The sequence below is a fragment of the Nyctibius grandis genome, chromosome 1 (genome assembly GCF_013368605.1).
Source record: "Nyctibius grandis isolate bNycGra1 chromosome 1, bNycGra1.pri, whole genome shotgun sequence".
Classification (NCBI taxonomy): Eukaryota; Metazoa; Chordata; class Aves; order Nyctibiiformes; family Nyctibiidae; genus Nyctibius; species Nyctibius grandis.
Window position 1 is genome coordinate 116,277,392 of NC_090658.1, and position 288,358 is coordinate 116,565,749.

The 288,358-nt window shown below is 45.5% G+C and overlaps 2 protein-coding genes and 1 pseudogene across 5 annotated transcripts; 1 reads left to right on the forward strand and 2 right to left on the reverse strand.

Annotated features, from left to right (window-relative positions):
* Positions 1-14,952: 14,952 nt before the first annotated feature.
* Positions 14,953-147,079, reverse strand: LOC137661172 (endosome/lysosome-associated apoptosis and autophagy regulator 1-like; annotated as a pseudogene).
* A 543-nt stretch (positions 147,080-147,622) lies between these two features.
* Positions 147,623-220,256, forward strand: HPCAL1 (hippocalcin like 1). Of its 4 annotated transcripts, XM_068396968.1 has the most exons (6): positions 147,623-147,774; positions 161,885-161,954; positions 164,338-164,384; positions 214,594-214,996; positions 216,153-216,258; positions 219,056-220,256. In XM_068396968.1, exons 4-6 carry the CDS (start codon positions 214,619-214,621, stop codon positions 219,151-219,153), a joined length of 582 nt encoding a protein of 193 aa, XP_068253069.1. In that variant the 5' UTR covers positions 147,623-147,774; positions 161,885-161,954; positions 164,338-164,384; positions 214,594-214,618; the 3' UTR covers positions 219,154-220,256. The 4 variants fall into 4 exon arrangements, with proteins under 4 accessions (XP_068253069.1, XP_068253062.1, XP_068253077.1 ...); XM_068396961.1 differs by lacking the exon at positions 161,885-161,954; XM_068396976.1 differs by lacking the exons at positions 147,623-147,774; positions 161,885-161,954 and adding an exon at positions 161,977-162,008.
* A 25,653-nt stretch (positions 220,257-245,909) lies between these two features.
* Positions 245,910-255,189, reverse strand: ODC1 (ornithine decarboxylase 1). The gene is made up of 12 exons (XM_068424930.1): positions 255,037-255,189; positions 252,271-252,379; positions 251,960-252,105; positions 251,617-251,790; positions 251,277-251,449; positions 250,871-251,005; positions 250,629-250,710; positions 250,212-250,295; positions 248,769-248,931; positions 248,569-248,681; positions 248,081-248,295; positions 245,910-246,380 (listed from the first exon to the last, which is right to left on the reverse strand). Exons 3-12 carry the CDS (start codon positions 252,059-252,061, stop codon positions 246,239-246,241), a joined length of 1,383 nt encoding a protein of 460 aa, XP_068281031.1. The 5' UTR covers positions 252,062-252,105; positions 252,271-252,379; positions 255,037-255,189; the 3' UTR covers positions 245,910-246,238.
* Positions 255,190-288,358: the final 33,169 nt, after the last annotated feature.

Below are 288,358 nucleotides of genomic sequence, written 5' to 3' on the forward strand. Positions count from 1 at the left end.
CCATCTCAACAGACTTTTCTGTCCAGCTGTTAGGACTCATAGGATGCACCTTCTCATCAGGAAGGTCCCTGACCTCAGTGGCTGATGGGCTCCAGGTCAACCTGCTCTGGAGAAAGACTGTTGTTTTCTTACCTTTCTCACCTGCAGCAGGCAGCAGGGTGTGGAGGGAGGAGAATATACCTGGGACAGTCCAGGCAAGAGAACTGTGTGTCAGCAGCAGGACGCATCTGCAAAGCTCTGGGCTTGCTGTGGGAGTTGGGTTAAAATCTTCTAGCTAGTATTTCCCACTACTGTTCAAAAGGATGCTGAAACAGTGCTGCGAGTGGCAAGGGCTAGGACGCGATGTAGCTGAATGCTGCTGTAGGGATGACTGAGCTGCATACAGAAATCTACTGGTTTTTGCAGATATTGTGGCTTCTGTTTCATCTCCATCGTCTAAGGCAACTCCTAGCATTCTAATAAAACTGTGGAGTTAATTTTAATTACTGACAACTGCAGCTTGGGTTGCTATGGAAACAAAAAGAACTGCCACTTCTACAAGTTTCGTCTGTAACTTACTGTCTGGAAATGTCATACGGGGTCTGAATCCTTTCTCTCCCATCTAGCAGTAGCAAAACAGGCATGGCCACTGCATCAGTCAGGTTTAAACTATGCAAAATCAGTTTAGGTAAGAGTAAAACCTACATCTTTTTTCTCATCTGTGCCATTTCTCTGTGATTCTGGAATAAAATTGGTATGTTCCCAGTTTCCTAATGACTTTAAAAACAGTCCCCAGTCAGTTGATGAAGGAAACTAGAGCACAAAATCACTGATATTAGAGTTGAAAAGCAGCTATTAGGTCACACAGTCCCCATACAAAATTGTTCCTATGCTATTTTTTCCTACTACTTTTCACTGTCTAATTATAAATACAGCTGCATTTGTAATAAAATCTCCTTCAGCTTTAGTTTCAGGGCCAGGATATTATACCTAGGGCACAAGTTGTTGGACAAAGAAGGTTGTCCAAGTGTTTCCATTCTGAACTCCCTTTTCAGTTTGCTGCTGTTTTCTTAGACTGCAGTTTCTCATTTTCACTCCCTGCCTTTTGTCTCGGAATAAATTGCTTTGGAAAGCTGGAATCTGAATAGTTAATCTTCCTAACAGCTATAAAAAAGGCTTATTTTCTGCATCCACTTCACTAAAAAATGGTGTGTGTTGAATTGAGAGCTGGAGTTAGCGGAACTAGTGTAGTGAAATTAGTGGAGATACACCCATTAACACCTGGTATTCCTTTCCCTCTTTAGCTATGCATTGCTGTTTGTTTAATGTTATACAAGTATCTAAGTTGCCAGTGGTCCTAGAGGAGCTGGACTTGCCTCACATGACTTGAAGATCTCTTTAGTACTCTTTGCTTAACAGGTTTGTGAAAAGCAAGTACTGATGCACTTTTATAAAAAAGAATGGTGAGTAGGATTAGAGTTGTGCCTTCAGCTTCCTCACAGTAAATACATTACAGATTTCTACCATGCCTATAATTTTTCATCCCCGCACTGCGGTACAAGAGCACAATTCCCACTGATTTCAGTTGATTGTCCCATTTTGATGGCCAAGAATAGGCTTTCTCTCATACTGGCCTAAATAACCATGTGCGAATTTCACTTCAGTTATATATTTCTGCACAGGAGGGTAGACCTGGTCTTATGGCACCAGTGAAGCTTTTAACGTGGTCTTGTGAACCATTTTGAAATGCAGTTCCACTTGCATAGAGGTCTGAAAGCACTCTGGCTCTTTCCTAGCAAAAAAAATGTTTGGTGGAACTGCATAAAATGACAGCGTAGCAGTTTCAAGCCTCAAGATAAGGGAAGTGGCACAGCTCATTAGCTGTCTACAGCATGGTGATTTTAGGGTTGTATGTGTTTTACAGTCTTTAATCTCTTCCTGGTCTGAGACAACAAGCAGGTAGCTGGAGAATGAAGTAGAGAACATATCTTTATTTTTATAAGCCTGTAATTATTTTACTCGTCTTTTACTGCTAGCATCTGATTATCTTGTAGGAGCCACAGTTATGCTGGATTCACAGAGCCTTGCTTGGCAAAACTGAATACTGAACTCAGCAGAGCTATGCAGAGAGAGTCTGACAGGTACAGGAGAATGTGTGGAAGACCAGTGCTGGTGGGATCACTTAACCCCACCACGGGGCCAGCTTCTAATACCTTTTCACACCACATGAGAAATTGGCTCCATGTTTGGACACTTGCAGTTGTACTCAGCCACCTGAACATACTGGTAGCTGAGATGCCCTGGGTACCCATCCTACCTGGCTTCCAGCTGCCTTTCCGATGGGCATGGGTCTTCCATAGGTCCTGAGTCAGATCTGCCACCTCTAGAAGCCAATGCCTTATAATGACAGACAATAGCTGCCCAGGGAGGTTGCAGGTCTGCGTCCTTGGAGGTACTCAACAGTCAGCTGACAAGGTCCCGGTCAACTTGCTCTGGCTGTTCCTGCTCTGAGCAGGAGGCTGGAGTAGGTGACCTCCAGAGGTCCCTTCCAGAATAGGGCATTTTATGATTCAGTGATTCTAATGAAGAGAGTGGAGCCTGCAGTGGACTCAATGCTGCAGTTTAGCTGATCAAACATACCTGTATAAAGAAAAGTAACCTACATGCCCCTGATCCCAGAATAAGATACCTACAAATGGTGAGGACCTGGACCTTTCCTAAAAGCCTTCTTCATTCCCTGACTATGTTCCGGCTAATTGTTTAGATTTTAAATTGGCGGATGTATAACTGATGCTCTGGACAGAAGCTTTAAAGGTCTCTGGCACTTCAGAGACCAGGGAAGTGGCCTAGGTTTGAGTTCAGGGGAAGACAGGGGTCTACGTTGCCCAGGGAAGTGGTGGAGTCATCATCCCTGGAGGTATTTAAAAGACAAGTAGGTGTGGTGTTTAGGGACATGGTTTAGTGGCAGACTTGGCAGTATTAGGTTAACAGTTGGACTCATTCTTAAAGGTCCTTTCCAACCAAAATGATTTTATGATTCTATGATTCTAAGGTCTCAGTGGTATCTTAAAGGATAGAGAGTAATGTTATGTTTTACAATATGTACTACTTTGAACTGGAGGTTTAGGAGAATGCAAGATTAATTAATGTTCAGTTATAACTAGAACTTTCCTCCAGTTTGTCAAATTAGGCAGAAAGTTTTAATAACTGAAAATAGTGGGTCTGACACATCTCTACTACTATAGCTGGAGAACTGATAAAGAGCACAGACTGTGTGGCAGCTTTTGTGGAAAACCTTCAAATGCTGACAACTCGTACCTAAGATGATGAATGACTCAAAAAAGAGCTTAGCTCTCGATCTTACCATTGTCACCCACAAGGAATCTGATTCCAGACATGTTTCCTTTGTGGTTAAGAAATCCATAGCTTTCCCCTGTGCTCAGCTGCTGGCAGATTACAGGAGCGGGTATGTAAATGCACCCCTCCTGCCAAGTTGTGTCTGACTTTTGAGGGAACCCACTGAGGTCAAGAAGGAGTTTGATATGGTCTATCTCTCCATGCTTCCTCAAGCTGTTTCTATGGCTAGGCTGGCTGTTCCCCTCCTCTGACAAGGCACATGGTCTCTTCTCTTCGGTGTCTTTAGGCTTGTGAACACGCCTATAGGTAAATTTGAGACAAACCCCCTTAACTGGCTACTCCTTGACTTTCTGTTGTAAATTTATATGGTCCTTTCACTCTGGAGGATCAAAAGCCACCATGATCACAGTCAGTATATCACTTTTGCTCTTTGGGGGTTTGTTGTGAGAGTAGTGGGTTGATGTAGGTAAACTTCCACCTGCAGGACCAGATGTGGTCGTTTTCCACTGTAACAAGCTGCTCAGATGGAGCTTGTTCCTTTCCTCCAGTTTTGCTGTATTCTAGACTCTTGTACAAATTGTTTGTTCAAGGCTTGTTTAAATTGAAGATGCCAAATGAAACCAAACAGCTTTTGCCTGAATGCTTTTCGTATGGATGCTGTTTGAACACCGGCTGAGTTGTCTCTGGATAAGATTTGCAATCAAATTTTGCACTGCTCTTCCTGGTGTCATCATGAAGCAGGGCAATTTTTTCAAACGACCACAAAGATAGTAAGAGGCAGGCTAAGTTTTTTAATGCTTCCAAAGGAAAGATCATCACAGGAAGTTCATAATGAAATAGTAATTAGCACATGTTCTTTAGCTAATCAAGGACTTTCGTTGCAAAGCTCTCACGGTTTAAAGCTGGGCTGGCTATTAAACCGATGACAGATGCTCTCTCTTAATCCTCCAAACCAGGACAAAAGCCCTTAAAGTGAACGAGTTAAAAATGTTTCCTTAAGTGAAGAGGTTGACTGTAAGATTATTCAGCTGCTCTGTTTGCAAGCAAAACATGATCCTGACTTCTAAAAGTGGAGGGGAAAAAAAAGCCCCAGCAATTTCCCAGTCTGATTATAAAAAAAAAAAAAAAGATAAAATCACAGCTTTTGAAATTGTGGAGGATTTTTCTGAGGAAGACTTCAAGACAGTGTTAGAATAAATCATAGCTGTCTGCAACAAAGAGCATGTGGTGCACAGTGACAGGAAAGGGTCATGAATTGCACTGAATTGCGTCACGTAGCTACACCACAGTGGATGTAGCTGCACCAGCGACGAAAGATGGAGTAGGACCAGCTGTGTGTACTCGGTGCTGTAGGATGTCTCTGGCCTGTTGTTCTCTTAGAGGGGTTCTGCATTTGGGGCCACTGGGGTGTGAGGGGTTACAGGGATCAGCTGGGACGAGGAAAAAGGAGCCGCTGTGAAGGAGCATCAACTGTTGTTTGGGGCCAGTATGTGCAGCTTTGGGTGCGCTGCTTCTAGGCAGGTCCATAAATAAGAGTTTCAGATGGAGAAGTTTCACGTTGCCATCTTGGCAGTGAGTGAGGCTAGAAGGTCCTTATGTGCAGTGGATGGCTTGCCTGGAGGGTTGGGGGCTCCAGACCGGGTAGAAACAATAACACAAGATTTACACCCACCTGAGGAGAGGAAGGATTGATGCCCACCTGGACAGCCAGACTGGGGAACACCTCCATGAAGAAACAATGACGTTGATGTGAGCTGCCTTGCCTGGTCTCCAGGTGTCAATGTGCTCAGCAACAATTTTATCCAGACTGTCGACCTGCCTTTGCTTTGATGGTGAGGACTTGGTATGTCCTCACCCAACATCCTCTGCAGACAGTTACAGCTTTGCAGGGGGATCTAAAATGTGCTTAAACGAGATACATGAGTGCTGCTCTCTGCCATGGATTGGTGAGCTCTAGGAAGAGCAGAGTGGGTCTACAAAATTCCCTTGCTTTATATAAGCTGAGATACACTGTAAAGGTCTGGTTGCTGCAGCAATTGGGTTTACTGGGTGCGTTTATACAAGGGGTGCTAAAAAAAAGCCACAGAGCAGCTAGCAAAATGTCCCCATGTCTCCTCCTTCCCACCTGGAGTGGGTGTCCTCCAGGGAGGTGTTAGCAGCACTTCCACCTCCTCGCTGTAGCCTGGCCCATACACCAAGCTAAAGGCACTATCGCAGTTGATATTAGCCAACATCACGCTGTTGTCACACATCAAAACCCCTCCCTCTCTCTTTGGGTCTTGTATTTGTGGCTTCTCAGTGTGCTTCATGATACATTTTGTGCCCATTTCCTTGCAGAGATGACTCATGTGATGGAACGTCATGTTTCTCAGTGAGTGATGGCAGTAACTGAATAATTTTAATGCCTTTGAATGCCAAATTTTCTCAAACAGGTTTCTGTTTTGTGTGTAGCTTCCAAGTAGACTGTGATCTTAGTATTTTTTCTTAATTCATGTATAAAGTTCTTAAATCCAGACTCAATGAAAAGGCTGAAGCTGTCATCTGTTTTAAAAATTCAACTTCAGTTACTGATTTTCTTTTTCCTGATTGTTCTTCTTTTCTGATTTCCTCCTGGAGTTTATAACATTTCGGATATATTTGAGTGATGATTTCTTTGGTAATAATTCTTTCTTGCATTTAAAATGTAATGTGCATTTTAGGAGGCTTTCTAAAACCCAAGATGTTCTAAAATTGCTTTTCCTGGGTAAGATATCTTGCCTTTTTTTTTTCAGTGTGTTTAATATTGGGGTTATTCAATACAGTATTTTTGTTCTTTCCATGGTTTACTTGGTGCTCAAGGAATTCACAGAAGATTTTTTCCCATTTCATAAAATTTTAGCATTTAATTCTATACCAGTATATACTACTCAGAAATAGGTGTCAAGTAGCATGGGAGATGACTTGAAGTCAGAGTGAGGCACAAGCAAAGTATCTTTCCCTCAGTTGTACTTAACAGTTTTGAAACCTTCCGTCCGTCATTTCATGTCTCTGAACTAATGAGAAACTTCTAAATCGAATTTGTACAGAGCAAATCCACTGAGTTAGTGACTTTAATATATCTTGAGTGGCCTGTTGGGAAAGCAGCAGAGCAGGCAAGCGACAATCTGAGGGGTATTGCACCATTTACCTTGAACATCCAACTGCTGATGCCTGGGGAAGGCATATGATTTTACCTATGCATCCTAAACAGCACACGGAAAGAAAAAACCTCCTCCAGGGTGTGACAAAAAATAGGGGATGAGCTTCTGCCCTGCCATGTGCTCTCCTTGCAGCACAGAAGATGCCAGAGGAGAGAGCAGAGCTTGCAAGGGGCAGGGAGTTCCCTGAAGCGCCTAGGGTTGGTCTGTGCTTAGATGTGGACGCCCGTGTCTGTGGGGCATCAGTGGAGGTATGGGTGGCCTCAGACCTCCAGTGCGAGGCTCGAGCAGCTGAGGAGGCTGCTTCCCTCGTTAACACCATAGCTTGGAAGGCTTTCCTCCTTTCAGGCTCTTCGTGACCATCCTTATTTTCTGCAGAGAGACTTTCCTGCTCTCTGCCGTGTGCCTTGCAACATTTGGGGTGCTCCCAATAGGTTCACAGCTGGGAGGAGATGGATCTCCCCAAGCCTGAGGTTGGGTTCACCCTGATTTGGCATAGGCTCGTGGGGCAGGCCCCTTCATGGGCATCTGGCATTGCCATGCCCAACACATTATCCACCCTACAACCAGCTCTGCTTTCCTCTCCCTTGGCACTTTGTCCTTTTCCTTCAGGGACTCTGCCTTGTTGAGGCTCTGCAGATGGAGCGGACTCTGTATGCTCAAGCCTATGCTTATTTACTTGCTTTTATTTCTATATATTTTTTGAGTGCATGCTGAAATTGAATCCATTACTCCCATTCTGAACCCAAATCACACCTGTGTTTGACTAAGACACACTGTTTTAGAAAGGACATCACAAAATGGAGAATTTACAGTAATGCGCTCTCAGGTTTCATCACTCAGTATGAAAAGCACGTGTCTTCTTTCTTATTTTAAGGCATTTTCTTTTAGCTTCCCACCACTGGTGCTTATTACATTTTTCTCTGCTTGTTGCACCTTCCTCTTCTTTCCTTTCCCTCTTTCATGTTCCTTAATTTCTTCTAAAATTGTTTATCTGTTTTTTTCCCTTTCTTTCTTTTTGTCTGGTAACAGCAATTACAAATCAGCATCAAAAGCTGTATGAGTTCCAGTGACTGTTTTTATCTCTGGAGATTTTAAACTTTGTCAGAATATCCTGATAATATGCTGATTGAAATTCCCTTCTGAAGTCTCGATTTTATACACACTGTTGTTTCCCCTGTACCTCTTTGCAGACAGATACCTAGTAATTTTTTTGTTTAACCTCTGGAGAAGACACAAAATGGAAAACAAGCAAGTAACAAGCATTTCCAAATCCCAGTGCTATAAATCTGTTTTGTTTCCCTTCTGCTTACAATAGTGGCAAATTATTTATTTTATTATCTGATATCACACCAATGAACAGAGGAGTCTGTTCCATGCAGTCCAATTATGAAAAATTGCCTGAGATAAAATGACTCACAGCGGACCTGTTTTTCATGGCCCTGTTGCAAGGAAATATTTACCTGCCTGAAGTGAGGAGAATTTACATTCGTGCTGACAGCTGAAAACATCCAATCAGAAAAAAAATTGTCAGATAAAATCTTAGTCAGTCCCAGTTGTTTGGACCATTTTGTTGATGCATGAAAACTAGTTTGACCCCCAACCGTGGCAGTTTCCTAACTTTGGCCAGTGGTAGAGTTTAGAGCACTGGGATGGGGTAGAGGATCCCCTGAATCCCTTTCCAGACTGTTTTTCTGAAAAGCTGAGAACAGGTTTGTCCATGTTACTCAAATACTTTCTGTCCAGATGCGAGAATGAATTGGCTCAAGTGGATTGATACTTCTTGTTTTGGTATTTTTATTGCTTAGTATTAAATTAGCTAAAAACCTGCATCATTCCCTGGATGTGTGTGGTGGAAGGGAAATGTTAGTAATGTATGTCAGTAATAAGATTAGTGCCTCAGTTATTTTATTTGGTCATATCCACTTCCAAATGGCTGGATCATCTCTTGTGCAGCAATACAAAATGGAAGTATTTGGAAGAAGCAGAGATCAGACTTCTTTGCCAGAAAGCCACGTAACAGAGGATTACGTTTTCCATATTTTCACAAAAAATTGCTAAAGTCTCAATGTCATTTAGAAGTAGGCAGCTTGCTAAGCCTTTAAGCTTTGGGAATGGCTGATGAAATGCATGGGTCCCATTCAGCAGACTTTCATATCAAAGTGCAAATATTCTGGGTATACGTACATAGGCACATAGACAAGCATACAGAGACAATGACTATGTCAGTCTGCAGCTACTTCAGAACACTCTGTCCCATCCTGACCTCACTCCTGTGCCTCCCATAAACCGCGGGGGCTGAATTTTCTGCATGCTGCTGGCTGCTATCGTGAGCGCTCACGGCTGAGCTGGCTGGACGTCCTGGGCAGAGAGTGAAGGTGGTTTGCAAGGGCAGAAAATCAGGAGCCTGTGTCATCAGAGAGGGCCTGATCCACAGCTGGTTGAGCTGAAAAGCGTTTCTATTGGTTCAGCAGGATGTTGGTTAAGATTTAATGCTCAGTCACTGAGGAAACAGTATATTTATTTTTTAAATCATGTTTATGTGTCACGGGGGATAAGGCTGTCATTTTACATGCAGGACAAGTGCATGGGTTTTCTGTTCACCTGAATGGTGGCACATGCAACTAGCCCCGAGGGTGCCATACATCATTTTCCACTCCCCAGCCCTGCCCAACAGCCTGCTAATGACTCTGCAGCCGTTCCAGGTAGTGAACACAAAAAGGGATCAAGGCCATTGCATTACCGGGGCTTTCACTAACAAGCAAAACAAGTTTTGCTTGGCTTTTTCCTCTCCCCTTTTTCAGTTAGGATGTTCTTGGGAGAGAAAGTGCTTTACTTCCAGCTCAAGTGGTTAACGTTAATGATTAATAGCAGAGGAACATGAAGATGGCTTACCAGGGCAGGCTTCTGTGATGATTAACAATGGGGCAGGCTCTGTCAAAACCATGGTGGTGGGAATCACATATACATGTTTATGTATTTATATGTAGTATATTTGTGTGTGTGTGCATGGATATGTTGCTGGAAGTTTATACTAAAAATATAGACTTCTTCTTTGAAGTCAGAAAATTGTCCTTTTTGTCTCCTTTGTGTCTTAGAGAACAGCAGTAGACACATTCCATCCTCCTGAAAAATTCATGTTTGTTCTGGGTATTTCTTTGGCCTCAAGGCAGCACATTTAGAAATGTACTTTTAAAAGAAGAGTAAGAAAGATTTGCTGAGCCACCACAGAGCCTTGCAGAGTCTCCTGCCCTGAGATGGTCCTCTTCACCCTGACTTACCTCCACAAGGCTGGGCTTCCTGCTCTGCTCAGGCCAGCCTTCACCTTGCTGTGGCACAGAGCGCTTTGCTGGAGAGGAAGCCTTGATGCCCGATGCAACCCAGTCAGGATGGTTTGCCATGTGCTGCAGCAAAAAAAAATCAGTAGAACAATTCCTGCTCTGAAAATTGTAAACCTGCTTTGAGGCAGACACACAGACACAAGAAGGTCTCACAACCTGCGAGGACAAAGAGAAGACTGGCTAATGAAAGCAAGAGTGTGCAGTTAACATAGGATCATTATTGCCTGGAGCAATTATAAATCAATGGAGAGATTAAAAAAAAAACAAACCGTGCTTCAGTAGCGATGGGGTGCCTTCAGTGTGCTTCTGGGTCTGGAGGGGGGCCTGCAGCCCAGGATGGTATCCACCTTGGAAGAACAGCTGCAGGGAGCTTCATAGTTAGCAGTCCCACTGGGATGAAGCAGTGGGGCTGACTGAGATGCTGTGAGTTGCACTGCCATTATCAGACTGATGTCCTCTCCTGTGCTGACTCTGTAAGAGCTCACAATAAGGCTGTTACAGGCCATATATGAAGATGCTTTTCCTCTTTTTTGGTTTTTGAGGAGAACTTCTCTAATAAAAGTGTCCGACTTCTGTGCCTTCCTCCAACCCAGGGTGCAGAAATAACAATCTGACAACTTCAGGCACCTGGTGTTTCAGGGTGGTCACGTGTTTTATTCCACATCAGTCTGGTTTTCAGAAGCAGTGAGACCACACAGTTTCACTGTCCATTGGTCTTTGCTTCCATCTATCTTTCTGTCTGTCAGTGTCTCCTCCCCAGCAAATATCAAGAAAGTTCAGTTCTGATGGAGAGATCTCAAAGATGATGTATTTATCTGGATATCATGACACTTGAACTCTATCCGCTCTTTGGATAGAGGAGAGACACCAATTAATGTCCCTGCACAGTGACAGGTTACAGGGTGAGCTCAAGTATATTTGTAACTTGGAACCAGCTCAGCACTTGCTGTCCTTTCTTCTTCTAGAAGTTGTGCTGGCTGGAGACCATTGAGAGTCAGGACACTTCTCTGTAGAAAGCCAGGATTTGTTAATCCTGCTGCTCAGTGAAGAGATGGATGAATTTTACTCACAAAACACTTAGAATAATCAGTTGGAAAAGTAGAACAGATTTATATATAATAACAAGAAAGTTCTTTATTTGCAGTGAAACTGTTAACAAACAGTGTGCAAGGCTATGTCTTTTTTGGAGGCCACAAACTATTACATGCTCTATTAATTATCAACTTACAATTTTTCCTTCAAGGGTACCACGAAGGTCTTTACAGGAGAGGGGTAGGCACAGAATCACAGAATCACAGAATCACAGAATGTTAGGGATTGGAAGGGACCTCGAAAGATCATCTAGTCCAATCCCCCTGCCGCAGCAGGATTGCCTAGACCATATCACACAGGAACGCGTCCAGGCGGGTTTTGAATGTCTCCAGAGAAGGAGACTCCACAACCTCTCTGGGCAGCCTGTTCCAGTGTTCGGTCACCCTCACCGTAAAGAAGTTTTTCCTCATATTTAAGTGGAACCTCCTGTGTTCCAGCTTGCACCCATTGCCCCTTGTCCTGTCAAGGGATGTCACTGAGAAGAGCCTGGCTCCATCCTCTTGACACTTGCCCTTTACATATTTATAGACATTAATGAGGTCACCCCTCAGTCTCCTCTTCTCTAAACTAAAGAGACCCAGCTCCCTCAGCCTCTCCTCATAAGGGAGATGTTCCACTCCCTTAATCATCTTTGTGGCCCTGCGCTGGACTCTCTCTAGCAGTTCCCTGTCCTTCTTGAACTGAGGGGCCCAGAACTGGACACAATACTCCAGATGCGGCCTCACCAGGGCAGAGTAGAGGGGGAGGAGAACCTCTCTTGACCTGCTAACCACACCCCTTCTAATACACCCCAGGATGCCATTGGCCTTCTTGGCCACAAGGGCACACTGCTGGCTCATGGTCATCCCGCTGTCCATTAGGACCCCCAGGTCCCTTTCCCCTACGCTGGTCTCCAACAGGTCTGTTCCCAACTTGTACTCATACATGGGGTTGTTCTTGCCCAGATGCAGGACTCTACACTTGCCCTTGTTATATTTCATTAAATTTCTACCCGCCCAACTCTCCAGCCTGTCTAGGTCTCTCTGAACGGCAGCACAGCCTTCTGGTGTGTCAGCCACTCCTCCCAGTTTTGTGTCATCAGCGAACTTGCTGACAGTGCACTCTATTCCCTCATCCAAGTCATTAATGAATATATTGAATAGTACTGGTCCCAGAACCGACCCTTGAGGGACTCCGCTAGACACAGGCCTCCAACTGGACTCTGTCCCATTGAGCACCACTCTCTGGCTTCTTTCCTTCAGCCAGTTCACAATCCACCTCACTACCCAATCATCCAGACCACACTTCCTCAGTTTAGCTGCGAGGATGCTGTGGGAGACCGTGTCAAACGCTTTACTGAAATCGAGATAGACCACATCCACAGCTTTACCATCATCTATCCACCGGATTATGTCCTCATAAAAGGCTATCAAGTTGGTTAAGCATGACTTCCCCTTGGTGAAGCCGTGCTGAGTGCCCCTAATGATCCCCTTATCCTTGATGTGCCTAGAGACAGCACCAAGGACAAGTTGTTCCATCACCTTTCCGGGGATGGAGGTGAGGCTGACCGGTCTATAGTTACCCGGGTCCTCCTTCTTGCCCTTTTTGAAGACTGGAGTGACATTCGCTTTCCTCCAGTCCTCAGGCACCTCTCCTGTTGCCCACGACTTAGCAAAGATGATGGAGAGTGGCCTAGCAATGACTTCCGTCAGCTCCCTCAGCACCCGCGGGTGCATCCCATCAGGGCCCATGGATTTATGGATGTCCAGATTGCTTAATTGGTCCCTGACCCAGCCCTCATCTACCAAGACAGATTCCTCCTCTATCCTGACTTCTTCTGGGGCCTCAGGGGTCCGGGGCTCTTCAGGACAGCCTCCAGCAGTATAGACAGAGGTAAAGAAGGCATTCAGTAACTCCGCCTTCTTTTTATCCTCTGTCTCCAGGGCCCCCACCTCATTCATCAGTGGGCCTACATTGCCTCTAGTGTTGGTTTTACCTGCAATGTATTTGAAGAAGCCCTTTCTGTTGTCCTTGACCTCTCTTGCAAGGTTTAATTCCAAGGAGGCCTTAGCTTTCCTAGTTGCCTCCCTACATCCTCTGACAACAGACTTATATTCCTCCCAAGTGGCCAGCCCCTCCTTCCATGATCTGTACACCCTCTTCTTCCACTTGAGTTTGCCCAGCAGTTCCCTGTTTAACCATGCAGGTCTCCTGGTACCCTTCCTTGACTTCCTACCTGCTGGGATGCTCTGATCTTGAGCTCGGAAGAAGCAGTCCTTGAACGCTAACCAACTATCTTGGGCCCCCTTACCTTCTCGTACCCTGTCCCATGGGATTTCCCCTAGCAATTGCTTGAAAAGGCCAAAGTTGGCCCTCCTGAAGTTCAGGGTTGTGATTCTGCTAGCTATTCTGTTCCTGCCACATGAGATCCTGAACTCTACCATCTCATGGTCACTACAACCAAGGCTGCCCTCAACCTTCACTTCTTCAACCAGACCCTCCTTGTTAGTAAGGATAAGATCCAGCAGCACTCCTCTCCTAGTTGGCTCATCCACCATTTGCATCAGAAAGTTATCATCAATGCACTGGAGGAACCTCCTGGACTGAGGATGGCTGGCTGAGTAGGCCTCCCAGCAAATATCAGGGTAGTTGAAATCCCCCATGACAACCAGACCCTGTAATTGCGAGACTGCTCTCAGCTGCCTGTAGAAGGCCTCATCACCCTCCTCATCCTGATCCGGTGGCCTGTAATAGACACCCACAACAGTATCACCCCTGCCAGCCTGCCCCTTAATTTGCACCCACAAACCCTCAACTCGCTCCTGATCCGCCCCTGGACAGAACTCAATACATTCTAGCTGCTCACTCACATAAAGAGCAACTCCACCACCTCTCCTTAGTGGCCTGTCTTTCCTGAACAGGACATAGCCATCCATGACCACGTTCCAGTCATGCGAGGTGTCCCACCAAGTCTCTGTGGGCACCCCTTCTTCGCTTTACTCAGGTGGCCAAAAATAGCCAGAAACAACAGGATGGGGATAGGGCAGTTTTCACAAGGAGCAGCCAGCCCTATTTCCAGCTAGATGGATTGCCACTCTGGGCTGAAGGCAGCGAGTAATTGTGCTAGCCTTGGTGGTGGGGTAAGGACAACTCTGAAACCTGCCTTTTTCCTGGTGGAGTCTGCAGGGAAGGGGAACCTGCATTGGTTCTCCTCTTGGGATGGCTTTTGTACACCTCCAGGTTGACTGAACAGCACCAGGTGGGTGCACGTAGTGCCAGCTCCACTCTACCCGCATCTCTGAAGAGTGGTGAACCTGGTAGGGCTGCTGCGTGCTCTGGGTTATGACTCATGACATGACTAACTGGTGCAGGGAAACAGAAATCCATGTTTGTGCAGAGGTACAGGGAGGTTCCTCAATGACCCTTTGAAATACTGCTGTGAGACGGCCAAAGTCTGTCAAGCAGAGTCATCTTGCAGATGATGGTGAAATGCACGGTGGACCTGATCAAGTTTTAATTGCCAGGGTTTCAAACACACATTGCCTAGACCACTGCAATCCCCTCTTGGGAATATACACGCAGGGGTAAAAGTGTTGCTGAATGGTTTATGGAACTCCTATTCAGAAATGCTCCAGATGGCACAGGGATCCCCCAGTTGCGTGGTTCTGAGCTGCTATCAGTGGGAAAAAAAATGTTATTGAGAGAAAACTGTCCGTGTGGAATTGAACCCTTTTACATGGACTCAAAATATTACTCTTGCTCTTTCCCACCACTGCTTCCTTGGTACTCAAGGCATCTTCCAACAGTGGCTGCATATAAAAGGCCGAGCTTTTTTTTTTTTAAATTTTTATTTTTTTTACAAACGCCACTCCTGTATTTGGCATGTTTCGGCGCTCGGTTGAAGGGGACACAGAGGAGGTGTGGGGGGGGACACATACAAAAGCTGTAACGAAATCCAGTCCAAAGCGGGTCCCTAAGGCCACGTTGGGGGGGCGTGGGTGGGTGCGGGGTGACTTCCCCCAGCTCCGTCACGGCTCCGCTGTGGTGCTGCCAGACGATGGCTTCAAAGGCACCGAGTCGAAACCGTCTGACGTCCTTGGACTTGAAGGATTTAATTTTGCCAAAAAGCGACTTTTTAGTGGTAAAGATGAGGCTGTCCTCGGCATCCTCCCCCTCCACGATGGCACAGCTGTCCGGCACCAGCAGCTCGCTCTCCTTCACCACCGCGGTCACCACCAGCTTCGAGTATTTATACTCCAACTTTCGGTTCTTTTTCCAGAAGTAGGCGGCCAGGGCGGCGAGGAGGACGGCAACGCATGTGCCGGCGGCGATCCCCACCTTCAACCAAAACTTGGGGCTTCAACCAAAAGCCCTCACCTCGTGCGCCAGCAACCTCTGCCTGCCACGGCACAGCCAGGGCTCCTGCCACATGTATGTGGTTCTCTCGACACCGCTGAGGCAAGCGCCGTCGATGGGGTGATAGTGGCCGGCGGAGCAGCGGGGGCAAGTGTTGCCCGTCAGCCAGAGAAATTGGAAGGTGCAGCCATCACATGTCCCCTTGGGGCATTTACTGGGCACAGCCAGGGTGCCGGTGCCAGGGGAACAGCGGGTCACAGTGCAGGCGGATGGTGGTGGCTCGGCCCCTGCTGCAGGGCTGTGACACGTTGTTGGACCTGAAGAAGAAGATGATGTTGGGCAGGTCGGGGTGGCCGGGGAGGAAATATTTGCGGGGGGAGACGATGCCGTCCAGCGTGGAGCTGGCGGTGACACCCACGAGGCAGTCGGCCAGGCTGACAGGCTGCAAGGACACGGGCGTCTTGTAGCCCACGATGTGGGTGGCACCACAATGGCCTGGCACACGTAGGATGTCACCACGCGGGCAAGGGTCCCCCAGCCCGCCGGCAGCTGTGCGTCCGTCATATTGTCAGTGCAGGAAGCCGCCTTCCTGCCCTGGAGGCCGCAGAGGCTGATGTTGAAGTGGTGGAAGTTCTTGAGGCCCTTGGCGGTGAAGCTGGGGCCGCTGTCCAAGGCCACACTAGCCGCCAGCACTGGGAAGTCGTAGTGCAGGATGTGGCCCGGCAGCGCCAGGGAGAAGGTGCAGTTGTTGTAGCAGAGGGAGCGGAGCTGGTTGCTGTGGGTGCCGGGGCTGCAGGGGTGGCAGGCGGGGGTCCCGTTGGAGAGATGACCCCGCAGGTAGGTGCCAGGTGGGCCGGGGTGGCAGGCGCCCGAGCCGCGCTCCCGGGGGGACACGGGGCGCAGGACCCGGCCGTCTTGGGGGCGCAGCGCCAGCAGAAGGAGGCCACCCCTCCCAGCACATTGGTGACATTGATGGAGTAGAGCTTGGCCACATCACTGGTGTATTGCCGGCCTGCCTCGCGGTACGGGGTGCTCTGGAACGCCCACGTGAAACTCATGGTGGCATTTTTCTCCATGACATAGGTGTAGGACTACTTCCCCTTGGTGCCCATCCACGTCTCCACCAGCGTGTTGGTCCATGAGTTGATGCCCACCATGAAGGAGAGCTCGCAGCTGACACTGCAGACGGTCTCGAAGACGAAGGTGATGCTGGCCACCTCCTTGCTCTCTGCATCCTCCAGCGCTGGGCTCGGAGGGCTGAAGCCGGGAACCACCAGCGTGAGGATCATGAAGTCGTTATCGGAGGCTCCCGCCGCTGTGTAGATGTAGTCCCCGTCCACCTCCCAGCCTGCCTTCCCCTTGTACTCGAAGTTTTCGTGGCACTGTGTCACTGCTGTAAGGCTGTGCTGTCCTAATATTCACAGCACTTGCATAGACCTACCCATATTTGTTTTTATCCAGGCAGTTGGGTACCGTTTTCATGAAACCCGTGCAAGGTGCGCCATGCTAGCCGCAAGACCTTGATGGCTAGCTCAGGGTAAACCAGCTCTGCGCTGCTGCTGGAAGGCTTGAGCCTGTCCTCTCTTGGTCATTGGTGTCAGGGGTATCTGTGCGGCTGCTGAGTGGGACAGGCTAGTGGACTGGCTCAAAACTAGCCTTAAAAACCATCCCTAAACTAGCCTTAAAAATGGCTTGCAGGCTGACCTGACTTGCTGTGACACCACTCTTGGGGTATTTACCACCAGGCTTTGCCATCTCCATTTTGCTCTGCCACAGCTGCAGCATTAGTGAGTATCAAACTTGCTTGCGTTAGGGCAGGCTGGGCTGCAGGTCATGAAGAAACTGAAATTAGAGCTGTGCTATATGGGCACAAGGCCACTGCTGTCTGCTCTTGGATCTGTAGTCACTGTCTGTCTGGGATCTTTTTTTTCCCATGCAGCAGCTGCATTAAATGCTCAGTATTCCTGGCTATGGTGTCTAGGGAGATGGCTTGCTTAGGTCAGAAGGTGGTTGTTCCTCATTTGGATAAATATGAATATAAAGACTATGTCAGAAGATATGGATAAATATAAAGATTAAAGTCACATATAAATGAAACAATTAGAACCCTCTTGGGCTGGGAGTCCTTCAAGTAAGAGAAATACAGGTTTAAATCATTACAAAAACTGATATTACTTCATACTTGTTGGGTTTGACCAAGAGTTTGTCCAAGGCAGCATTCCTTTGAGCAGCAGTGCACTGACATGTTTGAAGCCTTGCACAAGGCACTACTGTAATTCTCTCCAATATTCCCATAAATAGTTGTACGTGTTTGCAGTGCCGGTTGCAATCAGTGCAGTCTGATTCGTGTCTGGCTGATTTCCTCCTCTGTGTAAACTTTGCTTTCCATGAATCCTCACGAGTTTCCAAAGTTTGCTTTCCATGAGAATCTGTGTGATGAGAACTGGATTATTTGCCTACTTGAGAGAAGCAAACACAGCTGGAACAAATTCGTTTTTTTAATCAGCATGAGTATTTGTGAAAAAATTTTTGATTGTGTTCCCTCTGCTCTGCCTTTTCTGACTGATACTTGCACAGAAATGCAGGAAAAATCCATTCTATTCTTTCAATAAGGCCACTACATGTCTCATCTTCTAATTGTGATAAAAAATCTCCTTTGACAGGCCTGCCAGTTTAAAAGTCGACCTCAGTTTATTGAAATGAAAGAAAGGAATTGAACTTCAGCTCTCCCAGAGAATCATTCTTCTCATATCCTGGGCACACATTAGTTCTGGATCTCTGCGGAATACAATAGGAGAGAGGTTATTGAATTGAAGTTTCAAGCACAGAAGCAGAGCTCTGACCAATTATATTTTGCCAGGGCTGAAATTGGACTAGTCAAAAAATAAGGATATCAAACCACAAACCAACGCGATGCAGAATCAAATCTCTTCTGAGATGAAATGCTTCTCTGTCTGGAAATGTGAGGGAAGTGATGCTGTGTTTTTGTCTTTAGTATCTGTCTGCTCTTCATGCCTTTCTTCCTGACGTTGTATCTTTTTTCAATCATAATCTCTACTGTGTGGCTGCTTAGAATTCAGGAATAGGACCAAGTATTAGATGTTAGAGTGCTTTTGCCTTATAATTACTGGACTTGTTGAGGGTGTGCTGGACAGTAGATGTGAAACGTCAAACCCTGTGCTCCTTCAGGATCTCAAGAGGTCAGCCCTTAAGCAGTTACCAACACAGGACAGGAGACAAGACACTTTATCAAACGTTCCCTTTGCTGCAATGAGAAGAAGTTTTGTGATCCGCTGTTACAGAGACGGTGCTGACTTTCTGTTACATTCCCATTCCTGTTGGAAGGGCACTTATGCTCTATGCTTTGTATGAGATGTCGAACTCCAATTTTCTTCAAACATTTTAATTTTGTGGCAAGCTTTACTACATTTTCTTCACATCATACCTTCCCCCAGGCATCCTGTGCACCTCTACACAAGGCTCAGATGCACCATCTGGGAAGCAGTCTGTAGGTGGTCGTGGAACACACATGTATAGATAGCTATTAGCTTCAAGATGCTAATGTCTGCATTAATCATCAGATTGACTCCCTTGTGTTGCATTTTTTAAGAAAGCCTAAATTGTTTGATTTATCTAATTATTTACAGTCCCATTTATATCAAGTTTTCTTACACAAATTATTTCTTCTGATGCAAAGTAAATGACTCAGTTTTTACAGACCTTTTGGTATGGTGCCATCTGCGTTTCTATTATCTCAGGAAATTTTCGTTCTGTGATTCTATTCACGCACACACCACAAATGTGAAATATGTGATGCAAGAAGTCAACACTGGGTCAAAACTAACAAGATACAGGCAACCTCAACATGCTGAGATAAAATGTTCTGAAAAAAATGACTCAATGACTTGCAAAAATGACTAGCTTCAGAGAATCTTTGCTCTTTGTATCAGGCAACTGAGAATTCAGATGGTGCAAGTTCTCTATAAGTAGTATTTACTTATCAAAATGAGATACCAGACTAATATCATAGAATCATAGAACGGTTTGGGTTGGAAGGGACCTTAAAGATCATCTAGTTCCAAGCCCCCTACCATGGGCAGGGACACCTTCCACTAGACCAGGTTGCTCAAAGCCCCATCCAGCCTGGCCTTAAACACTGCCAGGGAGGGGGCATCCACAACTTCTCTGGGCAACCTGTGCCAGTGTGTCACCACCCTCACAGTAAAGAATTTCTTCCTAATATCTAATCTACCGTCTTTCAGTTTAAAACAGTATGTCTGGGTAGCTTATACGTTGTTTAAAAAGTAGTTTCAAGGTTCCATTAACTGAGTGATTTTGGATGGAACCAATGCTGAGGGCCCAATGTTCACACTATGGATATTTCAAGGAGATTTACTTCAGGCTAGCTCTAGTCTGTTCTCATGGATTGGAAAGCCACTAGCAGTTGAAGCCCACCTTCTGGTTTAGCTTCATCCAGAAGGAGACCTGTTTGCATGGTCCACTATTACCCAGTGATGGAAATCAAAGCATGGCTAATTAGGGGTCACCAGGAGATTTTACTTCAAAAGCAGGCTCTTGATTTGAACCAAAATGCTACTGTAGATGCACTTAGATATTGCTTGTAATGACAACTGGAACAAAATTTTCTGTCAAAATCATTTATTCATGGAATGTAGGAATCCAGATCAAATTAAATTATTTAGTGAAATTGTCTCCTTTCTACAGAAAACATCGTTCTCATTTTCTGCCAAAGGTTTTCAACTAATACCAACAGATTTCAACTCATACCTTTTCTGGCAGCCCCAGCCTGGGGCACCAGGCACCTCTGTGGAGATGGGGACAGGCTGAGGCCGGGCAGGACATCAGCCAGTGGGTGAGGGCAGGATCAGGCATGGGCATAGCTGCAGCAAAGCTGTGGCATAGATCAGGCAGAGACTGAGGGCAGGAGCTCAGATCGAGGGCAGGAGCTCAGCTCAAGGGCAGCTCTGGAGAAGAGGTGTGACCCTGGCCCAGGCTTCAACAGCTATTTTACCAAGGCCACCAGCTCAGCTGACCCCAAGCCCAGGCTGCTAAAACCCCAGGAGCAGGGGGAAGCACACTCAAGACCCTGACATGTGTGGTGTAATTCCAAATATCCATCTTAAAAATCAAATACTTTGCTTAAACTGATAAGTGAGGTAGAGATTTTCAAAATTATAACAGAGTATGGATCTCCCACTTGGCACCTTTCTGCATTATTGCCTTAATCTGGAAGGATTTTGACTGCAGTGGAACAGATGTCACATATAGCCCTGGAAAAGGCTGCATATTGCATCAAGGAATACTATGTGGGGGAGCTGGTTTTAATATGCTTTCCAAAGGAAAACTCCCACTTTGAGAGTCCATGTCTTAGGAAATACTGGAGAATTCGGCCCTGAGAGCTGGAGGTTCTTTGTGGGTGATGGACACCAGGCAGCGATAAGGTGGGATCGTGAGAGATTGTTCATACTGAAACAGTGAAAAGAACGAGTTCATAGGCTCCAAAGAAGGTGGCCAGGGTGCAGTTTGGACTTACTGTTTTTTTTGTGGACTGAGTTACTATTTTAGAGAGAAAATTGCCTGCCCAGGGCATGCAGGGAGCCTTAAAAGTTAGAGAGTGGTGGAAAAAGGTTCTCAGACATCTGATTAATTGAGAAGTTTCCTATGATTGTTAGAAAATAAAATAAAACTGGTCTTCTGTAAACTCTAGTCAGCTGAGAAGGTAATTGATCAAGACTGGTCACCAAAACAGCAAGATTTTGTTTGGAAAAAATGAAACTAAAAATGTGTGTTGTCTGTCTTGTCTTCTCACCCTTTATAATAAACTTGGATGATGTTTTTCAGTTAGGAGGGGTTTTTTTAGATAAAAAAGAAACTTTTGTTTTAAGGGGACATAAAAGAGAAAGCAACAACAAAACCACAATCTCCTGACTCTAGAAACTGAAGCTTTTCAAACCAGCTACTGTAAGATTGTAATGAAGCTGTGAGGAGCAGCACCGATGGACAAGGAACAGGGTATGGTGTTCTTCTAAATTAGCTCATTTCCCTTGCGCTAGAGCACAAGTCTTTACCATCAACTATTAGCAGGAATTTATAACCAGGATAAATGAGGCATGTTTATTTCTTTCAGCATCTTAATTAGCTACAATGCCCCCTTCCTAAAGACATTACAGGATACGAAACCGTCTCTGAGCTCGGAAATGTGTTATCTCATATCCTGAATCCCTGGGGCAGGATGCTGAGCAGATTCAGTCAGTGCAACATTAAATGCGGTGCATCCTTGTTTAGACCGTTGGCTTTTTACAATGCTGGTGGGCACGTGTGCAGAAGCTTTTTTCTAATGTCGAGGGAGGATTGATAAAAACCTTCAGCCCAGAGTCTTGGAAAAAGTGCTAAATTGTGAATAAAACTTTGGGCATCTTTAGGGTATGGGATAGCATCTCCACCATAGAGGTGAGGAGCAAGGGGCAGCAGGGCTGTGCTGAGTGTGTGGACAAAACCAAAACAACAGGGAACAAGCAGGTACCTGCCTATGGCTCGGCTAAAAGGAGGAACACATTTGGGCTGCAACGCTGGCGTGGCCGGGAGGAGAGCCAATGTGGAGGAGCACCGCGTCAGCACTCCATGCAGACGATTCTCAACCGCTATAACCCTTGGCAGTCAGAAACTGGCATAAAACCTACTCGGTCCATAATCTAGGTACATCCATACCACTATAAAAGGGTTTGTATGTGTTTTGTTAACTGTAAACACTGCTTTTTAGCTAGGTCAGTTTACAGACCACAAGAACAAAGTGCCTATCAAAGCCAGGAGTAGGTGTCCCATAGAAGGGCCCTCCCTGGCTCTGTCAGAAAGGCAGAGCCGTGCACCGGCCCATGCAGTCAATACGTTTAGCAGCTCAAGAAGATTGAAATGAACTCATTGGATTTGTCACTTGCAGAGCTTTATCCAACAGTCACATTTAATTTCCCAGCTCTCAATGCCTGTAACCTAATTTCTACATCTGCATGGGGTGTGTGGAAAGCAGGGAGGGATGGGGGGAAGCATCAGACTCGGAAAGAGACACTGTCAATTTAAACATAATTTAAACTCTTGGGGCTGAAACGATAACAGAGCAGTGTGGTGAAAAACACCAGCTGACTGTTAACACGAGAACCAGCGCTCTCTGGTTATGGTGTGGTCCCCTTCTCTGCCTTGCTTCCTTTTCTGAGACGTGACCTGCTATTTTGTTCCATCTGCTTTGCCAGATGAGGGTAGAGCTGCTGTTTCATCCATTTTCCCCTGCTCAGATAGTCCCACCTCCAGTTCAATTTCTGTGCTGAGAGATTTGGGTTTCCCAGCCTCGTCTGGGGTTTACAGTCCCCCTGCGTGTCCCAGCATCGTTGCATGTGCCCATGCCCCCCAGATGGTGATTAAGCCTTCCAAGTTTATGGAAGTGCTTCTGTTCTCCACAGTAATCTCTTAGCCAAGTTATCCAGATTTAATTGCTTTAATCATTCCTCGGCTCCTTCCAGACACTCATATCATTATTGTTTGGGTTTTTGTTTTTAATTGCTTCCAATTTGACAATGTTCTAGCTTTGGTTTGTGCTGCAGGTGTGTCCAGAGACCTCAGAGCTGGTGAAGACTTTTCTGATCTTGCAACTGGACTTCTTGGTTACCCCAGGCACAGGGTGCACCAAAAGATTACCCTCAAGCCCAGCTGCTCCAGGTGGTGAAGAGCAAGGATTGACATGCTGTCACCTTACGGCTGGGTGAACAGGTAAAAGCTAAGGAGGGGTTTGGGCTGGAGCTAAAATGGTTATACAGGGGAGACTGCCTCAACGCAGGATGTTCCTTGAGATCTGCTGGGTGTCCCCAGCTCCCAGTGATGTTGGGATCAAACCTAAGGCTGCTGTTCCTCCGTGTGCAGATGCCAGGAAGTGTTTGGAATAAAAGTTTTGAATCATCTTATGACATGTTGCATCGTATCTTCAGGGTTTTTTGAAGCTTTCAATCCCAGAGACATATTATTTGTTCTGGGTTTATTTTTTATTTATCATTTCTAACTCTTGGGGTTGTAGCAAACATCTTGAAAGCAGAGTCTGATGGCTCTGAGATGAGTGCTCAGTTTCAGAGCCTCTCCTCGGTTTGAAGACAACCTCACAGGCTTCCTGGGGCAAGAGGGCGATGAAGGTTGACTCTGGCGTTTCATAATTTTTATTGTCAGTACTCCACAGATTGTAAATTAAAGTGCAACCCCAGCCTGCCCAGAAGGATGGGATCGCTTAACATGTAGTGAGAGGCATGCAAGAAAGACGTGGAGCGAGCACTTCTTTTATATTTCTTTGCTTGCATCTTTTAATTTATTAAATATTAATAATTTATTGCATCTGGAAATTGACATTAGGCAGAAGAAATAGAATCAATTTTTAATAAATATGAGCAATAAATAAAACATTTAATAAATTATGCATGGCAAAAGATTACTGAAAGATTAAATAATGATCTTGTATACATACTCAAGCTATTATTTATTAATAGCTTTTTTCAGTGCAGCATTCATGACAGTCAGGGAAAGTACAGTTTCACCTGAAAAGTAAGCTGGGAGAGAGGAGAGCTGCAAGTTTCCATCTTTGTACCTCAGTGGCTTTCAGATAAGTGCCTCTCATTGGTGAAGGAAAGAAAATGTATCCTTTCCCTCATTGCAGTCCTGCAAACTGTGTGTGCCCCAAACCCCAGTTTTTCCTTCCCACCTGCTGCCAGGCTGAGGCTTTCTGCAGGCTAACCCTTGTGATCCTGTTCCTCCTAAAACACGTAACATAAAAAAATTTAAGAAAAAAACCTGGTGAAAAAGCCAGTGGCAGTCGATTTAGTACCTGGGATTTCGTTTTTAGTCCTCTAAATACATTGTTTTTTCTGATACCACCTTTTCATGCTTAGGGATATAGGTGGTTGTCTCAAACACCCTATCAGACCTGGCTCCCCATGGGCCAAACTCTGTTATGGGACAATAGATTTACTAGAGGTAACTAAGATATTTGCAACTAAACTTGTTTCTCACTGCAAAGTTTTGGCTTTCAGCAAAAAGGATGCAAATACAGTTCAGTGGAAACCCTTCCCCAAAATGCTTTCTGCTGTACAGAAAAAAAAGGGTTTGGTTTCTAAAACTCAAATGATCTGTTTAAAAGCAGATTTATATACTTGTTAATGAATATCTGATAGAAAATATGGGCAAAAATAATTTTTTTTGTTTTCATTTTAACATATGTAGACTGAGTTTTTCAACAGAGACCAAAGAAGTGGGAGTAAAAAGTCCCATTGATTTTTTCTTTTCCAGGAACAATTGTGTGTCAAGAAATTGTGTACCTTTTTAACAAATTTTTCAGATTCCAATTGCTTAACTGTGTGTCTCTTTCCATGTCTCACTGTAGTGCTCAGTGGCAAAACAGTCTGGAGAAGCAGATTGGGACCTGCTTTGGGCCACCCAGAAAGTGGCCATGTCTGCCTGTAGTCTGGCACCTCATTTCCTTCCACTCAGAATTAGCCTGGTGATAAATATAGCTACTAATTATATTTTAACCTACATCTTTTTTTTTTTTCCTCATGTATTCCTTCTTAGAGTGTTTAGTTGCCAGTGGAAGACTTAAAGGAGGTGTTTTATGCAGTCCATGTTTAAGTACCAAGCGATCAGTAATATCACTTTGGTATCTCAGTGAAAAAAAAAGGTTAAACAATGCAAAGGGCAGCTGGTGGCCAAACCTGACCAGCCCATTTCTAAACGATACCAAGCCACATGTTCTTTTCACACGGTTCCAGGGTGAAGGAAGGCTCTGTCTCACCGAGCGTGTCCCCCTGCTCCACCCCAGTGAAGGCTCAGCTGGAGCAGCATCACAAACAAAAGACCAGGGACTGATCCCACTTTGCCCGGTCTCACACACACTTTAACAAGAGTGCAATATAAAGGCTGTCTCTCTGCATTTCCTGTCTGAGGGGTGGACAGGATTACATGTATAAAGTCAGATTATGTGCCTGGATGTAACAACATGTAAGAGGGTGACCTGGGGAATTGGACTCTGCATCAGAAGCTTGCCTTGGTGACAACTCTGGGATTGCTCACCGACTGAAAAGAAATCTCCCTGCAGTATTTTTTGTTCCCTGCCCATTATTACGATCCTGAAGGAAACCAAACTAATATCAAAGCGTGTTTTTTGGAAGGCAGAGAGATTATTTCCCAGCCTGTTCAGATGGCACACTGCCCCTGACGATGTTACCGAGTACACAGCTCGCTCACATCAAAATTAAGCAGACGACTGTGCTGCACTTGCAAAGGCAGGTGTCTAAGACCGTTCAGTGCTGGCCACGCTGACTACAGCTTTCTGTCGAAATACACTGTCAGAGTCTCTTAAGCGAATGGCTGGAAGCGATAGCCCCACGGCACATGCCAGACAATTTCAGTAATGCTTCTTCTGGGAAGAAAGATGAAGAACAAGTAGGTGCAGCGATAGTCATTTTGCTTTTTCCCTCAGGGCCGCTAACGCCTAGCACTGATCCAACCCCAGCAGGTGCCTGGCACGACAGTGTGTGTCTGACTGACAGAGCAACAGCACTTTACTCGATTCTGCCTCTGGTTTTCTTTGCGCTGTAAGATTTGGTTTCTGCTCTGTGAGCAAGCATACTGAAACGCAAAGCCTGAGGACCACCTTCCTGATCTTGAGACAGCCTTTGTCCAAACCTAAATGTGATTTTTTTCAATAAGGCTTATTTTTATTATGTATTAGTCCCAGCTCCTGTATGCAGCTGGAAGGACTAAGCAGCCTCCCAGTGTCCCTCTGAGCTCTATTTTGTCCTCTTTACACCACACCTTGGGAGGTGTAAAGTCTGAAGGGAGCTCAGCAGCTTGAGACTGCTCCTAAGGTTTGGGTAGAAATGGTACCACATGCTGCCTCAACCCTGCATGCTCTGGAGACCCCAGAAGATGCATCTCCTGGGAAGACTGCTGGCAGTGCCCTCTCCTTCCTCTTCCTACGGCTGTTGGCTGAGAAACAGATCTGAGCGGGCAGCAACACATCTGCTGTGAAACCTGAAGGGGGTTTACCTCAACATCTGGAGTTTCCACTGGGAACAGAGGTGTTATTAGGTTGTAAACATATGTTGTAGATGACATTTAGAGTAGAGACGGCTGCTGAGGAAAGGAGGTGTTTAAAACCCCTCTCACACTTCCCAGGTTTTCCCATATATACATGAAAGAATTATAGATGCAAAGTGAGATGCAGGGGAAATAATGAACTTGGCACCTCCAAAATGACCATTTAGATTAAAACAACTGTGTTTTTAAACTCTTGGCAGCACAAACCACCTTCTTACATTATATATAATATAATATTTAATTCCTCAGGGTAGGATCTTCTGATAGGAAGTACTACAGTGCAAGAGCTGAAAAAATTTGCTAAGACTTCACCCTCTTACACTGAAAAAAAGAAGTTTAAAGGTTGCTGTGAGAGAGCATAAACAAATGTGTTTATTTGTGGATGTGTAGATGCAAAGAGAGAGAGAGACTATCTGTGTGTAAGAGAACATCTGACAGTTTAAAAGCTGTTTAAAAAATGTGGGGTGAAATCTTTCTTACCCTCATTTAAGGCAATGGGCTCTTTGACTTGAATGGGAGAAGGACTTTGCTGCTGGTGCTGCTTAGATCCCCAGCGAGAGGGGGAATTGTGTTTAGCTTTACTTGCCAGTCTTCAGCTATAAGAACACTTGCAAAACCTTTTTTTTTTTTTCATTTTTTAAATGGAGAGAGACTGGATTATGCTACTGCTGCAACATGAAAGCAAATTTCCCCTAGGACAGATACTCAGGGACCAATGGTAGCAATGTCTCTTACTGTTCAACAGATTTATTTTGAGATTACCAGCCACGATAACTTTGCAAGGCTGTTCAATTCTTGAAGACCATCCTAGTTTAAAAGTGAAAGTGGTAAATAAAAATGCAGATGAGTATAGCTTAAGTTAAAGTCTCTGGGCATACTGTATGTAGGAAGCTCAAGGATTCAAACTTACAAATTTTGCATGAAAGGGCTGAATTATTCATGCACTGAGTCAGTAAATGAGGTTACGATGCCACAGATGCATTGGCCCTCGCATGAGTATTATAATAAATGGTTATTATAAATTTTCCTGGATTTGTTCAAGGGTAAGGCAGCTCAGCAGCTTTTTACAACTTCAGCTTTTGTGATGAGATACTAAAGTTTGCCCTCCTGGAAGCTACCAAATAGTCGTGGGAATAATCTGGAAGAATTTCAAAGGTGACTACTGGTTGTGACACGTGGGTATTGAAAGCTTCTCAAGGACAGAGTATTGGAGGGGCTTCCAAAACTGGATGGTCCTCAAGTCTTAGAAAACATCCCGCGTTCTGGCTTGCAGTAGCATCCTGCTCTCACTCAAGTTGCCCAAGTGGCAACTTCCAGGTCTGAAATGTCCATGCCCCACCACAAACCTAGCCTGCACTCAGGAGTGCAGCCTGGCTCATTTAATGGTTTCCCCCTGACAATTAGAAGTCCCATGAGAGGTGAAGACTGAGAAGGCAGAGGAAAAGAAGGAAAATAAAGATGGCTGGTGCTTTTTGATGGGCTATAGGGGTGGAGGTGGGTGCCAGGGCTTTTGTTGCAGGTGGATGAATTTTTACCAAGAAACCCAGATACTGAGGTGAAAGAAAAAGGCAATGAGATACGAGTGAGAAGAAAAAAAAAAACAATTATTTGTGTTACTTTCCATTGCGGGATGAAAAGTTACACTGAGCTCTGTAGCCCATACTGGCCACATCCCCATTTTTGGATTTTCTCCTGAACAGCCTCTGACCACATAGCCATGTTCAAGTACTGATGCCAAGGGCTTGCCTATAGGAGGGCAACACATGCGTGTAAGTACACACTGCTGTTCTCATTTGACATCACCAAGTCCATTAGATAACACTGTTTCTGCAGTAAACCCGTACCAGCCAGCTGTGATTTACGGAGCTTCACTCTCCTCTTGGTGTGACTGCTGTTTGTGGGGGTGAGCGTCTCCTTTCCCTGGAGACGTGTGTGGGAATGGCTGGGCTTAGGCACTTGGTCCATCAGCGCAGATGTCCGCAGCTAGACTCCAAACTAATGGTGGTGTTTGCGTGACTGTTCTGCTTCGGGCTTTGCCTGGATCATGGTGGTGATTTCTCCTGTCACCTTTTTTAAGGTGAAGCATTAGTTAAATGTTTCTGTGTGGTGACTGTCAGCTTGTGTTTCTGTTCTGCTTCTGTTTGCAAGCACTGATGTGGACAGTATTAAATTATAAAAGAGAAAAGGTTTAGAAATGGAAGGATTTTAATGTGTTAAGAGAAAGGCACTTTGCTGATAATAGTTTTGAAGAGCCTACCACTCATGTGAGTTACCTAGAGAAAAATAAATTGCTACCATAAAATGAAGAAGGCTAAAAGGTGCTTTTACTCCAGAAATCAGGTCCATGTAAAGGAATATTACCCTTTGATTGTCTGTGCCAAGTCTTTGCCCTCATATTCATTTTACTGAGGGATGAGGCATTAGCTAGTGAACCTCAGCCTGGAGGCTCTGCCAGTCTCATCCATCAACAGCCATGGACACATGATAGGGTGAGACCAGCTGACTAAAGTCATTTGCAGTCTGAGTATGGGCACCCTGACACCTGGGCTGGGTTTCGGTCTGGGACTGACAGTAGTGTAGGAGCCTACGTGTGCAGGGGCAGCTAGGTCCTGGTACGGTCAGTGGGAGTCCAGCTGATGTGCATGGTGGAGCCTGGAGAGCGATCCACCTAGGCAGGATCTTGTCTGTTTTAGGATATACTGGCCCCAGGGGCTGGCTCTCTACAGGCTATGGTGAGACTTTAAACACCTGTTGTGTGTAAGAACCTGTTTTGGTATCCTTTGGTATCCTGAATCCCACCTTTGGGATGCATACGTGTAATTTGTTACTCCCCCTTCCCATCTGTGCTGGAGCTGTGTCCTGCAGCATGTTTCGCTGCGTGGAGGGGAAGTCTGGATCCTGATTGCTCCATGTGCAGTCAGTTTGGTGTGTGAGAATAGCCTTGAGAGACACTGCTGGCAAGATCTCTGCTCCTGGGCATCATGAAATGCACACAGGCTCCTCGTGTCTTAAACAGCTCCAGTCGTTGCCCTGGTAAACAACTTTCCCTCCCTTCCTGCTCAGGAACAGAGCATCTAGTGATGCACATCTTCCAAACCTGCATCCTGAGAAAGCAAAGTGCTGGGCTGCCCAGCCTCTTCCCCAACATGGCAGTGGCACATGTGATGGCAGGGACAGGCAGCAGGGTCACTGCTCAGATGTTGTGGGAAGGCTTTTCTCCTTTTTGTCTTCAGAGGTGGAGGTCCAAGCACTCTGTGTTTATACAGCTTGCAGCAGAAACTCAGTATGAACAACAGTGTGGGTGTCTCTGCTTTCTTGCCTCACAACAAACTAACTGGTGTAGTTGGGAGAGTGAACAGATGCAAGCAGCAGCTTTATTCTTTGTCCTGCCACAGCTGAGATGCTGTGTGCTCCATCAGGAAGTCGGTGCAAATTTTGTTAGTGTCCTTTGGTGAGTTTTGGACTATTCCCCTTCTCCTGATGTTCACTACTTTGCTAAGAGAGTTGCTCTGCAAGTGAAAGAATAACTCATTTTCCATTTTTGTCTCTGTTCGTGTCTTGGCATTGGCTCTCATTGGTTTTCACTGATATGGGTGGTCTAGTTTCTTCTTTTTCCTTTACTAGTTCTTGCCTTTAAGGGAAAACAAAAAGCTGAAATACAAACATCAAGACAAAGGTTTTAAATGAAGAGGGAGTTCATAGCTAAATAAGTAAATGGATAATTACATGTAGCAATTCCAACACATAGTTTGCCTTGTGAATTGACTAATGTTACCTGTGGGAGGGAGAGAGGTCCAAGTTGAAAGGAAGACAGATGCACAGTCAGGCAGGGATTTGAACAATGGATGAGACAGTTCAGGTGAGATCAGATAATATCAGTCAAAATACTTCTGAAAACTACAGTGAAGTTGGTGTGATTCATAGCTGACGAAGACAGAGTTGAGAATGAGGTGCCAAATCACCCTTTTTGCTGAAGCACAGATTTGGCTGAAAGTGGTTCATGTCTCACACCTTTCTAACTATTGCTGTTAAGCGCCAGGAGTAGCTTCCAGAGCAGCTACCTGGTTTTCTGGCAGTGAGTATACAGGTGGGAAGGATAGAAATACGTTATTATGAAAAGCTTCTCAAAATCCTCAGATATCTGCAGCTTATGTGTGGGTCCTCACAGTCTTTGTTCTGCTGGAATTGATAAATGTTGACCCGAAATTGCTATACTTCCAACTCCAAAGCTGCTCTCAGTAGTAGTTAAGTACACACTCCAATTATCTGTCTCAGAGGAAGCTGGAGAAATAGCTGTGGGTACAAAACCTCCACGGCACAGTCAGTAATAGCGATCACAAGTGGTAAGTAGAACGGGAGAACATCAAAGGCCCTAATGCAAGGACTGAAGCTCAGTAGCTGTGCAGGGCTCTTTAAAATGCTTCCGAGCTTTTCAGAAATGCTTCAGAAGACTGACAACTTCAACCAGCATGCTGTGTTTTTCAGGATTCAGAAATCCTGATCAACATTGGAAAAATACAAAAGATGCCCCATCTTTAATGTTATTCATAGATAGACTGGCAGGGCTAACGAACTGGCTATCAGAAAAAATTTGTGTGTTAACTTTTGCATCAATGTGAGGCTGAAACATCTTTCTTCTTCTTTTGAGCCCTTATCATTACAATGTCCAAGTGTCTGAAGTATTAGTGAATATATCCTCAAAGAAGCACTCTAATCATCTGTTGCAGATGGTGAACTGGGACAAAAAGACCCAGTGATTTAACAAAGGTCATGGAGAAAGCAGATGTAAATCCTAGAATTGAAGGTTGTATCGACTAAGGATCATTAATGCATCTACATTAGCATGTTAGTTCAGCTCAGAAGTACACTTCTGAGTGAATCTCCTGCTCGTCCCCACCTCCAGGGACTTGGTTGCCCTCAAGGGATTGTGTTGGATTGCACAGACTATACTCCTTTCACGTAGACCGAACCAGGAGTGTATGTTCCTGCTGCTGCTGGCTGTTCAGTCCTCAGGACCAGAATAAAGCTGAGCTGAAGAAAACACCCCAAACACGAATCTGCTGCTCCTGCGTTTGCAATGTTTGCTAATGGACACAGCCTCAGTGTCCCGTAGTGTCAACTCCATAAGAGCAAGCTCAGGCTTTGAGGATGAAAGGCAAGTCAGACATAATGAAATCACTGTGAAATACAACAGTTTCCCCTCAACTAATGGCTGGTTATTGGAAGCACAGTTTGTCCCATGCCTTTGATCTTGCTGAGGGATCACCAGCAAGCAAGTCCGCACTCAGAGAGTGCCAGTGTCATTCCTGCCAGAGCATGGGTGTCATGCCAGCAGCTACGCTGAACCAGCTGATATAGTGAATTTGCCTGAACAGAGCTTAAACCACAAAGTACACAAATGAAATTAGAGTGTGTTTCCTGGGTAAATGCTGTTTAATCAATATGGAAACCAAAGCTCTGGTGAGTTAATAGGATGCAGAAAGCTCATTTAGTTTGGGTAGCTTGGAGCTGAGGTCAGGAAGTCTGGGTTTTAGCCATGTTTCTGACAGTGAATATTTGGGCAAAAGAAAGCAAACCAAATTCCATTGATACATTTTTGAGTATTTTAGCATGTTGTATCTAGATATGATATGCTAGGTACATATATATGATATAATAGATCCCTGAGGAAAGAAAAATGTAACATTTCATGTATCTCCTTGGTATTGCTTACTTTGTCCCATGCTTATGTCCTGTTGAATGAATGGTGAATAAAGAAACCTAATTACAAAAGCAGAGTGCACAAGAGCAGAGCTGCTCTGTGTGTGGTGCACGGGTGGCATACAGTGTCCCTAGCACAATGCATCTCTTCTTTATATAGGGTATGAGCAGGGGTGGGGGGAGAATAATTAGCTCTCATGGGGCTGGACTTGAAATCTTCTGGGAGCAGCAACTTTACTTGTCCCGCTCATCAATTTTTCTCTGTTTATAATGGGACTGTGTGATCAGGAAAATGGCTGATGCACATTTGCTAAGAAGGAGCTGTAAGGAAAAGAAATTGACTGCCTAGAGTCAGTGAGACTTTTCTGTAGCCAAAATGTCAGCGTTAACAAAGGGAACAAGATTTCCAAAGCCAGACTGCGAAATTAAGGCCTCACTGACAACCTTGGCAAGGTTCCTGCTGACTTCAGGAAAACTGAATTGCACCCAGATCTTCTAATACAAAAGGGAACTTCTTGAGCAAAGAGTATTTAATGCTGGCTGTGCCTCTGCTGAGTGGACTTTCAGATCGTGAGATTATGTTCTTTATTTGTCTGTCAGCAACTGCTGTAATTTGTGTCCACACCTTCATTTTTATTGTGATTTAAGCCTGTCCATGCAGCAGTATTAATAGCATTGCTGGGAGAGAAGCCACGGTAAGTAAGTCTGTCTGAAAGGCTCCTCACAGTGCACTGAAAATGCTGTGCCCTGTGATGCGAAGTGGTGATCCAGTGCAAACGTGCTGTGCTGGTTCAAAGTTGTTCAAGAAACACTGACAAGCTGATGTTTACACAAGCAGAATGTGTGCTGGATTGGGTATCATCTTCTGCCCTTTTGACCCTACCATGAAGTCAGGGTATAAGCGTGATGTCAGCACGAACCCCATCCTGTAATCTGACTGGTTTGATGAAGGTGCCTTTCTGAGTCCTCTCCTGATCAGGGGCAAATCTGAATTGCTGGAGTGGACTGGCAGTGTCCAGAATTGGTGTCCAAGGATCATGACACTGTGGCAATAGCAGACATGAGCAGGACACTGCTGATGGCTTCTCTTCTCTTTCTTCTTTTTCCAATGTTTTCATTCTTTTCTCCAGTTTTGCTACCACTAACAGTACTTGTAGACTTAGTCCTCTTAGTATGTTCTCAACTAAGTGTCCTCAAGCAATTGTCCTATTGAATTTATGTGAGAATTTAAAATTAAGACATTAAGATTCTACCAGCCCCTCAGCAGGTTACCTGTCAGTGCACAGAGGCATTATTGCAATCAGTTCCAGTGCACAAATAGTTGCATTACCCCTGAACAAACGTGCAAACTGTCCGACTAGAGGAGAGCACAGATGTGGTACCCATTTACTTTTGCTTTAATATTTGCTGCCATTCAAAGCTAATCTAGTTTGCAGAACCCTGCCGAGTACAGAGGTGTGCATTACTGTAGGGACGTACGTTGTGACAGGGACTCCAGCATTTCCAGCAGTACCTCTGGAATCATCTTGCATTACAAGCTGTCTTTTACATGTGATGAGTAACATATTCCACTGCACCTTTACAAGTAAGGGAGCCTTCCTTTAAATTTTGACAAATGGGTAGGAGGGAAGTACAAAAATATTGACTAGAACCATTTTAAGTCCTCCTTGGTTGCAAGCTTTATAATAAGGTGACAAGAAAGTGCAAATATTTAGTCAGTTCAGTGCTCGTGTCCAAGTACCACAGCACGTTAAAACACTGAGGATCATCCAGTGAGGAGTGGTTAAGCCAAAACCCCGCTCTCATCATGGAGTTTGTTTTGTATTTTCATTAAATATACAGAAAATGGCTTCTTTGCTGCTTTCAGCATAAGACGACTAGATTCCTGGCTGGGTACCAAACTCCATTCACAACACAAGCTATTCTCAGGGTCTCTTGCTGATCTTCTGCTGCTTCCCCTCCCTCCAAAGAGGAAGCCTTATAGTGGATCATCACCTTATTCTCTCTCTCTGCTCTGTTGAATGAGTTTCAAATGAGACCAACAAAGCAGATAATATTATTCCTGAAGGTATCGTTAGATCTTTATCCTTATGTTCTGTCTTTTCCATGTTTGCTTTCCACAGCTACTGTGGCATTGCAACATCCAACCTTGTGAGTGAGCATGTGTGTGTGTGAGGAAGGCCACAGTCCTACCAGGATCTGCTGTCACAAGTTATATTTTCATTGCTTATTGTCATTTGACTCGTGGAGAGTTTCTCTGCCGTCAGCTATCATCTGGAGCAATGATGCCAGATGAGGGTGAATGGGGAAGCACAATGGATTCACCTCTCAAGGGTTACAGGGGGGAAGTCAGTACTTTTGATACTCCAAGATTGTTGACCAGCACCTCATGTCAGTAGTCTCTGAATGCTCCCATCAGTCTCCAAGTCATACAGAGGGACAAATCTGTATCCATTTCACCTGTAAGTGACTGCCTGACTCCATCTGCATGGCACACCAGATTTAAAAAGAGAGCTGGACTGTGAAGGTTAGCCCATGCATGCTACAGCATATTTTTATCATATTTCTAACAGAAGCAAATCTTTTCTGCAGTCAGCAAGGTTGGCTTTGAAGATTTCAAGCATAAAACGTCAAGAATTTTATCCTCCCTGCTAGATCTCACAATGACAGCACAGCTCAGATAAAGTGAAAGGAGAATGATAAAGATGCTGCATTGGTAAAGACACTGGCAACAGCCTGAATTTAAATCTCCTTCTTGTTAGATTCAAATTAAGTATTTTGAGATATCCAGATCATTAATTAGTCTTGAAAATATTATGTAAAATAAAAGCTTAGAAAATTATATTATATGCTTACAATGGCATTGATATTTCCTTTAAGCTTCTTGAAAATTAGCCTGTATTTTGAGGAGAAATTGTGAAATTGTGCTTATTTTCACTTGAAAAATAGGATCTTTTAAAAGCATTGATTGCCTCATTTTCATTCAAAAATAGCTCTTTTTGTGAATGAAAGCCATTTTTAAATGGAGTGATCTGAAACATCAGAGTAATTATTGACATGAGAAAATAAATATTCACATATTGAAATGTAAACATGAAACAGGAGCATTCGTTCTTCCACATGAAATAATTTAGCACATTCTTGCATGATAATTGGGTGCACAAGCCAGCAGTAAAAAGACATGCACTGGGATTCATCTTTGTAGAACGATTTTTGAAACCATTGTCTCCGTAGCAAGCTCTGAAGTGCAGGGTGTGGAGCGAGGGAGAGGGGGGGTTCACAGAGACGGCGTATACACAGGGTGTATTTTTGCCTCTCTGCAGGAACTCTGGAGCATGTGCTCAGTGGGCTGCAAAATCACTTAACAAAAACATGAAATTTTTTCTTACATTTTAGGAAGCGATGCTAGTCCCTTTAGTCTGAACGCAGAAGCTGTGCTTATCCTACTGAAATTCTGCTCTCTAGACCTTTCAAATGTATGAAACACATCACACATGGGCTTTCTGCCTCGGCACGGTGTTTCACTTCATTAATAGCTTCATTATCTTGCTAGCACATGGACTTTTTCCAATGTTAAATTATGTCAGGAGTCATAGTTTTTCTGTCAACCTGCCTGAGGTCTCCGCTTGACTTAAGTCATTCACCTGCCTCAGGCTCCTACAATGGCACAGACCTAGGACAGAGGTGGCCAGGGAGCCTCTGTAGGTGGCTCCCTGTATTGTATATTTAATATATATGATATATAACATATATATATATAAATATATAATATAGATAAATAATAACATATATATGTATTTCTGGGTTAATCAAAGACCAGGGACCAGTGTGTAAGGAGGTCCTCCTGCAAGTGCACTGCGGGTGGAGAAGGCTTTACCATTACCCGAAGAGCTTGCACCTTTCCAAGCACTTAAGACTAGTACATGGAGGAGTGTGATGGCTGGGCTCCTTGCTCAAAACAGATTTTTCTTGTCTTTAGGGTTTCTTTTTTTAAAGACCCCCAAGGGTTCAATGGGAATTTTTCCATCTGGTCAAAATACAGCCATTTTGCAGAACTGTGCAAACCTTGATGCAAACTTGTAGAGTCTAGTGCAGGATTTCTGCAGCCCAGTAGTTAGGGATCTCTGTGGACCCAAATTTCTTTGCCTTCTTTGCCTTCGTGATTTGAATCTAGATCTTTTATATCTTAGCTGATCAGCTGAACTGTGTGGCTAGTGAGATGTCATCCTTCTTTGTGTCTTGCAGAGGTGTACTTATTAAAAGAATAAAAACAAAACGTCTCAGGTTTGTCTCAGTGTGGATGAGACCTGAATGCTGATCATTTTCTTTAGAAACTGGAACTTTATTTACTGGACAATTTTAGTGCCTACTATCTTGGAGCTCTTCAGTCTGGAATTTCGTAAAGTCACAGTTCAGCAAAGCAATTAAGCAAACAATCCCGTTGAAGTTAACCTTTGCTAAAGCTGTGTGCTAAAATACACTTGACTATGGTGTATTTAAAACAAATTTTAGAAAGAGCTTTAATAGAAAGGTAACTTTGCATCACTTTGCCTCAGTAAACAATTAAGTGTCAGGATATTCCATGACTGAACATACAAAGACACATCTCCTAGGACGAAGGTCTCCTGTATAATCACATCCTCCTGCTTTAGCAGGACCTCATGGCAAATCTCCTTGTCCGCTCCGATAACCACACTGGCAGCTGCAGCTCAGTCAGCTGGCGCTGGCATACGGCACCCGCCAGCATTAGACTTAAGGACACACCTAACACCTCAGAAGTCCCAAGGGACTCCAGCCCTCCTGTAAAGCTTTTGCTTCTCATAGAGCTGGGAAGACAAAACCAAACTAACTTACATGCAGAATTTTTTTTTGTTGTCACCTGGCCACAACTTTTTATGTTAAAAATGATAGACACTCTCCACCCTTGACTTGCATGTGAGCATTGTACCAAAGGGATGTTACTCAGAGATGCTAGCGATGGTGGCTTGTCTGCTCCGCCTGGCTCATGTAATCCTCAGTCTCTCAAAAGAAGTGCTTAAATACTCAACAGATGGATGCCACACGATTACTTTGACACAGACACAGCTTCTCAGATGCACTGCACGGTGATGGGAGGATGAGGGTCTAGCAGAAAGCAGTGCTGCCAGCCTTCACTTTCTCAAGTACTTGTTTAACAACAACTGAAGTTGTTTTGTCACTTACAAAGTAAGAATCGGTGTGGTTTTCGATAGGCTGGGTTTGGGTAGACTTGAAGGGAAACTTTTCACATGTTTGAAACCCTCTGTCTGGGATAAGCTGAAACCACTCAAAGTCCCCATACGTGGGAGAGTTGGCAGGGACCTTACTTTGTTGACACATCAGATTATATAAGCATTCGGCAGCTTTTCTGCGTGTGCATGGGTGCGTTGTGTGTGTAGGAGAAGAATAGCAGTGGTCCAGACCAGAGACCGTGATGCATAGGCATCCCATAATAACTTCCATACGCTGAACTGTCATGTTAAACTGCATGATACGGGGAGGGGGGCGGAGGAGGGAGGCACAGCTTGATTTTTACCTCCAGGAAAATTCCACTTTGGTGTGTGTGGGTGGACCTGCCATTTAGTTAAGTGCAACAGGGTTGAAATTGGTTTCCTCAGTTCCTGGGTGATATCTCATCAGCTAGCTGGTCCTGGTGATAACGCTTAATGGGAGCAGGATTTGCACTAGCAGAACCAGGAATAAAGCTTCAGAGATTGTGCCTTGTGTCCACATCAGTGGCATTTTAGGTAAGCAAAGGAGGCAATTCCTGTCTGAGTGCCCAAACACAAGGGTGAGCCTGCTCAGCTGGCCATGTGCATAGGCTGGGTCTCTAGGTCCATAGAGGGGCTGATGCATGGGGTATCAGAGTGTCCAGGTTGGGCATGGCACCTGAGCTTGAACTTCTTGGGCTCAGTTTCTTTGCAACTAAATTGAGATTTCTACTCATCTATCTCCCAGGCTCGTTGTGATTAAATGGCTTTGAAGATATTTAAAGGATTAAAGCATTTTCAAGGTGAAAATTGCCGTGTTTCGTTAATTCTCTGTCAAAATCTTTGAGGATCAAGCGTATGAATGACTTGGGAAGTTGCTGTAATGCTCTGAGAAGCAAAACAAAGTGACGAGACAGAAGCCTGGAAATTCAAGATGAACATATATCTTGAGAAGCACCTTTTGGTGAAGCCTCTCAGCTCCTCTGTGGCAACATGAGTGGAATCTAAGGGGTGGCCTTGCCCCAACAGGCATGATTGCATGGGTCAGTGACGAAGCTCATTCTCACATGACAGTACAACCCAATAGGGCACCTCTCCTTTGACTCCTGTCTGTCAGCCAATGGACACGCATTTAGGGCCTGACTTTCAGAGTTGGGGGCAACCACAAATGTAGGTCATGGCAGAAGTGCCACATCCCAAAAATCAGACCCTTAACAGCTGAGCCTAAAGTACCTGGGGCTCGTTGGTGACTGCAATGGGCCTTAGATGTGAACGTCTGTGCTCTAAAGGAAGAAGAGGGACTTAATCAAGAGCTGTCCTTTGGTTACTGCAGCGCAGGAGCCAAGGAGAGATGTTTTCGGAGCTCCTCCCGGGCAGCCTGGTGACACTGCTTTCTTCTGCACTGAGCCCTGGGCTGGTTTGCATTGTCTGGGTGTCTGTCTGTATTGTTCAGCACACAACCCTGGTTCCCTCGCAGCCCTGCAGGGGTAAAGCAAGCTGTCCTAACCTTCGTCACCGTGGCATGACTCCCTTGAATACTAAATGTATGTTAAGAAAGATAGGAATGACCTGAGAGTAATTCGTCCTATACTAAGAGAAGTGTCTCAGGCAGCTGACTATATTGCCTGATTTTCTCTCCACTGTTGCAGAAGGAGCCTAGATTATTATTTTAGGCCAAATAAGGGACTTTTTAGTCCAGAACTAGCTGAGATGAGTCTCCTGAAATGCCTGACCCTGAGTCTGTCTGTTCAGGTGGATAGGAGGTAGATGAAGAGTCCTCAACAAGTTTAAGAACTTTTCCAGTACTCTCAGACTATCTTCACGTACATTAATGGCCCACTGATTAATCTTTCACTTAGATTTATGTTAATCATTGAAACTTGGGTTCAGTGGACCACAGAAGACTGCAGCTGGTTTAAAGGTCTTCTTCGACCTTCTGTAGGGGGACTTTTATTGTATAACTTGTCTTTCCATTTGTAAAAGCTTCTATAGCATTTATTCACAAAAGAAAAAATGTTTGGGAGAAAAAAAAGGTTTTGGATTGCAGGTGCTATTTTTACACAGTTCTCATGGGCTTCCTAATTTGAAAAAGCTGCCAAAGGTCCTTTGGTTACCCAGAAAGGGTTGTGTGGTGGAGGCTGAAGGTACGCAGCTATCCAGGGGACAGACCCCTCACTCTCAGTGACATTTCTAGGTTCCTGAAAAACAGTTTTTAAATCTCCTCTCCTGCTTTACCTTTGCACACGACAGAGAAACATAAAAGTATTTTGACCTCCCTACTGCTGGTCTGTGGAGTAGTTCAGATGCTCTTTATGACCATGGTTTTTATGGAGGATGCTGGTTAAAAATATTTTTTGTGACTCTCACTGATTCTAACTAGCAATAAAACCCTGTCAGCCTGACAGAGACTCTGCTTTGAGTTGATTCGAGAAGATGTAGCCAATAATATGACCCTTACAGTCGTCTTCAACTTTCTCTCTCCCTCCTTGTGAAATGGACGTTGTGAAATGCTCAGAGTCCAGGAAAACTCCCATAATTGCTCTACACTCAAGAGGTTTGCAGCAGACCTTCACTGGCTTACCTACATACAGGGGAGATGATATCCCTCTGCAACTCAGTGTCATCTTAGATTGTGGTTGGTATTGATTATATTTCACATTGTGTTCTACTTTAATAATCCTCTTTCTTCAGGATCTTCTGATTGTACAATAGCTGAGTTTATCCAGTCCTTTTTTTTTCAACACATAAGAGGGATTTTCTTGTCATATTGCACTGTGCTCAAGAGAGCTGAGCAGAGGGATCTAATCTCCATAATATTAATTTGTCTGTGCATTGAGGAAACAAAAGCAGCAATAAATCTGCACATGTTTGAGTTTTTGTTTGTTTGGTTTTTTTTTTTTTGTTCAACAATCCCAATGATTTATGTAAGGAGTTCCTGGGCAGGGGGGAGGGTGAGGCAGCCAGTGGTCCCAAGTTAACAGTGAGTCATAATATATTTAGCAAGGGATAATGCAAATGCCAGGAAAGTAGAGGAGGAGGCAAGACAGAGAAGTGTTTTCCCTGGTAGGGAAGCTATTAAACATTTAGCTCAAGAGAGAAGACAGGATGTGTGCAGCTTCCCTGGCCTTTCCTTTAGAAGGAGAAGCCCCAGAAGATCATGGGTAAGAAAAGAGGGGAGGTGTAAAGAGGCTGTTAAGGGCTTGAAGGGAAAAGTATACCTGGTGGAGGTCTGGAAAGCAAACCGAATGCAGAACAGTGCCCTAGAAAGCAAGACCTGGGAACAGAGCACCCCTCCCTACCTGATACAAAACCCTTTGTTTTCCAGACCTTTTCTGTCAATGAAAATTGCTACTCCTGATTCCTCGTACAAACCTCTCCGAACTCACTGGAGGGGAAGGTAGGTGACAGCTGCTGCCTGGGTGGATGCCAGGAACTGAATCAGGGGCTGCTGGAGCTGAAAGCATCCGTGCTTAGAGCTTGTGCTAATTGTGTTTTTCTGTCTCATTCCCCCTGGTACGGACGAGGCTAGACACACAACCCAACCCGAGCACTGGTGTACTGGTGCTTGGTGCACGTCCTCCTTCCCAGAGCCAGTGTGAATCCAAGGACACACCGCAGCTTGTGCTGCAGTCAAGGGCATCAAGGCATGCTGCTGCAGGAGTTTGCAGCCGTGTTGTCCCTCCTACGGGATCTCTGGCCACAAACGGGCATTCACTGGCCCTGCAGGATCCCTGGGTGTCCTTCCCCTTCCACCTGCAGACATGTCACCTGCTCTGCTGTCCCACCCACCTGCTCCACCGTATAACCTGTAAATGGCAGGAATCACCATGGCAGTCTGTCCATGGTGAGGAGACCAGTGTTTTGTGTGATGGGAAAAGGTCTTCGTTGTTTTGTCTTATTTAAATTTTATGTGAATAGTTGTATGTCCCTTTTTTTTTTTTAAAGGGAGGTATATTTTAATATATATATGGCCTTTGTCATATCTAAAACCCCCTGCTGTACAAGTGAAGGATGGCGGATCCAGAGGGTCCTGAAGAACAAGAACAGCCCAGGATCAATGGCATCCTCTTAATTAGGGCACCTGGGAGTAATTGCATGATTAACACAGCACTGACACCAAGTCTCTTATTCAGAGCATGGCATGAGTGTCTCTACTCTCCAGAGTCAGTGCTGTGCACAAGAGCTCTCCTGAGCATGCAGATGGGCTGATCCTGCATCCCTTAGCCAGTCTGTTGGATGGCCACAGTACTCAGTGGTGGATGTGTGTGAGGAAAGCCAGCAGAAAAGCTCAGACCTCAGTGTCTCAGAGGAGCGGCCACTCCTTGCTCACTCTTTGAAGCATCTCCTGGGTATCAGGGACATACAGGTGCACATCCCATGATTTTCTGAGGTGGGAAACTACACATGCCTAAAGGATGTGCCACTGCCTCTGGAGTAGCTGCTATATTTCACAAGCAATGAGAGGGTTAACAGGCCAGAGACTAATTTCCAAGGGAAATGATTGAGAATAAGCTACTGAAAGGAGCTGAAGATGAGGCTTAATGTGGTTGTGGATGCTGTGATTAATAATGCAAGAGAGAGATGGATCTGAGACATCTGAAAGAAATCTACCAAGACAGGCCCGTGGCTTTGTGAATAGAGCCTAGTCATCAGTCATTGCTGCTGCAAGTCTGTGTGCTAACTCCACTGCGCTGTCTTTTCACTTCATGACGGCCACAAGACTCAACAAGAATTGGCTCCACATCCTATGGCATGTAAAACCAGCATGATGAGAAGTCAAGGAGTGTGGCTGTGGGAAAAAGGTAGGAAAGTCCCGTGGCCCAGATCTCCTACTCATGCAGATTTGTTTTAGAGTGCCCCAGTGTCACAGAATCATCTTGGTTGGAAAGGACCATTAAGATCATTGAGTCCAACCATTAACCTAATGCTATCAAGTCCACCACTAAACCGTGTCCCTAAGCACCACATCTACTCGTCTTTTAGATACCTCCAGGGATGATGACTTCACCACTTCCCTGGGCAGCCTGTTCCAATGCCTGACAACCCTTTTGGTGAAGAAATTTTTCCTGATATCCAATCTAAACCTCCCCTGGCACAACTTGAGGCCATTTCCTCTTGTCCTATCACTTGTTACCTGGGAGAAGAGACTAGCACCATCCTCACTACAACCTCCTTTCAGGTAGTTGTAGAGAGCGATAAGGTCTCCCCTGAGCCTCCTTTTCTCCAGACTAAACAACTCCAGTTCCCTCAGCCGCTCCTCATAAGACTTGTTCTCCAGACCCTTCACCAGCTTTGTTGCCCTTCTCTGGACTCGCTCCAGCACCTCAATGTCTTTCTTGTAGTGAGGGGCCCAAAACTGAACACAGTATTCGAGGTGCGGCTTCACCAGCGCCGAGTGAAGGGGGATGATCACATCGCCTATAAGTCCAGACATGTCTGCTAAAGCAATGAGGCTTGCTGGGAATGCCTATGAGCAGGTAGAATCAATGGTCTGTGCGCAAGACATGGCCAGGGGCCTCTTGGGATTCCTCTTCTGCAGAACAGTGCAGCCATGGTATGGGGTCCCACATCACTCCTTCTCTGTGCCAGAGATACTGCAGTGACATACTGCTAGCTTAATCCTCCTGGCCTCCATCAAGAACCAGCAGATAAAACTGGGGGAAGGTATAGGAGGTATCTCTGATTTGGGAGGACTGGCGGCCTGACGTTTTGAGACATCTCTGAGTTGCTCAGTCTGGAGCAACTGTGTTCCTAAAACTCAGGCATCACATCAAGCTTTATTCTGTGTGCCGCCAGCAAGGTGCCCTTCTCTCAGCTGCCTTGCTCAGCACAGCAGATCATCCTGCCAGGAACATGGCCTGAAATTTTGCCTTGGTTTTCTTTAAAAAGAAAATAAAAAATCATGTCATTATCTCAGCATTACTCTAAATAATTCTCTTTCTGTCCTGCATGTATATATCCTACATATACTTGCATTTTGCCATTTTTCTAGCATGACTTGTCATCCCATTATCCCGCTTTTACGCTCACTGCTCTGCAAGCGTTCCTCAGTCCATTGCTGATGCTTTTCTCTGGCCTCTCTCCTGTACCCAGGACCAAACTGCTGAGCAGCAAACATGGTGCTCTGTATAGAGGAGTCTCTAACATGGCTGTATAGGGAGAGGATGGCACCAGTGTCTCCTGAGAGCTTAACCCAAGCATCAGGGAGTTGCAGAGGGAGCTTTTATTGCTGCCATTTGGCTCCACGAAGTCCTGTGACATTGCCCATCCATCCCCATTGCTTCTGTTTCTCCTTTTTTCTGCCCTGATGCTTTTTTGGGTGTTTCCTCCTAATCAAGCATCTGTGTTTGTATTTATTTTTCTCCCTTCCACATGGTCCTAACTCATGTCTCCCCACAGCCACCCTGTTCAAGGTCTCCCTTGGTCTCGGTATTGTCACAGCAGCCAGCTATTAGTGCAGCCTGTCTCTCTGCAGAGCAGTGAATACCGCACAAAAGGCAAATGGTCCAAAAACTTCTTATTTGACCTTTCACAGAATCACAGAATCAACCAGGTTGGAAGAGACCTCTGGGATCATTGAGTCCAACCGTTGCCCTGACACCACTCTGTCAACTAGACCATGGCACTAAGTGCCAGGTCCAGTCTTTTCTTAAACACATCCAGAGATGGTGACTCCACCACCTCCCTGGGCAGCCCATTCCAATGTCCAATAACCCTTTCTGAAAAGAATTGCTTCCTGATGTCCAACCTGAACCTCCCCTGGCAAAGCTTGAGGCTATGTCCTCTTGTCCTATCGCTAGTTGCCCGGCAGAAGAGGCCAACTCCCACTTCACTACAACCTCCCTTCAGGTAGTTGTAGACTGCAATAAGGTCACCTTGGAGCCTTCTCTTCTCCAGGCTGAACAACCCCAGCTCCGTCAGCCGTTCCTCGTAGGTCAGACCCTCCAGACCCTTCACCAGCTTGGTCGCCCTCCTCTGGACTCGCTCCAACACCTCAACATCTTTCTTGAAGTGCGGGGCCCAGAACTGGACACAGTATTCAAGGTGCGGCCCCACCAGTGCCAAGTAGCGAGGGACGATCACTTCCCTAGACCGGCTGGCTACACTGTTCCTAATAGAGGCCAGGATGCCATGGCCTTCTTGGCCACCTTTCATGATCTTCTGTGGCTTTCGTGCAGGGTTTTTCATTTCCACACTTCTGTACTCAGTTTTTTCTTGTTGAAAATGTTGCAGTATTTTTAAAGTTCCAAAGGTCTCATCTGCTATAAGTGACTGGCAATTTCATATTCACTCCAGTTCTTAATGGTTTTCTTAATCTACTACCTCTGCTCCCTTGATATATTTAAAACCTTCTTCATGTCCTCTTGAAACAACTTTGCTGCTGTATAATGCTGATACCTATCAGACTGGTGTAAATAGACTAAAACTGAATTTAAAGCAACAGTTAATCTAAGATTACAATAAAAGCCGAATTTGTCCTTTTCTTCAGCTGACGCTGAAGAGATCATTTGGATAAAAGCTGAGGAGACTTAGCTATATTAGGCACTCTTAATATTCCTACAGAGCTGAACAGATCGGCACTGACACGGATCAGAAGGCAGAAGAGAGTGGCAGCTTTGAGGAGCCATTTTAATTACTCAGGGATTACACAGCTGTGCTAAAATAACGGGGGAAGCATGTCCACAGAAATAGGAGTGAATGGCTTTCAGTATTGCTTGTTCAGAAGTCAGATACTCGGCAGCTTTTTCAGAATGGAAAAGTGCTATTTGAAGGAGACGTCACCGCAGCAAAGCCAAGCCTGATTAACCAAGAAAGGGCCATCTGACATTTATTTTTATAGCTCTTACAATGAGCCCCTGATGTCTTTGTGGAGACCTGGCCTATGGAAATGCATATTCCTCTCACTGTCTCTTATCCTCTCTTCTCTCTCTCTGCTGTTACATCCAGCACTGATTTCATCGGACACCATGTTGGACCCTAACCAAGCCTCTCAACTTGTTTGGGTCAGCCCTGAGCTCTGGACAGTGCACAGCAGGTTGTGGTCCCCAGCTCTCCAGGGACTACCAGAGGTCTCTTGTTCAGAGCATGGCAATGCCCAGGGACCAGCCCAGTGCTGGCTGGGGTTTGCTTCATTGGCACTTTGTGGGGGACAACCCGTGCCACCTCCCCAGTGGAGTGGCAGGACTCTTCTGAGCAGGAGGAGCTGGGGGCAGATTCACAAGTTGGTTAAATACAGCCACAAGAGAAGGGCAACGCTTCTTGCAGGGGACAGCCTGTGGTGAGTGAAGGGCAGCACATCTGCTGGGGTCAGTGAAGCATTGCCAGTTGTATCAGCTAGGGACTTGGCCCGGAGGATGCACAGTGGTGTGTTGTGAAGGAGCAAGACAGAGAAGCTGGCATCAGCTCCACGTGGCTGGGTTTGGGCAACCTTCAGTACTGCGACAAGTTTGTTCAGGTCTTGTCGATACCTCCACACAGCACTGCGGTTTTCAGGCTGCCTGTAATGGCCTGTTGTCAAGAGTCAAAGGGATGTCAGCTCCAAAGGGCAGAAATCTCTTCTGAAAATGAGAATGGATGGAGATGGACACCCAAGACATATGCTTGGAGCAATGTTTCAAAAAGAAATCAGAACCTGCACTGAAGGATAAGCATTTGCAAGGCTACCTGGGCAGGGGAGTAGCTAAACTGGTTGCAGTATTTCTTTATTGAACACAGTAAGACCTAGCTGCCTTTGCAGACCAAGGCCATATATCAAAGGACATGAATAGCTTCAGGGATATTGATAGATCAAGGGTTTGCTTAAAATACTTCCTAAGAATATCCTGCCTCTCCATAGTAAGGGTTAAGGTGATAGACAGCTACTGTTTCACTTGGGTATTAAACTTCAGTAAGACCAGGAATTAAGCCACAAGGTTCATCCCAGTGTGATTTTTTTAAGTTTGGATTATAGTTTTCTATTTGCAAACAGAACTGTTTTTTTTACAAGAAATCACTAAAATCTCAGACCTTCATATTTCCAGAAACTCTTACCATCATCACCCTTCACTGTTACTTTCTGTAACACGCAGTCCTGTCTCTTCCGCTTTCCAGCATCCTTATGCTGATACCGTCTCAGAACACGTAGCAGCATGTGCACACCTCACCGTATAGGATCATTGTTTGCAATTAGTGTTATGTCTTTTATGTTCAAGCTGTTGCATCTGGCATAGCACAGCAAAATGGCAGCGTTGGCTCATATGTGGCAGCAGATTAAACAGGGAAAACGGGAGTGGGTCCCACTTGTGCCCTGGAGGTCATCACAAGGACACCTGGGTGCGATGACTGCAGCCTATGGCAACCTGAATTAACCCCGCACCCGCCTCAGTTTATTTTTGTGCGCAGTGTTGACTCTGCTGTGGGACTCAGGAAGGGAGTGGTGGAAGAAAATGCTTCTGCCTTCCCTGTTTAATCTGCAGCCATGTGTATGCCAACATCCGGAATACGTTCCTTTGACCTTGGCCAGGACCTTTCTGTACATTGCTCTGCCTTGGCCTCCAAAGAGACTCATATCCCCATTATATTATTTCTTGCTGTGGAGTGGTTTGAGATTTTTCAGAGAACAGGCAGTGTATGAAAATACTGCCTTATGCGGGACTGTCAGCTCACCTGAGGACATCACCTTTATCACTGTGGTAAATCTGAGCTGACAGCCTGAAATGGGCTTCACTGTCATCCTGAGGAGGGGACTTCCAAGAAGACAAGTTCAGCCAAACTTAAAATACAACTGAGGAGGTTATGGGAAATTTATTTTTATGAAAAGCATGAACATTTCCTTACTGATTTCAGTGCTATGATCTTTTTAGGACAGGAAGATTAATCTCGTTTCTGGAACAGGGAAATAAGAGCTAGATGTTATTCCCAGTGGGCATGGATGAAATAGCAAAAGCTGTCAACAGCTGAACAGAGTTATCTTGGAGAAATGATGGAAGACCTGTGGTCAGATATGGGCTTTTAATGATGGGCAGCCGAGGCGAACAGAGAGAGTGATATGAACTCAGCTATGTGCTGCTGAGATGACTGCAGTTCTGCTGGAAACCTAAGAGACATGAAGGACACTGCTGGCATGAGCTTGTGTGCATATTTTGCTTTGCTGTTCTAACACAAGAACCCCAAACCTCTCCATTCCACTTGAAAGCTGCCTTGTTTCAGAAGTCTGCCCGGTGTCATTGCAAGCATCTTTTGGTTGTGCAGGAGTACAGTCTCTAGCAAGAAAACCAGTGTTAAGTGAGAAAAAAATAATGCTGATGACAATCTGCTTTTGTGGAACAGAATTAGGGGGCTTTTCCTTTTAAAAAGGGGACCTAGTATTAACAGGAATCTGTATACAGAGCACAAGGAAGTTAGGGTGGGAGTTCATGGCGATACTAAATACTTTGGAGTGCATGAGTTATTTTTTACAGGGGAGACCAGTAGCTCTGATCAGTGTTAAGAGCCTGTTATCCTACAGCAGATACAGAACAAAGAAAGATAGCTTGGAGCCAGCCCTGGAAAATGACTGTTTATTCTGATACAATGGAGGTTTATATATAGCCTGTGGACCTGCAGTTAATCAAATCCCATAAATTATATGCATATGTACACACACACGTGCAGCCACGCTTGCGTCTTTCATCAAATGGGATTGTTGTTAAAGAAAAGAATGTGTAAGGATTTGTAATGTTGGAGGGTACAACTGTAAGCCAAACCTCTATCATCTCCTCTGGGAGGACTGTTCCAGTAATTGTGTTTTAAGGATTAATAAATAACACTTCAGATATAAGAAGGAAAGTGCCCGACTCAATTGCAGAGTACATACCTTAGTAGAACGACACTTATAGAAATGTCACGAATACAAAGTTCTCAGATCAAACCTACTCCCACAACTGATTGCAAATTGCCGACACCTCACTGTTGTCTTTCAGGGGAGAGTAGGATGACACAACCACTTTTACAACCTTTTCCATTCACAACAGCTTCATTCTTTTTATTTGCAGTCTTTCATGGTGATAGAGCCCAAAAAACACGTGTGTCTCTGGCCCAAATCCATTGAATCCACCCATGGGCAGTGCAGAGGGTGAACGCTTCCCAATGGCATCATCCCCTGACAGCGGGAAGCCCGCCACTGGGCAGATGGAGAAGAAGCACAGCAGCTCCTTCCTGGCACAGGACAGGTTGCATGGCAGTCAAGGAGGACACAAATGCCTGGTCCGGCACAGGGTAGGATTGTTCAACCTTTTAAATCATCCTGCTAACACAAGCCAGTCCCTAGAGCGGAGAACCTGAATGAGAGCCCAGGGCAGCTTTCAACAGTCATGCTTTATGCTCTGCCATATATTTCCTAGCAAGGTGCCCTGCGGCTTGGCAAGGATTGCTGGAAAGCCTGCCTTGCTTTGCTCGTCGGGCCTCGGTCTGCCGAGGGGGCTGTCGATCAGCAGTGACTCTCATTTCTGTACTGCAGAGCCAGCGCTGGCGCTGAGGTTGGTGTATTTGGGTTTCCTTTGCTGGTGACAGGAGGGTGTGTGGCAGTGTGCTGTGCCTGCTCCCGTCATTGCCTGCCTTGGCTCTCAGGTGTGCCACCGGACCGGCCAGAGCCCAGCTCCCGCATGGATTTACGAGCGAGAAGGAGGAGCCTCCCATTCCTGGGCAGTCAGAGATAGACTAAAGCATTCATTGCGATTGGGGCATCTGCAGGTCCAGCACCAGTCCCAGGCTCTGAGCCTTTGGCAACCTGAGACTCTTGGTAATACTGAGGCAAGAAAAACCCTGGCCCAACTGGTAGTGTTGTACTAAACACCACCCTTCAGGATCGCTTTCTGAATCAGAGCGCAGTGCTCGCTGTTGTTCTGGTGGTCTCTCACAGGCACTAAATATCTCAGTGATGCTCTGGGCTTCCACTCTTGACAGATGCAGAATGAAATTTTCAGAAGCATCTATTATAGATTTCCACTAGGAAATTAAACATGTATTAAGCTGTATTCAGGTATTGAGATCAACTGGCACACACACACTGTCAAAATTCAGCCTCCGCAATAGGAAGGCTTATCCAGAGTGCCTGCTGGGAGCAGCCTCTGGCCTGTGCTAACAACGAACTGCTCTGCACTTGCGAAGGGTTTTGGTGAGTGCTGTAGTGTTTGCACAGGCTGCAGCCATGCCAGGGCTCTTACAACAGTTTGAGAGTACAGACTATTGATTTCCCCTGTCTGTCTGTGTTGCTTGATTTATTGGTATAGAAGCTGCCTGTGTGAATTTAAAGCCTGAATCCATCTCAAAAACCTGATTTATGGCAGCCCTTCTTAAAGCATTGCCCTTTTTGGGTGCCCCAGTCATAGGTACCTAACTTGGAAATTGGTGTGGGGACAGAGCTTGTGTAGGCACTTCTCATGGATGAGTAACAAAAGGGAAATTTATCTTGTGCTGAATGTACCTATTTCCTGCCGGGCACGTGTCCGGCTGCGAAAGGTCCTAGGATGAGCAACTGGAATTGCCTGGCAAATCTGTCATAGTTCAGAAGCCACAGATATGTTTCTTGCAGGTATTTATGTTCTCATTGCAGCCACTACTGAGCAGGTGAAAGCAGTTTCTGTGTTCACCAAACAAACGCTCCTTTGAAAAACTACCCCAGAGTATTGTAGATACATAAGCATGAAAATGTGCTCTGTCTTATTATCCTTAATACAAGAATACTCCAAGTTGAGGATGGGGATTTGGTCCATATCCTCAGTGGCACCACCAGATCTGGAAGAACATTTTCAGTAAAGCAAGCTACAGAGTTCTGTCTTCTGAAGTTGTTCAGTAATGGCTAACTTGTTTGCATGAAAATTTTTCAGCTAATGTTTGTATTTGTCAGCCAGCTCCACTCTTCAAGGAGTTGATTCTTTAAGAACCCCAAACTGATTATTTATCCATCTAAAGAGGTTTTAAATTCCAGATGGGCTCCTTTACTTAAATGACACAAGGCCATTACGTTGTTAGAATTATTATTACATCCCTGGATAGCAAGGCCTCCAAGTGAAGCAATGGAACAGCTATCACATTTCTAAGAGAATTTGTTCCTACAAACTCCTGCTGACTTAAAGCCACCTGCAATAATCAGGGATCCAGACTGGCTGAGTTAAATTGCTACACCTAACCAAGGGCACGTAAACTTCCAGCAGACAGTTACATTTATATTTTATATATATTATTCTCCCTTGACTTCTATTTATTTTAACCTCTATCTGTCACTGCAGGTTAGTTGCCATAGGATACATATCTGTGATGGGCCTGAGTTCAGAGGACAGGAGCAAACCCAGAGTGTTGTAGGATGTAGCAACATTTTTTCAGCTGGCAAATCTTCCAACACAGACGTTGTGCTTTAATAGGGTGGAATGTTTTGCTGCAGTCTTTGCATTTCTGATGAGCTGGAGAACTAAATTGTCACTAAATGTGGTCATAAATATCCCATGGCATTTCTACAAATGCCCTCTGTTAATGCAGCTTTCTGCTCAAGTTCCAGCCCATGGAACCTATTCTGCCATCTTCAGCACTTGCAATTGCAGGTGTAGAGATTATTCAGTCGCTGCTTTCACTTGCCATGTAGGGTTATTAGTCGTGTTAAATCACCACTTAATGTTTCTAAGTGCACATTCAAGCCAACTGCAGCTGCATAATCCGTGCACAGGCTTCAGCACTCATCTTTACTAATGTCCTGGGCTTTTACAAGATGATTTTTTTCTTTTCTAGCAATTCATGAAAATGAGTTGAGCATCTGTGGCCTGGGCATGTGGACAACACCCTAAAATTTATTTTTCTGTGTGACCTTTTGGACGGAACATAACATGCTGGAATGAAAAATTAATGCATGGCTGAACCTCCAACAAATATTCTGTGTCACCGAAGTATATTATTGAGTTGTTTTTCTTGACCTCTTTTCAAAGATATGTTACGGAAAAGCATGACACTGTGACTGTGTAATTTTCCTTTTGCCACATTGAGCCTTTGACTGAATTGTGTTGCTTTTATCTGTTGCTTTTGTTTTCCCTGATATCTTATTCCTGGGCTCTTTGGGGAAACAGTGCTAGGAATAGAAGTTGCAGTTTGCAAAGACAAAAGCTTGGAGGCAAAGCCTGAGAATGTTGCTGAACTTTTGACTCAATATTGCATCCTGGGGCTTACAGATTTATTGGTTACATCTGCTAAGGCAAACCTGACCTGCGAGGCCAATAGTTACTGTGCTGTCGTCACCACTTTTTTACTCAATTGTAAAGACACCCCACTGGCAGCATTGACTTTTAGCCCATTTCCCCTTCTTTTTGAATCCCCAAGCCCTTATGGTCTTATTTTTCTCTTTCTGATAGGTAGAGTGGGAGAGAGATGAAGAAAAATATATTCCAGAATAGTGTACAGTAGGTGTCCCACGATGAATCATACTTCCTGCCTATTTACCTCTCCTAAAGTGAGTCATTAGAAGAAGAACACGAGCCCTCTTAAGGGTTAGGCTCTTCTTAGTAAGACAATCATTCGCTTTATTCTCATGTATAAGAAGGTCCATTCTAGTCAAGCTATTATTGTGCCAACATGAAATAATTGCTGAGATATTTTAAGTGTTTGTCTAGTGCAAATATAAGGAAGATCCATAATACTGGTGCTCTGAGAAAAAGGAAGCCTATGGTTTAGTAAAATACTATCAATTTATTCAGTAGTCCAAGCTTAATTTGGTGTTTATTTATTTGTTAAGAAGCTAAAGTGTTCTGCCTTTTCCTTAGATGCACAAAGAATAGTGGGAAGCAGCAGGTGACCAGCTCTTCCTCGAGATCCCACTGAGTCTTCAAGCCAGAGATGGCTTCTGGCCACACTGAGAGCTTTCTAACAGCATTTGTGTCCATATACAAAGGCAGAGGGTATCATTCTTGTCTCTGAGCACCAGCATTACATGTACTTTTGTATCATTTCCCTTGCTACTCAGAGAAATCCAGAGTCACATTCAAGTCCTGTGAGAGCCTGGCTGAGCAGCCGCATTTGGTAGGTTCAATGAGTCATTCAGACCATTTTAGATGCAGGACTGTCAGACCCTTACATGGTCAATGGAGAGAAGGTAAGATGGTGCTTACACTGGGCACCCATAGCTGAACGCCATGTTATAACTGGCCCACCTTCTTTCCTTCCTTCTTTTAGAGTCTCATGTAGAAGTCAATGATTTCCCTGTTGTCCTTATGCCTCCTTCATAATGCGATTATTAATAAACCGTACCTTGAAAAATATTTGAGCAGGGGAATGCTTGCATTGGAAAGAACATCAACTGTGAGTAAACAAACCGTTGTGAAATAGCTGAGAGAAAAGCAAGAAATGACCTTTGCAGAAGGTGTAGAACAGCATGGTGGCACCTTTAAAAGTCCCTGTCTTCCCTGTCTTCCTTTCTCTAGCTGCTACAGTAATCAGAAGATACATCCATATTCATAAAAACACCATGGTATCATGTGCAAAGAATTCATTAGAGTGAAATGACATACCCTTGATGGAGCTCAGGCAAGAAATGAGAATTCTTAATGAGCTGAACGCTATAAATCTACGAACCTCAGCCACGGAGGCTCTGAGCATTGCGCCATGGCTGCTGAAGATCATGACTGCACAAATGAGCTAGCAAGGCTGGAGACCTGGGTTAAATTCATCTTCAAATCTTAAACTCATAATTCCATCAACAACCTCCTGTTTAACTTTGTTCTCCTGCAAGGTAAAGCTGAAATGCCCAGCTGAATGGTGGAGTTCAACTGCAACAAATGCACAATGGTGGTCTTCTCTAGCAAATAAGTCAAGTGGGAAGCTTTTGTTGGTGTGTTTATTGAGCTTTTAGGGATAAAGGTATTTGATGCATCCTAAAATTGTTCTAGCTCATTAATGTGCGACATTTATTTTTTGTCAAGTTGCTGTAGTAATACTGCATGCTACTGCTGCAGGCAGTGAGGGGAATATCAAAATGTTTTGCCATCCTTTCTCCGAATATTTCTAAATCCCAGAGGTATTGTCAGCTTTTGGCACAGGAGAGGTAGGCACCAAAACCTGTGGACTTTCCACCTACTATGGTAGAACCCTGGAAAAGAAAGCTGAGAGCTGGAGACTACACAGGTGGCGCAGCAGATATGGGTCAAGGTTGTCCTCCCTGTGATCGACCCCCAGCTGTACCATTGCTCTTTGCAGCATGAGCCAGATTCTAACTCTCCAGGACTCTTCTCCTACTCCACATCCACCTTTGCTGGCCCCTCTATGTTCCTCTTCCTACAGAGGGACTACTGCATTCCTGCTTACTGTCTCTTCCCTAGGGCAGCAGAGTTCAGTTTTGCCTGCTCTTGCAAGGAGCTGTAAGCTGGACCTGGCCAAGAGCCCAGTTTATATTTACACTGCAGCCCTGCTACATTTGCTTGGCTTTCACTCTCCTGTGACCTGTTTGCAACCACAGAGCAGTACAAATGAGCCTCCTGGTCAGTAAAAACCTTCTTTTAGAACTATATCCACATGTTTCAAGGTTTTCTCACTTGCAGAACTCTTCCAAAGAAATACGAAAAACAACCCTGTCTGATAGGACCATGCATCTGCAGCTCAGGCCCTATTCAAAGAGTCAGTTCTTTAGTATATGATTATTCTGTATACAGGATAGATTAAAAAATGTTCCCTTGATGTTATTTCAAAGACAATTCAATTTGAAGTAAAGAAGGGCTTTAATGGAAAATATCCAGATGCCTCTTGAAAATGTTTGTGTCTTTTTTCTTGTCCAAAGCCCCTCATCTTTTCCTGTGCAGTGAAGAATGTTTCTCTTTGCAGTTTTTGGAAACCAAAATCTTGTTGATTTCTTTTTATAACCAAAATAATTGCATGTCTGATATGCCAATAATGTAAAAAATTCCAGGCAGCTCTCTGTATTTATGTCACCATAGCACCAGTAGTCCTGGCAGGGGCTGGGAATTTTTACAGTATGTGCTGTACAAGCAGAGCCTTCAAAAAGGATCTGCTTTGGAGATTGATTCTCTACCACTGAAACCCAGTCTTCTGCCGTATTTCCTCCACAACGAGAAAAGTTGAGATACTGAGATAGCTATCATCATGCAATTAGTGAAGACCAGTCTTAAATCAGCAGCTGAAGGCTTATCTTGTCTAGTTACAGTAAGGTAAAGCCAACAGGATCTTGTTTCTGCTGGGATTATATGTGGATATAGGATGGTACATTGAAGATAGCTACTGATGTAAAAAATGCATCCTTTTTGAAGTACAAATGTAGGAGCAATGTAATTCCTTAGGAAAAGAACTATTGTCATGCAAAGCTGAACCAGTCAGTGGATGCTTGGGAGACAAGAGGTGACAACATCTAGACAGGAGATGAAATCATTTTGTGGGAGGAAGAGGGAGTTCATTGCTGGATTCATAGGGAGTTCTGCTTTTGAACTCTTTCCACTCACCCAAATCTTCCACAAGCTTCACCTTAAAAAAAGAAAGACGCTACAGATCTAGTATTTCAGCATCCTGGAGGTGAGTATGGTATAAGAGCATGGGGGAGCACACCAAAGGGGCATGATGAAGCCCCTCTCTGCCCCAGACTTCTCATGACTGGGCAATGAAATGCCAGAAAAGAATCCCCTGATGACAGAAGAGAGTGCAAAAAGAAGTCACCATCATCCTGTGCTTGATGCTTTATTTTACTTTCACCTCCATGTTCCTGTAAGTCTTCTTAAAGACCCCAGTTGGCACACAAAGTGGAAGATGGCCCATGTCCTTTTTTTCCTTTATCCCAATAAATGAAACCTAATTTCTAACATAATGACTTTGCCTGAGAATTTTCTTTGTCAGGCTCTTCATGTGGTATTACTAAAACTCTTTTCATTTGGATTAGTTTAGTCTGTGCTTAACTTTGCCTTATATGCTTAAGTAACAAGCTGAGCAGAACATTTGTTACCTTGAGCAACCCAGAATTGACTGCTGATAATTTGTTTTTATTCTTTAGCATTTTGTTCCCAAACAGAGCTGAGCAAACTATTATCAGTAGAAAATTCATCCATTTAATTTAGTTCTTTTTTTTTCTGTTTTCAGATTCCTTTTTTTACAGGCTTGAATGTGCTTCTCAGCTGACCTGAACTGCTATTATTCTGCTGCTGCTGTAGCTATACAGATTTATCTCATCTAGACTAGACATTGTGTCTTTCACTAATATGTGAATTACCTAGAAAAGTTCACTATTCACCAAAGCAAATATTTGTACCTATTAGCTGGTTAGGTTCTACTCTTTCCATGACTGATTTTGAGCTGTGACTGTTCCTTATTTGTTCATGGCGCTTGTGGATGGTCACCTAAATCACACAGCATTGTTTCTGCTCCTGACTGAATGTCTGCAGCTATGTAAATACAGGGCTGACACCTCTGCTGTAAGTTGTGATATATGCACATTTTTTTGCATGTACAAGTATGCATATTTCAGCCTGAGTGTTGGTAACCATTAGATAACTTTCAAGACAACACCATCCCACTTGCAATAGTTTTTATGGAAAAACAGACAAATATTACAGAAAATCAGTCGGGATCCCTACATTCACACCCGGTCACTACATCGGAAAGCCCCATCACATTTGTTTGCGTGTAGAAGCCAGGGAAGCATTACGACATGCACCATGCCAGGGCATATCCAAGTCACTCCAATCACCTGATGTCCTCAAGATCTCAGAGCCCACCACTGGTTTCTTTTTGTAACCTACTGATATCGCTTTTGTGAAGGGGGAAGTGCCTGGGCTCTGACATCCCTTCTCCTGCAGACATGCTGTGGTATCAGGCAAATTTAATATTCAGCTTCCCCTGATGAGGTGACAAGCCCAATTCTCTACCATCTCACAAAAATATGCTGCTCAATTCATGTCTCAAGAACATCTTCAGAGCTTTTACCTGATTATGTTTAACAGTGAAACTTGTAACTGCTATTGTGACTAAGCTGGAGAGACACCTGGACCTGGTATCTTTAGAAGTATTTTTTTCTTAAATAATCTAGTATTTCTCTTACTGTTTACCAGCTATCCCCTTCTCCCTTTGTCTCTTGACCAGATAAGCCTGGACTCTGGACCAGTCCCAGTTTTAATTTATGTTTTATTTGACCTTCTCTCTTTCCTTGCACACAGCAGCCATTGGGATGTACTTGCTTAACAAAACACAAAGAAATAGAAGCGAAGTAGGGGAGAAAATTTAAGCTGAATTTCAAATGTTAAACTAGCTCCTATTAATTAAGAAAGAAAAATAAAAATAAAAATTAAAAGCCTGTTTACCTAAAAGGCCCACACTTATTTCAGAGCTGTCAGTCATTAGCTGTTTACAAGGGACTTAATAACACCATTTACTAATCAATAGTAATAGAACCACGGCAACCCTGGCACTACAGGCCCTGATATCTTGGAGGAACATTGCTAAAGATAGACAAACTCTTAATCTTTAATACCTGGTTCTTTTGTGCCAGGTTTCAAAGGAAGGCAAATTTTCCATTTTCCATCTTAATCTTTTCCTTTAAAGAACAAATCTGCTCTTGGCCACTGTGGCTTTCTTTTCCTTTCGCTTTGAACACCTGCAGTGTGGTACAAGGGGAATGCTACAGAGGGACCAGGAGAGGAATAATGCAAGGTGCAGTGGCTATAGGGTCATCAGGCTGCCTCTGTATCCCTGTATCTGCATCTATATCTCCAGAACTTTATGGCCTGGGGATACTATGGCTACTTGGATAATATTTATTTTTCCAGGAGCATGTCACTGCCTGTGATACATTCTTTACTTACCATTTACTGTTTTTCTGCTGTTGCACAAGAGCACTCAACCTCTCACTCTGGCTATTCAAATTTCTGTTGTTGTTATTTTAATTGCCTGTTATTTTAATTGTAAAATCATGAAGGCTTTTGTCAAATGGTTTTCGGATGTCCAATCAAATGACATCACCTTGTTCTGCTTCATCCCTGATTTTATTAATATGCTGATGGAATTTTAGATAGATTGCAAAGCCATGATTTGCTTTGCAAAAGCCTTTCTGCTCAGTCCTTATGGCATTTGTACTTGAACATTTTATTATTCTGTTCTTAGTTAGCATTTCAGTCAGTTTCCTGGTATTAAAATGATGGTCTGGCACAAACTCTCAGGGAGATCCTTACAGACCTACTGGTAGGTATGATTAAGGCTGGTTGAAAATTTTCCATCAAAACTCTCAGCTAATGAAAACTGGTCCATGACTCAGAGACACTAAGATAAATGTTTTTTTTCCACAGAAGTCTCCATTGAAAGAAAAGCAAATGCCTGTAGGACCATTTCCATTGGTGAGTAGCAGCCCCAAACACTTCCCCTTGCAGGGACTTTCCAGGGGGATGGAGCGGGGGCAGGTTTCCAGCACCCACCCTTCTATAGTAACAGCAGAACAGGAAAAGGCTGGAGTGCACCAAAGGAGGAGGCACTCCTGTGCCTGACTGAGAAAGATGAGAGCAGTAGCTACCTGAGGGTCAGAGCCCAAGAGTCCCATGGAGTGTTTTAGGGCAAGATAATTTTGATTGGAGCTAAATGCCCTGGGATCTGACTTCTTTTTTTTTTATTGAGGGAGATCCGTCACGCTGGGATATATATAAAATTATTATAGATGAAAGCATCAAATAATGTTTATCTTAAGACTTAAAGTAGAAGAAATTGTAAAATGGGCTTTAAAATGCTCTTTCTCACAGATGGGGTGTCCTGTGGAATCTGCTGCCTCTGTGGCTGGGCTTAAATGGAGTGAAAACATTGAATGTCTGTGAATAATAAAACACAGTTACAAGCCCAAGTTAAGTCTTATGGAGACCCAAACAACTCTGTGGCTTTAGGAGGTGAGACTTTGTGATATAAAATAACACTTCAGGAATGGAGATAAGGAAGAAAAATAAATTCAGACTTAATTACTGCAGCATCTCCTTTCAGGATCTGAGTACTGACAGTAAACTCCAGAAACTAACTGGAGGTTTGATCCTTCATGGAAATTATCTGTGTTTGTGGGCTAATATTTGTGGAGTGAGGTGGATACCTATTTCCCATCAGCCTACTGACATGTAACATCTTTTTCTCCCTCTTTTCCTATGTGCTTAATGCAAATGGTAAAAAATGCTGATAGCGGAAGGGCAAGCCCAGAGAGATTTAGGTGTCTAATTAAGAATTCCATGGTCACAAGTCAAAATGTATATTTGAACCCCAAAGGTGGATAAATGTCTTGCAAGACAGTTATTGCAAAAGAAGCTGTGCCTAACTTGCAGTAACTTGAGGAGTGTACAGGTCCTAGCTTCTCCCTAGGTTTAGGGAGAGTGAAATTCCTACAAGTGTGATATGCAGAAACCAGCCACTTGAGCCAGACAGAAAAACGGTCCAAAAAAGAGCAGTGATTATGTGCTGCCATAATAGTGGGGAACTAATAATTTTTTATCTGAATTATTTGTATTTTGCTTAACTCCAAGTGAGGCACTTAAATCAGCTGCAGAGCATGGGTGGGAGTCAGGCTCCTTACCAAACAGTTCACTGATCGCCGTTCTCAACCAAGACATGAAAGACACATGACCACCATGCCTTCCTGACAGCATGTAAACCATCAGTTTCAAGATCAATAGTGTATTTCTACAGAAGGGCAAGATAGAGCTGGGGGAACCAGTATATTGCATCAACAAGCATGATCTGATGGGCAGTGTATTTACATGGGAGAGGTGGAAACCCACCTCCAACTTAAATGGAAGTATCTTGTGCAAGAGAAGCATTTGAAAGTCCCATCCCAAAATACATATAAATTAAGGTTAGAGTTGATGTAAGCAAGACAGGTGAAGGAGAAACTTGAGACTAAGTTTCACATATCCCTGGTAAATGGCCTAGTAAATGCTCAGCAAGATACATAGTTGGTCAAGGGAAGATCTTCCAAGTTTCTGAGAGGAACTAACCTGACCCAAGCAATAAACTCCAAAAGCAAGATTTTTGCTCTGAGTGTGAGTCAAATGGAGATGCCTGGCCAGTGGGAGGGGAACTTGGGTCTCCCCTTCACCTCTTCTACTGCTAGTTTAGGCAGTTCCCCACTACATCTGGCAGCTTCTGTACTCTTGTTTTCTGCCTCCCAGCTCTCTGGGGCACACAGGAGCTCCAGTTCCTGATGCGGTAGAAAAGTGTTAAGCACCAAATTTCAGCTCTGTGGATTTAACCCAAAAGAAATGTTTCTCTGGTCCAGTGACTAAAGAGTTACCTACTTGCCTCCCAATTAGCTAGCCAATTAATGTTGGTAAAATGCTCTGGAATTAATTCTAAATGTTTGTCTATTTATTCATAATGTAGCTCATTTTGCTGCCAAATATTGCTAGAGATATTTGGCAATGGTCTGAGTGTCTAGAAAAACTTGAAATTTTCATTAAAGAAAACAAACACAGTATTTTCAAGTTTGGGGTTCTTGGGCTAGTTTTTCTAATGAAAACTATAAACTAACATATAAAATGAGTAGGGTTTTTGCAACCAATTCTATTACAATGGAAATAATTTTTTTTGAAAAGTTGGGGTTTTTTTCCTTCAACCAGTCCTAATTAGTCTACCAGACAAGGATGAGCTAATTATCAGAAGTCATCTCGTCTTACAAAAGTAGGATGAGAAAGTAAATTAGAAATGCCACTGAAACTAAAGTAGCAAGGGAATTTGATGGAGTGGAAACCTGAAAAGCAGGGAATATTTTATTATATTGGTGAAGCAGGAGCCTTTATGTTATTAAAATTTTCTTGAGCTTTTGGATATTTAACAACAATATGAATTTTTGTTACTTTTGATATGGCTGCAGTTAGACTTTTGCCAAATAATGTATCTGATCTCTCAAGGCAAGCTAAAACGTTACTTATTCTCACAGCACATGATCTACTAGTAACTTACCTTACCACTGAATCAAAACAGAACTGCAATGCGAACTGTGTTCATAGATAGATACACTCAGACTGGATATGACATCTCTGTATATTTAGTCTTTACATGTGTGACCTGCAAGTGTAAATTTTACAGAATTAGATATAATTATTTCCTCTCCGCTTAATATTTGCTGTTTCCAATGCTATGCTGTCTACAGGACACTAATGGACTAATAGAGGATAACTTAACCTCAGTTTAAATGTATAATGGAACATTGAGCAAAAATATGTCTGAATATGTGCTCAAACTGTATTTGATAAGAATAAAACAACGAAAAATATATGCTGATCAGAGAATTGACTGAAATTTTAAGTCATTAATTTGGATTTCAAAAGATGGTGGCTTCCATACACACAAGGTCTGTGCTGTGGGGCTCTAGTTGTGACATGATGGAGCAGGAATCCTGAAGCTCATATGTCCAACAGCTTCAGCAAGAGCTGGAGCTCATAATCCTGTAGGAGAAGTTTCCAAAACCACAAAACTTAGATTGCCCATCTGAGTGTTTGGACAGCTAGCTGCTTTCAGGTGTCTACTGTGATTTTTAAGAAATGCCCAGATCCTATTCGAACACCAACTTCAGGGGTGTCTAGAATCCTAGATCCTTTGAAAATCTTCTAGGTACCTAGGTACCTTTGGGCACTTATGTATATTCAAACTTTGACCTTTACTGTTGATATATCTCAGTGCTTGCTGAAGCCAAAGGCACATTTCCTAGTACCTTTCATAAAATTAGAACATTGCTTTAAGCATTCTGGAAAGATCAGAGTTTTGGTTTGGTTCCAGTACACCTCCAAGGATGGATAAGTACCCTATGATGCAGTGACATGTAGCAACACCTGAATTCAGCTCTGTTACTTGAGAATGCAAATACATTCACCAAGATATAGCTGTGTGGTTTTAGTTACTTTTCCAAGAAAGGACAGATTTTGAAAAAAAAAATAATCTGCTTGTTTAGTTTATTTCATTTTTAGAAAAGCTAGAAAATTTAACTTTTCAACTTACAGCCCCCTCACATAGCAGTAATCTACCAGATGATGAACAGAGATGAAGTGGCTGATCAGTATGCTCTTGCTATAAAAATTCAAAAATGTGGGACAAACAACTGTTTAGTAAAAACAGTGAAATGTTTAAGAAAGAGCAAAAGCCGCGTAAAGCTGAACTGATAAAAAAAAAGTAGAGGCACAATAATGCTCTTTTTTTTTTTAAAGGAGCAAAAGATGAAGTGGTTTCATGCTATATGAGGAGGGAATAGTAAATTCTCTTGAGGTACCTGTAATCATGGGTGAAATTCCTAGGTTATGTTGTTCATCCTTCAGATTTTCTTCAGAGTTTCATCTAAGTACCAGGTGTCTGAGAAACTGGGAACTGTTGGCTTTTTTTGACTGTGAGAGAGAATCTCCAAGGTGATAATTAATTAACATAGCAGATCTCACCATGATGTCCAAATGTTAACCAAGCCTTTCCTAGTTTCATCTACAGACAAAGCATGTTGTGGTAGAACTTGCATTTGCTTTCTCCTTTGTTCTAGAGCTTTTCCTAGAGCTTGATGTGTTGCGTGTGAAAACATTTGTAGTTTCCAGTTCCTCTATAGAAGAAATGATGTGGTGAATGTGTAGGCAGTGGCAAAATGCCCGCTGACTTTGATGGGGCCAGGATTTCACCCAAGAAGTTCTGGCCCCAGTCCATTTTAGATTAATGGTTTGTTTCCAGTAAACAAATACAAACTGGAAGTCATCTGTCCTCTTAAAATGAGCCTTTATTACCTCCTGGTTCCAAATGAGCCTTTGGTATTAGAAAAACATCCTCCCTTGGTACAATCCTTCAAGCAATAAGCTCTCCTTACGTCTGGAAGCTCAGAGGGATATATATCCAAGACATAGAAACCATGGTAAAAAAACAAAGGCAGGAGGAAAGGAAAGGTGTCCTGTTTATACATGTATGTGTATGGTAGCTGGCTGACTGTCATCTCAGCTAATGTGCCATGTGCGATTTCGATAGTGCACTGCACCGCTGGCTTAGCAGAAGATGAGTGGCTGCTGTCCCATACGAGGTCTAATAGAAACGCACAGGTGAGCCCAGCTTGCCTAGGGACTTCAGCGTGAGAAAGCCAGGCTGGAAAGGTCTGTTCGCCAGTAGGTGTGAAATGGAAAATGCCCTCAGGCTTTGGAGGCATGAATGGTAGGAAAGGCCCTCAACAGGGACCTGTGTCATGTGATCTGATGTGGTCAGAGCCCACAGTGACAGATTCCAGATACATGCCCCAACAGCACTGCTAGCCAAATCCTAATCATGAGAGAAAGGTGGCCAAAGAGAGTGTCTCCAAGCGGAGAAGTCACCTGGGAGGTAGAGTGACACTGTGCATGCTGGCTCTTGAATCTGCATGTCTAGGGTGTGAGCAAAGCATTTAAAGAAATTAAGCCCTATTAAACATAAACCAGGGTTGCGTTTTATTCTTCAGGGTGTTTATTTTCATTTTTAACATCTTCCTTGCACCTTAAAATATTATATACTCTCTCCTCTCATTTTCCCCAGTTTTGCTGTGAGACCTGTCTGATATTGTAGAGCAAGAAGAATCCAGCTGAAATGTCAAAGTTAAGACCTGTCTGATATTGTAGAGCAAGAAGAATCCAGCTGAAATGTCAAAGTTAACGGTGCTCTGTTTTCTGCAATGGAAGAACCCCCCCAGGTGCTTTTTTTTTAGGAAACAAAAATATATTTCCTCTTAGGAAGGAGGAAATATATTCTGCCAGTCATTGGAGAGTCAGTGTTGGAGTTTATGCTGACAGGTGCTGGCTTTTGGAAGGGAGCAGATGGCAGAGAGACATCCAGCAGATCTAACTAAACCATGAGGCATCACAATAACTACGAAGGAAATATATTTAAGTCCAGCCCTGTCACACTTGGAAGTTGTTCTGTCAGGGTTGCTTGGAGCTTTGGTAAAAATGTGGTGATTTATTATTTATTTTAATAAGTTCTGGGTCTTCTCAGGTGTATTGATGAGGGGGTTAGCCACTCCCATGTACGCTCATCCATGATTTTCTCCTCTTCCAGAATGGGAAAGTTTTGTTGCCAGTAGCAGCTAGTAGGATTTCAGAAGGAACCAATGTGAAGAGTACAGGAAGCAGGAGAAGCAAGATGCTAAACTGTAGTGTACAGGATAGGACAATGCCTTCTGCAATGACCCATGGTTTAGACTTCATCCTCTGCTGATTTTCTTTCTTCTTTTCCTGTCCTTTTGCTGCAACCATATGTGGTCATGAGGTTACTGTCTCTGTTCTCCTTTCCCTGCAATATGAATATTTAAAAGTCTCATTTTCCAAGTGCCACACTGTGAATGCTTGGAAAATGCTAATTATTGCATAATAAAAAGGATTTGTATAAGTTATGTGATATTTTTTTTTCCTTCCAGAAAAAATCTAACTTTTGTTGAAATCTTTTTTTTTCTTTGAAGCTGCAAACCATTAGGTACTGTATGTGGATAGTGCATAGTCAGATGTTATGCTTACAACCAAAATATAATGATTAAAACACCACTTACCAAACAAAGCTTGAAGCTTTTTGTGTAGAAACCATTAGGATCACACGCATGCACAAGTGCCGATTCACAACGGGGTAGGATAATGAGCAATCTAAAGCACACACTAAAGTGCAGATAATGAGACTCCTACTTATTCACATTTCATTAGCAGTATAAAGGATCTAAATCAGCTCTGCTGCTACTCATTCCTTAAAACATTGTCATCACTTTTATTTTAAAAAACTGATCTTAGTTGGCTATAATTACTGTATAAAAGCCCTAGATATTGTTTCCAACAGATCAGGTTTACTTTCCTGAACAAAAACAGATATGGACATCATAATGACCTATGTATCAACTAGTCAGGTTTATTCACCCCTACAATGGCTCATCTTACTCTGAAAATAAAGGACTGCTGGCTGACCTTGTGTTTCAGGAGTTCATGGGCAGGGAGCCTCTTTTAAGGCAAATTTGACCTCCACCTAGAAGTTACAGCAGCTGATAGCTTCAGACAAAATACAGCCATTGAGAAAAATTCTCCATGTGCAAACGGCTCAGCAACTCCTGGGGACAGGGAGGTCCCGTGAAGTGCTGAGAGTGTGAGGAAGAGGAGGTCTTCACCTCCCTGGGACCCCACCGCAGGGCCGTGAGCCTGTCCCTGTGCTGCAACACCTGCACCCTGCAGCGCTCGTTGCTATAGCTGCAGCGAGCAAATGATCCCACTTCTGCATCGTGATGCTCTGTGGGGCCTGACCTGAAACAGTTTTATTGGTGCCTTGAATCTTTGCCAGGCAGCTCAGCTGCAGGGAGACAGAGGCAGATGGAGGATCGCTTGGTAGCACTCAAAAATCAGGAAAGGTTTAGTTTAGGGCTTGGCTGCAGGTCCAGAAACGCTTAATCCTGCTGTCCTTCTCAGTTTGTGCAGATGATGGAGCATTTATTCCCTCTGGGGTGCCCCCAGGCTGGGAGAGCTCTGACCACTCCCTTCCAGGATCCTTCGCAGGACCCCTCAGCTGCCTTAGCCACAGGCAGAAGATCAGCTGGTCTCAGCAGCACAAGGTGCTATAGTAAACAACAAGAATAATGCTGACTGCTTAATGTGCCCCTGGGCCCTTGAACGACCAGGACTCGTGGTCTGCTCTTGGCCCATGCACCAGTAAGAGAAAGCAGGGAGCTATGTGTAAGGGGGTGATTATCATTTCACGGGCATTTTTTATTTATAGTGTATTGAACAGCTGAAGCACACGGCCATGAGCAGCATAGTGTGTTCAGTTCAGTATATTTAAGCACTGGTGAGGTCGCACCTCGAATACTGTGTTCAGTTTTGGGCCCCTCACTACAAGAAAAACGTTGAGGTGCTGGAGCGACTCCAAAGAAGGGCAACGAAGCTGGTGAAGGATCTCATGAAGAGCAGCTGAGGGAACTGGGGTTGTTTAGCCTGGAGAAACGAGGCTGAGAGGAGACCTTACCGTTCTCTACAACTACCTGAAAGGAGGTTGTAGAGAGGTGGGTGTTGGTCTCTTCTCCCAAGTAACAAGTGATAGGACGAGAGGAAATGGCCTCAAGTTGTGCCAGGGGAGGTTTAGATTGGATATCAGGAAAAATTTCTTCACGGAAAGGGTTATCAAGCACTGGAACAGGCTGCCCAGAGAAGTGGTGGAGTCACCATCCCTGGAGGTATTTAAAAGACGTGTAGATGTGGCACTTAGGGACATGGTTTAGTGGCGGACTTGGCAGTGCTAAGTTAATGGTCAGACTCGATGATCTTAAAGGTCCTTTCCAACCAAAATGATTCTATGATTCTATGTATCCTGTGACAATTTTGATCAGTATGTCCTGCCTAAGCAGTATAGCAAATGTCTTCTGTCAACTTGTATTAGTTCTTTGGTGGATTATGGACATATGCTGCTCCTTGGAACAATTAGCTATTGTGTAGCCCTTCTTGCCACGCTTCATACACCTACCTCAGATCTCAGATGCCTAGATTAAAAAAAAAATTAAAAAATTAGACATCTTACTGTTGGGTCTGCAGAGATAAAATAGGTTTGCTATGTCTCTGGCATGAATTGCCTGGGCAAGTCACTTAGCCATTCTGCTTTTATCATCCCAAAGTAAAAATGGAAATGAATCTGTAACAAATTCATCTCTTAGTGTTGTGAGGATGAAATAGTTGCTCCCTGAGGTGCTCTAAGGTTCAGCACATCACTGAAGGAAAGTATGGCCTTTTGGTGAAGGTACTGAGTCAGAAACCAGGACCTCCATATCCTGCACAGACTCTCCTATAATGCCAAATGGCTCACGTAAGGTTCAAGTGGTTGTTACACTGAGCCTCATATTATCTAACGCAACCAGTATCTGTACCCTACTACTGGATAATTACACTAGCCTTGTCCTGTTTTCTACCATGAGTATTGTTGTTTTGTCCCAATAGCATGGCCTTGCTAGCTCGATTGCCTGTCTCCACTTTAAGACACTGTAATACTTACATAAAAGTAACCATACTGTTTTCATTCTTCATCAAACCCATAGTTCTCAAATATTTTGAGTATAAAATGTAGAGCAGACTCCTCTGAACACTGCCAGCCTGACATTTAATAACTTTTATACCCTTTCCTTCCTAGATGTGCTCTATTTAAAAGCAGGATAGCTCTTGCTTATTTTCATACAGCATGGTAGTCAATTAATGTTTGGTTCAGTGGTACCCTTCATCCTGAACCTGCAACTCATCATAAACATGAATTATTAAGCTTCACTCTATTTATGTGAGAGACATACTTGAAGTGTAGTAACTTTATTTTTGCATGAAGGTGGCTCCAAGTACTGAGTGAAAGATTGAATTTCCTACAGTCATCCAGCAGGACTGTGGCCAAGACAGACAGAAGACACTGTCTTGGGCTTTTTGTGAAGCTCTGTGTGACCTACTGCTCTGAAAATATAATACATGCCTTTTATTTAAAATTTGCTGAACTGATCAATAGAACATTGCTGCAGAAACATTAATTTTGGGTCACAATCCTTCTTGGAAAATATGCATCATGATTGAATAATTGCTTTACAGTACAAGAGAAAATGGAAAATATTGGTTATTTAAACATATTCTTATTATATAACAACCACTTTATTTAGTAACAGAGTATTATTTTTTAAACCATATTAGTAAGAAATACAGCATTTTGGGGTTTAGTAGCAAAATTTGAAAGCAGGAAAAGATTTTTTTCTTTACAGTACCACCAGCCCATTTCTTGATTAGGTTGATTTTTTTCTTCTTGTTTTTAAGGCTTTATTTATTTATTTATTCAGTTTGCACAGGATTAAGGAGGTTACACATTTGTGACATGATTTCATACAAAATTCTTCTATGTGTCACTGCATTGAGTAGAGCATGAAAGTACTTGAGGCATGGTCCTGAGGTGTACAGACAGAAGTACCTACATAGGCTTCACTGGCCCTGCCATGGCTTACACCAGTTTGAAAACCTCATATAACCTGGTAACCTTCTACCTCAGCTTTGGTAGAAATCCTGTTGATTCATCAAAATACACTTGCGGTGCATGAAACTGATAGTCAGTCTTGCTTATTAAAGAAAACAGACAAAAGATCCTGTATATTTTTAGAGAGATGAGCCTGTACGAGCGTTTTAAAATCCTTTATGAGCCCACTTTTTGGACCTTGAAAAGCTAGATCTAAATGCTTTTTCAAGAACGAAAAGACAGGAGCTCTTCCTCCAGTGCTTTGCAACTTAACCCTTTAAACCTATGCAAAAATATGTATAAAACGCTGCTGGATCTACATGGGAGAGGTTTTTTTTCCTCTGCCAGTTTGCACCAGTGATAATAGCTTCCCAAAGTGCTGTAGTTAGTAGACTTGTTCTGATGTTCCTATCTCCTATGCCAAATTTCAATCAAGAAACAAATGTTTGCATCCAATTACATAAGGAAAATGGGAGTTGATTTTTGCAATGATGCTTCTATTGAGCTTGTTACATCAATGTTCAGAGCAATCTCTGAGCAGTCTCCAAATGCGGCATGCCAGACAATGTTTTCCAAACTGAAGGCTAATCAGGCTGGTAGGGCTGCAGTAGGAGCTCTCAGGAGACAAGATGCAACTGATCACTGCCCAGATATCCACTGAGCTTTGACACCCCAGGACTGCATACTGCCTGTGCATCTTACACTGCACCTGCCCGGCTAGAATCCAACAGACGCATTCAGTACTGGTATGCCTTGATTTCACGCCATTTATATCTGTGCTGAGAAGTGGTTTGAACAGATACGAGTGAGCTATACTGCAAATCACAGAATCACAGAATCAACCAGGTTGGAAGAGACCTCAGGGATCATCGAGTCCAACCGTTGCCCTGATACCACCCTGTCAACTAGACCATGGCACTAAGTGCCATGTCCAGACTTTTCTTAAACACATCCAGAGATGGTGACTCCACCACCTTCCTGGGCAGCCCATTCCAATGTCTAATAACCCTTTCTGTAAAGAAATTCTTCCTAATGTCCAACCTGAACCTCCCCTGGCGGAGCTTGATGCTGTGTCCTCTTGTCCTATCGCTAGTTGCCCGGGAGAAGAGGCCAACTCCCACTTCACTACAACCTCCCTTCAGGTAGTTGTAGACTGCAATAAGGTCACCTCTGAGCCTCCTCTTCTCCAGGCTAAACAACCCCAGCTCCCTCAGCCATTCCTCATAGGTCAGACCCTCCAGACCCTTCACCAGCTTGGTCGCCCTCCTCTGGACTCGCTCCAACACCTCAACATCTTTCTTGAAGTACGGGGCCCAGAACTGGACACAGTATTCAAGATGTGGCCTCACCAGTGCCGAGTACAGAGGGACGATCACTTCCCTAGACCGGCTGGCTACACTATTCCTAATAGAGGCCAGGATGCCATGGCCTTCTTGGCCACCTGGGCACACTGCTGGCTCATGTTTCGACGGCTGTCGATCAGCACCCCCAGGTCTCTTTCCGCCGGGCCGCTTTCTAACCACTCTTCCCCCAGCCTGTAGCGCTGCATGGGGTTGTTGTGGCCCAAGTGTAAGACCCGGCACTTGTTCTTGTTGAACCTCATGCCGTTGGTATCGGCCCATCTATCTAACCTGTCCAGATCCCTCTGTAGGGCCTTCCTACCCTCCAGCAGATCGACACTCCCACCCAGCTTGGTGTCATCTGTAAATTTGCTGAGGGTGCACTCAATCCCTACGTCTAGATCATCTATAAAGATATTGAACAGCACCGGCCCCAGAACTGAGCCCTGGGGAACACCGCTAGTGACCAGCCGCCAGTTGGACTTTGCCCCATTCACCACCACTCTCTGGGCTCGGCCATCCAGCCAGTTTTTAACCCATCCAAGAGTCCACCCATCCAAGCCCCGGGCAGCCAGTTTGTCTAGGAGGATGCTGTGGGAGACAGTGTCGAATGCCTTACTGAAGTCTAGATAGACTACATCCACAGCCCTGCCCTCATCTACTAAGTGGGTCACTTTGTCATAGAAGGAGACCAGGTTGGTCGAGCAGGACCTGCCTTTCATGAATCCATGTTGGCTGGCCCCGATGCCCCGATTTTCCTGCATGTGCTGTGTAATGGCACTCAGGATGATCTGTTCCATCACCTTACCTGGCACCGAGGTCAGGCTGACAGGCCTATAGTTCCCTGGATCATCCTTCTGACCCTTCTTGTAGATGGGCGTTACATTTGCTAATTTCCAGTCAGCTGGAACTTCTCCAGTTAACCAGGACTGCCGGTAGATAATCGAGAGTGGTTTGGCTAGTTCATTTGCCAGTTCCTTCATTACTCTGGGGTGAATCCCATCCGGGCCCATAGCCTTGTGGGTGTCCAACTGGCACAGCAGGTCACTAACCTTCTCCTCCTGGATCATGGGAGGTTCACACAGCCCCCCGTCCCTAACTTCAGGCTCTGGGGGCCGAGTCTCCTGAGGACAACCGGTCTTGACATTAAAGACCGAAGCAAAGAAGGCATTGAGCACCTCTGCCTTTTCCTCATCCCCTGCCACTACACTACCCTCCTCATTCAGCAAGTGGTGGAGGCTCTCCTTGACCCTCCTTTTGCTGTTGATGTATTTGTAAAAGCTTTTTTTGTTATCTTTGACCGTAGCAGCCAAATCGAGCTCTAATTGAGCTTTGGCCCTTCTAATCCTCTCCCTACACGACCTGGCCACGTCCCTATAGACCTCCCAAGTTACCCGACCCTTCTTCCAGAGCAAGGAGGTTCTCTTTTTTTCCTTAAGTTCTAGCCTAAGGAAAGAAACTTTTCCTTAAGTTCTAGCCTCGGGTCACCAGCACCTAAATGGTGCTGGTGACCCAAGGTCCACAATAAATGCATTTCAGTGTGTGATTATGAGGCTTACCCTGTCCTGGTCCTGTGCACTGAACAATTCTCAGAAGCTGCAGTGCTGCTTCCCATTTAGTTTTGTACCAAACTGATCCAGTTTGGGCACTCAAGACCACACTGTGATATGAACCACAGTACAGTAAGTGGAGATGACTGGGAGACTCCTTTCAAAAGCACACTCATGATCCAAACTAGAACATTACAGCTCAATGCACTGATAGAGGCTGAAATTTCAAGAGGGAAAATAATGGCAAAACACCTTGGTGACTTCAGTGGTCCCAGAATTTCACTGAGGTTTGTCTTGAGAAGAAAGAAAGGAATAACTCAAGCCCAGGGATGTAAGAGAGAGTGAATGGGAGAAGAGTGAAATTTCTGAGAGGTAAATGGATAACAATAGCAAAATCCCAGGGAGAAGTTCCCAGGGATTTAATTTTTAGTTGTTGTTTTTCATTATAAAAATATATACAAGAGATTCAAACTGGTAAACTAAGAAGCAGACTATCTGGAAAGTTAACTTTCCCCATACTCCTATGCTCAGCAAAAGCCCATCAAAAGGAGCAGAGATGAAACCCCGGTCTCTAAAAGCAAACTGCATTTAAACAACAGATTTTATTAATACCAATCTTCATATAAGCTATTGTAATGACTAATGTTTTGCATTATTTGCATGCTTTTCAGTTCCTTAGGATTCTCAGTGAGATACACTGCCCAAATTGTCTTCCCCTTTTCCTTCTTAGGCAAAAATGACCTCCATCCCTCCTCTGTCCTACCAAGCAAGAAACCTTAGCAAGTCATTGTCATCTGTTTGGGTGGAGAGAGGATGTACAATGAAAGCTGCCCAGAGATGTCTCTCCAGGGAAGCAACACAGTGCCAATGAAATTCTGAATGAACCAAACCTACAGACTAAAAGGACTACAACAAAGCAAAGAAAAAAAAAGGAACAGGCATTTAAGCAAATGTGCTTTAAAGCACCTGAGACCTTATGGTCTGTTTAGAAACTTCTTACCAAATATAACATTAAATTTCCATAACAATGCCAGCCTTCTTAGATAATCTCTCTTCTCCTTGATGCAAAGAGTTATTATTAACTGCTGTCTGAATGCTCGTCTCTTTGCAGCATTGAGGAGACAGCAATGCAGCATTCAGGGACTTTCAGTCAATCCACATAAATATGAGCCAAGTACTATCGCAGCAAACTTCTATAGCAGGCATGGGAGTGCATTTAAAGTCTATTTGCTGAGAAGATATTAGGTAATCATCCCTTCTTTTACTGTGCAAGATCGTGTTTGGGTCAGAATCTGAACTAAAATTACATGATTGCTGTTATTCTGACTGGTAGAGAATGAACTTAAAAATGTAATTTCCGTTTTTACAATTTAAAGATAGTGTCACTACTTCTCCCCTATTTAGCCCTTTCTAGTTACTGCCTGCTAATCTCTGCTTTTCATAGTAAATTATAATTGCTCTTTGCAAATCCTTTCCTTCTTATCTGCTAATTTTTAAGAGTGAGTTATACTGGCAGACAGATTCCAGCAAATTCTTTACTCTAAAATGTTTTCAGTTCTGTCAGTGTTTTTTTTATGATAGATTGAGTGTTATGTTTACGTACATAGTGAAATCTTCAAAGCCTGCTGTTTCTTTCTGAAAGAAAATACAAAAAGAAACACACCAAACAATAAAGAAAATAATTCCTTCCTATCCTGTGTCTCTGACTTCGCTTGATCTTTCTTGCTTATGCTAAATAAAGCTTTTTCTACCAAGGAGTAGGGAAATTAGGATTTTATTTTTATCCAGGTTTGAATATATTATTTTCTAGTCACCTGATGACTCCACTTCTTTGGAAATCTTTGAATACGTCTTAATCTGAAAAGGTATACTGATTAGAGTGCTCCTTCTCTTGTTTGCAGTCAGCCTGTGTTTTGTTCCCTGAACTTCAAAGAGTAGATTATATTGTGTCCTGGCTTCTTTGGGTCTGGATTTTGATCTTGCTGATAATGGTGTAAATAGGAAAAACTTGCTTGAAATCACTGTATCCTGTCAACAAAAATAAGATCTGACTTGGATCTTATTAAGAGAGAACCATATTTGCTTCATGCCTCACACTCCAATTCTCCATTGGTTCTCTGCCTCCAAATCCTCATTGCGGAGTATCCATCCGGTGTACAAACTTGTCAAGAGCTCTAAACCTTAGCTCTACGACTTATATTTTTCACACTTCTAATTCCTGTTTCTGGTGTTCTGCCTTGGGCTTGCTGTGACTAATCAGGACATTATCTGCTGCATGAAATGATGGCTTGTAATATTTGCTTCCCTGTGGGTCACAACAGTGGACAAATAATATTCCAGAAGCAGCATTAGTCTTTCCTCTTTTTTGCTCCAGTTTCATTTTTTTGACATCCTGTGGGGAGAATGGACATGGGGTTTTGTGAAGACAAGATGATCCTTGCCGTGGTTCATGGGAAACATTGAGTGACATAATTCAGATTTCAAAGCCTTTATCTTGATATGACTTTGTGTTTGTGAATTTTGTGCCTGTAAACACCATGTGACCAGATTATATCACAGGACTTGGTGTTAAGCAAATTTTTTTTCCTGACCTGCTTCATGGGCAGTTCTAAATTGCCATGCAAATAGATCTCTGATGTGTTTGATGTGGCCTTGGCTTTGGTCATTTAGTGAGGTGAGATTTTTTTAACCCTCTGGAAAAAAATGTTTCTTCTGTGAATCTTCACTAGTCATGACAGCAACAAAATTATCATTCCCTAGACAGCTGCACAGCATTTCTCTACCTCTCTTTTCAAAGAACACAGGTCTCAAAATTCTGCTTAAGAGGGTTGTAGCTACCATCACCTCATCACACAGTGCACCTGCTCACAGTCTTCTAACATAGGGGACTTTCTTCTGACCGGTCACTGCAATTGTTGGTGTGGAAAGGCTGCACCAAGAATTTACCTATGAAATTTACCCATGCTTTTTTAAAATAAGTGAGCCGTAGAGATATTTTCTTAGCTCTGTGAGAGATTTAAATGCATTCATGTACATTGATAGGATCACAGAATCACAGAATGTTAGGGATTGGAAGGGACCTCGAAAGATCATCTAGTCCAATCCCCCTGCCGGAGAAGGATTACCTAGGTCATATCACATAGGAACGCGTCCAGGCGGGTTTTGAATGTCTCCAGAGAAGGAGACTCCACAACATCTCCGGGCAGCCTGTTCCAGTGTTCAGTTACTCTCACTGTAAAGAAGTTTTTCCTCATATTTATGTGGAACCTCCTGTGTTCCAGCTTGTACCCTTAATGATAATGGCATTTCATGCCTGGCAATGCAGTGGAGACTTTTACCTATCCAAGTACCAGGAAAAGGTTTGTTTAAATAATAAGGAGTAGCATGAGGCCAGTTCTGTAGAGTTTTTTAGAGCATTATCTTTCAAGACCATTTGTTTATGAATGGCATTCAGCTTAGGTGCCCCGAGGTCAGCCTTGTGAGATAGCAAACATGTTTAGGATCTGCATTCACCTGGAGCTGTTGGAGAGGAGAGATAGTACTGGAAGGACTGTGAGGAAACTAGTAATTGTGAGTTTTGAAGGTTCGTAAGTGCTCTGAATACTATTGTGTGCAACTTGTATGTTCAAAGCAAAATAAAAATGCCATCACTACTGGTCAGTGAGACTGTATTTACAGGGTTTGTGTTCCCCCATTTTCCTGGAAGAATAGCGGTAAGAAGTACTTGGAAAACTCTAGGGCAAGTTCTAGACTAGATGGAGGAAATGAGAGTCCTCCCAATGGCTTCATCTTTATGGTGAGATGGCATCTTCCCTAACATCAGTTGTCCAAAAGCGTGGTGCCTGGTCTGGGTGGGTCCCCAGGCTCTGCCTGAGATGTCTCCCTGCAGTGGGGACTGAATGCCCCATGGAAGTGCACGTCCTCCCACTGACTGTAGAGGGCCATCTCGGACCAGGCACCTGGATGGTAGTGGCTGAGAGGAGTCCTGCTTTCACCAGCTGGGGCCAGATCTTCAAAACAAATCTAACCCCTAAAGACCATGCCTGGGGGATCCTTACGGCTGCCTAAGCAGGTTAAAAGCCTGTGCTCCTTTGAAATCGAAGAACATACAGAACTGCTTTTGAAAATTCACTGATCTCCAATCAGAGCCATATGGATCTACAGGTTTTATGGTTTGTGTTTTTTTTTTTAATCTGGGTTTAAATCATTATTTCAGACATAAAGCAGAGAGCAGTATTTCCTCTCAAGAAATTAATCCCCAGTTCCACTGATATTAAGACCTTCCCCACATGGTTATTTGCCTTATTGGGCTCCTCTGTCTTGATGAGGTTGATTGCTCTTTGTCTGGGAAGCATAAAATTAAACAGAGAAAATACTGGAGGGAACTAATGTCTGAATTTGCTAGGGAAGAAGGAAGAAAAGTTTTCCATGTTTGTTCTTACCCATATCATTAGATTAGCTTGCTGTTAAGGACCCTTCCCTCAAAAAAGAAAAACCCACCAAACCACCAAAACCCCCAAAACTCCAAACATCTAAAATCTGAAACTCTATTATAAATGATGACCACCTGGCTCAACTCTTAGTGTCTTCAGTATAACTATAAGCATATTTTTTTTGCACTGATTTTATTTATTTGACATCTCAGCCCATAAGCTGAACAGATATGTAGAAGAGATGTTCCTGACTCTCCCTGGCAGCAGAGCAGGAGTCAGGCAGGGCCTGTACTGAGCTCAGTCAGGTGAAATTACCTGGGGTTTTCTACACAAAACTGTGAGAGAGGTGTGCGAGGGGACGTTGCTTCATGTTACTCAAAGCTGTTGTTCATAGTTTGTTACATGGCGCTCACTGACCAACACAGTAGAGCAAAAATACACAGGCGATCGCAGGGTAACTTATTCACACGTGTAAGTGTGATCTAGAAATATGAGTTTCACTGGCTGTTGATAAGAATTAGTCTCTAAGACTGCAGCCACTGTAATTGGAGACATGTACAGTGTAAATGTTCATAGCTGGACACTTACTCAATCATTCTGAGTTCCCTCCACTGCCATGAAGAAGAAAAGCCTTTTTTAATATGAGAATCATCTGACCTATTTGAGGGCATTACCTTCTGAGAGAAATCACCCAAGATCTCTGATTTCTATTGCTGATTATAGTCTTCCTGCAGATAACTGTGACATAGAGATCCATGTTTGGTCATATCTAGATGACAGATTCCTGAATATCTTGGACTTTCTGGAAAATGTTGACTAAATCACTGAAGTACCACAGGAAAATTTGGGAAATTTGGTTTGGGGAGGAAAGGAGGAAGACTGTCCCAGAATTCTGTGATTCTGTGATAACTGTTCCTAACCATATCTATCCTATGAATTAAATAATGTCTTTCCCCCACTCCCTTCCAGTTTTTTTGTGAGTGGTAGACAATTTTTTTTCAACATTATGGTACCAGGATTGAAAATTGTGGAAGACAAATATAGGGTTTTTTTGTTTTTTTTTAATTGTGTGGGGTTTTTGTAACTGAAAAATACTGAAATGGATACTGAGTTGATGCCACATATATATCAGTCCAAAACCACCTCACTTTTCTGATTGTTTAATTTGGAAAAGATGACCATCTTGCCTTGTGTCTCCTCACTTTACTGGAGTTGGCATTGGTGCAATATGGAGCCTGGATGTGGATCACAGCTCCACGATTCCTCCAGCGGGGTGGGAGTGGGGGCAGCCCACAGAGCAGGCTCAGGCTTCCTCAGCAGTGGTAGCAGAATTCAGAGGCGGATGGAGTGGTGAGAATGAAAACTGTGGTAATGGTTAACTAAGTCTCTAGAATAGCATCTAAGAATATTGGTGAAATTTTGGGGGTGTTTGGCTGAAAGAGGTGTCACAGGACTTTGTGGGCGCTCTCTGTGGTACAAGGGACCAATTGGTTTTAGGGATTTTGATCCTGTTTCTCACTTTCCTTCTGCTCTAGAAAAAGGGCCGTGACCTCCCAGTCTGTCCCACAACCCTGGAGGAAGGATGCCTGCTAACATCCTGGACAGCAAGAACAGCCCATCCCCATCTGCTCAGGCATACTCAAAATAGGCAGTCTGAGAGCTGAGCCAAATTTTTCATGGAAGGTTTGTCTCCCAGTAGTTTTCTGTGAATGTACATTGAATAGTCTGTAACAAACAACTGGAAAGGAGATCAGCCACAAAAATGCAATGTTAGTGACCTGTTTGATGGGATAACTCTGCTCAGATTACATGTATAGGTTTTCAGGTGTGGGACCTCAGCTCAGCTGACAACTGACAGATGAAGGTTTGGTCAGGAGACACGGTGGGGCTTTTGGCTGACAGTCTGGGCGATGATCTGTGGCATGGCACACAAGCAGCCAGGGTAGCTGAGTAGATGGCTCTGAGTGTCACTGCTCAGTCTGTCCCCTGGCCGCTCCTGCACCCTGAGCATTGCTGTCCTGTTCAGACATCACTGCAAATCTGGCTGCTGCCTTTGCTCATTCTTTAGCAGACACTCTCCTCATGAACAGGTTGTACCATCTCTGGTTTCTTGGCCAAATTACAACCCAGACAACGCCCTTGGTGCTTTCAAATAAATAAATTCTCTTCCATTCCTTCTCAAAATTTGCCACTTCATAGACTTTTTCTTTCTGGTAGCTCTTTCCTTCTGAGTTGGCTGAGTTTCAGTAGTGGGTGAACAAAGTACTTCTGCAACAGGTGATCAGCCAGCATCAGCCAAAGCAGCTCTGCTGATTATAATGGAGTTTTTCTTGCACCAGAGGACGATCTTGCCCAGGTTCCCTAAAAGCACATGGGATGCAGGTGATGAAAACACAGTATTAGTCCAGTGCTCACTGGTGCTTGGGAAGATCCCCACCAGAGCCATTGGGATAATTTTTATGAGCAGCAAACCTCTTGGCAAGGCTTTGCCCTGTGGGACACATTGGTCAGGACAGTCTTCAGCCACAGCCCTGGCATCCGTCCTGGGTCAGCTGCTGGAGTACAACAGAGCTGCCTGTGCAGGTTCGCTTAGATTGAAAAGTGATCATTGCTGCTGCTCTAAACCGTCTCTAAGCGTACAGCCTTAATGGTTATTTGTATAGTAATAGTGACTTCAGGTTCACAAAGCCATTAAGGGCCTCTCTCTGGTATGCTCTGTTCATACAACTACTAGGAGACTGTCACCCAAGAGCTGCTAGAATAAAGACAAATGAGTCGTTCTGTGAGCTGTGCAGTTAATGAAGCCAAGATTCATACAGATTTGAAGCCTATACATCTATCCTTTTCCAAAATGCTCCCTCTGCTCCCCAAATCCTTACAATCCCTCCTGTTCTTGCTACAGGAACACCAGTTTCTCTCTGCAGTGATCTTCTCTCCTTTCCTCAACCCCAGCCACAGGTCGAGCCAGAGGTAGAGCATACCCTGGCTGTGTTGGGGACAGAGGCAGCGCATAGCCTGGCTATTTTAGAGCTGCATGCGTGGTTTGGTTAAGCAGCATGCACATGCTGAATGCTTAGCAAATGCCATACCGAAGAGGAGCTTCAAAGCTTCCGCTAAAGCTTGCATCTGGTGGAGGCACTAGTTTGGCTTTATTTTCTTAAGCTCACAGAAACATGATGCAAGTAGTTCTTCTGCCAGGGAGGGTTTTTGATGGCATTAAAAAATGATCAGGTTCAATATAGCTTGATACCTATTTAAGCCATCTTAAGATCTCTACCCAACCTCAGTAGCAAACAATCCTTCTGTGCCTCTGACCTCCTGATTTGCGAGTACTCCAGGACTGTAACAGGAACCCTCTACTAGGGGAAATGGAGCACTTAAGCTATGGAAAACACAATAGCAAAATATGTGCAACTAGTATGTGTAACAATATCCCTTCCAAGTACCTTTATTGTCATGTACCTAATCACCTTCTCTGCTACAGCTGCAGATGTATTGTAGTCTCTTAAAAATGTAATTTAAATAATCCACTCTCGAATATGTTGCACAGGTTTAGCATACTGATGAAGAGGATTTCAGGTGCATCACAGAAACAGAAATTTTTCTTACAATATGTACTTGCTCCATTACCAAATCTTGGTGAGGAAAGCTTCTATGGAGGGATCTGTTTGGTCATCACGAGCACAAGCTTCATCTCAATGACTTTGACTTCAGTCAACTGAGCTGTATAGTGTGAGGATCAAACATTGTGCCCAGCCCCTGATGTCTACACACATGTTTATTAGATCAAGCCCTCTGCTGTCTCTGAATGTCTGTGGCAGCACAGTCTAAGGCAAAAAGCTGAGTTTAAGAGCCATTTGATCTTGGATTCCTACTGGATCATCTTTGACTTTAGTCAGTATCTTTGAGTTTTGATATTTTTCTGCCCCTCTGTAGGTGCTGTCTAGTAAGAAGTGGATTTCCTAATCTTCCTGCATAGTTACTGGAGTAAGAAAAGACTTGGTTCTCCTCCTGAAGTTACTTGTCTCTCCGTTGTCTCTGTTGTGAGCCTACAGCAACTGCAATCCTCACTTAGGTACCTAAACATCACATTGAGTTCATTTAGACTTGACTTTCATTCTCTCTTTGGTTACATTTCACATCTAAGGAACAAATGATTTTGCTGTGCTACAGTGCTAATTCTGTAGCATGTCCTTTAGGAGAAGATGAAAGGCAGAAGAGAACAACAGTGATCAGAGAACGAAAAGGGAAAGCATGGTTGTTAACAGCAGAAAAATAACTTCCTCTCCCCATCCTGGGCTGTCAGCACGCCACCAGACCTCCCTACCCACTCACTCTTGCCTCACTGGCTGTTTTGCGCATCAGTTGCCCCCTTATTTTTCGGTAGGGTTATAGAAATCAATCCAAGTAATAAAAGGAACAGAGCTAACGAAATGATGAAGAGACATTGGTGACAGTTAGGGGATGGAAGAGAAAGTGTGGGTGTGAATGCTAAAATGAGAAAAAGAGAAAGATTGCCTTTTAAAAACAGGAAAGAGCTGATAAATAACCCTGAGAAAGGCCATGAGTACAGGAAAGAGCAGTGTAGAGATGGATAGCACAGATCAAATGCAGAAGAAAATAAATGCAAATGAAGAATCAATAAAAAGAGTAAGAACAGAAAACTGAGTTTGGATGAGTTAGTTTTATTTATACTCTTTTGAATACAAAGAAGCCTTTCCCTGGAGATATTCTACATCCCAGTTAAAAAAAAAAACAACGCAAAACAACAAACCAACCAAAAAAGTTATGTCAGTCAGATAAGAATGACAACTTGCGTTGCCTGCCTTCAATCCTCAGGACAAACTCGTACAAACAGTTTTAAGCCTGGAAACCCTACTGCAGAATTCCACTGCTGCCAAGGTCCTGCAGGTGCGGTAGAGAGATTGCAGCACCGATAAGCAACTCTTCTAAGGATGCCAGGCATGTATCCCACTTCATCTGGTGCCGCTTGCCTTATTTTTCAGATAGACCTATTAAAATGATTCAGAGGCAGATGAGGGAAGAGATACACAAGAAATCAGTCCTTTAATAGAAAGCAGTGGCTTGCGGTTGGGTTTGTTTATCTCAGTTCCCTGGGGTTTCAGAGGGCTCTCTCCGCCCCCTGTTCCAATCCCCTCTTGCTGCTGCTTTTCCCTTGAAAGAGTGTTAAGCTACTGCTGCAGATCTTCAGTGATATGAAACATCCTGCCTCTGTCGCTGTTGCCTAGTTCATGCTTTTCCTAGGACCCTGTGAATTAGCCAGAGCAGAGCTATCTAGGGCTTAGTGGCAATTACTCTGAGGGAAGAATTGATTGCTTCCCCAATCTGCCATCACTCCAAATCAAGCTGGGCAGGGGGAAGAGAGGCTATTTTCTCATCAGGCAACGGTGTTTGACTGAAGATAAGCAGAAACAATCAAAATTAAGATATAGCTTTTCTGTTTCATGAAAAGAAAGTAGCCTTTCCTACCAACTTTTGCTATCTGCAGGAGTTCTGCTCCACACACTTATCTCCTTAATTACCTGCTCCAGAGAGACTGTGAGCATCTGCAGATCCCACAGAAAAAAGGAAATAATGGCAGGGAAGAGGGAAGAAAATTACACTCTCTCTCCTCTGGAGGAATGAAGAGAATGGGCAGAATTTTGCAACTCTTAGTAAGACTGTGTGGGAAAGATGAAAACTAAATGCCACCCATAAAAAATAAGCAAGATAAGCACAGAAGCATGAATTAATAACTAAATGACCCTGGTCCTGCCAGGGACCTCTTATTTAGCAGTGTTTAGCTTTAGTAAAGCTGGAGGGAGTCTAGAATAGGAGGATAAGCCAATCCAGAAGGCATTCAACATCTCTCCTGATATCAGCAGAAGATGAACTGCTCCGAGGCATGTCCCAGGTTTGCCTCCCGTGATGAGCTGAAGGTCATGGCAATCCAGCTAGATGTTTGTTTGGTCTAGTGGTAATTGACTATGGCAGGGGAACTCTGCTGTTCCCCTTGTCAGCAAGCTGCTGGTCCTCTCCTGGGTAAAGAGCATGCACTTCACTATGTGCTCAACCTTACAACATATGAAACAGTATATCTCCCAGGAATTAAAAAGCAAACCTCAAACAGGCTCATGCGTACTCACTAGATCCTCCTCTTGAATCTTACCAGCCCAATTTAAAAGATTGTCCCTACACCTTCAGAATTAGCCTGGTGAGCTAATGTGGGGAAGACTGTGACTCCTAAGTGTAATCGCTATGGTTGGTGTGACTGATCAATGCCTTTCAAAAAGATTGGAAGCCCAGATTACTTGTGTGTGTGATATGAATGGGAGCATATTGACAAGTGCCTTATACTTGGCTTCAGTCCCGTTTCTTGCAACAAAGATGCGAGATACTCAAGTCACTGTTAAGACTCTCCCAATAGAGTTGGAAGCTTGGGGTCCTGGATTTGGACAGATGTGCTCAGCATACACAAGCTGTTTGGAAAGGATGGTCTGTAGGTCGTTGTGAAATAAAGTGTGAAACCAAGCAAGTGGGAGCACTAGGGCTGGTGGGAGTCTGCTATTCTGGAATTCCCGGATGCTCATTTTGTGGACCAGTGTCCCCTGAAAATATTCTCACAGATCCATGTTGATGCCATATTGATGCATCTTGCATCCTAGCTCAACACAGCAGATGGTGTCATAGGCTACACAGTCCAGGGAGACAGACATGGTTTTATTTTTTTTTTCCCTCTCTTCCTCCCTGCCCCCCCATTAAAGAGTTTTCTTTGCCTGACTTTGCTGCAGTCATCCTCTTTGCTTTTCACCATGCCATGTACATTGTGCCTTTCAGTGTAAGAAACCATGAGGACAAGCAGCTAATGTTGCCTTTTGCTTTCAGGAGCTGTAAGACATTCTTGTCTTCCTTGATCCCTTTGGATTGGGCTGCAGAAATTTTGTACTTATGCCACATTTCTTCTTTTCCTTATGATTCTTCTAGTCTTTATTTTTGTCCTCTTTAGTGAGGATGAACAGTGAGCCCTTCTATCAATGTGCATCTGGTTTTGTGCTGCATCAAACTTCTTTGCAAGGGTCCCTACTTCCATATCATTTTAGCATGCATGTTATTTAGCTCACTTCTCTCCAAGTTGCAATTTGTGTTGCATTTGTCCACATTTATTTCTGCATTGTGTGTGCAGAAAAGGAGCTGTGCACATTTTTGTAGATACAGAATATAGCTGTTTTTCTGACCGCAGATGGTTGACTGGGAGATTTCCTTAGAGATTGCTTCAGTAAACTTTGAATGTGGTCTGTGGTGACACTGCAAAAGATGCAGACAACATACCAAGCTGTAACAGAGTTGCTGCAGCCTCCACTACTGCAATTACTAAGTAGTCTTGGTGTGTTAGTCACTGCAAACAGGGTAAGCTTGGTGTGGATGAGTCCAAAGCGAGTCTAACTGCTAATCAGTATACTGAAGTGCATCCAGGATCTTATCACATGTGCTGTAATTACCAGCTAGGAGGAATCGAAGCTGTTGACAGTGAGTTGAATCAACTGAATGCTGATAACTGTGGATATGGATATAGCTGTGTGTCATAAATGTTGGCCTTGTTGGCCAACAGAAAGTTGAGCTGCAACTCAACTTTTGAAAGTATTGTGCTCTTGAAAATACTTTCTGTGACATAAGACTGGCAATAAGGGAGCCAATTCAGAGCTCCTGAAGGTAGGTGACGATTGGTATCTGACACCTAGTTTCAATCTCCTAAGCTACAACTGACACAAATGCTGTAGCTGAACCAGTTAGATAAGGCCTGACTTTCCTGGTACGTAGAAATAGTCTGTGTCTGACTGTTGTCATGGCAGTCACAGCCTTCTGTTTGTCACTCCAGCATGCCTCTACCTGTGCTGGGAACTTTAGCCACTCCTTTCCTGGAGTCTCTAAAATCTGTGCAAACTCAGCTTCTCATGATGATCTGTGTCTTTCTCATATCTGTGTACCCGTCAGCTAGCTGCTTTGCCCACTGAAATCACAGCTTTACCACTCGGGCATGTCCACTGGGAGATGGTCCTACCACCCCATGGATGCCTGCACTGGGCTCTGCCACTGCCACCACTCTGAAGACAGGACATGTGCATGTGAAGAGGAGCATCACTGCCCGGGTATGGAGCTTCTCTCACGGGAGGTCAGATAAAGCCAAGGGAATGGCAAACTCATGATGTTTTCCTTGCAGAGAGCAAGAAAAGTAATTCCTGAGAAACTGAAGAATGGGTAATGATACTAATAATAAGAAGAACAAGCAAGTAAAACATGTGCTTATGAAGCAATAACACTTTTCCCTATGCCATCAGAAGAACCAAACCTCTTTTGTGTCATAAAGCAGTGACAAACTGACCCTGGTAGGAAATACCAGGGTCCCCTTCCCTGTTATTTGTCATGGGGAAGGAGAGCGAGATGTGCAGAGCAAGCTGAGCAAAGCTGTGGTCTGCCTTCAGCTGGGTGGAAGGTCTTGAGCCCATGAAGCACAACCATCTTCATCTCGAGGCTATTAGAAATGTGACAGTCTCAGATTGCTATAGCATCACCATCTACCTCTACATGGCATTTGGGTCCTCATGAATTGAAAGCTGAAGTCAAAGTACTAAAAAAGGCTGCACAAAAATATTAAGCTACTGTGCTGGCTAAGCCCAGGTACTTAAAACAGTGGAGGTATTTCTGCTGCTATGGGACTGCTGGATAGGGATTAGCCCAGCGCAATGCAAGTTATCAAAAATCAGGAATGTGTTTTGCTAATGTAGAAACAAGAGCAAGTCCCAGACTGGCTTTCTTTGGGGCAGGAGGGGTGACAAGCTTTAATTGTATGATGTCAAAGACCACCAGAGCTGACAGGCTTGGAAAATAAGGGAAAAGAGGGGCAATGCCTGGTTGCCACAGGAGTAATCACTATAGTATTGCTAATGTCATGAGAAGAAACTAAACCTACTGGTATGCTGGGCGTAGATGTTTTAATCAACGGGGAGTTGCACACTCTCAGCACCTGGGTGGGATGTGCTCTTTGACTGATGGATATTGAGAAGGACAATTCTCTAGCAGCTTCCAAATAAACAGTGGAGAAATGGAAGTTTGCACTGGGAGATCAAACTGTATTGAGCAACAAGACTCGCTTTGGCTTGCACCTCCGAATGCTTGCCTTCTGCAGTTGCTAGCACTGGCTCACAGATCGGTGAGTTACAATATGGGTGAGTGTGCACTGGGGCTGCGTGGGTGCCTTTACTGTGTATTATTTGTTTCTGTCACAATAGATCTCTTTTTCCAAGGGCTAAAGCTAACAGCAATTTAACAAAGAGTGACAAAAATCTATCTGGCATGTCTCCAAATCCCTCCCACCAGCTGTAACTCATTGTGACTTTATTTTGGGCCAATAATATTTCCTTCTTGTTGAAAAATTGCCCTACCATTGACAGTCTTTGACCTGTGACTTAAAAAGCAGAAGCTTTGGCACACTACTTGTTTGTATTAGCCCTGGCACTTGATGAAGAGCTCTCCAAACAAAACTCTGTGCCTACGTAGACAAATTATACAAGTGTAATGAAATCCTTTCCTGCCTTCCCTCTTAATTTTTTTGATGAGGTTTATTTAAAATGTAAGATTTATTGATTTCTCTTCATATTACTTAGATTAAAATGCAGTGGGCATTTTCCTTTTTTTTTTTTTTTCTTTTCCCAGAGGTATTATGCAAACTTCATCTAGACAGTATTCTTGTCTGCTCTGTTCCTCTTCATATATTTCCCAGAATTTTTCACCACTTCTGTGCTGTAGATTGCTACACTCTCCGGTGGCTCTTGAGTTTCACTCCAAATGGTTGCAACAAGTGTCTGCAAGCATATGTAGAGAAATATTTGTGCTTCAGTGAACTTGATTGCTGTTCAAATATCAACCAACCATGCTGTTTGTTTTAAGACACTATTGTTGGCATGACCACATTAACTACAAATTTGCTTGTTATGTTCTCAGAAATCTGAACAATCAACAAGCAAGGACCATGAACTCTGGAAAAGTGCACCCTCTTTGTGTTGAATAGGGAGGGAAAACTGAAAAGAGAGTACTCCAGGTGATGTCAGGAAAGGAGAAGGTCCCCCCCAACAAAATGATTTTCTGAAAAACTTCTTTGTGAAATGTTAAAACTTGTTTTTCTTTCCTGGAAATTGGAAAAAAGAAAAAAATAGCTTTCATAACAAAATATGGCTTAATGTCTACAGTGCAGTAGAGAGAGGGGAGGGGGAAAATGGTAGAAAGCAATAAAGGGGATTGATGAAGAAACCAGGAAAATGCACTGTCTTAAAAGATGTAGGCATGGGGTTAGAGGTTTACAAGCTTGTGAAAATTTGGCTGTAAATAGCTACAGGTAGGGAGGAGCAAGCTGTCTTTGTTTCTTTTTTTTAATGAAAACAGTTATAGTGAGAATTAGTGAATCTGACTGAAAAAATGCAGCAACACTTCCCATGATAATTGTTTTCATTACAATTTAGTTTTCTGCAAATTCGGTTGATCTGACTTGTACAATTGGTGAGTGGTGGAAAACCAGAAAGGCTCCTCCCCATCCCCCTCAAATGCTATCAAGACCCCCAAAATTTCAAAAGCAATAGTGGTGGTGGTGTCAATGTGGTAACTCACACCCTCCAGATGGGTCTTTCTAAATACATTTATGCTGCACATATCACTGTAGCCATTGCATGTGTTCTCCTTCTGCTCTAGATATGTTCATATGCTGCAGTTTCTTATAATAACCATGTGCTATTTGGGATTGTGTTAAGTGATGTGACTTATATGTATCACACATCAGTGGTTCTTCTGTTCTTTTCCACGGCAAGATACATAGACAGTGGGAGATTTTGCATATACGTGTTCCATACATAGCATGAGGCTGTTGGAAAGCCTCTCACAGACAGTGCAGATGGTGGAGCTGATGGTTTGACAAAGGCTTCATTTGTCCTAAACCAGCCCCAGAAATTTCCCTCTCATCAGCAGTTGAGGCTGCCCTAGCTAGAAGCAATCTGGACTGGAGGAACAAGGCTATTAGTGGTCTGCAGCCCAGAGCCTTACAGGAGGTTGCCCAGATGCCCTGAAGTACCTGCAGCATGAGTGATTAGGGTTTCTTTTTTTTTTTAATCCAGCAAACATTGCAGAATGAAATTCTGTCTCAGTTGTGGCTACAGCAAAAATTAACTGTACTGTAGACATTGTTGAAAGCCATCCTTAGCCTGACTGCTATAAAACACCTGTATAAATCTATCCGGTTTATCTACTGAGATACTGAGCAGCCTCAGAAAGAGATTTGTTATGATCCTTCAGCATCATTCCTCTTTATTTGGGTTGTCTCTATTCTTTATGATCTTGCAGTTTTCCTATGCTGTTGCATATATCAGTATAAACTGTTACACCATGCAATGCCTGGGATGATAGTGCCATGAATAAATTAACAATGTTTTCAGTAAAATGCACCAGGAAAGGTGTTTATGGAGAACTTGCCTTGCACCAACCAAAAATATCATGGATCACAGCGCTGGGAGGAGACAGCAAGTTGTTGGTAGTATAGTTAGAGCAAGCCTAGTCTAATCTGAATTTTTCTTGGGTGGAAAAGGGAAGTCATGTGGATGGTTTGGCCTGACAACAAGCGTGGTCATAATATGGGTCCATGCTAGACCTATAACTGCTCTGTGTAAAGGCATTTCTTCTTACCACCAAAGCTTTGTTGAACATTGCAAATTTAGTGTTGAGTCCAAACTGCAGAATTTATGCTTCCTTTCTATGCAGACACAGATTCCACCATCACAAAATAAATGTAAAATAAGGTAAACTTCAAGTTGGAAATATATAATCTGTATGTCTTAAAGCCTGCCCCCTCCAGCCTGAACGAGACAATATTGTCCCTTTTAGTCTAATATCAAAACTACTTAACCCACCTTTGACCTCAGTAAAGCACCCACATCTTATGATATTGGCTTTGTCCGTATTATTGTGAGGCTACTGCATTGAATACCATCATACCGAAATTTCTAACTTTCTTGCTTGAAGACTTCTGTCCTGAACTCTATCTCTGGCTAGCAGCTGATCAACAAATATTATTAGTATGGGATTAGTTGGAAAGAGTCCAACAGATATATATCGTCGTCTTAGATCACCTCATTGGTTAAAGCTACCTCTCTGTTCTGCAGCATTTAAAGGATTTTCACAGTCCACTTCTTCTAAGCTTGCCCAGTCCCTTTTCATCTTTATACAACAGTGGTTATAAATTGTACAAGTCAGATCAATAAAAGGGCATGTTGAAGAAGGGTGAAAATAAATGTCATGCTTCATAATTTCTTTCAAGACATGGCTATCTTTATTATTGTCACGCCTACACCTTGCTAAAAATAAGCACAGGTTAGAAGCCAGAGTCAAATTCATTTTCAGAAATGTCCTTTTCAGGTGTTCCCAAGGAAATATTTGAGACTAATATTATGTACCACCACTAAGCCAAGTTATACACCTTCAGATACTCGGAGAAGGCAAATCTTCTCCAGGCTTCCAGCCCAAACAGTTCATGACACTGTCACTCACTGTGAAATCCTCTGTGAGCTTTTCATGCACTCATGCCCTCTCAGTGGTGGAAAAAGTTGCCTGATCCTTAATATGGGTGGTAAAATTGCTAGTGTTTCCACTGGATTTCCATGTGTATAAATACCTGCTGGGGAGGAAGGTGGCACGGGAGTAAGGAAGAAGGAGACAGACATTTCTCCAGGGTGCCCACTGACAGTGCAAGAGGCACTGGGCACAAGTCAAAACACACGAAATTCCATCTGAACACAAGTAACCACCTTTTTCTTGTGAGGGTGGTCAAACACTGGCACAGGCTGCCCAGAGAGTCTATGGAGTCTCTATCAGTAGAGGTACTCAAAACCTGACTGGACGTGGTCCTGGGTAACATGCTCTGAAAAGGTGAGGCTGGGTGAGATGGTCTCCAGAAGACACCCAGTTGCAAGGGGCTGAGGACCCTTCCAGCATCATCCACTTTGTGAGTCTGCAATTTCACACTGGACTCCAGGAGCTGCATGTGTCTCACAGATGCCTCAATGCATTGAAAGGGATGGTGTATTTCAGCATCCCTAAAGCTATGTTATTGCTGGTTCAGAAGGAAATTTCCCATCTACCTGGGAGTCTCCTTTCACATGTCCATGGAAACTTTTTTCCTTTGGAATATGAGGTATACAGACCTTAGCACTTGCACAGCTCATGTCTGAATGCACAAATATAAAAGCGGGGAGGGAAGAGGAAAGTCTTGCTGGGCTGCAAGCTTTATTGTGAGCTATAGTCTCCTGCAGTGATCAATGAAAGTAGAAGGAAGCCTCTTCCTGCTATGAATTACCAGGTCGAACCCTTCATCTGTGAAAACTAAAGCTGCTGAGAGAACCTGCAGAGGTTACATTAGAGTTACAGATTGAAATCCCTTGTGTAACAGCTTGATACCTTTAGGTTTACAGAGGCAGCTAATTTATTACATCAGGATTACATTCCTTTGAATGCTCTTTGTGATCCAACTGTTGAGGTGTAGTGCGAATGCATACTTTAAAATCTTGCATGAAGGATCTCAGCTCATCTAAGTTCTCTCTTGGTAGTTGCTCTGTCTTTTAGGGAAGTTAGGTTGCTGTATGTACGTGGAGACTTTTGCTTTTGAAGCGCCCTTGCTATGCCTTTTTTACAGGTTTATTATGGTTTTACATGTGATGAGATAAAATAAAGTTTAATCAATCTGAAAGAAAAATGAAGGCTACAGAAACAGCACTTACTAGTGCCTCCTTCGTGGGTTCATGCCTGCAGCTCTGGTCTGGAGCACTGCTGTGTTCAGCAGCCTCAAGGGACTCTTCCCAGCCCAGATGCTGCTTGTACAATACCAGGGCCGTGGGGATGTGGAAAGCAGCCCCTGTGATACAGAGCATGATTTGGAAATGCTTATAGAACTCTGCCAGCTTTAGCGGTCATCTTCCTCTGCCCCAGCTGAGCCACCCTCTCTTGCGCATTTACTTCAGCCCTAGAAGTGCTCCTCCCTGGACTGCAGTACATGGGGCTATACCCACCTACCTGCCAGGGTTGGGCCCATTATTCGGTATTGCTGAGCTAGCAGTAGCACTAGTCCCTTACACCCCACACTGCAATGGTAATTTCTGCATTTTCACACTTGCAGCCCTCACTTCAGGTCATCTGAACCTTGATACATATGACAGGTCTTCAAAACAAGCCTTCAAATAAAATCATCAGACAACTTGCATGAATAATTTTTTTGAGAAAATCTCATGCATGACAGCTACTAATAAGGAGAAATGAAGACAGAGATGGGGAAGTGAGGGAGGTATCAGAGACAGAGAGACTGTGGGAGGAGGAGGATGGCTCCAAAGTAAACCTACGCCACCTACGCTGCCAAATAGTTTGTTTTAAGGAGAGGCTGGAGTTTAGCATGCGTGAAAGTGTAATACTCCTGTCCAGCTCAATAAGGAGCACTATTGTCTCAAGTAGATAAAGTTGGAGGGAATTCAGCGTACAGCAAGCCCACAGAATTGTCTGAAAATTGAACCTGGGTGGAAGAGCCAAGAAAGCCGGAACTGATCAGAGCAGACTGAGCTTAAGTAAGAGTGCCTGAGCAGAGATGCAAGGCTACAGATACACAACAGGAAACAGTAAAGGGGTCAGGGATGGAGTATCAGCATTAATGAGTCAGGACAGAACGAGGAATAATGGGCTTAGCATGTGGCTGGACTCAAAAGGGGACTATGAAAATGGCACCGTATCCAGGAGGTCTCTTTTTTGTTCGTGGCGTTCAAATGACTTTCACAGGCAAACCACTGCAGCGCAGGCTTTAACAGCGAGCTTGTGCCGTCACTCTTTCTTGTCTGGGAGGATGTATTTGCAGCAGAGACTCCCTTCGCAGGTGAACTTCCCTGCTTTTCTCCTTTTGCTGGTAGACTGGAGCTGCAAGAGGGCCCAGTGTAGCGAACGAGCATGTATCTGAGATGACTCAGGGGAGAGGGGGTGCCCTGTCCTCCAAATCAGCACATCACAGGGGTGATGTGTAGACAGAGGAAAACTGCAGAGGCTGTGGGAAGAAGAAAAACAAGGGAAAGGGGCCGGGATATCAGAGGGAAGGAAGAGAGGAGGGACTGGTTAGGAAGGGCGACCGCAGGAAGTGAATGGAGAGAGCTGGACAACATCCAGCCCGCAGCAGCCCAGGAATGGGATGATTCTTGTTGATGTGTGCCCGTGGCAATGGTCTGGCAGCTGAACTTGCTCTACTGAGCAAATGAAAGCACCAGGGCTGCTGGTGCTTACAGCATAGCTGGGGACAGGTGGCCAGGGCTGGACACGGCCTGTAATGCCACCATTTCCCAACTCCCCAGTGTCCTGTGCTCCAAAGGAGGGACTTGGAGAGTTCAGAGTAAGGCGGTCAGAGTACTCCTTGGAAGGCAGGTAAACATCCTTTCTCCTCTTGGCCATTTTAGCAGTTTGGGCTTGCGCTTTCTGAAAGCTTGTTTGCAATTTCAGTAACAATGAGCTTGGTTTCCACCAATAGCAGACAATCATATTTCATCATTAAATACATTGATTTCTTTGAATGGAGATGGATACTCCTTAGCTCCACTACCCCATCTCCAGGGCTGGTAATCATTTACTTTTGTACCACCTTTAGACTATGAAATACTTGTCCTTCTGTTTATGCCTTGTCCCGCAATGTACTTAGACAGTACAATCTTATTCCTTCTCAGCCTGAGGTTAGCAAAACAAGCCATCTCTTTTCTCTCTTCCCTGTGACGAGTTGTAGTCTTCTGCTCATCCTAAATAACCTCCCTCTACAACTGCCCTGCTTTTAACCCTGCTCTTGTCCATGATGGGCAGAACAAAGCACATATTTGCAGATTAAGTCTCATTTTCTTATGAGCTTCCTTATCCTTGCTGGAAATGTCTGATGGCTTCCTAAGTGTCCTTTGGACAATTTGTTGAGGTTGGTGAGTGCAGGCTGAATAAGTCTCATTAGTCTGACTTCAATAGCTTAAAAGACTTGAAGACAAGCTTTGAAGACAAGAAGCATTAAGTGGATAGGATAAGGTATAAAGTAAGAGTGGGTCAAGCTAGATTAACCCAACTACTCTTTTGTAAATGAGGCAAAGTACCACTGCACTGTGCGTATATGAAATTGTATTGCAGGGAGAAATGTTAGGGAAGTAGAGAAGCCTGGTGCTGTTTCAGGGACTGCACAGTCTGTGAGGAACTGGCTCACAGGGAGGGAGATGCTGTGAGGATGAAAGCTTCGGCAGCAGGAATTTGCTAGAGGAGTTTCCCAAGGTCTGTCCCTATGGTAAATCTCATGGTAATGTTCTCATTAACGGCCTCGGCACAAAAAGGAATGTGCTAATAAACTTTTTTTTGGCATCCCCAATAAATGAGAATGGAAGACCATTGCAGAAGAGATCTTCAGAATGAATAAGGTAAATGGACGAAACAGCACCATACAAAGTCCAGGACCATGCATACATTAGCTATGGAAATATTCATGGAATATAATAAAGCCTAGAGCTATTAGGGGTCTAACTCCACCAATGGAGCATTTAAGGTAACTGGAAACTTTAATGGGGAGTCTCAGACAGCCTCAGTGGCAGCTACTAAGTTGTGTGTGTTGTCCAATATGTTGTACAATAATTTTTCTAGGGCTCCTACTCGTAGATCTTTTGCCCTGAGGAAATTGAACTCTATGTCCTTGCTGTATAATCCACATCTGGCTGGACTCCACAGGATGTTGTGGGGCCCTGAGCAGGCACAAAGGCCCATTTCCACAGACAGCACTTGGGCTGGACCGAGACCTCTGTCACCCGAGTATCACCAGCAAATGGCTGCATGGTACCTGCGGCAGCCAGGAAGCAACTGCTTATCCTCAGGTAGATGGAAGTCTCTGGGATGAAAAACGCTGCTTTTGTCAGGCTTACCCATTCATGCATTTCAGCATTACTTTCACAAATGTGTTACTTAGGTCTCTGCTTGTAACAATTCACTTTTCCTATCTTTAAAAGAATTGTTCCTTCTTGGGAGGGTATTCTTCCTTGCTAATATTCATTCAGTAAGGTGGTCCTTATTTTAAGTCATTCTCAGGAGTATATGATCGATCAAACCGCCTTCTGCCAAGTATGACTAAGCTATGTAGCTTGATGGAATTTGATTTACACTCTAAAGTCATCCTGAGCAAACCTAGACCTTTAATAAAGGACAAGAGAGCCTGGAAAAGACGGTATAAGAAAAGACATTCTTGTTTTGACCTTACCTCAGATTGTTCTGCACTGTACATCCACAAACAATTCTGGGTAAGGTTTCAGGTGGGAAACATGACTAGGGAAGGGAACTCTTTTCTGGCATGCGCATGTGGTTTCTTTACCTGGATTATAAGGAAGGACACTACTAAAGAGGTCCATTAATGGCTGTGCAAACACCAAAGACTTGCTGCCAGTAGATGCTTGTGTTTTCATTTCAAAGATTTAGTGGGTGCTTTGTGTTGGACAGGACTTTGAGTAATGGTAGGCAGTCAGGTCCTCCTGGCAGGGCCAGGCCTTTTGGCAGAGACATTAATGGAGCTGAAGAAACTTTCATCCCAGCTGAGCAGCCCATGGACATGGAGATGGCTGAGACACCGGTGCCTCCATCACAGCCAAGGAGATTGCAGCATGACAGTGGCACAACCTTGAGATGGAGCTCCCCATAAGCCTGGGGCAGTACTGGAGGAGAAGGCAGATGAAAGTCTCAGGCATTTAATGAAAACCAAGACACACTAGGGCAAAGCTCCACCAAGGCTGCTAGAAGGATGAGGAATGTGATCAGACTCAGGTAAAGATCAGGGAATGACTGATATGCCCCTGGGAGAGGAAACACTCATTTCTGAATGACTCAGTCTGTAATATTGTTGCCCATGGCTGCTTTGTTTCCTCAAACAACAGTTTGCATTTATGCAGTGCATTTAAAGTCAGCTTTATGCAGAAATGATTTTAACAGCTGCCAAAAAGGTACACCTAAAATGTTTTTACAGGGTGAGTCATCTGCCTGTAAGGCTATAGCGGGATGGCCATGTCAACATGACCATTTGGTATTGGAAGGTGCTACTGATTCATAACCTTGTATCATATGCTAGATACTGGCTGTATGGGCACAGTCTCCAGGATCTCCTGGCCTGGAATGAAGAGGATGCAGAACAGAAAGAGGAATCATGATCTAAGCTTGAATCTCAGTGTTATTTATACATTCCTAGTCACTGAAATTACAGCTCCACCTAAACGATGGCCATGACACTGGCAGTTGTCTCAGCATTTGAAGATACACCTCCTGAAGGAAGAGATTTACACTTTTCAGTGAGTTGAGAAATCTTGTACAGACCTGTAAAAACAGGAATAATATAGTTTATGCAAATTTTACATACTAATCTGCTCATTATGGACTGTCAACTGTAAAAGTATGCAAAAGAGACAGATGATAATTCTGTTATCATCTAAGAACTAAACTCTCAAATCTTTTGCCAAGAAATAGGAAGGTACAAAAGCTAATGACTTGCAGAAACAGTTAAAGGATGCAACAGATTTTTCCACTGTTTTTTATATAGATCACTTTATTGTGACAGTAAATTTAAAATTGGTCTTCCTATATTCACCACAGCTTGAGTCACACATTTCAGCAGGACAAAAACTTCAGAATTACAGAAGGGAATTCATTTTGTCAGTACTTGAACATGTGGAAATATTAAGGCATGTCCAGCTGAAAGGCTGTTAAATGTTTTCTATCAGACACGGTTTTAGGTGAAGCTTACTCACAGCAATATTAAAAGTTCTTCAAAGATTTTCTTCCTTCCCTAAGCACGTACAAAACAACAGGGATGATGGACAGATACTTTATTACTGAGTACTATTAGCTTTTTCACAATATCCTGAGTGCATTCCTGTTATCATGTCAAATTTAGAAAAAAACATGATAGTATGTGCTGGAATTTGACATGAAAATTAAATTGAATCAAAAAATATTGGAAAAATATTCATATAATGAGGCATATATTAGCTCTCAAATACTGACTTCACATTTTTATTTCAACAGTGTTCATATGTTTCAGGAATCTTTGCGTTAGAAGTGATGTGGTATTTTTATCTTCAGCTCCTGGCTGTCTCCACTTCTTAGAACTAATGGAAGTTGCTACTTTCATTTCTGCTTGAAATTCAACAATGGAGAGATCTTTTTGTGTGTGTGTTAACAGACTCAGACAGATTATATAAGCCTGCTAAATATTGATTCTGCAAATGCTGAGTGTCAAATTAATTTGAATTATCCCTTTAAAGAGCTTAGGCACTTATTAAATATACTAAATGCCATTTTAAATAATAAATTGATGCTTTGGAAAATTGTATATATTAATATATCTGCATATTTTATGATGGTAGAAAAGCATGCATGACAGTAAAAATGCACACTCTGTTAAGGGCAGTGGTTCAGCTTTCAGTTTTAAGAGGTGTTCCTCATTTCTGCTCTAGAGAGGTAAAGATGCTACTAGTGAATGATCCATTTAACTTTTTGGGCAGGAGAGGATTAGGAAGCCCAAGCCCTCGTTCAGATCTCAGCTGCAGGGGTGTAGCTCTCCCTGCCTCTGCCCTGGTGCCTTTTCATGAAGGTCCCTACTGCTGCAGAAGGTTGCCCATCTGGACTCCTTGGAAGGACAGGGTCCTTTGTATAAAACAGTAAGAAACACTTTAATATCTGCCATAATTACATTTTACTGATGCAAAAATTGTACACTTTACTGAACAGATGCATAAAAATGCCTTGAGTAGCTGGGCTGGAGTATATGCGGTCGCCCCTGGATGTGAGCCACTGGAGCTGACTGCTCCAGCCTGTGCTGCAGCAGAGATGCTGGGGTGCACCTTACATCAGAGCTGAGCTGGAGAGCACAGCTGGCACCTTTGGGAATGGGGTCAGGCTTTGGTTTCCAGTGCGAGGGCATGTGTGCTGCACTTTAAAGTGCACTGTTTGCATGTGTTGGCACTTGTTTGCCTTAGCAGGCAAAATTGGCGAGAACTGTGCAGGGATCGATGTTTCCCCAGCCTGCACAGACAGTGTAGGGCTGGTGTGAGGGGGACTGTGTCAGATCGCCCGTCTCATTAGGTCCTGGCTCTAGCTGGCTCTACACTAGCTGTATATGACGGGGACCTCCAACAGACCCTAAAACCCCTCTTGTGCTCCGTGCGAGACCTGATCTTTTTAGTGGTTGATTTTGCAGGAGGGAAGCCTAGGAGTAACCAAGGACAGGAGGAGTCTGAACTATCTTCTTGGTAGTTCTGTAATAAAGCACAGGGCAAGGGGTAAGCACGAATACTCTGTGAAGGACATTTTTTTCAAGCCAGTGGAGCTATGTCCTCTTACTGGCATTGTCCCTCTGAAGAGCTGTTCCTCTTTTATGATCATGACGTGCACTTGTATGACAGTTCCTGTTTGATGCTGAGGTCTTTGTGCTCTTTAAAGTTCTTGAGTGGGTCTTTCATCAGTGGGAACAAATGTCAAATGTTCCCCTGACCTGGCTTGTCAGCTGTGTTGGTGAGTCAGGAGAAGAAGGGCTGTGATATGTTTCTGCTGCTGGAGTTTAACCACTGGATTTTCTGCCTCATGCAGAGCTGCTGGGACTCTAGCACACTGGCTGGTCTGGCAAACAGCAGTGGTGCTCTGGTCGGAACCAACGAGCTGGTACAGAATGTCCCATCAACATGGAGTGGAGGGGATGGATTTAGATTATACGGAAGTCTTCACAAAAATTCACCTTCTTTTTGTGTTAAACATTTTCTGGCTTTCACTCCTTTTTATTCAAATAAATAGATTCTCTCATTTCTAGCCCACATCTCCACCCAATGACTATTTTTCTATCTACCTATCTACCTATTGTTCGTTAAGTAAATACAAAGATTTAATAAAGTGATATCTCAGAGTAGCCCCTTTCCCTTTGAAGCCCCACTGGAATTTTCTTACACAAACCATATTATCAGGACAAATAATATAATTCTGACTCCTTCACATATGATATGCTGAAACAATACCAAGTTCATGGCACATAAGATATCTCTTTGAGTCAGTACTGGAGTCAAGTGAAGGAGACATATAAAATAAATTATTCAGTGTGGTTCAGATTTGCTCATGCAAGTGAGTAAGCTCAGAGCTCTTGATCTAAGGCTCTGAAGTGTAGTAGCAGTCAGAAGTTCTGCCGCTAGCCTTTCTGTCATAAAATCACCTTGTTGTTCCTCCCTGTATTCAATATTGCATATAATGTGCACTGGCTGGCAATAAAACACTGCATGCAAGGCTGGAAGTAGAGCACCATGTGCACCAAAGTGCTTACTGAGCACTTTAGGGAGTATTTAGGTTCCTGTCTCTTGGCGATGGTCTGTGGGAACTGTGTGTTCAATTCCCACGCATCCTCTCCAGAGAGGGGGAAGGACCCTTGAAAAGACTTATGCTCATTCTTGCTAAAGCTGTCTTAGCTTCTTTTCCAAGCAATGGACTTTGGGAGCAGAAAAAATCATGTCTGCTGCTCTCAGTAGAGATGAGGACACCTGCAGTGAGTAGACATCACCTTCCTTGAGTCCAGGCTTGAAGGAAATGCAAGGGAATGAAATAGGTCTCCTATAGTATAGCCAGGTGTCTAGTGGAGACAAGGTCAGGAATGGTGCACAGGTGGCTGGCAAGGAATGAGCGATTTACCATTCCTAATTAGAGCCTGGGGTAGAGGAAAAACTAAGGTTCACCCATATGGATTCCAAAGAAGCTGGTTTAGAAATCCCACAGGGTGTGAGGGATGGAATAGGATTTCAAAGTCAAAGCACAGATTCAGTAGAAAGTTGCTTCATTTTTACTGTATTATAATTACTTACCTTTGCTGACTCTTGCTAAAGAGTGAAGAGACATCCTTTGATTTGTTCAGAAGAGCCAACCATTTTCAGGAGCACTGTTATAAAGCCCTTCAAGATCAGGGGCCTGAAGTGTCTGGAGCTCAATGGTGAGGGAGACAGCAGCTCAGATGAGGAGGAAAATGAGATATGGTGCAATGGACTCAAACACAGTAAAGCAATCATGCCATCATGAATTCCCACATCTCAGACTCACAGCCTTTGCAGTGACTTTAACCACTGCTCAGTGATAGCTGAGCAGCTACACCTGTTCTGAAGATGAGGGCTGAAGTTTTTATTACCTTTCTACTGCCTGTTGTGAATGACATTCTGGTTTAATTCCGGTCTCATTCGAATCTAAGAGGCAGAGAATCACAGCTGTAACTGCTGACATTTACTCTTCTCCACAGAGAAGTACAAGGACCTAATTCAGCACAGTAGTTAAGTCCAAATTTTGCCTTCTACTTAAGTTTGCAAAGCCTCGAGACAAACACGTGTGTGTGAGAAAGGGTGCATTCCAGTGTGTGTTTAATCATGAACCAGCACAGGATGAACACTTGACTTCCCACCCCAGGTTATCTGGCCTGAGGCACACTGGTTTAGTGATGCTGAGAACCATATGGCAGCTTGAACCCCTCTGTAGAAAAGAAGACATCTTTAGTCTCCAGGGGAGGTGCCCTAGTACTTTTTGCAACATTTAAATAATTTTAAAAGGTCTTTAAGAATTTACAGTAAGTCCTTGAGTTCTTCCACAGGCCACAAATTAATTAGCTGCTCCTTAAATTCCAGCAAGCTAAGTGGAAATGCTTCAGAGGTTCCTTCCCTGCAAAACGTAAAACATCCTTTGATTAACTCCTCACTTCATGATAATGAAGGCCTGGATGTTTTTTAAAGAGCTTGATGTGATTTTTAAATTTGTTTAAGTGTCAGAGTAGGCTTCCAGTCAGAGTGTTAGAGATTAAAGTGGTACTTTACTCAAAGTTAGAGGGAAAGAATTACCAACCACCAACAAGGAGAGACCCTTCTTCCATGAGAGAAGGAGCATCCAGCTCTGCCTGCTGGCTGAGGCGCTCTGGGAAAAAAAAATAAAAAAGCAATGTACTACTTCAAGTTGCAGACGGAGATGAATCAAAGGTTGGGGTCGCAGGCCCTGTGGATGCCCAGTATCGACCTTGAATACTGTGTCCAGTTCTGGGCCCCGCACTTCAAGAAAGATATTGAGGTGTTGGAGCAAGTCCAGAGGAGGGCAACAAAGCTGGTGAAGGGTCTGGAGGGTCTGACCTACGAGGAATGGCTGAGGGAGCTGGGGTTGTTTAGCCTAGAGAAGAGGAGGCTCAGAGGTGACCTTATTGCAGTCTACAACTACCTGAAGGGAGGTTGTAGTGGAGTGGGAGTAGGCCTCTTCTCCCCAGCAACTAGCAATAGGACAAGAGGACATAGCCTCAAGCTTCACCAGGGGAGGTTCGGGTTAGACCTTAGGAAGCATTTCTTCTCAGAAAGGGTCATTTAGACATTGGAACGGGCTGCCCAGGGAGGTGGTGGAGTCACCATCTCTGGATGTGTTTAAGAAAAGACTGGACATGGCACTTAGTGCCATGGTCTAGTTGACGTGGTGGTGTCAGGGCAATGGTTGGACTCGATGATCCCAGAGGTCTCTTCCAACCTGATTGATTCTGTGATTCTGTGACTCTGTGTGTTAGCTGCCAGTTCTCATGCCTATCCGTGTTTGTCATGGGTCTGGAAAATGAACAATAACTCATCAGAGCTGTGAAGGTGTTTGAGAGAGACTTGTGAACTCTCCCTCTGGACCAGGTTATATGCATGCCCTACCAAAGCATGTCCTTCTGACCAGTCATCTCTCTTTCTTGCCGTGATCTCTGGAGATCTGGGGATCCTGCTGCGTCCTCCTTGGGTTGCCTTTCCCTTAGTGCACAAACACTTGTCCATCCTTTTCAACTGCTCTCACTTTCTCAAAGATAGCACTGTCTTGTTTGCAAGGTATGTCCTGCTTCCTGAATCCTCTGGCTGGCAGATTTTAAGTGAGATCTCCTTATAGATGAAAGTAAAAGAAAAATAAGCCTGTTGCTTAGGTAGCTGCTAAATGCAAAGATCAGGTGAAACATCAAGGGATTTGAGAGGCTACAGTGAGAGAATGGGCTCCTCAGAGCTACTGAAAACCGTGAATTAGCCAGTCCCAGAGCAAAGAAATCATACTATCACTTACCTGGAGATAAAATAGTCAGAGGAGAGGTGGGATTTCTTGCAGGTCTGGTTCCAACTGGCCAGCTGAGGTGGGTTTGTTGCCAGCTCCTGGGAGTAGGTCCTATGAGATTTTGACCATGCAACTACAGAAATGGAGAAGTTGGACGCTCCCCCAGTCCTGATGCTGAAACCTCCTCAGACAAGGCCTTGGAAGAGCTCTGTGAGGGTGCGTTGCAGTAGGGAATTGCCAGCAGGTGCAGATCTGGTGTATCTATGCCAAAATACACAGATTCACTGTGAAACAGGCAGCCGAGAGCCATATCTGGTCCTCGAGCCAGGGAGTGGCTTCATGCAAGATCTGGAGGAGCTGGCATAGCCAGCACAGTTTAAAAATCAACTTTTCCCCATTACAGCACAGAATTCCCTGTTCTCAGATCCTCTCCAGTGAGTCAGGGCTGGGGAGACACCCCCATGGCCTTCTATATCCGTGATCACTTAAAAACTGATATCCCAGGTCCTGTGGTTCCTGGTTCACTTTCACTGAATTCTGGACAAGAAAATGCTCTCACTGAGTTAACTGACATTTGTGTTTCGTAAATCCTGAAATCCTTCATATCTGAGAAATATTACACCTCCAGACTGGTGGTATTTATTTTGTGCTGGTGTCTGTAAGCCCTGACTGTTGGTGATGATGCCACAGATCTAGGTGCTGGACCTTTATGACCAGCTAGTTGAACTTCTGAAATAATGGACTACCCTACAGCTCTGAAATACTTAATATTTCTGCTGCCCCACAAGATCCAAATACACTAATGCCCCTGCAACATGAGAGGGCTCGTGCCTGCTGTCTGAGTGGTAATTGCCTCCCAGCCCATCACATTGTTCAGCTCTCAGTAGAGTCCTGGGTGAGATGTTCCCTCTCTCCTCCCTGCCCTTTTCTGCTTGATCCTCAGATCCTATTTTTTCTCTGCCTGCAGCTGCAGGAATGGCTCAGACCCACATTTGTGCCAACTCACTGAGATGCTGCATTTGCCCGAGGTTCCCAGTCTTGGCAAAACCTTTGAAACAACGGGTGGACCTTCAGCAGTAAATTTTAGCTGCCTGTCAATAACCTTGTTTTAGTTACCTAGTTTAATTTGGGTAAGGCAAATCTTGGCCTTGGTTTGTTAACTGTTTATGAATACTTGCACTGTGTGTAATGTGCAAAAACCTCCACAAACTTTACTGCTGGTTGTATCCTTAATGTACAAGTTATTAAAGTATGGTTGCTAAAAAGGCTATGTTGTTTTGTGTGTCATTGGCTACTCAACGCTACATCTTATTCCTGTAGTGGGGGGACTTGGTTTAGTAAAGCAGCTAAACAACTAAACTTCAACTAAAGATGTTTTCTATTTACTTCATATGTCACAAAATTAACAATTTGCTGATAAACTGGCTCATAAGAAATGAGACCTGCAGAAGGGGAAACCATTTCTACCTGACCCTTGTTAATATCTATCATAGAATCATAGAATGGTTTGGGTTGGAAGGGACCTTAAAGATCATCTAGTTCCAACCCCCCCTGCCATGGGCAGGGACACCTTCCACCATCGCTGGATGTGTTTAAGACTGGACATGGCACTTAGTGCCATGGTCTAGTTGACATGGTGGTGGCAGGGCAATGGTTGGACTCGATGATCCCTGAGGTCTCTTCCAACCTGATTGATTCTGTGATTCTGTGATTCCACTAGACAAGGTTGCTCAAAGGCCCATCCAACCTGGCCCTATATAAGACTTGATTTTGTTTTCCAGGAGAAGTAGAGTATAAAGCTGCAAACAGTAAAAGATCTGGGCAGAAGATGGTTGAGGGAAAAGGTGAGAGTGTAATAAACTGAAGCCTACTGAATTAGAGGGTAGACAGAACAAGTTCTTGGGCAGTAGGCCGTTAAAGTCTGGGGAAGATGACCAGCACAGCAAAACACTTTACTGTGACAGGATGGTTGCTTCTATATTACAGCTATTTAAATGCTTTAATCCATTTTCCAAGTAAAAATAATGTAAAAATTCTTTCACACTCTCAAGTCAAAATGTACTACTTTATTTTTCCTTCAATGAGACATTGTGGAAGGTTATGTAATAGAAAACATTGCTATGTTGCTGCACAAGAACCGAGTTCCTCTCCCTCTGATAACGGTTTTGCACTCTAATACACCTGCATTTCTGTATCAGCTCCTCTTACTTAGGTTGTAACATAAGGCAGGATACAGATTGCGTCTTTCAATGAGTGTAGTAGTATTTAAGGATGCAACAAAAGCCAAAATAGCTGAAAGCAAACTACTCAACCTTTCTATAAAGGGAAAACTTGCAAAGAAAGCATGCTACAAGGAATGGCAGTTGTATATTCTCAGAAAGTAGGTTAGGGTACCCAAGAGACAATTTAAATGAGCTAGTAAGGAAAAACAGATCTGGGACTATTGTAAGACATTCTTCTCTGTTAATATTGTAGAAATGAGTAAATCCAAACAAAAAAAACCCCCACATTTCATATACACTGTTTCATGTTGGGCTGATTTCTTAAGACCTCAGTGAACCATCTATATCTAAACTCTGTGTGAAGTTAAGATGCCAGGAGGAGACTAACACATGGATCCAGTATAACAATGTTATGGCAAAATTTATGAGGGAAGACTGGATTTTGTTTTCTGTGATTAAATGTAGGGGAACATTTGGGGGTCTTTGCTTTTGTTATGTACAGTGTGTATCCTTGCTAAACTGTTATCATTGTTGTCAACAAGCAAGAATAAAAGACTGCCCAGACTGGGATGCCACTATTTAGCAAGATATACAACAGGAGTTAACACAATCACTTGGGATGGTGGAGGACAGGAGTGAATCATGACACAAGTGAGATGAGGAATGTGAACGATGGCATGTGGGCTGGGAAAGGCTCTTGCTAAGGCGGCTCTGAGCACCATACCTGCAGCTTCGGCAGCAGTGTCTTGATATAGAATCTCACACAGTGCAAATAGCAGTCAAAAATCAGCAAGTGAACCACTGAAAAATGTAAGCCATTAGTTTTAGCTCTTGCTAGCCAAAGGCAAGTCTTTATGCCTGAGGCTGCTAATGGAGGGGGCCGCAGCCAGCCCCTGCTGCAGTTTCCATGGCTCTGAGCACCTCTGGGGTGTCTGGTGCTCTGGATGCTCTCATTTGACCATCCCAAGAGGAGCCCTAGATAGAGTCAAGCCTCAAATCTTTTCACTTGGCAAGCTGGTAACCTTCTTTCCTAATGTAGAAAGCATCCTCCATTTTAAACACACTAAATTACTGAGAGGCAGAATATCCAGTGGACCTAGAACAGCTTTTATATCTTTGTTCAGTTATGCTCCAGTTGTTCCTTCAGCTGAGAACTTGCCATAGAGGAAAACACCACTTATGCCCTGTCCTTATACCTTCATAGCATCCCTAGGTGAACAACGCAGCCTAAAAACCCCCTTAGTATTACCTTCTATCTTATTTATGACATGGGTCACTCACCTGAAAATAAGATCTTATCTGTTGGTAGAATTAGAAACCTTTCTGTGAAGTCAGTTATTTCTATAGCAGTTTGTAACTACATTTATTTCATTTGAGATTAAATTCTGCAATTTCCAAAGCAGTTACTGTGAATGCTAGTGAACCTTATGCAGCAGAACTGCAATCCTGACCCCATTAAAGTCTATGGCAAAATTCCTAGCTCAGCTGGAGCCAGGATTACGAGACAGGAACAACATGCAGATTTTCATCTAGATGTTCCCATTTTAACTGTCTGGTAATCTCACTAGAGTAAAAGAAAAGGTGTATGTATTCAAGTTTGCTTGTAAATGTTTATACTGATATAGAAAATAGAATTCCAAAATTCAAATTAAAATCTTGAGGGAAAGAAAGGTGTACAACAACTGGAAAAACCCTGTCCAGCAGCAAAGGAAGACAATCAGCCTGATCTTTCATCCCTCAGGATTTCCAGAATCAAGTGCTATTTATATTTCTACCTATAGGAAGAGAAGAAAGAACAAGCAGTTTTGTGTGTGCAGGTACCGATGAAGCCTGGTTTCCAGTGGATTTGTCTGCCAGTTGACCACTGGCTCAGTGGATGTCTTCTTCCTAGGGAACAGAGGGACCTCATAAAATGGCTTTTGCAGCTGGTGTTAACGTGTGAGCTTGGGCTACAGCTTTTCCATTTGTCGAGGCACTTAAAGTACACCTTCTCTCCCCACTACTCGCTCAGCCTCTCTTGAGGGAACTAGATTATGCCTGAGTCTTGCTCTTCTTCTGCCAGCTTCGGGCTGGGATGAGCCAAAGGGTTCAGAAGTTATAAGGAGGAGACAAGAAGACATTGTGACTGCGTTAAACCTTGTTTCCATAGAAACATGTCTGAAAAGTGTACTCATCCTCAAATGTCACAGAACCACAGAATCACAGAATCACAGAATGTTAGGGATTGGAAGGGACCTCGAAAGATCATCTAGTCCAATCCCCCTGCCGCAGCAGGATTGCCTAGACCATATCACACAGGAACGCGTCCAGGCGGGTTTTGAATGTCTCCAGAGAAGGAGACTCCACAACCTCTCTGGGCAGCCTGTTCCAGTGTTCGGTCACCCTCACCGTAAAGAAGTTTTTCCTCATATTTAAGTGGAACCTCCTGTGTTCCAGCTTGCACCCATTGCCCCTTGTCCTGTCAAGGGATGTCACCGAGAAGAGCCTGGCTCCATCCTCATGACACTTGCCCTTTACATATTTATAAACATTCATGAGGTCACCCCTCAGTCTCCTCTTCTCTAAGCTAAAGAGACCCAGCTCCCTCAGCCTCTCCTCATAAGGGAGATGTTCCACTCCCTTAATCATCTTCGTGGCTCTGCGCTGGCCTCTCTCTAGCAGTTCCCTGTCCTTCTTGAACTGAGGGGCCCAGAACTGGACACAATATTGCAGATGCGGCCTCACCAGGGCAGAGTAGAGGGGGAGGAGAACCTCTCTCGACCTGCTAACCACACCCCTTCTAATACACCCCAGGATGCCATTGGCCTTCTTGGCCACAAGGGCACACTGCTGGCTCATGGTCATCCTGTTGTCCACTAGGACCCCCAGGTCCCTTTCCCCTACGCTGGTCTCCAACAGGTCTGTTCCCAACTTGTACTGGTACATGGGGTTGTTCTTGCCCAGATGCAGGACTCTACACTTGCCCTTATTATATTTCATTAAATTACTCCCCGCCCAACTCTCCAGCCTGTCCAGGTCTCTCTGAATGGCTGCGCAGCCTTCCTGCACGTCAGCCACTCCTCCCAGTTTGGTGTCATCAGCGAACTTGCTGACAGTGCACTCTATTCCCTCATCCAAGTCATTAATGAATATATTGAATAGTACTGGTCCCAGTACCGACCCTTGCGGGACTCCGCTAGACACAGGCCTCCAACTGGACTCTGTCCCATTGAGCACCACTCTCTGGCTTCTTTCCTTCAGCCAGTTCACAATCCACCTCACTACCCGATCATCCAGACCACACTTCCTCAGTTTAGCTGCAAGGATGCTGTGGGAGACCGTGTCAAACGCTTTACTGAAATCGAGATAGACCACATCCACAGCTTTACCATCATCTATCCACTGGGTTACGTCCTCATAAAAGGCTATCAAGTTGGTTAAGCATGACTTCCCGTTGGTGAAGCCATGCTGAGTGCCCCTAATGATCCCCCTGTCCTTGATGTGCCTAGAGACAGCACCAAGAACAAGTTGTTCCATCACCTTTCCGGGGATGGAGGTGAGGCTGACTGGTCTATAGTTACCCGGGTCCTCCTTCTTGCCCTTTTTGAAGACTGGAGTGACATTCGCTTTCCTCCAGTCCTCAGGCACCTCTCCCGATGCCCACGACTTAGCAAAGATGATGGAGAGTGGCCTAGCAATGACTTCCGCCAGCTCCCTCAGCACCCGCGGGTGCATCCCATCAGGACCCATGGATTTATGGACGTCCAGATTGTTTAATTGGTCCCTGACCCAGCCCTCATCTACCAAGACAGATTCCTCCTCTATCCTGACTTCTTCTGGGGCCTCAGGGGTCCGGGGCTCCTCAGGACAGCCTCCAGCAGTACAGACAGAGGCAAAGAAGGCATTCAGTAACTCCGCCTTCTTTTTATCCTCTGTCTCCAGGGCCCCCACCTCATTCATCAGTGGGCCTACATTGCCTCTAGTGTTGGCTTTACCTGCAATGTATTTGAAGAAGCCCTTTCTGTTGTCCTTGACCTCTCTTGCAAGGTTTAATTCCAAGGAGGCCTTAGCTTTCCTAATTGCCTCCCTACATCCTCTGACAACAGACTTATATTCCTCCCAAGTGGCCAGCCCCTCCTTCCATGATCTGTACACCCTCTTCTTCCACTTGAGTTTGCCCAGCAGTTCCCTGTTTAACCATGCAGGTCTCCTGGTACCCTTCCTTGACTTCCTACCTGCTGGGATGCTCTGATCTTGAGCTTGGAAGAAGCAGTCCTTGAATGCTAACTGGGTCTCTTTAGCTTAGAGAAGAGGAGACTGAGGGGTGACCTCATTAATGATTATAAATATGTAAAGGGCAAGTGTCATGAGGATGGAGCCAGGCTCTTCTCAGTGACATCCCTTGACAGGACAAGGGGCAATGGGTGCAAGCTGGAACACAGGAGGTTCCACTTAAATATGAGGAAAAACTTCTTTACGGTGAGGGTGACCGAACACTGGCACAGGCTGCCCAGAGAGGTTGTGGAGTCTCCTTCTCTGGAGACATTCAAAACCCGCCTGGACGCTTTCCTGTGTGATATGGTCTAGGCAATCCTGCTGCTGCAGGGGGATTGGACTAGATGATCTTTCGAGGTCCCTTCCAATCCCTAACATTCTGTGATTCTGTGATTCTGTGAGCTGAGGGAATGATTTCACTGTGCCTTGGTGACAAGGACTCACTGTTCCTAGTACTCACTGTCTGCATGGGTGTCCTGTGGTCCTTATGTCCTCTTGCTGGTAATCTGGGGACTTTTCTCACAGTTTATTGAGGGACACCAGGTAGAGGTTGGCCAGAATGAACAGGGTTTCTGGAAATTTGGGCCAAACTTGCATATTTCTTCAGTGCGTCTTTGTAGGAAATAATATTCCAGTGTCCAAGTTATCACGCTGTACCAGGCAGTATGCTGCAGCATTATACAGAACAACTTTTGTACCCAAGGTCCTCCCACATTATTTCTCCATGCCAAGCAGAATACATCCTAAAGCATCTTGACTTGTTCTGCACACCAAGGGTGTCCCTTGAACTCCTGACCAGCTGTTGAAGATGCAGGTTGTCAGTTCAGTAGACAAGACTCTACTGGGTTTGCATGAAAGGTATTTTCTGAAAAACCTGTGCAGGGTCTTCCCTGAGCCACTGAATAACAAACATGGGTCATGAGGGTGGGGAAGAAAGGGAAACAAAACCCAGACAAAATCCCTATAAGGAACACCACATTTTGGGCTTACTCCATTACTTTTGCTGAATATCTCTTTCCACGTAGTTACTAAAACCTTCTGGGACCATATCCTGCTCAGTAGAGCTCCTCTTTTTGATATCTTCAGCAGGATTTCAGCCCTTAAATGGACTGCACTTAATATAAGTTGGCGTTCCTGTGTAAATCTAAGCTGACATGCCTGTATATGAGTGCTTACTGTGGTCTTCTGGGCTCCTTTTGAAATTAATCATTGTTCTTAAAGAACAGAGCAACCTAAGCCTTGGAAATATGGAAAAGAGATGTAGAAGAATAATTGAAATGATAATAGGAAATCATACAAATCCAGTTCATGGCTTGAGGTGACCCTTGTTCCAATTTTGACAGTGTGATTCTTTTAGAAATGTTCCTTTCTTCCCCACTGGGATGATGTTGCAGCCTGGCAATGCTGGCAGGGTTGAAATGCCAGCCATTTCTACCCTCCTTAGTTGCAATATTGCATCAAAGAAGATTAAAAGTCGTCTATATATGTATGTGGAGATATGGCTGAGGGGTGAGCAGTTAGCGTTCTCGTAAAGGCCTGATAATGCTGAGCCAATTAAAGATAATTCAGGATGTTTAGGTTCTGATTCAGTAACTGCAGGCTGAAAACAGTTTCTGCAGAAAATGAATACATTTTCTTCTTCAACTATTTGGAGCTGTTGGAGAATTTTGTTTTATTTTTAAAGTAACTATTTTAAGCATTGATCTTTTTTTCCCTCCATGTCACTTGAATCTGATAACTGCACATTTATTTGGGTAAGACAAGCTCTTTCATCTTTACACTGAAGTTCTTGTAACTTATTTTCTGTTTGCCTCTTTGAAATTCTGAGGTTTTTTTGTAACCAGCCTAAACTTGAGGAACTGATGAAGACAACCAATTTAAATCTGCCTAGAGAAGAAGTAGGTCAAAAGTTCTGGCCTAAAATGTGCTGCTTCTTCTTTTAACTTATTTTCCCTTTGTTGCATCCTCTTAAACACGGGAATGGAAACCTTCAGACTTTCAGAATGGCATTTTATATGCACAACGCTTTTTTAAACATCAACAGTTGTTTGTGGGTGTAGCTCACAGGTTTTGGGAAAAGAGCTCACTCTCTTCCATCAGAAAATATCTTCAATATTACATATGTTGAATTCAGCAAATTGCACCTTCCGTGATAAAGTAGGCTGATGTGAGATCTTTCCCAGACTATACCCAACCACCTTTCTGCACATGGTTTGTTTATTTCTCATTTGTCAAATGTACATTCTCTCCTGTGTTTCTGAAATTACATATATAGACATGTAGCCATTTTACAGAGTTCACAGTTCTCTTTTGCTTGTTTCTTTTCCCTTCACATCAGTGTTCTGGGTTCACCATAGAGCTCTTCACCTAATGTGTGCTCTTAGTTACCTGAACAAGTTGTTTTGCAACTGAACATCCCTTCTAAAGATGTGTTTGGGGTTTTTTAATCTGTATGGGAAAACTTGGTCTGCACTGACTTTTCTAAATAGTGTCAATCTCTTCATTGTATTCTCAACCAGCCCACGACATCAAAGCTGCTCTTCTCTCATTTAGTTATTATTTTGCAATCTACGTTAGTACTGTAGCTCTTGCCTCCTGGTGTATGTGTCCTATGTCCCCTGAAGGACAGTCCTTCAGGAAGCAGCCTAAGGTTTGCCCATCTGGTTGATTTTTGTTTCCACCCAGCAGAGAGAAGTGAGGTGCTGTGGGTGCCCAGAGCAAGGACGTTGCTGCTGGACATGCTCCAGAAGCAGGTCCCAAGGCAACCGCTGAAGAGGAAGGACTTGGAGGCAAAACCAGGCACAAGGTCACCTTTGATGCAGAAACCCAAGAGCTCCTGATATTGGTCTGCATTTCTCTTAGAGACTGAATTTTGCATTGCAGACAGTCTGGACCTCAAGTTTCCCCTAAATGTACGAGCACAGATGTAGCTTTAATAGCAAATCCCTTCATGTAACTCTTCTCTGTTTTGGACTCCTACGCAATTTAATAACATTCAATAGCAAGAAATGAAGGTCTTGGACTGTGTAAGACCTCCTTGCACTTCATTTACATGTACCCATTGGAATTGCCTCTTAATGAAATTTAATAAAGTGCAAAGCTGGATGGACAACTATTCCCACATTTATGAAGACCACGTTGTGCCAACAGTCTGTCATCTGCACTAAAACAGGACAGGAACAAAACGTTCTCTGCTCCACAATACAAACTTTTTGTAGAAACCACAGGGCTTCCACAGTATATTCCTTGGAGAACGAGGCCAAAGGTCAGCAAATGAAATTTTGGGCTGTAAGAAACCAGGACTGGAAACTCGAAAATGCTGCTGATATAAATTCTATAGAAAAAAAAAAACAAATAGTTAAAATATTTATTTTGAAAGCAAGGTCGTTGGAAACAAGCTTTGAATCCTTTTATATCTTTGAAGAACTCATGAGGAATAAATGCCCACTCTTCACAAATTGCTGCTTCAGTTTTAAAGGAAAAAAGGAAAATCACCATTCTCTAACATTTTTACTGCTGGACAATTTCGAGACACCATTGCAGAAGCTTTAAACTCTCTTAACACCAAAATTTTGCTTATGTGGAAATGAGAACAGGGTGTAAAAGCTATAAGTATTTTTTTTTTGTTAGAAGAAATTTTAACTTGCTGTAGGGATGAGTTTTTCTGTTCTTTTCGGTTTCCATTTTCTTTTCTCTCTTCATAACAAATGAAGCATTTCTAGAAGCACATAATAGGCTTAGAAAATCAAGGCTGATCTAATTAGTCCCTGTATTTGTTAGATTGTAGGTGCTTGACCAGTGTATCTCAGCACTTACCTTGCTGTAATTGTTCATTTCTCACTTTCTTGTATGAAGTGGAATAAGAAGGAAAGCATTTTCTTCCATTGCTGCCACAGTGAATAAACTCTGAGGGAAAGAGCAATAAAAGCTTCAAAGAAATAGATGGCAGAAATATCTTAGTTCTGCAAATGCATACAACATTGTGTTATTATTATTCCTGAAACAAATGCAGGCACTAAATTTGTGAGGTCCAGGGATGGTGTTCCTTGACTTCTAGCAGTAAAAATTTGAAAGCATCATAAATTATCTGATGGGAATGAGGGAAGAAAAGCATCTTAGAGGTGGGTTAGTGAGGAAATAGCAGAGAGCTATAGAAAGCCAGGGCCTGAGGGGGAAAGATAGGCCTGCAATTAGGCAGCATGTTGAGACTCCAATCTCAAATCAGTTCTTGGCTCTGTCACAGGTTTTTTTTAAGCTTGGGCAAATTAATTGGTTTCTGTCCCTCAATTTCCAATCCATAAAATTTCCCCAGAATGTCTGGCAAGAATTCAAGCGCTATTGTTACAGGCTGTCTGTAAAAACTGAGATATTTGGGGTTTAGGCTGAGTTTTTGACAATGCAGAAATCTTACCCAATCAGTAGCTCTTGCATTACTGTTACTTCAAATGGTGCCAGAAAACAGCCTCATCTTTTCCTATATATTTCAGGAATTTAATTTGGATGCTTCCTCACTAGCAAGAACTAACAAAGCTCAAATTTAAAGTTCTAATTTTAGTTCATCTCTATTACGAAGTCAAGGGTTTTTGTTTTTTTTTTCCTTGTTTTGTTTTGTTTCTAATGGAAATTCTTCCCAAAATACATCAGTGATGAAGAGAGTCAGGCGTGATGAAGGATGTGATAGTGGCAGCTCTCAGCACAGGCAGAAACACTCAGCTCCCCCAGTAGCTGGTTACTGCACAGTGATTAATAAAGCACTGGTAGCAACTGACTGGGATGATCAAGAGCAGGAAGACATGGTGGTAACACAGCTATGTCAAATTAAAAAAAAAACAAACAACAAGCAGCTTTCTTGTTTTCCTTCAGGCACAGTCCCATAGGACTTTGTACTCGGGGTGTCTATTTTTCTTCTGTAAGTGACTTGGATTTAAAAAGACCGCAAAACTTATAATTTTTACAGTTTGCAAAGAACTGGGGTGCAAAGAGGGGAGGAAAATGAGAGGGTAAAGATTGAATCTACTATCTGCTGAAATGGCATGTGGTGGGTTAGGTCTATCCATGGGATGGGATATTACTGTGTTATGAATTTCATTTAATATATGTATGGCAAAAATTTATCACCAAGCATTGTCTAAGCAATAAATCTCCCAACATCCCAGATCACCAAGGACTTGAGCTTTTCCATCCTTTTTCTGGAGCTCTTAGCATGAGTCATCTGTTAGGAACAGGTATCTGAATCCCAGATAATTAATCTCTTGTGATTACAGTGGTGTCATTGCATCTTCATCTGTCTTCTGTTTCTCATGTGAAATAGATATTTGCTTATTAAAGTAGCCAACAGAAGGGAATGGGGGGGCAATGGTAACAAGAAGCAGAGAAGTGAATTAAAGTGTTTCTACACATATATGTGTATACACTGTTATTTATCAAGCAAGTGCTGTGCCTTGGAGTCCAGAAAAGGCCTGGATTAGACTTTGACATCGTGGTAATAATCAGCCATCAGTGTTGTTAGGATGGATGCAAGAGAGGAAAGCAGGCAGAAATATGTGAGCTCTAGAGAGCAGGATCCAGTTTTCAAGGATTAACAAGGATTTCCAGTTGCTAAAAACAAGAAGAAAGCTGCTATAAAGAAGTATCTTCTGCCTGCTCTGCACTTTTTCCTAATGAATTTGCTGTCATACTGAGATGTCAGGCACAGTCACTGAAACTTTCCTTGGGTTTTTTTTCCTGTTTTCACTATATTTTCTGTGGCTTTTCACCTTTTGTACCTGAAGTTCTCTTTTTTAATCATAGGTAAAGCTTTCTTGGCCTGTGGTGTGAGGAGCTGATGGGGAGTAATGGGATAAGAGGGAATAGAAGTCCCACTGACAGGTCAAGGCAAAATATTAATGGCAAAGCACAGCTGCCTGAGATTGCCAGAGCTGATGCTTGATAAGCCCAATGATCCCCTCTGCTCTGTGTTCCTGCTAGTGCTGGGGAGTTGAAAAAACTAGGAGTTATGTCTTCATCCTCCTTGTCCTGCCTCTGGTAAAGTGACAATAGCAACTGAAGAGTAGACTGAAGGTAGGAGTCCTATGAAGAAAGAGTAATTGCAAATTGTTGGCTGTGCTATCAAAGTGAGGACAGCCGGTTTGAGTATAATAGCTGTGTAGTCGTTGCCACTTCAGAGTATTGCCATTCTCTGTCATCCAGTATTACCTGGAAAAAACTGCTGATGGAGTTCAGCTGTAGCTTATGTCAAGCACTTTGTAGTCACTACTCAAAAGTTGAACTGCTGGCTTCGGTTTCCTCACGTAATGAAATGTGAGGCAAATATCGGAGAGGAAACTCTTGTACAAGGAGATGATGTGAGTCACTTGTGGTTGTGCTATCAGTCAGTTGCAGGGCTGGGACCAGTGCTTGGCTCTGGAGGGTCCCACCAAGGCAGCTCAGTCCTGCTCCTAGCTTGAATTGTTTGATTTTAACTGTAACTTCCATCTGGAAAAAAGTGGTTGGTTGTATCCTGTTGTGCTTCTTGGGATGGTGGTAACTTGGAAGGACTGAGGGCAATGTCACTAATACAAAGTTTGGGAGTGTCATTCTTTGATGACTTAAAATTGTTTTCCTGTTAAGGGGTATGCTGTGCAATCCATGCATTTCTGACTCAATGTAACCAGAGAGACTCATCTTATTAGCATTTATACTCACAAACATCTTTAGTCTTCGCTTAGAAATGGGAACTATTTTAAAAACAGGCTGTAAATACAGATTCAATGATGTTATAATTACTGTACCAGACAAGATGGCTCATTTTAGGAAGGGGAAAGTAGTTATAAATACAGTGTCTCATAAAAGAGACTTTAATTAAGTCAAGAGGCAAAATATAATAAGAGTCTTTTTAATGTAGACATGCTGCATCAAAGATCTCCAGACTGACAGGAAGATTAAGCTGGTTATGGTTTCTACGTCAGTGTAACTGTTGAATTCAGCACTTGCCAAAAAAAAAAAAGCCTGGATCATAAAATAGGCGAGTTCCCATATAGCCAACTATGGAAAGTTTTCAGGATTTTAAATTTCTTTTAATTTGGATGAAACAGTTTTATTCACAGTGAATGGTTTAATACCATGTACATTTTTATAATGAGAGATAGAAGATCCTTAAATCACTGAAAATTACCCAGATTCTACTTCAGTTCTTCACAATACAATTAAAAGCTGGGCACATTTATTCATATACACAGTGCTAGTCATATGTACAGTGTTCCCACTAAAGCACTGCTGGTCATGGCAGCAGCTTCAATGGCTTTTCCCATGTCCCCCAGGGGTCCTTCAGTGATGGTTCTGTGATGCTCCCCACTAAAACCTTCAATGACCTTCCCAAATCTCCCCAGCCCTTGTGCCTCCCTGGGTGTGACTCTACTTCCTACCCCAGCTTGTCCGTGCTTGCACTCTTTGCTCTGGAGAACGGGTAGCTCTGTGTTGCTACCTATCCTCCATCTCTGCAAGATGGTAGGGCTTCTCTTTAGGTTGGGCTTGGGATGCAGGAATAATCTTGGAGGAAGCAAGTCAAACTTTTTCCATATCCTTATTCTCTGAATAAGCAACAGCTTCCTTGTGTGATTTAGAAAGCCAGACTGTGTTGTCTTGATCTCTAGCACTGCCTTTGGAGCGGACGGTCCACCTGGGCTGGCTCCTGGATGTCCCTCCTGCTTCCATGCCATGGTTAAAGCCCCTGGGTTTGGCTGCTCTGATAGGACCATCAGGAACTAACGCTGGAGCCTGTACCCCAGGAAGGAAAGGGTGAGCTTTTCTGACCAAATAAGTGTCAAGTACCTCTTGCACTGTCTGTTTGTGCTGCCAAGTCCTTAAGACCTTGGACTGACATCAGAGGCATCAGTTTCTACCTTTGCCATAGACCTTTTCTTCCAAGGTCCATGTCAATAAAGATAACCTCAGGAGCCTGACTCCACTTGGAATGTTATTTATTTCTGGTTAACTTCAGTGTGACTTAAGCACTTGGATCTAGATCTTCTCTATTTATGAGATGTGGATCCTTTGCCTCTAATTTACAAAAGCTTGTAAGTCTTTTTCCCAAAGAGCTAACTCTGTGCATGTGAAATAATTTGTGTAATAGGACACTGCTACAGTAATACTATTAATTGTTAGTGAAATTCTGGCACAGAAGTAGTGAATGATAGTTGAGAATCACTATTTGCTTACACAACTTCATTGAAGCTTTAAAGTGGGGAGCAAAGCAAGAATATGGTGCTATAGGCTAGACTGTAACTTCCTGATAATTTTATTTATAATGGTCCTTTTGAATAAAAGATATTTCGTGAATGTTATTTGTAACCGTTCAATAATTCAGAGCTACCCTGCTATTACTGACTGTCATTACCAGGAAAAAGCAGGACTTTTTGAATTCAAATGAGATGCAGAGAGCATCATTCACCAGGCTGACTCCACTTTTGTGGGCAATCTATCAAATACGCTGCCAGTGGGAGTCCAATTCTACAAGATGAAGAACAGTCCAATCCGCTGGCCCTGCCACACCCAATGCTGGTTTTCAGCCAGGTTTGAAGATGGGTTACTAGACATCCATTCTCAGCCACGGCTGGTGGCTGCTTGAAATTCTCTCAAAGGTGGGAATGTTTCACTGGCAACGGGAGATAGCTGAAGGCTCCCGGACCAGGGCCTTTGTTGCAACAGTATCAGCATTTTCATCAAGAAAATACTCAGAAAAGCATCGCTTCTACCCATGATATTTTTGTTGCTTGGGTTTTTTTTACTCCTCAGGCTTCTTGGCAGTTTTTAATAATGATGTAAATGGCATTTGTTTTCACTAGTAGTATGTGCACAGCATTCTCGGGAGACAAGCAACCCTTGTGTAGTTAAGGGTTTGGTTTGATGGTTTCTTCCATCCAACTTAGCTTTCACTTAACTAAGAAATTACAGGGATGTATCATCTCAGTTTGGAGCCAGGAAGCAGTTTCTCAGGGCTGGGGTTATCTGCTTGTGTGTTTATGTCAGCTCTCTGGGCATGATCCCACAGGTGGGGACTCTCTAGGGACGTCTGGGCAAAGCTGCTGTAGCTGTCGCAGTTTTGCTGTTTCATGCAAAGGCTGCTCTGAACTGCTCTGTCTTGGGATACCTGGGAGGTTGTTCCTCATTTTGGCTGGTCTGCAGCTTTCAGAGGTATCCTTCAGCTGCTTGGCTTCTGCTCTGGGACCAGGCATGCCACAAGCACCCTTCTTTTGCCCTCCTTGGGAGGCCACAGGCTCCAGCTCACTCATACCTCCCTGCTGTCCCAGGGCTCCCTGCCTTTCTGACTGTGCTTCATTGCAAGCACAATTTCTATCAACAAGTGAAGGTTTCCACCCAGAACAGGAAAAAAACAGATTAGAGGGTAGTTCCTGAAGTTAACAGTTCATTCTTGCTTTCACTGTTGAAGATAAAGCGATGTGAGGACCATTATGGATGGATGAGGTATTTGAAAGTCCAGGAGCATGCAGGTGTACTGAAGAGAAAGTGGGAGAAAAGACTCATAGATGAAGGTACCACCCTCCTACCCAAAAGCATGTGGAACAATAGACTGTTGGAAAGCACCTGAAAGGACCAGGTAAGACAGGTAGCAGCAAATACAACCTGCTCTTTAAAATTCCCAGGTATTTTTTCTTTTCAGTTAGATAAAAGCCAGTGTGCTCAAGGGAGAACCAGATATCAGAAATACTGTCCTCAGGCTTTGGATGTTACATGTGAATGCCCTGTTTGACCAGGAAGGGAAACATGGTCTGGCTGAACCTACCATGACGTATGTGTGAGGTTAGTTGATAACAGTGTATGAAGTGTGGTAACAGTTCACTTCAAAATTAAATGAGTTGCCTTTGGACATTGCTGCATCTGTCCTGAATGTGGTTTCACTCTGTATTCTTCAATGATTACCTGGATGATGGACCAAGGCAGTCTGAGCTTGTTAATCTGCAGACAACATGCAACAAGGAGTATCTGCAAGTGCATCAGTGGGCAGGGTGAGAATTCAAAATAACCTTAACAAAAACGGACTAAAACTGTAGGAGGTGAGTCAATGACGGCAAATGTGAGGTGCTGACGTGTGTGGGAAGATAGGGAACATGAGGATGGGTGGCAGCCCCCCTCTGTGGGAGGGCTGACAGAGGTGGCAGGCTCATGGTGACCCTGGTGTGGGGCTGCTGGGAGACACAGGGAAGAAAGGAGAAATGAGTTCTTTGTGCCTTTGGTAGACAGGATAAGAAATGAGAAGCTTAAATTCACAGGAAGAAAGATTCAAGTTTTACATTATCAAGAAGCTCTCAAACCGACAGGAAAGCAAGGTCGTGTCAAAGCAGGAGGAGAAAATGTTTTCTTTTCTTATGTCTCCATACTGCCAACTGCCAAATTATTAACAGCTGAGCTGTTTCCAATGGTGGACAGTCTAGTTCATCTGAATTGTTTTCAGGCAAGTGCTTCTGTTTTTCAGACCAAGTGCAGAGATCAGTGCTCAGTTGTCTGTCTCCATGACAGCAAAACACGAATTTTGTGGGGACACTTGGGCAGATTTAAATCAGGAACATTTTGGCTCTTGGAACCTGGTGGATTAACACTGACTTTGCTCCTGGCAGATGCTCTTAGCATAACTCTTAAAGAAAGTAAGATGTGGAGTTGGGCTGCGATCGAGCACACCGGCAGTGTGGGGCGATGCACTGGCACAAAACGGGCTGGAGGAGAGATGGCACTGCCTCTCTTCACAAAGTGCTTGAGAACTGGTGAAACACAGAATCACAGAATGTTAGGGATTGGAAGGGACCTCGAAAGATCATCTAGTCCAATCCCCCTGCAGCAGCAGGATTGCCTAGACCATATCACACAGGAACGCGTCCAGGCGGGTTTTGAATGTCTCCAGAGAAGGAGATTCCACAACCTCTCTGGGCAGCCTGTTCCAGTGTCCGGCCACCCTCACCGTAAAGAAGTTTTTCCTCATATTTAAGTGGAACCTCCTGTGTTCCAGCTTGCACCCATTGCCCCTTGTCCTGTCAAGGGATGTCACCGAGAAGAGCCTGTCTCCATCCTCATGACACTTGCCCTTTACATATTTATAAACATTCATGAGGTCACCCCTCAGTCTCCTCTTCTCTAAACTAAAGAGACCCAGCTCCCTCAGCCTCTCCTCACAAGGGAGATGTTCCACTCCCTTAATCATCTTCGTGGCTCTGCGCTGGCCTCTCTCTAGCAGTTCCCTGTCCTTCTTGAACTGAGGGGCCCAGAACTGGACACAATATTGCAGATGCGGCCTCACCAGGGCAGAGTAGAGGGGGAGGAGAACCTCTCTTGACCTGCTAACCACACCCCTTCTAATACACCCCAGGATGCCATTGGCCTTCTTGGCCACAAGGGCACACTGCTGGCTCATGGTCATCCTGTTGTCCACTAGGACCCCCAGGTCCCTTTCCCCTACGCTGGTCTCCAACAGCTCTGCCCCCAACTTGTACTGGTACATGGGGTTGTTCTTGCCCAGATGCAGGACTCTACACTTGCCCTTGTTATATTTCATTAAATTTCTCCCCGCCCAACTCTCCAGCCTGTCCAGGTCTCTCTGAATGGCTGTGCAGCCTTCCGTTGCGTCAGCCACTCCTCCCAGTTTGGTGTCATCAGCGAACTTGCTGACAGTGCACTCTATTCCCTCATCCAAGTCATTAATGAATATATTGAATAGTACTGGTCCCAGTACCGACCCTTGAGGGACTCCGCTAGACACAGGCCTCCAACTGGACTCTGTCCCATTGAGCACCACTCTCTGGCTTCTTTCCTTCAGCCAGTTCACAATCCACCTCACTACCCGATCATCCAGACCACACTTCCTCAGTTTAGCTGCAAGGATGCTGTGGGAGACCGTGTCAACGCTTTACTGAAATCGAGATAGACCACATCCACAGCTTTACCATCATCTATCCACTGGGTTACGTCCTCATAAAGGCTATCAAGTTGGTTAAGCATGACTTCCCGTTGGTGAAGCCATGCTGAGTGGCCCCTAATGATCCCCCTGTCCTTGATGTGCCTAGAGACAGCACCAAGAACAAGTTGTTCCATCACCTTTCCGGGGATGGAGGTGAGGCTGACTGGTCTATAGTTACCCGGGTCCTCTTTCTTGCCCTTTTTGAAGACTGGAGTGACATTCGCTTTCCTCCAGTCCTCAGGCACCTCTCCCGTTGCCCACGACTTAGCAAAGATGATGGAGAGTGGCCTAGCAATGACTTCCGCCAGCTCCCTCAGCACCCGCGGGTGCATCCCATCAGGACCCATGGATTTATGGACGTCCAGATTGTTTAATTGGTCCCTGACCCAGCCCTCATCTACCAAGACAGATTCCTCCTCTATCCTGACTTCTTCTGGGGCCTCAGGGGTCCGGGGCTCCTCAGGACAGCCTCCAACAGTATAGACAGAGGCAAAGAAGGCATTCAGTAACTCCGCCTTCTTTTTATCCTCTGTCTCCAGGGCCCCCACCTCATTCATCAGTGGGCCTACATTGCCTCTAGTGTTGGCTTTACCTGCAATGTATTTGAAGAAGCCCTTTCTGTTGTCCTTGACCTCTCTTGCAAGGTTTAATTCCAAGGAGGCCTTAGCTTTCCTAATTGCCTCCCTACATCCTCTGACAACAGACTTATATTCCTCCCAAGTGGCCAGCCCCTCCTTCCATGATCTGTACACCCTCTTCTTCCACTTGAGTTTGCCCAGCAGTTCCCTGTTTAACCATGCAGGTCTCCTGCTACCCTTCCTTGACTTCCTACCTGTTGGGATGCTCTGATCTTGAGCTCGGAAGAAGCAGTCCTTGAATGCTAACCAACTATCTTGGGTCCCCTTACCTTCTAGTACCCTGTCCCATGGGATTTCCCCTAGCAATTGCTTGAAAAGGCCAAAGTTGGCCCTCCTGAAGTTCAGGGTTGTGATTCTGCTAGCTATTCTGTTCCTGCCACATGAGATCCTGAACTCTACCATCTCATGGTCACTACAACCAAGGCTGCCCTCAACCTTCACCGCTTCAACCAGACCCTCCTTGTTAGTGAGGAGAAGATCCAGCAGCGCTCCTCTCCTAGTTGGCTCATCCACCATTTGCATCAGAAAGTTATCATCAATGCACTGGAGGAACCTCCTGGACTGAGGATGGCTGGCTGAGTAGGCCTCCCAGCAAATATCAGGGTAGTTGAAATCCCCCACAACAACCAGACCCTGTAATTGCGAGACTGCTCTCAGCTGCCTGTAGAAGGCCTCATCACCGTCCTCATCCTGATCCGGTGGCCTGTAATAGACACCCACAACAGTATCACCCCTGCCAGCCTGCCCCTTAATTCGCACCCACAAACTCTCAACTCGCTCCTGATCCGCCCCTGGACAGAACTCAATACATTCTAGCTGCTCACTCACATAAAGAGCAACTCCACCACCTCTCCTTAGTGGCCTGTCTTTCCTGAACAAGACATAGCCATCCATGACCACATTCCAGCCATGTGAGGCGTCCCACCAAGTCTCTGTGATTGCCACTAGATCATAGCCCCCCGACCGAACACGGATTTCTAACTCCTCTTGTTTATTCCCCATGCTGCGCGCATTGGTGTACAGGCATTTCAGGGAGCGAGCTGAGCAGACTGATTTCACCCCAGGGGGATGGGGGGCCTCCTGGTCTACCTCAACACTAGAAGGAAACAAAGGACTAAATATGAGCCTGGCATTGCTGTTAATGTTTTAAATGAGATGTTAAGCCAAAAAAAAAGTGGAGAGACCAAGTCATTCCTTTTTGTCCCTTACCCTCTCTAGTTGCCATCTTTAGCTTGCCTCTGCTCATCATGCCCTCTTCTCACATCCAGCACCAGCCACAGGCTTTTACAGGTTTCCCAGTCCTCCTTCACGTTCCAGCTGCTGCAGCTGGAGACAGCAAGCTCTGCTGCTGGCCACACTATCCTGAGAGGGTGGGTGAAGACACTTTTCTCAATCTCAGACTAGGTGATAACATTCTTTAAAAACAATGGCTCCTAGATTTTGCAAAGATCTTGTCATGCTTCCAGCTGCACTCACTCCTCTATGAGTCCTTATGCAGGGAAGCGTCCCAGAGCTTGCTGCGGTAAGGTGTAGAAATAGCTCCATAATTTAAAGATGCAAAACTGTGATAACCTTACCGGGTTATATTCCTATGGCTGAATTCTCTTCTTAAGCACTGTTGCCCATTCAGTTACTATGAGCACCTGGGCAGGTGAAAGAGAGTGTTGGGTTTCTGTTGTTTTATGTTCCTTCTAAGTTGCTGCCAAATTAGAAAATTAAATAACATATGTGGGTAGAGTTCCAGTCAAGCTGTAGAGGTCCCATTTGGATGCTGAGTGTCAGGATTATATTCTGATCCTTAGATGCTGAAATGTGTTTTGTGAGATGGAGTCAGGCAGTGGTCAAGGATACTTGAATCTTTTATGACTTATTTGATAAATGAATCTTTTATTGCTATTGTAGCAATCAGGCTAATAGATTGAGTTTTCTGATTGCTTGCTGGTATCATTTAACAGTTCCAAATGCTTAAGCACCTTCAGAGGTTTTGTTATCTGCAATACCAGAGTTAAACATACTAAGTAGAAATGAAAGTAAACCTTGCTTGTTTCTCCATGAGAAGCATTTCCTATTTAATTTCTGAGATGTTACTAGTATCTGCATGCTACTGTTATCATGCTTAGGGAATGGCTTTACCTGGTAAAACATAACAATTATTAGCACATTATAGGTTACAATTTTAGACACAAGGAATTGCTCAAGTGCATAATCCTGCCTAGAAGATGATCCAGCCCTTCCCAGAAATATGGTGATTTTCAGAGTTATAGAAGAGTGAAGGAACAGAGTATATGGCAATATGTTCACACCTTCTTTCCATCTGCATCTCCAACCTGTTGAGAACCACAGGTGGTATTTCTCCAGGTTGATACTCTTCAGTGGGCTGCCATCCTCCTCCAGATCTGTGTAACTCTGTTTTTTGTACCCACAAGCTTTTTGTAACCTGCAGCAAGAAACTCTAGAGATGTTTCGTAATCAGGTATTTTCTGCATGTTCACCATTTCGTCCAGTTGCAGAGCATTAAACAAAACTGGTTGGAGCCAGGTTCAGAAACGATCATCCTGTTTGCCCTCCCTGTCCCACTTGGACTTTGTGGCTCTCTATGCTGCCTCCAACCCATTGTTTCTACTGGCCTGAAGATGACCAGTGTGATGAGCCTTCATTGCCCTTCTCTGTCTCTCCCAGCTCCAGTCAATGTTGCTGGAGGTGGAGGGCACCCAACTCACACACCATGTGCCAGATGGAGATGTTCCCTGCATGGTCCCAGTCCCATGAGGACAATTTCTCTTCTGTTCTTTGCTTCTCTCCTTACTTTTATGTTCCTACTTTTAACAGCTACTGTGTTGAATTTTTCAAAAGCTATCCCATTCATTAACGATATGGAAAAAGATAATTTAAAATTCATCATTGCTTTTCCATGTGTGTTGCTTTGTATTTATCCATAAATTACCTACTAGCTTGCTGCCCAGTGAGGTCCTTCTGAAATTCCTCTGTGATATTCAGATTTTTTTTGTTCTAAATAGCTCTGTATCGTCAGCAACATTTTTCGTGTCATTATTCAAGCTCTTTACAGCTCATTACATCTATTATAACTTCAAGATCTTTTTCCTGAGTGGTAATGTTTTGTTCAGAAACCACTATCATGGAAGTAAACCAAGAACTGTTGTTCTTGGGTTTATTTATCCACAGTGAATTTAATTTGCCATTATAGAAAATTATGTTACTTTAAAAACCGGAATATATTTATTTAAAACGGATTTCGATAAGAAGTAAAGTTAAAATTAAAGTACAATAATGAAAGAGATGATCTGTTTTAAGACATCAAATTATGACAAGTGTATTAAGGTCAGAATTTGCTATAATATCTGAGAATTTAAGTTAATGTAAATTAAATATAATGTTTAGGAATGACATTGCTTTTTTCCGAAATTTGAAAAAGAAAGAGCATTAAGCTCATAAAAGTCACCAGACAAGCATCTAAAACAAGTTTTTTGTCAAAATAATAAGACAGTTTTACAGCTCTTTCATCTCAGCAGGAATTCAGTGGGGGTTTTTGTTTCAGCATGTTCATCTAGTTCAGCTCAAAGACAAGTTAATTGAAAGCTGAAAAACTGTTTTGAAATAGGAAGAGCAAAGTGTGATTTTTCTGCACTGACATAGAAGTAAAAGTGGGATGTGAGGACACCAGCTCTACTGGTTTTAATGTCTTAAATGACCTTGTGGTTAGCAATGGCCAGTTCAATTCACTTGCCATAGAAAATGCGTATGTTAATAAATGAGAAATCTTCTCAATATCAATCTCATTTCATCAAGGATTTAAAGATTCAAAGGACAACCAAAACAATTGCACTTTTTAAAATGTTGGTTTTGTACTTTGTACGTGTATTTTTAGCCAGATACAGCTTGACCCAAATTACCTAAGAAAAATGTGACAAGCAAATAACAAATCTTTAACTTACATTTCAAAATAGGAAATTATGAGCTACAATAAAAATAGGCAATCTGGATGCACAAATACAGTCTATCCCCCAGTCCTCAGACAGTACCATGTGTACCTCCATATTTTATTAAGTTGCAAAATCTCGTATCCTGGTGGATGCCAGGCAATAAGAATGTTTCTTTTTAATTTTCACTTCAAGTAAAATCTGCAAAGTATGATTAAAATTAATTTGTTTCTATCTGCAGTTGGCAGAACTTGTTGAAACTGATAAAAATTAAAAGTGGTCAGAGTCAGCTCTTCAGGAGAGAGCTGTCACTCTGTGTGTACTTCAGCATCCTCCTGTCAGCCAGCAGCTCAGTGCACAATTCTCCCTGGCTGCTGAAAATCAAAATAATCTCATAATCATACTTCCAAGGCTGTAAGCAAGATATCACAGTTAGAGAGTCATGCATGATATCTGTCTAAGGAAATAGGTTGAAATCAAGGGGAACTGTTGAGTCGCTTGAGTAATATATTCTGGCTAAAGTCTTAATGCACTTTAGCAGCTGCTCCAGGTAAACCTTAGCACTGATAATAGAGGTCTCCTGATTGGGAAGGAACCAGGGATTCCTTTCTGGTCAGTTCCTCTGACACCCTGAGATTGTGTGAGTTTGCATTTTCAGGGACTCTGCAGCCATGTGTGAACGGCCATGGGACGCTGCAGCTTCCTCAGGGTGGGATCTGGCATGCTTCTCCACATCCCACTCCAAGAGCTTCCCAAATTTCAACAGACTCCCCCGGACTCTTTCAGCATTGATCCGAGTCTCAGCCAGTGCAAATCAGCGTAGCCCCATTGACTGCAAAGGAGGGCAATTAACAGCAGCTACGGACTGAGCCTTGTTTATGCATATGTGTGTGTTTTACCTATAATATTAAATAAATGTGGTAATTGTGTTGGTAATGGCCTCCCTTCTTCATCTGCCCCCTCTGAGGTATGAATTATCTTTCTTGTATCTTCTCTGATGAGCTAAACAGGGTGGCCTTCTCGGAGAAGGATTCAATTAACATGTAAATATCAGACTGTATAGAGAGTAGCTGACACCTTTGTCTAGACATTTGTGAACTTAATTCATAAAGCATTGTGAGCAAAATAATTGCTTCTTTTCTGAGGCTGTAATTGCTGTGTACATTATACTCAGTGTTCAGGAAGAAATTATCACTGTGCTATCAGACAAAAAAATCAGGAACTAATAGGAAACATACAATTTTATGTCAGGGAAATACAAAACCAGGTCATGTAATTTCCGCACATAATTGTGATAATGTAAGGCCTAATTCTGCAAGACCATGAGATTCACCCACTGCTCAGGAGTCCTGATCACAAGTGTAATTCAGGAGTGGGCTCCTATTAAAATAATAATTGTGAATAACATTCCTACCTAGATTTAAGTCAGGCTAAAAAAGCACTGCAGTAAGCATTTGGATAAAACACACACGTCGTTAGATTTGATCATAAGATGCATACATAGGTAATGACATTTAAAAATTTCAGGGAGTCAGCTGACTTGCTCTTACGACATGTAGCTTTTTAAAACAAATTATAAGAGACCCCCTGATTAGGGAAATGATAGTATCTCAGCTGCTGATTAGAGGCAGAAGTTTAGAATAGATGGTCCCACTCCAAATCAGTGATCTAGTACAATCAAGCAGATTTCTTTTGACTGTGGTATTTTTGTGGATGGACCAGATCAAGGAGATGGAGCTATTCTTAAAAAGCAGATTCAAAATGCAAAAAGAAAAAAAAAATCCTTTTTAGCAAAGAAAATATGAATAGAACTATATTGAAAAAGGAGGATGTTAGATGCTGAAATTTTGTGTCTTAAACTTGTTCAAGCAAAATATCTGTAGTGGGGTTATCGGCTTCAAAACAAGGTTTATGTTGGAAGCGTTGCCCTCCAAGTTAATGCAGCACTGCTGGTACAGCTCAAGCGGCTAGAACACTGACAAAGCTTATTCTTTAAAATATGAAATGAGAAGGAGGAAAAAAAAAAAAAGTCTCTTAATGTAAAGCAGGAGCAAGTAATGGCATGGTGTAAAATAAGAGGAACAGGCTAGACTCCTGCCTGGGTGGGTTGGAGCAGTTCAGAAAGCACCGTGCCCTTCCCTTGGGAGCTGCCCTCGCTGGGCACTGGAAGGGGACTACGTCAGATGCACCGAGGTGTGTAAATGCACTTGGGGAAGGGATGGGATCCCTGTGGCCAGTTGCGGCAGGACTGCTGGAAACACCTCCCCACTCCTCAGCCCTCCCAGCCCTGCATGGCCGGTGGCGGAGAGGGGATGGCTGTCAGCACAGGGACAGGGCTGGCTAGAGTCAATGTGCCTTGCCCCTTGGTGCTGACAAGGTGAAGTGCTTTGCAAGGGTGGATAAAGGCCTCAGATGTCCCTGTCCACACCAAAGATGACAGTCTGCAACAGCAGCTGAGAGCCAGTAAATAACACCACTTGGTGTCCAGCACTGAGCTCACTTGCTTAGTGCAAAAACGTGCTACGTCTTTCCACTTGTGAAGCACCAATGTGTTATGGTTGCATTGATTTTGGAAGGAGGTAGTAAGGCCTCTTTAACTGTGCTTTTCAATGTAACTTGGTACTGTTGATGGAAGTGTGCGTGGGCTTGCCTTGGGCTAGGTGAGGGAGTAAGCAAGCTCTGACACAACTGCTTTGTAATGGGAGGTGAGATTATCCCTCGGAGAGAGATTTTCATTGCTACTACATTAATCTAGTTAGGCTTACCTGTGCCAGGCATTTATGAGTACATTTAAATGAAGGCAAGATGTGCTCTTTTTTCAGGATTCACTTACTGCCTAGGCACTGCTTGCCTTTCCCTGCCCTTCACCCACCAGTCCGTATGCAGTGGGAGTAGCCACAGCCTTTGTCAGCAAAAACTGCAGCTTTTCACACAATGGGAGCACAAGTCAGGGCATCAAGATGCTACCACAGGGTAAACAGCAGCGTATGGATGGTAGTGCGCTACATAAATTATGGGAGAAAGAGATGTTAATGTGACTATGAGACATTCACCATTGCATTCCTGAATTTCAGAAACTAATACCTTCTGCGTACGCACGCCACTCTGTACCTGGCATTATTGACAGAATTTTAATTTATATGTTAAATACAACGCACTCATAGTGTTGGTGTGATATTGCAGCGATCTTCTTATCTTTCACTACCAACACCAAAAACAAAGAATATTTTATGCTGGCATCTGCATTATTTGTAAGACATTCTCCCTATTCATGACAATAATTTTGTTTCTTCTCTCCTTCCATGTGCATATGCAACCTAGCAGCTGAGTTTCACCATTTTCTTTCTCCTATTGTTCAAGATAAAATTTCTCAAAATCGTATTTTCTCTTCCAAGTAAGACTGACCACGCAGTTTGATATTGCTTCTTTTCTGAGAGTATTAGATTTCTCAACAGATAAAATATGGACACTATTAGATGGCATTGACTTTTTTAAAGCTGTAAGTAAAAACTGATAAAATCAGTAACACAGACCATTTTCAGCAACCTTTCATCCTAATAATTATTTGGCCTAGTCTGATACGGAAATTAATTTTACATAATGGGAGAAGATATATTTATCGAGCCTTGAAAGAGTGTATCCTCTTCTGAGTTATTGAGAAGAGGAGCTCTATTCTCTTTTTGAAGTTTGTGTCATTCTTTGTGGTAAATGACTAAAGATGCTATCCAGCTCTGTGTGTTAAAATTCTGTGTGGTGGAAGATCTGGCTAATCTGCCGTATAGTTATTATAGTCACACTGTGTGAGTTTTATAACTCTGTGAGGGTCTGCAAGAGGCAATCGGTAGCTGATGCTGCTTGGGTATTTGAAGGTGGGTATTTGCAGGGGTTTGTTCTTAGAGGCAGCGACCCCCCGATGCACAACAGTGAGATCTGTAAAGACAAAGTCATGAAAGTGGAGTGGCAAAGGGATCTCTGCAGGGCTGGAGTCCTCTACTGATGCCGTGACAGCAACTGAAGAAAGCTCATGTGGCTGAGGATGAGGGCAGTGGAGTGAAGCCGCCCTACCCGGGGGCTGCGTTGTGTAGATGGGTTCATAGCCAACTTGGGTCAATGTGTTTGGGCATCGTCCAGTAGCTTGTGATCTGCGAGGAGGAAGGTTTACCTGAAGACTTGAAACAACTTCTAAAAGATCCCTAAGCCAGAGGCATTGTTTTTTTCTCCTTTACCATAGATGGCTGAATAGATCCCCAAATCCAGATAAACTAGTGTCCCAGGCTCCTCTGGAAAGGAGCTGCAGATACTAAGTGGAGGACAGAGGTCCCACTCTTATTCAGAGACAAATATCTGGGTCTGCGTGTGTGAAAGTGGACTGTGGTGGGAAGGGCAGGCTGCAGCATCAGGGTTGGGATGGGATGTGAGCCAGGGACGGCAGCTATTGCTGTTACTGAAGTGGGAGCAATGGCAACTTCTTTTGTGAAGCGTGGAGATGAAAAGAGTGAGCTGGGGAAAACTGTGGTGGTAATAGAGAAGTAATATTGTTGATTCATACTGTTGTAACACTCAACAGGCAAAGCCTGGGGCTATGCTCTGTTGAGCGCTAGGTAAACACATTATTGCCATCAGAAAATGAGAGTAAATGTCAGCTTTGCTTTGAGGTGAGAACCTCTTTCTAATTAAGAGTAAACTGAAGCCCATGACAGGCCCAAATTACTTGGAAATGTCATGTTCTGCAGCATGGTGCGGGGTAACATAGACCTACTTTTTTAGGTAATTGAGCAAGGGATTCCTGAGCTATAATACATGACCATGAAAAGCCTTTGGCTTGTAATGCAATCTTGCATTTTTTGTCTTTCAGAAGTTTGAGCTGGGTATTTAGGAGAGGCTCAAGACAACTACTGGCAGCAAAACCTGACATTTTTCTGGCACTTAATGAAATAAAGTTTGTTTAGTCTCTAATTTTGTGTGTTACTAAATATGAAGACTATTGCAGGTAAGTTGTATTTCATCAAGGCTTAGCTTTTCTCTGTCCTTCCAGACTCTTGAGGAGAAGGACATTTAAAGTAGTGCAGCTGTGTACACTTAAGAGTTACTAAAAAATTTGCATTCTCAAGTCCTGTTTTCAGTTGCTTCTGCCTTGTCTAATAAGCTTGAGCCCACGTGGATTACGTATTATACTGCCTATCCCAGAGCCTAGTGGCTTTGCAAGCTTCAGCAAATCTGATTCAGCAAATGTGGGAAAAGTCTGACACAAAACAGTTTATCATAGAATCATAGAATTATAGAATGGTTTAGGTTGGAAGGGACCTTAAAGATCATCTAGTTCCAACCCCCCTGACACGGGCAGGGACACCTTCCACTAGACCAGGCTGCTCAGAGCCCTATCCAACCTGGCCTTAAACACTGCCAGGAAGGGGGCATCCACATCTTCTCTGGGCAACCTTTTCCAGTGTCTCACCACCCTTATAGTCAAGAATTTCTTCCTGATATCTAATCTAAATCTACCCTCTTTTGGTTTAAAACTGTTACCCCTCGTCTTACCACTACATGCCCTTGTAAAAAGTCCCTCTCCCGCTTTCCTGTAGGTCCCCTTCAGGTACTGGAAGGCTGCTAGAAGGTGTCCCCGGAGCCTTCTCTTCTCCAGGCTGAATAACCCCAACTCTCTCATCCTGTCTTCATAGGAGAGGTTCTCCATCCCTCTGACCATCTTTGTGGCCCTCCTCTGGACTCACTTCTGCAGAGGAGGTCTTAATTTCCTTAAGTCAGAATTCTTGGAGGTCTTTAGCCCAAACTGCAGTGCCTCCATTTTGAGCAGGAATTGAAGCTCAGTCAGAGGGTTTGATTTGCAACTGGATCAGTTTTCAGTTTTCCTTCTCACCCAAATCTGGTGAAGATATAAACCTCTGGAAAAAAATATATCACTATTTCACGTATACTTTAGATATATGGTGGTGTGGGTAAATTCTTGGATGATTTAATCTCCAAACCCAAGGCTCCAGCCCAGCATAGTCTCTGGAGCTCTTCCTTTGTAATTGAGCATTGGAGCCAAGAGCAAAGAAATGCTACGATTGCTGTTGAAGCATATGGATGCATAAGGCAGAGCTGTGAAAAGCAGATGAAAATGAGGCAGACTAGTGAGTGGGGAACAGATGTAAAGATAGACAGGGGTAATTTGGGAGTAGGAATAGGAGCAGGGTAAAAAGCACAAGAAGGAACTGGGATATAAAGCAAGAGAAGATGGTGGAGAGGCAGGTGGGTCTGTAACCAATGGGACAGAGGACCTTCTAAGATAAAATTCAGGATAAGTGGGTTTCTTTAGCATCTTCCCCATCAAATGGACTAGAAATAATGTCAAGTTAAATGTGAGTGTCTTCCTACACGGAAGGCAAGAGTTGCTATCTCTGCACCCCTAGCTTAAGTTGAAGGGAACCACAGATTGAAACAGCCCAGTTTGGGTAAGGACTGCTTTGAGGTGGAGCATAGAGACACCTGAGGTGCCCCATACACACAAGAGGCAACAGGCATCAGAGGGAAGCAGGAAAACAGTCAGACATTTCAGTGGAAAGCCTCCCAGTCACTGCTGAGGGACAAGGCCACCTCTGAGAAACACGGCTGCAACATTAAGCAGTCTCGTCTTTAGTGATAGCTTTTGAATACTATCAAAATCCTGGTAGACATGTTTCAGAGCACTCTAATATCTTATACAACATCAGCCAAGGACTGAATTGCTTTGCCAAGCTTCATCAAGACAACTGGGACAGACTGGCAGAGTACATTATACTGCAGGATGCTTGACACTTCAGGGGAGAGAAGTACAGGAGAGAGGCGATATTGAACTTAATATCTTTTGTATTAACACCGGCTGCAGAAAATAAAGAGCACTGCATGTTTCTATGCCAAACCTGAAGCGATCCATTCACCTTCGTATGACAAACTCTATCACTTATTTGCCATCTCAGTTAAGGGTCTGTTTATCTCAGACAGGAGAGGCATCCTGCATGGCAATGAAAGGGCTGCGAAGGGCTGACAGCATTTGAGCAGGGTCGATGTGGAGATGCAATGAATGGACCAGGCAGGTATTAAACTCAGCGGGTAGCCAAGGGGCGTTGATCATAGGAAAGTGACAGTCCTGCAGCTTGAGCACAGGCTGAGTGCAATACCTTGGCTGGGAGCAGAAGGCAAAGGCTGGGGAAGAAGTGAGAGTTGCAGCTCAGGCATGAAGGCAGGAGGCTGGGGGTGTGAGGAGGGTGCTTTGCCCTTCCACTCAGAGCCAGGGAGACATGAGCAGCAGTATTTCTGTTGTGCATGACTGATGAAGGCTTGTTTTGAAGAAGCAGCCTTAAGTCTCTGCAAAATATTTGTTGGAGGTAACATTTGCAAGAGCAATACATTTCCAATGTGAGATTAGTGCTCTTGAATCCAATCGAGGAGGCTTTTGTGAAAGATGGTTTGTCCTGCAGGGAGTTCAGGGGTGCACTCTTGTTGGGGCATGGTGGCCAGGAGACCACCCAGTAATCTTGGCAGCCCCCTGAGTAGTAGGGGTGCAGTCTAAGTGCAGTCGTGACATTAGTACAGGGAAGGGACCTTTCCCTGTGCTTGCGGTTACATCCTGAGTTTGACCACCTTGACAGGATGCAATACAAACGATCCCATGGTTGCTGAATGCTTGTTTGTAGAGCTGCTAGAAAATAATAATGAATTTGCAAGAGTAAACTCAAATAATTGAATTTACTCATTTGGAAATTTTTCCTGAAGCCTCGTTTGACTTCTGCATGCCTTTAGCATATGCATATCCTGTAAGTGCCAGGAGAAATTCTATATGCAGGTCATGAAACAGACCTTTGGATGGCCTCTCAGGGAAATGTAGGGATATTTAAAACAAGACTGAGGAAGTACCCATCTAGGGCAATGCTTTTCTGGCAGAGATGGCCTAAATGGCCCTTTTTGATCACCATATCAACACAAAAATTGTGTCAGAGTCTTACTTCTAAAGCCAAGTAGAGTTCAAAACTCTCAAATATTTGATTTAGCAGGAATGTATAATTTAACAATTTAATATTAACAATATATTAACATAAATTACGTATTTAGTACTGCTTCATCTTCACTTTGAGTCGAAAATGAGGCACAGATCTGTGGTCCTATCCACTGCAGCCTTGGTCCCAAAGCTGGGACCAAACTCAGGGTTTCCTTCCTGCAGACTGAAGAGAGGAGCTGGAGTGCACCTGGGTCCTAACATGGACTGGGGCAATGCCTGGGTCCCCCTACATCCAGCAGAGTCTAACAGACATTGTGTGTGTCACAACAGGCTTTTCCTTGCCTTGCAAAAGTCCACATAAAAGAAACTAGCCTTGAGACATACTTTCAGAGGAGAAATTATGGGCATAATACACAGAGAATTTAGGGTTCATGCACTTTCCTGGCAACACTGTTTTCATGGGACAGCCTTTTCTGTCAGTGTTAGTGATTTACCTTGGGAATATGATTCTATAACTCTACTTAGGTTCTTCATGTAAGTAAAAGAAGTTAAATTATGAGCTTCAGAGTCTGAGTCAGGGCAGGTAGGTAATGTCTGAGAGGGTTTGCAAACCGGTTCTGGTGGTGGCTGCATCGTATTTCTGTAAATATTGGTTTGAGTCCTGATACCATCAACATCATATGGGCCTATTGCAGCAGCATTGTGTATCCAGAAGAAAAAAGAAAAGAAAAAAAAAAGCATCAGTTTGGAGCTGAAATTTGCTTTTCCCTCTTCTTTTAGGCTCATGGTTTTTGTATTACTCATTTAGTTCTGTGGTTACTTTTCAGGAGCTCCTGCAGAGGATTTTGCCTCCTCCTCTTCCCTGGGAAGAAGGTTATACAGGGAGTTTCCAGCTGTGTTCAAGTACTGTGCAAATATGAACTTGAAAAAAACCCTGTCTTCTTAAAAGGTGAGAGTCAGGCATCTTCGCACAGAGTTGCAGGAAATGATGGATGAAGTTTGGAAGCTTGTTACAAACATGAGTGGTTCTGCTGCCTGACCTATTTGTTTTGTACATAATTGTGGCTTAGCTTTAAATGAAGCTAAATGCCAGAGCTGTCAATCTAGCACAGAAACGGTACAAAATCTGGGAATCTGGCTGCAGAACTCACGTTGCTTAAGGCAACCTGCATTCGTAGTCAGAGAAAAAGGTAGCCCATCTTGCATTTCCTACAACCCACGGAGTCAGCCATTTGGGTGATGTATATGCTGCTGTCTACTGTAAGTGTTGGTGATACTTCCCATGTAGAAAATGCCATCAGTGTGACAGATATTCACTGCCAACACATTGAAATGGAAAGCTTGATGCAATTCGAATAGAAATATCCTGGGAGATTCTCAGCTATGTTGAATTAAGGAAGGAAGAATAGATCAAACGTTTTTTTTCTAAGCTCAGTTAACTCCACCAGAGCAGGACACAGCTGTGAATCCCTTAAAGGCTGTACACGTTCTCTGCCAAGTTAGAAGGCAATTATTCTTCATAAATCTGTCTTTTTAAATTCAAGCAGATCGATTGTCTCATCCATCCTTTCCCTATGCAAGCACCCAGAAAGGCTCCTTTAGCACCACCAACGACTAAGTACCCTGCTTATCAGGAAAGCCCCACCATGGAGACGATGAAAGCCCTGTCAACCCTGCGGATCCCTTTATAATGGTGGATGTAAAGGGACGTTCACATTTTTAATGTTTTAACCAAGAAGTTTCTGTGCTGTTTTTAAATGTTTTCTTGGCTATAGATAGCTGACCTCTATGCAAAGAAACAGGACACTCCTAAAAATTCATTGTCTAGCTAATAGGCAGAAATATGTTGCAAGAGGACAGGATAGTTTCGTTAAGTATACTCTCATGGTTGCACCAGCACAGGGTTTCCAGAGCTGTGCTAAATTGGCTTGGTTACAAGACAGTCATCTCCTAATAGCCCCGTTCTGCCAAATCACCCTGACTCTGAAAATCAAAATGGCTCTTCTGCCCTTTCTGGTGACCTGTAATCACGGCTAGACGTTCAGCGGGTAAAGCGAAGGTAAATATTGCTTGGTGGAGTTGTGAGCAAAGCCTATGTAAAAACATGTGTGAGACTTGGGAGGTTCGGTTGCCTTCAGGGCTTTAAGGTGCTCATTGTGATCGAGTAACATGCTAGTCTTGATGTTTTTCACTTTTTTTTCAGATAGGGAGAATGCTTTGCAGTCTTTGTAAAGTGCTGTTGGAGGTTGTACTGATTACACCCATTACTGCTATGGTGTGTCTTCTCTGGGTGACATTTGGTGGATTTACTAAGGCCCTGAAAAAACAACAAATGCTATGAGAAAGGGAGAGGAGTTAGCATAAATTGTCCTCTCCCACGCTGCGGTGGCACAGCAATGAAAGAAAGGGTGTTCATTTATTTTTGGGCTTTTTTTTTTAAGACCATATTGGTATATGTACCTTGTTTGCATTCTGTTGTAATGAAACAAAGCAGGTGAATGAGATGTTTGTCCTTATCAACCAGCCTCCAGAGCTCAGCCAGAAAGATGAGCCAAGGAGACCTGAGGGTTGAGATGTGGTGTGGAACAGACCCAGCAGCAAGTCCTGGGTCAGCTGCTTGGTGGCACTGGGTAGGACTGGGGCAGCCTGAGAACACAGCTAATTGTTGCCAACTTAAATCCAGGGGAAAAGTGTGTTCTAGGTATGAAGAAGTTTGGGAAATTCTGCTGTCACTTAGGAAACTTCTGGTTTACCTCCGTTGGCATCACAGAAGGATTCTCTGGGGTCTTAGTTCCACCCTGATCCTAATATGGCTAACTTCAAAGTCAGCTGAGGTTGCCCAGGGCCTCATCCCACTGAGTTCCGAAACTTCAGGATGGAGATACTACAGCTTTCCTGGGCAACATTTCCAGTGCTTGACCACCCACCCTCATGATGAAAACTTCTTCCTCATTTCTAACTGGAATTTCTCTTGCTGTATCTCTGACCGCTGTCCCTCGTCCTCTTGTGATGTGCCTCTGTGAAGAGTCTGGCTTTGTTCTTCTCTGTCACCCACCACACTGTTAGGCAGCAGGAGACGCTGCTTCTTCCCCTAAAAATAGCAAATGAAGGAACTGGAACTGAGCCAACGTATTCATAATAGCTTCTGGGGGACTGACAGGCCCTGTGAATCTCAATTTGTGAATAATTTCTGCTACAAAAGCAGAAGGAATTCAGCAAAGTCAACAGCTTGGCATTGGCACTTCCAGGACAGGAATTTGAGGGTTTTTTCTTTCACTTTGACTTTAAAGAGACCTAGATGTTGACAAGGGATGGTGGGAAAGAAAAGGGTTAAACCTGGAAGCTGAACTGAAGTACTGCTCTTATTTTGAGCAATCCGTAAATTGTTGTTGATATTTTAATTCCACAAAGCTTTGAGTGTTTCTTTCTCAGCTCCTGAGGAGACCAGAGCACAGCTTGCTGGTGACTTCACAAGGGCTTTGCTCCAGAAGTCGTGGGGTGTCACTGTGCTTAGACAAGAGTGCTTCCACTTTCTCCCAGTAGAGCTGAATTTTTAAACCCTGAAAATGTGGAAAACTGCAGCTGTGAATCACAGGGAAACAGAGCTAGAAAGATTCACAAGGGTTCATTTAATCTTTTCTCCAGCCTCAAGGCAGGTTGTACCACTTCATCATCTCTAACCACCACTTATCTGACCTGCTCATAGCATGATGGAAATGTCAATCCCCACCCCAGCAGTCCAGTCCAGTGGTTTGCTGCCCTTACCTGTAGAAAATTTTTTTCCCATGCATGCTCTGACTCTTACTTGTTCTAATTTAAAGCTCATCGCTCCTGTTCACTGCAGACATCCCCCTCCATTTAAGACAACATTTTACATAGCTGGAGGATTATGTTTCCCTTCAGGCTTCACATATTCAGGTTAAACCGCAATTCGGTCAGCCTCTGCTCTCAGGGTGTTTTCCACCCCCCTGCTCGTCAGCTGGGTTCTCTGCAAGTGCCACTCCTCAAGTCACACTGCATCACTCTGGCTGGTGTGGAAGGGTAATCTCCCATTGTGTGGCCTCTGCTCCTCCTTTATCTACCCTAGAACATCTGTCTTCTCCACAACAATGTGACATTGTTGATTTATGTTCACTCCACAATCCACAACCACCCTCGCAGACCTTTTTTTGGCAGAGCTGCTGCAGCTAAACCCAGCCTGTGTTTGCACAGCTGATTGTTCCTGTGTACCTCACACGCGTCTCTACTGAACCGCATCTTTTTCTCCAGACCTTTTACCCAATTTGTCAGCATTGCTTTGGATTGTCATCCCCCCCTCCTCTGTGCCCATGGCTCCCACTTGCTTTGCCTTGTCTATAAGCTAATAAGCATGCTCTCCATTTCTTCATCATCTGTACCCTTACCAGATGCTCTTCTCTTCAATTGACCCTAACGTTTTTGGACACATGGGAAATATGTGATGCCTTACCTGCCACCCACTTAAGAGCTTAAGAGCTCTAAAGAGCTGAGTCTCGTAGAGATGGCCTTTTGTTTCGCTTGCAACAAGAACTCCACAGCAGAGCTGGATGCATTTTTGACTCATATGGTAATCCTTGCTTCCTCTCTCCAGTTGCTTTGTGTAGTGACATACAGCTCCCACGCTTACAAATGAAGAAGAGGATATCTGCTTACAATACATGACTCCTCTTATGCACATTTTAAGTTCAAGGAATGGCACAGGCTTAAAGGAGAGCCTTTTGCTTTGAAGGATGCCAATGCTCTTAATAAATGAAGTCTATAGAAAATCATGGCTCCCCACTATGAAGAGAACACTCCTGAGATAGCATGCTATGGCTGTACCAAATAACTTCATACTGGGAATTAATAATGCCATAACAGGGAGCTCATGGAAACCGGCCAGACCCCTCTGCCATTCTGCGTGTGTCTCTGTCTGGGAGGTACAACTGGAAGTGCCTGGTCCTGTACCACCGAGAGTTACGCTGAAACAGGGCATTGGACATTAAAACAGCTCTTCCAGAGCAGTGATAATGTCCTTGTTTGTTAGTCTGTGAGCAGCCTGCCACTTCTGGCTCGCATAAAACTGAACTCTCCGGTGATCTGTTGCTGTTATCAAAAAAAGGCAATAAACTTCTGCCTCTCTGTGGGTATGCTCTTTTACCAGAACACAACACATAAAGGCCAGAGTCAGTCCTAGGAAACCCTGTGTGGAGCCTTGGGGAGCCCACTGAGATGCTGAGGGCACTGAGGTTGCATGAAGCCAGACATAAACCAGTCACCCAACATTGGCTCCTCCAGTATTCAATTAAAATGTGCCCAGTATACAGCCTGACTCCATGTGTTAGTATGTAAACTATAAAAATCCCACATCTCCCTACCTGAGAGTGGCGAGTTAAACGAGCAGTCCCAAGGATTCAACATCTTAAACTGGACACTGTAATGACTGGCTTAAAAATTGGGGAACTGGAAGAAAACATCTGTGTTTTCTTGCTGGTGACTCAGGGTTAATGTTTTCCAACTTGCCATGAAAAATACGGACTAGAAACATAACTGGTTAGGAAATTGAAGCTCTGTGTTCACAAGCAACATGTGAATTCCAGCATCCGGAGCTTTGAAAAAATCTCAAATATGATAAGGTCTGCAAACAACCTGGGATTTTATAGAACCAGTTGTAACGCAGTAGATGTGATAGTGGAGGCAGGGTGGGGGGAAGCAGGTTAAACTAGCATTATAACAAAATATGTCAGAAAATATCACTCCCTGTTTACATCTGGGGCATGAATGCTAACCTGAAACAATTTCATTCCTTTCTTTTATACTTTCTATATTAAGAAGTGCTATTTTAGGTTTCTACTCCATCAATCTAACTGCAGGGTCTGCTTTCTCTCCCTGGGCTGAATCCATCCCGGGAGGAGCTCTGTAGAAGACTGTGCAGTTCTGTCAAGTATGAATTTGACCCACTGTGCTCTGTTGTCCTACTAATGCATCTGTCTTGGGTCCAAGTGCTCTCCTGATTTGTACTATAATTATCCTAAACCTAGATTTTTCTAAATTTCATTCCCTAGTAGCTTTTTATAGTTCTGGAAATTAATTATTCAGAGCTGTGGAAGTTCTCAGCAGTGCTTTTCCCCAGCTTTTATGGACACGGATGCATTGGGCTCATGTAGAGCAGAGCACACACTGGCACTTCAGATGGGACGAGGGAATGACTTTGGGCTGCATTCAGCGTTTCCTCCTCTGACAACATCTCCTTGAATCTTTTGAGGCACAGATAACCTCTGAGCCTAATAACATCTGTATTCCCTCCCTGGCATTCATAGGCTTTGAAGTCTGCCTGTATCCGCTACAGGCTGATGCCACCTGTAGCATCGTGGGGCAGGAGGGGCTGCGATGAGCATGGGGACCAGTGTGGCTGCAGAACTGGGCACTGCCAAAAGCACCCCCACATTTTGGCTGGGATGGGAGTGAAGGGTAGCAAGGGTGCAGTGGGGAGGCTGAAGGAGACAAACTTCTAGCCTGGAACCAGAAGCTGGGGAGAAGTCAGCAATCTCATTTTCTGGCTGGGAGCCAGTGGACGTGCGGTCAGGGATGGCCGGGCTCTGGGGAACAGGTCAGAGGGCTGTCATTCTGAGGTGCAGGCTGGGGGTGATGTGTCCTTACAGCCATAAGGCTTTGTTTGAATTTCACTGGAGTTGGAAGTTAGGAGGTGTGTTTGGAGGGCATGGAGGCACCAAAGCACCGACCTACGAGGCTGCTGCCTCTGGCTTCCTTGGCTCGGGACAGAACGGTCTCCAGCACAGGCGTGTGGGGAGCAGTGCCCATGTTGGGGTGTCACTCCCTCCCTCACCAGGCTCACCACGTCTGCCCTGGGAGTCACAGCCACTTCTTTACTGAGCCCTTTCCCCTGATGTTGCCACTCCCACACTGGGGTTTCCATCGCACGGAGCAGTGGTGAAGGGAAGGGTCTGTGCTGCAGCCACCAGGCTCTGAGCAGGACCCTGGTTCCCCTGCAGCTGGCTCTGCAGAGGCAATACAGCAGTGGAAAATGAGATTGAACCTCTTCAGCTTCCCACATCCTCGTTTGGGTAAGTGCAGAGTGTGTACTTTAATAAGCAATGATACATGAGGGAGACAGGAGATGAAGCAACGTTCAAATTAAGTATCTGCAGAGCTGGTGAGAAGGTAAATATGAGCTCCCAGACTTAGAGGATATTTTCATTCCCTTCTTCGGCAGCAACAGTTTGAGTTTTAATTTTAAAAGCAAAGAAATCATTGTTGAAGCATATTTTTCCCCCAAACTCACCACCTTGACATTCACCTTCACAGCCCCCTGTGCTTTATGGCATTGCAAAACCTGGGGAGGGGTAGCTGGGCTCCTGCCGTGGATGGGGTCCAGGTCCCCCCCAGGCACGCTTTGCATCAGGCAAGGGGATGCTGCTCCTGTACTGCAAACCCACAGGGAGGGGGATAGACTGATGCCTGTGTGACACCACCAGTCCTTCTGCAGCAAATCACCCTTTAACAGAAGAAAACCACCAAAGGTTTGGGGTCTTTCCTCAGGGATGGAAGCTTCAGCGACCTGATAATCAGTCTGACTTCTCTCTCTCATCACTTTACAGTGCTAGGGGGGCTGTGGGTGCACCTCTGCTCCCACCCCTGTATGCATTTCTGCTCACGCGATCAGGAAGTGCTGCTCACGGCCTTGTACTTTGTACCACTGCCCATCCCTGGGACACCTGAACACCTCATCCTTCATGCTGAGCATCCTTGTCCCTGCTGGCGTGGATGGGGGCTTCAGACTGAAAGCGAGTGAGATGCTGAACACAAATATTACACATGCATCAGGAGGACAAATTAAGGTTTATTGAAGAATAAATTAACACGTTTCAAAATTGTTGGTTTTTAAGCACTTGACTTCTCCTGTGCCCTATATGACAATTTTTTGTTTGTTTTTGTAAATAATACAGTATTTAGTTATTGGACAAAGCATGCTCCATAGTGAAATATGGTTCCTAATGCATTTAAACCAAGTATTCACACTGCCTGTGCTATGATTTCACTTTAATAATGATTTTGGTGTTTCAGTATGAGTCAGACAACAACACAGGAATTGCTGAAGAAATTTTGATGAAAACTTCTCTGAAAAACTAGTTATGAGTCAGAGGAAACACAGCTAAATTTCACTGATTCAAGCTTGGTTGGGTCTGTAATTTCAGAAACCAAATTCCACAGCTGGAATTGTCTACAGTTTGGCTATTAATAGGATGTCTGTATTATTTCAACACCACCACCAAGAGATGGGACCTGCTGTGGGGAAGGTGGCAGCTGCCAGCACCCACTGCTGCCTGGTGGAGAGGACTGCAAGAAAGACATTGAGGTGCCGGAGAGAGTCCAAAGAAGGGCAACAAAGCTGGTGAAGGGTCTGGAGAACAAGTCTTATGAGGAGCAGCTGAGGGAACTGGGGTTGTTTAGCCTGGAGAAAAGGAGGCTCAGGGGAGACCTTATCACTGTCTACAAGTATCTGAAAGGAGGTTGCAGTGAGGTGGGTGTTAGCCTTTTCTCCCAAGTAACAAGTGATAGGATGAGAGGAAGCGGCCTCAAGTTGTGCCAGGGGAGGTTTAGATTGGGTATCAGGAAAAATTTCTTCACTAAAAGGGTTGTCAGGCATTGGAACAGGCTGCCCAGGGAAGTGGTGGAGTCACCATCCCTGGAGGTATTTAAAAGACAAGTAGATGTGTTGCTTAGGGACATGGTTTAGTGGTGGACTTGGCAGTGTTAGGTTAATGATTGGACTTGATGATCTTAAAGGCCCTTTCAACCAAAATGATTTTATGATTCTAGGACCAGCCAGAACAGGAGATTTCCTGCAGAGATGACTCAGAAGAAATGACCTTTTTTCCAATGGAAAAATGCCTTGCCAATGTGAAAGAAAATGGTAAAGGGTTTTCTGCCAGGAGAGGAAGACACTGGAAGACCCCAAAGGCTCCAAAGTAGCTACTTTTTGCTTTCTGCCCTGCTAGTATAACTTGTTTACCTACCTTTGGGTTACCAAAAATTAAATTTTATATGCCACTAAAGACTGGCTGTTCCCAACAGGAGCGGTTGCTGTCAGGATTTCACATGTGCAAGGGCAGAACCGTGCTCTTTGCATGGCTGAGGTCAAACTGTGCGTTAATTAATCAGTGCTGAAACTCTACCAGTTTATGCAAAAGGTGACCCAGTCCAGCACTTTTTAGGAACTCATCTGGTTTAGGAACTCATTGGGTACTCTTTATCCTTTCTTAATCTCTGTCAGCATGAAGTGATGTCTCTAAAAGTCTCTATCAGACAGAATTAATGTCGTTCAGATCCCCCCAGCAGTAAGTAACTGAATTTCTCTTACTTGCCTGAATATAATTTTATATAAAACAGGACACCCAGTATCATCATATTATGAAAAAATCTGGCGGTATTTGCACGGCAATCTGAGCACAGAGGAGCTGCTGTGGCTTCAATGAGCTGTGCCACTGTTTGCCTTTGAAGGCTGTTGGCTGAGAGCGGCCGCACCGGCAGGTGCCGCAAGCGCCAGGTACCCTGCCAGAGCACCAGTGGGGTGCTGATGAGAACACGGTGTCACACGTTGTCCTGGATCCTGCTAGCAGGCTCCTTTATTGTCTGTTTGGAGAGGGGGGAAGATATCCTCTGCTTGAAGCAAACTGCCTCATGGTTTGCGTTATGATAAAAGGTGATTATACATCCCTGAGAACTGCGATTGCTTTTAGTTGCAAAGTCGCTGCCCCTCTCCCTGTCTCTTGTGAAAAATGTGTGTTTTGCAAAGGTACGGCAGGATGCTTAGTAGGGCTAGAAAGTGGGAAAAATCCTTCCATTGCAGTACGAGTCCTTTACATTTTGCTGTGATATCCCCATCGGGTGAGCAGCACTAGCTGCCGATCAAGCTCCCAGAGGGATGCTGCTCCCCTGTGCGCCTGCCTCAGGCCCACCACATCGGTGGCTCCTTCTGTCTCCCTCTCCTCTCGCTCTCCCCAGGCTGGGCACAGAGCCTGTGTTCCTGCCTGTCCCAGCTAACCCCGGCACGTCGGAGGCCCTGCAGCGCCTGTTGCTCAGCCCGCAGGCTGCCGTGGCGTTGCAGGCTCATATGCTGGGCACTCCAGCTGACGGGAAACGCAGGCGGACTTGTCAGGTGAAGGCCACTGAGCGCAATGCTGTTGTCTGCATGCTTGAAATTAGGTGTATTTTTTACTCCTTGAAATCAAAGCTTGAGGCAGCAGAATTGGGACGTTTCTGCAACAGCACGGAGGATCTGGTGATTATCTAAACGCGTAATCAATACCCCCATTTAATTATTAGTGTGCATTTGTCAAATGCCCAACAATGTGATTACCCTATTGAAGTATTTTCCTCAGGCATAAACCAACCTTTTTAAACCTACTAACTTTTTTCTTCTTTAAAGTGTTGTTAATTAATACTTTTATTGTCCTCCCCTGTGATTTGCTTTCTCTTAATTACCAACAGGAGCAATACAAGAGTGCTCTATCGCCCGTGCCAAAATCAATCTGACTGCCTCCAAATTGCACTGAATGATGCACATGGCTTCGCCTTCAGGTACTGAGCGGGAGAGCCTGATCCCAAGGGAAATGGTGCTTGACCAGGCTCTGTGATTTCACAGAATCACAGAATGGTTTGGGTTGGAAGGGACCTTTAAAGGTCATCCAGTTCCAACCCCCCCTGCATTGAGCAGGGACATCTTCAACTAGAGATCAGGTTACTCAGAGCCCCGTCCAACTGGCCTTGAATGTTTCCAGTTTTAGTTCAAAAACATTACCCCTTGTCTTATTGCCACAGGGCCTACTAAAAAGTCTGTCCCCATCTTTCTTATAAGCCCCCTTTGAGCATTGAAAGGAATTTCAATATCAAGTATTTCAGGGTGAATTTATGGAGAGAAGAGTGGCCTGAAGACCAAGGTGTGCTGGCAGGAAGGTTTGAGCCCTGGATGAGGGGTGCAGCATGATGCAAAGCCCCTTAACCCCAGAGTGCTGGGGCAGCAGCATACTGAGGGTGGTGTGTGGGGTGTGCCTCTGGAAGGCATCCCAGGGCACGCAGGCTGGCAGAGCGCTAAATTAACATCTTGTTGGCTCCAGCATCCCAGAAAGCGCTGTCGGCTTGCTTTCTTTTCCTCTTTTGTTCAGCCACATGAAAAAAAAGACGTCTTAGCAAAACTGAAAGTCGCTGTAGGGAAATACCAGGTTTACTATACTGTTTTTATTGCTCTGATTGAACAAAAATACTTTGTTTTGTTCTGCTTTTTAAAGCTTTTGTAATGCTAGGTTAAAACATTGATTTTCATTTAGACACGTGGGTATTTTTCACACTTAATTTCTGGCTTTTGTGTTTTCCTGTTGTGGTTCAGAACAGAAACAAGTAACAGCATTGATATTTGCTGCTGCATAGAAACACTTGAGTTTTCTTACTCTGTCCCACCTCTCAGCATAAATCTGCCATTTTGGACCACAAACCCAGAGTTCACTCTGTTGCATCCCATAGACAAGACAGTTTTTCGATGGCTCTGTGGGACCCCTTCCATTTCTAAGGCTCCCTGTTATTTTCTGCTCAGACAAGTTAGACATGGCATTTTGTGTTTTGATATTGCTGCTGCTGCTGGTGTGGGGAAAAACCCTGTGCAGGAATGCTAACACAACAGATGCTGAGGCCTCCATCATGCCATGGGATCTCAGGCAGATACCCAAAACCCTGCTGCTCTGCCCTGATAGCAGGTATCCTTGCGCATAGATCCCACAGGAGAACTGGGTTCTGGGCAGATGCAACTCAAAATAAGCATGTGCAGGCTATGGAGCATAGGAAATTCCAATTTTTTAAATAGTTTTAGTTAAAACACCCCCCGTATCACACTTTTTTTGGTGATAAATCCCAGCAAACATTGTGGCAAAGCCCCAAAGTGCAAAACTACAGTAAAGCAACACGAAGAAAAATGAGGCTTTTTAATTTTCGCTGTTTAGCAGGGGGTTTCCCTTATTGTGTAAGAAGCTTTAATACCAAAATTTTATCTAAGACACCTAACTTTAGTGTCTGGCATAGCAAATGCAGCCTGGGAGGCGAAATCAGGTCCTTTCTAGAGTTCCATGTAATAAACTGGTAGACAACAGTAAATGAAATGAAAATGTGCTGGTTTAATTCAAAAATTCTTCACCTTTGTCAGGCCTAATTTTTTTTAATATTTCCTCCCTCAGTCATTCTATTATCAGAGGGAAAACCCACGCAGCTACATTTCCTTTATGATGCTTTAGTCGTTGCTGTCTTTGACGTTGAAAAGGACATCAAGTGCTCTTATACTTGTAAATGTGCCTGGTGGCTTTGGCTGCTTCTATACTAAGTCCCCCGTAGGCACTGGGGCATCCCTGGGACAACCTTCATACAAATGTAGGTAGCAAAGTGCTTTTTTTTTTCCTTTGTCCAGCTGTGCAGGCTCACATCTGCTGTTCTCAGGCTTACTGCCAATCATCACAGCTCTTACTATTCATTTTTCCTCGCAGGGGAAGAAAGCTCACCCAAGACAATCTCCTGCTAAGATAAAAAGCAGAAATCATGTGATGATGGAGTATTGCTACTATTTTTGTTACTTTTTTTTTTACATCTATCTGATATTACTGGCACAGCGGCAGGCATAGCAAGTAGGTTGGAGATGAAAAAGCATGCAAAAAAATACATTAAATATTGTGTTGTAACTAAATTCTCTGAACGCCCATTTGCACTTGCTCCACATTATTTTATTGAAACTAGACAAAGGGACTCCGGAGGGCACTAGCAGTTTCCCCCCTCCCGCCTTTCCCCATCCTCCAAGGTCGTTTAAAACAGGCCAGGAAAGTGCACTAGAAGATATTGCAGGGAATAATCCTTCTTTGGCAGGAAAATGCACTATAAAAACCGCTGTTTTCCACCTCCAGTTTCTGTGATCCAGACGACTAACAAAACCCCTTGGCATATTTATTTTGGTAGCACATTAAAAACTGGGTCTGCCTGTTCAGGCGATGGTGCTTGCCCATGCTGCGGATGAGAGCAATGCGTGCAGCTGGCATTTCCCAAGTCTGTTTGCCTCTTATGTCCAAGCTGGTAATGCAAAGGAAAGGAGCACAAAGAGGGGTTAAACTGATGCAGGCAAAGATTTAAGCCCCAGCATCTGGTAGTAAAAAAATGGGAGGCTTTATAGATGAGCATCCAGGGTTTTATTACTGGAAGACAAAACTTATCAAAGAAAATAGTTCTGATAAACGATTTTCCCCTCATATTTCCCCAAGCACCTGCCATCCAGCTTGGCTTTATCACAGTGAAATAACACCAGCTGCACTTCTCCATTGCTGTTTTCTTTTGAATTTCTCTAAAGTGATTCCGTGGTGAGGGATTTCCTAAAGCAAGATTAAAACAGGCTGAAAAATTAAAATAATTATAGTATCTTTCAAAATGGTGCTTTCTTCCATCAAACTTAAGTTGTGAGGAAGCTCAGTGATGGAGAAGGTACTCCTCTGATTGCTCCCGTGAGGTTGTCCTGAAAATGCCCCTGACAGGCAGGAGCTTCTTCCTAGGCAAAACTGCTGGCCAGCAGCTCCACCGGAGAAGTGCTGTCCCTCTCCAGGAGGGTAGCATGGGGATGACCAGGATGACTGTGTCCCCAGCTCAAGGCCAGAAGATGTGCTTTTGCTGTCACTGTCTGCAGTGGAGGCCAAGTCCTGGCTCTTCTGTGAGAGGCAGATCAAAGCCTCTCTGACCCACGCAAGCTTTCCACCAGACACCTGGCCTGAAAGTGGCTGGAGCCATCAGCCACCTTCAAGGATGCTGCTGCCAACCAGCCCTTCCTGAAGCACCAGCATTTTCCATCCCAACAACCATGACAGGTTTCAGGAGAGCAACAGAGGGGGGAAGAGTGAGCTGAATGCTTAATCCTTTCCAGTAGTTTCTTCCTTTGTTTTTTTGGTGCTGGGCTGTCCAGGTCAAGCTGATGAATTTCTCAAAAAAGGTAAATATCGCTTTAATCTCTTCCTTAATCATGCCAAACCACAGGAAGGCAGGTAATAATTCAAGATTAGTAATAGCCTTATGAAGCTCACGTTATTATGGCAGATATTTAAAGAATAGCAGTGTGCCACACACCTCACATACTTTAGTTTCCATCTAATCCCTTGGTGATTAAACCCCAGAGAGCAGAAGGAATTTCACACAGTATTGTCAAATTCAGTTGGAATGATCCAGATGAATCTAATTTAATTCCTCTTTATTTCTCTCTCCTGACTGTGGCAACAGAATGAAAAGCAGAAAGAAAAAACAAACGAAAGTTGAGATGCCAAAGCAGCTATGGATTTAAGTTTCCAAAGGCCCACGCTAGGTCATCATGGGAGTATTACAGACAGGCTTAATGAACATAACGTCATCAAAAGAAGAACTTCAAATAAGCCGGATGATACACCCAGTGGGCCCAATCTTGCAAATGTGCCTACTTTCATAGAATCATAGAATCATTTTGGTTGGAAAGGACCCTTAAGATCATCAAGTCCAACCGTTAAACTAACACTGCCAAGTCCACCACTAAACCATGTCCCTAAGCAACACATCTACTTGTCTTTTAAATACCTCCAGGGATGGTGACTCCACCACTTCCCTGGGCAGCCTGTTCCAATGCCTGACAACCCTTTTAGTGAAGAAATTTTTCGTGATACCCAATCTAAACCTCCCCTGGCACAACTTGAGGCCGCTTCCTCTCATCCTATCACTTGTTACTTGTGAGAAAAGGCTAACACCCACCTCACTGCAACCTCCTTTCAGATACTTGTAGACAGTGATAAGGTCTCCCCTGAGCCTCCTTTTCTCCAGGCTAAACAACCCCAGTTCCCTCAGCTGCTCCTCACAAGACTTGTTCTCCAGACCCTTCACCAGCTTCGTTGCCCTTCTTTGGACTCGCTCCAGCACCTCAATGTCTTTCTTGTAGTGAGGGGCCCAAAACTGAACACAATAATTCACAGGACATTAAGTTCTCATGGTAGTATGCTCAAGTACGCACTTAAGTGCATAATATGAGAAGGTAACTGCCTACATACAGATCCTAATTGGGAAGTGTAGGGCTTGACAGTCTTCGTGCTGCACATTCTCTGAAGAGGAGAGCAGAGCTGGGAGGCTGCAGAGCAGGAGCAGCAGCCTTCACAAATGCATTGCCAGAATCAATCTGCAGCTTCTTTTCATCTCAGACCGTTTGTGAGCAGCTGACAACTTTCTGTGGTTATCCTTCCTTATTTCCCAAGGGATTTCTGTAACTCAGGAATTGCTTGTTATCAAGCATTAGAACTCAAAATAATCTGAAGTCTTGGTGGTGCTTCTTTGGTTGGTCATCTGGATTGCACCATCTTGTATCTGGTCGTAGCCAGAAGGGTGCAATTCTTGAAGAAAGAAGTTGGGTATAAATGATAGTAACGCCTCATTTGGTTCTGCTTGTGTGTTCCCCAATAACTGTTGAATCCAGAATTATTTTCAGTATTTATGCAATTTATCATGGGATAATATGCAGAATACTGGAGGGCTTGAAAAGAGGAGCAGCCATGAGTCCTTCTCAAGTAAGTACCCAGTGACCATAAACTGTCCCACAGTCTCTCAGCATAGGCAGCTCCCGACAGAAATGTTCGAGCACTGTGCTGAGCAGGTGCAGTGCAGCACGGGGACACCCACCCGAGGATCACCCCAAACCAAGGGCAGGGCGCTTGCAGCTGCCGAGCCCCATTGACGCAGGACATCCTCACGAGGAACTGCTGCAGCCTCCAGCAATGGCTGCAGGTCCCAGCTCACATGTCCACTGCAGGACGTGGGGCAGTGCCATGCAGAGGAAAACCTGCTGCTGTTGGGGCTACTGGGTGACAACCCCGTTAAAAACGAAAGCGGGACTGAGTGCCATAAACTGCCTTCTCTCACCAGACGTCAGCCCTGAGAGCTGCAAATCTCAGATGAGGCCTCAAGCAGGTACTTGCTCTGTTGCCACCTATTCCTGGGTGGAAGGTGGTGTCGACACCCCCGCCACTGCCCTCGCTGGCAGAGCAGCCGGAGAGGCAAGGTGGGAGCCGCAGCCCCATTCCCGTGGCTGCCGTGCTTACGTGGGCAATGCTCGCACAGGGAAGGGTTTGCGGGGAAATCAAGGGGATTACTCACGTGTAATCATCTCCTGCAAGGAGAGCCCAGCTTCAAGAATGTGAAGTTGGCAGCGATGGCGGTTGCATACAGTTTTCCATTATATGTTCCTGGTCGAGTTGCTTCTAGTTTTTAACTATTCAGGTTCTTTAGTTTCCAAGCTTGTTCTTTGCCTCGGGCTGACACTTTTATTATTTTTTTTTTTAAGCTGGCAAAATGGTTGAACTATTTCTGAAAGGCCTTGGAGAAAATGGTTACTGTTGAGTAACATTTTCATCTCTTTGCATCAATGTATTCAGTTTCAATGTATTCATGCTTCAGAGTACACATGAAATGTTTGGGGTTTTTTTTTTGCTGTCCTTAGAAAAAACTGTTGGACTTTGTACAGAGATACGCTTTGAAAAACTGCTGCTTTGGTGGCGGTGGTATTTTTCTGTTTATTCCCGCCCCTCATCCCCTGCCTCCCAAGGTTTGTCCCTAAAATCTTTAAGTATCTTTTTCCTGGTGTGGCCTTGATTTCAGCTCTGTTCAGTTCTTATCTGTCTCCTGACCGCACTGAATGTGCTCGCTTAGTCTCCTCTAAGGGGAGGCAGAGTGAAAGCTGCCGATAAGGCTCGGTGGCAACTACACCAAACTCTCCATAGATTTTTGACATGCTGGGCAGCGGCTGGGGGCGGGGGCGAATAAATCCTCACGGGAGGATTCATTTCTTTGTCTGCTGCAGGCCGTATTTCTGAGCAAACGCTTCCAATTACCTCCCTCGGGAAGCAGATTAGCATCAATCCCTAAATCCCCTCCATTTTGTGATGGGGTACGCGGGTACGCTGGGCAAGTTCACGTCTCCCACGGAACCAGTCTCCAGCCGGGTGGGACTACACCCAGCCCCGGGATCAGCTGTCGGTGCCAAATGTACCTGCACGAAAGCGACCTGTATCGCTGTCAGCCTTGGTGGGGGGGCACTGCTGGGATGGGAGGGGGGCACTTTGGCTGGCAGGGGTGCCCGCATCGCCCTGCTCAGCAGGGAGGCGAGGGGTGCCTTGCGAGGCTGCGGTGCTCGCCCCGAAGCTGCCGCCCTCCTCCCGGCGCACCGGGAACTCGCCGCCTCCAGCCGCGCTGGAGATGCCCACAGGGCCGGTGCCACCGGAGTCCCGCTCCATCGCTTCCTGATGTCCTCTGGGGTTAAAAAAAATAAAAGAAAAAAAAGGGGGAAAAAAGAAAAAAATGAGGAAAAAAAAGACAAAAGCCCCGAAAAAGCCAAACTTTCTTCCACCCCCTCCCCATGCCCACGCCCGCGTTGCCGCTGAGGCCGGCAGCGAGCGCCGGCGGGGCGGGCGGACCCCCCGCGGGCGCGCAGCCCCGCGGAGCCGCCTCTCCGCGCTGCCCCGCCGGCCCCGCACTTCCTGCCCGCCGGCGGCGGCGGCCCGGGGAGGCGGGCAGGGCGATACCAAGTGGCCCGGCTCGGCGGGAGCGCCGGCGGCAGGGGCGGACGGGCCGGCCCTGCGCGGGGCTGGGCGCTGCGCACGCCGCGGGGCGGCCGCGGAGCAGCGGCGCGGTGCGCTCCGCCCTCCCCCCACCTCCCCCCCCCAGCCGCGCCCGCTGCCCCGACGGGGAAGTTGAGCTCCGTCCCCTCGCTCTCCCCGGTCCCTCGGCGACGGCTCCTTCCTCCCCCTCCCTCCAATGCGCCTCCCGCTCATTTCCTCTCTCCCTCCCCGCTCGCCGCCGCTCCGCAGGCGTGCGGCTCGCCCGGGCGCCGCCGCCGAGTTGTAGCTCCCAGGAAGCCGCCGCGACCCCGCGCAGGAGCCGCCGCCGCCGCCGCTTCCAGGCCGCCGCGGGACCCCGCTCCGCCAGCCGGGTAAGGGGCTGGGGCTGCCTCCGAAACTTCGGCGGGGCTGCGGGAGAGCCGCGCTGCCCTCTGCCGCCGCGGGGACTGTGGAAGAGCGGAGTTGAGGTGTGGCGGGGGGGAGGGGGGCTTTCTGGCTTTAGGGGAGGGTATTTTTGGGGAGCGAAGGTTGGAAAGCTGCCGGCTGGATTGCGGGCGCGGGGTGCTCCGCGCATCCCTTACACCCTCGCGGGGCGCGGAGCGGAGCGGGGCCGGCACTCCCTCCGCCGTCGGGGGACGCGGAGCGGTTCCCCCGGCCCCGCCGCCGCGGGGCTGCGGTAGCAGCGCCTGCCTCGCCCCGAGCAGCGGGGACTGCCAGCGTCATCCCCTGCTCGCGGAAAAAAATACTTATGCGCATATTTCTGTGTCTTTCTTTATATGTTTGTATATGTATGGATATCTGTACGTATATATATATATGTGTGTGTGTATACATACACATGCAGCCCGCGTATGTATTTGGGGTGTGCGTGAGTCTTGCCTGATGATAAAGGGAGTTACGCAGCTCTGCTTTATGGTGGTTAATGGTTTACCCGGCGAAGTTCCCGCCGCATGAATGTTGCAGGGCGCTTTGAGTCAACTCCTTCGGATCCGGACTTCCTATTTGCCACCTTCCCAAACGGCCTCTCAAAAATGCTGGCATTTGCCTCTGGTGAGTAGGCTTTTTTTGGCTGCCTCCTCCCCTGGGAGATGTCTGCGGCCGCGCTGGAGGCCAGATGGCTGCGGCCGAGGTCACCTGGGTCCCCTGAAGCTGGGGCAAGGGGAGACACCCTGCTCCCGGGAGGTCGTGGCAGCGAAGACGTCTGCCAGCCTTGGTTTGCATCGGGGCTGCCGGGGGTCGGTCCTGCGGGAGCGCAGGGCTCCGGTGTGCAATAGCTGCCCGAGTACCAAGAATCACAAGAAACAGGGAATAAAACAAGGCAAGTGTGTTTACAAGTGAGTTTCCATGCAAAGAAGTTTCTGCTCGGTTTGGGAAAAGGTCGTGTAATGCATTATGTGGAATGAAAGGTTGCTGAGAAAAACAGCTGGGTGTTCAGTAGGTCTGTCTCCCCTGCTCACAGCTGGGTCATTTACACCTTTATGGCAAAATCTTGAGTTTTTTTACGTTAGTACTTACATGCAAGCACTGAAACTGAGCCTTATCCTGTAAACCCATTCACAAGTGAAAATCTGGTAGGGAGATCAAATTTCCTCTGTGAGGGAAAGAAAGGAGGAATCAATTACTCCCTCCCCAAAATATTCTGCAGTTTTCCCAGTAGGAGCCATTTGTCATGGTTTTGGGTTCAAAAGCTCTTCTTGCCTGAGATGAAACTCGAGCAAAGACGAGGGGGGATATTTCAGCAGCCCGCTGGCATGACAACATTGTCCTGCATGGGGTCCCACCAGCATCATGGGGTACTTCCCACGGCAGCCAGGGAGCAGAGCTGGAGAGGAGCCCTCTCAGGGTCCTGCGTGCTCCGGTGCCGAATATGCACCTCGCTCCCGGTACCTCGACTCTTCTCAGGTGCTTGGATCGGGAGCCCTTCGATTCAGGCGAAAGGATCTTACAACTGTGTGTGTTTGATTTTATCTAGCGTGGTGAGGCTGGGGAAAAAAGGCAGATAATCAGCCCACATCGTCCCTTGGGTTAGGTGGGGAGATGCTGGCCAGCCAGCGGGGCGCGCGACGCCTCTTCCTGACACCTGTTTTCTTCTTTTCTTTGTTTCTTGCCTTAAATTTAGGATTTCTCTGTGTAGAGTTGGAAGTGAAGGAAACTGGGGGGCGAGGGGGGGAGCGCGTGCCGTGATGGAGTGGCTGTCGCAATGCTGGCAGCAGCTCTGCGGAGGAGTCAGCTATGTTGGCAAAAAAAGTTCTTTTTTGTTGGCATAGCTTCGTCTGTTCAGGGAATCGCAACGGTGAGAAGAGTTCTGCCAGCTGAATGAGCAGGATTTGCTCTTGCAGCTGGATGCTTGCACCAGCAGGGACTTGTGTAAGTGTAGACAAACCTTCTGAGTTATGGAATGAGGCTGTGGAGGTGCAGGCAATGCTCTGCTCGGTGTGCATTGCAGCTGGCACCGTGGTGCCTGGTTCTGCCACCCGAGCTCCTGGGCATGGCAATAGCATGGGTCGGTTGTTGGGAGCTGGTAATAGAGATTACTTTGTAGCCTAAGCAACATTAAACTTGGATTATGACTCTGCAAAAAAAATAAAAGGCAAAAAGAAGCAAGTGATCTGTGATTAGAAATGGTTGCAATTAAAATACTCATGCAACATGATTTTCTTTTTTTTTTTCAAGCAAGACAATATTCTTTTGAATGTTGAGTGAGCGAGACAAGAATGTCGGTAGATCAAGGGGGAAATCTGAATTAAAATTCTGTATTGCTGGGGTTTTTTTTCTTGCTTTTAGTGATGTGAAACTGTAAGGAATGAGGTTGCGCTGCCTGTGTATGCAAGATGCACTGATACTCATGGGAAGAGGATCTCGCACTTTTCCAAAGAACTGCTGGTCTTTCCTCCAAGCTTGACTTTTAGGTCAGATACAGTAACAAATGCAATATGTTTTCCAGTGAATGAAGAAAAACAGACTTTTTTTTTTTTTAAATGTGTTTTTCCTCATGTTCCTAGGATGCTTCCCGTAATGTCTATATGTGGCATCAGTTTCTTTGTTCGTTGTCTGTATTAGAGAGTAGTTTGTGTCCAGCTTCAGCACCTTCATGGAGCTTAACTCGGACCGAAGTTATATTTCTTTTGGCAAGAGGTGATTTATCTTAGCTCATGTTGACTGTATTACTGATTTGTGTGGGATCCTACCCATGGATTGTGGAAGGATTTACTCTTGCAAAATTGTTGGGTCTTAGCTTTAATGAGCAGAAAATGTTTTAAATCAATGCCTGAAATTTCCAATAATCCTCTACCATCCTGAGAGTTTAACAAATGCAAACAATTATCTTCACTTCATCAGCCTTTTGCTGAATAAAAGCTTTCACGGGTTGGTTGTATTTTGCTAACCTGCTAATTAACCCATTGATTTCTGCATTTCTTGACTTCCCTAGATAAATATCTTCTGCCTGTTGTCACACTCTGGTAGCAAAGTAATGGTGAATCCTTAAACAATGCGGGCAAGTACTCCATGAAGGAGCTCCTTACCTTACCTCCCTGAATCTTTCAATGGATAGGAGAGAACACTCTTCAGCTGAACCTCCAGGGAATGTGACCTTTCTGGAAGTTCAGTGTTATGTTGCTTAATGAGTGGGAGACCCATAGGATCCACTGCGGGATGAATTATGCATTCTCCTGCACTGATTGCAGTGGAATTAGAAGGCAGGAGCTGGAGCGGGGAGGGGGGCAGATCCATCTCGTAATCTAAGAAATATTGAAGTTCTTGTGGATTGCACTGCATGAAATATGCCTTTATTAAAGAAATGCTGCTTATAATTTACACAGTAGGTTTGTAGATACCTGTGAATAACCAGGGTGGAAGAGGTGGCGATGGTTATTTCAGTGTTTCTTGTCCTGTAGGTGTGGATCTTTTTAAAGTCAGAGAAAGCAGCAAGTAGTTTAAGGAATTCTCCCTGGTGATGTGTTAGTTGAGATACTGTGGAAACCCATGCCGGCAGTGTTCCGTGCAAAAGATGCCAGCTACAACTTGGTCAGCTTTTGTCTCCTCTTGCACGCTGCGTGTTTCCCAATGATCGAACTGCCTGTATCAAGTGACACAATCTGCTTGGAATCTGGCTGAGGGAAAAAAAAAACAGCAACAAAACTTAGATGTAGCTATAGTTACATAGAATACATGCACCAGCCTTTGAGACCTTCTGCGAGGGTTTTTTTTGTGACTTCTACAAATATGTTTTAGCCTTATTTTCTTTTTCTGCCCTCTCTTTTCAAGGGAGATCAGGCTGCCTAAATAGGGAAGGGTGCAGCTGGGTAAATGCATGTTTAATAACTGGGAAAAAAAAAGGATGCTTGCTAGTATTCCAGTTGCTGTAGACATATTCAGAGAGGTGTTCGGAGCTGATGATACCATCACCTGTAAATATCCGCTTGGGTTAGAAAACACTGGATTTAGGTGACAGGGACACCTGGAGCCTTCAAGGGTAGAAGGCATGGCTTGCACCTACAGAGATGTTTGCTGAAAACGAGACGTATTGAGATCCTGACACGCCTGCCAAGAGCAACAGCTAAACTTGGGCAGCTGGTTTAGCAATTAAATTATGTTTTTGTTTTGGACTATGGGTTTATCGGAATGAATTAACCTGTGGACTAGTCAGAGTGGCAAAGGGGTTTGTTTTTGATTCCCCAACCATGCAGCGTGCCAGCATCGGGAACATACTTCCCACAGTGGAAGCGCAAGAAGTGTTTCATCCTGGGTGCCCCGGGAAGAGGGAGCACGCACGTGAGTCTTCTGGCGTGCAAACCCCAAATTCGTGTAATTTCTTGAAAATATGAGCATGTGATGGATGGTATAGCTTGGGCATGGGATAAGGAAATGCATCTTGCTGATGCTTGAAAGTTGGCACGTGGCTCATGCAAAGTCATTTTAGAATAGGCGGGGGTGGCGGCGGTGGGAGGAGGGAGGAAAAGAAATGCCTTGGGGGGGCCGGGAGCCAGGGTGTGGGTGTGCTGCGAGCCTTCCTCACCCTGCTTCTCATTCACCTCTGCTCCGCGCAGGCTAGCGTGTCTGTGCAGAAGGGATGCTCTTCCTTGCTCCGAGGTAGCAGGATTTTTTTTTTCGGATTTCTTTTTTTTTTGCTTTCTTTCTAAAGGGCATTGTGCGCAGGATGCTCTGTTCTTGGCAGCTTGCCTGTGGTGTGAGGGGAGAGAGCTCGCTGCTTTCAGTCGTGCTGCAGAGAGCCGCTGTCAAAGCCAGTTAGCATTTGTGGGGCATCCTTTCCTTTTTCTCTTTATGGAAGCTTTTTTTTTTTTTTAGCAGGTAAATGGTATTTCTCCAAAGACATTGCTTTATATTTCTTAACCTACCCGGAGAGAGTGAAGCAGAATTTCCTTTGGAGGACAGTTTGGGGCTGGATGATGAGAGCTGTGAGTGCGTGAGAGGAAAGTGGGAGTTACAAGGGAGGACATTGTGGATGCGTAACCATTAGCACCGACTTTAATTATGAAAAGTGTGTTTAAAAGAAAGCAGGCATACTTTGCGGTGCTTAGGAAAGGGCCTAGAAGGAACATCTGTTAAATATATCAGAAGACACTTGAAAACCCTGTATCCCCTTCACCAGAGCTGAAGGGAAGGCAGCAGCTTGAAACGTAGGCTTGGGAGCACGGGCCTGGCAGGAGCTGCCTGGCTGGTGGGTATCGCAGACAGCTGTCTTTCATAGTCCTCTGCAGAGTGGTCAGAGCACCGTCCTGGAACAAACCTGGGCTTCTGCTGCTCCTTGCAGTCTCCAGTTGGAGTTTCTTCTTCGATGGTCAATACCCCTGTGTCTTGTGTCACCTCTCCCAGTCTCCTCTCCCTGGTGTCTGTCCTAAAGCTCTTGTACTGAGAGCACTGGAGTTGCTGCACGGAGGAGAAGGGAGAAGAAAGCGGGCTCAGCATAAAAGGTCCTCCGTGATTAGACACTACTTTGATTTTTGCTGGGCTGAGTTTTATTGCCCTTGAGCTCACGTATGTCAGCTTTGCTTCAGAGGGATTCTGGGGGGCTTTCCAGAAAATGGGTGCTCCTGCGGGTAAGAGTTTATTAAAGGAGGCCCTTATGCAAAATGAAACGGGAGTTGGAAATGCAGGTATTTGACAATCACCTTCTTGTGAGCGGTTTCTGAGAGCCAGAACCATTTAAATGGGCATGAGCATGTGCCTGTGTCCAACCTCTCTCCTGGCTTTGTGCAATGAAGCCTGGATGATTACATCCAATGGAGGGTGGCACGCCAAGCCTGTCCCTCGTGTCAGGAGCCTGATTGCCCCAAATCCCATGGCAAATGATTCCCCTTGGCTTAGGTCTGATGTGGAGCAAACCCACTGAAATCAGTTGTGGGAGACCTTTTTGTTTCAGTTGGCTCCCTTGCTGTTGGCAACTTGTCGGCTGGGGGGATGTTTGCTGGGTGCTGTACCCTCAGTGATGATTGTGGCCCCTTCTCGGGTTGTCGGGACAGGAGTTTGGTCACTGCATGTGTGCCTGTCCCCCTGGGGAGCACAGTGTGAGCCTGGGGATGCTGCACTCCTCTGTGCCAGGCTGTCCCAGGAGCAGCAGCTCTGCCTGGGCCAGTCAGGGGCTGTTCTAGGGCTGTCAGAAGATGTATCGGAAGATACTTGTTTTATTTTTTTTTTTTAAATGGAAATTGGATTTCATTCCAGCTGAGGGTAATTGGAGCTGTGGTAATAGTCTGAAAGCAAATGAGAATGAGCTCCGTAGACTGCAGCCACAACTTTCTGTTCTGCTCGTGTCATGCTTCTTAAAATGGCATTCGTTCCTAAATCTGGCCCTAAAGCCCTGTTACCAAGAGCTGTGTTTTTCTCAGGAGATACGCAAAGTCAGGGAAAACCACCCTTCATTTTTAATTCATTGTCTAGCCCTCCTCTCCCGTCTCCTTAAGGATGCCCTGAACCTGTAGGCTGATTTGCCCAGCCAGGCTTGTCCCTGTGGGAAGCCTCCTGACCTTGGTGGCACTTTGCAAAGGAGCAAAGAGTCTGTCTCGTCCTGTTCCGATCGCGAACAGCCCTCCAAAGCAGCTTGTGGTTGCAGGAGGAGGAATCTGTGACTCCAGCAATGTCTCCCTGCCAGCCAGGAGGAGGAGAGGAGTCTTTGCAGCAGAAAACCCCACCGCTGACGCCTGCAGAGGTATTGCTGGATCCTCCAGAGTGAAGAACCAAAGCAATTGCTGTGCCTGTCGCAGGAGGAGGTCTTTCTTCTGACAAAACGGCTTACTGCACACGGGTTTTGCCAGATCTGAGCTCCTCAGCCGCACTGATTGCGATTTCTCCTCTCTCAGATCTCCTGGTGTTTACCTGTGTCTTTCATCACCCCTGATGGGGACTGTTGGCAGGCTATTCCCAAGGTGTGTGCTGCAGCTTTCCAGAAGTCCTGTCCCTTAAGTGAGGCAAGCTGTTACGAACCGATAGCACCAGAAACAAGTGAGTTTACTGAGTGCTGGTTTTTATGGGTGTAATTCAGAAGGCGTGGTTTGGAAGTGAAAGTACCCTTGCTGGCCATTTCCAGAGCTCTGGCTTGTTGCAGGACACGTTCAAGGATCTTCTTCCTCGGCAACTGGCTTAGCCATTGTCTTCTGGGGATCAGGAGCTTCACAGACAGGCGTTGGCTAGTCCCATTTGTGTTGGGACATTTCGAGTTAGCTGTGTCTTGGTGTCAAGCTTTGTTTTCAGATGCTTGGTGCCCATGGTGCTGGGGTCTTATATGCCTCATTAATGGGCTTGATGGCTTTTTATGCTTGGCGGGGAGGCACGTTTCTAACAAGTATGCTCTGCGTTGCTTGCTCAGTTTCATGAAAGCATTGCAAAAACATTTTGGGGGAAGTTTTAATATTCTTGAGCTGTACGCATGCAAAAGGCTGGGCTGACTATTGAATATTAATGGCTGCTTAGGAGCTGGTAACGAGCGTGCCTCCTGGTGCAACAGTCATTAGGCAGAAAGATGAACCGTCAGTGGCTTTTAAGTATCATGAGGGGTATAGTGCTGTGCCTCCTGCTTTCCATATGAGTGCATTCGCTGTCCCGTGCCCAGTGTTTGGTCTGACTCTGACCCGAGGAAGATGTGCAGGTGCTGGGGCAGAGCGGTGCCGCAGGCTGAGCTCCTTGGGGCCAGCCACCGCTGCAGGCTCTGTCTGTGACAGCGTTTGCGACTTCCCTGTGCCAGGTTCTGTGGCTCTGGACAGAGCCCGTGGCTGGCGTGACATGGCGTTTGCAAGGTGCCTGTTTGCCACCGCTTGTCTCCGTGGCGTTTGCAGGGTGCCTGTTTGCCACCGCTTGTCTCCTCTCCTCCCCCAGCTCACCTTGCTGTCCACATCAAGCCATGGAGATGCCAGGCTCCTGCTTCCCTTTATCGGCCTCTGTTTAAACCCATTTCTTAATGTCAGTCAGCAGTGGAAGAAGAAGGAAAAATCTCTAACCGGAGTAGCAACAGTGACAGATCCCAAAGTGTAGACTTCAAGGTGGTCACCTGTCAGTCTTCTCCAGGTGACTTGTTTTACGCAGGTCGTGGCTCCCACCACGTACAAAGAGGAGGGGACTTCCAGCTCTGTCACAGGAGTGTCTCTGCAGGTCCCGAGGAGGGGTTCACCCGGCTGTGTTTCAGACACCCTGCTGCTGGCTGAACCCCATCTCCACGTGCCCTGGTTGTGCCGGGACAGGCCATGCCAAGGTAGGCTGTGGGCTGCAGGAGGGCTGCTCGCGGGGAAGTGACAGCCTGTCCTGGCAGAGCAGGGAAGACCCATCAGCCTGGAAAAATCTTTGTCACCTGAGGTTGATGTTTTACAGCCTCTAAAGCCGTGATTGATGCATGCAGGAAGTTTTGCTCTTAATGTTGCTTTTCCAGCTCTCTGAAGGTTAACAAGACACCGGTGCATCTGGTTTCTGCTTTGCTTTCAAGGTGGTTTTCCCTGTATAATTATGAAGATGGGAATGTGTAAATTTTTTTAAAGAAATAAATTATCTGCTCGGGAGCACTAGTTTGTGATAAACTCAATTTAATCGCAGCTGCATATGCTGTGATTTTATGTAGTGTAAAGAGCCTCAATATGCTGAGAGGGTTAAGGTTATATGAGGCACCTTGGGCTGTGCCATAAGAGCATTCATCACTGTAATTTGGTTTTTGAATAAATTCAAGCTTCATTCAGTCCTTGGAAAGTTTTTGAACTCTTTCAACTACTACTGTTACGTCCCTCCACCTGGTATCTTCGCTGATACAAATTTGGTATTGCCTTTAAGAAAAGGCAGTTGACAGTATGTCCTGCGTAGCTGCTTAACAAATCTTATTTTAGCAGATACCTCCCTTCCCATGACCTTCCTTATTCACTCCATCCCTCCCAGCTCTTTATTGTGTAACTTGAATGTAATGTTTAGTTTAGAGCATCCTGTGAAGCAGGGAAATGCAACTGAAAAGGAGGCTAAAAAGGGGAAGAGAGAAACTTCCTGGACAATGAATGTGTAATGACATAATTTAGTTAATTGTATTGGAAAAAAGTTTAAAGGAGGAAATAGAGTAAATAAGTGGCACTGTTCTGCCCCCAACGGCCTGTATCCTTTTTAACTGTAGGCTGGTTGCTTGTGTGCAAGTCAAACAAGGCAGTATGTGGCATTTGTCAATAGTCTCTTTGGAAAAAATCCCCACCAAAACAACCCTGCAGTTGAGTAAGTGAAAAATATTTAAGTGAAAATAATTCATCTTGTTCTGACACTTCAAATTAGGTTAAATAAAATGTAATGCATTTAGCCAGCAGAGTCTTCGAATTTCCATACCTTCCTTTCCTTCTTTCAGGAGCACACAGCTTCTAGGGGAATTTAGTGGAGTACATGAGCTTATACAGCTGACTTTGGCAATCAGTTCTGTGATAACATCAACTTACCCAGCTTGGCTTCTAGTCTTAGCCCTGGTGTTGTCCTGGAAAAGCCTTTGCTTACCCTTGAGTTTGTAAAGCTTCCTTACCTTGTTGTGGTTTCCTTTTAGTTGCTTTTGTGGAACCTAAGTTTGGGGTGTGTTTAATAAGCCAAATAAGTAGCTCTGCTTGTGTAAAACTGTGGTAAGGACTGCAGATACTAATTACTCGTTGAACTTGGCATAGGAGATGTTTGTACAGGTTCTTCACCCCTCTGATGCAGGGCATCATGGCATGGTCATCCTCAGTGGCCAGAGGTTATAGGCCAGCTTGTGAGAGGGTCTGTTAGCAGGAGGGACTGGAGCCAAAACCGACATGTAATGCAGAAATGCAGTCTGCAGCTTTGGGCTGAAGTGAGCAAAACTTCTCCGGAGCCAGGGGAATGGCATCAGCCTCCACCGAGGTGAATCTGTGGCGGTGTAGCCCATGATGTGTATTTCATGATAGGCCTTGTTGGTGTGCAGGTTTCTCCTTTGCATGGGCTTCTTTTGGTTTCCGTTGGTTTCCCTGTTGTTCCCCTGGATCTGGCAGGGATAACTGTTTGTATTGCGATAGCATCAGCCAGAGATAAGATTCGTGTAGCACACACTTCAGACTGTTCTTCAGTCAGTGGTTTAACCACTACATTGCAGCTGTGTTCAATAAATAAACCTTCAGGGATGCTCAGAGTGGGGTTTTGGGGGATGTGGAACAACAGTTACTCACTGTAGACCTAATCTACTAATTCAGGTCCAAGTTTTTTGGATTGTACTCCAAGTGTTTCTGTGCTGTAAAGAGAGATCCAGCACGGCACACGTGCAGTGGAGATGTGTGGGGCAGCATGGAGTGATTCCTAAAATACCGCAGTAAAAATCAAGGGCATAGAAGTGTCCATTTGGTAGGATTTCTGTGACTCCTGCGAGCCCAACTGTGATGTCTCACAGCTAAGGCCTGGCGTTCCTGCTTGGATAGGAGCACAAGTCACAGTCTTCCAGAGAGAGACGTAGGTCTCTTACTCACTTGGAGAGTTTACATTTAAGCACCCAGGTAAACATCTTGTCGTGCTCTCAGGACTTGTTGACTTACCTGATAGACTTGAGTGCCAAGGGAAACTGAAGGAAAACAACCTTCTGCTGGGGCAGAGATTACACCACCATCCCCACAACACCCAGCAGCCCCGCTCTCCCTGTTTTGTTTTGTTGGTTTTTTTTTTTTTAATAATGGTACAATATCCACCATTCTTTTTTCTGTCTTCCCTGCCGAGAGGTGGACATGGCTTTGCATTTCACCTCACTGTTACAGGTTAAATTCACGAAGCAGTGTCGGGGGGGGCTTCTTGAGCATGTGTAGGTACCGGTGATGCTGCAACAGGGTTCAGGTTGCAAAAATTTGTGTTGGACAGTTGTCCAAATAAACTGCAGAGGGAGAAAGTCTGAAAGCAGAGAGCTGGCAGGAGTTGGACACCTGAAAATGCAGGCTGCTTTACAGCATGAGAAATCAAAGTAGCTTGGGAGCCTGTTCAGTCTGTTCAGTCAATAGGTGCAGGAGGTGCTCCAAATAAGCAAACATGGCCTCTGAGGAATGTTTTGAACTCCTCCCTGTTGACATTTCCTGATACTGTTGGTGCTTGGTGTTTCCTTCATGCTCTGGCAGCTGCCTTGTTGCAGTCTGCCCGAGAAGTGGTGCTTCGGTATGGTGACCGCTGGGAACTTTCATTGAGAGTTTTTGAGCTGTGAGACCATCTCACTGCCTATGTCCAGTTTGATGCATTCAAGTTGATATTCACTGTTGTTATGGTTGTGGTGACAGCTGGAAGCAGCTATAGGGCATTATCTCCTGTCTGCTACCAGAGCTGATGGGCCTGTGGCTTGGCTAATGGCCTGGGGCTTGAGGGAATGACATTCAATCTCTGACTTAACTGTATGCCTCCTGAGATGTTCCTGGGGACACTGCAGGGTCTCCATACATCAGTTTCCCATTACAGTGGTTGGATTATAATACATTTCTGGGGGTGTTGCAAGCACATAGCTTGGGTGAAATGGTAATGGAAGAGGTGCCACTAGCAGTATCCAAGGCAGAGAAAGGAGGGGCAGCAGTTTGTTCTGTTGACACAACAGAAATCTCTCTCAGCAGTACCAGCCCCTCAGGGAATGCTCAGGCTGAGGGGTATCTGCACTGCAGCCATAGCAGGGTATTGAGGAGAACACTTGAATTAGCTTTTACGTTAGCCAGTGTCTAAATCTCTAGTTGTAGCACCCTGGAGCTCAGTATGGGCTAGAAGTCTGCCCAGGAGCCAAAGGAAACAAGCCTGTGCTGGGCTGCGGTGGCATCTGGGCTCTCTGAGCCATGCTGAGCGGTGTAAGTGATCCCTGGGACTTAGGTTGGAAATGAGCTTGAGTAGTGACAATCCTCTGATGGACAGGGTGAACTGACTGACGCCTCTTCTGGGATGTAGCGGCCTTAAAGAAAACAAACCCGGAGGATAGAGTCCTCTGGGAGTTTCCTTGCACTGGGGGTTGAATTATATGTCGAGGTGGGACCTCTCAGAGCTTCTGGGTGGGCTCCAAGCATGGTGGCTTACAGGCCTGGTGTGAAAGGTGAGGAGGAGAAAGGGGACAAGAGGTGAGCGGGAAGAGACTGTGCTATGGAGGAAGGGCTGGGTGGACATACTCCAGAGCAGTTTGTCAGCCAGCACGAGTGCTGGCACGGCTACGTGGGCAGTGTAGGTGCATCCACGAGCATGTATAGAAGTGCAACAGCCAAAGATGAGGCGCAGTAGTGGGTGATGAGCTGGCTGTCTTGGGGTGGACTGAAGGAAAATCAGAATAGAATAGTTCAGTTGGAAGGGACCTACAACGATCATCTAGTCCAACTGCATAGCAAGTGACAGGACAATTAGTTTCTTGGCTGTCCATGGCCTATTGCTACCCACATGTAAAGGGGACTGCAAAATTGTATGTCCTACAAGCCCTCACTAGTTTGCATTTGCAAGAAAAAGAGAAAAAAAAACAACACAGTTTTATAAAATAACAGAGTCTAGTTGAAAAAGAAACTGCAAATAAGGGAGAGCAGAGACTTCATGTAGTGTTGGGGGTTATCTCCACTGCTGCATGTGGTGTTTGCAGGCAGGTCACACCATCCACAAATGTAGCAATGTTAATAACAGTATTGATTTGTCTTAATGCAATTGTGAAAGCTGAATCTTGGGGGTGTGGAAGGGCCTTATCAATAATCAGCATCAAGATTGATCAAGCATAGTATCAACCAAAGGGGAAGAACAAATGGAGGCTAGAACAGGGCAAGGTAAAATAGATAGTGGCCATTAAAGGAAGAAAAGTGCCCACAACACTTGAGGCTTCTTCATCACGTATAAAGAAATCTACTTAATATATAATGTCTGTGACTCAAAGCAAAGGAATGGGGTTAAAATCACTTTGAAAAACAAGATAAAAGAAAAATAAAGGTGTCTTCAACGGCTTCGGTGCAAGCTAAGGCAGGTCCGAGGATGCTGCAGGACATGGCAGAGCTGCAGTGCTCACGGGGCAGGCAGGGTGGGTGATGCGTGACCGCTGGGAGGGAGTTTTACCCTTGCCAGAGAGGTCAAAGTGTGGTCTGAAAAAAAACATTTGTCAGCTTGGTTTCTCCGGTCCGTCAATGAAGCTCTTTATATAAGGAGGATCTTTACAAATTATTCTTTGGAGCAGTCTCCTTAAGCTTTTTGCTAGCAGCTCTGAAAACAGTAGATTGATGCACTCGCTTCTTCCTGCCCAGCCTCCCAAAAGTTACTGACATCTCTTCCTTTAATTCTGCTTTGTAATTGAATTTCTGCCAGAAGTTGCTTCTGCTAATTCAATTATACCTTACTTTTAATTGGCAGTGGATTTAAATACTTCATGTGCTGTTAACATAGAAATTAACATGTGCTGTCCAGTTACTCTCTACTCTATCAGGTTGCAGCAAAGGTTTTGTATGATTGTAAGAATTTAAGTAGCCATTTTTTTTCCCCAAAAGTCTTTTGGGATGCCAGAATCTAGCCAAGGACTGGGAAATGCCATTTATTTTGAACATATAAATATGTCTAAATAATTGAGCACTATTCTGTAAGGTTTCTTGAATGGAGAAGGCACATCAATTTTGTACCAGCAACATAGAAGAGAAATCAGAAGAGCTGCTGAGTTGTGTTTCCTATTTTGCCATTAACCGGGTTCAATCCTTACCTTGCCTTTCCATTGGGTTTCATTGTGTTGGCAGCTTGGAGAGATAACATCCATCTCTGTATAAAATGAGGATACTAGGTTTTCTTCCTAATAAGATATTAAGGCTAAAATGACTTGTTTAAATGCTTGTATTGCTGCCAGGTTGCAACATTTGTGAGTGCCTGCCCAGGGATCTCAAGAGTAGTAGAAAATTTCATGGAGTCTTGGATCTTCCTTCCTGTGAGCAGGAGACTGATGTACTTAACATCTGCACTGATGAGGGGAGAAACCAGGATAAAATAGGAAAAGAATAATTTAGGGAGCACTCACTTAAGGGTTTTTCTCTTTTTCTTTATTTTTTCTTCCAGGTTCCCTGGATCTTAGGGAAGGGTTTGTTTAAAACAGCCTCCTAGATGTTGGGAGGACGCATGCGGCAAGGTTGGTCTTCAGTAAAAGCCGGTCAACCAGCACCACCAGTGATCAGGGGAGAAGGTACCTGCAGGGGGTGGCTGATGACACCATGGCAGGGTGGGATGCCCTGACCTCACCTCCATGACACTGGTCTCATTCTCGTAATTTGTAGCTGTGTTTCAGCTGGATTTCAGCTGGCTGCTTGACTTTGGTTCTTTTCAATTTCTTCTGGGTGATTATTTCTGAAAACCTTCAGCGAATTTGTGAGGTTTCCATAACAATGAAAAAGCAAAAACTCTACTGCTAAATTTTTTAAAAAGGAGGAGATGGAATTGCAGTACAGTCAGTCTGACTTTCATTACAGTATTTTCCTGGAAGTTAATAAATTGTTTCCCACCTAGGCATGTTCCAGGTGCTTATGAGTAACAGTCAGCATGGATTAGTCTGGAACAAATCATGTCAGACATCCTAATTTCCTTCTACAGTAGGGTAACAGGTCTTGTGGATAGAAGAAGAACAGATGATAATGATGTACTTCAATCATAGTTAGGTTTTTGGCACTGTTTTGATATTCTCAGAAGGAAGCTAGGGAGAAGAAATTTTGGTGAAACTTTCGCCTTATGGATGGTGCAGTGTAGGTGTGCTAACCATGCTCCAGGCTTAGCTCCGGTATGTCATCAAGCTCAGAAGAAGTATTGGGTGGGGATTTCCAGAGGCTTGGGTCATTGTAATTGATGCATTTGATAAAATACTGGTTCAGACTCCACAGGTAGCACCCAAGTAGGGGAGGTTACAAGCACTTGGGAGGAGGGGTTAGATTTTCAAATAGCTTTGGACAAAATCAGAAAATTAACTTGGAGGGTCCATCATTCACACCCAAAGGTGTTAACGTGGGCTTGCAGTTATCCCTGGTGAAGGAGTTGGCTGTACAGACTACCCAGGGGTGGTTGGAAGGGCTCAGCTGAAAAACATCTTGGGATCGTGGTGGATCACACACCGCTTTACCAATATCATCCTGCCCCACCAGCAGCAAACACAGTCTTCCATCAACAGGAGGATGGACTTGCTGTGTCCTGTGTTGCGCCTCAAGGTGCTTTGGTATGGCTGGAGTACTGGAGCCAGGGTGGGACACTGCATCTGGGGGAAGACGTAGAGAAAATGAGAGAGGCCAGCAGGGATCTGAAGAACAGGACCCGAGGGGAAAGATGGGAAGGAGTGAGGTGCTTGGTCTGGAGAGAAGGCAAAGGACTGGCACAACGTGTTTGCAGTGCTTAGAAGACTGCTGCAAGGGGAAAAATATGAAACCTCTGCCCCATGTCTGTGGGGGTTAGGGCAAGCGGTAATGAGTTTGGTATCACAAAAGGAAGAAACTCCTACTTGTAGGGGTGGTGAAGTGTTGAAGGTGACTGTTGGGAGGCTTTGGTAATGTCTGGGATCTCTGTGGCGGGGGTTTTGCGTTGGGCAGGCCAAATGTGTGTCTTAGGGGTGGGCTGGAGGTCCCTGGGAGCAGAATCTCAAACCTGGTAGGATTTTGTTTACACAAGTTGTGGGATTACTGGGTCAGACAAGGGTCTGACGGGAAAGAAGTTGGTGTGGTGGGGCTGGACACATTGGGCTGGAGGAGATGAATGCTTCCCAGCTGTGCTTGGCCTTGGCAGTGGGGGAAATCATGGAGGGCTCTGTGGGAGAGTGGGAACTGGAGCGACTCACTTGTTTTTGATTTTCTAATCCACAGACTTTGAGAGATTAGGAGTCGCAGGAGCAGGTGAGCTCACTCCTGGTGCTCTCCTCTGTGACTCTTTAAGCGCTGATGAACCCTCAGGATTCACAGCGGCAGATGCTGAAGGGATGCAAATTGTTATACTCTGCTTTCTCAAGAAGCATGCTCAACGGGAAGAGAAGTCATTTCTAACCTTTCAGAGCAATGCTTAATGGCTCCAGAAAACTTGTAACTGGGTCCCTTGTATTTTATTTCTTTTTCTCCTCTTTTTAGATCTTGGCATAGTAATATTTTGACATGTAAGCCAAGCAAAACTTCTGAATCTGAACTTCATACTTGCTTCTTTTGAAAGATGAGTTTTACAAGAAAGATTTAAAGTAGGAAGGATGGTTTCAGCAGATTTTTGAACACCAGAAGAATTTGCTGTTAGGATTTGAGAGAAATCTGTCCTTTTTTCAACATGGGAGCTCTTTTCTGTTTCAGGACAAATAATAAAATGCAAATTCAGGCAACAAAGTTGTTTCTCCGTGTAGGGTAAGAACTGAAGCAGAGTTTTTGCATGTTTAGACTAATTCTGATTTCTTTTTAAGCTGGGAAAATATTTTTTTACAGGGGAGGACAAAAAGTGGGAAGGTTGTCCTTAGAAGAAAACTGTAATGTAAAGTGTTTGGTTTGTGTCTTCTACTCCAGGTGATCGAGCCCCGTGGACTTTCTCTGAAGAGGTTCCAAGATAGGTGGTGAGTACTTTCCAGAGCCTGCTCCTTTCAAGGCACTCTCTAAATTAGTATTAGAAAAAATAAATTAGTAATAGAAAATACAAGTGTTGGTTTTTGTTCTGCATTGGGTGCAGAAGTTTGCATTTGCTCAGCTTGTGGCACACTTTAATTTTAGAGCTGGCAGGGCTAATCTTTGAGTAGGGGTTTGGCACCAAAATGTTAAGCTTTACCTTTGCACCAGAATGAATTTTCTGAGACTTGGTTAGTGAAATAAATGTTATATTTTTAAAAATATTTGACTTTAGGGAAAATCTGTACAAATTACACTGTATTTTCTACTAAAAGCCTACACTGTCCAGTGGGGCAAAATGTTTTCTGTGTCAGAGAGCAACAGTGGTTTTTTTTTCCTTCTGTTCTGACCATCTGTGTTAATCTAAAGGAATGCAGCTTCCAGAGGGTTAAATGACCTGCATAACTTGCACTAATCTCTACGGTGTGACTGATTTTGTCCTGCCTGAACCCAAGAATTTCCATGTGTTTCATTTGTATGCACTTCATTAAGTCCTTATTTGTAAGTAAGCGAAACATTAAATGGGTAAAGAGCTGCAAGAGAATGAGATTGCTAAGAAATGCCGATGTTGTGGCGTTGCATCTGGGAAGCCATGTCTTACGCTGATGGAAATCAGTGCAATTTCTTTTCCTCTTGTGCAGCCGCTCTCTTCCAGCGAATGCCAGCCGGGACTCTGCTCCGTAGCACCCTTCGCTGTTTGTTTTCATTGTTTCTAGAGAAATACGTAGCCTGTTTCTTCTCTCAATTCTAGATTTCTTTCCAATGAGATTAACCAATTTATATCATTACCCATTAATTGCTCAGGAAGTTTATTCTTTAGTTGCATTTTCCTAGTGCACAGGATACAAGCTATTAGAGCTCTTGTGTGTTCAGACTGACTAATGAACTACAGTGCAATGTCCCAAACCTCTAATGGACTTCTCCATTTTCCAAATCAATGTATTTTCCATAGTTAAGATGCCTTTTGATACAGGTGGTCCCAGGTTGATTTGAAGTGTCTGTACAGCTGGAATGTAGACATCTGCACTCGGTTCTTGTCGGGGCAGGGGAGGATGCTGGGATTTGGTGTGTTGTACTGTGTTTGTGTCCACCTTAAATACGTGTTCATTTTGGCCAGAAAATGGTTATTTAACATTTCTAAGGGTCTTATTTAATGCCCCTTAAATGTATTTGTCACCAGTTACATCCCCTACTTAATAAACTGTGTTATCCATGTTTTGTGTGTAAGGGGAGCTAATTTAACTCCAGACAGTTCTTCTGACTAAGGCTTATGTCCGTAAACCACGAGTCTTATAAGGCCAAATCCTGTGTGCCTTTTGCCAAAATGCTCTTGTGAATAATACTTTATGAACCTGTCCTCTCCCCCAGCCCTGGAGCTACGGCCGGATCTGTATTACAAACCTGCATGCTGTTTGTGCTGGTAATTGCTATATTGAGACCTGAATCATCAGTTGATCTTTTTGAGATGTTGAAAGATGAATCAAGCTCTCTTTTCCTGAGGGCAGAGGGGAATATGGGGTTGGTGACTGTAATACCGGGTGTGTAAAGGCCAGGCAATTTTAAACTGTCAGTTTAAATTGTACTTAAAATTGGATTTTCTTTTCTTGTTGTTACAGGTAACACCTGAATAGGTTATAAGTAAAAAACTTGTTAATACTCCAGACTGTGCTTGCCAGAGTTAATGTGGTTTTTTTTTTCTCCTGGGTAGTCCCTTTGGGTAGTGCTTTCAAAAGCCTGAATGTCCTGTGGTCTTTTGGGGAAACTTGGGAAACTTGCACTTTTGCAAGCAGAATTTAGAGGTGTCAGGTGTTTATACATCAGATTTTTGCTGCTTTAATGGTCTATGTTCCTCCTTGCCTTCTCAAATTCCGGTGTGTCCTTCATTCCAATTTAGGAATTTAGGTGATCTATACCAGTATGAAGGTACATCTCCAGGGTGTAACAGTTTCTGTAGGGAGCCTAACGGTGGTCTGGCTGTGTCGGTTCATATTTAACATATAGCAAGAGACAGACCTCAAGGCAGACCGGTGCTGAGCCAGATGTGCATTTTCCAAAATGTAATGTGTGGCCAGTGGCACATGGGTGGCTTCAGAGCAAAGCATAGCATCATGAGAAAGAAAATAATATGAAAGTGCCTGAAAGTAGCTCAGATTTTTACGCCAGCTGAGCACACCTGGAGGTGAGGGTGCTGGCTGGGGAAGGGGGGAACAGGCACTTGGGTGCTCTCCTGACGGGGTACTGTGGGCTCTGACGGAGCAAGCTGCTTACCCGTGTTTCTGCCTGTAAGCACATAAGCAGCTCTGAGCAGTGGAGACCAGGGAGCCAGACACGCAATGGGAGACGCACCCGCGATGGGATATGCATCTGCGTTGGGGCCACCCTGGTCAGGACGGCCCCATCCGCACCCGTGCTGGGGTCTCTTGTACCTTGGTGTATTTCGAGGTGCTGCTGGAGCGCTTGTGCCGGGAGGTTGGAGGTGTGATGTGGGCATGAGGGCCGTCTTGGTCCCGTGTGTGATGCGGTGGGGCTGCAGTAGTGGCATCACCGTACCCTCTGTGCTGTTTTGGAGGAGTGCATGAGCAGCTGCGCCCCATGGCAGAGGACAGGGCATGAAATGGCATGAGCAACAGCAGAGACTGCCTGTTGCTTGCATGGATGTGGGGCTCAGCAGCTGAAATGGGGCTCCTCGCTGCTCCAGTGTAGTGCTGTCATGTGCCACTGCAACATCTGGGACTTGAGTTTTGCAGTGAAATTTTCTGCAGCTGGAGACTGACAGATCTGTCCTACCAAACTAGCTTTGAGAAACATTTTATTTTTAAACTGCAAGCTGAGCTGAAACCTGTACAACCTTTGTTTTTGAGGGAAAAATGGTCGCATGGAGTACTGGAGGGTTGGGTTCCTGGAGATGCTTCAGGACCACCTGTGGCTAGGCATTGAAATCAGTGCATGCTCTTGCTGTTGGTGCTGGGGTGTTTTCGGAAGTACTCCTGTGCATAGAGCAGGGCCGTGGGCACCTCCCCATGGCCTGGCTTTGGGACCTTCTCCATTGCTAGGACATCCTCTGTCACCGGGATGTCCTCATCCCTGAGTGCCGATGCCTCCTGGCATGGCTCCTCTTCTGCTGTCCCTGCCAGCATCTCCCTGCCTTCCCCACAGCCCACCTGTGTCCCATATCCAGGGCCCCATGGAGTCACCCTCCCTGTGAGCATCCAGGCTCTGCAAGGAGGAAAAAACAGCAGCAGAGCCGGGCTGAGCACTGGGGAGGAGGAGGGAGCAGGCAAGACAAGGGGGAATTTGAGGCTTTTTTCCCTATTCCCTGGGCATCCTCTGCAGTGCAGCCTTGGAAAACTCCCTGGTTTGAGGATTCAAATCCTGTTGGGGAAACGGAGACTTTTCAGCATTGTTACCTTTTTCTGTTACCTTTCCCACAGTCCGGTAAAACCCTCTGGAGGAAGCTATGAGGGCCAGTTGTCTGCTCTGCAGACTATACCTCAGTGGGGGAAAAAAAGTGCAATTAATTGGAAATTGTGTCTTAAAAAAGAACAAACGGGGAGCACAATAGCAAATGAAGTACTTTGTGTGAGTGGCTTATGTAACGAAGTAATTAAGAATTTATTATGGTTTAGTGTGTCACTAATCAAAGCTTGCATTTTTCCTCCTTAGCACTTTAAAAATTGCTATTTGAGTCTTTGTCTTCTACATTTTTATTATAAATAGGTTTTATTAGTATTTTCACTGTGGAGGCTTTTCTATGTTGTATTGCAAGTTTGCTTTCCATATACTGTTTGCATATTCAGGGATATTAAGAAAAAAATCGGAATGAATGTGCAACACTGGTGTTCATCTGTGTTTCTTTTTATGAATGAATCTTCTGCCTGGGTGCACACAGGCTTTGGGATTGCCCACTTATCAAAAACTTCTAAAATTCAAAATTTTTCAGTAATTCTTTGCTGTGATGGGGAAAATTTAAAACCAGGCTTTGCTTTTAAAAATGTGAGTCATTAGCCAAGATTTCCAAGCTGGAAAGTAGTGAGGTAGCAGGTTTGGATTATTCTATAATGGCACTGTTTCCCCCGTTGTGTACTGTGCCTCCTACAAACACCACCTGCCTTCTCCATTTTGTATAGGTGTTGCTATATAGCATGAAAAAGGACTGTCTCCTAATGCAAGTATCTCATGTTGATTCACTGCTATACAACTGTTCATCCTCTAACAGTGTGGGATTACAAAGCATTATCATGCTCAGATTGACTCAGGTAGTGCTATTTTTATTTAAGCTGTATTAAGGTATCATTGTGAATCTTTGGTCTTGCAGCATGGGGGTAATACGATTTACTATTTTTGTAAAAATCAACATGGCTGTACAAATCCTGTCCATAACAAGAGCTGCAAAGATTGGTCATGAGCTCTACACTTTTTTTTTTTCCTTTTCTTCTACAGTGAGTCGTTAAATTTTTAATTTTCCTGTGACCTCCATCATGTTGGCCAGGCTTGGAATAAAATAAGAAGGTGCCTTGGCGTTATGGGCAGGGACTTGATACTTACTGGAAGAAGCTTTGGTGTAAGTGAGGGGCTTTGGTGTAAGAGGGTGAGCGGGTTTGGGGATGCTCAGTGGAGTTACCTGGGCAACGACTGAGGGGAGGCAGTCGGTTTCATCCATCTGAGCCTTCGCGGGTCATCTAATTCAAGCGAATGAGCCCTCCCGTGTATGAGCCCTGTCGTACCAACACTCGCGTCCCTTCACCTCACTGGCTTTTATATCAGGCCCTGCCCCTCTTAATTAAAAAAAACTGCAGTAATTTCATAGAATCATAGAATGGTTTGGGTTGGAAGGGACCATCTAGTTCCAACCCCCCTGCCACAGGCAGGGACACCTTTCCACTAGACCAGGTTGCTCAAAGCCTCATCCAACCTGTCCCTGAACACTGCCAGGGATGGGGCATCCACAACTTCTCTGGGCAACCCGTTTCAGTGTCTCATCACCCTCACAGTAAAGAATTTCTTCCTAATAGCTAATCTAAATCTCCCCTCTTTCAGTTTAAAACCGTTCCCCCTCGTCCTGTCACTACATGCCTTTGCAAAAAGCCCCTCTCCAGCTTTCCTGTAGGCCCCCTTCAGGTACTGGAAGGCTGTTAGAAGGTCTCCCCGGAGCCTTCTCTTCTCTAGGCTGGAGAGCCCCAACTCTCTCAACCTGTCTCCATAGGATAGGTGCTCCAGCCCTCTGGTCATCTTCGTGGCCCTCCTCTGGACTCACTCCAACAGCTCCATGTCCTTCTTATGTTGGGGGCCCCAGAGCTGGACGCAGTACTGCAGGTGGGGTCTCATGAGAGCAGAGTAGAGGGGCAGAATCACCTCCCTCGGCCTGCTGGCCACACTGATTTTGATGCAGCCCAGAAGGCCAGCCATATGCTGGGCTGCAAGCGCACATTGCTGGCTCATGTTGATCTTCTCATCAACCATCACCCCCAAGTCCTTCTCTTCGGGGCTGCTCTCAATCCATTTTCCACCCAGCCTGTATTTGTGCTTGGGATTGCCCCGACTCACATGCAGGACCTTGCACTTGGCCTTGTTGAACTTCACGCAGTTCGCACAGGCCCAGGGTCTCAAGCCTGTCAGGGTCCCTCTGGGTGGCAATTTGGTGTGGATCCTTTCCTCACTCCTCTCCTCTGTATCACCCTGCAGCAGCTTGGTGCCCTGATAAAGCAAAAACAAACGTATGCCCTGGGGTAGAGGTCGGCTGAGGGGTGCAGTCAGAGCTGTCTGTGGACAGCATGTCTGTCCAGCTGGATCATTGTGGGTTGGACAGACTGCCAGCCGTGGCATTTCCAGAGAGGAAGGGAAAAAAAGCATGGCCTTTCTTGGAAACGGAAATCAATAAGAAGTAAGGCACGATTTTCTCTCAGATGGGCAAATATTCGTGCCTTGAAGTTGATCAAAATTAGTTTCCTTTGCAACAGGTCTCAGGGTTTGCAGAGTCAGTGAGGAGCTACTGCTGAAAGTCAGCCTGGTTTGGTTGTAGCAGTGGGTGCAAAAATGGCTTCACAACATTGCTTTGGTGCTTTGGGGATGGCCTAGAAGAGTTACACTGGGTCAGGGATCATTTCCCGTGGGCGGTTTGGTTGCAGCCCCTTTTCTGGTGGGCATAGCAGGAAGGACATCACCCGCCCCCAATCTTCCCACCTCCAGGATTTCCTGGGATGGTGGGCTGCTCCGGAGCAAGGGGATGCGGCACTGTCTCTTTTGTGGAGTTTCTGGGCATCTTTCTGGCCTTCATCGGTGTTTGGGAGGAGATGTGATGGTTGACAGTGGTGGAGCAGCTTGACGCTGGTGTGCGCATGCCTGCAGACATCCTCCTGGGCTCTGCATCCCAGGGCAGCCCAGCTGGCAAGCAGCGTAATTGCTCTAATTGGCTTGTGGCACCCAAAGGCTCCAGGATCCTGGTGGGAAAGTAGCACGCAAGCCCTGGGAAACTACCACGAGCAGCCAGGGCTGTCTCAAGCGTGGACCTCAGTTGTGCGAATATGAACACATGTGGTGACATATGTGACACGCGGAGCCTCAGCCCACTCAAAAATGTGAGTGAGCGTTTCCATCTCCTTCAGGCCTTCGTTTGAAATGAAGCAGACATTTAACAACAGGAATTTTTACAGCTTTCTCTTTCATTATCAGGAATGCAGAATAACTTTCAATAACTACTTGGTTTCTACCTCACACAGAAAAAATGCCAGTGGTAGTGGCTGGATGCTCCACAGTTCGGTGTGGGCAGCACAGCACGTCCATGGGAAGGGGTAAGAAGATGCTGTAGGTTTGCCAGTGCAGCATTACAGCTGTCTTCTTGCAAAGGCTTTCAGTCCCATTCCCTGCTGACCATGGGCTATTGAGTTAGGTATGGAAATCAGCTGGTGAAGTCTGATCTACATTACACCATTTAGGGTAGATGAATGTAAATTGTCAGTTTTGATGTAATAAAATATGTGAATAATTTTTGATGTGGGATGCATGCTGGGTTTCAGAATAGCCAGGCTTGAAGGCAGGGAAAATTTTCTGAATGTTAATTAAAAGGTTTTTTGAAGTGAAAGCTGAGAACCCCATTCTATTTTGAGGGTTTTGACCTAGCTAATGTGTTTGTCTTTGTAAAAAGAACAACACCCCCCATTCATTCTACCTCTTTTATGCTTAATGTATATTTCAGCTGTTGTCCTGGTTTGGCTCAAACCAGGCCAAATAGCCTTAGAGAACCCAAGGTCACTGCTTACGAGTAAAGAGCCGAAGGGGGTTGTACCTGCAGGGAGGAGTGGACGGGGCAGGTGACCCAGGATTGACCAGCAAGGTATTCCATCCCATACATGTCATTCTCACTTTCCTGTTTATCACTAACCCACTGCCTCCTGGAGGTGGGGCCCAGGAGGGAGGGGCCCTCCTGTCTCCCACTGATTGGTACCAGCTTTGCCAAATCTCCAGTTAAAAGCCTGCAGGTGTGATGGCAGGGGAGCTTTTGCATTTTGCCCTCTGCCCGTGCTGGGTGGAGCTTTTTGCATTTTGCCCTCTGCCCGTGCTGGGGGGAGCTACTGCCTTTTCCCCTCTGCCTGTACTGGGGGGAGCAATTCTGCCTGAGGAGGATTTCCAAGCTCTTGATCTTGGTTTTGTACATATTTGTATATATTTGGTTATTTCTATTATTATTGTTATTATATTCTTTTTCATTATTATAGTTTATTAAAACTGTTTTAACTTTCCAACCCATAAGTCTCTCTCCCTTTTCCCTTTCCCTTTCCCTTGGCGGGGGGGGGGGGGAGAGGGTTAACAGAGAGCATCTGCCACCTGGTTAATAGCTGGCCCAGCTTTAAACCGTGACAGCTGTATTTAAGTGTTTTGGTAGCAAAGTTAACCATTTAACTATCTAACCACTTGCAGACTTAAAGGTCTGAGCTTTTTGCTGCAGCCTCATTGCTGCATTTCTCCTGTGGCCAGGGGCTTGGGCTCTGTTGCTTTGTTAACAGTTTGGTTTGGGGGGATTGGTTTGGGGCTTTTTTGGTGTTTTTGTTTGTTTGCTAGCTTTTTTCCCCCCTGACACCACCAAGCGTTGCATCTGCATCTGCTGTCGGGTCCAGGCATCTCCTTCCTCCTGCACAGTGTTCTGGTGAGGCTCCAGTGGAGCATCGATGGGGTTGGTGGGGTACAAGCTAGTTTGTGTGAGCAAAGAGGATCTGAACTAAGCCAGAGAGTTTTGTTTCCTTCTCCCTAAGCATTTGGTATTTATAAATACTGCCCTTGGGTTACCAGAAAATCTTGTCTCTTAGCAATCAAAATCCCGATTGGTCCCTTCCAGAGAGATGCTTATATTGCCAGGGGAAGCAGATGTGGCCATCAGACCCTTGTTGCTGTTTTCTGGGATGAAGCATCAGGATCTGTAGTTGGACTAGATGAGCATTGCAGGTCCCTTCCAACAAAACTCTCCTCTCTTCCTTCTCTCTTCTCCTGCAGACTGGATTGGGGAGTTGGAAGAGGACTGGGCTGTAGATCCCAGACGGTATCTCCATTACTTTGGTGCAGGAGGAGTGGGAGAGAATTTCTTTGCTAGGTGCTCACTGGCTGTCTGTCTTACACCCTAAAGCCTGAGAATTGACTGTCTCAACTCTGATTTCATCAGCAAATGGAGCGTGATCACAAAATGCAGTGGATCTGCTACAGTAAAACTGAAGTGGATTCAACTATGGAATCCTCATTTCACAGAAAAAATATTTGGTCTTCATTGAATTTCAAGGGGAATGTAATTTGGCATTTTCTTCAATGAAATGCCAGGAGAAAATAACTTAGGAAAAATGTTAATTTTTGTAATTTCTGGGAAAAATTTCATTTTAGGGATTTTCCATCAATAGATTATTTTAATCAGTATTTCAGGCATATATCATTAAGGATGCGTATCATATTTCGTTGTTTGTTAGGTACCATTACTACCTATATGTCAGAATAGTTTATTATCTAGTTCTGATCATTTATATTGGAATCACTAAGGCACTTTGTTTTTAGAGTCTTTTTCTTGGTTAAAATACCTTCGCTCTGAATTATGATGAAATATTTTAACACTGTAACAAGGAGCACAATAGATATGTTAATGTAAGAGTGTGAAAATAGAAAGTTCAGGATTCAAAACCTTGAGCAGATTGGTTTCAGAATATACTAGGAGTACATTCCCTGGGTTTGCATATGCTTTCTACATATTTTAAATCTGAGGCAAGAGCTTTTTCCTTTGGTTTTGCTTGGCCTTTGGTTTTGGTTGGGTTTTTTGTTTGAAATTTGACCAAATACATTTGACAAACTCTGCTCCTCACTTAGAGAGTCAGGTAAGAGGATTGAATGGTCCCTGTTCACCACTATAAAGATAGTGGGAGATGAATTTACCTGCAAAATGGCAACTGTATGGAGGGTTGAGAGATGGTAGCAGGTACAAAAGACATTTCAAAGCAGGAAGGTACTAAATGTTGAATTTTGCAGAGTACTTGGGAAATTACTTCAGATTGTCCTCTTGAGTCAGTGTGCTTTTAAAGATCGTAAGCTGGGTCTCTAAGGAAAGGGGTTCAGTTTTCCAGGCTATCTGGTTCTTTCGTTGTTTCCAGACATCTGCCAGCTCTGTGGTTGCGTTCCCTTCCAGCCACATGCTTTCTCTGCACCCTGGATAAAGTGTGACCTAGTAGGACGGTGGGCCTTTACCATGCTGTCCATCCCTTCCCGTGGTGGCAAGGGAGTCGTCCTGTGTATTTCTAGCTAAACAAATATAAAAGTTTGATTTTACTTCTCATTGCATCTCAAGCATCCTTCTCCCTTCAGCCTCCCATGCTCTGTGAGATGCCCCAGTCTGGGGTGACGATGGCTCTGCCTGGAGTCCCAGGCGCCCGGAGGGAGTGGAGCAGCATCCCACCTCCGTGACAGCACCCACGGAGAATCCAGGGTTTGTTATGCCTAAATGGAAGTCAAAACCCGCAAGAAGTCTTTTAATAATGGGAATGTCAGCAGACCCCTGAGTACAATGATGCTGCTGGATGCTTTCATAAATCTAAGGTTTAGGGATGACAGTTATGATGCATGGCATTGGGAGAATGTGAAACAGCAGTCATTAAACAAAAATGGGCTTTTAAACTAATGGCAGCTGCCTAAACAGTTTTGCAGTGAAGCAGATTCCCTTAGGCTACCATTCTTCAAATAATACAGGTCCTATTGACTTTAAAAAAAACAGGAAAATATTTTGTTTTGGTGCTATAGCACTGCTTTTACATTCATCCCAAAGGTCAGGCTGCTAAGTGTTTGCTGGGTTTTAAGCTGGAGGTGTTAGAAAATAATGAATGGCAATGTTTCCAGATAATTCCCTCACTGTTATTCCCCTGAATTAAGCCACCTGCAATATCAAGGATTCACATCTGTTCCTAGATGGGTTTCCAAGTGAGTATGGGGGCACTTTTCTCTATCCAAACGGGGCTGTGTTTAACCCAGTAGGTAGTTCTGCACAATGTCTCTTGTTATACAAAATTTTACCCAAATATCTCCATCAAATCCTGTTCCAGCTCCTGCTGGTTTAAAATGATACACAATAAAGCAGCATGTTGCCTTGTCTCCTTTGAAGCCATCATTCCCAGCCTAAAGCTGGAGGTGTAAAGATGCATGTTTTGCCTTTCCTTCAACCCAGATCCTGATAGACAAGGGCTACCTGTGACCTGAAGTGTGTTGGCCAGTTCCTTGAAGAGGCATTTCAAGAGCATTTGGAGGTTGCAGAAGGCCAACCCATTCTCAGCCGCCCACTTTCACATCTTGCATAACTTTTACTTTTCCCCACCCAGGCTTGGTTTCTTCCTGAAAATAGCACGTTATGGCTTTTTGTCTCCCTGTCCCCCTCGTTCTTCAGCTTGATCAGAACCCATCATCTTTTTTCTTTCCTTTTTGTCCTCCCCTTTTATTACAAAGAATAGAGGAATACACCGAATAACCATTAATGTGATGATGATGAACAGCAGAACTTGGTTGTTTTGTGTCAGCTCTCTTTATACCATACACAGCTCAGAGCCACTTCCTTCCCTGTGAGCTCGGTTTCAGCCTGGGGTTGGCCTTGCTTGCTTTGTAACTCCAGACTGATTTTTAATTCTTTTTTTTTAAAGCAAACAGTTCTGTTAGAAATATATGTGAACAGTCATATTTCGCTTTGAAGCCCCCCATATCATGAGATGACAGTTTAAAGTTGGATGTTGTAATGCTCTCTAGTTTTTCTAGGAGCCCTGCAAGGCTGAGCAGGAGGTTGGGAAGGATGGGCTGGAGGTCTCCTACTGTGTCAGGGACATTGAGCACAGCTTTCAAAACCTGCTGAGTTCTCTTCTGAACATCACCTGCAGTCCTGGCTCTCTGCAGGATTTGGCGGTCCTGTGAGACCTGGGTAACATACTGCTTCTTTCCGCCACTTTTCTTTTCTCCTTTGCTTCCGTAGTCTGTCTTAACCATAAACGGGTTTTCTGTGGGCAGTTCTTTGTGGACAAGGAGAGCTGTCTAACTGCGGTGACTTCAGCCAGGTTTTCTTTTTCCTGGGGGGTATGTTTGAGTCAGGAGAGGAGAGTGGAAGAAGAAAAGTTACATTAGCTATAACATGAACATTTGAACAGATGGCTGACCTTTGTAGCACCAAGAACCATTTAATTTTGGAGATTTGCAGGCTGTTTTAAGTCTGTCATGCTCTTTACAACCATCTGAGCATAGATACATGACACAATTTATTAGCTTACTGCAAGGCTTTGTTGCTTAATTTCCCTGCTGTTTGAAACACTGAACTTTAGGTGGAATGAGCTGGATCCAGGAGCATTGATGGGATCAGCTTCCCTTGTGCCAACTTTCTTTAAACCCCTGGAAGCTGAGGGAGGAGGGATGCTCCTGGTCATGCTGGAAGGAGCTCAGCTCCTCTGCTTTGCTTGCTGCCTGGGGAGAGCTCAGCCCTAGCATGGACAAGGACCATGCAACAGTTAATTGTGGGCAGGGCAGAGACAGATGATCATCCTGCCCTAAATCACTTAACCATCTTAAGGGTCTACCCTTGCCTGCCTGAACGAGCCAACTAATCTTTCAGTGAGCTGTGCAAGTGAGCACTGAGCTATATATGGTACAAAGAGAGAGATGACACAAAATGATTCCTTATCCCACCTCTCCCCAAAAAGCTGTGCACTGTATGCCTACTTGACGGTGGAAGAACGTCACTGTTGGGAGCAAATTGTTTCAGGCTATGGTGGGTTCTCCATCCTCTGGAGACTTTTAGGTCAAGGTTGCATATATTCTGAAAGCATGTGGTGTAGGCCAAATGGGTGGTGGCTGGATGCAGAAAGTCTTGGAGAAATGCTTTGAATCAAGAGGTATCAGACTAGATCAGTGGTTCTCAATGCTTTTTGTGAGATCGCAGCAAATTCCCAGGGGCGGTGCTTTGGACACTTGTGCGGTGATTTGGAAGAGCAGTATCTGCATGCTGGCCACACATGAAGTCCTTGGCGCCATCCTGGAAAGCTGCTGGGATAAGTGATGCTGAGGGTCTTTGTCTGGGATTCAGTGAGTCAAGGATGGAGGAACAACTGTGAAGTGCTTGGAAATTGTCTTTATAAGGAGCACACCATGTTAGTCAACCAAAAAGCAAGAGAAAAGAAAAAATAAATCTTTGTCAACGCCGTGCGTATTTCTTTTGCAGAGGTCTGGCTTATCACTACAGTTGGCTTTTCTTAATTACTGCTAATGCTTCTGCAGGCTGTGCAGTTGGAGATGGAATGTGGCTGGCCCGAAGTCAGGGCACGGAGGCTTTTATCGGGGCCGCTCAGAGACAGGCCATCTGCAAGATGTATTTATTTTTTTCTTATTTGTCTTCTCTAAATAAAAACGTGATGCTGTGAGAATGTCCGTTCCATCCTATTGCTTCGCTCCACCAAAGTTGCCATTTTCTGACAAACTGTTTTAGAAAGTTATATTTGGCAAATGGCTGTTTACTTAAGTCCACTCCTATCATTGCTGCTTGCCCGTGAAACCCAAATCTGTTTGCGTGCAAGCTCAGCTGTAGCTCAGTTCAGAGGATTCTTTAAACCATAGTTGTTTTTTCCCGTTTGCTTTTTTTACCTCCTTTTCTCTCACGAGGGAGGAACTGCAGGTACGTCATACCTGACAAAGGCAAATCCAGTACCTGCAGAGCTGAGGGCAGTTAGAAGCTGCAACAGCCGCGTGGTCAGGTTTCCTCACTTAACCGAAGTGTTGGTGCTTCAACACGCTGGGCATCGTGCAGCTATAACACAGAGAGCGTACTGAGGATTAGCTTTGCAGGAGTGAGTTTCTTATGTCTGCAGAAAACTATGTGAAGCTCCATAAAGGAGCAGCGGCCCATGTTGGTTCCACAAGTCCTGCTGGCTCAGGTCCTCAGCCAACAAGGGAGACTTCTCCGTGATTACCTTCAGCAAAATTGGCTTGTCAGGAGGAGACTTGGGAGAAGCAGCTTTTTTCTTTTTTTTTTTTTTTTTAAGAAAAGTGATTTCCTTGGGCTTGGTGCCCTTTCTGAAGTGAACTTACCTGCTTGGGACACTGGGATTTGTTTTAGAAATAAAACACTCCTTCATCATGGAGCTCTGTGTTAAACTGTGCTGTTCAAATCCTTGGGGGAAAAGGGAGAGTCCCTCAGTGTTATCGGTTGTTGCAGGGTTTTTCTTAAACTGATAAACTTAAGGCTGTCCCTGGCAAAGTGAGCTTAAGCAAGGCTTAACGTGCTTTGCCCATAGTTACTGCAGCATAAGCCAGCTTTGGCCACCTTAGCCTGGCAATGGGTGTTTCTGGAGGAAGGTAGAGCATAGGGTTTGTAGTTATAAATGGAAATGCAATTGTAAAAGCAAAAGAGCAAACAGTTGTTTACAATCTATAAAAATTGATACCCATTGCTCTTGGGTTTGCCTTCCTTGCCTTAAGGTTTTCTCATTAGAAGCAGTTTCTGTAAGTGCCACCTCTTTCTTTCTCCTTGGAGAGATCTCAAATTGCTGGTCTGGAATTGGTGTCTGGGTAATCAATAAACTTTAATCTACATGACAGGTTTTTTTCCTTGAAGTTGTTTTTTTCTGTACTGGAGATAACATGTCTAAAGCAAATGTAAAATGAAGGGTTAGATTCGACTTGGCTCACTCTTACTGTATGCTCTTATAATTTTGCAATATGAATGTCTTCCAAAACAATTACAGTTGTTGCTAAGTGGACACTAAATGATTAATCTACTAGCAGACAGCCAGCGCAGTAGTGTCTTTGAAACAATTTTTGAGCCTCTTCGCCACTGTTCTTTCCCTGCATGACTGGTTTAAAGATAAGACACTGACAATAAAATAAATTGTGATTTGTAGCCCAGTTCTCTTTCAGTCTATGCCTTTGCTTCAGTGTTGCACTTCTGTCTCGCACTGAAAAGCGTGTAATGAAAGGGGTTTAAATTCTGCTCTGAGCCAGAAGAACATTCAATCTTGTATTTCATTTGAGGCATGTGCTTAAGTTATCATGGGGTTGGCTGGATTTATTCGTGCACTTAGATGCATGCTTAATCTGGGTGAATAACGATGCTTGAGAGCTTTGATGGGAGGTCACCAGTGCTCTTCTTCGTGAGTTGGTGGCATCATGTGCAGAGCATGTGAAAGTATTCATCCATCATTTGACTGTCTGGAGGAGTCCTTGTACTGGGAATACCTGCTTACGTCCTGGTTTTCTTCTCAGAAGGTCTCTCCTTTTGGCTACGTGGTGCAGAGGGAGAGCTTCTTAGGGCTTAGTTAAGGAACTGAATTTGCAGCTGAAGTTAGGGAGATGACTAAACACTTTAAAATGCAATGATTTGTGAGAAAAAAGGCAAGACTGCAGAAAAGACTCCAGTTTGGTTCCTCATACATTCTGTAAACTTGTACGTTTTTAACATTTTTACAGCTAGAAGTCATAATGCTACATACCACATTGCATCACGACAGCTGACTCAGAAAAATCCTCTGGTGTCTGTTGATGCCATGGACTTGCCTATGTGCTAGTACTGGTTTTAATTGTCTTTGTGTTTGAGGACATGTCCTCAGAGTATCTCTTCAGGTCAGAGGTTAAGCTGTTTCTCATTACTTTGAATAGCAATGATACGTTTGGTTGTACACCCAGTTGAGCCAGCTTGGAGCTCGGGAGCAGCAGTGGAATTGGGCATAAGTCATGGAGTTACTCATATAGCTTTTTACCCTTTCCTTAAGTTGTTCTGGTTAATAATATGAAAATATAATAATAATTCTGGACAATAATAGGTTTGCTGCTCTGACTTGTGGAATGGCAGTTCTATTGTCACACAGGTTTTGAGTTTAACTCTCAATGAAGCGCAGGCACAAAGCCGGTGACTGCTTGTATGGTTGAATACTGGCTTCATGGAGCTACAAATCGGATCACACTCATGGCATGGTAGTGACGTGAAGGGCTCATGGAGTGGTAGGGCTCACTAAAAGGCAGTTGGTGTTGGTCTAGAAAAGAACTGCATCTCCTTGTTGGGAATATTTTTTCGTCCCCTAAAGGCAACCCTGTGCTCTGATAGTGACCCTTACGTTGGAGGACAAGAAAGTTTAAAAACTGGCTCATACTGCACACTTTTTTAACCCCAGTTTTCTCAGGTAAATGAATCACCTTTTCTTAATTGCACGTGGAGGAAAAAACCAGTCATGACAGTGCTTATACATGATGTGGTTTGCTTTTGGTCAGGACACCAAAGCTCAGGAGTGAACTCCAGGCAGACATCTGTGTTTACATTAAAGTTATTCAGGACAAAGCTTGGTTTTAGTCTTAATATATTTGCTACCAAATTTTAGTAGGTAAACATGAGACAGACTGCTCCCACCCAGCAACAGATAGGATAGTTTTGATGATATAGCTTTGGTGCCTGTTCCAAAAGTGTCTGGAAAGCTGCCTGGTTGAAAAGGACCTGGGGGTGTTGATCGATGGCTGGCTGAATATGAGCCAGCAGTATGCTCAGGTGGCCAAGAAGGCCAACAGCATCCTGGCTTGTATCAGAAATAGTGTGGCCAGCAGGACTAGGGCAGTGATTGTCCCTCTGTAGTCAGCACTGGTGAGGCCATACCTTGAATACTGTGTTCAGTTTTGGGCCCTTCACTACAAGAAAGACATTGAGGTGCTGGAGCGAGTCCAAAGAAGGGCAACGAAGCTGGTGAAGGGTCTAGAGCACAAGTCTTATGAGGAGCGGCTGAGGGAACTGGGGTTGTTTAGCCTGGAGAAAAGGAGGCTCAGGGGAAACCTTATCGCTCACTACAAGTACCTGAAAGGAGGTTGTAGAGAGGTGGGTGTCAGTCTCTTCTCCCAGATAACAAGTCATAGGATGAGAGGAAACGGCCTTAAGTTGTGCCAGGGGAGGTGTAGATTGGATATTAGGAAAAATTTCTTCACTAAAAGGGTTATCAAGCATTAGAACAGGCTGCCCAGAGAAGTGGTGGAGTCACCATCCCTGGAGGTATTTAAAAGATGAGTAGATGTGTTGCTTAGTGATGTGGTTTAGTGGTGGACTTGGTGGTGTTAGGTTAATGGTTGGACTTGATGATCTTAAAGGTCCTTTCCAACCAAAATGATTCTATGATTCTATGAAAATGGATGTGGTGACCAGTGTTTAAAAACAAGCACTCTCCCCTCCTCCAAACCTCTGGGTGTGAGAGGCTGTGCTGCCACTCCTACTGAAGAAGATCTGAGAGGGGTGATGGTGTACTGAGGTCAGAAAACGTATGTGAAGATGCTGAAAGAAAGCACCAAGAGCAGTCTTGTCTGTGGGTGCTGAGAGATGGAGCTACAGGTGGCAATTAATCCCATTTAATCTTAGTTTTAAGATAGTTTTCTCTATGCATCATGAGACTCTCATCATCCTGTTGTTTAGGTTTCTCTGTGAGCTGTTGGTGGTCAGCGTGTTTCAGAATCACAGATTTCACGAAGCTGTGTTGATTGCAAAGCCCAGCTTCATGCTGCTGCAGCGAGCTGCGAGTAGACTTCCAACCTCAACAAACAAACAGGTCCCCTTTCAGGTGCTTGCCCTGCTGAGAGGCTGTTCACCTCCCTCCCTGACTAGAAACTGCCCCACTTTCAGTTTTAACTTACTCACAGGCTCTTTAATAGTTTGAGGGGTTTTTTTGTCAGCACTATGGGTTTATTTTTTTCCGTGTGCTGTTCACTATGCTGATGCGGTTACAGCAAAAGCTCCTCTCCCTTCTCATGGTTTTGTTTTAAGATGCAGCAGCCAAGTGCTGCTTGTCTGCCCCTTTCTTTACTCTTTTTTTTTTTTTAATTTGTATCACTGAAGAACATTTTGATCTTTGCTCTTTGTTTTTATTTGCATGATCTAATTCAGCTTGACTTTGGCAATTTCTCTTTACCCCTTTGCTTCCTGACCTCCGTGACACAGCTGTCTGTGCTGAGCAGCCCTTCCTTTCCATTCCTCACAGGCACTCTGCTTAGTCCTAAAATCCCTTTTTTGGTGATTGTTTCTCCACTTAGATTGGGAATCATTCCCTAGACATCTCCCCCACTTTGCTTGGGGTTATGAGTACCAACTCTTTTTTTTTTTTTTTTTTTCATCTTTGCCATAAAGATATTCTAAGCTTCTTAGAAGTGTGTCCTTGAGCACTTCAGTCCGGTTGACTTCCATGTTGAGTTCCTTTGATTTCTCAAAGCTTAGGGGAAACCGGAAATATGAATGTCTATGTTTCACTTTAGAGTATTCTTCTACCTAAACAAGCTCTCCGTGATTACGATTGCCTCCAGACTTACTTTCTGTGAGCACTTACAGCTACTTACAGTGTCTAAATTAGTATCACCCTTTTCTAGTTCAGCAGCTGGAGGATTACAGCTGCTGTCTGCTGCTTCCAGGGATATCTGTGGTCAGCTCTTAACGTTAATAGTAGGTTCTTCAGTTGAGTATTTTGGGAAGTTACAGTCCCGCAGTAAGATAAGCCCTGTTAGCACTTTTATCTTGCTGTGGATTTTGCAATCTACACTTCACTCCCATGCAAACTCTGTCAGGTGTAGGACAACTCGTGCCGTTGTCTCACCTTTTCCCAGCCAGCGTGGACCCTGTAGCACCATAGATGGGGCCATGATTGCCATCCTCCTGAGTTTCTTCTCCTCCTACTTCCTGACTTTTCTGTTGCATTTCCCTGGCTCCCAATATCAGTATGTTAATCCTTGATCTTGTTTCTTACTCATAATCTGTGAATTTCTGGCTAATTATCTACCATCCTATCTGACTGCTGCTATTGATGTTAATATGCTCTTTGTTCTTCTAAGTTTGGATGATATTATATGCTTTTTTGTCCACGTTTACCAATCCCCCTGTCTGTTTATTAAAACCAGATGTGGGAATTAGCTGATTTTACTGATTATCCTTTCTCTAGAGGTTTTATTTTCTTTAGTTTAAAACTCTCAGCTGTGCCTGCTGTGATCACAGAAGGCCATCTCTCATCCATGGAGAAACATCTTTTTTCCATGAATGCCTTCTGGTGGTAGAACACCCTAAAACTTCCCTTGCAGTGTCAGTTCTTGAACCATATGGATGACATTAACTTCTAATGGCATTTCCTTCCTTTTGTAGCATTGAAGGATGATCCCTGGGGATGATGCTGAGAGGCTAAGCCTGGTCTCCCCAGGCTCTCTCTGTAGCCTAGAGGGAGGTAGGCACCACCAGGGAGCATCTAAAACAGGCTCCTGCTCCAAATTGCCTTCCTAGTCTGCTTCTCCCACTGGCAGAGAGACTATTCTCTTCTGGGCTGAATTTAGTCCTTAGCCTTGTTCATGCCTGTGGTTGAGTTCTCCATCTGCACACTGAGAGCAAGAGCACTTCATCTCTTACTGGAAGGCCAAAGATAAACTTCTTAGGGAACAAGGAACTAGAATATTCTTAATAATACTGACCAAATAAAGTGGTGTAAGTAAACAGAGAGATGAGGACAGTACAGTAGAGCAGCCGGGGGCACGGGATGGAAAAGGAGATGGAGAAGTGGAGTATGATGGAGAAAAGTCAGGCCTCCAACATGTGAGCTATGGCCTTGCAATCAGAAGCAGCTGAGAGACTTCCATGGTGCGAAGACATCTTGCAGCATCTCTTCATCAGGAAGAATGAGTCCAGATTGCTGTGTCTACAGAGAGTGATTGTTTTATTTCCCATTAAGAAGGTAGACACAAAATCAGATTTCCACTCTCAGTTGTCTTATATTTTTAGCCTGTGATTGGGTTGCAAATGCACACTGGATATTTACATTTCTGAAAGCAGGCTCTGGTGCTGTCTTCTTAACCAGGATCCAAGTTAATTTGCTGAGCTTCCAGATGGGAGCCATTCATTTCTCTATTACAAATTTGCAGGAATGCTTAATTTAATCTAGATTTTCTAGCTCAGTAGTTTGCCTATTCTGACATTCAAGCATTTTCCTTACCTCCCCTTCTGCTTTTTTTTTTTCCCTTACCCTTGAGCTGAATTATCCACTTGTGCAGAATAAAGAAAATGAGTTTTGCAGAAGGAGCCACCTGTCTGTCATCTATCCTGTGTGGAAGCAGATTGTCTTTCCATCTCCTATAGAAGGTTTCCTAAGAGGGGACTAAGTGCAAGGCGTAGCTGGTAGAGCCTCTTAGCCCTTTTTCACTTGGTTTGTTGAGGCTTATTACATTTTGCTAGCTTCTTTGTTTTAAACTATTTAATGATCACCTTATTCTGGTCTAGTACATGTGCTGAATAAAGATGTTGTTAAAACTACTGGCTCTTTCTCTGTTGTGGGTAGATAAGGATATTTGCAGGGGGAGGCTCATAATTTTCCGTAGCAACATTCAGCCTCCAGTGCATTGAGTTAGTTGTGATTGTATTATAGCCATTTATTTAATGAAATTTTAAACTGCATGTCTCTTTACAACCAGTTCTGCCTGGGGTTCTTAGATAGCCATGCAAACACTGTGTATATCATGGCTGTGGCATGCAGTACATACTGACGAAGCAGATGGGGTGCGGACAGGTCAGGTTAGCTCATGAGCCGGCCCCTTTCTTCATTACTGCAGTTTCCATAACAGTTAAGAATGTGGTAGGAAAAAATGTTGCATCATGCTTTTGCTACGTTAGTTTCAGAATGAGTGTATTGAACCAGCTTGAGGTCAACTTTATTATTTCTTCTTGTGTTATGAATAACCAGTGCTCCCAATAGCCAAACCTCATCCCAGAAAAACAGAGAAGTGCTGCACAAAGAGTCTGCATCCCTAAACCCAGGAGACATAGAGTGCATGGAGTGACAGGCATGCTCGAGAGCTCGTCCTGAGCAAGTCTGGTCAGTGACCTGCAATACTGAGCACATGGATGAGCATTTACAACTGTCCTGCCTGGTTTCTGTGTTGCTTATGGTCATGCAGCAGTTGAAGGAAGGTGGGGTTGGTAGGGAATATGCAGTATGAAACTGTCCTACTTCATTCCTCACTCAGGATTGTTGCCTGTGAGGCAATGATGCTGGGGATGACGTGATAAGGTACCAGAAGACATCTTTTTGTTCTGCACCTGTACACCATAAACTCATGCTGCCTCCTGGTTTGTGGCTCAGGCCCCAAGGTTTCAGGGTGATCACAGAATCACGGAATCACAGAATGGTTGGGGTTGGAAGGGACCTCTGCAGACCATCTAGTCCAACCCCCTGCCAAAGCAGGTTCCCCTAGAGCACATCGCACAGGGTCACATCCAGGAGGGTTTTGCATATCTCCAGAGAAGGAAACTCCACAACCTCCCTGGTCAGCCTGTTCCAGTGCCCTGTCACCCTCAAAGAAGTTTTTCCTCATATTCAGATGGAACTTCCCATGTTTCAGTTTGTGCCCATTGCCCCTTGTCCTGTCACGGGGCACCACTGAGAAGAGTCTGGCCCCATCTTCTACCCCTAAGGTATTTGTAAGCATTGATAAGATCTCCCCTCAGTCTTCTCCAGACTAAACAGTCCCAGCTCACTCAGCCTCTCCTCATAAGGCAGATGCTCCAGTCCTCTGATCATCTTTGTAGCCCTCCGCTGGATTCTCTCCAGTAGTTCCTTGTCTTTCTTGAACTGGGGGGCCCAGAACTGGACCCAGTACTCCAGGTGTGGCCTCACTAGGGCAGTGTAGAGGGGTAGGATAACCTCCCTTGACCTGCTGGCCACACTCTGTGGTGTTTTCAGCCAGGTGGTACTCAACCCTTACAACAGTGGAGCAAATAGGAGTGTTTGTCTATGTAGTCAGGAGACTCTAGCTGCTCACTTCTGGTAAAAATAGACCTTGGTACTTTTTCATTTTGGGGATGGAAGTATCAATATTGGGTTTTTTTCCCAGAGCAGATGAGAAGACAGGTTTTGGAGTATTTTACCAGGCGATGGAAGCGATGGGGGCTCAGTTCTGCAAGGCAGATGGTGGAGATGAAGTGATGCTGTGGTTGTGCTCGGGAAGGCAGAGACAAGCTCCACAGCGCAGCTCAGCCCCAGGAGCAAGGGCAGGGCGTACATCTTGTACATGCTCAAAAGGTCAAGGCCCAACCTGGACCTGGTTCTCAACACCACTGGCAGGCTGTGAAACTCCACAAAGGTGGTGTGGTGGGAATGATACAGTAAAAGATTATTTGACTAACAGTACTCAGGTCAGCATCTCAGGTTAACAGGCAGTAACCCAGACAAGGTGGGAAATTATTTGAAATTATATAAATGGTAGTATCATATGTATTTTATTAGACTACTGTTTTCCATCTTACTCTACCACTATGAAAAGGAGGAATATAAAGGAGAAAGAAACATCACTGGTATTAGGAACAGAAGCTTCTGTGATGTAGCCATGAGGTAAGCTTGTTACATCGAAACGGTCAGCCTGGACAGTTTCTCCCCATTGTGCAGCGCGTGCAAATTTGTCAAGACCCTTCAGGAATTTCTCACGGTCTCCTCCTGCCTTAGTGTGAGCAGGACACTGAAAACATGGGATTATCCCTGTGCTCCCCCCACTTGCAGCACCGTACGGTGTGCATGTGTTGTGAAAATCGAAATCGCTCGGCGAGGCTGCCCTGCAGCAGCCGGAGCTGGTTCGGGCTACCTAGCAAATCCTATTAAGTCAGGAGTGTCAACACAGTGTGTACAACTTTGGTTCAGAGAGGGCTATTTATAGCTGCAGTAAGAGTATTGTGTACGCAGGGCTTTTCTTTCACACCTAATCAGGGACCTTGACAGATTCGCCGTCCCCTTTACCTGCTCAGCAGCTTGAGTGCCAGACCTCCGAGAGCACCAGTGTTTTAGCTGGAAATCCTGGTCATCTCCTAAGGCCATCTGAGGGCCATCGTGGAGGAGGAGGTTGTGATTTTCTGCCTGCCTCTCTGTACAGCATCTCCTCCTCTCCTGGCTCACTGGGTTCAGTGGTTTGGCTCTTGGGGTGTGCAGTGCCCCACCATCACCATGAGCACTGCACCGGGAAGGAAGAGGGACACCATATATATGTCAGCAATGCCATTAAACTTCTCAAGCTCTTCTCGGTGATGAGTGAGCTTTCTGAAATGTTTTGGGTAAAGTGTGTCAGATTTGGAGTTTGGAGGGACTGAATGTGGCGGAGCTGCAGGGGCAGGGTAACAAGGAGATGTGCTTGGTCTTCATGAGAAGGATGACTTACACACCCCGTTGACAATGTCTGTTCGTGGTTTTAGGGTCTGGCTGAGGAGATAGAAAGGACTTGCCTATAAGGAGTTTTCAGCCTGGGGTAATCCAGCAGTGGATCGAGGACCTCCTTTGTGAGCATGTGTTCACAGTCTGGTTTTAGGCTTTGACTTTTGCAAGCGCACTAATGGTATGTCAAGGAATTGCCACTAATTTAGTTTTCAAATAACACAGTGTTAGTGGAGCACAAACAGCAAAGAAGAGCAAGAACGTGTTCCTTCCCGCAGCCAGCCCGGGCTGGGGTCCCCCCACCGCCACAAACCCCCCAGAATGCTGCCATAAAGTGTTAATAAAGCGTACGAGCTTTCTGCACGCTTACTGCATTACATCGAGTGAGTTGATTATAGGGACTGATTTTATGGGGTTTTTTTATATTCTTATTGGGAGCCATTTGTCAGTCTGCACGGAAATCTGATTAGCTGAGAATTGCCAGCTCTCTGGTATATGTTGACCTATAAAGAGAAGGATGCAGCAATAAACACAGTCCATTAGGCTGCTGGAGAAGTCTGTAGGTTTCTTTGGAGGCTGGAAAGGAGAGGTCTTGACACTTAAATGCCTTTTCCTTGGGAACTCGCCTGTGTTTGGCAAAGGGGTTTTGTGCCAGCATCCCTTGACGGGGGCTGGCAGCTCGTTTCAGCCCACTGGTGCTGCTCTCCACTGCTGGAAATCTGGGGTCTGGGTGTCGGTGGGTCTCTGTGCCCACCCTGGTGGTGAGCTGAGAAGGAGCTGCCTTACTACAGGTGGAATCATGCGGGAAGGGAGCAGGACACTGGTGTCACTGCAGCCACAAATCCGCCCCATCGGCAAAGTGGTGCAGCAAAGCCTCGGGCAGCGGGAAGGCGAAGGTGCTGCTAATGTAGATGAAGGGAACAGGGGATTGTAGCTGACTGTGGTGCTTCTGCGATGCTTCCTAGAAGTAAGCACGCCGCTCCCTGCAGAGTGCAGTTCGTTAGTTAAGTAGGTTTAAATTCAAGTCTCTTTCAGGGTACAGGGGCACAGCATAAGGCTTCTAATGAAATGTCTCCAGTGTAGCAAAAGCCCAGGGCTCTTCTCACCAATATCCTCTTCTTTTTTCTTAAATACAACAAAAGATTTAATTTTTTGATAACGGTGTAGGAAAATCTTTTGGCAATAAGGCAAGCAGAGGCTGTGGAAAGCTGTGCCCTCTGTGGTGGTGCGTTCAGGGTGCAGCTGTCAGCGTCGTGCAGGGTGAGATGGTTTGGGGCAGCAGAGCGGTGCTGCTCATGTCCCCGTCCTGGCACCCCCAAAAGAGGCCAAACCTTCATCCAGGACAGGATAAAAGTATATTTTTAACAACTGTTTTGACAGGACAAGTTCAGCTGCTTGATCAAGGTGGATCTGGGCTGCAGCGTGCCTGAACGGCGTGTCAGCGTGCAGCCTGTCCCAGTCCCTTCTGGGAGTCCCAATACATTGACCTGTTTTGAAGACCCAGTCTGGCTGGTTGAGGCAGGCCAAGAGGGCTGGGTGACGGTAAAGCAAGGGGTGGTTGTTAGCTAACATAAGCTGCTGTCCTAAAGCCAGCCTGTGTCTTGCCATGTGTTTGTTGGGTTGGACTGGGAAAAGATGTTCCACGTCAGCTCTGCTTCTTAAAACACACAAAAATATTTCTCAGCCTTTCCAAAAGATTTTTGGATTAATTAAGGTATCTGCAAGGCTGCATTGAATCTACTTTTTATCCTAGCGTAGAAGACCACTGAGTGGTTGGAGTGACCCAACCGTTGTAGTTTCCACCTTTTTATATTCACAAACATCTTATTATTGTTGTTGAGGTTGTGGAGCAAAGCTTGTGTCTTCAAGTCTTGTAGTGCTTGAAGCTGTCCAGTCCATCCCCGCACTGCTGTGCAATGACATACACACCAAATTTTTCTTGTCTTGGAGGTAAAAATCAGTAGTGAGGTACTAAACCTGAGGCAGACACCTTCTTATGCCTTCAGGTGTCTTCATTTTATCTTTCAGGTTTGCTTTTATCTGAATGGTGGCTCACACTTGTTGTCCAAGCAATATGGTATCCAGCACATAGTGAGGGCATTTTTCTGCCTGGGATTAGGCATCGCCAGTGATGTCAGGGGGTGGTGTGGAGCTGGCGTGGTGTTTGCAAACAATCACTCATAAAACCAGTGCTGTGATTAATTAGGGTTTTCAGAGCTCTGAAACAGTCATTTCTATATTAATGATGTTCACGTCTAAGTGACCCTCTGCTGGCGTGTGGTTTCTCTTTGAACAGAGGTTGAAACAGGTCATTTTGCCATTAGAGCCTGAATGTGTAGCCACACCAGGCTGTGGGCCACAAATTGGGTCTTGTGTAAATGTATTCGCTCCTTGAAGGTTTTCTTCTCTTTGATGCAGAAGTCTTGCTGCTGTAGGTGTAGCTATGTGTATGCTGATGTGGTGCCCTGCTTTTTTTTTAAAGATCTATGAATTTCCAATAGACTCATTCTGGAAAACCAGGGGATCTTTCAACTTTTTATCTTTATTTTACCTTTGAGGGAAACTAAGTGCTGTACCAGAAATTCCTGCAGTGGAAGCGTGACCAGCTGGTTGATCTCCTCCTAGCTCCAAAAATTCAGCCTGGGGAACTGTAGTCTGCAAAAGTGTCAACTGCTTGGAAAACCCTTCAACCCTTTCTACCTGCATGCGCCTCTGAAACTAAAGTTTGAGGCGTCTCTTTGGTGTCTCTTGAGATCCTGTATCTTGTTTAACAGGAGCACCTGAAGACATTATAAGTAATGATGTCTGAGAGGCTGCAGAAGAGCCCAACTCTTGGCTAGTAGGGATTCAAAAGTGTGTTTGAACTGGTGGGAAGGGACAAATAATCCCACACTAGCTCTTCTTTCTCTGAAATGTCTGCAGCGAAGCCTTGGAGGTGTGAGCTGCATCTTCTGCCAGTGCCTCTGGATGTCCTGAGCCAGGATGTTTTTTGGGGAGGTGGGAAAGCGGGAGACGAGCTAGGAGCAGAGCCACTTGCCTGCTTCTATGCCACAGTGGTGCTAAGGGCACGTTCCCTTTCCGAGCTCTCTCTTTTGTCTTCACCTGCTTCGTGGAGAGATTTAATTCGGTGTTCAAGAGACTCTTTATTTTGCCCGTGTAGGAAAGGGGGTGCTGGAGGAGGATAATGGAAATGTATGGCGTGATGCGGTGACGTCTGTCCTCCACCATCGCCCAGGAATTTCTGAGTGTTGGAAGGATGTAAAATGTAAAACCCGTCACCGGGTGGAGTGAGGGTGAACGTGTGGTTTGTGCGTGTGTTTTCGCTTCATATTTAAGAAAAAAAAAAAAATATCTAAAAATAAACTCCCCCCTCGCCTCCACTTCCTGGTTTGTGCGGGGCTGTGGCAGAGCAGCCGGAGGGATGGGGTGGCCAACCCAGCATGGGGAATCCCCTGCCTGAGCCCGAGGCACCGCTGCCTGAGCCCGGGGCAGCTGGAGGGGTGAGGTGAGGGGGCAAGCGGGAGCGGCTGGCACCCCCTCGGGCAGCCAGCTGCGGAGCGGGGCTGGTGGCGTGCGGCTGGGCATTCTCTGGGCGCGGGGGGGTCACACTGATGTCAGTCAGTACATAGGCACACTGTGGGTGTCTGTCCTGCGTGGGGTGGCTGTGTGAAGTCCCTCTGCAAATATACGTTGTGGTGCAGTGGCTTGAGTGTGTAGGTCCTCCGTCGGTCCTGAGAGTGTGAGTTCTGGTGATGAGGGAGGTGGTTGGCTTTGAACCCTAAAACCTAGAGAGTGGTTTAGGGGTCTGGCATGAGAGAAGCAGCTCTGGGTGAAACGGGTGAACAAGCAGAGCAATGGTGAAGCCATCAAAAATGTATAATAACACCAGTCTTTCGTGCTGATGCAGCAGCGTGGCGTTGCAGTGGTGTCACTGGCACCGAAACTCATCTGGAGAGCTGCTGGGCTGGCACAGTGCTGGGGCGGTTTGCTGAGCCAGCCCGTAGCACCGGGTGCTGCAAGAGCTGCAGACGGGAAGCGAGATAGGGCAGCACCCGGCTGAAACTGCAGGGCAGCTGTGTTCATCGGAGATACCCTGGAGGCTTATTTTTGCATTAAGGGTGCTGCAACATTTCCTAATAGGTTGTTGTTTTTTTTTTTTAAGAAAACATAATGATATTGTACAGGGGACACACAGGCAATTAAAATGTTCATAGTGCTAAAGTGTTTACAAATAAACTGACAAAGGCAATAGGAAGTTGCGTAGTTTTCTCTGCTCTTTACAGCCAAGACTAAACTCCCCTAGCTGGTGGTCAGTAAGGTATTGCAGAGCCTGGTTCTGGCTTGAGCTGCCAGCACGACCTTTACTTTCTCCTCCGTGTGAACTAAATCCATTTTACTCCATGAACCTCTCTGAACCTTGTTTTTATGTCCATGAACCTGCCTTACTTGTCTGAAATGCAGAAGCTGATGGTTTGGAAAGATTTCTCTGAAAGTCCTTCTAAGTTTTATCAGTGATTTCTCGTCCTTAGTCCTACCAACATATATATCGTCTGTGTATTTACATTGCATATTTATACTTCATAGCTTGTTAGTTCTCAGAGGAAAAATTTTTCTCCTGGAAAAATTTGCGCTGAGCAATAAAGCAGCCTGATGGGGGGATCAGTGGCTTCAGTCCTTCATGATCTCAGTTTTCTGACCCGTATTAATGTATTTTTCTCCCAGCCCAGAGGAGATGGTGCTTGCAGGTTCAGCAGTGGACTGGCAGAGCTGCACCGGGGGCTATGGGCTTGCCGAGCGGTGCGTTGACCAGCTGGGGCAGGCGATGAGAAACATCTGGCATTTTAAGAGCATTAGTGGATGATGGATATTGTATCTGTATGTAAAAGGTACTTGAAAAAGTGCCTGGCAGGGTTGTGGATTGCCCACCTAGCTGGCAAAGTGTCTGAATAGCAGAGCTGCGTGGGAAAGCATCTTGCCGTACATGGGTTTTTTCTGAGCAGGGATAAAGTTGATGGATACAGTTTAGTTTCTGGAAGACTGTAGGCAGTTTTGCACAAGTAATCATGACGGGAGTAATTGTGGGTGGAAAGGGAAATGTGGCTGGTGTGGCGGAGCAGGGCTCTGATGCGAGCCGCAAACAGCCTGGGTTTCATTCCACATTTTTTTCCCTGAAGAAAGTCCAAGCTCTGGTGACTCTGTCTCTGCTGCGTGGCCCTGTGCTTCGCAGAGCTGCTGCAGCTGTCTGGGGGATGCGCTGGGATGGGGATGCACTGGGATGCAGCTGCTGGGTACCAAAGCACCCTGGGGGGAGATGCTCCTGCCTTCCCTCAAGTGGTGGCACGAGAGCTGCCATCATCTCGTCCTGGCTGGTGTTGCAGCCCAGGGATGGCTAGCTGCTTGTTATTAACTGCAGGTTATTCACCCGCTTGGTTTTCTTCTGTGGGCGAAGAACTGGTTATAGTGCAGGGATGCTCTTTGGTGTATCTGTTGGTTTCAGCTGGCCTTGAATTTTGTGACTAATTGCTGCAGCAGTCAAATTGGGGGTCTGAAGGCAGCACCGCAGTCATGTGTGATGGGAGGGGACAAAAGAAATTCTTCTCTTTGGCTCCTCTGAAGACTTCTTTTCATCTCGCCAGTTTGGCCAGTTTTTTTGTTGGTTGGTTGGGGGTTTAATATTTTGAGAGGTGTGGGTTGTTTTTTTTTTTTAATTAAAGACAAAATAATAGTTCCTTGCCTGTTTAGTGTAATGTAATTAGATGGAGGAGCAAGCTATTGAATGGTTCTGGCTAAAGCTGTGAAAAAGAATAATTTTAACTGCTGTTATATGAAGAATCTTCATTTTTCTGCTTTTATGATGATGACTGTCCATTTGTATTTTAGCATCTGTTCCTGTAAGAATGTGGAAGGAAATGAGCTGGCTCAGCAGAAACTGAAATCCAAACTAATCTCATGCTGGAGTAAATGCTTAATAGTCTCATTGTCCATGGGCACTTCAGCAGCAAACCCAGGAAAAAAAAATCTGCATAAAAAAACAGCATAGATAGCAGAGGAAGCATCAAAGCCTTCTTGTTCTCCCCAGCACCCCGCGGTCTCCACGCACGTGCCCAGCAAGCACAGAGCTCGGCAGCAGGCTGCCGGGAGCTTTGCCCTGCCCCTCGGGGTGCCGGGCGCGGGGTCCCGCAGCCGGCGGTGCCGGAACCTGGCTTCACCATCACCCCATCACCGGCGGGGCGGCCGGTTCCTGCCAAAGCTCTTTATGAGCTTTCCGAGGCTGGCTGCCGTGCGTCCCGCAGAGTCCTCCCGTCCTTTCACCCTGCACTTCCCCGCTTGCGTAACTGACTTAGGCATTGCCCTCCCTGCTCTCCTTGCCATGTCTTCGGCACTTGTGCATCACTTGGCCTCTGCGTTTCGATAAATAACTTTCCAGCCAAGTCACTCCTTTGGTGAGGCTGGGAGTGTTTCGAAGCAGAGACACTACGTTCACATTCTTGCCTGTTTCATTTTGCAGATCTGTTTCATACCTCAACTCACTGTGATTATTTACCAAAAATATATGGCAAATAATATTTCTCATTAAAAAAAAAAACCAGTAGCTTATGAACTCTTGATGCTTTCTCCACTCAGAAACTGAAAGTGGAATGGATTTTTTTTAATTACTTTGTCAGACTGAGAGAAATGTAGAGATTAGTAGAGCGTAAACGGAAGGAAGTAAAGCAGCTCTCAAGTGATCTGAGAAGCCAATTTGTTTAGTATGAGTTGTCACTGAGCCTTCAGTTTGGCACTTAGGGTTTTAGTTTGTTAAACAAAAATAAATAAAGCGTGGAAACGGAGTTTCAAGAAATTGCGGTCCAGCTTAGCTTGCATACATTCTTCAGTCCCACATGCGGGATTGCTTGGTCCATGCTGGCATTCCCCATCTGGGCTTTTCCCTGTGAGGTGTTGTCATGTATTTTAACTTACTAATGCCATAGACAGCAGGATTGAGTGCAGTTTGTGGATGACACCGAGCTGAGTGGTGCAGCGGATGCATTTGGGGGAAGGGATGCCATCCAGAGGGACCTTGACAGGCTGCAGGAGTGGGCCCAAGTGAACCTCATGAAGTTCAATAAGGCCAAGTGCAAGGTCCTGCACCTGGGTCATGGCAACCCCCAGTATCAGTACAGACTGGGGGATGAGTGGATTAAGGACTTGGGGATACTGGTGGACGAATATTGGACAAGCGCTGGCAATCTGCGCTCACAGCCCAGAAGGCCAACCATATCCTGGGCTGCATCAAAAGCAGTGTGGCCAGCGGGTTGAGGGAGGTGATTCTGCCCCTCTACTCCGCTCTCGTGAGACCCCACCTGCAGTACTGCGTCCAGCTCTGGGGTCCTCAGCACAGGAAAGACATAGACCTGTTGGAGCAAGTCCAGAGGAGGGCCACAAAAATGATCAGAGGGCTGGAGCACCTCTCCTATGAAGAGAGGCTGAGAGAGTTGGGGCTGTTCAGCCTGGAGAAGAGAAGGCTCCAGGGAGACCTCATAGCAGCCTTCCAGTACCTGAAGGGGGTCTAGAAGAAAGATGGGGACAAACCTTTTAGCAGGGCCTGTAGTGACAAGACAAGTGGTAATGGTTTTAAACTGAAAGAGGGTAGGTTTAGATTGGACATGAGGAATAAATTTTTTTATGATGAGGGTGGTGAGACACTGGAACAGGTTGCCCAGAGAAGTTGTGGATGCCCCATCACTGAAAGTTTTCAAGGTCAGGTTGGACAGGGGTTTGAGCAACCTGATCTAGTTGAAGATGTCCCTGCCCCTGGCAGGGGTTGGACTAGATGGTCTTTAGAGGTCACTTCCAACCCAAACCATTTTGTGGTTCTGTAATTATTCCTGTGAGATCTGGTGCCAAAATCTGCATTTGTTTTAATGGCAAAGGCTGATATTTATACTGTACTTGAACAACGGTTGGTGCTGCTGCTTGATGAAGGTAAGCAAAATTCCTGTGTCTGAGTGGAAAAAATGTTCTTCAAGTTTAAGACATGAGGTATCTAGTATTTTCAGTCAGGGTAAATTTAGTGATATTTTATGGCCTGGGAGGCAATGGTAGGAAAGAGATCCATAACCTTTTGAAGGAGAGGAAGCAGATAATTTTTTTATGGCCTGCCAAGTGTTGCCATTTATCAGGCAGCTCCTCTTTATCCCCAGTGCATGTCCTTGGGCCTGCCCAGGGCTGATTTGAAAGGACCCTCCACCTCATCGATGCAGAGCGATGTTTGCTGCTGCAAGATGTGTTTCTCCAGCCAGCTGCTTGGCAAAGCAGGGAAGTCCCGTCAGCTGCCTTTCTACTTAAATTATCTGCTTTTTGGCACAGCGACAGGCTCTCTTTAGCCCTGTGCATGGTGCTTGGCACGGTGGACGCCAGATCTCAGCTGCCATTTTTCTGCATCACAGCAGGAGCCCTCCAGCATCCCGCTTCTGGGCTGGGGCAGCCGCCAGCAGACGCGATCCCCTTTGCAGAGCCAGAGCTGCAGGCTTCACCACTGGTTAACTTTAACGTGTACCAGCCTAGGATGTGCTCTTAGCAAAGAAACGGTAGCTCCCACTGCTTGTTCGGATGCGTGAAACCAGGCTACTCGTGTTAAACATCGCATGGGCTGGAGCATGTGCGTGCTGTGTTTTTTTCCGGGAAAGCTGCAGGCTTGGAAACGCTGGCTGCAACAGCAGCGTCAAGAAATGGGGTGTGTTTTAGCGCGGTTATTTGTGGGTAGAGTGGTGCTCTGTTGTTGAGGAGCTCTGTAAGCTCTGCCTGGGGTGCTCCTGGCAGCCCCCACAGCTTTGTGGTGCAGCCTGGAGAAATCTGCCACCACAACTCCCCTCCCTGCCGGGAAGAGCAGTTTCAGTCAAGAAACAGTTGCTTTTTATAGGAAAAGTCGATCTGGGGCATTTATGCATACACAGATTTTATTCAGTGGTGCGCCGAGACATGTAGGGGTTTGAAGCTTTCTTATGACTCGTGTGTCGGCAGCGATGTGCCATTGGAGCGAGCACCCGGCTGAGCAGGCTTGTGCCTGGCCAAAGCCACCTGCGTGCCCCAGCGTACGTCCAAATGCCGTTACGGTGTAGACCAAAGTTTTGGCACATGATCGAACTTGCAGTATTTTTGCATGTTTTCTCCCCATCCATTTGCTTGCACGGCAACTCGGTCCAGGGTACCTTTCTGGTTTGCAGAGGGTCCTGCCATGTTGCTCCGATGCAGGCGCTGCTTGGAGCTGGAGGAGCTGTGCCAGACCACCGCAGTCCTGCCTGGGGGATAAAGCAGCAAAGGGCACGCTTCTCTTGATGTCAAACAAAAAAAAGTCCTTTTCTCGGTGGCAAATATCTCATTTACTGCAAGCACCGTGTGTCTGTAAGCGTGCATGAACACATCTTTGCTGAACTGCTTCCCCTGCCCCCCTGGCAGATCCTGAGGCTTCCCACGCTCCAAGGGAGCTGCAGCCTGCTCGTAACATCCAGGGGTATTTTCAGTCACCTTTCTCACTGCTCTAGTAAAGGGGGATTTTTTTTTTTTATTTTCAGAGCAAACTACCTAATGGCCTTTCTGTTTATTACAGCTGTTCCTCTAATATGCCAGATCTGAATCTGCCCCTTTAAAGGAAAAAAACTCAACAGCTGGATTATGGATAAAACACAAATATATGTGTGTGAGAAGCTGCATTGCTGAAAATGCTTTCTAGTACACAGATCCTATTGAATAGCAAATAGGGAGTGATTGTGGTCTCCCCTAGTTAAAGCTGTGGTTGGATTTGTTTGCTTGGTTAATTTTGTACAAGCCTGCTGTTTTGTTTATAAAACAAATATGCCATTATTCCCTGCTCTTCCACTGGATGGGTGATAGGAGTGGTCCTCCTTGGTTGCCTGACACTTATAGCTGGAGAAGAAACTGGAAAATCCTTGTGTGACGTGCACTGCCAGGTTTTACATGTGGAGATGTTCCAGAAATGTGTTGAAACACTTATTTCTTAACGTCATTTTTCCACTGAGCTTCACATGTCTTCCATTAGACCTTATCAGGACATGGGTTTTGAAGCTCCACATTTGGGAGTGCACAGATCAGATATCTGATGCCATGACATTGCTGCTTGTCATTAATGTGAAAGAAGATCAGGACGTGGTTCTGAAAGAGCTGGTTAACCCTGGGGATGGAAGTCACAGAAAAGGCAAGACATGCAGGGGGAGTCCGTCTCTGAAGCAGGGAGAAGCGGCTCAGCTGGAAGCGCAGAGAAGAGTCCAGGCAGAGCTGAACACAGATTGACCCAAGGCACTAAGGTGAAAAGACAAATCCCTTTCTTGGCTGTGTTTCCAGGGCAGATAAGGAAACTCAGTGTCACTGTGCAGGTGTGGGTGAGACCTCGTCCAAGATGGTGCAGTGTGGTCCCAGTGGCCAGGAGCCAGGAGGCTGTCACTGCACTAGGTGCAGAAGAGGATTTCTACAACATGGGGAAAGGAAAATACGTGTCTGAGAGGGGACGAGAAGAGCCTGCTCAGTTAAGCCAGGAGAACCAAGGCTGATGTGAGAGTGATCATAGAATCATAGAATCATTTTGGTTGGAAAGGACCTTGAAGATCATAAAGTTCAACCGTTAACCTGACACTTCCAAGTCCACCATTAAACCATGTCCCTAAGCAACATATCTCCACATCTTTTAAATACCTCCAGGGATGGTGACTCCACCACTTCCCTGGGCAGCCTGTGCCAATGTTTGATAACCCTTTCAGTGAAGAAATTTTTTCTGATATCCAATCTAAACCTCCCCTGGCACAAGTTGAAGGCCATTTCCTCTTGTCCTGTCATTTGTTACTTGGGAGAAGGGATCGACACCTACCTCTGGCGATGGCTCTCTATAAATGTGCGTAGCAGAGGGGAAGTTCTAGAGAAGATTATGTTGGGACCAGAGCAAATGCTGTAAACAGCACTGAACACATTTGGGATGGAAGTTAGAAGATGGTTTTGAGCTGTTAGAGGAATCAGGCCTGTGATTGGGGTGGTGGGAATAAAGTCTGGCTGGCTTTTGGGATGAAGCTCAAGAAGAAAGTCAATGAGTGATGCTAGATCTGCCGTACGAGGGGCCAAACCTGATGAGCTGGATGGTCCCTTCCCCTGTTGAATCCGCACTGTTAGCTCAGCGGAGTGAGGGAAATCGCAGCACCATTAGTTTGGTCTTGTCGGTTATATGAGGAGGGGTAAAGCTTGCCGGGGTTTATGCACAAGTGACCATTGTGTCTCAGCAAGAAGCAGGAAAAATATGCAAAGGCAGACAGCCAGGGCTTCCCAGTGCCACTTTCACCCTGGTGTGACAGATGAACTCTTGTTGGGCGTAAGCTCCCCTAACACTTACCTAAACATCCAAACACGTGTCTGTGTGATGCTTTACGGGCCTCAGTATGACTGTATTTCCAAGAGGAGCAGCTCATCTTTAGGAATATAGAAAATAATTAGTATTGACTGCATTAAAGTGCGAGTGTATTGAGATACATCCACCCTGACATAGCTCTGTACGGAAGCCATTAGGACAAGGCTGAGTAACGGAAGCTTATAGGACACTGAGATGGTTTGGAAGCAAGAAGAAAAAGAGAAATAACCTATAATAGCTGAAATGAGTTTGCAGGAAGAGTGGCGCTCAGCGTCTTCACTTCAGTACATGCCTGTGGTGGAGACGCCGTCTCACCAGGGCAGGCTCTCAGGCAGGTCTGCCTCTCTCACCCCTGGCTGCGAATTTGGTGTCACCACAGGCTGTTTCTTACTGCACTTTGTCTAATTTGAGCCCAACAAAGCCGCCTTCTCAGCTGAGCACTTGCCGTATTGCCATAATTAGTAGAGATAACGCGGGAGTTTTACAACAGCAGTACATTTACTGAGCGTGTTTTGTTGTCCAGTGAACCCAGAACCTGGCAGATAATTGCTATGAGAAATAGTTTTGACTCTTTCACTCCCTTATAAAAGCGGGAGGCGTTGATCACTTTATCTTTCCCAGTTTCTGACCAAGCGCAGTTTCGATGGCTATCTCAGCAGGTCAAAACCACAGACGTCTGTTCCAAACCGGTGGGTAATTGCTCTGTACAAAGCCATTCATGAACTAATTTTTTCCTTCAGGAAGGTGAAGTTTGTTTATTCAATCCCATTTCAAAGCAATGCCATTTCTTACCAGAGACCGTAGCAAAAATGTGTGCGCAACTGGGTTCTTTTCGACCTGCCTGTATCATCATTTTTGTTTTGAGAATATAATTTGCAGTATATTTTTTCTACATTGCTTCTTAATCTGTCTAGCCTGATATTTTCCAAACCTGTGGTTTCCTTCCGTCTCTCCCTTATTTGCTGTTATTAAGTATTCCAGCCCATTGAAAATATCTGAGATGTAGATTTAAGCAGCTTTGGCACAGCACAAGTCATCTTCTATTGGGTTAATAGGCACTGGGTGCTCCAGCACACTAAGGATGGGTTGAAAAATGACAAACAGGTGTCCTCCCACGGGCTGATGCTCGGGGTGGAGAACAGGGCAGGTAAGAGGTGTGACAACTGAATATGTACATTAAAATGGACAGATAAGACGACTGACGCAGTACTGTACAGAGGAAAGATCTGTGTGGTCTGCAGATATGTATTGCTGTATTTAGGGTCTGATTCTGTTACATCTAAGCAAAGTACATATTCCATCAGTATTTGTTAGGAGTGGGGTTTTTTTGGTCAATGTCTGTTATTTGCTTATCAGTACAACCTACAGGTTGTCCTGGCTCCAGTGTTCATGGTCTACATGTGGGACCATGCAAGAGGCAGGAGGGAGGCAAGGGGGGAAGTTCCGGTGTGGCTGTAGAGGTGGGGAGGGAGGGAGCGGGGAGAGATGGATGGAGCAGGTTGAGTGTCTCCATCCATCAGAATAAAGGGGCTGCTGCAGCCCTATAGGCCGTACAAGAAAGGGCTAAAAGGGGAATGGGGCTGAGAAATAGCGTGATGTCAAGATGGCATTGCAAAGAGTAAATGTAGCTTCTTGATTTTCCTTTTTCATCAAAGGTTGTTCTCGGGGAGCAAGTCTGGCTCTGCACCATTGGTGGAGGAGCTGAGAGCCCTGTCCTGGGCTTTCCACAGGCTTTTTTATCTGAATGGTGCCAGTCACAATGGGACTGTGGGCAGCCCAGTCTTCCCCTTCCCACCAAAGTGGTAGGAACTGCAGCAGGGCAGCCACATCCCATGGGAGACCCCCAGCAGCGTTCAGCCAGATCCCAGCCAGATAAGACTTTCTTCCAGCGGCAACCCTTTTGGTCTTCAGCAGGGCTTGGGAGGAGGGTTATTTAAAGCCCTCGTCCTTTCTGTGGAGTATAGGAAGTAGGAAGCGCTTCCTCCCCGTAGATCTCTATCCAAAGCTTTTGTCCACTTCCTTACAGTCCCACCCTGCTTGGAGTCGCTCCAAAACCGAGCATGCCGGGGCGATGCGCTGTTGTTCAACGGGGTCATCTTCAGCTGCGGCTCCTCTCCTTTTCCAAAAGAGAAGGCTTTGGCACCAAAATGCTGAAGAGTGCTGTCCTGGGCTGGGCTATGGGATATATAAATACCCGTCTCTCTGCCCTGCCCCACCACCCCTCCTGCAGCTGGAAATGTTGGTGTTGCAGAGAGGAAATATGGGGGCTGACCTTCCTTTGGGAGCCTGATTGTTGCTTGCTGCTGCTTTTAGTTGTGAAATTTAAGGAAGGTCTCAAAATAAGTCTGTCAAGTCATGATCTCTGCGATAGAGGGTCAAGAAGCTAAAAAAAATAAATGTTAACCATAAGAATGTGAGGGCCTGAAATGCTTTTAAGGTACCGCCTACTCTCTTCAGAGCATGGGGGAGAAATGTGGGACTATTTCTGTTGTGCTGGGTATATCGCAGGAAAGTCCAGCAGCAGGATCATGCCTGTGTTTGCAGAGAGGAGAGACTGAACGGGATGCTCAGCCAGGGCAGAGCATCAGCTGGAAGATCTACCTGGAGCCTCCATGGTCCAGACTGCCTTCAGCTGAGCAGACAAAGCTTCACCTTCCTCTGCAGGAACCTCTTCCCTGATGCTAGTGTGACTCCAAACATCTACATCAGTTTTGGAGCTGACTCCCCTGACTCTGAAGGTGATGCATTCACTGGCCTTCCCTTTTCAGTGTACGTACTGCCAACACAAAGCTGTTAGCAGGCTTCAAGGCAAAGGGAAGCGACCTTGCTGTTGTGTGCTGAAAGATGATGTCTGCACACCCCAGGAGAAGGCATCACTTCAGAAGCTTTCAATTAGTGCACCATTCTCCGCCAGAGTAGCCCTCCTTTTAACCACTGCCGCGTTCTTTTAAACACTTCTTTCCTGTTCCTCTGAAGAGGAAAAAATAAATTATAAATTATTGTGTTGACGTTACACAAATGTTGTGCTTACGGAAAGGTCTTGTTGACATGGTTTCTCACACAGGATACCTTCTCCTCGTTCAGAAAAGTTGCTGAAAATTTCCAGGAAAATAGGTATGTCATCCTTGGGTAAGGAAGATTAAAAAAAAAATGCCAGCCTGGTGGCTAGCGTGGATCTTGGTTTGTGAAAGATGCAGAAGCTGGTGAAAGTCTTGGGTTTAGTAGGATTTTCTGTAGCCCTGTTAGAAGTGAAGCTGACTAGTAGTTGGTATCAGATATAGCTTAGGGTCTCTTCAGAGACCAGAGTAATAAAAGATCAAAAAGTGGCTGGCGTCAGTATCCTGGCATGGCCGGACCCAGAAGAGCTTATTTGTCCATGGTCTGATGTGTTAAAACCTTACTGATTGTGTGCTTTTTTTTTTTTTTTTTCCTTTGCTAAAACAAAGTTCACAAAGTTAGTGCCATCTGAAAGAGAGCTTGTGGTGGTATCAGGAGTAGGTTTTTCTCCCTCATCCCCTTCTGCCCCCATGAATGTCCACCTTCAGCATCACTGTTGAGAGAGTACATTTCCTGTTTTTCCAATTGAGACCTTCACTAATGCGGCACCAAGGCGGTGGGACAGGATGTGCCCCGTGTGTGGTCTCAGATGGAGGTCAGCTCTTCTCATCCCATGCCTGTTGGGGTGCTTCCTGCCTCAAAACCATCACATCTCCTTCCTGTTACTGTACCCACTTAGGGAGGAAAATACACCCATTTGGCCACTACTGGCATCACTTAGATATAAATATAAAATTCCGTGTGATTTGATTTTCCATTTGCTGTCTTACCCAGCCTGCTGACAGAGACTCAGCTCCAGGCAGCCCTCACCCGCAGCGCTCGGAAAAGCACATTTGGTGTGGATATTGCTGGGGATGGAGCTCTGTGGTGGAGGTTAATGGAAAAAGTGATGTCTTGAGCGCAGATTGCATGGTTTGCTTCCAAGATGATTTGCATTCAAGTGTTGAATGCCACACAGAAATGCCGGAGGAGAGAAAGGATTTTCACAGGGCTGTTCTTGGTGCCCCTAAAAATGTCGTCGTGTGTCTGGGTCAGGGGGTATTCAGCTGTCTTCTCTGATAGGGAGCACTCCCTTTCTCTGAGACAGTCATATTGCTTTTCTGCATAATTTATAGTGAATGCACTTAAAAGCAGATCATACTGTTGAGTGTTCAGGATTAATGGAAGTTGCAACTACTTAGCACCTGGGCTGAGACTGAGGATGTCCTGCCATGCTGCTGCATCAGCCTCTGCTTGCCTTAGATGCAGCTGCTGGGAGGGTCCAGCAAGCGACTCCCTGACAGCTCAGTGAAGGCATGTTGCCCCATTTTTGTACTGATCTTGTAGGAACTAGACACAAAATAATACGATGTCTCCTGTGTTCTGGAGGTCTTCTCCCATTTTTGATGATGCGAACTAAGTAACAGATGAGAGTGGGTATTACTTGCATCACTGAGCATGGCCAGAGAGATGGTCTGTCATATCACTGCTGATCAAACAAAGATGTCCTTCTTGTCTCTGCAGTGGGTATAGAAAATGGCACTTTGCATTCAGGATCCACCTAACAGGAACGCCAGCGCCCTGCTTATCCCTGTGACCGTCGGCTCTGGAGTTCGCACCACCGAGGCACTGCCTCGAGCGAACACCCGCGTGTGTCCTTGCACACGTTGCCCATGGGGAGCCACCAGCCCAAGCATGCCTTGGCGTGGGCAGACCTTGCCATCCCAGGAGGACAGCAGGATGTTGCCCCAGACAGGTGTCTGCATCCCAGCATAGATTTGACTATGATTCAGTACAAGGCGTTGCATTCTCAAGGCACAAAGGCTTGTGGTTGCCCTGATACTAATCTGAGCACAAACCTTGTGTCACATTTCTCATGTGATGCTCTTGTCCAAGACGTGCTGGAGGCATGGCTTTTCTGCACGTGATAGTAGTCTCTGCACTTTTGGCTCCTTGATTTTAAAAATAAATTTTTAAAAATTGCTGTCATCTGCACCAAGACTTGAGTAAAACCTTCAGCTAGCGTAAAGCCTGGGCTGATTCCTACCAGCAGAAGGTTTGGTCTTCTGCTGCCTGAATTGCTGCATCCAGCAGAACCAGGTTCCTTCCTTATGGGTGAGATGCTGTTCTTGTGTAGTTATTTTACAGTTTTTATTTCACAGGGTTTTTACACCTCTGCAAGAAAAAAAAAAAGTTAAACTCCAGGTTTGCTTTTAGATTTTTAACTTCAGTGTTTTTTCATTCAACAAACAGGAAAATAAAGGTGTGAAACAATTAGATTACTGTTATTAGTGGTTGCCACTAAGGAACAGTGTTTTGAGAAGAATTTTGGTTTAGTGGAGTGTATTTTTACAAGGAAGTTAACCAGTGGCTTTTGTGTCATTGTAAAGTGATGGTCTGTGTTAAAAAAAAAATAAAAAAAGGTCATTTAGAAAGCCAGATTAGTAAAATAAATTAATGCTTTTATATTAGATTTGAGATTTTTGGAATAAAAAAATGGGTAGTAGTTGCAATTGTTAGCAATAGCTGTGTATTTGGTGGATGAAAATGTTAGTGACAAACAGTCTTTCTCTTTTGCTTGATTTCTTTCCCACCAGTGCTTCAGTATTTTTAATTAAGCATCTAAATAAATGTTAGTTGAATTTCTGTTAAAGGTAGCTAGTTGGCGTATCTCGAAAACCACATTTCTGAGCATCTTTTTACTAAGCATACCTCTGCTAAGTGATGCGCTTTTTTTTAAAAAAAAAGAAGTTTCTTTCCACTCCTTGGAAACAAACCCAACTCTCTTCTCTTCCCTGTTTCAGATTAGCTACCCTGAAATCCCATTGATTCCTTCAGCCCCCGTATCTCAGCACCGTACCTGCAGCTGGGGAAGGGAAGGATATCAGATCTGATTTTTTTTTTTCATTTAGGCATCATTAGCAGTGAGGATGGTCCTGCAGACCAGCCTCCAAGGGCTGATTATCGTCTGTCACTGTCTCTTTAGCAAGTGTCATTGTCCCCAAGCTCTCCATCTTCTCCACGTGAATGGCTCTGAAGCTACGGGGTTTGCTCAGGTGCCGTTGGCTGGCTCTTGATACTGCCATATTTTGGCTAATTCTTCTGAAATTTAATCCAGCTTCCTTTCTCCCAGGGATGTAATTGTTCTGTAGAGAATGATTCTGTGATTTACCTTCATCAATTAAGTAAATGCATCGTATGAAACTTTTAAAATCCAATGATGAAACAGCCCAACTGTGCTAATTCTGTGGTTTTAATTATATTAAAAGTGTAATGCCCTGTGCTGATTTTTGTCACTTTTCTTCCATTTTTAGAAAAAGGTTGCAATGTTCTCTCTAATTTCCCAGTTTGATTCAGGCACCTTTCCCTGTCCTGCAGGCCTGCACTCACAGAGCTTTATTTAAAATTATATATCACAATAATATCTTCAGTGAACATGACGTGGGTTTTTCCTCATGCAACCCAGCCTTGTCAGAAAAAGACCTTGTCCGCTAAGACTTGTTTTCCTTGCTCTGTAATATTGTGTAAACAAACTGTAATTTTTTTTTTTTAAGCCTTGCCAACTTTATGCAGTGTCTGAAGACAAAATAGGGCTGGCTGCTTCTCCCTCAGTTTTGTTTAAAAAAAAAGGAAAGGGCAGAGGGAGGAGACGAGGAAAATCCACTCCTGATTTTCTTTTCCTGTTTGCAATCACAAGCTGCATTGCTGGCCAATCTGCTCACACCCAAATTAACTCAATTTCCTAATTTACTCAAAATATTCTGTGCTCTTCTTATTGCATTGGGAATATTTGCCCTTTACAGTAATAAGCTCTCCTCCCTGAGCTGGAGAACGTTACAGAGAGCTCCCCGAGGAACTGCCACTTTTCTGGTCCCAACGCAGGGCTCAGTTTTTCCTCATTAGCCGCAATTTGTGAATGTTTGGGGATGTTTTGTGGTTTTTTTGTTTCTTTGCAGTGAATCCGTAACCGTGCCCTCGATGGCAAACTTCATCTCCCGGTGATGGAGGTCAGTGTCGGCAGGCGCCGTGGGTACCAGCGTGCCCTGGCTCGCTGCGGTGACTGCAGCGGCTGGGCGGGTGCTGCAGCGATCATCTGTGAGTGCCTCTATACCATGTACCGACGATGCAAACATAAAATGGTTCTCAGGTTAATGCATCGGTGCTCAATGTCAGAGCCTAATTGATTTTTCTCTGTAAATCAGGAATATAATCCCAAGTAAAGTGACTTCAGTACACATGAGCAATCCAGAGACCTATAAGTGAATCTCTTAGGTTTCAGCCCTTGCAGCTCACTCTGTGAAATTAATGTGCCAGCCTGGAAATATTCCTCTCACATAGCTATTTGCAGGATTGGAGCCTTTGTAATTGTATCTTTTTTTGGCGAGCTGGGGGTAGGTGGTTATCTCTAATGGGTTTTCATCGTAGACATGGGATCGGGTTTTCAAGACCACACAGTTCCTGGGTACGTGTTTATGGATAAACTTATAAAGTGAGGTGGCTCAAGGTCTGTTACCAATTCAGTGCACCTTTTGGAAGGGTGTTCACGTGCATACCTGAATTGTTACTGGGTTTTCTGGAACTGAAAATGCCTGTGATACAGGCGGTGGTCCTTCCCCTTCACCCACTTTTTAAAATAAGGTTCTGAAAAGGATGCAACTTGAAAATAAATTGCAAGTAAGCAATGTTACTTGTTTAAATAAAAGCGTGATTAGTCATTGAAAGTGAAAATGTTAAAAAAGCCCGTTTATTTATTTAGTATGGTTTGTTCTTCTGTTGTCAGGTTTTGTTTCTCTTTCTGTTTCCCCAAAGGCAGCGGAGGAAGGAGCTTCAGCTCTTCTTGACGCCAGCCTTTCGCATCTCAAGCCCCGCAGCGTTCCTGCAGGGCTTGAATGTTTCATGGCGTTATTGATTGAGGTTTCGCTTTTGTCTTGCTGCTTCTATTATTAACTTTTCAAGAGGTGGAGATATTTCTTGTTGCACTTCAAACTTTTATCAAAAGGTGTTAGCTTTGGCCCCGAGTCTACAGCTTGGGGAGGCGAAGCGGCTGCTGTGGTAGCTGGTACGTGAGCGTTGGCATTGCTTTTGCCGTAGGGCAGGAAAGAAGTTCACGTGAGTTTACCAGGCAGGACCAGATATCTATAGCAACCTATTTGTATATGCTGTGCCTTCTCTATTGCAACGCTCGTTGCTTAGGATACCGGCATTAAAACATGTAACAAAATCTGCTCTTTGCGTCCAGAGTTCATTATCCGTCCCAGGCCTGTGTAATTGCACATTTCCCCTCCGAGTTCAGATCAGACCCCTTGGCCGGCCCTGGGCAAAGCATGGTCCAGAGGATGTTGTTATATTCCCATTTTGCAGCCTATTTGCTACATGATCTTTTCTTACTGCTAGGCATTTATTGCTAGCTGGGGTGCCCAAGATCCCATCTCCCTCTTGCAGCTTGGCCCACGGAAGCTGGAGTCTTCTTAAATACATCTGTGCGTTGACTGAGTTGGTGAGCACTGGTGCAACCAGAGCCTGAAACGTTTTTCCCTGAGGGTGTGTTCCTGAAGTGTGGCAGCACAGATCTTTAGTGACTGAGGCTTTTATTTGGACTACCTGTGGTTTTTTGGTTTGTTTTTTTTTTTAAATACAAGGATCAAACTTTTAAAAATACAGCCTCAGAACAAGACACCATGGTTGATGAATTGCCCCAGAGGAGCAGGACCTCCTCATGGCTCTTGTCTTCACCTGGCTGTAGGAAAAAGGATATTGAGGCTATTTCACAGAATGGTTGAGGTCGGTAGGGACCTTTTGAAATCAGCCAGTCCACCCTCCCTTCTCAAGCAGGGTCAGCTAGAGCAGCTGGCCCAGGACCATGTCCAGTTGGGTTTTCAGTATCTCCAAGGATGGAGACTTCACAGTTTCTCTGGGCAACCTGTGCCAGTGTTTGGCCACCATCACTGTAAAGTAATATTTCCAAGCAAAGCCTTTCTTAACATGATGCTCACAAGGTCGCTGCAGGCTAAATCCTTTTGTCTCGTCTTCTGCACCCCAAGGCAGAAGGCATCAGTGATGGATCTGACACTTTAGGTGTCTTAACATAAAAAATCTTCCAACCCTATGGGAATGGTTTTTGCATTTCAGACCAGCTTAGAGCAGTATTTGCTGCCTGGCTTATGCTGTCCATTTGCTTTGGCCTCCTGCAGTCCCAGAGGCACTGTGCTACAGCTTCAGGACCATAACGGGTCTCAGACCTTCTTGTTGTGTTTTATATGTGAGCACTGCAAGAGAAATGGTGCTAGATTCCCCCCTGCAAAGCAGATAGCTGAGATGATAATATAAAAAGTATTTATTCTATTTCTCTGTGTGCTTTCTCTGTTGGAGAGCACCTCTGTCCTACAGACGGGCATTTCGTCAATTTTTCTTTTTTTTAACACTAAATCAGTATCCAAGGGGGTTTGCACAGGGAATTGCATCTCTAAGGAGTCATTCCTCCTTTTGCAGCCATAACTGATGCGCGAAGAGGATCCCATCAGGAGTTCAGTTCAAGGGGTTTTTGCCTTCAGAAGGTTTGCAGTGAAAAAGCCAGGTTGGTCTCCAGCTTTTTGGGTTATGTGCTCAGAGGACGCTTCTGCCCACAGTAGCTGGTGGTTGATGGAGAGTTCGTGTAAAAGTAGGATGCACTGAGCTTTGTTACAAGTATTTCAAATACTTCAGTGCGTGGATGCTGACAACCAGTCCATCTATTGGTAAAAACACAGAATTGCTACTCTGGCTGTTTCAGAGTTAGCCACAGTTACTCGCCATAGTGCTGCGTAACTGGTGTGTGTCTTGGCCTCGGTAAAAGTCCTTTTTTCTCATTGCTAGGCTTTTGCCATGACATTCTTGCTTATTTTTGGTGAGCCTAGAAGGATGGAGGATATACTCAGGCAGTAGTTCTCTGGCATCTTGGTTTCTAGCCTGGCTGGATGCAGCTTATTGCAGGCAGGCAGCAGCACAGCATAATTTTAACAAAAATTTTAGTGTGAAACCGGAAGAAAAATGCATCTGCGTTTCCCCCATTTGAGATTTACATGACTGAGCATCGCTTTCATGAGCAATGATATACTTGTGAAGTCTATTGGTCTGCAATTATGCTTCCAAGCTTTTCCTTGCCTGATCACCTCAAGGGCACTCCTGTTATTATTTTTGTTACTGCTATGGTAGTGCTGGGTGCTCTGAGGGCTTTTGCTTGTCAAGCTAAGCAGGGACGGACCTTGCTGCGATGTGTGCAGCATTGCTTCCCTGGATTTCACCCTGGCTTGGTAGGAAACAAGGGACAGGCAGGCTGTGTGATGGTCTCTGCTGACTGCCCGGGGCAACCTTGGGTGCAAGGATGTCTCTCCTCCCTTGCCTTCTACACCCACTGCAGTGGGTGCTTTGGCTGGTACAGGCTCATTAAAAAAAAAAACCTACAGCCCTAATCACAGGACTGAACTGAGCATCCCAGACCCACTCCCTGTGATTTCCATTAGCAGCCATCCTCCGAGTGGTCTTGTGGCTAAATCAGCCGCTGAGCCTCTGGAAAGTGATTTGATGAAAGCATTTTATAGCAATCGAATGAAATGTCCATTGGATGCCAGCAGCAGGGGTTGCTGTCATGATTAATGAGATATTTAGTCGGAGCTACCTGCAACACAATTCACATCGAAGCTGGTTTGTTTTTTTTCTTTTTAAGATAGGCTTTAATAAATTAATGTTAATGTTGGTTATTTAATTATTCGTAACAAATTGGTTACAACAACTGCAAGGTTACGTTTGGGTTGAACACATTATGAAGTCTTTCAGAAAGCTCATATGCAAAAAAGGGTTGTGTTCAGAGCATTGCACATTACTTTCCTGATATAAAAAGATGTAAAAGAGGAGGAAGGGTTGAAATAACCTATAATTTGTAGAATGCAAAGACTACTTGAATATAAAGCTTTTGAAGCTGATATTAAATGAGCATCCATCCAAATAACAGGATATGTCTTACTGCTAGTAGAAGTGACATCTAATAAATGAAGTTAACATCTTACCTCTCTGTTGTCTAGGGGCCTCTAGTTTTAAGGGAACAGGAATAATAAAGGTATAACAGGAACAGGGAGAAATGGCATTAAACTTTTTCAAACCTCTTTTAACTGCCAGTTCGAAGTTTTACCATGCGTTTCCCAACCTCGTGCATGATTAAAGCTGAGGTTATTTCTGCCTAAAGTCCAGCTCCTGCACTAAGCGGGCTCTGCTGCTCCTCCTGCCCCTCTCCCAGGGAAGCCTGAGAGCACTGCCAGCGAGGCAGGGACCGCTTTTGGACCAGGCATCATGAAGCCAAGGGGATTCACTGAAGGATCAGACCCAAAGGCAGCTCCTCGCCCACAGTTAAAAATGTAGTGTTACAATGTGGGGGAAGTAAGGAGGGGCAAGAGTAGAACTTCTGCCTTAGATTTCCAGCGGGCTGACTTTAGCCTGTTTAAGAGGCTGGTGGACCGATCCCCACCAGCCAAAGGAGTCCAGGAAGGCTGGACATGCTTCAAAAGGGAATTGCTAAATATTCAGGAGCAGGCTGTCCCAGTCTGTAGGAAGGCAAGCCGTCGGGGAAAAAGACCGGCCTGGTTAAACAGGGAACTTAGACTAGAACTTAAGGAAAAAAAGAGAACCTCCTTGCTCTGGAAGAAGGGTCGGGTAACTTGGGAGGTCTATAGGGACGTGGCCAGGTCGTGTAGGGAGAAGATTAGAAGGGCCAAAGCTCAGTTAGAGCTCGATTTGGCTGCTACAGTCAAAGACAACAAAAAAAGCTTTTACAAATACATCAACAGCAAAAGGAGGGTCAAGGAGAGCCTCCACCACTTGCTGAATGAGGAGGGTAGTGTAGTGGCAGGGGATGAGGAAAAGGCAGAGGTGCTCAATGCCTTCTTTGCCTTGGTCTTTAATGTCAAGACCGGTTGTCCTCAGGAGACTCGGCCCCCAGAGCCTGAAGTTAGGGACGGGGGGCTGTGTGAACCTCCCATGATCCAGGAGGAGACGGTTAGTGACCTGCTGTGCCAGTTGGACACCCACAAGGCTATGGGCCCGGATGGGATTCACCCCAGAGTAATGAAGGAACTGGCAAATGAACTAGCCAAACCACTCTCGATTATCTACCGGCAGTCCTGGTTAACTGGAGAAGTTCCAGCTGACTGGAAATTAGCAAATGTAACGCCCATCTACAAGAAGGGCCGGAAGGATGATCCAGGGAACTATAGGCCTGTCAGCCTGACCTCGGTGCCAGGCAAGGTGATGGAACAGATCATCCTGAGTGCCATTACACGGCACATGCAGGACAATGGGGGCATCGGGGCCAGCCAACATGGATTCATGAAAGGCAGGTCCTGCTCAACCAACCTGGTCTCCTTCTATGACAAAGTGACCCGCTTAGTAGATGAGGGCAGGGCTGTGGATGTAGTCTATCTAGACTTCAGTAAGGCATTTGACACTGTCTCCCACAGCATCCTCCTGGACAAACTGGCTGCCCGGGGCTTGGATGGGTGGACTCTTGGATGGGTTAAAAACTGGCTGGATGGCCGAGCCCAGAGAGTGGTGGTGAATGGGGCAAAGTCCAGCTGGTGGCCGGTCACTAGCGGTGTTCCCCAGGGCTCAGTTCTGGGGCCGGTGCTGTTCAATATCTTTATAGATGATCTAGACGTAGGGATTGAGTGCACCCTCAGTAAATTTGCAGATGACACCAAGCTGGGTGGGAGTGTCGATCTGCTGGAGGGTAGGAAGGCCCTACAGAGGGATTTGGACAGGTTAGATAGATGGGCCGAGACCAACGGCATGAGGTTCAACAAGAACAAGTGCCAGGTCTTACACTTTGGCCACAACAACCCCATGCAGCGCTACAGGCTGGGGGAAGAGTGGTTAGAAAGCGGCCCGGCGGAAAGAGACCTGGGGGTGCTGATCGACAGCCGGCTAAACAGGAGCCAGCAGTGTGCCCAGGTGGCCAAGAAGGCCAATGGCATCCTGGCCTCTATTAGGAATAGTGTAGCCAGCCGGTCTAGGGAAGTGATCGTCCCTCTGTACTCGGCACTGGTGAGGCCACACCTTGAATACTGTGTCCAGTTCTGGGCCCCGCACTTCAAGAAAGATGTTGAGGTGTTGGAGCGAGTCCAGGGGAGGGCGACCAAGCTGGTGAAGGGTCTGGAGGGTCTGACCTACGAGGAACGGCTGAGGGAGCTGGGGTTGTTTAGCCTGGAGAAGAGGAGGCTCCGAGGTGACCTTATTGCAGTCTACACCTACCTGAAGGGAGGTTGTAGTGAAGTGGGAGTTGGCCTCTTCTCCCGGGCAACTAGTGATAGGACAAGAGGGCACAGCCTCAAGCTTTGCCAGGGGAGGTTCAGGTTGGACATCAGGAAGCATTTCTTTACAGAAAGGGTTATTGGACATTGGAATGGGCTGCCCAGGGAGGTGGTGGAGTCACTATCTCTGAATGTGTTTAAGAAAAGACTGGACATGGCACTTAGTGCCATGGTCTAGTTGACAGGGTGGTGTCAGGGCAACGGTTGGACTTGATGATCCCTGAGGTCTCTTCCAACCTGGTTGATTCTGTGATTCTGTGAATTTCTGCTCTTAAAAAAAGGACCATAGTCGAACTGTTATTTGCTCTAAGCCACTGTTTTCTGCAAATTGACTGCAGCAGAGTAGAATATTGTGTTTTCTGCCTTCAGCACTGCAAGGATGAATAGCTGGAGCAGGGGAGATTCAAAGATGGAAAGGCAGCGGGAGCAGCTGGGAGTTAGTGGTTTAACTGGAGTGCAGCCCAGTGCTCTCCTAGGGATGATGCTGGCAGGGATGATGCTGTAAGCATCCCTGCATGTTGGGAGCAAGCAGAGGTATGTCAGGGGCCTGGAGAAAACTCTGCAATATAGTGGACAAAAACAAAGCCTTGGAGCTGAAATATTGCCAGCTTTTCTAGAAAACAGAAGTGCTAATGATAACACAGTTTTCCGTTAAGCCCGCTGCATTGAACTAATGAGCAGCTGGCTGGTTTTTGTCTTTGAGCATTAAGCCACAGAGCAGGATGTGGATTTTTTACATTGCTGAGGCGACACAGAGACTAAGTGGAATACAAATAAAATGAGCTTAAATTCAGCTGTTGAAAATCTCTCTGCTGCAGAGCAACTTATTTTTTGCTGACCTTTAACATTTTTTTTTTTTTAGGTTCTTATGCATGCCTGGGATTTTTACTGTCTGGGAAGTGCTTAGCTCCTGTTATATTTTTCCCAGTCTCTGCACACTTTGTTGCCCAGCTCTTGCAGTTTCTGAGTTGTTGGTGTTGTTGACCTGTTACTAACCTGCCTTCTGCACTGTCTGTGAGCGAGCCTAACAGGGCCATAACAGATTGTGCAGAGAAATGTCATTTATGCCGGACCAGTCACAGAGGCTTGGATGTGACTTTGTGCAAAGCTTGTGAATAAACCTCTTGAGACTGGGGAAGGACATGCAGCTCAACCTCTTGCTTGGCAGCTTGGTTTGGTATTGCTGGGAAGCCATGAAAGGCTAAAAGGGATACAAGCCAAAAATACATCATGGTATTTTTTTTTTCCTGTTCCACTTAGGAACCTGCACTTCCTAAGTGCAGATTGCCCATCTTTCACTTTGTTGAAGGAGCTTTCCTGTTGCTGGGCAGTCTCACCTGCCCAGTCACCCACGTGACACAGACACTGCAAAGGAGGGGACAAACCCAGCCCTCTCCTGAAATCCTGATAAAATCCTGAGGTTGAAATGCCCTTTTGCCCACATTGAGGAATACTGAGCTTACTGAATAAGCTTATATAAAAGTATAAACGCCAATAAACCTGGAAGGAGTTGCTTTGCCAAAGATTTTGCTTTAAAAAGCCCTTTTCTCTGCTTGTCTGGGGAGGCCGAGGGTTATGATCTGCTGGAAAGGATGAAGTCCCTTGTGCTGGTGCTGCTGTGACGGCAGAGGGAGGAGACAGAATCATAGAATCGTAGAATTGTTTTGGTTGGAAAGGACCTTTAAGATCGAGTCCAACCGTTAACCTAACGCTGCCAAGTCCACCACTAAACCATGTCCCTAAGCAACACATCTACTCATCTTTTAAATACCTCCAGGGATGGTGACTCCACCACTTCCCTGGGCAGCCTGTGCCAATGTTTGACAACCCTTTCAATGAAGAAATTTTTCCTGATATCCAGTCTAAACCTCCGTTGGTGCAACTTGAGGCCATTTCCTCTCGTCCTATCATTTGTTACTTGAGAGAAGAGACTAACACCCACCTCGCTACAACCTCCTTTCAGGTACTTGTAGAGAGCGATAAGGTCTCCTCTCAGCCTCCTTTTCTCCAGTCTAAACAACCCCAGTTCCCTCAGCCACTCCTCATAAGACTTGTGCTCTAGACCCTTCACCAGTGTCGTTGCCCTTCTTTGGACTCACTCCAGCACCTCGATGTCTTTCTTGTAGTGAGGGGCTCAAAACTGAACACAGTATTCGAGGTGTTGCCTCACCAGTGCCCCATAAGCCAAGGGATTTCAAAGAGCATCTGGACGATGTGATTGCGGCTGGCACGGAGCCACCTGCCCTTCCTGCCCCTCGCTTCATTCCTGCTTACTTTCACTTTTGAATAGATGGATTTTACTTTTCATTTCTGCTGCTGTCCCTTCCTGCTGGGTCATGGCAGCAGATCAGCCTGTTGGAGTGGGTCAGGAGTTGGGATCCAGACCTGGGCATCACAAGCCATGTGATAGAGGAGTGGGATTGTAGCAGAGAATAAAATAATGAGAATTATTTTTTCCCAAATAGTAAGGATTAATAACAAAGTTTAATATTTCCCAAATGGTCCCTTCCAAACTGCCTTCCCTTGTCCTTCTGCAGCATACTAGTAACTGAGAGAGCCTAGAGGAGTGGAAAAGAGGCCAGATGAAATGAGATATTTTCCTAGTGATTTATAGCATCCTTTTTTCTCCTCTTTCCCCCTCGCCCCTTGCCTGCATTTCCTGCAGAGCTCTGCTGGCCACCGGCCCCTCTCCGCCGAGTGGGGCCAGAGCTGAGGCGGATGCTCTCTTGTTTTGCAGCTGCTGAACCCGGATCCAGAAGAGGATGGGGAAGCAGAACAGCAAGCTGCGCCCCGAGGTGCTCCAGGACCTGCGCGAGAACACCGAGTTCACAGACCACGAGCTACAGGAGTGGTACAAGGGCTTCCTAAAAGATTGCCCGACGGGCCATTTGACTGTGGAAGAGTTCAAAAAAATATATGCCAATTTTTTCCCCTATGGTGATGCGTCAAAGTTTGCGGAGCACGTCTTCCGCACCTTCGACACCAATGGCGATGGGACGATTGACTTTAGGGAATTCATCATCGCCCTGAGTGTCACCTCTCGGGGCAAGCTGGAACAGAAGCTGAAGTGGGCGTTTAGTATGTACGACCTGGATGGCAATGGATACATCAGCCGCGGGGAAATGCTAGAAATAGTGCAGGTGAGGTGTTGTCTTTATTTTATATTTTATTCATGTTGCTGTAACCTCTTCACCGTGAGACAGCTGGAGCTGGAGATGAGGGATGTGCTGAGCTGGGTCCCACCTGCCCCAGGGAGGCTCCTGAGCCCATGGTCCCCAAAAGGACACTGGGGACCATGGTAGGACCTACGAGGTACAAGTGAGGAAAGAGCCCGAGAGACAAACAGCAGCTGGCCCGCAGCCAAAATCTTGCAGCTCTCCCTGGGGATTTCTTAGTGGGGTGTTGATGGGATCAAAAAACCCTAAATGCAAATTTTACTGACCTGATTAATCTCAAAATTAATACTTTGAAACTTCAAATCTGAGTCAACATGAGCTCCAAATGAAAGGCTGTAACATGTCTTCATCTCCCGAAGGCTGGGGGCACGTAGCCCACAGGCTGTACTGGGGGGGCGTGCAGGGCTGAGCCCCCTGTGCCCCTGCCCCACATGCTGGCCAGGGCTTGGCCTTGGCAGTGGGCTGCTTGCCATCTGCTCTGCAGCTGAAATGTGTCTCTAATGCAGTGCAGGGAGCACTGGGAAGCTCGTGCCCCGGCAATTGGTCCTCATGGCTGAGCAGGGATAATTTAGGAGGAGGGCTAGGATGGCAGGTGTCCTAAAGAGGTCTTGTCTTCGTTCACATTCTTTTAAGTCTGAAAATGAGTTTCCTTACCCATCCACAAAGAAAAACAACCTCTATTCCTATATATTCCTATTCACCTGTAATCCATACAACACCCCCCATGCATACACCTCACTGAGCATGTTGAGAGCCAGCCGAAGAGGCGATGGCTCAGCCCAGTTGCAGAAAAGAGAATGACACACCATTGCCTCCTGCATTTTAGCTCAGTCCTACTCGTCTATTAATCTAGACCCTGACTTTCAGTTAAACTTACCCAGCGGTGCGGGAGCTTCTTTTGAAGTGTGAATGAATACAGGAAAGAAAAATAAAAAAAGCTGCAGTCAGAAATTCCTATTTGTTTTGGTTTATAAAGTCCTGCAGCTGCCTGCCAGGGTCAGCTGCCTTTTTTTTATTGCTACAGGCTTAAATTCTTTTTCTCAGTCCTGATGCTTTATTGTTTGGGTTGTGTTTTTCGTACATCTTTTTTTTCTTTTTTTTTTTTTTTTTAAATACTCAGGCAATCTACAAAATGGTTTCATCAGTAATGAAAATGCCAGAAGATGAATCCACTCCCGAGAAGCGAACAGACAAGATCTTCAGACAGATGGACACAAACAATGATGGTAGGTTCTCCACCAGCACCGCTTTGTAGACTCTAGAAATACAGGTTTTCTAGCCCAGTGTTTGTCAAAGCAGATGATGGTATTTGGGGGGCGGGTAGAGGCAGGGATGTCCCCACTGGTACCTCTAGTCTCTGCCTGGCCTCGGTGAACATCTCCGGTCCATAACAAATAGGGTGAATAAGTGGGCAGCGGGTGAGAGACTTTTCCTGCGGGGGGGACGAAGGGATGGGAGGGGAGCAGTCCTTCCCCGACATTTCGCAGGTAAATCCCCTTCTGCAAAGGCTCCTCTGAAACTCCCCTGAGTCCAATGTCTTTGGGTTATTTCCTCTGGGCGTAGCACGAACTACGCACAAGGTTTTGCTCCTGTTGCCCTTGATAGGGTTGCAGTCCTGGGCTTGTCATCAGTGATGTGGGTCAGGGATGTGGTTGAGTACCTGAAAGCAAAAATTCCCCTGGGTCCATAGTACTTATTTGCTGTGCCCGTTTGTGGCGTGTGTACACATACGCTTCGTCACACACGGTCCTGCAGAGTTTACTCTGTCACAACATGCGTCAGGGGGATGTAACAGCTCCCAAGCCATTGATGGAGCCACTTGATAAATTATCTGACAGCGTACCTATCACTACCCCTCCACCTGAGCTAGCTCATTTCCTTAGGCTTGAAAAACACAGGCAAAATTGAGCAATTTCCTCTGCTCATCAGCCTGCTGACGTGTTTCCTCTCGACCCAGTTGAGGTGGAGCTTTCCCTGGGAATTACCCTGGCAGCAGCCGAGGTGGCAGCTGCCCATGTCGAAATCAGGAGCTGTATCCTACTGATGTGCTCAGAGAGAGCGAAGATTTGGTTCTAGCACTGAGATATGGAGACCTGGAAAAATATGATCTTATGTATAGAAAAGTTTTATTTAAGAGAATTTTATGGCTGCGTTTTGGCATCTGCTACTGCAGCCCCTGGGGCAAATTCCTGGCCTTGCTGAAGTCCTTGAGTATTTTACCTTTGACATCATCAAAACTAGCACTTCATCCCCTGACTTCACATGTGGAGGGCCTTAAAATAACATGATGAAGGTATTTTTGCTCTGTGGAAAGTAGCGGTGTGTGCAGATGTGCAACAGAGTAGTGGCCACAAAACCTGCTATATACATCCTCCATCTATTGCACTTTGTTGCTGAAAGAAAGTCATCCTATTCCCAGTAAAACACCAGCCCTGCAAGCCATGCAGCACCAAGCAATAAGGTCTGCACACGGGAAAGTACGTGTGCTCTTGGTGCCTGGAAATGTTTCTTCTTCCCCGTCTCACTGTTGGACATTGCAAATAGATTTTGATTTGTGCTTTGCTATTAAGTATTGCAAGGAGAGGGGAAAACTAATAAATGTCCTGATGCTTATGAGTATTCTTTTTCAGGCTGATAAAAACTTAAGAAAACACTTGGTTTGGGAACATTAGCTTAAGAGCCAGAAGTTAGGGCAGATGTATGCCACGTTTTTTTGAGCTTCTGTAATTTCTACAAGAGGAAGGTTTGCTCATTCCTCTCTGTTCAACCCGATTCGGGTGCTGGCCACCGAGCTCAGTCCTCTCCCTGTCTCCACAGCAGGCTGAGAGTATCCTGGGGCTGGTGAGAAACAGCACGATGAGCTTGTGCCTCCCTCCCTTCGGGGACATGTGGCCAAAAGTGGCAGCAGGGAGCTGCCAAGTGCAAGATGTTCCTGTGTGGGTCCTGCCAGTCTTGAGCGGAGTAGTTTGGATTGGGTAGGGACGTCTTGGGGTGTTGTGTGAGGGTAGGGGTAGGTCATGCTGGGAGCATAAGGTAGATGGGAGGTCACCAGACACAGTGTCAGGCACGCAGCAAATGCTTGTCTCCTCCAGTTCATAGGGAAAACTGTTTCATTTCTCATTTCTGGGAGACCAGATCTTTCCTCCTTGCCATGCTGTGCCATGGGACTGTTGGAGCCAGGGAATGCCAGGGTGGTCGCTCCTCCAGAGATCACCTTTTCAGACCCACAGACTGTTACAGGGTCTGTCCGAGTTAGTGCCTCTGGCTTGAACTGAAGATGTATAAACAAGAAACGCTCAGGAGTGACACGTGGCAATAGGTGTGACCCCCAAGACTGGCTTTTCTTGCTGCCCCATGAAACTGGTCCTGTTCCTGTACACCCAGCGGGACACGTCAAGCGGCTGGTAGAATCGTAGAATCCTAGAACAATTTGGGCTGGAATGGACCTTTAAAGGTCATCTAGTCCAACCCCCTGCAATAAGCAGGGACGTCTTCCAACTAGATCAGGTTGCTCAGAGCCCCGTCCAGCCTGACCTTGTAGGTGCAGGAGAAGCCATCACTGCTCAGCCCTACACGTCACAACAAACAAGGGGGCAGAGTTGGGATATCTGGAATATTTAGGATTAAAATGTCATAATGTAAGCATCATTTTCAACGTGCACCTGTATTCAGGTGCCATAGCTTGTTTTCATATGTCATGTAATTTGTATAGTCTGCTTCTGGGCAAAACGCCACCAAATGATATTAGAACAGTGTTTTTTATATTTGGCACTGTCGTTTTAAATAAAAAAATAACAATTGTTATGCTAGATTGTTTCGCAGAAGAAAAATGCATCTGGGCTTAAGGGCTTGAGTAGGATTTGGCTGCTGTGCATTGCACTAAATTCCCCTTGATGCCTTTGTGATAGATTAAATATACGTACGTTGCTTCGGGGAGGAGGGGTTCTCTTAAGCTACAGCGATGATGGCAGCAACAACTGACTTTTAAAAAATTATTTCCATTTTGTTTTTCCTCCCTTTCAGGTAAGCTGTCTCTGGAAGAGTTCATCAAAGGTGCCAAGAGCGATCCCTCCATCGTGCGGTTGTTACAGTGCGACCCCAGTAGCGCGAGTCAGTTCTGATTAAAGCGGACAGTGTGCACAGAGAATCTCGGCTTGTGTCCTTCAAGCTTTGCTCGCAAACGGATGCCTTCTCAACCATCCCTCCACACTTCGCGGATAAGATCCCATTGCCAGATCGTGTGTGCGTGTGTGTGTCCGAGCGAACCAGCCCTCGCTCCCCTCACTAACACCGGTGCAGCTCTCCTCCGGCAGCTCCGTTTCTGCTTCCCCCATAATGTTACGATTTCACTCTACACATTTTAAACGTTAATCGAAAGGTATGTTTACATGCAGCTGCAGAAGAGTTCAAATCGCTGGTGAGATACCACTTCACTTAGTCTGTAAGAAAGGTGATGTTCTAGTAGTTCCCGAGAAGATGCTAGGTAGGACTTTTACCTGACATAGCAGACGGTAGATAATTTATTTTGCTTCAGAAATTACTATGTAAAAAAAAAAAAATGTGGACTGAAAGGAGTAGAAAGTTAAAAAAAAAAAAAAAAAACTGAAAAAAGGAAAAAAAAAAAGCAGCTTTCCTGGGCATGGTTCCAATTTTCTTTTTGAGGAAAATTGCTTGCACTTATCTAATGGTCTTTCTTTTAATATATATATAAATTATATATATATGGTGAAGTAAAATTTTAAATATTTAGGTCATCTATTTAAGGCATAAAATAGAATTCGAGCTTTGTTTCTTCTAGTTGTCTGTGATTTATTCAAATCTTGGAGATTGTTTTTTTTGTGATATTTATGCATTAGCAAATTGCTGTTCTAAAAGAAATGCATGACTAGCAGTTTGTGGGTATTTCACTCTGTTTAATTCCTGAATGCAAATATTTGTTCATTTTTACTGTCGATTGTTCCAACGTTACTGTATTAACAAAAGACCTGAAAGGAGTTCATCCTCGTTTTGTATTTCTCAGTGGAGTCCTGCTTTCTGGTGGTTGCTGCATTAAATGGCTTTTGAGTGCCCCAAGGTGACGTGACTCGCACTGCTGTTCTCAACTTGGCTACACCTCCTCCCTTTTGCTGTCAATACGTTAATAGTCTTGTGCATTCCAGTGTTATTTAATATCTGCCTAATGCCAAGAAATATTAATTGAAATAAAAGACTACTTTTCTTGTCACTGCCTGTCTTGGTCTAACCCATGCAATGAGTTCCTAGCATCGCCTGTGTGGTGAAGGACAAGGCTGGCTCCCTGCCCGATGTGTCCCCGTCTTGTCCGAGACACGCTGCCTTGTAAGTGCATAAGTTTGTCTGCGAGCCCACTGTGGTGGCTGGGTTAACACAGTGGTATTGGTGCCTGTGGGATCCTGCTCCATCCCAGCTGGGTCCTGGGTGAAGGCAATTCCTTGGTGAAGACCACAGGAAGGTGACAGCTCGGTTTCTGCTGGATGTGGAGCAGCTCAAGGCGCCAAAGGGAAAGCTGCCGGCCCCGCTGGCCGGGCTGTTGTGACCACAAATTTAAAAAATAAAAGTATCTTGTTCCTGTCAGGTACCAGGTATGTGCTGTTAGAGTAGTGTTTGACATCGGTGGCATGGAAAGCAGTTTTCGCCATCTTCGTCGAGTCTGCAGGTAGCTACTTAAGCCTATCCTCTCTGCAAAATAAAGTATCAACAAATTATTTGGCCTGAGGTTAATGTTAAGCATGTAATTAAGGGATTTTTTGCTGTGTAGAATGACCTAGTAGTGGTTAGCTGTTAATACTTTAATATTAAAAAATTAAGGGATTTTTGCTGTATAGAATGACCTAGTAGTGGGTATGTATTAATACTTTAATATTAAAAAAAAAGAGAGATGGTTGCAATATCCGAATGGAAATGCATTGTTAGGTCAGGCTCAGTCTACAATACAGGCTTGTGTCAGTGCTGCTAAGCAGAAAAGTGTGTTCATTTTTTTTTTTCCTAGAAATTCAAATTTGAGCTATTAAAGCAACAGTCCTTTGAACCTCAACACCCTGCTGACAAGCACAACCCTGAAAGGAGCGTTAATCAGAAGCCTGCCTGCTTTCCCTGGGCGAGCCCAGCAAAAAAAAGCAAAGTACTGAAAAAAAAAATATAATTCCATGGTTGCTTAGAGTCTGTCTCTAGACTATATCTGTTCATGCTGGCTGTCTGTCTGCCAGAAGATGCTGTGGTGTTAAAGATGCTGCAGATGTTCTTACACTAATGGCTCTCCTTGCGCGGGCTGGGTAGCAGTTGTTTAGATGCACAAGGTTTAGATTGGGAATCGGCCACCGTGGGCTTTAGCATCTCTCTGCACTCAGGAGAATGTGCAAAACCATCTCTGACCTTGTCGTGGGATGGTGCCTCTGAGAGGGACGGCAGCGTTTGAATCTTGTTTGTGAGATCTTAAAATGAGTCAGGCTTATTTTTAGTCAAGCATTGCACAATATCCTTTCCTTAGGTACTAAGGATGTAAAAACTGTTTTGCTGTAGCATTCATAAGTGCAGCAGTTCTTCTGCCATCATTAATCTGCTCTTGTAAGTGGGACTTTGTCACCTTTTCCACCTTTTCCTGACATCTCGCCTCTTCTGGTTTCTACTTCTGTCTGTAGTGAATAACCAGTTTAAGTAGCTGTTTAACAAAGCCCAAACTCTTCTCAATCTGAAAAGAAGAAAAATCTCCTTACAAAAGCTCATTTTGACCTTGTTTTTGCAGAAACAAAATGAAAGAGTTTGAATTTTAGTGGTGAAAAAAGCCCCATTTCTTTGTCTTTATCATTTTTGCTCTGAAATGTGCTGAGGTATCCACAATAGAGTTTGCTGCCTGCTGTGGGCTGACAAGCCTCTGAGCAGCCCTGTGCAGACACTGGGACTGTGTCCTGCTTCATCGGTCCCAATTCTTCTGCCTTTCTCTTTGGCTCTTTTAACCTTTTCAGTCCCAGGTTTGATTTTTTCAGGTTGTCCCCCACTGCTTTCCCAGTTTTTAAGGAGATTCTTCTTTTCACAGAATCACAGAATGGTTGGGGTTGGAAGGGACCTCTGGAGATCATCTAGTCCAACCCCCTGCCAAAGCAGGTTCCCCTAGAGCACATTGCACAGGGTCACATCCAGGAGGGTTTTGCATATCTCCAGAGAAGGAGACTCCACAACCTCCCTGGTCAGCCTGTTCCAGTGCCCTGTCACCCTCAAAGAAGTTTTTCCTCATATTCAGATGGAACTTCCCATGTTTCAGTTTGTGCCCATTGCCCCTTGTCCTGTTGCTGGGCACCACTGAGAAGAGTCTGGCCCCATCCTCTTGACACCCACCCACTAAGGTATTTGTAAGTATTGAATAAGATCCCCCCTCAGTCTTCTCTTCTACAGACTAAACAGACCCAGCTCCCTCAGCTTCTCAAGAGAGATGCTCCAGTCCTCTGATCATCTTTGTAGCCCTCTGCTGGACTCTCTCCAGTAGTTCCTTGTCTTTCTTGAACTGGGGGACCCAGAACTGGACCCAGTACTCCAGGTGTTGCCTCACTGGGTTTCAAGTGGGTCAGCTCTGTTTCAGACCGGGACTGGCACAGGGTGTGTGAGCAAGGCGCTCCCAGCTTGCCTTTTGGAAAGCAAGAGAGGAAGATGCCCAGGGAAGGTGGTTGCACATGGCATCCTGGGGCGACTGCGGAGATGCTCTGAAGCCTGACCAGGCTGAGCTTTTCAAAGGTGGTTTCTGATACAGGGAACCTTTTCATTACAGGCCAGCTAAGTACTGGAAAGGGTTTTATCTGCTGCTGCCAAGCAGCTCTCTTAAGATAATCAGACCTGCTTCAGAGGCTGAAGTTGTGCATTTGCAGTCACTGAGTAACTTTGAACATCTTGGCTGTGCTTTGAAGAGCTCCTCTGAGGACGCATCTGCTTCCCTGGCTGGTAACGAGGACTAGGAGGGGAGAGCTATCTCCAGGCTTGTCCTCCAGGATACAGTATTTGATCCAAATGGAGTTCAAAACTGATGGAGAAATCAATGAAAAGCTTGCAGAGCTTTACTGCTCGTCGGGCTCCGCAGGTGTCTTTTGGGGAGGCACTGGTTTGTAGGGGGTTAATTGCTTGCGAAATGATGTCCAAGCGATTACTAGAAAACTTCAACTTGTTAAATGACTTTGGTGTTTTAGTGAATTGTATGTTTAATCAAAAATAGAGTCTAACATAGCAAAAGTGGAGTTTAGCACAAAAAAACCCAAACATTAGCAGGCCCATTTTTACCTCGCTTTAATAAGCTCCGTAATTATTTTCTTGCCATGGAGATACCTAGCACGCTGAAAGCTCCAGCTAACTACTACATAAATTCAGGTTTTTCTGTATGAATTGCAGGTCCTATTAAGCTAATTCAGAATTATGTCATTGCCTTTCAAATTAAGTTAGTGCCTGTCTGGTTGCAGCTTAACTCCAGCCTGGGTGGTGCAGGTGCTTGGGTTCAGTCTTGTGTTTCTCTGTCGCCAGGTTTGCAGTAGCCTTTGTTTTTAAATAAGGCCCTTTGTAATGTATTTTTAGCATTAACCTCTGAGTAATAAACTGCTGCGAAGAACAACGTGAGCATTTCTGCAGCCACCAGGCAGATGGTCTCCATGGATAGTCCCCCATCCATTATGCAGGGCACCCTCTATTCATATTTAAGGGTTAGGAACAGCCGTTGACTTTAATGGTCCAGTGGGCAGACTGGCATTTTGAGATCCTCAGGCTGCATGATGGCAGATAACATTGCTGATGAACCCATTAATTGCCATTATCTCTTTTGGGAGGGGAGAAGTTTCATTGGAAGAGAAGGAAATGGGAGGAAAAAAGGAGAGCAGAGCATCTCAGTATAGAAGCTCTGGAGATGTGCCTCCATGGCCAGGAGCTGTGTGCCTGGAAGCAGACCTTCCCTGTTGCCCAACCGTATCAAGTGTGATGGTTTGGACCCAGACATGCTTCTGAACACTCCCTCGTGGTCGCTGTGGTTAAAGGACGGGCAGTGCATCACCAGAGCGTTGGGTTAATCCCAGATTGATGGCCATGTCAGACAAGTTAGAAACCACTGAGTACTGAGGGAGCTAGGGGATGTTATGGCAGGACCCATATTGATCATTTACCAAAGGTCTTAGGAGTCTGGGGAGGTCCCTGCTGCGTGGAAGCTAGCCAGTGTTATTCCAGTCTACAAAAGAAGGTGTGAGGGAAGACCCAGAGAATTACAGACCTGTTCGTCTAACGTCAGTTCCTGGAAAAATTATGGAGATCATACTGGGTACTAGTACCTTTAAAGTACTGAAAGGCCTTTAAAGAATAATGCACTCATCAGGTGCAGTCAACATGGGTTCACAAAGGGAAAGTCCTGTTTAACTAATTTGATATCCTTGTACAATAAGGTCACCTGCCTAGCAGATGAAGGGAAGGTGGTGGATGTAGTTTTTTCTGGATTTTAGTAAGGCTTTTGATGCTGTCCCTCACAGCATCCTTCTGAACAGGTTGTCCAGCTGTGGGATGAGCGTGTTCACAGTGTGCTGGGTGAAGAACTGGCTGAAGGTCAGAGCTCAAAGGGTTGCAGTGATTGGGGCTACATCTGGCTGGCGACCGGTCACCAGTGGTTTTCCTCAGCGTTCAGTTCTAGGACCAGTTCTGTTCAATGTGTTTATCAACGATCTGGATGCAGGAGCTGAATGCACCATTAGCAAATTTGCTGATGATACCAAACAGGGAGTTGCTGTTCACTCTGTTGAGGGACAAGAGGCCTTGCAGAGGGATGTAGATAGGTTGGAGCATTGGGTTATGATTAATGGGATGAAATTTAACAAGTCCAAATGCCGGATCCCGCACCTAGGATGGAGTAAATCCGGGCACAAGTGTAAATTGGGAGAGGGGTGGCTGGAGAGCAGCCCTGCAGAAAGAGATCTGGGAGTGCTGGTCGACAGCAGGCTCAAGAGGAGTTAGAAGTGTGCCCTGGAAGCCAAGAGGACAAACTGCGTCCTGGGGTGCGTCAAACACAACATAACCAGCTGGTCAAAAGTGGTGATCATCCTGCTGTACTTGGTGTTGGTGTGGCCTCACCTCAAGTACTGTGTGCAGTTCTGGGCCCCACCGTTTAAGAAGGATGTGAAGGTCCTTGAATGCATCCAGAGGAGGGCAACAAAGCTGGTGAAAGGGGTGGAAGGAATGTCCTGTGAGGAGTGGCCAAGGCCTTCGGGCTTGTCTACTCTGGAGAAAAGGAGGCTGAGGGGCGACCTCATTGCTCTCCACAGCTTCCTGAGGAGGGGAAGTGCAGAGGGAGGTGCTGATCTCTTCTCCCTGGTATCCAGTGACAGGATGTGTGGGAATGGTTCAAAGCTGCATCAGGGGAGGTTTAGACTGGACGTTAGGAAGCATTTCTTTCCAGCCATTGGAACAGCCTTCCTAGAGAGGTGGTTGATGCCCCAAGCCTGTCAGTGTTTAAGAGGCATTTGGACAATGCTCTTAATACCATGCTTTAACTTTTGGTCAGCCCTGAATTGATCAGGCAGTTGGACTAGATGATCATTGTAGGTCCCTTCCAACTGAAATTATTCTATTCTATTCTATTCTATTCTATTCTATTCTATTCTATTCTATTCTATTCTATTCTATTCCATTCCATTCCATTCCATTCACTGGCCAGATGAAGGAGGCAAGGAGCTGTCGTGGCAGCTGTCTGTTGTCTTCAGAGATGAGGGTAAGCCAATGACCACCAGTTAGGTGGGTTATTTTAAGAGGCTGACAGCGGGCTGACAATAAGGCTACAGCTCTGAGCACATCTTTGGTGTCTTCTCTGCCTGGTCCTTGGCACTGGGAGCTGCAGCACTAAACCTCTGGGCGCTGCCAGCCCACCTCCTCCCCAGCTGTGCTCCCGGGACCCCACTCCACCATTTTTTTACCTTTCCTATACTGTTTTGCCCAGGACCTTGGCAGCTTCCTTTGACTTAACTGTGTCTGATATGCAGCAGTATGAAACTTAGCACACAAGGCAGGTCACACTCCAAGTCTGAGTTGGTCACAGATATATTATAGCAAATATGACAAATTACATCCCAGATGAAGTTTGCCTCTGTGTTCCTGCTCCTGTCACCCAGGCTGCTCTGCAGGTAATGAGGTGTAAGCAAAGGAGCCTCTTTCTCCCCGGTGATGCTTGCTGTGCCTGCTCTTCCCTGGTGGTGGGGATGGGGTTGCACTGCAAAAGAGAGCAGGAGAGGGGACATGTCCTGCCTAAGGGTCCCATCCTGTCAAAGTCACCCACAGCAAAAACTTTCGTCTTCTTTCACAGTTTGGGACATGGGCATCTTTCCAGTTGCTATTTGCATTTTCCTCTTTAGTTTCAAAGTGAAAAAAGTAATATCCTGAAAGCCTGATGTGGGTACAGATTCAGCCAGGGTTGAATCCAGGCTTTCTCCAGCAAACTCTGGAGAAAAGGAGGCTGAGGCGAGACCTTATTGCTCTCTACAACTGCCTGAAAGGAGGTTGTAGAGAGGTGGGTGTTGGTCTCTTCTCCCAAGTAACAAGTGATAGGAAAAGAGGAAACAGCCTCAGGTTGCACCAGGGGAGGTTTAGATTGGATATCAGGAAAGAATTCTTCACCTAAAGGGTTATCAAGCATTGGAACAGGCTGCCCAGGGAAGTGGTGGAGTCACCATCCCTGGAGGTATTTAAAAGACAAGTAGATGTGGTGCTTAGGGACATGGTTTAGTGGTGGACTTGGCAGTGCTGGGTTAACGGTTGGACTCGATGATCTTAATGTTTTTTTCCAACCAAAATGATCCTATCATCCTATAAATCTAAAGTCCTGGCTGTGTGGCTGAGTGTGGTTCTGCTCCAGCCTGTCCTCACTGGCTAGAACAGCCACGTATTCCTCCTACATACTAACGCACCTCTAATACGTTCCTTGACTTGTTTGCACAGGAGGAAAATGCACACTGCCATGTCTAGCTGGTGTCTCCAGCGTGGGTACACACAAGAAGAAACACCCTCTTCCTCCCACATGGGGTTTGGGTTGTAGCCAGTACTGCGCTGAGCATGCCTCAGTGGCCCAGAAGTCCAAAGGAGGTATATGGCAGGCAGCCTCCCCCGGGTTTGCTCCTTTTCACCTCTTCAGGACCTTACATTGCTTCTGAGAACTTTACGACTGCACCTTCGCCATGACGGTGGCTGCAGGGACAGCCCATGCTCATTGTGCTGTGGCCATGGGAGCCAGTGGTGGGGGTCTGTGGAGCAGGGCTGGGACGCTCCTCGCCCAGGTCTTAAACTGAATATGTGAATAAAGCTGGGCAAGAATCCAATAAGGGAAATCAGGGGGTTGTTTGGAGAAACATTGAGGTGCCCAGACTCAGAGGAGAGTGCCAGCTAGCTCATCTGATTGGGATATTAGCCCATCCCCTCTTATGGAGAAACACAGAACCAGTATAGATAACCCTATGCCTGAAGCTGGCATTCATCTTCCATTTGGGCTGTTTCTCCAGGGACAAGATGTCTTTGTGAGTGTTTTTAAAAGTGTTTTGGGAGCAGCCAGGAGAAAGGCGACGTGCTGAGCATCACAGCATGGAGCTGGGGAACATCGTCCTCTCGGGAACACTGGGATCCCCTGCTTGCTGCAGCCGGCAGGAGCAGCAAGCTGCCAAGCTCCAGCTCCCACAGGGATGCTGTGCAGGACCACCACTTTCCCCCTCCTTATTGCAAAGGTTCAGTGGCAAAGTGGTGGTGGGAGAAGAGACCCTTCCTCCTCCCGCCAGACCCAGCTGGTGCAAGCAAACACCTGGCTCCTGGGGCTGCAGCTATGACTCAACCTTTCAGCCAAGAGCCAGGTTGCTGCTGAACCTGTACAGTTTTCCTCTGTTCTTTTTTCAATACTTTCCTGGACCCTTTTCAGGGCAAATCATTGATTCCAGTGCTGAGCGCATGCCGTGGGCAGCAGGCACAATGCTGGCAGCCGGTTCCTCAGGGAAAGGTGAGTGCAACGACTATGCCTTAATATGCTGTTAATAACCAGGATCAAAACACAAACACTGCACATGCTTTCCTCGGAGAAAATAAACTCAGCTAATTTAGATGTTAGTGTTGCACAGCCGTGGTTATTTCTGTGCTGCTTTCCTTCTGAATTATTAATGCTTGCGAGGCTCAGGACAAGCAGGTTTGATGCCTGCTGAAGGACATGGGTAGTGGCACCGCATGCATATGGTGACACGGAGGAACAAGGCTGCACAAACACTGGGGACTGTGCCGATGGTCTAGAAATGGGTTGCAGGTGCCAGTGATCGCCCCACACTGTGCCATCCTCCATCTTGCTGGCATCACGTGTGGTGGTGCCCCAGTGAGCTGCTGCTGGCAGACACCCTGGCCACGCTGAGGAAACGTGGTCTTTGGGGAAACTGGCTTTGGTAGCCTCCCTGTGCCCCGTCTGGGGAGCCCTATGGGCTAAAGATAACCGTATATAAGAGAACAACTTCATTTTTAAGAAAGAGTGGCTTAAGCCAGTTTAAAAGCAGCTGTTGAACCCTTCTGAGCTACTAGGCAGGAGATTTCACAGCCACTTCTCACTGAGCTGCTGGTGCCCTTCAGGCATGCCACCACCTGCCTGCTGTCCCCTGTGGGACCCAGTGATGGCTGCATGGTGTAGCAAGGCTCCCCAAGCAGGTCCCCGTGGGGCTCCAGCTCTCCTGGGAGGATCCCAAAATCTTTTGGGACTGAGGCATCACGGGCCACATTGGTGAAACCTGCAGGACTGCTCAATCGATGCAGCTTGCCAACTCCAAGTCTGCTCAGCCCTCTGATAACTGCCAGCGCTGCTGCTGGAAACGAGGTACAAAAACAGGAAAAAAAAGGTTTTTTTTCTTTTTTTCCTGGAGTGTGATGCTTTGCCATGATGCCTGTGAAGGGAGATGCTGTCCACCCTGGTTGCACCTCCATGTGGCCCCACCACATGGTACCCAGGTGATGCTCTCCAGACAGCAGAGGCTGGGGCCGCTGCAGTTGCTATGGCAACACCCCAAAAGGAGCCAGGAGTTTAATTTTTTTTCCTCTCAAAGCAAAGCAACTTGCTTGAAGAAAAACCTCACTTCCCAGTTCGCATGACTTCACAGCCCCCCATGTTCACCTTCTATGCACAGTTCACAGCGCCTGCGCTGGGCAGGATGCTTGAATGGGCCAAGAAGTCCCTGCTGAGCAGCATGTGTGTGACCATGCATGGGATCGTCCAGTGAGGTGGCAACGGAGGGGACCAAAGCCCTCTATTTCACTGCTCTATTGTAGCAATCGTCTGGCAAAGTTACTCTCAGGGCAATTGTGCTTTGCACTCCCCTGCGTTTTTGGGGGGTTTTGACACCACCTAGAATACAGGGAAGGGGACAAAGGGGACTGTGAAGGACAATTAGAATGAATTTCCATATTCTGGTAGCTGATTCTCAGAGCTGACGTTAGACCATTCGTTCACCAGCCAGCAAGATTTGTGCTGTTTCTTGCATTTCCACTATCATTTTCCTAGTTTTAGTTCTTTCTGTGCCAGCCGCCTTTGTATGTTGCTTCCACCCAGCTACAAGTTTCAGTGCTCTTATTTGACTTGTGTTCTTAAACTTCCTTTTCACGCTTGAGCCAGCAACAATTGATGGTAATTCCCTGCCCCCCTCCCCCCAGCTCATGCTTGCTCGGTTTGGGTGTGCCACAAATCTCAGCGAGCCTCCTCGCAGCTGAACCTGCCTGCAAGCAGGAGGCACCAATGACAGCCACATGTCTTGCTAGGAAGAAGATCTCCTGCTCCTGGGTTTCCTGTAGACCGTGTGGCAATTTCAGACATACCCAATCATCAGTAATTGTCATTTTGAGTGGCATGAACTGCCATGTCTTCTGGAAACCTTTTCTGTACAGGATCAGCTCTTTTAATCTATATGTACTTGCTTAGCTGCGATGCTTCCTCCTCTACCACAGCATGGCTGGAGAGCTGCTGTCACCAGCGGTGAAAGCATGAGCACGGGCACAGGCACTGATGCAGACAGTGGGATTGATTGCACCCTTAGCCAGTTTGCAGATGACAGCAAGCTGAGTGGTATGGTTGACACACATGAAGGATGGGATGGCATCCAGAGGGACCTAGACAAGCTCGAGAAGTGGGCCCATGTGAACCTCATGAGGTTCAACAAGGCCAAGTGTGAGGTCCTGCACCTGGGTCAGGGCAACCCCTGGTGTCAATATAGGCTGGGTGGAGAATGGATTGAGAGCAGCCCTGAGGAGAAAGATTTGGAGGTGATGGCTGATGAGAAGCTCAACATGAGCCGGCAATGTGTGCTTGTAGCCCAAAAGGCCAACTGTATCCTGGGCTGCATCAAAAGCAGCGTGGCCAGCAGGTCAAGGGAGGTGATCCTGCCCCTCTACTCCGCTCTCGTGAGATCCCACCTGCAGTACTGCGTTCAGCTCTGGGGCCCCCAACATAAGAAGGACACAGATCTGTTGGAATGAGTCCAGAGGAGGGCCATGAAGATGATCAGAGGGCTGCATCACAGATTTAGACTCACAAAGCAAGGGAACTATCTTGAAACTGTCCACCTCTCGGCTAATGCCACCAGCAGAGCATGGAGCTGATGGCACGGGCAGCGTGGTTCCTTGCTGCATCACTTTATACTGCTTACAAGCACTTTCCTAAGGATCAAGCTAAATGCCCTGCCTCTGGGTTTGCCTTGTTCTCCCCTGGGATAAGCAATTCCCACCTCTGTCTTGGAGCATAAGTCTCTTCAAAGTCTTCACCTCCATCAGCTGCACAGCTCTGTCTTATGGGCTTTTTCCAAAGCAAGACTGCTAGTTGATTCCCTCCTCAGCAATGTGATTTAAATCACCCTTCAATTACCAGTCATTTCCACACCTTGTGGCAATAAGGACAAATTAGTACCTCTAGATGAAAGAAAGATGCTTCTAGGAAATGGATTGAATTTCTAACAGGTTTTTGAGAAGGGACTGCCAGCCTTGGATCAGTTGGTTCCTCTGCTACGGGTGTATGAAGGAAAAGGGCACAAATAGGAAAAAATGGCACATCCTTGTGTTGTGCATGGCACCGATAGAAAAACCACTGAGTGCCTTAGGGGGTACCTGGGGGGGCTACCGGGGCCTTGTGGTGGTCCCTGCCTGCATCCTGCCTTCACCTGCACCAGAAGCTGACAGCCACTGTGGGTACATTTTTCTGGAGTGCCCAGTGCCCTCTAAAACTCAGAGGTTTCAGTGCTTAATCGAAAGGTAGTTGAAAACGAGCCCTGAAGGATGTAGGAGCCTGTGTCCCACTGCCGGTATGTAGCCACCTGTCTCATTGAACAGCGGTGAGATTTACCCTCCAGCTTGCCTCCAGGTCATGCCTTTTCCTTAAAAATGAGGGGAAATTAATTTTTAATGTAAAAAATAGTGATGTTGGGAGATGTTAAGACCCAGCTGCAGGGGGTGGCATGGTGGGATTGCCTCTGGAAGCCAAGCTCAAAGGCAGATTTGCCAGCTACGCCCAGGGAATCGAGAAGATTTTTGGTGCTTTAGAGACTCGACTACAGCCTTACTAGGCTGGATGGACATCTTGGATGACTAATTAGTGATTGATAACAAATTGGAGCCCACAGACATCCCCTGTTGCATCCTGGGAGAGAAGATGGGGTTGCACAGCGAGGACCTGGATGAAACCGGTGCCCAAGGACACCTGCTGTGACTTTAGCTTTCATACAGATAAGAAGAGCTGAAGTGAATGGATTTGACCCAGGCAGGGTTTTACCTTTATCCATATATCTTAGAGTAACAAGCATTTTTTTCCTCTCAGAACAGTAATATTTTACTATTTATGCCACCAGCATGGCAGCGAGAAGCCAAGCGTCAACAGTTCGTTTCCTTAATCAAAAGCTGCAGCCACGGTCCCCCACAGCTACGGGTGAGAGCGACCCAGGCTGAGGAGCTGTCACCATCTGAGATGCCACAGGAGAGGTTTTCCAACAGCCTGCTAAAACGAACAGCAACAAATTGCTCGGATCAGGTGGTACCCACTCCAGTGTACCCAAAGAGCAGAAAGATGAGAGCGTAACCTCTCATTTATATTAGCCTCTGGCAAACATGACACCAGATTATTATTATTATTATTATTATTATTATTATTTTTAATGACTCTAGAGCACAGTCTGAGGAACTCCAGACCAGTAAGCCTGATGTCTGAACCAGAAAAAAAATGGTAGAAACTATAGCAAAGTACAGACGTCGCAGATCCTAGGATAAATGTGATGTATTAAGGAAGAGACAAAATGGACTTTTACAAATGGAATTCTTGCCTGATGAATCTGTTTGTGGTCTCTGCAGGAATGAAGAGGTAACACATTCCTAAATGGTCTGAAAAGGGATGGATGGATGGATGGATGGATACAGTGAGATAAGGAAGTTTGCTAATGATACAGGATTGTCTAGGATCATCAGAGATGGTGCAAAATATTGCAGAAGTGTTTCTCCATATTGATGATCAGGCAGTAAAAATGTTAGTTAAGCTACCTATAAAAAAAAGGACTCAGAAAAAAAATAGTTCTAACTATTCATAGACTTCGGGGTCCAAATTAACGTGATATTGTGGTCATTTTGGGTAGAGGTCTGAAAATACCAGCTCAGTGCTCAACTTATACCACGAATAAGCTTTAGGGAAGCCTTCAGGTTTAGGGTGTTACTGAGCTGGGTAAAAGGGTTCCCCAGGCACCGCACATATCATGAGGGGTTACGCTGGCCTGCAAAACCTCCCTCTTCTCCTTGGGCACAGCTGGTCCTCCCTGTGCAGCCTGCGTGCCCATGTTATTGTGCTCTTAGCTCCTCACTTGACAATTTAAACTTCCAGGCTATTTATGTGGCAGCTGGTACCTGGCTAACTCACATACAGTGTCAGCAGTACTCATGCAGACTGATGGTAAATAGCTTCACAGCTGCCTGATGCCGGCAGGGAACACTGATCAGCCCATCTTGACCCTGCGGCTAATGCAGGCCAGTGAATCTGCCTTGGTAATTTGTGTATCATTAGGCTCGTACCTCTGGCCTGAGGCTGGAGATGATGCTGAACATCTACTGCCAGACTCCTGAGAGTGATGTCAATACTCTTTTGTCTTAAGTCTGGTACTGGCTCAGCTGCACCCATCTCTCCCAAAGATAAATTATACTATATTGCATGGTATTTCTCAGGACAGAAAAAAAACCTCATTAGGCACCAGCAATTCAGCACTTAAAACTTGGAGTAACAAAAAGCTTGACCAGGATAGCTTTCTGTCCCTTTCCATTTTGTGTTTCCTTTTCCCCTTCTGCCTGCACACACATGCTCCAGCTCTCAGGAAGCACAGAGGGGCTGGCAGGATGGCAGATGATGGTTGCACAGTGTTCCTGGGTGTTATTGGGGACAGCACTGGGAAGCCAGGCCAGTGGAGATGTGCTCTGCCTTGCCGCAGACCCACTCGCCATCATCCACCCAAGCAGGGTGGTTTTCTTCTCCAGAGGGGAGAGTAGCAGGAGAAACTCAGAGCCTCTCCCAGGGCATGTCTTGGGGTGCATCCACATCTCGGGGTGCATCCACATCTCAGGGTGCATCCAAGCCTCGGTTCACACCCCAACTAAGCCATCCAGCCCCAGGTATGGGGTGACCTCTGTTTTCCAAATGCAATAAGCACTGTAAGGCATCTGGCTCCAGCCCTCCTTGGGCCATGGGGTGGTTGTCTGGCCCTGGGAAGGGGACATGGGCAGGAGTGCAGGGAGCTGGGCACAGCCGGGCTCATCTCACGCAGAGGATTTTAGGCAGCCCTCACTCCACCAGCCTGCCCTCATCTCTCAGCAGCTGCAGATACTCCAGGGAGCTGCTGCTGTGTCCTGCAAACCCCTGGACTTGGTGGCATCAGGCAGAAGGATGCCCGGGGCTGCTGGTAACCTGTCTGGAGGGACGCATCCCAAGCAAGGTACGCTGGTGCTGTCTGCTCTGGCCTCCTCCCTTCCCACCATCTTCCCCTAACTCCAAAGCCAAGGATTTAAGGAGTTATGTTGTCCCTGCAAGCACTGTCTCCCTGATGGCTCTCCTCAGCGCAGGTCAACGTATTTGCTGGTAACAAAGACATTTCCTCGCTCTCCCCCAAAAAAATGAAGCGTGCCGGTGGTAATCGCAGCCGTGGGAAGGTCCCGGAGCTGAAGGCCTCGGTCTGCTGAGGGGCAGGTGGCAGCAAACGCCGAGGCCCGGCGTTGGGCTGGGGCGGGAGCGGTGAGGCGAGGCCCCAGCGCGGGCCGCTGCTGCCACCTAGCCCTGCCCGCCGCTCGGGCACAGCTCGGCCCGCGCCCGCACGCCCTTCTTCTGTCTGTTTTCTATGCAAGTTACTGGTTTTCTGCATCTTTCCTCTTCCGAGACAACAAGGATAAGGTATCTTTTAAGGTCTTTTCGTTTAGCCCACCCTTCTGAGACTGCTGCCATAGCTGCTGCCCAGGCCAGGACATGCAGCAGCTCGGTGGTCAGACCAGAGCGGGACATGGCGGCTGCTTTCCCCTGCTCCCCGTGGCTGTGGGCTCACATCCAGCCAGCGGTGTGGGGCCACGCTTGCTGGGTTGCATCCTTCCACCCAGTGAGATTCACCTTCCCTGGGGGAAGACCCAGGGGAAGACCTAAGGTATCAATACTTAGAAATACCTTAGGGACAGGTGTCAAAAGGGTGGGGACAGACTCTTCTCAGTGGTGTCCAGTGACAGGACAAGGGGCAATGGGCACAAGCTGAAACATGGGAAGTTCCATCTGAAAATGAGGAAAAACTTCTTTATTTCGAGGGAGACAGAGCACTGGAACAGGCTGCCCAGAGAGGTTGTGGAGTCTCCTTCTCTGGAGATATTCAAAACCTGCCTGGACACTACCCTGTGCAACGTGCTCGAGGTGAACCTGCTTTGGCAGGGGTTGGACTAGATGGTTTCCAGAGGTCCCTTCCAACCCCAACCATTCTGTGATTCTGTGAAGACACCCTCTGTGCCCTGATGCTGGCATGGACATCTGACCCCGCAGGTGTCCCACCACCCTGCCCAGTTTCCTAAACCTGAGGCTGAGAATAGGTTGCTGCTTTGCTCCCTGCAACATCTGTAGCTATCAGCTGACCAGGAGGAGGCGTGAACGGCAGTCCTGAGTCTGACAAGCAGCACGTTCAGCTGGGGATGCAGGGAAACTGCTTCAGAAGGGTGAGATGCCACCTGATGAGGGTCAGGGCTCCTGGGTGAGGAACTTTCTTCACCCCATGGAGTAGGACATGGCTCTTTCCTTTGCTCCAACAGCCACACCATGGCAACTGTTTAGTATCCATTCCCACTTTTTTTTTCCCCACCCTTTTCATGAGGCAGGAGCAGGTCACCTTTCCTCAGTAGCTCCTCAGAGGCAGCTGCCCAGCTTTGTGACCCCATTCTTAGACCCATTTTAGTACTGGAGCACCGTCATCTCACCAAGTACAGCCCCAGTGGGAAGGCAGACAAGGAACTGGCGTTGTCAATACGAACTGCGAAACCCTTTGCTGGACTGAGGGGACTGTGCTGCTGGGCTCAGCCCCATGGCACTGCCAGACCTGCTGGGGAGCAGAGTGAGGACAAGTGCAAAAGGGTTGGAGGGACCTCAGGAGGTCTGTAGCCCAATGTTCTGCTCCAAGCAGGATCAGCTGCAAGGCCAGCCCGAGCTGCTCAGGGCTTTGTCCTTTAAGGTCTTGAAAGCCTCCAGAGACAGAGCCTGGCCAGTCCCACCAGCAGCCTGTCCTCTGCTTGGCTGTCCTCATGGAGGAAGTTTCTCCTTGCACCCAGCCTGACCCCCGCCCCTGGTTCCAGCTTGTGTCTGTTGTCAACATCAGCAATCCTGCAAAGCTGCTCTATGGAATATGGCATAGGTCGATTCCATGGACTTACCCCCCAAGAAAACCCCTGAGAACAGAGAACTTAAATTAACCCCAGAAGTGATAAAGGAGAATAAAAATGGCACAGAAATAGCTACTGGAAGAGCCAAGCCTTGGGCTGGGCCCCCAGCAGGAAGCTGGAAGCTGATGGGACATTTGAGGTAACAGCCTAGGAAAAAAAAAAAAGCCGCCATTCATTTTGAAGTGTTCTCTGTATTAAAAACCCCAAACCCTCTGTTTCCCATTTATGTGAACAGAAGGGAAAGGAGTTTTGTTTGGTTGAAGTTTTTTTCTGAGCTATGCAATAGTTTAATTATTACTTTGTACATACTTTTTCCTTGTACTTTCTTATTTGTGTTTGTTCTCTCTAATAACATCTTGCTTACGCTGCGGTCCGACATTGAGAGTGTGCGATTCATTTGAAAGCTTTCCATTTCTCTCCTTCCTCCTGCCTTCCCTGGCTCTGTCAGACTGAGTTTTTTCATGCTTTTTTTGAGCTGAGCTCCATCTTGTGGGCTTTTGCTTGGCTAATTAGTCACCACATCGTTGTCTCTGAGAGGATCTCCCTTGGCCCTGGTGAGAGGAACATCCCCTGCTTCGCTTGCAGTCAGGTATAATCACCCCACTGGGGATGAAACCCGCATGGCAGAAGCAGATTAAGTCCTACAGCACCTTCCTCCTGGCGAATTTGGCGAGCCACCCTGGCAGGGTGCAGGAGGAATTTCCTTCCCCTGAATCAGCAGTCTCCATGGCCAGTTGGATTTTTCTTTTGCTTTTCACTTTGGTCGGACACTTTAATGGTTTAATGTGAGTTTTGACTGCAGGGAAGTGGGCGAATTGTTGCTGAGAAGTATTTGTTGAGCTGTTACAGCAAAATGCTGTTGCTGCTGTTGAACTATACTTAGCAAGTATTGGGGATTTTAAGCAGGAATTTTTTTATCTAGCAACACGATAATTTTCTTTTTGTCCTTACAGTAAGGGTAGCAGCCTCTCCATTATCTTACTGAAAACTGCATCCACGTTATCCTGTTCGAGCATTGCATCCCCGATCCTTGCAAGAGTGGCAGCCTAGAGCCAATATCTGGTTCTTCCCTACTTAGTAGCCAAATATAGTAGCCAAATATAAAAGGGTGATGCTTATACCCACTGACTGCCCCAATCTTGTTCTTCTCCCAAGGTAGGGAACTGCATTGTAAGAATGGATGAAATACCCGTGATTACAAAGTACTTTGGGAATCCTTTGTACTGAGCTGCTACAGGTGCCCTTTCTCAGCTTGTACGCGGCGCTTGCTGCGTTATCCAGGTACCTGGACTGACCCTGCCCTTCCCCAGCAATGGTAAGGTGTTGGTAGCAATCCAGTGGGGAGCACCGCTCTCTTTGCTTCACTGGACTGAAAATGTCTCTGCCTTTTCTTCCTTGCCTGAAGCACTGTGCAGCCTTGCTGTCACTTGACTGCTTTCTGGACTGGAACACAGCAGTTGGCTCTGAACCACAAAGTCAGGATGAGCCCATTGTTCCTTTGCAAAGCACTCTGTGAGCATGAATTGAAGAGAATATAACTGGAAGGCACTTTTTTTTTTGTGGCAATACTGTAGTCAAAACTGGGACCGGCACCCTAAAATGAGGGAGAGGAAGAGGGAAGGCTGGTTTCAGCGTGCTAATGCTTTTGTCTTTATGCAAAGACTAACAGGCTGAGGAGAACTATTGCTGTAGCATAAGCACCAAGAAACACATGCAAATCAGGGTCTAATATTAGTTGGACTGTAGCGATATTTGCAAGATATCGTGGACATATGTAAGACTGCAGTGTGCTCCCCTGAGGGAGCTCCCGTTGTTTACCTGTGCTCAAGCATTTGCCTGTAATGCGGGTGGCCTCTCCTCACCGAAATGGAGGGATTCAAGGGGCCATCGGTGTTCGTGCCCAAAGTGCTCACCTTTGACTCACACCGCAAAGGGCCACGTCTTGGCAGCTGTACCACTCTGAGCTCACAGCCAGCTTTCCAAAAGTGGCACTGCTGTGGTAAGCTGCTCTAAACGCCTCCTGTATGCAGAGGACTACAAAACCAGCTGAAGAGCAACAGCAAAGCTTGCCAAAATATAAGTCCCAGCCCTGTATATGCTCCCTGTTCTCAATGTATTTTCAGGAGAGTCAAATACAGTGTTTTAACTAGCTAAAGACAAATTTGAATTGGAGGCATTTGTGACATGGGTATTGAAACCAGACCATAGCCACTGAGATACCAACTGCCTTCACACTGTAAAGAAAACCAGGTGATGCATGTCAAAACCAGGGACACTTCTCTAAAGCAAATTACTCTCACTTCTTTTGGTACTGATGAGTGCTTATTTCAAGAGAAAATGAAAAATAATAGTTATTATTGCAATGATGGATGACCTTTTACTTTTTGACAATCAAGTAACATATTCGTCTAAGCTCTTCCTGCAAGACTTGTGGATAATGATTTTTTTGTGTGTGTGGAAGCAGGTTGGTTTTGAAGTAGAAAGCAAGCTTTCCTTTTCAGTCTTAGTACAAATTGGTGCTGTGTTTAGCTATAGAACACCTGTTTAAATGATAGTACTTGCTGGGGGTGAGGTCTATGAGAGGAGAAAAGCTCTCCCTCCAGCTCCAGGTTTGCTCCTGGACAAAGCCTGGCTCCTGCAGGCAGGGCTGTGGGGTCCCTGTTCGGTGCTGCTCCCAGCTCCGGGTTGGTCTGCTGGTGCAAGTAGGGCAGCAGACTTGCCTCTTCCGAGGGGATTCATGCACTGACACTGCTTGTCTGCAAGGCCTGTGTTGTAGCTGACAAGTTAGCAGCTTAAAAATTAAACGGTGAGTTAAATGCTCATGCAATAACACAAGGGAACTCGGTCCTACGGTACACTGCTGTCAGCACCTTCCCCCCTTGTCCCCTTACTTCCTCTCAGTCTGCTCCCTCTCCTTCAGTATTCTCCACTCTCTCCTTAAAACATTCCCATCTTTGATTTTCCACCTGATTTAATTTCAGAGGATCAGTGTTTCTCAACTTTTTTTTCATATATGAAACTACATTTGCACCAAAGGACGCCAGCTGAACTCCAATACAGGACATGTATAGCCATAGGTGGACTTATGGAAGGTCTCAGCTAGACTTGTTTCAGATCTCAAGTGGCTGCACCACTCAAGAAAGAGGAATGGGGTGACGAGAAGCCATGCCCTCATCTCAGGGCAATGTCTTGATACTTGCCCCAGATATTACTCTCTCTTTCTGAAAGTGATCCCAAGAGAACCGACCCCACCATCACCGGTGCCAGCAAGGGGACTGACCACCAGGGATGTTAGGAGCAGGAACATCATAGTCCCTGCAAATGGGCCAGCAAAGTCCACAGTGAGACAGACACAGCACCGTATGGAGCAGGGTTACCAAGAAGCAAGCTGAAAGGCACAGGCTATTATTGGCTCCAACTTTGGTATTTGTTGAGCTAATTATATAAGACAGATGCAGCTGATCTCAATTTTTCTGGCATGCAGCTCCTTTCTCCCTCCCATATTGGACAAGCTTGCACCAGGGAGGAATAATTAAGATGTGCAGTTAGAACAAATGGATTTGATCGATGGATGTGGCAAAACAGAGCAAAGACTTTGATGGCCCAAGACTTGGGGAAGGGAGGTCAAACTAAACCACAGGAGTTCACTGCTTACTTTGTTACATCTTTGCTGTCCTACGTGGTGTTCCAGCTTACACTAGGATGGCAGGGAATCCCCACAGTCACCATATGACCAATTCCTGTCATTTGGGGTATTTAAAATCAATTTAAAAAGTGGAAGTGGACCACTAAGATTCTATGGAAGCCAGGAGCAAGGCAGCTGTGAGGTGAAGGATATGTACTCAGTATCCCAAAGCCCAGATCTGCTCAACATAATCCAACTTAAAGAGAGAAACTTATGTCTTGCTTAAAAACACACCTCCATTACTGTAAAGATTTATTACTCCCACAAGTACTAAAGTCAGCTAGCAAAACCCATTGTGTGGTGGTTTGTTTTTTTTTTGTATTTGGTTTTTACACAAGAGATGCTCAAGGAGATTAACAGCTCTTTTTAAGCACTTGATACTCCCCCTAGACACAGTTTACAAAACAGCAGCTAACGCTATGACATACCTGCCATGGAAGAGAAAGGTAAAGGACTGAGGTCAGCTCCATCTCTTTTGGGGAGCATCACACGTTAATCAAAATGCTTATTAACATGTCGCCACTGCCCTGGCCTCCAGCAGAGAAACAGATGCAATTTTTTTGAGACAAAACTCAAGGCTCTGCCTTCCCTGCAACAAAAATGGGAGCACCTGCCGGAGAGCTCCCAGGATCGAGGGACCCCTGTACTCTGTCCCTCTCAGGTGGAAAACAATAACCTAGAGGAGAGGAGTGAGTGGAGGCAAGTCTATGGCCGTGGCAAAAGGCGAGTGCCCTCCTTGCCTCCACAAGTGCCTCTGAGCAATAGATATGAAGCCCTAGTGGAATACAGCCGGTCCAATGGGGATGTGGTGGAGAGGCAACCTATATCAGAGGTCCCACCACAGTCAGAAAAACCTGACAGGCGTATAGCTACCTCCTCCACAAGGAAGAAGAGAAGAGTTTTAGTGGTTGGAGACTCCTTCCTAAAGGGATCTGAGGGCCCAATATGCAGAGCTGACCCCCATCACAGGGAGGTCTGCAGCCTGCCTGGAGCCCGAGTCAGGGATATCACCAGGCAACTCCCCAACCTGGTGAAGGCCACAGACTACTACCCCCTGCTGATCTTCCAGACAGGTGGGGAAGAAGCTGCATCCCATAGTCTGAGGGGGATGAAGAAAGACTACAAGGCCCTAGGACGGTTGGTGAAAGAGTCTGGGGCACAAGTTGTTTTCTCCTCCCTCCTTCCATTTTCAGGTGATGACGAGGGATGGAATAGTAGGATTCTCTCTATAAATGCCTGGCTACGAGACTGGTGCTACAGGCAGGGCTTTGGGTTCTTTGATAATGGCTGGTTTTATAAGACACCAGGCGTGACTGTAATACATGGGAAAGGTTTATGTCGTAGGGGCAAAAGGGTTCTGGGACAGGAATTAGCAGGGCTCATTCGGAGAGCTTTAAACTAGATTCGAAGGGGGATGGGGTAGTAGCTGGGCTTGCACCACTGGGGCAACGCTCTAGTGTTGAGGTCCAGGAGGCCTCCCATCCCCCTGGGGTGAAATCGGTGTGCCCAGCTCGCTCCCTGAAATGCCTGTACACCAATGCGCGCAGCATGGGGAATAAACAGGAGGAGTTGGAAATCCGTGTTCGGTCGGGGGGCTATGATCTAGTGGCAATTACAGAGACTTGGTGGGACGACTCACATGACTGGAATGTGGTCATGGATGGTTATGTCCTGTTCAGGAAAGACAGGCCACTAAGGAGAGGTGGTGGAGTTGCTCTTTATGTGAGTGAGCAGCTAGAATGTATTGAGTTCTGTCCAGGGGCGGATCAGGAGCGAGTTGAGAGTTTGTGGGTGCGAATTAAGGGGCAGGCTGGCAGGGGTGATACTGTTGTGGGTGTCTATTAGAGGCCACCGGATCAGGATGAGGACGGTGATGAGGCCTTCTACAGGCAGCTGAGAGCAGTCTCGCAATTACAGGGCCTGGTTGTCATAGGGGTTTTCAACTACCCTGATATTTGCTGGGAGGCCTACTCAGCCAGCCATCCTCAGTCCAGGAGGTTCCTCCAGTGCATTGATGATAACTTTCTGATGCAAATGGTGGATGAGCCAACTAGGAGAGGAGCGCTGCTGGATCTTATCCTCACTAACAAGGAGGGTCTGGTTGAAGAGGTGAAGGTTGAGGGCAGCCTTGGTTGTAGTGACCATGAGATGGTAGAGTTCAGGATCTCACGTGGCAGGAACAGAATAGCTAGCAGAATCACAACCCTGGACTTCAGGAGGGCCAACTTTGGCCTTTTCAAGCAATTGCTAGGGGAAATCCCATGGGACAGGGTACTAGAAGGTAAGGGGGCTCAAGATAGTTGGTTAGCATTCAAGGACTGCTTCTTCCGAGCTCAAGATCAGAGCATCCCAACAGGTAGGAAGTCAAGGAAGGGTAGCAGGAGACCTGCATGGTTAAACAGGGAACTGCTGGGCAAACTCAAGTGGAAGAAGAGGGTGTACAGATCATGGAAGGAGGGGCTGGCCACTTGGGAGGAATATAAGTCTGTTGTCAGAGGATGTAGGGAGGCAATTAGGAAAGCTAAGGCCTCCTTGGAATTAAACCTTGCAAGAGAGGTCAAGGACAACAGAAAGGGCTTCTTCAAATACATTGCAGGTAAAGCCAACACTAGAGGCAATGTAGGCCCACTGATGAATGAGGTGGGGGCCCTGGAGACAGAGGATAAAAAGAAGGCGGAGTTACTGAATGCCTTCTTTGCCTCTGTCTATACTGTTGGAGGCTGTCCTGAGGAGCCCCGGACCCCTGAGGCCCCAGAAGAAGTCAGGATGGAGGAGGAATCTGTCTTGGTAGATGAGGGCTGGGTCAGGGACCAGTTAAGCCATCTGGACGTCCATAAATCCATGGGCCCTGATGGGATGCACCCGTGGGTGCTGAGGGAGCTGGCGGAAGTCATTGCTAGGCCACTCTCCATCATCTTTGCTAAGTCGTGGGCAACGGGAGAGGTGCCTGAGGACTGGAGGAAAGCGAATGTCACTCCAGTCTTCAAAAAGGGCAAGAAGGAGGACCCGGGTAACTATAGACTGGTCAGCCTCACCTCCATCCCCGGAAAGGTGATGGAACAACTTGTTCTTGATGCTGTCTCTAGGCACATCAAGGACAGGGGGATCATTAGGGGCACTCAGCATGGCTTCACCAACGGGAAGTCATGCTTAACCAACTTGATAGCCTTTTATGAGGACGTAACCCGGTGGATAGATGATGGTAAAGCTGTGGATGTGGTCTATCTCGATTTCAGTAAAGCGTTTGACACGGTCTCCCACAGCATCCTCGCAGCTAAACTGAGGAAGTGTGGTCTGGATGATCGGGTAGTGAGGTGGATTGTGAACTGGCTGAAGGAAAGAAGCCAGAGAGTGGTGCTCAATGGGACAGAGTCCAGTTGGAGGCCTGTGTCTAGCGGAGTCCCTCAAGGGTCGGTACTGGGACCAGTACTATTCAATATATTCATTAATGACTTGGATGAGGGAATAGAGTGCACTGTCAGCAAGTTCGCTGATGACACCAAACTGGGAGGAGTGGCTGACACACCGGAAGGCTGTGCCGCCATTCAGAGAGACCTGGACAGGCTGGAGAGTTGGGCGGGGAGAAATTTAATGAAATATAACAAGGGCAAGTGTTGAGTCCTGCATCTGGGCAAGAATAACCCCATGTACGAGTACAAGTTGGGGGCAGACCTGTTGGAGAGCAGCGTAGGGGAAAGGCACCTGGGGGTCCTAGTGGACAGCAGGATGACCATGAGCCAGCAGTGTGCCCTTGTGGCCAAGAAGGCCAATGGCATCCTGGGGTGTATTAGAAGGGGGGTGGTTAGCAGGTCAAGAGAGGTTCTCCTCCCCCTCTACTCTGCCCTGGTGAGGCTGCATCTGGAATATTGTGTCCAGTTCTGGGCACCTCAGTTCAAGAAGGACAGGGAACTGCTGGAGAGAGTCCAGCGCAGAGCCACGAAGACGATTAAGGGAGTGGAACATCTCCCTTATGAGGAGAGGCTGAGGGAGCTGGGTCTCTTTAGCTTAGAGAAGAGGAGACTGAGGGGTGACCTCATTAATGTTTATAAATATGTCAAGGGCAAGTGTCACGAGGATGGAGCCAGGCTCTTCTCAGTGACATCCCTTGACAGGACAAGGGGCAATGGGTGCAAGCTGGAACACAGGAGGTTCCACTTAAATATGAGGAAAAACTTCTTTACGGTGAGGGTGACCGAACACTGGAACAGGCTGCCCAGAGAGGTTGTGGAGTCTCCTTCTCTGGAGACATTCAAAACCCGCCTGGACGCGTTCCTGTGTGATATGGTCTAGGCAATCCTGCCCCGGCAGGGGGATTGGACTAGATGATCTTTCGAGGTCCCTTCCAATCCCTAACATTCTGTGATTCTGTGAAAACCCAATGAACTAGCTACAACCACCTATCAAACTAAATGCAGATCAAGAAACTAATTGGGAGCCTGCCAAAGTCCTCTCAGGGAAGCTTTACTAATTAGCTTCCACAAGTAATTGCCTTCAAACTACCTGCTGGAGATAGTCTCTACTAACTGCAAGCAGAGGAAGCCAGACTGTGCCACTTGCCCACCAGGGCACCAGTTGCTAGTGCAGGTATCACATAAAGTGTCACTAGAGCTGTATTGTCTCTTGGCTCAATCATCCCCAGCCTTCAAGCAGGCAGGTTTAAAAGTAGCTACATGTCCTTTAGACAGCTGCAGTCTTTCCAGGAGTACTTTTTCTGCATACCTGTTGTTTTTTTTTCCATGGTTCAAATGCACTTGGCTCTCTCAAGTCGATTGAGATGTGAAGTTGTTAGAGTAGTAACATCTGGTTACCCTTCATTACTTTTGCTTTCATGCAAAGAATCATTATGTTTCCACATAAATTTGGAGAAGCTAAGAGAAACCCTGGTTTGGATGCAGGGAGTTTCTTTGAGATCAAGGCTATTGCTGCTCCACTATGAGTATGTACTGAAGTTTGCAGCAGTGGAGGTCAGTAGCCAAACAGCTGGCTACTGTATGGATGAGAGTAAAGGCAAGTGCTATTTCAATCGCAAGCTTGAAACTAGGAGTGAAGAAAATAAAGAAATTAAAAAAAAAAAGTAGAATCAGGAATGAGGTACCATCTCTTCTGTTTACCATACTAGTTCAGCTAGTGGAGTCTCAGGTGAAAGCACAGAGCGGAGGTTAAATATTGTGTTTCACAGTTGCTTCTACAAAACAGCTTTATTTCTCATCTTGCTAGAGCCACTGTTTCTACCAGCAATGATACCCCTTGCATCACCCCTTTAACACTTAGTCTAAGTTAATAAGTATGTAAAGCTTAAGTTCAATACATTAAGGTTTTCCTCTTTACACATCAGGCATTTGCTAAGGGATGCCTGCAGCCCAGGACCTTCTGGCAAACAGAACCAATCCATACCTGGAACCAATTAGTTTGTCAGAAATATTTTGCAATTTTAGTGCAACAAGTGGCAACAAACTAGCATCAGGTGATGTAGATATCCGAACGCTCTACTCCAGTAAGCAGACTCACTAATTTTATCAACACAACCTGTATTAGCTCCCAGTATTTACTACTTAGTGTCATCCATCACATTTAATCCAAAGTCAGAAATTTAACAGGGTAGCATGTTTTTTCATGACATTAAATAAGAGCTTTTAAGCATATTGCATGCACAAAGGATGTTGAGTCCCATCTCTTATCATCCATTTTATACTAAAGTCCTAGGCAACAAGGGTCAGAGACTAGTTGTCACCTACTAGTCAGCCACATAGTTTCAGCTTCTTAAGTTTTCCCATGACATATTTTAATCCTCACACACATAAGAAAGCAGCTTGTCAGCAGCAGCCACGGGGCCTGCACTGTGTTCTCTCATTAATGACTAGATGTGTTTACACAGCCATTAGTCCTAGCCACAGCAGTTATAGACTAACATGGATAAAAAGGGCTCTGCATGGAACTTGCAATATGCAACCGTGTTCAGCCCATGTTCAGTAGTGAAAAGCAAGTGTGATTCCACAAGAAATTGTGCAGTATTCAACTTGCTGACAGTCAAGCTTTTTCTAATCACAATTTAAAAGACACAATTTAGTTTCACTACCCATTAAGGAGTTCCTTCAGTAAGTTGGGAGGACAAGGGTAGGGGAGGAGATGGCAATTGCATTACTCATTTATTAATAAGCTCTGGGCTCGTAGCATTTGATCTGCCTTTATATATGCTATAAGAGCCATCCACGCCAATTAATTTTCTACCAGATTAATCAAACACAGGACCAATTATTTCAAAATACTTTATTTTAAAACAAGTAGGTCACAAAACACTACCTGTTCTGCCATACACAAGCTACAAATACTTGTTTGACAGTTGAGTATCAGTCTGTAGTAGCATACATGAAAAGGGAATAAAAATCCGTATTAACCAATATTCAAATAGTTTCCATAGGAACACAGATAATTGTGACCCCTCTCCTAGTCATTTTTGTTGCATTTATGCCAGAACTAAACTTTAAAAAACACAGTTAAAAATTCTGGCAAGAATTAAGTTAATGGTCCCCCAAATGCCCTAAATTCAATGACTAACCTTACAGTTAATTACTAAATATTACCTATACATTAATACTAGCTGAAGCACAAGTTGCTGGATATTCAATTCCACTTTCCCAGGCACAAGAGAGTGGCAGACTAGCAACATCCTGCTCCTCCACTTCAGCTAAGAACCCTTGCTCCTTGATCTGCTGCATTAGTTGCCTAGAAAGAAAAAAGGAAAAGAAAAGCAAGAGTCAAAAAGTGTTTCACTATGATGTGCCAAAAAGAAGGTAAGCATAGTACTATTTTTTCTGCCATGGAGCATGAAATGAACCCTTTACTCACCATCTGCAGTCCAGACAGTATTACCAGAGGTTAAAAACAAAACAAAACAAACCCAAAACAAACAAACAAACAAAAAAACCACAAAAAAAGTCAAAGCAGAGTTCGTGCAGGAATCAAGTACAAGTATGGATGAGAGACTAGGAATGTAAAAGGAGCTGATCAGTGAGAACCATGCAACTCCTTCCATACTCAGATAGGAGCTGTACCGAAAGACAAGCTCAGAAAAACCAGTTGACCGAGTTTTTGGGCTTAGTTATCTTATATGATATGCAAGGCAAGAAGCTGCGCTACTACATGGCTCCCCATATACTACTAGCTTTTACTTAGACATATGTAGTCATCTTGCCCCTTATCTTTCAGTTATCTAGCCACAAATTTAGTTGTACACCTTTATACATGTAGATTACATTCAAAACGCTTTTGCCTATGCTAGAAAGATCTGCACCATAATTTCATCAGCAACATCCCCCCCTCAGTTAAGGGCTAGCTTGTATCACAGAATTTTCTTGCCAAAACAGAAAATGCAGGTGGTGATGGAGGGCTGAAAGAGGGCTGTAGCCTTGGATGATAGTTATGTCTGAATAATTAAGCTCAGCATGCCTCAGACCAAGCATCACATTTTAACAGAAACCCAGTGCCACAGTGAAAAAGCTAATTATTCTCCTGTGGATCCATTTTTAGTTCAACTAAGCACAAGTTTAGAGTTTCCTCTTACAGCAGGAATTCCTCTGAGCTTAAGCATTTTCAGTAAATTTGAAAGCAACCCAATAGCAAACTTAATGATGCTTTAGGGTAATACTGCTGCCCAAACGCTCTCTGTCAGCTTAGTAGGCAGACTTCAATATAGAGGTAAGGGCTTCCTCTTACAGGAAACCCCACTTTTAGGAAGATGCAATCTGTTAACCTGTCTTGTACAGAAGAGCATCCAGGTTACTTTAAACTACTGTTTAGGGTGCAGTTTCACAGTATCCTCATACTCCAGAGGTAGTCCTGCTTTCTCTGCTTACCTGCAGAGTAACTTCCCCTGGAGACCTAGCACTCTGCACTGAGCAATGAGCCAGAGCTCAGCCTAAACCAAGGAACAGCTCTCAAATAAACAGACAGATCATATTGTGAAGCAGCACTGTTGAGTGTTCCTGCACCCTGCAGTCAGGATTTAGCAAGCTAACAATTTAGAAGACAGCATACTATTAGAACTGTGATTAACTGTTAGCTGATTACTGGTCATAGAAGCTAACTGCAAAGAATTTGTAATGATTCTGTAATGTTGTACAAGAGTGAAGAACACCAGCTAGAAGCCCAGGTTAATGAAAAGACTCCTGACACTACCCCTTTAAAAGCACCTCTCCTGGAAGTCAGTACCTTGGAGAAAGAGTAATTGGTAGTGTTAGTATTATCCTAAGCACACAGGAAAAGCCTTCAGATGCATTGCCTTCTTCCACACGACAAGGAGGTTTTACAAGAGCTACGGCACCAAAACTACGGCCGTGTTTGTTAAGGGGCAGCCAACTGACGTGAGCTATTCACTAGTCATCTGTATCAAAAGCACTGATGGATCAAGATACTTAATTACTAACCATGCTGGTCTTGACATCACATAGTGTATTGTTGGCCTCTGGAATCCATTGAAAGTAGAAGCTGCTGCAACAGTATAGGCACCCATGTTTTCAAACAGGATCCAGTCACCAACTTGCAACTCTGGCATATTAAAGCGCTCAACAATACGATCTAGGCCATCACATGTTGGTCCCCATATGCTGCAGGAGTAGCAGCTGTCATCTGGTTTAGGCCGCTAAAGAAGAGAGTTGAGTATAATTAGACTACCAAAACAGAGCTTCCTGAAGTAATATCATAATTAGTATAACATTCCACCTCACAGAGAAGAGGAGGAAAAGCTGCTTGCAGGTTCTTCTCCACTCTTGGCTTTGGATTAATTCCACTGCATGCTTCATAAGTCAAATGACAAATTCTGGCAACATGAAGGGAGCAGTGAACTGAGAAGTGACAAGGATTCTCCTACACCCATGACACACGATTAGCAGGTGATACTTCTGAATGAGCATACCTTTTGCAGAACTGGTTTAACATGTGCATGATCATACAAGATGCAGTTGAATGATCCATAGACTCCATCATTCACATAGTACATAAGAGTTTTGTCATTTGCATCGTCTTCATCTGGAAGAAGTTGAGATACCAGTAAGAGAATGCTTGGAAAGAAACACACAGTTGGCTAGAAGTAAGATTAGGTCTAGATTTACATACCATCAGAACCTGTTTGCTCCTTTAATACAATTTTTTTTGCAATGATGTTGACTGCCAGTGTGAATGCTGATGCAACGTAGTATCTTCCTGGCTCTGCAATAATATTTATTCCAGAATCTGAAGGAAAGTATTTATCCAGTGCTGGGTTGATTACACTTGTGATCTAGGGAAGAATCCGTTGCCAATATTAGAACTTCAGCAGTTACTCAGGTGCTATTCTGAAGTCTGAGATGAAGTCAGACTTTCATGCTCACAATGATATAACTGGTCAAGTGTGTAACAACTATTAGCATATTGCAACCTCTATTGATTGCTTTTGCTTTACTTTCCCGTTCAAATTTCTGTTTGCGATTAAGTTTGCACAAAACAACAAAAGCAGGTATCACTTGCATCTTAAAAATTTGTGACCAAACAGCTCATGTTTGAGTCTAAAGGAAATCACCTCTCCTAGACTCATTAAACCAGCATTAATGCCCTGCAAGTCCTCACGCTTCAATTTTAATTTCTAGTCCACTTGTAGTTCTGCTAATCATGCAATATCCCCCATCTTACTGCATCCTAAACAAGTAATCTCACAGCATCTTAAGAATACAGAAGGCTTTGTCATCACCTTTGAAATTCAGTTGCCTTCACAAACAGCTATTTTCAGTTTCTGAAGTCATCAGTGATTATTAAGCTGCCTCCAACCACAGCATGACTGTGTTATGCCATGGAGCCCAATGACAACATCATTTGCTCTTGATGCTTCATGTAAGCCAATACTGCACTATGAGAAGCCAGCCTTCATTAAGAGGTATTACAAGTGAGAAGTTAGCCCACATTATTAGCAGAAAACTCACTTTATGTAACTTATTTGCTGTCTCCTTGTGTTACTACTTAACACCACATTAGGTTAGACTGGCACGTGCTCTGTCAGCACTGCTCTAAGTGGAAGTCTATTAACACCCAGCCACCTTGTCTCTTCTGAAAGCAGAGCCATTTCTGGATGAAAGCAGACTGGAGAACACTGATCTATTAAAAAATGATCCAAAATCTAGTTCTAAACAAGATCAGACACTGACCTAGTTTGCTGCCACCCAGAAGGACAGTATGGGTTCAGGTCTACCTTTTCACCCTATTTGGGAGCCCCACCAATCTAGATGATAGTCTGAAGTACAGCATCAACTGGAAGAAGTCTATGCCAGTAAGAATCAAGCCTGCAATTAAAACGTGCTTTACAAGTTCGATATCTCTGCACATTTATGCATTTAGCTATGTATCTAATGGGTTTATCGAATTTTCAGTTTTCAGATTAATTCCCCTTTTCCTCTAAATCACGTTTCTGACCAAGCAGACAAATTTTCTTGCAAACGTGCCTGCATACAAATTAAAAAAGGTTTTGTTTAATCTAGATCAACATTCAAAAAGACTCCACAAACTGAGAAGTTCTTAGCAAAGCTATACCTCTTCAAATTTAAGCTTGACATCTTCAGAGCCAGGGAAGCCACCACCAATATCAAGCAGATACATATTGAAGCCAAGTTCAGCCTAAAACAAGATTAACAGCAACACTGTCAAGAAAGCAGATCTTAGTTCATCATTTTAGCTTAAGAAGTAACGTAAAGTCATGTCATTAGTACTTGGAACAGAGCTAACTCATCATGTTCAAGTGTTAGTCACTTGAGTCTCAGCTGCTGATTTTAGCGCATCTGTAGATGAGTTTTGCAGACCTGGTCAAAGTAAGCCATCATGACCTTTAAAATTCCAACAACATGAAATTAGAGACTTAGCTAACTTTAAACCCCGTGACAGTTTTACACTTGATTCAGTTTTGCCACAACAGCTGAGCAGTAGTTCCAGAGAAAGCAGAACTAGACTTACTCCCATATCGAACACACAGCGGGCATCAGAAATGGCTTGAACAAAGGTCTCTGGGTCTGTACATCCACTTCCAACATGGAAACTATGAAGAGATACAAAATATCAGCTGCTATTTGGCAAATTAGTCAAGAAGTTCATACAAAACTCAAGTCACCCTATGCAAAGGCTTCTCTATTGTCAGGTAGTCCACTTAAAGAAATCCTCTTATTTAATATGACTGTATTTTGGTATTATCAACTCACCTAACTCCAATGATGGCAAGGTCAAGTTCTTTTGCACGCTCCAGAAGCAGCCTGCTAGTCTTAAGCGTAGCTCCAAATTTAACGCTCAGGCGACAAACTGCTTTGGAGTCATCGGTTGTAATGCGCAAGACTAACCTAGAAATAGGAAAAATAAGGGTGTAAGTTCCAGTATAGAAGACATCATTATCAGGACCTTAGAATGAGACTGAGCTTAAACATACAAGCTTTCCTGTCTGTCTTTTCCTAATGAGCCAGTAAACTATACAGGATTAGATTTGACTGGCTAAAAGTAGTTTGAGAAAATAAACTAACTTCTTAATACTGAAGAGCAAGTTTCAGATAACAGTAGATGCTTCTATAACTTGGGAACCCAAGCAAGAATTATAGAACAATTAGCATAACTTACTTGGCTTTTGGATGGGCCCTTGCAACTTTCATTAGTTCTACTTCACTATCAAATGTCATCATCTGTACACCACTGCTGGCAGCATGTTTGATTTGAGATACTTGTTTGCAGGGATTTGCATATATTATACGCTCAGGAGGTACACCAATGCTCTGTACCAGCTGTATTTCCGTCTGAAGAAAGAATGGATTACACTTGTGAAAGATTTCTAGATGGACGATCAAAAACTAATCAGTACAACAAAAGTGACAGTGCCTGGTTATGCTTAATTTTACATGAACAAATCTTGTAAAGCTGAACAATACTAACGTCACAGACCAGAACACAGTCAAGATCTTACCTTACTGGCGCAATCAAATCCTGCACCAAGAACAGCAAGTGTCTTCACTACAGCTTTGCTGTCATTACATTTTACGGCATAGAAGGGGGTTACCCGAGGAAGGGCTTTATGCCATCGCACATGCTTCTTTACAATATCTCCGAGGTCAGCAACATAGAAGGCATCTTTATCATCCTAGAGTAAACACACATCTTAGAGTTACAAACAATGGATAACAAGATAAGCCTAGAGGTCAGCATTTGAGGAGGAGGTTGCCTTGCAGAAAATCTGCAAAGACAAGTTGTTCCATTAGTTTATAAATTTGCAGTGTCACAAAATGCAGTGATTTTCGTATCATACTTACAGAAGATGACACTTCGTTTATTTTTTGGTCAAGGATATCCTTGGCAGTAAAGCCTTCGTCAAGGAAGGTGAATTCAAATTCTTCACTGCTGAAGCTACTCATGATTTCCAAGATTTCAGGTTTACGTGATAGGATTTCAGTACAAACTGTTGATAAAAAACCCGTCCATTACTTCATTTAAATTCATATGTCTTACATTCACTACTTCACTTAAATTCATATAGTCATATATGACCACTACAACATGGTCATATAATTTACAATTATGCAATTCCTCCAGTGATCACTAACAGCAGAGATTAGGAACTTACACAGACAACAGATCAGATTTAATCAGAACCAAGGAGGCACCCCACAAAATAATCTTGCTAGCTTGAAGGCAAGTTCTCCTCTGTTCAGCAACTGTATGATGTTCTAAACCTATTCAAAGAAAAAAAATACAAAATAAGTACTGTCAGATAGTATTAGTCTAAGTCCCTGGAAGTTTCCACTGTCTTTTCCTTCACCTCCACATTGGAGCTGTTAATATTATGGCTAGTGCCAGTGTCAACATACTTACCACTTTAAAAAAAAAAAAAAACCAAAACAAAACTCTTATGCACTATTGTAGCTCACTAGTTTCTAGGAAAAGGGCTTACACATTACTACAGACAGAATCTGAGGATGTTACCGACTTCTAAGCAGTAATAACTCTCACTAGGTCAAAGCCAGTTGAATACCTGGCTACCTCAATACCTCACTACGGTTCAGACTATGCCTAAACGAGGCATGAGATCAGGGCTTTCCTTGAAGTTGCTCTGTTGGTGGTTAGAGCTTCCCTGTTCTACCCATGAACTGCAGACTACACGAAAAGAAAACCTCAGCTGTCAGGAGTGGCAGATACACACTAAGAGTGGTTCCTAACTGTGGTCTGCAGACAAAGTCTTAACAGTGATCCCAATTAACAGTTTGTAACAGGATTTTATAGTAATCCCTAACAAATCTTCATTGTTAACAAAAATCTACCAACCAAGTATAAAGTCCCTTGAGAACCAGAACTAAAGAGCAAAAAGCACATTCCTCTGCCATCCAAGACCTATGAAGCTCATAGCAAAGCGTATAGGTCATCTTTTCACCGAGTAGTCCAAATAAAGAATGACAGTCTCCTCCATTAAGCTGTTAACTCAAGCAGAAGTGTGTGCTAACTTTCAAAGACCTCAGCACTGCAAGTGACTCATAGGGAAGATATGGTTTCATGTGACCAGGTCCAGCCCTCTGCTTCTCTCAGCATTTTTTTTTTTTTTTACACTCAATCTAGTCATACAGATTTGGACCAAAGATGATACAAACTCTAAATTATTCGCTAATCTTTAGTTACATCACTGTTCCCTCTATTTTCAAAAAGGCTGTTTATAATACCATATGAAAATAGCGTATATTTTACAGCTGTTACAGATTAACAAGGTTCTAAGACCAATAGAATCACTCATTCCATACACTGCATATACTAAAATCCATTAAACTTTATCTACTGAATGACTTTGAAAAGTTGGTGATTGTAGAACTTCGTTTCAGCCTTCAGCAGCATATGACACCTGAACTGCCAGTGTCAAGAACTACTTCACATCTTTTGATGAATTCTCACTTACCATAGACAAACCAGGTTCGAGATTCAAACTAGATTAAGCTTTAACTCTAATGAAATAAAACCCAACAATGCACCAAGCCTCATTCTCCCCCTGTTCTCATTCACATGCAGTGTTAATTCTCCCAGAAGCTGGATTAAAGTCTTCTCTTAAAAGCCTCTTTGAAAGGGTCTTAAGAAACAGAAAATTAAACATTCTCAGGAAACTGTTACTAAAGAGAAGCGGCATCTTATTGTAGGATGACTTCGACACGATGCTGCAGCTTTGCAGAAAGCAGTTCAGGGACTTCTAGCTGTGGTTAAGAGAAGTGAACAGCATCAGGAAGAATTTAGTTTATTCTCTCTGCACAAAGCTGCATGAATAGCCCTTTTCCTATTAACCTCTAAAATGGGTATTACTTTTACTGGTCACAGCAGACTTTGTTAATAAGGTCTTGTAAGCTTTCCATTTCCATCTTATTGCATAATTTTCATTACAGTGTAATTACACAGAACATAGACAGCACATGACCGTATAGGTGCAAACTGCAGCCTCCCAGTGTGTATTTCCATCTGGACTGTGTGCTAAGTGTCTGCAGCTTCCCCGAAGAAAGGCAATTTTGTGCTCAGTTAGAAGTTGCTCTCCAGAACATTCCCTTATTCAGCAGCTGTATTTAGACACAGCTGAGTCACGCCTGCAGCCTCGGTACCCAAATACCAAAGCTGCGTCTAGAGAGGGTGCCCGAGGCGCGCCTGACCCGGAGGCAGCGGATCGCTGCTGGCTGCTATCAGCACGGAAGCGGGCGGCTGCCCTGATCTCACTGCCGGCCTTCTTCCCCGTGAGCCGGCTGCCCGGCTCGGCAGCGGGGCGCCGAACCCCAGCCTCTGATGCGGAGCCTTCCCGCGGAGGCGTTCAGTTCGCCCTGGGGGACGCCTCCCCTAAAGCCTGCTTCTCCCTGCAGCTCGGCCCCCCCACCCCCGGGACCCCGTGAGGGACCGGCACCCCGCGCCCCGCAGCACAGACGGGCTCCGGCCCCGGGCAGGGCCCAGGCGGGTGTGCGATGGGGCAGCGCCAAGCCGCCTTGTGCAGGGGCGAGCAGGGCCGCCCCGAGCCATGTTCCTGCCGCGCACCTGCCGCTCCCCACCCCGGAAACAGCCCGGCGGCCACGGCGGAGCCGTCCCGTCCCGTCCCCTCCCCCGCTCCCGGGAGGCGCCGCCAACACCTCCCCAGGCGAGCCGGCCTGACCCGTTCGCAGCCTGCCTTCCCCGCCCCCGCCCCGCTAGGCCCGGGGATTCCCCGGGCACGGAGGGAGCGAGGGAGGCCCCGTGCCCGGCGGCGGCAGTCGGCGCCCGGCCCGCACCGCTTGGCAGCGGCCCCGCAGACACGTGGCTCCGCGCCGGCCGGCTTCCGCCCGCCCGCCTTCCCCGCCACGCTCCCCGGCCCCTTCGCTCCGCTCCCCGCCGCCCGCCTCACCTCGGGCAGCGGCAGCGGCTGCTGTCAAGCCGCGGCGGCCGGTCCCCTCGCTCCGAACCGCCCTCCTCCTCCTGCGAGCCGGGCGCGGTGCGCGGAGCCGGGCGGGAGGCGCCCTGCCGCCTGCGGAGGAGCGGGACGGCGCAGCGAGCGGGGCGCCGCGGCTCACAAAGCTGCCCCGCCGCCGCCGCGCTCCTATATATAGGGCAGCCGGCGTCGCTACGGCAACGCACCAGCTCAAACCAGCCCCGATCGGCTGGGACCGGGCAGGGACTCGGGCCAGCCGCTATTGTGACGTCGGCGGCGAGCACGCGCCACGCCCCCCCCGCCCCCCCGTGCGCTGAGCGCGTCGGGTCTCTGCAGCGGGCTGCGCTGCGGCTCCCCGCGGGCCGTGTCCCTCCGGGCCCCCTTCCCCCGCGGGGCCCGCACGGTCCGCGGTGCCGCAGGGCGATGTGCCAGCAGGTGCACGGACCCGGCCTCCCCGGCCCCCCGCTACGGCACCCCTGTGGCACAGCGTGGGTGCGGGGGGCCGGAGGAGCCCGGCTGCGAGTGATGCTTTCGGCAGGTGCCGGAGGAAGAAAACGCTGAGCCGGGGGACACGGAGCGTCACGCATGTGGCTTCGGTGGGGTGACACTTAGGAAGCGTTTGTGCCCCCGCCCCCGAGGCCATCCCGCAGCCCCTGCGGTTCCCGTGTCGCGGGGGCTGCTCTCGCAGCGGTGCTGCCCCTGCCCGCCGCGGCTGCTACCCGAAACTAGTCCCGTAACGCTGACCGTCTGGGTTTTGTCCTGTACTTTGCTTTGACGCTGATACCTGTTTCTGCTCTAAGGTTATTGTTGTCTCCCTGCGCTCTGGGTTGTTTAAAAGAATGAGCTCGGGGGGAAGCTGTAAGCAGATAGACATTCCACACTGCTTCTAATCCCTTTCTGCTTTATCTCTGAACGACTGCGCTTTCCACCCTAGCTAGGACAGGCACTTTCTGCCCCCTCTTTAAAAAGCTAAAATCTTACCCTGTGGTAAATGCAACCCCACGGGGGCTGAGTCCCAGTACTGTCGCTGTATGTGGGAGCTCTGAAGGACACCAAAAATGGGATTTCTACACCCTGCCAGCTCTGGGGCATTTGTAGGAGAGGCAGGAAACCTTTCTGCAGTCCATGCTGCAGGATGGAGCTTGGGGCACTCCTGCTCCCCACCTCCAAATCACCAATGGCCGTTTTAATTAAGAGCTAACGGAGGGCTGTGGCTTTCCGAAGGCAGAGACATTTGGTCGGCCCCTGCCCTTCTGCAGAGCTGGTGGGTGGGCACTGCACCGTGGGAAGAACCCTCGGCCCCACGTGGGGAAAGGTGATGGGGAACGCTGGCCACGGCAGGTCACAGGATCCTCTCGTGGAGGTACCAAAAAGGCTGCACCCACCGGCCTCAGAAGTCTCATCCTCCCATCTCTCCCACTGAGCCCAGCTGGAAAACCCAACATGTTTTGGGCAGAAGCGGACCGATGGGATGTCCTTGTGCCCCACAGCCGCTCCACTGCTGGAGCTGGCTTGGTGGGAGGGGAGGGACAAGGCTGGGGCTGCACAAGAATCCCTTGAAGGAGTAAAATAAAGGAAAACACCGAGATCAAGCAGATAAGAAACAAAAGCCAAGTTGGGCCACAGCCAAAAGAAACGTCTGGGGACAGAGCTGGCTTTGGTTAAAATACTTAAATGAAAGACGGAACAAAAGCTCCTAAAAGATTTTTAAAAATATATTTAGCATGTGTGTATGTAGCCACACACAGAGGCACGAATTGGGGAAGATTGTCTAAATCACAGCAAGCAGGCAGTGGGGAAAATCGTCCCAGCCTGTAGCATCCACATCAGCTGGTCCCCAGGGCGCCACCTTCCCTTGACAGCTACTCCCGTCACCGCACGAGTGTTGCCTGTGCCGATATAACTCATCAAAAACCCAGAGGAGTTTCACACCACTTCCCCTGGCAGTTAGTGGGGCAAATAACGGGGCTCGTAAGCCTCTAGATTTGGCTCCGTGGGCAGCAGATGCAATTTAGGTGTTGGAAAAGTGACCAGAAAGAGAAGCGAAGGGCTGTGCCAACACCACAGGAGCCCAGCTCCTTGCTGAGCTGGCAGAAAAGTGGGAGCCAAGGCCAGGATGGGGATGGTGGCCATCACCAGCCATCCATCGTGTCCCCAGTACTGGCCGTTGTCCCCTCTCTCCCCTTCTACCCTGCAGCTGGGGCTGGAGGAGAGCCCATGGCTCCGTCCTCCCCGCTAGGGTCCAGGTTGACCAGCCTTGGCTGATGCGCGAGGGCAGCCGCTGGTGGGAGGGCACCAGCACTGCTCGGGTGCAGATGTGAGATGACATGGAGCAGTACCTGAGCCGGAGAGCGAAAGCAGAGATGGGTTGGGCTCCAAGCAAAAAGAGGCAGCAAGAACCACTCTGGGGTGCAATTATCCAAGGAACTGATGCATTCATTAGCCGTTTATGGGTGATTAAAAGTGATGTTATATCAGCTCCTCAAAAGGATGGGTTTACCAAAATGTTTTATCCCCCTCCCAGTTTCTGTCTCTGGAAGCTCCTTGAGAGCTGCTGGTGGCAAGGGCTGGCTGTGAGGGGCACAAGGTTTGCAGGAGGTGCCTCAGTACAGGAAGGGAAGGGGTCTGGCCCTGAGTCTCCATGCTGAGGGACAGCCAAGGACAGCCTTCAGGCACATCAGGTGAGAGCAAGGAGGCACATCCTTCGCTGCCCGTTTTCTGGCTAGTGCCCTGAGGGTCTGGCCAAGCTGCTCTGAAGGGCATGAGGAGCTGCACAGGTCCACAGGTGACAGGATCAGAGCAGATCCTGGGTCTGAAGAGCTGGGAGAGGCTCCTGCAGCTCCTCACAAGTCACCGCCAGTCTCAAACTACCTTACACGAAGCAGCTGCTTGGGCCAAAGATGTTTTCCAGAAGAGGGCACTGGAAAAGCATTTGTTGGCAGGAGAGTGTGGCCACATCTTCCTGATGTTTCCCTTCCTCGCTTTCTCTCCAAGCAGGGCCCTTGCTGCCGTGGAGAGTCAGGGCATGGGGAGGAGTATCTGGCTGCCCCGTAGCTGTCAATGACTCCTGCATCTTGCAGCAGTAGCAACCTGATGGTCCCTGGTCCTGCTGAGTGATGGGTCTCCTGGCTATTGGAGACCCCTGAATTCAGGAGGAGCTGGAGCCAATCCCCAGGTTTTCGCAGCTGCTGGCCAGGCAGTGAGAGCTGCCCAGCAGGAGATTGATGGGCTCTCTGGCCAGCATCATCACAGCAGCTGGAGGAAACCTCGAGGTAGTGCTTGACATTTCTCAACTGCTTTCTTTCCCTCTGAGTCTATCCAGGGGTTTTGCACTTCTTAAGGAACTAAGCCTTGTGAGAGCTCTTAAATAGTACCTCTGCTCTAGGGATGAAAAAGTGGCACAGAGGGAGATTAAGTGATTTATCCAGGACTGCAGAGAGTAAAATCCAGATTGGGGTGTGCCAAGCCGTGGACCTCTGAGAGGTTGAGATCCTTGCAGGCTGCGGGGCCTGGGACACATGCATGGGGCACTCATGTGGGGCTACCTCCAGCTCTCCTAGGCAGCAGCTCCTCACTCCCTTTCACTTTGTTGGCCATTGAATGGAGAAAAAAAGATGTAAGTTGTCCCTGTCATTCAAAAAAGACTGTTAGAAGAAACAATATATTTCCAGGATACATTTTTGCCATCTTTTATTGCACATTTTCTAGGCATTTGAATGCAGTTTCTTGCCACGCAGTGCTGCAAGTGTTATGTTGCATCTTTCTGAGTCAGAGCAACAAACTAAAATAGCTCCTCGCAGTGGCAGAACTAAAGGAGATGGATTGACTAAAAGCCTTGTGAAGTTTCCAATTGGAAACTTTTGCTTTACAGCTCAACTGCAGAAATGCATACAGTTCTGGTTTCTGATTTGCCTTTATTAGGAGAACTTAGCCCCAGTGTGTTCAAAACGAGTCATTCAGACACATGCCATGAGGTGAAGCACATAACTCTGACATTACAGCACCAGTTTTGTGTCTGAGGCTTTTCCAGTCCTTCACATTTACAGATTTGAGATAAAAAAAAAAAAAGAAAATGAAAAAAGCCAGTGCTCTCATATACATGTTGTTAAATATACTTGATACGGCAAGGTGTTTGAGTATCATCATCCTCTGCATGATCTCAGGACCCACCAGAGGTGAGCCAGATCATAAGATTTCTCTCTAGCATTTGTTATATTTAACACATAGATTCCATAGGCAACATATAATCATATAATGGACTTTTAAAATACTTTGTATTTTAATAGACTCTTCATCTCATCTTGCTCTCAAGGAAGATAATGTCAAAATTCTCTGAGAGTCAGGAAGAATGAGAAGAGGTCTTGCAAACCCTTGAGCATTAGCTTGAAAACCAGAGATCAGCCTCTACTGTGGAATCAACAAAGAGGAAACCATGGACGTGACAGACTGATTTTGTGTGTGCAGGCAGCAGAGTGCTGTTCACATCAGAACATGGGGAGGCAACGGCCAGTCCTGCCAGCACAGCACTGCCGAGTTCAGACCGTAGATCGCATCTCTCAGGTAGAGTCTTCTGCTGTGTCGAAGGCGTTGCTGGGACCAAGGGGCATCTGCTGTGCACAGCATTGCTGTCACACAATTCACAGCCGGCTCCTGAGCCCTCCGTGGGCAATACCTTGATTTACTCCGGAAGCAGCCTCAGAATTTGAGTAGGTTTCAAGCATTCGGTACTTGTAAAGGTATCAAGTGTCACATCAAATGATGACCACTGATGATATTGGTGCTGGATCTGACGCCGGTATGCATCTTGTCCGGCACATGCTGCAATGGCCACTCAGAGATGAGATTGTTGTTCAGTGTGGAGAGCAGCAGCGGGACCCAAAATATGCCACGACTTGCAGGAATGAACACTTTGCACCATTGGTCCTTTCTTTAACGCCTAAGATCTCTGCCATGGATCAGATCTTCAGATGTTGTGCAAACACAGTGAGGTTACAGACTCAGCAAACTTGCAACTGCAGGTGGGAAACTCAGCGCATGACGTGAGGAGGCAGGGGATGGCAGCAGTCCGTGGCACGTGTTGGTGAGCACTGCCCAGCCCCATGGGACTTTGTGTGTGCACGGTGCACATACTGACATCTGCTCACAAAGGTTTGTCTTCTGGTTAATGTATGTCCCAGTGTAGAGCTCTGAGTACACACTAGCGTTTGGTGGTAAAAGTAAGGATCACTGGGAAGCTTAGTGTCTCGGTTTTCACCACAGTCTTCTCTTCCTCTGATTTTTACTGTCTTCAGACAGACAAGTGACAGGAACATGTAGGACATCTTTCTCTTACAGTAACATGAAATATAAGAAACTTATCAGAAGTCAGTATGGTTTCCCAGGGTTTATGGCAGTATTAGACTTCAGTTGTCATCTCCAGTAGGACGAACTGATGATATGAAGGGTAGAAGTTAATATATTGGATAGTGCATCAAATCAGGGCCCAGAACATTTGGAGGGAAAGAGAGACAAGTGTAAAATTCAGAATATTATAAATCCTGGATTTGTTAAATGTGACAACTATTCATCCTCTTCTGCAATAATACTAGATATATACCACATAGCAGACAGTTTCCCAGACTAGATGAGAACTTCTGAAGGATTCCATGTCAGGGAAAGGGAATAATACAGTATCTGGATCCTACCTTCTGCCCCTGGAAAGACTTTCATACAACAGAAATCTTTTGAGACTACACAACAAATGATAAAAGACTTTGACAAGGTAGCGTGTTGGTCCTTACTTTTAATTCCTCTTCCGGGAGATACAAGAGTTACCATCTCAACTACACAATACCCACTGTAAATGGCCATGAAGCAACACCTTGCAGCTGAAAGCCTCACGTTTTGGATTATGATTGCAGTTTAATTCAGGATTAGTTTAATCTGGCAAAGAGCAGTTTAAGAGATGACCAGCTGAACAGTAGCTACAAAGATGGTGCAAAAGCGTTCTCAGTATTGCCAGGCACTATAGAGAGGAGCAATGGCCCTAAATTGTGGCATTGGAGGTTCAGGTTGGATATCAGGAGAAACTTATTTTCCAGGAGAGTAGTGCAGCCCTGAGAGAGGTACCTAGAGAGGTGGGGTGGCCATCCTTGGAGATTTTCAAGATTAACCTAGAAAAAGCCATAGCTGACCTGATCTGGTGCCTGGCAATAGTTGCGCTTTGAGTGTGAGGTTGGATGGGAGAGCTCTTCCAGCTGGCATTTTTGGCTCTCCATTCTGCATTCGGGTAAGCCCATGGGTGATGCAAACAAACTTTCCGACATTTTTCTGACCCAGTTCATTAAAGGTGTGAGTAGAGAGATGTCTGAGTGCCAGAAACATGGCATGGAAGGCATGGAGGGATGTCATGATAGAAGATTGGTGACATTCCTTGGGTGACTGCTTCTCCTGAGAACCTGCTTCCTGGCTGTTGCGCAGCCCTGATGGTGGACCTGTGCTTCAGATGAGGACATTGAGCAGGACGGTCGCACACTCTCACAGGCAGGGGACGGAGAGCGTGGTGCTCTGGGCCTGTGCAAGGGGGAAGGAAAAGCAGAGAGCTCTCTTTGGGAGGGGGACGCGGGACTGCCAGCTTGTGCAGCTGTGGCCTTTGTCCCTGCTGTCCTTCGGCAGCTTGTGCAGTTAATGCCTGAAAACCTGCATTCCTCATTCCCTTGCAAAAGCACACTGGGGAAAGAGCCAAACAGGCACGTCTTGTGCATCAGGAATTACATTCAACTCTGCTGAGATGCTATATCTGTTAGAGACAGCAGCAAGCTGCAGCTGAGCTAGACTTCTACCTCCCTTCTTCTCTAGTGTGTCAAATAAACCTCTAAAAGCCTGAGCTTTGGGAGGTCAAAATTCAGATCCAAATTTTGTCATCTGCTCAGTCATTTCATTAACAAGATGGACGTAACTACTGGCAGCAGCAGCGGTTTTATGGAGTGAGACGGAAAGTTATGTGTCTCAATGTGAAGCCCGGAGGCACACAATGGTCTTTTCATTTCCCAAACACATTGAATCCTGCAGTTGTCCCACGGACAGGACCTGCCTGAAGTCAAGGGGAGCTCTGTGCATGAAGTGTTAGAGCAAAAGGAAGGATCAGGCCCTCAGAGGTACATTTTCATCATAATGTTTGAAGATTTACGTGTATAACTACGCAACTCAGGGTGAGACTGTGCCTCTAAGGCAAAACATATGAGCTCATATAAAGAATTTATCATTATAATAACAATTTGCATTTCTATAGAACCTTTGATCTTAGGATCTCAAAGTGCTTAACAAACACAAATTAATTAATCCTCACAACTCTCCTGCAAGGTAGACATGTATTATGGAGAGACGCTAGCAGCTAGCTTTCCATTATAAGTCTCATTTTAACTACCTCCTAACTTTGCCAAAACTAAACCAATACACACAAAAATTTCACAAGCATGATCTTGTCCTTGGGTAGGATCTTTTTAGAAATTGTGGGGCAAATAGGAGAAGATAGTTTAAGATAAGTAGGTTAAATGGGGAGACCAGGAATATATCCCTGAATGAACTAATGCACATCCTCCATTAGTCCAGAGGGGAGGGAAATGCAGAATTTGGGATAGACACTTGCTTCTCTGTAACTTGCCAGCATGGAGATTCCAAGGTGGTAAATGGTTATTCATTATCCACTCTATTATTTATTAAAACAGTGAGCTAGATGAGTGCAGGAGGTGGCCTGCTTTTCTAAATGGAAGGGTCCCTCTCCGGGAGCCGCGCTATGAAGAGGAAATCTCCGAGAGACACATATTACCTCCTTTGGAGAGTTACTCTTTAAAGCCTTTGGGAAAAGGCCGGGTGAGCAGGCCCAGAGATGGTCTGGCATCGTGGGTGGAATATCACCTTTAAGGAGAAGCTGCCAAAGACAACCAGAGAGCCAGCGCCTGGCAGCGTGCCTGCACGAGGGATGGCGAGCAAGAACAAATTCTTCCTCCGAATGCAAAAAAAAAAAAAAAAAAGAAGAAAAACAGCCCGGGAAAAACCACCTCTGACTACTCAGAGCTTTTCAGACCTGGGGCCCGGGCGTGGAGGAGAAAGCAGGAGTCTTTCCTGTTCCCTTCCTCCCGAAAAAGGAGGGCGAGGTGTAGGTGGACAGAGGGGCGGAGGCTCGTCCCTTGGCTGCGCGGCAGGGTTAGCAGTTTGCTCCGGCAGGCTTACGCCGATAGCAAATTGCTGCCGCTCCCAGGAGGAAGGAGGAGGACAGGAGATTATGAGTCAGGTGTTTTTAGGGTGGTACAGCCTCCAGGGATGCTTTCTCAGCCGGGGGAGCCCATGTTCCACACTCGCCCCGAGGTCCCGCTCAGCACCTAGCCCCGATGGAGGCGATCGGTGCAGCCCCGTGCCTTACACCGCTTACCAGCTTCACACTTTGCCTCGCCTCCAGGCCTGCGGCAATGACTCAGACCCCGTTGTGAGGGATGGAGCCCATCACGCTCCACGTCACCCACCTCGTACCCACGCGATGCTGCAGCCCTCAGCTGGGATGCGGTGTGTGGTCCCACTGCGCACTGCCACCCGGCTCGGTGGGCACTGTGTTTTGGTGACTCTTCTTAAGCTGTGCTTAAAAAAAAATAAAGCAAAGTCCAAAAATGACTCAGAAAGGTTTTGTAAAATCTGTTAAGAGCTGGTTGTTGGAGTGTGTTTGAAGGATATGTGGTTAGTAGGTACAGCAGATAGCATCTGCAGTGTTGAAAACATTGGGTATAGAGTCATCAGGGAGATCCAGTAGGAATTGGCTGTTAAAAAAAGGGGATTTTATCCAAAACGGAAGGCCAGGGAGACTCTGCTCCCACCATAGAGTCGTTCAGATATAGACACAAGGAAGAACGCCCTTCACGAAAGCCACCCAAGCCTAAATGCCCGAGAAGAGACAAGAGAGGTGGGCAGAAGATGTTATCTGCCTTTGTCAGGCAGGTGGGTCCTGGTGGCCCAGGCAGACCTGGAGCACAGCCCATGGCCACGCTGGCAGCCTGCAGCGAAGCTGGCGGCAGTGTCTGCTGCCAGAGCAGAGCCTGAGCCAGGGTCGGCCTGGGGCACCCCGAATTGGCACTGCCGCCCTTTCACCACTGCAAGGGTGTACAGATAACTGATTGATATTGGAAAGAGCTCCAGAGGTGCTCAGAAAGGAATTATTTGTGACTAAGTACAATAGATCGCTGGTGTTGGCTTTGCAGCAGTACACAGTCTGATGCAGGACTTGGCTGTAATCGTGATATGCAGTTAGCCAAACCCTTGCCGTGTTTTCTTCTACTAATTGTGATCGGATGATCTTGTCCTTACATGGGTAGGTAACATCTGGCCTTTGTTTTCATTGCATTCATAACTGTGCAACAGGTATAGCATGTGGCCCGTTGTTATCAGCGTTGTTTCAGTGCTGTTATCAAGGGAGAGGAGAAGCGTCCTGCAAGACTGAAACATTTTGCAGGCTTCTGAGGAATGAAGACCTTGATTCCTCTGCTCTTACGCACATCAAATTGTACCTTAGTCTTCAGTCTTCCAGTTTTTAAAGGGACAAGAAGATAATCTCAATAAGAGAGCTACTATGGGGTCTTTATTTAAAACATGTCCTTCAACAGCTACTTAACTTTTCACATGCATGTGCTCTTTCATACAAAGGGCATGGAGAAGACAAAAAACACAATACAAATGAAATGTGGGAGTTATTCTCTACTAGTCCTTCTGGTCAGAATTGCAGTGCTCTGCAAAGGTGCACGCATCTGCAAGGGAGCCAGGGCAGTGGTCTTCACTGCACACTGTTATTAACAAGTGCTTTGAATACAGCCTCAAATGTAGGGTGGCACAGTGAGAGAAATGCTTTGAGTTTTGATTTATGAGTACTAACCTGTTGAAGCAAGAAGTATGGGAGGATTAATCAGTATGAGCAGCTTTGTTTGTACTGTTGAACCATACTAGAGTTATCTAGTTGCTGTTATTTCCTTGAGTCCTTCCATGGGTGATAGTGAAACCCCTCAAACTGATTACAGTGGAATAATAAAGCCTTGGATTTATCTTCAATTATTTGTTAACCTCAGAGCATTCTGTTCTAGTTTTCTCCCTTTTTCTGGTCTGTTAGATGAAAACGTTTTAGACAATGCTGATTGATCCTTGGCATGTAGGTCTGCCCTCCCTCTTTCCAGCCCATCTGCCCTTCCTGAGCCTCCTAGTCCCTGCTGTGGGTTGGATCCATCTTGCCTGTTTTCGGGGCTTCAATGAGACACAGTGTTACTGCAATTTTAAGTGCTTGGTCCCAGGGGAGGTGTTCCGGCTTGCCTCCATTCCTGGTACGCTCACTGGAGGGACAGCAGAGAGAGCCCCAGGCTGCCTGTTGAGGTGCTCCCCTCTCTCTGCTGACCACAGAAATGCCTCTAGACCTCCTCTGTGTAAGCTGGGCACCTTCTTTGGGAGTTTGGGCAACTGATACAAAAAGTTAAGACTTCTCCCCCCAGCATCACACTGTTAGCATGCTAGCGATGTTCACTGCTGTGCATGGTGGCCGGAGGGCACACCTGCAAAATGGGGTACTGAGATCACAAGCATGTCTCAGCCTGAGGGAAAGGAGCCCACATCTCCTGAGACCATTCCCATCATCAGACGATGGCTGTCCTTGGTGACAACATTTGGCTTTTCCTGCTGAAGCCAAGAGCTGTGGGACCAGCAGGGAGCCGAGGAGCTTGCCCGCTGCCCATGGCTAGAGCAGCCAGCTGGAAGGGGAAGGAAGTCAGCTGCATAATCTGCCCCTTTTTAATGTGGTGGTCATTAAGATAAAAGCAATTTCAGGAGCAGGCATCATAATTTCATAGAATAATTCAGGTTGGAAGGGGTTTCAGGAGGTCATGTAATCCAACCTCCTGCTCAAAGTAGGGTGAGCTATGGGGTCAGACCAGTTTGCTAAATGCTTAGGTTTCCCTGTCCCCAAACAGTTAGATTAATGCCCTAATCACAAGGCTAGAGTGAGGCTTTCTCCTTCCTGCTTTCCCTGCTTTTATGCCTGGTTGCACAGTGACTTAGCCTCAGTCAGCAGATTGGTGTTCCCAGATGAGATACCCATGGTGTTGATCTCTTGTGGTCTAAGCAGAGCATAAAAGCCCTCCTTCACACTTCCTGCTCCACTCAGCCGGTGTTCAGGAGGAGGACACTACACCATCACTACCCATCTGACTTCTGAGAAGTCTCCAAAATTAACTCAGGCTGAGTTCAGGCACTCTGCACAGATCAGGACTTTTACATCAGTCGAGAAAACAGTCCTCCAAACTGGACATGGGCATCCAGAGAGTTGTCAGACCAAGCACAGAGGTGACCAGTGAATTTAGCTGTATGTAGAGTTATCCAGTCCAGAAGCCAGGCAAACAGGATGGATGGCTACAAGGCAAGTGGGTTTCATAACCCAAGTTCCAACTTTGGGGGCATCTCATTAGGTTGGATGCTGTTCAGTGTGCATAAATGCACAGCAGATTCAAACTCCTCTCTGCGGGTGGGTAGTGAGACGACTCTGTGTGTTTTACACCCGCCTACATTAACATTTGTATTAACGTTAACATTTGTATTAACATTAACATTAGTTAAGTGTAGAATTAAATTAGTAACTCCATTGTTTTCTCTATTATAAGCATCACATTTCTTAAACATTTCCCATGTGTAAGTCGCAGTATTTAAAAGATACTTGTGACAGTGTTTCCCAGGAGAACTAAAGTGTAATGAAAGTGCAGGAGGGAAAATCCTACCATCAGCCCCCAGGGAAGGCAACCACACTAGGTCAGCCTGTGCTGCGAATGAAATCACTGGCAATAATGCTGACACCCTCCACTGCGAAAGAAAAAAGGCAATCAGGGAAACACTGGTGATATTAGGATTATTTTCACAAGGGAGGAGATGAATTCAAGGATGTTTTCATGGTCAAAGACAATCACGCTTCATGATGATTCATGAACCGCAGCTGGTTTGCCGTGTCCTTGGTGGAACCAGATGAATTCCTTGTCGTAGCTCTGGCTGCTGTGGGCCTGCGACAGAAGCACGTTAGCACTGCTCTGCTTCCACCTTATGCCCCCCTGACACATCCCAGAGCAGGGCCATGGCCAGACATAGCACAGTAGAGGGAAGATCAGGTTCCTCAGCTGGAGCACAGCGTACAGTTTGGGTATTTAGGAAAGCAGGGCTGCAGAGGACATACTTTCTGTGATTTATCTACTACGCCATCATGCACGGGCAGGCAAGAATTGCTCTGCCACAAACCAAGCATTAAATCTTGTCTGCGCACACAGCCACGCTAGCCTGATTGCAAGGGTAACGCTGGAAGCACGCCGTCGTCGTTACTTCAGAAAGAAAAAGAGGGGGCACAGCATGAGGGTGGGAAGGAAGAGCTGGGCTCTGTTCCGTGCTCTGCCGTTGAATGGGTAGAGACCTGGCACAAATGACTTGTCTCTAATCCACCCCCCGACCTTAGGTATCTGACTCAGGTCCCAAAAGGCACCAGGGGTCTCCTGGGTACAAGCCCTCTGTGGGAGTCACAGAGAGGACATCTCCCTCCCAAAAAGCGACTCAGAGCTCCTTGCACATACCTTTCTTGCTCTCTGCCTTTGCTGACAGTAGAAGGACCCTAGATGCCTAAAGCTAGAAGGAACAGCTTGGCCTTTGTCTTTTTATCCCTACCATAAAGGGAGAATAATGATGCTGACCTTTTTAAAGAGCTTCTGACATCCACAGATGAAAAAAATAAAGTTGTAAGAGACTATTATTATTGTTATATGTCTTTGGACAGAGGGAGCAATGACGTTTCTATGACATTTTACAATCCACATGAAATGGTGCCATAATAAAGATAATGACATGTATGATCGACAGAGTATGCTTAGTTGTGGTATTTGGCAGTGATAATTTGGCTTACTTCTTTTCCTCTGTATTTTCTACAGAAAAAAAAAAAACAGAAAGAAGAAAGATTAGCAGACACCTCTTGCAAGTCCTGCTGAAATCAAAACTCCGCTGAATTCAACACATACAGAACTTTTTCAGGTTGTAGAGAAAATACTCAGGTTAAGCTGTTTTAGAAACAGATGTTTGAAAAAGGGATTGCTGATCTCTAGGGATGGCACTGTTACTATACTGGTAAGAAAACTGACCCTCCTGCAGGAGCTGGACATGAGAACTATGCTCAGCAGCACAGGATGCTCACACTTGACTCCAGGTGTGATATTTTGCCATCTACCTTTTAGTGGAGTGGAGACTGCAAAGGTCTCCCAGAAACAATTAGGCTGGGCTCTGCTTTGTGTTGTGTCTCCTTCCCATGCGCACACAGATCTTACACCCAGCACATACTGACAGAAGGGGCATAAGGACATAAGAAAGGACCTGAACGACAGACCGGTGGTCCACTCAGGAAGTAGCCAGTGTCTGAGGACAGCAGGAGATGCTATTTAAAGAGAGCATGCAAGCGTGGTCACCTTCCCGGCCCACTGCCACATTCAGGCCTGCAACCCTGTCCAGTCCTTTTAGTATCCACCTGTGGACCTGTCACCATGAGCTCTTCAAGACCCTTTCTGACCCAGCAGCCACTGTCTGCCTCTCCAGCTCCCTATGGAGCATGAGAAGTGAGTCCATGTCCATTATTAGTCCATGGCTACTGATAAAACAGTTCCATTTTTCATTCCTTTTTTGAGTCTTTTATTACCTATCTTCACTCCCTTCTTTTGCAGAGCAAGTTTTCCTCCTTTTGCAGAGCAAGTTCAGCTAGGCTGAATAAGGTTATAAAGTGAACTGTGATGTAACCGGATCTTGAGACACTGACATTACAGCCGACTCCACTAATAAGGCTGAATGTTGTACATGGCCACTGGTTTTGTGGTTGGAGAGAAGGCACTGCAAAATGTGGATGTTACGAAAGGGAATAAAAATTTTTTCTTTCTCCAAAACTATTTGGCAGAAACTTCTTAGGGAATAGAAGACAGAGGGAGACCACTGGATGAACTAAATGTGAGATTTATATACATGTGACAGGCTCAGTAATACTCAGTGATCTTTGGTATCCCACTGCCAGGAAGTATCAGAAAGAGTTCTAAAGTCAAATTTTGCAAGAAAAGCTCTCATGAAAATCAGTGCCTTCAGATCTAAGACCAAAATTTTGATTTATCCCCTAGTCTAATCATTGAGTCCTAGCCTAAACCTAGTCTAGTTTTGGATCTATGTACATGGCCCACCTCCAGAGGTAGCAAGACTTGAATGAAACTTCCCAAACATTTGCCAAACAAGCACTTCACCACCAGACTTTCTGAAACCTTACTAAAATGGCCACTATCACCCTCTCCGCTCATGGAAGTGGAAAGAAGTAAAACTGAGGGTGAGGGAAGCATAGAGCAATGAACGTTTCCTCTACAGGAGCATCAGCAACATCTGCACTGAGAATAAATTGGACTGTGGGTTGTTTCTTGGTCCTGAGGCCAACTGATGGTGAAACAACTCAAGTCTCTGAAACAGGGAGTCTGCATTAAGTGACCTGCTGTTAGCTCTCTCTGCCCCATACCATCCCCTGAGCTGGCCCTGACCACTATTGGGGTGAATACTTGAGTCTCTACCAAAACTACTCCAGGGACCGTGCCAACCATATGGGCAATCATGTGCCAAAGCCCAGGCCCATCCCCTGCTCCTGTTCACTCTCCTGGGATAAATGTGGCATCTTTCCTGCCTTTTGGAAACATTTCTCTTCTGCCACGAGGGATGGCTTGCATTGCCTGGATGAGCTAAAATGGGACAGAACAAGAGGGCAACTGCAGTTCACAGCTGTGACTCAGGAAGAACATTTGACCCACCATAGCTCACCTCTCAGTGTCTGGCTGCTCGTGGGAGTGTTGATGGGAAAAGGAGAAACAAAAGAATAATGGCACTTTTGTTTCTTCTCAAAAGTCCTCTTCCCGCTGGGCTAGTGACTCAGCTGATAAAAATGCACTTGCAGTCGCTCATCCCCAAAGCTGTGGGAATCCTGGGCACGAGTGCGAGTCACCGCGAGGCAGCGGCTGCTGGAGCGAGGTTTGGGTCTGCGGGTGCTGCTCCATGTCACAGCATTTCTGGCTGCAAAGCTTCTCTGGGAAATACCATCCTCCTGCTCCAGGACGTGGCGGCTCCATTGCACCCCAGCACTGCTGCTTCCTGCCTTTTCAGCTGAGTTGCCGTAAATGTCTATAGGGTGATCCATAGGGATTAAAAGAAAGAAACCAACATTTTGTTGGAGGGAAAGAGGTGGTTGGTTGAAGCAGCATTTCATTTTTTTTCTGCCTGTTTGAAGATCACAGTGCAAGACCTGCTGTGAACAAATTAATTCTCCACTCCTAGAGATGATCTAAAAGATCATTTCATCTTTCAGTTCGATTGTGGCCCCACAGAGTGCTTTTGGTATGACAACCAGCTACAAAGTCATAATCTTGGTGCAGAAAAGCACTTCACCATGTGTTCGACTTTAACCTTGAGTTCAAGTCCTGGAAGCTACATCGCTTTGGCACACTTCTGAATGATGGTTTGAACTGGGGTCTTTGGATCTGAGCCCAAAGGGCACTGGAGACAGTCACCTTCACGGTGATTGCATCGAGCTTTGAAAACTTTCTTCCTGCCCAGTTCCCTGCAAGAAAGAATCGAGCTGATAATTCGGAGGAGCCAGAGCAAGTGCGCACTGGTGGGGATACCCAAGGAGCGTCTCTGGACAAACATCAGCGCTACCTTCTTTCCACCTCTTCCCAGCTGCTGTCTGAGACCTTTGCTTTACAGCAGATTTAAAATTCCCCTCGGTCTTGCGGCCAGAAGTGCAGGGGAGGTCCTGTGTCTGTGCAAGCCCCTTCACACGTCCAGGGAATCTCCCTGGAGCATGGCTGTGCACACACATGCGGTCAGGTACAAAATTCGGGCACCTGAATTTTGATTCAGATTGCAGCACAGCAATCTCGGTGGTGCAGAGACCTCGTCGTTGTGGAATTCTGTTTCTTACTCAAAAATCTGCAGGATCAGGGCCCTTCAAGTGCAGGAGAGATTAGGATCAGGTTCTGTGTGGTATCGCTTGGAGGCTTGTGCCCAACTCTGATCGTACCTACCGTTGGGAGCTATGCACTCACCAAAGGGAAATGCTTGCCTTGGAATGAGCTCATGCCGCTGCGCTGCTGTTCTGCGCGTGTCAGCAGTTTTGTGGACTCTCATGTTTGCAGATGTATGAATTTTCCCTTGGCAGATGGCTGGTTTCACCCTCCTCTATGCACGCATGTGTTTAAGGTAAATGTAAAAGCATATTCATTGTTGTAAGCTTTTCATTCACGTTCTTATTCATTCAGGTGGATAAGAAAAGAGGTTTCTATGTACGTGCGTTGTCAGCCCAAACAAACCATTCTTCTGGGCAGAAGCAATGAAAGGGACTAGGTGATCTTCTGAGGTTCCTCCAGCCCTATAATTCTCTGAAAAGACCAAGGGCAAAGCTGATACCGTAGTACATTAAATAATGACAGTGTTTCTATTATGTAAACCTCTTATTGTGTAGATCTGACAACTATTGATATGTTTCTTTCATATTCCTTATAAAGGAAGCACAAACATGACCTATCTTCATACATGGATGGCTGTAGGTAAAAGCAAACACAATCAGCAAGTTTAAATCCTACCACTTATTCTTAATTCTGCTGGTGTGTATGACTTGAGCAAGGATAAATCACTTGCTTTACTTAACACAGGCTATAAACATTTTTTAATATTTATTTATGTATTTGTTAGTGTGTATAGGGTGAGACCACTTCTGGAGCCTGGGTTTGCCCCCCGCTTTGGCTGCAGCCTCACTTCATGCTATCTAGGCATGCATGGCCTTGCTCCTCCATTGTGCCCTTCTGCTCTGCCCAGGGCTGTGGGGTCACCAAGGCTTGTTCCATACATGCAGGACACACTGCCCCACAGTAGATCAGCATCCTCTGCCTACGAACGGGCACGATTCACAGGGGCAGGACGCCCTGGCAGTGGCATGAAGCAGCAGGGGCAAGTGCACGCCTGTGGCCTTACTGCTGGGTCCTACACGCTGTGCGCTGGGTAGTGGTGTTGGGTCCATTTGACACCAGGGCTGAGCTGTGGTTGTGGAAACCGATGCCATAAGCCCTCGCTGGCCCCAGGGCACTGGCCGGGTGCGTGCGGGGTGCCCGGCTGCACCCCAGCCGTGCGCAGGCAGACCGCAGAGCACACGCCCAGGAGCGTCTCGCTGAGCCTATTAAACTGTTTAACAGGGGAAAAGAAAAGCCTTTAAAACATGATGCACTAATGACAGATTAATCCACCCAAGAGAACAGTCATAAAGTCAAAAGATGTATAAAATAAAACACATCATTAAGTACAATTGAAGTATTAAGTAATAACGATAGAAATACAGGGTGAAATTTGTTGCCATGTGCAGGGCCAGTGAGTGCCCCCTTGCTCTATGCTGGGACTGGCAGGAGGAGGTTTTGCCCTGGTCCTTGGAAGGGTGGACTTCAGGACAGCAGTGACTATCCTCTTGTTGCTGAGCCGTGATGCAGCACCAGCTCTGCTAAAAATGCGGTTAGCAGCAACGTGGGCAGATTCATGGTGGGGACAACTGGCCAGAGTAGCTCTCTCTGCGAGGGTCCAGTCCATGGTGCCTGTTCACCTGTAACTGAGAAGCTCCTGAACTCATTTTCTTCCCAGTCTTTGCTCACCAACAGCATCACTTGAGCTGTCTCCAACAGCTGACACCTGCCCTGAGCAGCGCTGCACCTCACAGCCCTTACCCATGGGTGAGGATGTCCCTACCCTCAGTGCCCTGTGAACACCAAGCAAAGAAGTTACACCCAGCACTGGAAGAGCAGCTTTTGGGGTCTCCTCCTGCCCTGGCCCTTCGTCTGCACCAGTACAATTGCTTCATGGGGAAAAGACCAAGCAGGTGAAAGACCCTCTCTTTTCTTTTTCTTTTTTGGCCAGAGAAGGAGGGGAGAGCCCAAGGCTGCTGTTCCTACCACACGAACAACTTGAAGAAGCTGCAGCTTGAGATGAGAGAAAGGAGCGAGACCCACAGAAACAGTCCCATGCAGAATTTATGAATGTTAGTAGGGTGTTCTCATGTAAATATATATTAATGGGTACATAGTACGTGTAAATATACCAGCTAATAACACCCGCAGGTCTTTGCATTTATCAATGGATGTAGCTTACAGCTCTGGCAAATGAGGAGGCTGTGGGTCTCTGTAGTAGTCACACAGCTGAAGCCTCTTCAGGGGATGATGGTGCAGGAAAGGTGGTTATACAGTTGTAGTGACCAAGAAAAGCAGCCCTCTCCTAGACAGACAGTCCAGTCCTGCATAAGCACCAGTGTTTCACACGAGCAGCATTATCAGCTGCATTCATCTAATGTCTTTGCTGCATTTTCCAGTGTCCCAGGAAGTTTGGCATTGTAGAAAAGCAAACCTGACCATTTTTTCTTTTTTTGTGGCTCAACTCAAGTTCTCCCTTGGCTTTGCCAGCCTTGTCTTGCTCAATTAAATGGTGAAAATAAACTGCGAACATTCAAGACTCCATCACTAAATCTCAGTCACTGAAAATTTAACTGCTAATTTTATCCCAGCTACAGGAATGTCTCCTTTTCTTATCGGTACCTGCGCAAGCCCCCCAACATGCCAGTACTGAGCTGATGTATGGGATGGCAGAATCTGCCCCATGGATTTTGTGTTACTGGTGATGATGCATTTGGCAGTGAGAACCCAGTTGAGTCTTGGGAAGCTAAGCCAAGTGTGCTGGAAAGGTGTTAGCAGATGACACCACTTGTAAATGTAAACCCAAGCAAACAGGCCGGTGAGGTCACTGAGACCTCTTGAGAGTGAAGGCTCCTGACACCCTACAGCGCTATTTTTAGAGCTGTATCCTAGATAAAAGCTCCATGTGTTTGACTGGTTCTCATTATAGACATGTATTTACCCTTCCCTTAGACAATTCTATTTCACCTTTTTTTTTTCTGACAGTCTTGAGGCAAGTAGGCAAAAGATCAAAAAGGCTACGCCTCGCAAAATAAAATAAAATTGACTCTTTTTTCCTTTTGATCTTAAAAGGCGTCTATCCTGGGTTCTAGGTGCCCTGGAAAATATCAAAATTGTGGGGTGGGATTTTCAGAAGCGCTCTGTGTTACCTGTCAAGTTGCAATGGATGACAGCTACTTGTGTCTTTTTGCTTTCTGCTTGTGATTCCTTATGTCTCCTCTGATTTCAGAAGCAAACAGACAGTGACCCAGCTCCTTCTCAGCATCATTCCTGTACATCTTTCCCTTCTGCAGCATTTCTGCCAGAGGAATTCAGTGCCTTTCAGTGGACACCAGTGAAAGCCCCTGTCTGGGCTATCTTGGTGTTGCTTTTCAGGGGCTGTTGATTTCCTGTTGCCATCTGATAAAAGTGCCTGCCAAGAAGGAGGCCCTTGCTGATGGGCTTGGCACGTTCACTGGGGATCTTGGAGTCATCTCCAGCCCTCTGCCCACACGCTGCTGGCAGCGCTGTGCTGTGCTCCAGCCTGGGCCTGCTCAGCTGACAGTCAGCTGGTCAACATGCAGCTCCCTGCAAACAGACCCCTGCCTGTGCCCGTCTGCCTGCCCAGTGCTCTGGGCAAATGGCAGCCAAGGGCAGAGGCTCCCCTGGCTTCCCCCGTCCTGTGGTCTCTGACCCTTCCCACCTTGTCATCTCCTGGCTTCTCGGTGACACCCTGTGGGCAGCAAAAATGAGCTCACAGAGGGACTTTTGAGGATGGTCCCAATGGGGAGAGTAGGATGTCCTTGGCACAGGGCTGTCCTCTGGGCAGACTGGATGGGAGTGCTGAGGTGACCAGATGCAGCTGTGAGGGCAACGACAGCAGCTTCAGTGACAACCATTAGACCATAGATAAACTTCTCTGAAAATCTCTTTCAGACCTCAGAAGAATGGTGAAGATAGGGAACATGGTAAATCTCACTTGATAAAAACCAGACATTCAGCAAGGAAACATCATCCCTCCCTCCATCCCTTGGTTTTCATGGTGTCCAATGTGCTGGCTCTGCCCCACCTCCTTTCCCCAAAATGATGGGCTCTACAGGGCAGAAAAAGGGGCCTACCAGGTGTGGATGCAGAAAGGGATGGATGCTTTTACATACAACCCCCCTATTTCAAGTGGAAATTTTAATCGATTGACCTTTATTTTATTGATCGCCTTGACAGCGGGGAGAAGCAGCAAGGCAGAATGCAAGTTATGAATCAGCTGGCAGGTCTGTGAATGCAGAAAGGGTGGGATATGGTGAGTCACCATCACAACGTATTTCTCAGCTCTTCCGTAATCAATCTTTTTGTCTCTTTCAGGCTTGACAACGACTCATTCTTTGACATGCCTTTATAGAGCTGCTTTGTGTGTTGCCTGCCAGCCTCCCTGGTGCTGTTCAGTTTATCTGTTGCACAGTGCCAGCAGAGGTTAAGAAATGCTACACCTGATTGCCGCAGGATGACTTCAAGAAACAAAACAAATTACTCCGGTGATAACGTAGGTAGGGAGCACAGCGGCTCCAAGGTGCAAGAGACCTGGGCTTGAAAAGCGCTTGGTGCAATTCTAATGAATTCCTAAAAATGTTCATAGAGTACCCTCTCCTTGGGCACAGCAGAGAGGAAGCCAGCGAGCGGTTTCCCCTTAAGCCCTGTGGCCCACAAGGCTCTGCCTCCTTCTCCACAAACCCTCGCTGTCCACCTCTGGCCTCTGGGCATCCTGCAGCACCTGCAGCTGGTGGCTCCTGCTGGTTGCTGGTCTTGTCATCCTCCCCAGCTTCTGGCTGGGCTCTGCTCGGGCACTACCATGCAGGCTGGTGCTTCGGGCAGTGCCTTTTATTGATGCAGTCTGTTCTGCACTGTGCTGTCACTGGCTCCTTTGACCTGTCCTGTCCAGGAAGTCTGCTCAAGGTTGGCATTGGTGTTAAGCAGGTCTGAGACTGAAAATGGCCCTTATTGTAACATTAATTGGCATAACGCACATTCAGTACAGATTTCTCTGGGCTGGAGCTAATCTGAGGCTTTCCATCAGTTGAAGCAAAACTGAACTCTATCCCCACAGATGAAGTCTCAGGGTTTGGCTACTCTGGCCACAGCATGGGAAGGCATAGTGATGGTCCAGGCCAAAGGGAGTCACAGGGCTCACACGTCCGTCCCTGCTGGACCAGTTTCCAAGGACCTTGATACAAACCAAGGGGGGCCATGGCTGTTTGTATGTAACTTTCCTGAAGTCTACTGCCCCCCTTGTCACCCCCCAAGCTAACCCCAGGGCAGCCTGATCTTCAACTCCACTAACATCCACCTCACAGTGACTGTTCCTGTGGTTGAACAAATCTTCATGGTGTTCAGACTACAATTTGCTTCTCCATTTCTTCCTGCTTTCCTTGGTTTTCATCATCTCACTGCAGAGAGTGACAGACCTGCCCAAGAGCTGTTTATCTAACTCTTACCTTTATACCCAGGCTGAGATCAGAAAACAAAAAGTGACATCATCCTGCTCATCAGATCTGCTCTACAAGTGCCATACACAGGCCAAAATAAATGTTTACCTTGCTTTTCCTCTGAGTGATGTGGCAAAGCCAACATTGCAAAGCCAGAGTAAGCTGAATACACCTTCTGATATATACCTCCTGCAGAAGCACTTATTTCTTTGTCACTGGAGACAAAGAGAGACCCTTTAGAAATGGGAGGGTGCTCTAGCCAGTTTGCAGAAATGGCTAAAGGAAAAAATGCTTTTTCATTGTACTTGCAAATTTGCAAAATGGCCTTGGTATTAGGAGTGTCCTTGTCTGCACTGATGATGGCCATCAGCGTATTTCACTAATGCACTCAGGATTTTTGCTATTCCTGCTGCAGTCATTCATAAGGATATTCAGTATTTCCCATCTGAATTCTCATCCTCCGTGGAGGGACTTCTCCCTCCAACCCATCAGCTCCCCATTTGACACACTGGGCTGCCATCCTCTTTTTAACCAGTTCTTTTTCACCCTATTACGGTTAATGTTATCCTATTTGGTACAATAACAAAGACCTTATTGAAGTCCAAGAAGACTAGATCTGTCGCAGTTTCCTAAAGTATCATTTGTCTAGAAAGACAACGTGTTATTTCTACACTCTGCGTCTTTAGATAAATCTCTATAGCATTTTTTCATTTCCATTTACCCACATGACTTTAATTAGTTTTTCAGTCACACTTTTTTCAAAAGCCTATTTACTTCTGTGGTCAGACTAATGACTCAAGTTTCCCAGATAGCTTTTCGTCCGCTCTTCAAGATAAGCACTATGATTGCAACTCTCCAGCGGGAATGTACCAAGCTGGATTTGGTAGCCTGACTCCTCACTGTAACTCCAATTTCACCTAGCAGTTCTTTAATATTGCCAGAAAAATACTATCAGCTCCCTTTGGTTTGTACACAGCAAACCCTTTGGATTTTGCTTCTACCATGACTGTTGTGATTTCCATTTACATAGAGACTCTCTCGTTAGACCAGTTGTCTTTGCGCACAGGTTTTATGTTGGTGTCCTAATGAGAAACTCAAGCAAGGCACTCATTTAGTTTTGGAGCCAAACCTATATTATCTTTCATCTCTACTCCTTTTCACTGCAAAGCAGAACCACTTCCTCTTCCTTGTTCTCTTTTTATTTATAGAGCGAAGAAGTCTGCCATTTGTTTCAACCATTTTACAAGGCTGAAATCAGTTGGGTTTTGGCAGTTGTCCAGACACCATTTTCCTTGCTGATCCGTGCTTTCTTCCATGCTTTGTAGGCTTACTGCTAACTCCTAACACCATGTATCTCATCTAGTCTGGCATTATGCTTGACAGATCTGTGATTTACTCTGGCCAAATGTTAAAACTGGCTGTCAAAAATGAGTCCCAGAACAATTTATGTGGCAAGCCAGCATGCTTTGCTGTTCTCTGAAAACATGAGGACAACCAGAATAGCAGTTCTTCTTGGTTAGCAGTGCTCACTTGTATAGACCTTCCTTTTGCCTGCGCACTAAATGTCCTAGGTTTTTGATATCTTCTTGCTCTTCCTTCTATCTGCAGGCCACTCACTGTCTCCATCAGTTCTTTCTTTTTGTTTTGCTGGTGTTAGTTACTTTTCTTCAACTCCTTTCCTCTTTTACTGCTTGATGTCTTTCTCTCTCTCGCCTTTATTATTCACAGGTACATGCCAAACAGATGGACCTGGACAGGAAGGATAGATGCAACACCACCACATGGAAAAACCTATCTATCTTGTGATCTCGTTAGAAAGAATGACAAGTATTGAAGTAGATTTAGAAATGGACCAAGGAAGCAAGACAATGAAGATGAAAATCACATCTTGAGATTCTTGTCCCAATTCTGTCCTTGTTTCAGATCTCCATGGATTCAAAAGATCCTTAGGTCTTCTCTTCCACTGATTTTATCAAGCAGCATTAGTATCATCTAAACAGTTTTTGCCTCTTTAAGCATAATATGCAGGCAGCAGGTTCTGTATCTACCCAACTTCATTGTTTTCTGTCTTTCTAGGGTCACTTCTAAGACTGCCTCAGTAGTTGCCATCAATTTTTCCCAAATGAGATGGCTTTCCCTTTTATTTTTCGTTATAACTTATACTAATGGTTATGGTGTTGACATATTCAAGACAAGAAAAAGTATTAAATCTCCGTTATACTATACAAAAAGCATTTGCATGGAATAAATGTATCATCTTCTATGTAATGGTGGAAACATTCTGGTATAGAGTGATTCCTAGCAGGAAAGACCACATCAGAATTCACAGAATCACAGAATCACAGAATGTTAGGGATTGGAAGGGACCTCGAAAGATCATCTAGTCCAATCCCCCTGCCGGAGCAGGATTACTTAGACCATATCACACAGGAACGCATCCAGGCGGGTTTTGAATGTCTCCAGAGAAGGAGACTCCACAACCTCTCTGGGCAGCCTGTTCCAGTGTTCGGCCACCCTCACCATAAAGAAGTTTTTCCTCATATTTATGTGGAACCTCCTGTGTTCCAGCTTGCACCCATTGCCCCTTGTCCTGTCAAGGGATGTCACTGAGAAAAGCCTGGCTCCATCCTCATGACACTTGCCCTTTACATATTTATAAACAGTAAATTTTACTGTTTTCAGCAGTTTTGGAAGAATTCAGCAGTTCTTCTTGTCCAACAGCAATAACAGAGCAAAGACATGAATGGGAATCCCAGAACATTATGGCAAACAGTTGCCTTTAAGCATAGACTGTGAGCACCAGGCCTATGGGAGTGCAAGACCGTTACAGATCCACTTATGACAAAAGTTAGTAAGCATCAGTCCTGCTGACCTCCTACTGACTTCAATGCACAGACAATGCATCAGTTTATTGAGACAGCTACCATCACACTAAGGCAACGATTGCACCTCAAGACATTGAGGGAAGATGATTGCAAAGAAGGAGCTTCATTTGAGATAAAGGTATTTTTGATGGGGGATGGTGGGCACTTGACAGGCATGAGTGGGAGGCTGTTCTAAGGAAAAAAAGGTGAGTGTGAATGATGGTGCCAAGTCAGAAGTGAGACACAAGCCAAGGGAGTGGTTAAAGGAATCACGGGCAACAGGTGAGTGTGAGGAAACAGGATCAGGCGAGACTGTGTGCCAGTGTGGATCCCATTGACAAGGACTGACAGTTGCCTCAGAATTTGGTGTTTGAGTGACAGCTTAAATTCAGCCTTGAAAAGAAACAGAACAAAAAGTTGTGAAACACCTGGTTTCATATTTTTCTAAATAGAACCTGGTTAAGTTGATGAAACGAGGAGCTCACAGCACCAAGGATGCATGAAGAGATCTTACAAAAGCTACACGTGGTCTGTCCACTTCCACTTACCTCTTGCCCTTAGGAATTGTGGGCCAGCTTTGCACAGGTGCTTTAGTGCCAAAAGGTGCAAGCGGACAATTAATGAGAGTTTCAAAAGCAGCAACTTATCTTCAGTAGGCTGTTAGAAAAGGACAGTATTCAGCAATCTATTTCTTTAGTTACCTAAATAACTGGGAAATGGTTTCAGGATTTCGTTTTAGACATTCATAATTGAAAAAAAATGACAAAATCATTACAAATTATTTCATTGACAAATGAGTTTTGGGGTTTTGAAATAATATCCCAACACTATCTACTGAGAAACTTCTGTGAGGTCCTACTCCCAAACATGAAACATTCTTTTCCAACTGCCCCTAGGTAAAAGTGCTTAGACAGGGTAGGTTTGTTCTGGAAAGAGGCTATTTTGCTTTGAATATCACAATCTACCTTAATCCATATAAACTCCCTCTGCAGTATCACCTTTAGGACATTCATTTTTAAGTCAGTGGCAAAGATCCCATCATTTTTAACGGGGACAAGTTTGGGCCATCAGCAGCACTTCCACCAGAATGGACATGCCTGCAGGGGACAAGGGAAAACAGGGGAAAGGCCAGTGAATAGCTGAGTAATTAATGCAATCTTTGACTGCTGAGCTCTTTGGGGTGAATTCAGAAAGGCATGTGGGTTGGTATACTTAAAGACAACATCAGTTTCAGCAAATTTAATGAACAATGACGCTTGGCAGTGAATAATGAATAATTTAGATAAATGACCTTGGCACTACTGCTATACTCAGTGACTAAATGGCAAAGGTAGGTGAGCTCCCTGTTGGATGTCGTGGTCAAGGAATAGAAATCAGCAGTTCTGTATTGCCTAGATGACACATGGTTAAACTCCAGTTACTTGGTCTTACCTTAACAGCAGTAGCAGATGGATACCTGAGCTTTTCTAAAGTGTGTCTATGAGGATTTTCCCAACTGACCTGCAAAAGACTTACAGGAAATCTGCAGTAGAGCAGGAGTTGAACCAAACGCCCTCTCCACTCTACCTGTCTGCCCCATGGACCCATCTCTTCATGTGGATGTATGAATCTACTGCTGTGATTCCCAGAGAGGCTAAATAGCATAGCCTGTGGAGATGCTGTGCATCTAAAAGCAGTTTTAATCTATGCATCTTTCTTCTGTAATCACAAGGCCTGAAGCAACACAATGCCCACAAAAAGTGCTTTATTTGCATCGCTATATGAATACAACCTATGGCAGATATTCAATTCCTGTAATCTGCCAGAAACATCAACACCTTGAAGGCAAGCTCAGATAGGAAATGGGTCATTGACTCACCCTTCTGGCTTGATAATAATAATACTTAGCACTTCTTTAATTCTTTACACACATTAAACTATAAATCAATCCTCACTACGTGACTGTAAAACAGACAGACATCCCAGTTTTACAGATGGAGAAACTGAAGAAGAGGAGTGCAGTGCTTTGCCCAGTGAAGCTGCTGATGGTTCTACAATTACTGTTCCTATTTCCCTGGTCCCATGTGAATTTGGGGGCTTAGAGAAGTCTCAAAGACGTTAGTTACTTAGAGCTGGTGTGCACACTGGGAGGAAGGCCATTCCACAGTCGTGGTTAGCACTGGCATTGCATTTATGATCAGCATAAATAATCTACACTCTTAATAAAGTCGCCTGGCGTGGAGAATTCACTGTCTATTTATTTCCCACAGTGGGAAAGCAGGGGCAGAACGGTTAAATGCCATATCCTAGAGACTCAATATCTAAACCAGAATCGCTCAGATCCTCTTCCTTTCTTCTGGCGACTGAATTCTGAAAGAAACCTCCGCCCACTCCAGGCTTTTCTTTGAAAAATACAATCTTTTGAAGCATTTTGCTTGAGCTTGTTTCACAGCAGGTTATATAAAGGGTGACCTCTGTTAGGGGCTGATGTACCACGCAATAGTCTTCTCCAGACGGGAGAGAGCAGAGAATGCGTGCATGTGTAGTTTGTACATATAACTGAGCTCTTCTGTAGGGTGTCTCCAGCCAGACATCAGCACCACTGTTATAAAGCACCAGAAGGCCCCTCGTTCTGGCTGTGCCATGCCCCGGGGCTCAGCTGTCTCAGCCCAATGTGGTTGGTGCTCATCTGAGGCTTTCTTGGGCAAAGCAGCCAGCTCAGGGCTCTCTGTTCTGGCTTTGGAGAAGATGCTGCCTATTTCCCATGTGTCCTCTGGGATAACCTCACCCAAACAAGGACCCCCACGGCTGCTTGTGGCAATTGTTTTGTAGCACCCAAAAAGGCAGCATCTTCCCCACAGAGAAGCGGCAGTCCCACGGACCCCAGATCTCCTGGAGCTTCTTTTGTCTCAGCTCTCTGCACAGTGACCCTGCTCCTGGCTTCTGGCAAGCCAGGCACCGTTGTTCCCAGTTTTAGTTGCGTAAAACATCAGTAGATGAGAAATGAAAGAAGGTCCTTCGCTGGGAGAAACAGGGTTTTTTTTACCATGAAGGTAACCCACTCATTGCTGCTCATAGCAACTGCTCACAAGTGAGAAATTAATGTTCAGAGAGCAGCTTCCTACACTTGTCCTTCTGAGATCAAGCTATCCCTGACTTGAATCCCCAGGCCTACATTGGACTCCTCAATATACACCTCTCTAAAACATATCCCCTATTTCCATACAAATGAATTTCTATATTCCCATTAGTTCTCCAGCTCTTTCACCACATGAAGAAGTCTGTTTCAGACCGAGCTTAGCTAATATACGGCATATTTGTGTTTCCTTCCAAAATCACAACTTCCATTTCCTAACTCTGGAGCATTCCCACGTTTATTATCCATTTGTCTGCCTTCCAATCACTCCTCCTTGCCTTGCTGCAGCTGTTCCCTGTGAGTTTGATAGGTTTTCCAGCAGCTCGTTGGACTGGGGATAATTGTGCTGGGTGGTTTCATGTCAAAGCCTGTTTTTCACAGCAATGTGCTTAAACAGCAGATACCACTCAGCAAAAATAGATTTGATATGCAGGATTGCCTTGTTAAGTGCATAACATCTTTAATCAAAGGACGAAAGTTTCTAGTGCTACCTTTTTTCAGGGACTCCATCTTCTTGCATCTCTAACATGGGCCCTATCATTCAACTGATCTGTGTTTTTGACAATGGGAACTTTCCTCAACACTGCCATTTGCTGTTCATTCAGGTTTAGGATAAAAGATCTGAGGCCTTTCCTGTCCCCACATGACTTTCATACATGCTTTTTATAAGTCTTTCACAATGACTTACACAGAATCACAGAATCACAGAATGTTAGGGATTGGAAGGGACCTCGAAAGATCGTCTAGTCCAATCCCCCTGCCGGAGCAGGATTACCTAGATCATATCACACAGGAACGTGTCCAGGCGGGTTTTGAATGTCTCCAGAGAAGGAGACTCCACAACCTCTCTGGGCAGCCTGTGCCAGTGTTCGGTTACCCTCACCATAAAGAAGTTTTTCCTCATATTTATGTGGAACCTCCTGTGTTCCAGCTTGCACCCATTGCCCCTTGTCCTGTCAAGGGATGTCGCTGAGAAGAGCCTGGCTCCATCCTCGTGACACTTGCCCTTTACATATTTATAAACATTCATGAGGTCACCCCTCAGTCTCCTCTTCTCCAAGCTAAAGAGACCCAGCTCCCTCAGCCTCTCCTCATAAGGGAGATGTTCCACTCCCTTAATCATCTTTGTGGCTCTGCGCTGGACTCTCTCCAGCAGTTCCCTGTCCTTCTTGAACTGAGGGGCCCAGAACTGGACACAATACTCGAGATGCGGCCTCACCAGGGCAGAGTAGAGGGGGAGGAGAACCTCTCTCGACCTGCTGACCACACCCCTTCTAATACACCCCAGGATGCCATTGGCCTTCTTGGCCACAAGGGCACACTGCTGACTCATGGTCATCCTGCTGTCCACTAGGACCCCGAGGTCCCTTTCCCCTACGCTGGTCTCCAACAGCTCTGTCCCCAACTTGTACTGGTACATGGGGTTGTTCTTGCCCAGATGCAGGACTCTACACTTGCCCTTGTTATATTTCATTAAATTTCTCCCCGCCCAACTCTCCAGCCTGTCCAGGTCTCTCTGAATGGCTGCGCAGCCTTCCTGCACGTCAGCCACTCCTCCCAGTTTGGTGTCATCAGCGAACTTGCTGACAGTGCACTCTATTCCCTCATCCAAGTCATTAATGAATATATTGAATAGCATTGGTTCCAGTACCGACCCTTGAGGGACTCTGCTAGACACAGGCCTCCAACTGGACTCTGTCCCATTGACCACCACTCTCTGGCTTCTTTCCTTCAGCCAGTTCACAATCCGCCTCACTATCTGATCATCCAGACCACACTTCTTCAGTTTAGCTGTGAGGATGCTGTGGGAGACCGTGTCAAACGCTTTACTGAAATCAAGATAGACCACATCCACAGCTTTACCATCATCTATCCACCGGGTAACATCCTCATAAAAGGCTATCAAGTTGGTTAAGCATGACTTCCCCTTGGCGAAGCCATGCTGAGTGCCCCTAATGATCCCCCTATCCTTGATGTGCCTAGAGACAGCACCAAGGACAAGTTGTTCCATCACCTTTCCGGGGATGGAGGTGAGGCTGACCCGTCTATAGTTACCTGGGTCCTCCTTCTTGCCCTTTTTGAAGACTGGAGTGACATTCGCTTTCCTCCAGTCCTCAGGCACCTCTCCTGTTGCCCACGACTTAGCAAAGATGATGGAGAGTGGCCTAGCAATGACTTCCGCCAGCTCCCTCAGCACCCGCGGGTGCATCCCATCAGGGCCCATGGATTTAGGGACGTCCAGGTTGCTTAATTGGTCCCTGACCCAGCCCTCATCTACCAAGACAGATTCTTCCTCTATCCTGACTTCTTCTGAGGCCTCAGGGGTCCGGGGCTCCTCAGGACAGCCTCCAGCAGTATAGACAGAGGCAAAGAAGGCATTCAGTAACTCCGCCTTCTTTTTTATCCTTTGTCTCCAGGGCTCCCACCTCATTCATCAGTGGGCCTACATTGCCTCTAGTGTTGGCTTTACCTGCAATGTATTTGAAGAAGCCCTTTCTGTTGTCCTTGACCTCTCTTGCAAAGTTTAATTCCAAGGAGGCCTTAGCTTTCCTAGTTGCCTCCCTACATCCTCTGACAACAGACTTATATTCCTCCCAAGTGGCCAGCCCCTCCTTCCATGATCTGTACACTCTCTTCTTCCACTTGAGTTTGCCCAGCAGTTCCCTGTTTAACCATGCAGGTTTCCTGGTACCCGTTCTTGACTTCCCACCTGCTGTGATGCTCTGATCTTGAGCTTGGAAGAAGCAGTCCTTGAATGCTAACCAACTATCTTGGGCCCCCTTACCTTCTAGTACCCTGTCCCATGGGATTTCCCCTAGCAATTGCTTGAAAAGGTCAAAGTTGGCCATAAGGAAATCTCCATCTTAGTTCCTTTCAATAAAACATCACCTAGCCTTGAGAATCTCTGCTTAAATTCTTAATAGAGCTGCAAAGTTACCAGCATGAATTGTATTTCCTTGTACCGTCTGTGGTCCCACATGTCAGAAGGCTGTCCACGCTCTCATCTGGATGTGGTGGTGTCTTCTGCTTAGTAAAATTCAATTGCTTCATTAGAGGTTAATGTGGGGAGTCCCAGAAGGAGACTTTGTCCGTCCCACTACAGTCACATTAGTTTTAGGGGGATTCAGCTCCTCTGCCCCATTCCAGTGTCAGGGCACCGCATGGGCTGATGGCTCCCTGGGGCTAGGACCGTGGGGACTCCCCATGGGGGTCCATCAGAACAGGACCTGGCAGCCAGAGCCCCTCCCACCCCCAGCCAGGAACAAGGCACTGGAATAGCCCCAGTACCATGCATCCGGCACCTCCCTGGGGATGAGGACAGTGTGGCGGTGGCTCTGCCAGCCAGATAAGAAGCCATGGCTTCAGGTCAGCCACAAGTTCTCAGGTATCCTGTTCTTGCTCTATTTAACACCCTATTGCTCATGAGATCTACTTTCATGTAGCATTCAGCATTTCTCACATTAGTCCTCTGACAGCATCCTCCACCTGATATAATGAAAAACACAGTGCAGTGCTGCAGAAGCAGTTACTGCCAGAAATGTGACTGGTTTTTGCCTGCTTTCCTTCTAGAACTCATTGCTTGACTATATGCAAACAAGTATGGGTTAACTTCTCTCTGCTTCTAGAGATGTGCTTTAGATTTCCTATTTTTCCATCTAGTTTCCTTCCTTCCAGAAATAACTCAGAGCCAAGGAGTGTGCAGAATTTACTACATTCGGGGCCAAATTCAGGCTAAGAAGCAGAGCAGAACCTGCTCATGGGTTCCACTGGGCTCTCCTCACAAACTTTAACTTTGCCTTGCCATAATTTTTGCCATGGTTATACTGGAATGGTTATCATCCAGCCATTGTACCACAGACCTAATCCATGCTGGGTCCATCCCTTTTTATCAAGAACATGTTGGTCCAAGAGTGCTGTGACTATGCATCCACAGCACAGGCTGGTCACCTGCAGGAAGGAACTCCACTTTCTCCCAGCCTAACATTCAGTGTTTCATTTGTAGGTGAAATAGGTGCAGCCTAGGAAGGTTTTTGCCTTCCCCCAGACCAGAGGCAGTCCTATCACACCCCAGAGTGAAGAACTGCCTGCCATCTTGAGAGCTCAGGAAGAAAAAATGACCAAATCATGGCTTTAGTCTCCTGGAGAACCTCATAGAGAGCCATGGGAAGGGTGGGGGACACACCCTCAGAGCAGCCTCACAGCTCCTTCGGAGAGCTCAGCATGCTCCCTTATCTGCACACAGCCAGGACAGCGTCCCACCCCATGGCAGCTCCATGATACGGCTCTCCCAACAGAAATGCAGAGCTCCTGCCCAGGGTTGCAGAGGAGGCTTTGTGTAGTTATTCAGTCTTCTACTTTCAGCAGAAGACTGCCTGAGATAACCACAATCTCTCCACGTCTCAAGTTGCCAGGGTGGTAATGAGCAAGTCCTGCACGTGAGGTGGCAAAAGGGAGGGCAGAGAGGGAAGGATGGGTAACACAGCACAAGTGACACATGGATTCACCATGTTGCATCACACAAATTTAAAATAAGGTTCTTTTTTCTACCTGTTCTATTATAAGCCATAAAACTCCTTTGTTTTGCTGAGGAGGGAATCTCCATTGCTGTTTCAATATGCTGCAGTCAACTATATTAATGTGCAATTAATTATAGAGATTAATCATCAGGCAGTGTTATCAGATGAACACCATGACATACACGAGCGTATGCTAACCCCTGGTTCATGCTTTGGCAGGCTGAGGAAATGACTCTCACATGGTTGAGCCAAGCTCTCAGGCTGGGTGGCCTACATCTCTGGATGACCTTGATCTTTGCTCATGTTGCACCCACTTGGTTTCAAACACATGAAGTATCTCAGCAGTCCTAAAAGCTATGTCATCTCATACAGCGTTCCTTTCCAAACAAAACCCCTTTATGAAAAAAGTGCTGTTACACCCAGCACCACTGAGCGCACAGCTCTTTTGCTGCACCTCTCATATACACATATTTGGAAACAGATTTTGGAGTATAAGGCTATGATTTGACTACTGACACAACATGACACTCAGTGATTTGCTAAGCTGAATGACCTCATACAGCTACATCAGCCTGAACACAGAACAGGGGACACTAACATCCAGGACCATCCAACACATCTGCCTGTCTTAGACAAACTCTACTAGTTTTTCTGGCTGCACTGTCTTTCCTTCAGACAGAAATGTTACTCCTCTTTGCGGGACCTGAGTTATACATGGGCAAGTCAGCAGCCATTTTGGGCCAAGATCAGCAAAGGGACATAACATTTGTGCACTGGTGTCCTAAGGAGTTGTCTTAACCATAACCTTGTTTCATTGAGTTCATAAGATTAGTGGGATCAAATTGTCCAAAATGCCAAAAGAGACTTCTTTTGCCTTCATGTGAAGAACACACCTGCATTCCTAAGAATGCCCATGTGTGCCAGATCAAGGATCCATCTATCTCAGGATCTTTTCTCTGCCTGGCAAAAAAGCGATGCCAGGGAAGAGTATAAAAGGACAGGCTTATAATACTGCTGCTCCAGGATGTTCTTCCAGTCTTCATGGATATCCTGGAGCAGAGGTTGCGGTTTTGTATTTAATAACTATCAATGGATATTTCTTCCATAAATTTGAGCTCGTGTAAACATTGAGCACCTACCACCCCTGGCGCCATTGGGTCCCACACCTTCACCTCCTCCCTGGGAGCACAACCGCCTCCTTTCCTTTGCACTGACCTTGCCATATGGGAGTTTCATTTGGCATCCCCCAGTTCTATTACTGGAAGACACAGTGATCCCCTAGGTGCTTTTTTCCTACTACTCATGA

Bases quoted from the DNA above. Each gene is read 5' to 3' on its own strand.
- ODC1 (XM_068424930.1), bottom strand. From the start codon at position 252,061: ATGAGTAGCTTCAGCAGTGAAGAATTTGAATTCACCTTCCTTGACGAA. The intron at 251,450-251,616 runs GTAAGATCTTGA...TTCTTTCTTCAG, and splicing joins GATTTGATTGCGCCAGTAAG to ACGGAAATACAGCTGGTACA. The intron at 250,711-250,870 runs GTGAGTTGATAA...ATCTCTTCATAG, and splicing joins CTTGCCATCATTGGAGTTAG to TTTCCATGTTGGAAGTGGAT.
- HPCAL1 (XM_068396968.1), top strand. From the start codon at position 214,619: ATGGGGAAGCAGAACAGCAAGCTGCGCCCCGAGGTGCTCCAGGACCTG. The intron at 214,997-216,152 runs GTGAGGTGTTGT...TTAAATACTCAG, and splicing joins AAATGCTAGAAATAGTGCAG to GCAATCTACAAAATGGTTTC. The intron at 216,259-219,055 runs GTAGGTTCTCCA...CCTCCCTTTCAG, and splicing joins GATGGACACAAACAATGATG to GTAAGCTGTCTCTGGAAGAG.